At 36.6% G+C, this 288358-nt stretch overlaps 1 protein-coding gene across 3 annotated transcripts; it reads right to left on the minus strand.

Annotated features, from left to right (window-relative positions):
- Window positions 1-499: 499 nt before the first annotated feature.
- Window positions 500-206513, minus strand: NIPBL (NIPBL cohesin loading factor). Of its 3 annotated transcripts, none has more exons than XM_014481879.2 (47): window positions 206205-206513; window positions 116457-116599; window positions 113886-114051; window positions 111876-112003; window positions 107890-107989; window positions 107041-107192; window positions 102657-102817; window positions 101661-101757; window positions 97730-98356; window positions 90816-92441; window positions 69361-69543; window positions 64756-64953; window positions 64441-64512; window positions 64255-64344; window positions 62566-62669; window positions 59643-59729; window positions 57106-57337; window positions 56117-56268; window positions 55475-55555; window positions 54932-55032; window positions 53433-53571; window positions 50556-50638; window positions 49834-49966; window positions 48698-48841; window positions 46483-46572; window positions 45431-45645; window positions 45218-45320; window positions 44501-44599; window positions 44253-44399; window positions 42216-42350; window positions 40948-41046; window positions 39715-39768; window positions 25842-25950; window positions 24244-24380; window positions 20834-20974; window positions 20608-20701; window positions 19973-20127; window positions 19103-19193; window positions 16087-16260; window positions 15533-15723; window positions 13555-13662; window positions 12871-13071; window positions 9357-9503; window positions 7396-7670; window positions 5343-5517; window positions 2046-2234; window positions 500-1485 (listed from the first exon to the last, which is right to left on the minus strand). In XM_014481879.2, the coding sequence occupies exons 2-47, from the start codon at window positions 116518-116520 to the stop codon at window positions 1120-1122; spliced, it is 8415 nt and encodes a 2804-aa protein (XP_014337365.1). In that variant the 5' UTR covers window positions 116521-116599; window positions 206205-206513; the 3' UTR covers window positions 500-1119. The 3 variants fall into 3 exon arrangements, with proteins under 3 accessions (XP_014337365.1, XP_070213734.1, XP_070213732.1); XM_070357631.1 differs by having other exon boundaries at window positions 1345-1485; window positions 2005-2234; XM_070357633.1 differs by lacking the exon at window positions 90816-92441.
- Between the last annotated feature and the right edge of the window lie 81845 nt (window positions 206514-288358).

Raw genomic sequence — 288358 nt, forward strand, 5'->3', positions numbered from 1 at the left:
GTTATAGGCATCTCAATTCTATTTTGAAAATAACACATGGCATAATTTTAACTAAGAGAAATGCTAGTTTCCCAAAATAGCATGATTGTTACCTTTTCCCAAAACTGTAACTTTTCCCCCGAGGTTTAAAAAATAAATATTACCATCATGACATCACTAGAAAGAAATTGAAGCATACAAGGAACAAACTATAGTTTCTTTTTATATCAAAATGTACTCTTGAAAATGTGTTTGGCACAGTGCTAAATCATATATAGTTAATACTAAATATTGTAGGATACAATAAAACCCTGGAGTTAATTGTTTACACCCTCTTATGGGAATGAAAATAATAGATACCAATTATTCAGAAGTCAGCCTATACAAATTGTATAAACAATATTTTATGTTTTGTCTTGAAAACCAGTGATATAATAAATTTTACATAAAAGACTGCAAAATAATATAAATGGATTTAAACAGATCTTTACAATAAGAAATTCAAATGGAAACAGACAAGTAACAAAGAGAAGTAAAAAAATTTATTGCAGTATTCGCTCCACCAGGTAGTCTGGGGATCCCTTTTCTTGTATTGTTTTCAGGGTGACCTAATACATCAAAATCTACATTTACAAAAACTCCTTCTGCAGATAGGTCATAGATACTGCATGCTTTTTTTTTTTTCCAACAGAATAAATTATATATCCAGGAGATTCTGCCATTTTACAGCCTGGAAAAAACAATGCTTCCCTGGAAACTGGGCTAAGCTAAAGAAAGCCATCCGCTGCTAGGTTAAACTCCAAGAACACTTTATTAAGAACATTAACAGACTAATTTCCAACATTCACTTGTTTATTTTTAAACAGAAAGTTTTTTTTTCCAAGATATAAACAATTTTTGTTAAACTATAATACAGTGGGAGTAAAAATGAACTGAGAATCTGTTTCTGCTGCACAACAGCGAAGGGAGCTCCCACAAAAATGTTTGCCCAACATTTCCTTCTTTTGTTCCTGCATCCCAGGTTCCATTCTTACTCTTCATAAAACTGATTTTTTTTTTTTTTTTTGCCAGAATGTTGATATTCAAGTTTTTCTGCCTTTAAAAAAAACTCCTGTAAATTTGGCTGCATGTACAAATTCATTAGCTGGAAGTCCCATCCTTGGCGGCATACAGGGATCGTAAAGTCTGAACAACTTTATTAGTCAGCTTATTAGCACTCGTTAGAGCAATTTTTTTGTAAATAATGTCTGACTCTTTAATAGTGTCTACCCAAGGCACCAGTTTGCGGCCATCACGGCGCTTAGCCTCAGTCCAGGAGCCACTGTAGGAGCCTGCCATCCACTGAACACTGAAGCCACTGCTGGTTTTCTGTACTACTCTTGCAATCTGTGGTCGGTCTTTGTACTTTGGACAGCAAATAGCGATGACATCCATGACGTCAACACTTTCATTCATCTGTGCTGCCAACTCCGTAGAGTCTGAATTTCGTTTTGACCTTCTCAATGACTAAAACATTGGGAGGGGGAAAAAAGACCAAGTGTTACACAAAATAATTTTAGTGAAATTATTGTTTTTATTGCTTTTAATCCCTTGACGCCGGGAGTTGGGATATCCCAGCACACTTCCATTGCCGGCAATGAGACGCACCGTGACCGCCAGCGCCAAGGGGTTAACATATATTTGTAAAACCATGTATCTCTTAATTTGTACCCGTGTCTTTACTCTTATTGATATATAAAATTATATATACATGTGAACCATAAAGCTACATAAAATTTAGCAACAATAAAAAAGGATAACACACATTAATACAATCCAAAGAAAAATTAATAACCTTTTATGCTGGATAAATCTCATTTCTGTTTTTTCTTTTTTATTGTCTTTTATGTTAAACTTTCTACAAAAAGATGTATAAATGGGTAAGTAGAGAATTTCTATCTACAAAATGTTTTCTCTCATAAGTATTACATTACTTGGTGTACATTGAATAGACTGACATATATAAGCACATAAAAATCATTTTACGTAATACGCTGCGAAATACGTTGACTCCTCCTCCGCCTCACCCCTGAAGTGCCTCCTCCTCTATCCTCCCCATCACTTTCATCATCTTCTGTCTCTGCTGCTGCATTATTTTTAGGGCTGCCTCCTCCAAGCAGCGAGGTAATTGCTTTGTTCCGAGCATTTGTGCTGGCTGACACCTCCCCTTCTTCTTCCTCTTCATCAGGGTCCAGATGTTCCATGAGAAGTTTGAACTACAAAAATTAGATATTAACTTAGAATTTGAGGTAAACATTTCAAACAAGACTGTCAAATTCCTAAATGTTTTCCATGGCAGTGGTTTGATTTTGGTGAAAGACTTTAGCTACTGTCCAACTTGGGTGCTCGAAAACGTTTTTTCTAAAGAGCCAGATTGGAAGTATTTTTGGCTCTGCAGGCTAAAATGCAATACAGAAATGAATGTGCATAGCTGTTTCAATAAAACTTTATTTTACACCAACAGGCAGCTGACCAGATTTCGCCTACAAGCAAGATGTCACTGAGACTGATCCAAATTATCAAGCAGCCAGTGATTACTAATTCCTGACAGACATTTAAACATTTTCTGCTCCTTCTGCTCTCCACCAAGAGGATATAAGAATAAATGAAAGATGTCAAACAACTTTAAAGAACTAAAATAAATGCTAAATTTAAGTATAAGGTTTGCAGTCTATGAATGATATGAAAACCATTGTGTAGCTTACATTTGTAGTCAAGAAAATCATGAGTAGTTATATTCAACTACCAGCTTTAAGTAGATTAAATTTAAAGACTTTATTTTTACTTTTTAGGACAATCTTGAAAAACATTTTTTAAAACATTAAAAAAATTTTATTGTGGTAAAACACAAAATTTACCACTTTATTTTAAAGTCCTTAAGTCATTCACATGAAGTATATTCAAATGTTGCATAACCATCACTACCATTATTTCTAAAACTTTTACATCATTCCCAAAAGAAACTCAATCTGTACCCATTTAATACTCCCCATTCCTCCCTTACAAATACCTGTGAAAAGAAGAGAAGCCAAAAGCAAAGGAGAAAAGGAAAGATATAAACATCTGAATGCAGAGTTTCAAAGAATAGCAAGAAGAGATAAGAAAGCCTTCTTCAGCGATCAATGCAAAGAAATAGAGGAAAACAACAGAAGGGGAAAGACTAGAGATCTCTTCAAGAAAATCAGAGATACCAAAGGAACATTTCATGCAAGGATGGGCTCGATAAAGGACAGAAATGGTATGAACCTAACAGAAGCAGAAGATATTAAGAAGAGATGGCAAAAATACACAGAACTGTACAAAAAAGATCTTCACGACCCAGATAATCACGATGGTGTGATCACTGACCTAGAGCCAGACATCCTGGAATGTGAAGTCAAGTGGGCCTTAGAAAGCATCACTAGAACAAATCTAGTGGAGGTGATAGAATTCCAGTTGAGCTATTCCAAATCCTGAAAGATGATGCTGTGAAAGTGTCACACTCAATATGCCAGCAAATTTGGAAAACTCAGCAGTGGCCACAGGACTGGAAAAGGTCTGTTTTCATTCCAATCCCAAAGAAAGGCAATGCCAAAGAATGCTCAAACTACCCCACAATTGTACTCATCTCACACGCTAGTAAAGTAATGCTCAAAATTCTCCAAGCCAGGCTTCAGCAACACGTGAACCGTGAACTTTCTGATGTTCAAGTTGGTTTTAGAAAAGGCAGAGGAACCAGAGATCAAATTGCCAACATCTGCTGGATCATGCAAAAAGCAAGAGAGTTCCAGAAAAACATCTATTTCTGCTTTATTGACTATGCCAAAGCCTTTGACTGTGTGGATCACAATAATCTGTGGAAAATTCTGAAAGAGATGGGAATACCAGACCATCTGATCTGCCTCTTGAGAAACCTGTATGCAGGTCAGGAAGCAACAGTTAGAACTGGACATGGAACAACAGACTGGTTCCAAATAGGAAAAGAAGTACAACAAGGCTGTATATTGTCACCCTGTTTATTTAACTTATATGCAGAGTACAAACATGAGAAATGCTGGACTGGAAGAAACACAGCTGGAATCAAGATTGCCGGGAGAAGTATCAATAACCTCAGATATGCAGATGACACCACCCTCATGGCAGAAAGTGAAGAGGAACTAAAAAGCCTCTTGATGAAGGTGAAAGTGGAGAGTGAAAAAGTTGGCTTAAAGCTCAACATTCAGAAAATGAAGATCATGGCATCAGGTCCCATCACTTCATGGGAAATAGATGGGGAAACAGTGGAAACAGTGTCCAACTTTATTTTTCTGGGCTCCAAAATCACTGCAGATGGTGACTGCAGCCATGAAATTAAAAGACGCTTACTCCTTGGAAGGAAAGTTATGACCAACCTAGATAGCATATTCAAAAGCAGAGACATTACTTTGCCAACAAAGGTTCATCTAGTCAAGGCTATGGTTTTTCCTGTGGTCATGTATGGACGTGAGAGTTGGACTGTGAAGAAGGCCGAGCACCGAAGAATTGATGCTTTTGAACTGTGGTGTTGGAGAAGACTCTTGAGAGTCTCTTGGACTGCAAGGAGATCCAACCAGTCCATTCTGAAGGAGAGCAGCCCTGGGATTTCTTTGGAAGGAATGATGCTAAAGCTGAAACTCCAGTACTTTGGCCACCTCATGAGAAGAGTTGACTCATTGGAAAAGACTCTGATGCTGGGAGCGATTGGGGGCAAGAGAAGGGGACGACAGAGGATGAGATGGCTGGATGGCATCACTGACTCGATGGATATGAGTCTCAGTGAACTCTGGGAGTTGGTGATGGACAGGGAGGCCTGGCGTTGCGCGATTCATGGCGTCGCAAAGAGTTGGACACAACTGAGCGACTGGTCTGATCTGATTCCTCCCTCCCCACAGGCCCTGCAAACTTCGGTTCTATTTTCTGAATCTGCCCCCCTTATTTTTTTTCCCAGATGCTCCACATGGCTTTCAGGATCTAAGTTCCCTGACCAGGGATCGAACCCTGAGCCCTCAGCAGTGAAGGTGTGGAGTCTTAACCACTGGACCACCAGGGAATTCCCTGCATTTGCCTATTCTTAAAGACATTTTAAAAGCATAATTAATACACTCACATACACACTTATTAAATGGGTATATATATACATATATATACGTATGTGTGTGTATATTTATATACTTGTACTTCTTCTGTAAGAAAACATGAAAAAGTTGTGATATTGATTGCCAGAAGGAAGAGGAACAGAAATGGCTAAAGACGGTAGCCCTCTCAAAAGCATTCACATTTAAAAAAGTCATTATCAAAATGAAATATATTTTGGTTTTACTACTCACATCTAGGTACTGTTTTACTATACTCCTCTTCACATCTTCAGTGATTTTGGAATTAGCCATATCACTCCGCAGGAAGTCCAGTGTTTGCTTGGGATGAAAATGAACTCCTGTTTTCCGGTTTATCGCTTTATCATACACTTTTGCAGATTCGGATGGAGAGTATTTCTGAATTTTACTGTTTTAGGAAAATAAAACCATTAATGTAAAAATTTTTTTCAGACATTTACATTTAAATGGATTCTAGTTAAGTTTTATTTACTTATAATTAAACTTTTTGTCATATAGATTTTATCCAGTGAAACTGTATACAAAATAAATTTTAAAAGGGAAGTAAAGACACAAAATCAAAGATTAAAGAGTAATATTCTCCTGTTTTCCTCAGTACTTGTCTTGAATCGAGGCATCCTTTAAATCAAAGTAGCTTCTCATGTCCATTTTTTAGTACCATGATTGTGACTGTAGGGCAGTTTTAATATAATTACTCAGTACTACCTAACTGGTTTACCTTCTCTAAGATTTTTCATTCTCTACACAGCCAGAATGATTGTTTACAAACCTGCTTCATATTATTAACAACTCTATTTCAAAATCTTTCCATCTCCTTAGCACTGCCCCAAGATTTTACAAGGTTTTAAATTATTTTGAATTACAGGCAATACCTTGGAGACATTACGGGTTTGGTTCCAGACCATTGCAATAAAGCAATTATTGCAATAAAGTGAACCCAATTTTTTGTTTCCCAATGAATATAAAGGTTACCTTTACAACGTACTGTAGTCTATTTAAAGTGTGCAACAGCATTATGTTGAAAATCGTATATATCTTAATTAAAAAATACTTTATTGCTAAAAAGTATCATGAGTCTTCAGTGAATTGTAATCTTTTGGCAATCATAACATTGAAGATGACTGATCAAAGATCACCATAAAAATAACAATGAAAAATATTTAAATATTGTTGAATAACTACAAAATGTGAGACACACAAAGGGAACAAGTGCTGTTGGAAAAATGGAGCCAACAGACTTGTGTGAAGCGAGACAGCCACAAACCTTCAATCTGTATAAAATGTAGTATCTGTGAAGCGCAATATAACACAGTAGGTCCTACAGTTGCCAACATTTAACATCAAGGTATTTCTCATTAAAATCTGGATTTTCTAGTTTCCCTTGAAAAAAATGGAAGCTCTGGCCACATTGTTCCCACTTTCTCCCATGGCAACAAGCTGATGAATATCTGAACCCCAAATGTGTTCATTTTGCCAGTGACCTATCCGGGGTCCACTTTATTCATTTCGTTATCTGTCCCTATGAACATTTAACTTCATAAGGATTCAATGAATGTGAAAAATGTCCAAAATTCCACGGGTACAAGCAGTGTAGTGATTGATGATGAATAAAATTATAGCGCATTCAAAGTTATTAGTACTTTTCTATCTCTTACCTTGATAGTGTACATTAAAGACTACTGGATCCTGTTAGAACTTAGCCTAGCTGGTCTGCATCTATTTATTCTTCATTCATAGCAGCCTAGCTGGTCTGCATCTATTTATTCTTCATTCATAGCTCTTTAAAAACTTGAATTTGCCATCTATTTTTTTTAATATTTACTTTTATTGATTTTATTTATTTTGCTGTGCTGGGTCTTGGTTGTGGCATGTGGGATCTACTTCCCTGACAAAGGATCAAACCCAGGCCTCCTGCATTGGGAGTGCAGAGTCTTAGCCACTGGACCACCTGGGAAGTCCCTGCCATCTATTTTTGGGGTTAGCCTAATTCTCTAATATCTTTTTAGGGAAGCCAACATAATAAGTCTTTTAATTTATGATGCATTATCTCCAAATAGAAGAATATAGCTTTCCTCTCTTCAATAACAGAATGTACAAATTATAGTATATTGTACAACAAAAACACTATATAGCAGTTAAAAGGAACAAACTCCTTTTTATAAAAAAGGAGCATTTTTAATATTCAGCATGCAATCAAAACTGAGTTTCATATTTCTTCATTATTTGAAGAGAGCAAGTTTTTCTTTCACCGCTTATATAATCTTACCTATCAGAAAATCCACAGAGATTCTTCAAATGTTGCTTTAACATCAGAAGCAATAAAATACCCTGGGAGACATTTGCAAACTCAATTAAAGGAGCTGAATTTTCTGGCAAACATTTCATCACCGAATTTATATCATCTTCTGAATCCGAATCTGAATCCGAATCTACACGTTTCCGTGACTTTCGAGGCCTAGAGACTTCTTCTTCACTCTCGCTTGACTCATTTTCCTTACCAGGAGATGATTTTCTCTCTTTCCTTTTGTCTTTTACCATGGACTGAAAAAAAGAGAAAATTATTCTGTCTAAAAAATAATAAAATGAAAATACCACTAAGAACTATACATATGCTCCCTTCAACAGCTTCAAAAGTATCCGCAATTTAGTGTTTCATATATCAAAACTCTCTGACTTTCTGTAAACAACTGGGGTTGTAACCCTTAGGGAGAAAATAATGTTCTAAGACTAAATAAAATCCGCTCCTCCAACTACTGTGCCACCCTCCCTAAACCCTTCTGGAATATCATTCCAAGGGAAAGAATTTTCTTATATGATAGCAATGAAAGATAAATTATAGAAGTAACAATTTGGTATATAGGTAAGCCATTACAGAGGAAAAGAAGTAATTATAATTTAACTGAGGAAAATATAATAGGTCTTGAATTCCCCCACGTTCTTTTAAACTCTCCCATTTAAGAACTTTTCAGCAAGATAACATGCAGTTTTTCTTAAAAAATTAAATTGTTTCTTTGTACTTTATGAAACCGTTAGCTTTTTAAAAGAAAGCCAACTGGTTTCCAGAGGTGGAAAAGATTACAAAGCTATTCAAAATATAGCTGTTAAGAAATAAAACAGGAGAAACATGAACAAGTATATTTACAACAGTTAATGAAGTAAAATAAGATAACATGATGGATCAAGTTCCTGGGAAATTATTAACCTCTTAAACTTCAATGTGCATATTAAACACCTAGGCATTTTATTAACAATGCAAACACTGTGTCAGCAGGTCTAGGGTGGGACCTAAGGTTCTACACGTCTAACAAGCTCTCAGGTGAGGCTGGTGCTACTGGTTCTGGTCTGCACTTCAAGTAGGGTTCAGATACCTCTGTAATTCTAACTTTTAGGTATTAAAATAATCTCCCTGATTTATGAGTTTGACCAGGCTGAGTTTTGGGCACAATGATACTATAAAATGAGAATATTTACTTGTATCATCAGGTACATGAAAATATTCCAACTAATTTAAAATAATGTAAATTACTGAGTGCACCTACTGTATTCCCAGGGCTACACCAGTTGCTTTTACAATTAAACCAACTATATTTTCTTCTTAAAAACCATGAAAGAAAAGATATAAAGTTCACAACAAAAAACTTAGTAAAGATTTTGGGCATACAATACACCAATGATTCTGGTGTTCAGGGATAAGGAAATCAATAGTATAAATTTTCTGTGTTCCTTGTAAGTAAGCTATTTATATTCATATCTGTATCTCTTCAAGTGTACTAGTGTTATCTACAGTATTTTCAGATTTATAAAAGAGCAAGGAGTTTTTAAAATGAGGTTTAAATGAATATATGAATGGACAGTGAACATTTAAGGTCAGTGCTTAAAGTGGGAGAAATAAAGACATGGGATGGCTTATCAACAGAACAATCCACGTATGCATGCATGCATGTGTGTGTGTGTGTGCACACGTGTGCATGCACGTAAGTATGTGCATGTATAAATTTCACCTAAATGATCTGGAATGAAATGGTTTTAAGAACTTTCTTAATGGAAATGAAATGGCAACTCATTTCCTCTCTCCAACTCAAGCACTATTTAGATTTCAGTAAGTTTATTTACCAAGGTTTTATATACCTGTGAAAACAATAAAAAGAACAATGAGAAACAAAACAGTGAAAATAGCGTGCCTGCATTCTGAAAGATGCATTAAGAATAGCAATGTGTGTAACTTACCTCCTTGAATGACTGCAGTAGGTTACTACCAGAAACAGAGAGTGTAATGTCTATATGATGCATTATAAACAACGGCTCTTCCTGTGTCTGGTATGGAAAACAGGCTAGATTGTCTGCTATATACAAGAGCATATTCACTTCTGTTTTCTGTAAATAAAAAAAAAAAAAAGTACACATTTAGTAGATAATCCAGAAATCCATCATAAAAACCTTTTTAGGAAAAATATTACAGGGTACTTTCACCTCAGCTAATGTTTCAGAAAGGAAGGGACAGGGAGAGAAAGAAGGAAGATGAAGGAGGAAGCAGAAGAGAAATGGATTTTACAGAATAATCTTAAATCCATTTTAACAGATATCCTAATGACTTAAACCATGGTACCTTAAAAAGGGAAGAGGTGAATGTTTTTTCAGTGCACCCAAGTGGAAGTCCCAGAAGTTTTCTTATAGAGTATATAGAATCTTTACGATAAATCCATACCACATCAGAAAGTACACATATGAATTCATGATTATTTATCATTGTGCCTCTAAAAGTTTAACCCATATGGAGAGATCAGTTACACACAGTCTTCAAAAGTAAGAGGTAATAATTATAGTTCAAACATGTGGATTAAAAAAATCCAAGTTCATGTACTCTTAAAATAATTGTCAGTTTCCTGTGTGTGTATAATTTAAAATATCAGAGTCATTCTGACAGAGTTGCCAAAGATTCACACCATAAAAACTCTGATGTTGGCAAATTATGGTTACTAATACTTGTTTGCTTTTAAAAGAAGTAACAGAGACTTTTTTTCAGAACTTCATGATCATACGGAATATAAACAGAAAGACATGTTAATATTTAAATTCCTTTAAAAATACTTATAGCTTTAAAAAAAAAAAAAACAGGCCATTAAAAACACTACTTCCAGGTACTTCCCAGGTGGTTTGGTGGTTAAGACACTGTGCTTACACTGCAAGGGGGCAGGGGTTTAATCCCTGTTTGGGGAACTAAGATTCCGCATCGCCTGAAGCATGGTCAAACGCTTCCCTAAAATCCCTCCCCAAACACACCTTCCTACCATCTCCCTTATCCTGCTGCCCAAACAACATAAAATGCCATATCAGTGGTAGCAAACAACAAAAAATCCCAAAGGACAGATGGAATGAACTTGCTATTAGTATTCATGAAACTCCCACTCTATTTTTTATTTTTAAATATGTATCAATATGTACATGTTAAAGTTGGGAAAATACAGACAACCACCCTCGCCTCCCTGAAACCTTTTTCCTTAGTTTTCTCTTCCTAGCTCTTTGACTATTCCTCTTCTATTTCCTTCTCAAACCAACTCCTTTTCAAACTGCTTTTAGCAACATTCTATTTTTTGTGTGCTTAGAAGCCCTGAGAGTCCCTCGGACTACAAGGAGATCAAACCAGTCAATCTTAAGGGAAATCAATCCTAAATACTCATTGGGAGGACTGATGCTGAAGCTGTATTTTTGTCATCTGATGTGAACAGCTGACTCATTGGAAAAGTCCCTGATGCTGGGAAAGATGGAGGGCATCAAAGGATGAGATGGCTGCATGGCATCAACGATGCAATGGACATGGACTTGGGCAAATTCGGGAGATGGTGAGGGACAGAGAGGCCTAGCATCTGCAGTCCATGGGGCTGCAAAGGGGTGGACATGACTAGGGGACTCAACAACAGGACAAAAATATTCCAGTTATCCTTTGACTCTTCTCACAATGTCTCATATAATTTATTCCTTCCTCAGTGTTTCTTCTTTCCTTCCATCCATTCTTTTCCTTCCAACTCTCATCATAAGAACTCAATCCCTTATTACCTTCGGTGTGAACACAGGCTCCTGCACTGCAGGCGGATTTTTTACCAGCTGAGCTATTACCGAAGATCCTCCATAAACCATGTCTCACTATGACCTTGCTGGTCTAAATAATGAATCTATTCATTATTTCCCACCCATTCTTATCTTTGTACCTTTATTTATGTTTTTACACCTGCTCTGTCTTAAATAGTAGATCCATCTTATTCCCCTACATCTTCAGTAATTTGTTTCTCCTCTGACATCTTCTGTTGGAGGTAGTCAGAAGAAAGCACTGTATTATGAAAACTAGATTTCCAATTTAGCATGTTACATGCTGGGGTGACAGAACATCCAGCTAATGACATACAGCAAGCAATGCAATCATGTAGGAATGAAGCTCAAGAAGAGAAAGACTGGAGTGGATTGCCATTTCCTTCTCCAGGGGATCTTTCCAACCCAGGGATCGAACCCGGGTCTCCCACATTGTAGACAGATGCTTTACTATCTGAGCCACCAGGGAAGCCCAAGAGAAAGGGCGATACAAATACAAACCATCTGGGACTCAGACTATGCTAATGTTAACCGCTGTCTTACAGGAAGCAAGATCCAATGATGACAAGAGCACCTTATCTTATCATTATGTACTCCTATCTAAACCTCTTACACACAATGAAAGCTTAATACTGGTGACAGTCCTGATGATGATTAAATTATATTCCAAGCGTTTCTAAAATAGAAGGGTATTATATTTATTTGTTAGATAATACAACCAAAAATTTCATGTACTATTTAAAAAGAAAAGGTCTAATAAGGCATCTGTATTCTGGTAACTTTTAGATCCCTTGGAGAAGGGCATGGCAACCCACTCCAGTATTCTTGCCTGGTGAATTCCATGGACAGAGGAGCCTGGTGGGCTACAGTCTATGGGGTTGCAAAGAGTCGGACACGACTGAGCGACCAACACATAATTTTAATTTTACTTCACTGAAATAATCTGGTGTCGGAACAGCAACAAAGTCAAGTGATTAAAATATGAAAAAAAATTTTTATTTTTAAAGCTTCACACAAGAACTGGTTCTATGTGGAAAGATACCACATCTTCATCTTCTAGCACAATGGCTACCATAACGCGTATTCTGAATACTGTTGTAAAATGAATGAAAACATTCAGAGGTAAAATTAAAGAATGGGATATTTTATTTTCCTGCCTTATAGTCTTGGCCAATGCAACTTGTGCAATAGCTCCTAAAGGATCAAAACTGTAATTACACAAAAGTGGGCTTTTCATTAAACGAGGTCAGGTTGAACAAGCAAGGATCTCAACAGCCTAAAACCCAGGACAGTTACTCTAAAAGGTTCGAGTCTGATATAAACAAGTGGAATTTCACTTTATCTATCTATCCATCCATCCACCCACCTCGAGAAGTGACAGTTTAGTAACATAGTTTATGTGAAAGCATGCTTAAAGGAACTGCCATCAAGTCTGTAACATACTCAGTATGGAGACAAAATTATACTTTATCCCTCATTTTATTTTCATGCTAAACTTCCTCTTCAATACAATGTAGTTAACACAGACCTAAATAAACACATTTAAGATAGTCACTATTATTTATTAAAATGATAATATTTTTAAAATGTTGACTACTTTAGGCACACAATTTATAGAACATTTATCTTCTTAAAATAAGAAGTTTTTAATGCTTACTGCTGTGTCATCAAAGAGGTTGAGTAAAGAAATCAGAAAGGCGCGTCTGTGCTGGCGGTTTCCACGGATCATGGAGTAAAGGTGTGAACACAAAGCACTGGAGGACTCGTCCTGCCGGAAACCCCTTACAGGATCTTTTAGGCACGTGTTGATTGCCTGTTGTACCTGGTAAGACATCTTCATGCCAGCCACTGCTTTCATCTGAAATCAATAAAGCCTTGTTTTTGTCACAGAAATTAAAAGAGCCAAATTAAAAATATAAATTTGAGCATTATAGTTAGAGGTGAAGTTTATAATTTGGTTTTATTTAAAATAATAAAAAGCATAGAATGCAAGCACTGGAAGGAATATTAGAGATCATCTATTGTAATCTGCTCATTTTTATAGAAGAAAAAAGTGGAGACCCAGAGGAGCCATCACTGCCAAGATACACAGTAGGCACTAGAACCCATGCATCCTGGTTTCATCCAGAGTGCATGCTATACTGTTACTTCCAGCTCAGTCTTAGAGAGTTAATTTTAAAAAGAATAAACACCTTGGGGGACAAACTTAGATTCATGTTTTGAAGTAATTAGTAAGCAAAATATTTTATTCGAATATGAATCTGGGTAGGACATTTGCCAAAGAAATGGTTTACCAAAGAACAATATTTAAATTTAGGCTGCACAATTTAAAAATACATACGTGAATGAATCCAGCATATTTTTTGTCTATTTCCACAAGCTGCTGATCAGCCTTGTTCCGCATAGCTGGTTCTGGGTCTGTGCCCATAGCAATTAAATACGGCACACACTGGAAATAAAAATAAAGAATTCATGAGACATCATAGTAGTAAAAGCTCTATATGTATCTTGACGTATATTAAAACTTGCTATATATCTGGGACATATGAATTTAGCTCACTGGCTTTCCTATAAATGAATGCCATGTTTTAGTATTCTTTTAAAATTTATTAATCTGCCCTTAGATTTAGCTAAAAGTAAAAAAGCACTGGAGCATCAGCAAAAAATTAAAAACAAAAAAAGTGATGTGGTGAACTTCAAGCAATTTCAACGTGAGTTTAAAGTTCTTTTATTAAAAAAAAAAAAGGGCTCCCAAACTAAGAATATTCATTTAAAAGTATGATATATACTACAAATTAATAATCCAATAATTTTTTAGGCCTGACTGAATTTTCTTTGTAAAGAAAATAAAGGGTGAAAAAATTTGTCTTCCATACTCAACACCAGAAAAATATAAATTTCCTCCCTATTATGCTGATTTTAGATACGGCTTCAGTAGTCTGACAGCTGGATAGGTAGTAATCTGATAACAGCCATACTCACTGGTCAGGAAACACCACTACTATGTTAGGTGACTCTGAATTAGAGGTGAGGAAGCCAGAAAAATAGCAACAAACAAATAAAAAAGTAGACATAGCACTGAATGAAATGGGTCATCAAGAATCAAACCCTGAATTGCAGGGTGGGGGGAGGCTCACAAAAAACATTATTAGCTTAACTTGTAAAATATGAAAATACATTACATATTATTGTATCAATGTTAAATTTCCTAAATTTGATTGACTGCATTATGGTTTTATAAGAGAATGTTTCTGTTCTTAAAAAAATGTATGTTGAGTATTTAGAGGTAAAGAATCATGGCATCTCAAACTTACTATCAAATGGTTTCATGTGTGTATGCAGAGAGAAAGCAAATGTGGCAAAATGGCAACAAAATATACGTAAAGAGTATGAAGGGCTTAATGTGCCACTCTTGCAATTTTTTATAAATATAAAAGTTTAAAGTTTAAAAAAAGATACAATAAAAGCAAAACCTAAGACTACTAAGCATATCAGCAAAGAGCCCTAAGTATCTAAAATAGTCAAGAGTATCAACAGAGTACTGTACATTTTATTAAGTAATCCTGCCCTGAGTCACAAAGAACAGACTGAATATTCATTAGTGTGTTTTGTTTCAGGATACAGAGAATAACACAGCATAATAATCAAGAATATATTTTTTAAAAGTTAAACAGAACAGCCGAAATAAAAATCTTGAAGGGTACAGGCTGTTATTTAACAAATTCACTTCTGCAGCCTATGGCACTCTCCTGAACGTGTCAGATGGTGAATACTACAACATAAACATTAGCTGCCAATCCCTTGTAGTACAAATATGTCTTGAGTACATCATCTAGTCTACAAATCCATGTTTTAAGGTATTTGGTGCTTGATCTTAGTTCCAATTAAAGATGAAGGAACAGAGTTCAGATTATATAGGTGACTTTTCTGTGGACTAAAATCCACACTGTTAAGATAGATTATACCCTTAACTCCATTTATATTACACGCTGTTGTTGGATTTTAGAGGTAAGCGTCAACGTGAATTAAATCAAATCTATTATCCCTACTTAGAAGAAGTAATACTGAGTACATACTGTGCAAATATAAAGTTTGTATAATAGAATCAACATTATGAATATATATGTACTTTGCAGTTAAAAACAACCTAAAAGATGGACTAAAACTTGGATTCCTAAGAGTTTTGGATGGTCCCCCTCACCCCCGAAATTGACAACTAAGAGGAATAAAGAACTACTTATTTTCTAATCACAATGTCTTCAAGTGGCAACAAATTCTTGGCTCCTTCCGTAAGTGCTATTGCTGTAAAACATACTTACCTGAACTGGATGAATAAGACCTTGGTTTAGAGTCAATGCAATGACATTGAGGGCGAAGTGGCGTACACTTGATTGGGTGTGAAAAAACGCCTCAAGCACCTGTTTGAGGTAAAGCTGCATGATGGAACTACTCATCCCTGAGGAAACATCACCCATTTCTTTCAAATCTTCCTGTTTTGCAACCTTCTTCCCTACAAAAGGAAGTAAACATACTAAGAATATGTATATTAACTTTACTAACTATTCTAAATTAAGTCACAAAAGCACAAAATGTGACAGCTGACTCATTGGTCCTTAATTTTTAAATTTTTTTAGGTCTGTTAGAGACCCCTTGGAGAACATGATGAGAAAGTATAATCCCTTTCCCTCTGTCAAAATGTTAAAGTCTGCATGCACATTCAATTTATAAACTACTTTAGGGAGTTTATGAAGTATCTTCTTTAACTCAACTCCTTTATCTAATATAGGGTAAGTAGGTATCTGGATTAAAAAAGAGTCACACAGTATGCTAACTGCAGCCCCACTGTGAAATTTGAAAATATATTTTCACTTACAGTCTCTATCTGCCTGCTGCATACGTGTATCTTCTTCTTGTAGGTAGGTCTGGAGGTTTTTTAACACTTGTATTTTTAAATTTACTGAGGAGTTTTTATCAGATAAAATATTATTGTATAGATTTTTCACCTCTTGCTCAAACATTAGACTTGGGTGCTGAATAAAGGCAAATCCTAAAGAAGATGAAAAAAACAAAAATTCTCTTGATATATTAAAATTAAATATAACATTTATTGAAAATGTTGATAAAGTATATAAAGAGTATCTTATTTCAAAAATTAAAACTTAAAATGACTGGAAGAATATGCTGGTGGCCTTACCTAGAGAAGTATTAGAGCAGGTACTTCTTCCCCCATGAATTAAAAACAAGAAATTGCATTTCAAAGGAGAATTTCACTCAAGAGGAAACCTTGAGGAGGGAGCAGGGCCTAGTGGCTAAGGGAGTGGACTAGGAGTCAGGAGTCTTGGGTTCTATTCCTGGCTCCACCACTGACTTGTAGTGTGACCTTGGGTGAGTCACATAATCTCTCTGTGCCTCAATTCTCCATCTGTAAAATGGGGACAATAATATTTACCACCCACCTACCTCAAGGGGATATTTTCAGGATTTAAGAGGTAATGTGTGCCTTTTTAGATCCCTAGTGGAAGGTACTAACCTTGGTGCTATTAAAATATATTCATCTGATGAAATGAAGTACTTCTAAAATAAAGCTAAAAATCTTGTATCTATTTCTATATGTTGTTATAATGAAGCCACAATGTTGAATTCTATAATCACAAATTACCCATATTTATTACCCAAAATAGTATTACCCATGTTTATTTATACAAAATGCATATTTATGAGATGAAACGAAGATCTTTGATGAGAGCAAATATTATGGATGCCAAATAACAAACTAAATTCAAAGCATAGAGTGATCAGATAACTAGCCCAAGGTGACACAGGATAACAATGGCCCAGGCAACTTTTATTAACTGGTCTAAAGGCACTATTTTCTGCATAGTACTGCTTCAAATTAAAATTTACATTCTTTGTTCTCTGAATTAGATGTAACACTATTAGTTTTTGCTGTTTTATAGAATGTATGTCCAGACTGAAGTACATATTTGACTTGAAAGGTAATATTCTACCAATACAACTCCCTAGTAAGTGGTATATGAATTTTTACTCTATTTGCTATATGTAATTTTCTGAAAGAGATGAAGAGGAAATAAGATATTAAGATACTCTGTATCTGTACAGAGTAAAACAAAACAAACAACAACAACAAAAAAAACAACAGCACAAAAACATGAAGAGAGTGCTCTTCTAATTTTTTTTAGTGCATTTAGTTCAGGTATCAAGACTTTAAGTCTATCCTTCTCAAATTTCGCCCATATTCCAATATCCTTCCAGATAAACCTCAAAGACCTAACCTAACCACATGTATTTATTACATCAATGCTCTTGGAAAAATAATAGAGAAAAAGTATACATCCAGCTGTTCCTATGTGGTTGGTTACTATGTGTTATCTATATACTAATAAATAGAAGTCTGTAGACTGCCCTCTGTTTTGACTTTAGAAGAGGCAGACACATACACTGACAAAACGTTGCAAAGAAAAATAACAATTAAAAAAAATACACAACAGCAAGGTGAAAAGACAGCCTTCAGAATGGGAGAAAATAATAGCAAATGAAGCAACCGACAAACAACTAATCTCAAAAATATACAAGCAACTCCTACAGCTCAACTCCAGAAAAATAAATGACCCAATCAAAAAATGGGCCAAAGATCGGGCTAACAAACACTTGAAAAGATGTTCAACATCACTCTTTATCAGAGAAATGCAAATCAAAACCACTATGAGGTACCATTTCACACCAGTCAGAATGGCTGCGATCCAAAAGTCTACAAATAATAAATGCTGGAGAGGGTGTGGAGAAAAGGGAACCCTCTTACACTGTTGGTGGGAATGCAAATTAGTACAGCCACTATGGAGAACAGTGTGGAGATTCCTTAAAAAACTGGAAATAGAACTGCCTTATGATCCAGCAATCCCACTGCTGGGCATACACACTGAGGAAACCAGAAGGGAAAGAGACACGTGTACCCCAATGTTCATCGCAGCACTGTTTATAATAGCCAGGACATGGAAGCAACCTAGATGTCCATCAGCAGATGAATGGATAAGAAAGCTGTGGTACATATACACAATGGAGTATTACTCAGCCATTAAAAAGAATACATTTGAATCAGTTCTAATGAGGTGGATGAAACTGGAGCCTATTATACAGAGTGAAGTAAGCCAGAAGGAAAAACATAAATACAGTATACTAACGCATGTATATGGAATTTAGAAAGATGGTAACGATAACCCCTGTGTACGAGACAGCAAAAGAGACACTGATGTATAGAACAGTCTTATGGACTCTGTGGGAGAGGGTGGGAAGATTTGGGAGAATGTCATTGAAACATGTGAAATGTCATGTATGAAACAAGATGCCAGTCCAGGTTCAGTGCACGATGCTGGATGCTTGGGGCTGGTGCGCTGGGAAGGCCCAGGGGGATGGTATGGGGAGGTTGGGAGGGAGGAGGGTTCAGGATGGGGAGCATGTGATTTTTTTTTAAAAATAAAATTTAAAAAATAAAATAAAATAAAATAAAAAGCAAAAAAAAAAAAAGAAAAAAAATACACAACAGTACAAATTTTTCTACATCACTTTTCTTAATTAAAGAACTTTGAACCCTATAAAGTAGGGGTTGAAGAAAGTATTGTCACCTCTATTTTACTAATGAGGAAACTGACATACAAGTTACATGACTTGCTGAAAGTCACCCAGGAAGTCACTGGATGAGCCAAGAATGGAACCCCGTTGTTTTAACCCCCAGAAGTATACTCTAGACACCAGATCCTACTTTAAACAGAAACATACTTAAGTAAATCAATGTTTTAGACTCACAAAATTTTTAAAACTTCCTCAACCTCTCAAACAGCTAAGAACTAGGAAGAAATCTAGACTTAATTTACCTAGACCAATGATGGCTTTTGTTTGCACTTCTTCATCTGAATGCTTTGTAAAATACATCAATAGTTCAAGTACTTTATCCTTTATGTTAACCTAAGGGGGAAAAACACATTAAAGTGTATAAGGAAGAGTAGCTTAGATCCGTTTTCAACTGTGAAGGGAAAAAATATCTAAAAGCAAACTTCTGCATGTAAACTTTACTAAAGAATAAATCACCAATACATGTATAAGTCCATAAATTTTAGAACAATCTCATTCATTGGGACAGTTTGCAGATATAACTTGCATTAATTTATCAGACTGGTAACTAACCGATTGGCTTCACAGACCATGTTTTGAAAAGCATTGTTTTAGAATTAAACCAGACAACTCTAGAGACTTCCCTGGTCTGTCAGTGGTTAAGACTACATGCTTCCAATGGAGGGGGTGCAGGTTCAATCCTGGGTTAGGGAACGAAGATCCCACACTCCATGTGTGCATGCTAAGTTGCTTTGGTCGTGTCCGACTCTGTGCGACCCTATGGACTGCAGCCTGCGAGGCTCCTCTGTCCATAGGATTCTCCAGGCAATACTGGAGTGGGTTGCCCTGCCTTCTTCCAGGGGATCTTCCTGACCCAGGGATCAATCCTGCGTCTCTTACATCTCCTGCATTAGCAGGCAGGTTCTTTACCACGAGTGCCACCTGGAAAGCCCTTTCACATGCCGCATATCCAAAAAATAGAAAATAAAATACAATAAAATTAAAACAAAACAACACCAAAACCCAGACTACTCTAATGCTGCTCATCCTGGGTCATTACAGTCATTTTTTAATGCACAGGTCACACAGTTCTATTTTTTCAGGATATTAAATAATAATATTAGGATCTTTACCTTACTGTTGCCTTTAAAATCTTCCAGATCAAAATCAAAATGCCGACACAGTGCCCCAACAGTGAATAGGGATCTCAAAAGTGCTGGTTTGTTTGTTAGCAGTGAAGTGTTATTTGGGTCCTCTTGGTGTTGACTTTTTAATTTTGAAATGGCACCTAGTAAAATAAGTAACATTTATTTATATTATTTATAATAAACCCTCTATTCTTAAACTGTTATGCTCAAATAATTACTGCTAATAAACTAAAACTAAATTTTACCAAAATTAATATAAATTCAATTAAAATTTACTAAAATTAAACTTTTCTAAGTATTAAACATGCCTAGAAATATGAGGGCATTCCAAGTGAGCCTAAAAGAACTAATATAAGAAAAAAAATGGTATTTAAATTTTATTTGACATAGTAGGCAAAAAACTTATCAACATTCACTTATGAGAAGATAAATTTCTGAAGTAATCACATTGGGTTATTGAGGGAATATAAAAGATACCAGGAAGTATCGCTTCTGAGAATGGACTACAGAGGACAATCAAACCTCTTATAATTCCCTTATCTTTTATCAGATATGTTAAAAAGGAACTGGACACTGCAGGATCTAGCAAAATAATTTTAAAGCCCAGGCAGTGAACTTACCATAGTATCTATTGAAACAGGCCCACACAAATTTAAAATTTTGTGTCACTTTATTTACAACAGCCCCAAGACAGCTTACACAATGTTGCACTACCTAAAAGAGAAAAAATATTACTGTTTAGATAAAAGTTAAAAACAAAGGTAAAAGCATGATAAAGTGATTTAAAAACACATGATTTGTGAATTGCATATTGATCAACACAGAGGTGGTAAAGTGAATGCTTACAGTCATGCCATATTTGATGATAAGCTTCATTAGATCTTCTTCAATAGTGGCAAGGAAAGTTTCACTCGGATGTTCCATCAGTGGTACAACTAGTTCTAGAATTTTTGCAACATTGCAGATAACCATGAAATCATTTTGTGTCTATAAGGATAAAATCAAAGCTTTATGAATATCAAAATCTGAAAAGAAACTATATGCAGCTTTGTGTATTTGAGGTTTTGGTATTATTTTATAGGTATATTATATACATATACACACACACACACACACACACACACACATAATAGCTTCCCCTCCCCCCCCCCAAAAAACCCAAAACAGCATTAGGAAAGAGCTTTTTTAAAGTATGAAGGGAAGAGGAGCAGATAGTGACAGGAACCTGGATTTTATTCTAGCTCTGTCACTAACTTACCATGTGATCTTTTAGTCACTTAGTCATAATGCTACAGTTACTGTTTTTCTCCCTAATATGCACTAACAGTTCTGAACAATGGTGTTTAAATATTTAACAGAGTATTTTACCAAAGACTGGTACAATTTTTAAGATTAATATTTTTCAAACTAGGATAATAACAGTGCAGTATCTCTCAATTGAGGGTGACTTTCCTGGTGGCTCAGATGGTAAAGAATCTGCCTGCAATGCAGGAGACCCAGGTTTAATTCCTGGGTTGGGAAGATCCCCTGGAGAAAATGGCAACCCACTCCATTATCCCTGCCTGGAGAATTCCATGGACAGAGGAGTCTGGCAGGTTATATAGTCCATGGGGTGGCAGAGTCGGACACAACTGAGCAACTGATATTTTCACTTTCACTTTGTCCCCAATGGATATCTGGCAATATATGGAGACAATTTTGGTTGTCATAACACTGGCATGAGGGTACTACTCGCATCCAGTGGACAGAGGCCAAGGATATTGCCAAACATCCTATAACATGCAGAAAAGCTCTTGAAAACAAAGAATAACCAGGTCCTGAGTGTCAACAGTGCTGAAGTTGAGTGCTAACAATAGTGCTGTGTTAACCCCTTTTATGATAGAGGAAAACACAGAATCCCAGAATTAGGTATAAGTCTCCTTTATTTTAAAATTTAAAATGTTAACATTACAATTTTTTTAAATTTTAGAGGTTTTAAAACTGATTAAAAATTGTAGGCAACAGGTGATTAAAGTGGGTGAAGGGATAAATTAGTTTTTCTCAAGATAAATTCATTTGAAAATCACTGATAGAATCTTACTTTAAAAATGCAGTAAAAATTTTTTGAAACATAACTGACTTGAAAAATCAAGTAAATAAAGTATCTTAAAATCTAAAAGAAAAATTTAAATGAAGATGAAAATCATGAAGGAAAAGAGCTGTAGAATACCTGAAATATCTGGAATGAATATACATAAGATAGGTCAATATCTCAAACATTTAAAGAGTTTACAAAAAAAAGGTCCACAGTTCAAAGGTAAAATAAGCAAAGGATAAGAACAGTCAAATTAAGGAAAATGAAGTTCAACTGGTTAATGCCATAAAAAAGATGCTAAACCTCTTGGAAATCAAGGAAGAGAAGCTGAAGCAACAAACAACTACATTCTTTTACATCTGTTAGCCTGGCAAAGAATACAAAAATGACACAGAGCATCATTCACTGGTTTCCAAAGTGGCTATGAAACATGTCCACCAGCAATTTGACAAGAGCTACTCAGAAACAAAATCAAAACTGCAAAAACATTCCTTCAATCTGGGAAGTCAATTCCTCAGACTATGTCAAAGAAAAAGAAGCACGAATATTTAAAAGTATATGAATAGGAATGACTATTAAGGAATTGGTTGTAGTGGCTATCAACAGGAAACAATGTAAATAAAAAATAAATACTCAATTAGATGGGAAAATGGTTAAACAAATCATAAGATGTCCATAAGATGAATAATATACAGCTATTCAAAAGGATGAATATATATCAGTTGTTTTGAGATTAGTAAAAATGCCTGACAGATACATATATAACATGATGTGATTTTTAAAAAATCTGGTTAACCATTTGTATAATGTGTGTCTGCAATTATAGAAACATGGATAAAATGTGCAAGGACACTCCAGATTGCTTATCCTGAAACGAGGGTAGGATATAAAAAACAACAACAAAAAACGTTAAAAAAAAAAAAAAAGGTGTCTATCATATATATGAGATAACCTTATTTATATAAAACTTTATATTAGTGTGTGTATGCATAACAAAGTATAGAAAATGTTTTCAAGTAACCTTGCTTTAAAAAATATCGATTTAAATGAGGATAATCAAGGCTCCTTTGTTGTTTAAATTCTACAAGCAAACAGACATGGTATTGAATTCTAGCTTTGGGACTCATTAGCTATGACACTGGGCAAATTATTTATATTCTCTAAGCTTCCATTTCCTTATCTGTAAAACCAGGATAATAATGGTACTAACTTCATAATGTAAATGAGATGCTGCATGCAAAATTTTTTAGTGTTTGGCACTGTGCTCAAAAACTATTAACTATTATTATTAGTCACAGATTACATATTAATCAGTTTATATCTGCATCTAACACAAGCCCTAAAGACAGAAATATGTTGTCTTAAATGTTGTTTCAGAAGTATTATATATTATTTTTAATGTATTTATCTTCTGATACTTTTCTCTGGTTTTAAAATTCCTCAGGACATCCTGAAGTTTTTCACCTAGAATTTATTAATTTAGATCACCAAAAAAACTGACCATAGCAGCAAAACAAACTTAGTAAACAGTTAAAATTAGCTCCTTAGGAAGCTTGGAACATAGGAAGTAAAAAACTAACTACATTCATAGATTTTTAGAGTATTTTAAAATTTACTGTTGTAATAAGCCATTGAATTTACCACGCTGTCATATAAACTGCTGGATTATCTGACTCAAGCAGTAGTTAATCTTCACATTTGATTTTAGGAGAACAAGTGTAATATTAACTTAAAAACCTAACATCTCTGATGATCCTTTATTTTTCATATTCAGTATATAAACACATTATATAAATAAAATACATCAAAAATAACAAATGAAAAGCAAAACCAGAATCCAAATGACAGTAAATTTCTCAGTGACAAGAACTTTGCTCACTCACTGTTTAAGTCCTAACAATGGTTACATTTATTAAGCATTACTGAGAGTTTAACTTGAGGAGCTTACAGAGAGATGAAACCTGAAATTTATTTATAATACATCAGAAAAATGATGTTTGTAGATAACTTGCTACAAATATTAGAACCTATATTTGAGTACATAACCCAGTTGATCTTTCAGTGAAAATGACTGTCATCTGTCAGTGAAAAGGTGGATGACACAATGCGAACTCTAAATTTAAAATAGTTACTACATGGTTTAGATAAGAGAGAAAAACAGGACAGACAGCTCTATACTTACACTACATTTAGTGGTAAGATATGGCTGCATAGTCATGGCATGTTTAACCATGAGCTGGGGTCTTATTTTGCTGAATAAGAACAAAGTGGTTATGCAAGCTACCAATCTTCCAGAATTCACACCTTTATTGTCAGAGTCTGGAAAAACAAACAGAAAATAAGACACTAAAATATGACAAGGCAGTGGAAATGATACAGAATATTATTCAAATTACTCAATACTATCCTCTGAATAGATTCAGTACATGCCTCAATACAACAGATTAGCATTCCTTATGATACTAGACTTCTTGCCTTTCTATCTTATATAAAATTACATGTATTAAGGATAAAGGGCAAAAAGGCTGCACTTTGGAAGGCAAGTTTCACATCAAGGGGAGGAGGACTGAAGTAAAAAGCAGAATCAAAGTTGGGAAGTTTAGAGATGGAATTCTGAGAATAAACATAGTATTGGTTAGTATCTAAAAATGCATGGAAATGAGAATGGGAAAGAAATTAGCAAAGGAGGACAAAAACAATTTAGCTGAGGTGATACTGTGTTTAAGGGTACTGGGGAAAAAAGATGCTGCTGTGGTAAAATGTCAGAAGACAGGAATGATGCATAAGTGGACCAGTGCTGTATTAAGACAAGTAAATGCTGTTCAGCTAAGAGAAAAGTGTACCTAGCTAGAAGATACAATGTGTCTTAGTTCCTGGGCATTTTTAGAGGAGATTAGCAACTGTTTAACATTAAGTGACAACAGTATCACCTTTAAAATCTAGGAAAGGGGAAAACTGGGAAGCAGAACAGAAGATACAAAGAAAAAGAGGTAAACATGGAAAATGAAAAAATAAAAAAGACTGCATTAAAATATAAAGAATATCAACAATTTTTACCATAAATGGTACCTCTGTAAGAGGTAAATGGCCCCCAATTCTGAAAATTGACTGAGGCTGCCTGTTGTTCCTGATTAATATATATTAGGGGATGGGAAGTAATGTTAGTCTTGTGTGCTTTCAAGCAATAGATAACAATTATGACTTTTATGATTTTATAATCATTTATATTTTCATTAATAACTTCAATTTTGTGACTGATAGATAATATATAATATTAAAGATTTAACAAACTTGTCAATTTAAAAATTACTAACATCTTTCTAGGTCAAGGTTAAGCACATTTTATATAATTATAAATGGTATTAGGAAGGCACTATAAATCTTTTAAAAACATTTTTATACTAATTAACTTCATTTTGATAGAAATTTTTATATAATTTGAAAGATACTGAACAGTTTTTGGATAAGCACATTTACCTACATACATTAGTCCCTGGACTTACTTTAATTCTTGCTCATATGACATCTAAAATTATATTCTATTGAAAGATATGTGAAAGAGATGAGTCCCATGCTTCTATTACATTGCTGTAAATAATACCAGTCAACTATAACGTAACAATAACCTGGGATTCAACACAACAAAAAACAGAGTTCATTTAAAAGTGAAGTAGTTAATTATTAGGCTAAGCAGAGTGAGAGGCAAAAATAAGAAATGTGCACAAAGTATTTTAACATCTTATAAAATCAACTTAATGACCAATATATAAAATGTCTTACCAGCTAGAGATTCCTCATATTTAAGAATGTGCTCAACTAGGTTATCAACAAGTTGAGTACAAGCTTTCTTCACAGGTTTATATGAGGAATCCTCTTCAGACTTCAACAACTATAAGTGTATATATATGAAAAAAAAAATCCCAGTATAATTCATTAGACAATAATAATATAAATGCATCAAAATGTGTCCATAAGTAATAAGATTTTCAATTGGTTACTAACAATACTGAAAATGCAAATTCACAAGTAAAAAATATAGAACAAATATTTTAAAATATAACCAGTAATTAAAGATATTTCCAAACAATTTTAGTATGAAGTTATTTAAATTGCTATGTATAGAACCTAAGGCAGAATATGAGAGAAATGAGAACACTGACCTTCCCTTAAGATTACCCCTCAATGCTAGTTGAGTGATTTTAAAGACTTAGAATTTCATCCCTCATCATTTCAAGTTCTTGATTTCTCAAAAAAGTTTATTATGGGTTAATGACATTTTTAAAATAGCTGTAACTACATCTGACTTGCACCTTAAAATCTGCAATTATAAAACACAAGGCTGGATTTCTTCCCTGTGTTATCTTTTACCAACTGATAGAGATGTGCTACAAATAATGATATGAGAAAAGAGATGAGTCTAATTATAGCTGGAAAATAAATACAATCTTTAATAATCAGAGGTCAATGGTAATGTCACCTAAGATACATCTGTTTTGTTAATAAAGAATAGCTAATACAATTCTTGGGTTATTAAAGAAGTTAAAAATGTGTAATTCCTGTCAAGGGTTCCAACGCTGTACAATTATAACTTTCTGCAATGATGGATATGTTTTATATCTGTGCTGTACAGTATTGCTGCCACAAGCCACATGCAGCTACTAAACACTTGAAATGTAGCTAGTATAACTGAGGAATTAAAAATAAATAAAAATTCAAATGAAATGAAAAATCACACGTGGCTAGTACAGGACAGAGAAGATTTAGTTTAAACTTTCACTACAAGATGTGTGGATGACTACAACTGATAGCAATCAGAATAACGTTATCACACACATTTCCCCTACTCCTTCCAATTTAAAGAAATAAATCAAATCAAGGTAACTTCAATTTACCCAGTTTTAGCTCTAAACAGCAAGTTCTCCATGTCCTGCTCTGTAACTCAACCTTAAGCAGCTATTAATATTATATGCTACCTTGTTCTTTTTTGGGAAGGGGTAGAAAACAGGCTCTTTCTTGTTTTTGCTCTCCAAGACATCAAGAACACACAAAAGTATTAACCATAAATTTTGGGTTATGACACACTGCCAGTACTGGTTATACGCCCTTTTCTTTGATTATAAAATATAATGAATATTTTATAAAATAAAATATAATGATGCATTATGAACCTAACTTAAGAGTATCTCCAATAACTTATATTTCTCAATGTGCTCCTTCCTTTATCCCATCTTCCTGTTTCACTTTCAAAGTACCACTTATCAGAACTTTTTCCATTTCTTCACTTAAAAAAAAAAGTTATTCTAGTTTTGCTGGATTTTCAATTTTCTAAAAGGTATCATGCTGGATGCAGTCTTCTGGGATTGGCCTTTTCCATTTAATATGTCACTAACTGTAATCCAGGTTGTTGCATGAAACTGTTACTTAACTCATTTTTGCTACTATAAAATAGGTGTTGTGTCTGTACTGCAATTCATTCATCCATTCTACTGAAGACAAGTTAATTATAACTTTAGTGGCATAATGAGCATTTTTATTTGTCTCCTGGTACACATATGTAAGATTCTCTCGGGTGTGTACCTTGGCATGGAATTCCTGGGTCATGGGTAATATGAATGTTCAACTCTATGAAATAATGCTAAGTTTAAAAAGAGTCTTGATTTGCATTTCCCATATTATGAATGAGGCTGAATACCTTAAGTCACATGTGTTTTTTTCTTTATGAAATGCCCACTCATTACTTTCTCCTGTTTTCCTACTGAGACTCTTGCCTTATACTGGTTTGTAGGAAAGCAGCTCTTTATATTTTTTAACAACGTTCCTTTGTCAGTTGTATGTGTATCAAATATCTGTCCCACTTAGTGTGTTTTTTCTGGATTCACAAGTGTTCTTCATTTTAAGGCAGTGAAATTTATCAGTCTTTTCAGGTTACTGGTTTTCTGGGACTCAAGAAATCCTTCATTAAGAAAAGTCAAAAATATATTAATACATATACTGTCTTCTGGGGCTTCCCAGGTGGCGCTAGAGGTAAAGAACCAGCCTGCCAACACAGGAGACATAAGAGACGCGGGTTGATCCCTGGGTCGGGAAGATACCCTGGTGGAGGGCATAGCAACCTACTCCAGTATTCTTGCCTGGAGAATCCTATAGACAAAGTAGCCTAGCAGGCTACAGTCCAAAGAGTTGCACAGAGTTGGACACAACTGAAGCGACTTAGCTCGCACATAAATACTGTCTTCTAAAAGTTTAAAAGATTTCCTTTAATCTATGCGTGTGTGTGTGTGTGCACGCTCAGTCATGCCCGGACTCTTTGCTGAGTTGAAGAATTTTTTTAAAAAGTAAAAAACAACCCTTATGGGTAGCCACTTGTTCCAGTCCCATTTATTGAAAAGTTCAAGCTATCTTAATTACTCAATCTTTAATAAGTCCTGGTACCTGTTAAGACACATTAGTGCTCCTGCATTTTCAGAAGTGATGATTATTTTCAACTCTTTACTTTTCCATATATGGTTTAAGAACACCTTGACATGCTTGATAAATATTTTCTATTCTTGATTTTGATGAGATGTCTTTTAACATCTTCCCATTTTGCATGATTTTTACTTTAGGTTTTACAGTTTATTCTCTGTCAGATTTTACTTCTAGTTTACTAGACGTTATTCATTCAAGGGTATTAAATTTTATCAACAATTTCTTTTGTATCCTCTGATATGATTACTTATTTTTTGTTTAATGTTAAATCATACACACACGTGCTGATGCTAAACCAGCCCCACAATATGCATGCACAGATGTACATATATATGTATGCATATATAATATATATAGTATAAACATATACACATCTCTGTCCAACTTTTTGATGGGTAAATAAGCTGTAGACATCAATATACTCTCTACCTTTTCCTTTTGAGATAAAATTTACATGAAATGATATGTACAAATCTACAGTTGCCCAGTTTTGTTAAGTGCATTACCCTTTATAACTCAAACACTCTACCAAGATAGAGGACAAACTTTCTCCATCTTTAACTTACATTAGAATCATCTGGAGACTGCTAAACTATAGAATGGTGGGCCCCAACTTCAGAGTTACTGATTAATTAAATCTGGACAAAAGTCTTAAAATTTTACTTCTAACAAGTCACAGATAATCTTGTTAACTTTTAAAACTACTGATATAGATTATTACCATCACCTTTGAAAACTCCCTCATGTTCCTTTCCATTCGATCCATGGCTCCCTGCAACCACTCTTCTGATTTTTTTCCATACAGATTAGTATAGCCTCTCCTAGAGCTTCGTATAAATAGAATCATAACCTGTACTCTTCTGTATAAGACTCTTGTCACTTTGTGTAATGTTTTTATTATTTACCTACTTTGCTGTTAAGTATCAATAGTTTGTTCCTTTTGACATGCTGTACTATTTAGCTATATAGATACATCAGGTTTTCTTTAGCCATTCACTGGTTGATGGAGACAAAGACACTATTTGACTGTAAACTTGGGCACGAGAAATCAAGCTGCACCTTCAACCCTTTGCTTAGAAATCTCCTCAGCTAAACATCCAATTTCATCACTTGAAGTCTTCCCTTCACCAAACACTAGAAAAGGAACACAATTTAGCCAAGTGCTTCGTCAAATTACGAGGACAGACTTTTCTCTGTTGTCCAACAGCATTTCTTCATTTGCATCTGAGACCACATCACAATAGCCTTTAACCATCCATAATTTTACCAAAATTTTGTACATGATTATATACATCCTGAGAAATGTGTAGGCAGGTCAAGAAGCAACAGTTAGAAATGGACATGGAACAATGGACTGGTTCCACATTAGCAAAGGAGTAGTACGTCAAGGCTGTATATTGTCACTCTGCTTATTTAACTTACATGTAGAGTACATCATGCGAAATGCCAGGCTGGATGAAGCACAAGCTGGAATCAAGATTGCTGGGAGAAATATCAATAACCTCAGATATGCAGATGATACCACCCTTATGGCAGAAAGCAAAGAGCAATTAGAGTCTCTTTGCTTTGAAGAGATTCTAATTTGAAGAGACTTCTAATGAAGGTGAAAGAGGAGATTGAAAAAGCTGCCTTAAAACTCTCAAAAAACTAAGATCATGGAATCTGATCCCATCAATTCATGGTGAATAGGTGGGGAAACAAAGGAAACAGTGACAGACTTTATTTTCTTGGTTTCCTATGATGACTGCAGCCATGAAATTAAAAGATGCCTTCTCCTTGGAAGAAAAGCTATGACAACCCTAGACAGCGTATTAAAAAGCAGAGACATTACTTTTCTGATAAGCAGGCTGCAGTGACCTCTAAAAGTGATGCGCTATTCACTCGACCCAGAAAACCCCACAAAATCATCCAAATCAAGAGGTTCAAATCTTCATGCTCACTTTAAGAACATTCCTGAAAATTGCCCAGGCCATAAAGGGTTTGCATATCCGAAAAGCCTCCAAGTATCTGAAGGACGTCACTTTAAAGAAGCAATGTGTGCCACTCCATTGTTACAGTGGTGGAGTTGGTAGGTGTGCACAGGCCAAACAGGAGGGCTGGATGCAGGATCAGTGGCCCAAAAAGGGTGCTGAATTTTTACAGCACATGCTCAAAAATGCAGAGAGTCATGCGGAACTTAAGGGCTTAGACGCAGAATCTCTGGTCACTGAGCACATCCAGGTGAACAAAGCCCACGAGATGCGGCACAGGACTTACAGAGCTCGTAGTCAATCAACCCCTACATGAGCTCTCCCTGCCACATTGAGATGATCCTTACTGAAAAAGAACAGACTGTTCCTAAACCAGAAGAGGAGGTTGCACAGAAGAAAAAGATATCCCAGAAGAAAGTGAAGAAACAAAAACTTATGACCCAGGAATAAAGGCCACAAAAAATAAATGCAAATAACAGTAAAGGGAAAAAAAAAAAAAAAGGCAGAGACATCACTTTGCCAACAAAGGTCCATCTAGTCAAAGCTATGGTTTTGCCAGTAGTCATGTATGGATGTGAGAGTTGGACCATAAAGAAGGCTGAGCATCAAAGAATTGATGCTTTTGAACTGTGGTGTTGGAGAAGACTCTTGAGTCCCTTGGACTGCAAGGAGATCAAACCAGTCAATCCTAAAAGAAATCATTGGAAGGACTGACGCTGAAGCTCCAATACTTTGGCTACCTGATGTAAAGAACCGACTCATTAGAAAAGACCCTGAATTATTAGCATAAGCTTAACCAGGTCAGGACTCCAACTGCAGCTCCTGTACCAGATGAGATGTTAGTGCTTGAACAAATTAACATCCTCTGGAACCTGGTGTACAGCTAATGATCTGGGAGATACCTTTTTTCCTCATCCTTGTCAAAAGCCCCCAGAAGCAGTTTGCTTTTAACTGGCAAGGCCAGAAATGTATTGCACTGTCACAGGGGTATCTTAACTCCCCAGTCTTACATTATAATTTAGTTTGTATGACGCTGATTATCTTTCACTTTAACATGACATCACACTGGCCCATTACATTGATGACATTATGCCAACTGCACATAGTAAGCAAAAAGGAACAAGTACACTGGACTTATTCATAGAATGTGCATGTGAAAGGGTGGGGAATATATCCAACAAAAATTTAGGGGTCTTCTACTTTGAAGAAATTCCTGGGGGCTTAGTGGTGTGGGACATGGTGTGATGTCCACTGTAAGCAAAGAAGAAGATGTTGCATTTGGTCCTTTCTATAACCAAAAAAGAACTCAATGCTTTAGAGAGTTTCTTTGAATTTTGGAGGCTTATTTGGGTATATTATTCTCATTATACCTCATTTGGGTATATGATTCTGGCCCATTTACTGAGTGACCTGAGAAGCTGCCAGTGCTGAATGGGGCATAGAAGAGAAGGCAGCTCTGGAAAGGCAGGTCCAGGCTGCTGTGCTAGCTGCTTTGTCACTCATGCCACAGACCAGCAGCACTGAGGTGTCAGTGGCAGATATGGCTGCTGACTGGAGCCTCTGCCAAGCCTCTATAAATGAACTGCAGCATAAGTCCTCAGGATTTTGGAACAAAGCCCTGCCACCCTCTGGGAACAACCACTCTCTTTTTGAGAAACAGCTCTTGGCACGCTACTTGGCCTTAGTCGATACTGAATGCCTACCCATGGGCCACCAAAATCATCATGCATTCTGAGCTATCAATCATAAACCGGGTGGCTGCCTCACCAAGCCACAAAGTTGGGTGTGTAAAGCAGCATTATATCATCAAAGGGAAGCGGTGTATACACGATTAGGCCAGAGCAGGCTGAAGGGCACAAGTTAATTACATGAAAAAGTGGCCAAAATGCCTATGGTTCCCATTCTGCTACACTGCCTTCTCTCAGCCTGCACCTCTGGCCTCAGTTGACCACAGGGAATATCCCTGGTTTACAGATTGGTCTACACAACATGCAGGGATCACCCAAAAGTGGACAGTGCAGCAATACAGCCCCTTTCTGGGACATCCCTGAAGGACAGTGGTGAAAAAAAATTCCCCATTGGGCAGAACTTTAAGATGTGCATCTCATTCACTTTGCTTGGAAAGACAAATGATCAAAGTTGGTGACAAGGGAATCTGGAAAAGAGGCATCTCTGAATGGTAAAATATTTATATTCCATATGAATGTTCACCAAAGGGTGGCCTCAGCAGACGACTTGCTCTGCAGATACCTTCTCCAAGGTAACAGCCTCTTTCTGCAGCCACTCCTGTCCTCACCCAACGGGCTCATGAACAGACTATGTGTTGTGGCAGAGATGGAAGTCACACTTAAGCTCAGCAACATGGACTTCTACTCACCAAGGCCACACTATCTATGGTCCACTCGGCCAGCAGTAGAGAACAACACTGAGTTTCTGATATGGAATGACTCCCAGGGATTACCAGCCAGCAACCTGGTGGCAGGTTGATTACAATTAGGCTGCCTCCATCATGGAAGGGGCAGCATTTTGTTCATACTGAAACAGGCACTCTTGATATATTTTTGCCTTTTCTGTATGCAATACTTCTACCAAAACTACCACCTATGGACTTAGAGGATACTTTATCTACCATAATATTTGTTGTTCAGGCTCTAAGCCGTCTGACTCTGCGACCCTGTAACTGCAGCACTCTCGGCTTCTCTGTCCATCACTACCTCCCTGACTTTGCTCAAACTCATGTCCACTGAGTCAGTGATGCCATCCAACCATCTCATCCTCTGTCATCCTCTTCTCCTCTTGCCATAACTCCACACAAAACTGCTTTGGTTAAGAAAAGCACTTCAGCGCAAAAGAAGTACAGCAGTGAGCCCATGCTCATATTCCATGTTTCCCACCATTCTGAAACAGCTGACTTGACAGAAGGTGGAAACAGCCTTTTACAAACTCAGTTACAGCATCAGATAGGGGGCAATATCTTGCTGTGGCTGGGGCAAGATTCTCCAGCAGGCTCCTATGCTCTGAATCAGCATCCAATACATGGTGCTGTTTTGTCTATAGCCAGGATTCATGGTCCAGGAATCAAAAGGTGGAAATTTGAAAGGCATCACTCACTCAAATTTGCTAATCAATCATTTGCTAATATGAGTGATTAGCAAAATTTTTGCTTCCATTCCAGTGACTTTATGCTCTGCTGGCCTAGAGAGAGGTTCCAGAGAGAGGAATTTTTGTACCAGAAGACATAACAAAAATCCCACTGAACTGAAAGACTGTTAGTCAACTACCATGCACTCTTTATGCCTCTGAATCAACAAGTAAAGAAAGGAGTTGGGCTTTCCAGGTGGTAAAGAACTGTCTGCCAATCCAAGAGAGCTACGAGATGAAGGTTTGATCCCTGGGTCGGGAAGATTCCCTGGAGGAGGGCATGGCAACCACTTCAGTATTCTTGCTAGAGAATGCCCTGGACAGAGGAGCCTGGTGGGCTACAGTCCAAAAGGCCACAGAGTTGGAAACAACTGAACATGCAGGCACCAAGAAGAAACTAGTGCAATATTCCACAGTGGAGGTACGTAAGAGTGTGTTTGGAACGCAAGAGATCCCACAGGCCATCCCTTAGTAATAAATACCAGCTATGACCACATCATCAGTTATAGATACAAGGACTTTGTCATGAGTATTTCCTGCTTATTTTGTCATAAATACGTGTGTGTGTTATGTGTACGCAAGTTGGGGAGAGGGACAGGAAGAGAGAGACTGAGGGAGGGAAAGTGAGAAAATGTGTTTCTTCCCGCCCACCTTCTATTTCCTTACCACAGAACATAAAGTATATTGATTTCATATCAAAGTATTTAAATGTTATTATAAACTGACATGGTTGTAATTAAATTACAGGATGTCAAGAGAAGAGTAAACATTACTCAAGGACTTCTTCTGGGAAAGGGGTTAGTGCATTTTTGGTTGTATGCAGGATAACTGTATCATGTTAGATAGAATCATGACTTTGTTATTGTCTTTATTTGGAGATTTAGTATGGTATAAGGAGATGTATCAATATACGGGTGCCAAGTTAACAAAGGGTAGAGCTGTGATGATTAATTTTAAGCGTTAACTTGGTTGGGCCAAAGGATGCCCAGTTATCTGGTTAAACATTTTTACTGGATGTGTTGGTGAGTGAGGGTAGTTCTAAATGAGATTAGCACTTGAATTGGTGGACTCAGCATAGCAGATTGCCCTCTCCAATGTGGGTGGGCCTGAAAAGAACAAAAGGTAGAGGAAGGAAGAATCCTACCATTCTCTGATTACCTGAGCTGGGACCACTGGTCTTCTTTCACATTTGAACTGGGATTTATACTATCTGCTTCTGTGGTTCAGGCTTTAGGACACAGAACAAACTACACACTAGGGGCTTTTCTGGGTCTCCAGTTTGTCGACAGATTGCGGGATTTAAGAGGCTCTATAATCATGTGAGGGGCTTCCCTAGTGGCTCAGTAGTAAAGAATCCGCCTGCATGGAGGAGACATGGCTCCAGTCGCTGCATTGGGAAGATTTCTTGGGAAAGAAATGGCAATCCACTCCAGTATTCTTGCCTGGGATGGCAGGCTACAATCCATGGTTGCACAAGAGTCAGGCTTCACTTAGTTACTAAATGACAAAAACAATCACACAAGACAGTTCCTACAATAAATCTTTTCTCTGTCTCTCTTTTTCAGTATTTGGTTGGTTCTGCTTCTATGAAGAATATAATATTCTAGAAGAGATGACTGATACATATCCTTTCTGAGTAAATCCCTGGCCCCCTGAAATTACTCTTCTGAATTTTTTCAATACAAATTAGTTTTGCCTCTCCTTAAACTTCATATAAATGGTATCAGAATATGTACTCTCCTGTGTAAGGCTTCCTTCATTCTGCAGAGTGCTTTAATAAATGTCTATACTGCTGTATGTATTAGCAGTCTGTGCTTCTACGATGTGGAGCACTATCAAATTATATGAATATTGATACAGTCATTTTTCTATTCATTCACTGATTGATGGCAATAAGAGTATTTGATTGTAAACTTCAAGAGGCAGATCTTATTTTGGATTACAAAGGCCAGGAAAAGATGAAATGTAGGCTATTTAAGTTTTTTCATTGCCTGCATTTTCTTGTAAACTAAAAAAAAAAAGTGGGGGCTGTAGTCTTAGAACATAAGCAATGAAAATGAATGGCATTGCAAAATTAATTTTGTGTACCCACTATAGGCTATGATAGTGATTTACACTAACTGAACCACTTTTTAGAAAAAAAAAAAAAAAAAAATGGAAGGACTTTCATGATTGAACTTTTTCACACACTACTGAAAAAATTAAAAAGAAACCACGAATTCATTAAAAGTTAAAAGGGACACGAGTTTCCATACATTAAAAAAATTTGTGTATGTTTGTGTGTATACTTTTATATATATATGTGACATTCTAACATTATGTAGTCAGCGGACAGAGTTTGATGCCTATGTAAATATGAAGTTATTTCATGCAGTACTTAAAACTTCCCAAGGCTATCACATTCCATGAATTAGGAATCACTATCTATATGAAGTCGATCCAACACAAAAATAATGAGACGTATCTAAAATTGGACAGAAGGCAATGTGTATACATGAGCTCATGTGGAAATAATAAGAATGTTGATTATTTTTGATTCAAGGATTTAAGATAATTCCAGTAGTCCCTTCTTTGTATCCTCAGCTTTTCTTCAAATTTATGCAGTGTTTTTATTACCACTAAGAGCGATTATACCTCCATCGTGTATTTATATAAATATTTTAATAAAATGTTCTTTACTTCATAAAACTAAACTCTGCTAGTTTAATGACTATATCCAGAAAGTCACAATGTCATTTTGGTAAATTAAATTGTTGGCAGAAACTAAAGTAGGAAAGCAAAAAACAGGGAGGAATGGAAAGAGCAATGAGCTTAAAAGAGGACTAGAGAGTAAAGATATAAAGAGTATAAAACTACAGCTAAGAAGTTATAAATCTAGTGTTCACTTATCTACTTCCAACCTGCCAATAACACATAGGAATATTACCTTAGATTCTTTTCACTAAGGACATTTCTGAGAGCTATACTAGTATCATATGAAACATGGGTATAGAGCTTTCTAGAAATTATTGTGTCCCCTTTGGAATGGTTGACATAACTAAGATGGTCATAAGGCTCTATAATACAGCTAATTATTTGACTTATGGGGGAAAGGGTATCAAATATATCATGTAAAATTATAAAATGGAAGATGATTGATAAAGAGAGCCTAAGATGTTACAGACTGGATAACATAAGCAAACACCATGAGGGTGCTTAAAAAAGGTGTCTTAAAATTTTTTTAAAGGTAACATATTACTAAACACTACCAAAGGGTTAAACTTAAAAAGACTGACAATACCAAGTATTGATGAGAATGTGGATCAACTGGAATATTGCTGGTGGAAATGCAAAATGGTTCAGCCATTTTGGAAAAACAGCCTGGCAGTTTCTCACTCACATGACCCAGTAATCACAACCATGGGAATTTACCCAAAAGAAATGAAAACACCCAACCTCACAAGAACATGCACACAAGCAGCATTATTCATTACAGCCCGAACTGGAAACAACTTGTAAGTCTGTAAGTTTGTGAATTAACAGAGAAATTATGATACATCCATACTATTGCTACTACTCAGCAATAAAAAGGAATAAAACAATATACCAGCAACATTCTGCTAGAAATCAAACACAAAAGACTACATGCTGTATGATTCTCTGGACATGAAATTCTACAAAGGGGACAACTATATAGTGACAAAAAGTGAATGAGTGGTTTCCCAGGGTTGGGGGAGAAGATCAACTACTACAAAGAGGCACAAGAAAACTTTTTAAGAGTGATATTTTTTACATCATTGTAAATAATTACTAAAATTAGTCAAGTTGCACACCTAAAATTGGTTAACATTTATGCATATAAATTATGTTTCAATAAAATAATTTGGTTGATTATTAAAAATATTGCTAAATATAGTTTAACTAAAAGTACTGTTAAAAATTAAAAAGTAAACAAACAGAACAGATAGTAAATTGTTGGCATATCAAACAGAAAAAACTATTTCACGATAGACTTTTAATGGTATGTGTTTAGTGAGCTATAGATAAAAAGAAATGTAAAAAAAGTCTTAAAATGTATCTAGTAATCTTAATGGTAATATAATAGGGAAAAGCTAATAGGAAATTTGGAGAAGGCAATGACAACCCACTCCAAAACTCTTGCCTGGAAAATCCCATGGACAGAGGAGCCTGGTAGGCTGCAGTCCATGGGGTCGCTAAGGGTCGGACACGACTAAGCGACTTTACTTTCACTTTTCACTTTCATGCATTAGAGAAGGAAATGGCAATCCACTCCAGTATTCTTGCCTGGAGGATCCCAGGGACGGGGAAGCCTGGTGGGCTGCCAACTATGGGGTTGCACAGAGTCGGACATGACTGAAGCGACTTAGCAGCAGCAGCAATAGGAAATTATCTTTGGAAATAAGATTTTTAGCCTAAAAGAAATAATAAAATAAAAGGAGCAGAATCTCATAGTCTTAAATTTGAATTAAAAATATTAATTCTTAATTTATTTTTTCTTTCTAAATAAATATATATATTTCTAGCTCTATCCTCTGAAAAAGTCCAAAGCTATGATAACCCATTAGCAATGAATATTCACAGCATCCAGATTATTCCCACAAAAGGCAATCAGGGCTCTTAGGAAAAAATGGCTGAGTTCAGATTTGGGACAGAAAATGTACAAGCCAAATCTGGGGAATCTTGTAGAGACAGAAAGTAATCAGGTTACAAAAGAGCAATGAGGTTATACCAAAAAGGTACAAAATCAATTTGAAGGGAAAACTCATTATTCTGAAAACTGGTAAGTAACGGAAAAGAATAGAGTACTTTCCCTGCCTTTCTGGTACAAACTGTATTTCACAGTAACTAAATTTTCAGGACAAAATTCCTCTTTCAAGAAGAATCCCTGCCAATTAATATGGGATAAATAAAATAATTTGGAAAAAATCAGCATTTTGCAATTTGTAATGAAAATAATGAACCTAGGTAATGATCATTCAAAACCTATCATGAAAGACTTTATGAAAGATTAAGAACACAGTCAAAATCACTGAAAATGGGACAACCAAACATAACGTGCCTTTTGATGTGAGGCAACAATATTTAGCGTCACTTGTGAAGTATTCTTGTCTGTTTTCTGAAAACTGAACTTCAATATCAGTAAACCTCTAATCTAACTTAAGAGTTTACAGAAAAAAAAATGGTGGCCAGAGGAACACTAGAATGACACCAGAAAGAAGAGATCTATGATATCTAGAATATGGGACACTCCACAGGAAAACGTAAGCAGCATGAGAAATGAAACAGTGAAAGTTGACTTTTATAGACTAAGACTTAAGAGTCATGACAACCAAAGCAACAGCAATTCAACTATAAAAACACATTTTTGAGACAATCAGGGAAATGTGAACATGGAATAATTATTACATGTTTGGAAATAATTTTATTAATAGTTATTTTGAATCAGATGACAAAGATACTCTGTTTTTTTAAAAAGTCATCTCTGTTAGAGACAGACATTAAAGTATTTATGAGTGAAATGATATAAAGTATGGGATTTTCTTTAAAAGTGTTACAGCCAAAGAAAGTTAAATTAAAAAAAAAAATAGATGGGGGTGGGAAAGAGATAAACAGGATATTAGGAAAATACTAACAACTTTTGAAGCTGGGTAATGAGTACTTCTATTTGAAAATCCTTAAATAAAAAAATTCATAAGGAGCTAAATATTTCCATGTATAAAATTTTTAAAGAACACTAATTGTGGTTTAATCCTATACTTCTATAGGACATTCTATATATTTTAAAACATGTCAAATAATGTAAACATATATTTAATGCAATCTATGTACCTATCTATAGATCTCATGTCTATCATCTAGATTAAAGGGATTAAAAAATTATCTAGAAGGATGAGAAGAGAGAATATTACTTATTCAGAAAACTTGTAGCAAGCAATTGAATAACTGATTAAATAGGGGTATTAAACAAAACATTCACCCTAATATGTTGAAATAAATTTTCCCTACCACAAAGTAAACACTTAAAAAAAAAACTGAAAAATTTCTTTCAAATCATGAAGTCTACAAACACTCACATTTTGAAGAAGCTGCTCAAACCAGTCATATCCAGTATCTCTGCATGCTGCAACCTAAGGGGAAAAATATGGTGCACCTATCAAAATTAGAAATTTACATTAAAACATACTTTTGCTATGCTATAGTCTCAAGAATAAAAATTTTCAAAGTTCTAAATTAAAAAAATTATTTTCATACTTATGGACATAGGGAGAGGGGAGGAGAGGGTGAGATGTATGGAAAGAGTAACGTGGAAACTTACATTACCATGTGTAAAATAGATAGCCAATGGGAATTTGCTGTGTGACTCAGGAAACTAAAACAGGGGCTCTGTTTCAATCTAGAGGGTGGGATAGGGTGGGAGATGAGAGGGAGGTTCAAAAGGGAAGGGATATATGTATACCTATGGCAGATTCATGTTGAGGTTTGACAGAAAACAAAATTATGTAAAGCAATTATGCTTCAATAAAAAATAAAAAGAAAAATAAAAGAAAAATAAAAAAAAAGTGTGGATTAAATGATTAGAACTCAAAAAAAATTATTTTCAAATAAACTATTTTTTTCAGTGAGCCAATAATCTACCATGTTAAAGAACTTTATTCCAAAAGTATATTAGAAGCCATTCAAAATATTCACTTAATGTATCAAAATTAAAAATGGTATTCTGAATGGTATATTGAATCACACACTATCAGGAAATCTGTAAGGTCTGAAACAATAAAAATGCAAATGTTTGCTTCTTATTTTCCTTCTAGGTAGAAGATTTAAAGACATTAGTAAAACAGAGATGATCATGTAATCCATAATATAAAAATTCTTAAGTCTAAAACATGAAAAGCATTCTGGGTCAAAAAAAATTATAGTTTATGTGTATAATAAAACATAATGAAATTAATTTTAATTCATGTATTCTGGAAAAAGTAGAAATTACAGTCTCATTTCAGGCTGCTATTCATGTGTTATTGTATCTTTTTATCTACTTCTCACTTCCCTTTCCGTTTTCAATCACTGGAAGAGTCTGGAGAATTTTAATATCAGTGCTTAAGACAATGGATGCTAAAAAAAAGTGGGGGTAGGTAGAAATACTACTCTCATCTTATTTGCATCCCTTGAGTTATCTCCAGAAACATATAATAAGGGAAGTATCAGAGGATAACCAAATATCTTGTTATTGTCTCTCCCTTTATAAGACAAGGCAGGCCTCAGTGAGGTTTGCACCCACAGGAATCACCCTTGTTTCAGTCCTTCCTTACCACATCAGTGATATTTAAAATCTTCCTTGTCATTGCTTCTTTGTCATTGTGTGGAGTTGGAGTAAACCAGAGTTTTTGGAATGTTTCATTTACTAATTTCTAGAAGAAAGAAAAATTTCAAACTAATAAATACAATAAATGTGGCAAAATTCTTAATCCCAAATTCTCATTAAAGCCCAAAGCGAAGTATATGTGTGTGTGTATATATATACACAAACACACACACACACATATATATATAAAACCCTGAAATTTCTGGTATGACATCCTCAGTTTCAAAAAGATCAATTATAAAAATTATAAATTTTTTTCAGTTTGGCAAAGATTTTAAATGGGTTAATAATATGCCGATGCAGGAGATGTAAGAAAGACTTGGGTTTGATCCTTGGGTCAGGAAGATCCCCTGAAGGAGATCACTTCAGTATTCTTACCTGAAGAATCCCATGGACAGAGGAGCCTGGAGGGCTACAGTCCATAGGGTCACAAAGAGTCGGACACGACTGAAGCGACTTAACACAATACTATGTCTAGTATAGAACTTCTGGATATAATGCACTTAAATGCTTTTGATCAAACTAAAAAATACTTTTGCTGCTTTGGTAGAAGTTGTTAAAAAACTAAACAAAATCAAAACCCAAAAAAGAAATATAGGGACAATCACATATACATAGATTCACTAATGAACTCTAACTTTCAACAAAGTATTTACTAATTTAGAAAACCAAGCACATACCATTTGAAAATCAATTTAATTTGAAATAAATTTCCTATATACAATGTAATCTCTACAATGACATTAAATATTACAATTGCCAAATTGGTTTGATAAGATCAGATTTTATTAACTAATGCAGGACCTAGAAAAAAAATACCTAAACATGTCTTTTTCTTCAATTTATAGTCTATAATATTGACTTACTTGTGTAGATTTTATATATACATAATTAACAAAACTTATATATATAAAGCAAACATTTAAATTACTTGGGCTTTCCTGGTGGCTCAGCAGTAAAGAATCTGCCTGCACTGCAGGAGACAGAGGAGACTTGGATTCGATCCCCAGGTTGGGAAGATTCCCCCGGAGGAGGTCATGGCAACCCACTCCAGTATTCTTGCCTGGAGAATCCCATGGACTACAGAGGAGCCTGGTGGGCTACAGTCCATACAGTTGCAAAGAGCTGGACACAACTGAAGTGACTGAGCATGCACACACATGTAAAACATTAATGAAAAATGAATTTTTAAAGTAGTCAATGTTTTTAACTTACCTTAATGCCCTCTTCATCATTTACCCTGCGAATCATTTTTACACACATTTCTGTAATTTTTGGAAATGTCGGTTGTTCAATACAGATGTCTCTTAGAATCTTTATCACCCTTTTTCTGACACTGATACCAGTATCCTAGGAACAGAAAGATATTCTAAATGTCAGAAAAACTGAGATGCCAAGGTGTATGAAATTTGATAAAATAAAATTAGAAAATACCAAGAAACAGTATACATACATTTATTAACATGATATGCTATGCTATGCTAAGTCACTTCAGTCGTGTCCGACTCTGTGTGACCCCATAGATGGCAGCCCACCAGGCTTCCCGTCCCTGGGATTCTCCAGGCAAGAACACTGGAGTGGGTTGCCATTTCCTTCTCCAATGCATGAAAGTGAAAAGTGAAAGTGAAGTCGCTCAGTCGTGTCCAACTCTTAGCGACCCCATGGACTGCAACCTACCAGGCTCCTCCATCCATGGGATTTTCCAGGCAAGAGTACTGGAGTGGGGTGCCATTACCTTCTCCGATTAACATGATAAACATGGTCCATATATATATTTTAAAACACATTTATATTAATCTTATTATAAATATGAGTTATTTTATTATGCTGTCTTTGCTTTTAAAATGTAATATCCAACATATGGAAAATATTAAATCGCACTGAACACAAGAGGAGCATATAAGCCTGCCAAAATTAAATGGAGTAACAAACATGAAACTTTGAGGATATTGTTTGGCACTTAAACAGCATATGAAGTATATATAACAAAAATGTTTAACAAATCTTTCAAACCAGTATCACTATTTTATAATTTATAGCAAATATAAGGAAAAAAGGAACAGATCAAAGGAAACAAAACCATGAAAAAATAACAAGACTGGCTTGCCTTTTTAAATCTCTCTGTCATGGTGGCATGTGTAAGAAAGAGTTAGAGAATACTCTAAATAAAATAGAGATGAAATATTGTGGTGGATACATGGGTGTTAACTGTACTATTTTTAACTTAACAGATTTTCATAACTAAATCATCTTTAAGTAAGAAGTACTGAATACCCATTGTGCAAAATTATCTCCATTTTGTAGTTTAGCAAACATGAAAATATTTTAGGATATATTGCTAAGGTAGATGCTGTCAGAGTTCATTATACCTGAAAATCCTGTTGTTTGTCCTTCACTCTTGAAAAGAGTAAGACATTAAAAGTGAAAAAATTCTTCTACTTTTTCCTTAAAATTCTTTGTTTCCATCAAGATTTTATGCTAGTTGGAGATGAAATTATCTGTAACTCTCAGTCCCACAGTATTTAAATATTGGGCTAAAAGTGATAAATTCTTGTCAGTTTAAGAATACCGAAATCCTGTACCTAATGAATCTCTGTTGAGTTATAGAAGAAGTCAATAACCCTGCAGTGGGTGGTATGGAATTTCGACAGATATTTTGTAATGCCAATGTTTCCTTTCATTTCCAAGGAAATACTTCAGGGCCACAGAATTCAATGCCATAGAAGAAAAGAATATCTTAGAATAGCATTTCTTATGTTTGCTCTTAAAACTCAAATGACTTTATTTAGCTTGCAGGTATCTGAGTCTGTCATAATTCAGCTTTAAAGAAATATGCAAATACACATAATAACCAAAAATACTGTCAGACACCAAAATTCCATATATAGCTCTCACTGAAATAATTCTTCCTGTTTATATACATATATATTTATAATTACTCTAGAATCCTATCCAAAATACTTAACTGTGTCATGTAGCTCCTATCATTTACTCTTTGTATATCAGCATAATCAAAAACTAATAGTAACTGGTAAAGGGAATCCAATTTTTACCAAAGATGTGCTTTACAATATTAAGCAGCCCTCCTCTTGAAATACGTTCTTCTTTAGAAAGTTGCTACAGTTTATATATTAGGTTAGATAAAAATACAGAATTGATATCTACCTTTCTATCTTAACATTTTTAAAAAGTGATATTAGGAAGGCAAAATTATATTCATAAATTATAATAAAAGTGACAAAACAAGCATACCAATATTCTTTCAATCAGCATATCATAATACTGCTCAGCAAGCTGAGGTCGACAAAGGACAAATCGACCTAGTAATTCCACTGCTGCTTCTCTGACACTAGTGGAGTTATCCATTAATCGTCCATGAACTCCTCGCTGCATATCCAGCTGAAGAAAAATAAAGAAATTATAACTTACACTAAGTAGAGCTAATATTTTAATTTGAATATAAAAGTCACATAAAAAGAATAATTTGTGTTCCTCTTTACCCTTGCTAGAATACTGGGGTCTACAGCAACAACCTCAGATAAACACTTCATGGCTTTTGTTCGAACGGCAATTGCATTTTCACCAAGGACTCGAAGGATCTGCCAAGCAAATATTAACATTTTCATCAATTTTAGAACATATAGCTTTTTAACAAAACACAGAAAGAAAACATGCAAAAAAATATAGAAATATCGAATTTACTTTCCTTCAATTTTTATATATGTAAGTAAAAAGATCTGTTATCATACTGATCCAAAGTTTTCACTTAAAACATTAAGGTATGGTGTTTTATACTTTATAGCCTTTCCTTTCTTCTGTCATTCTCAATTAAACCTGTTTTTTATTGCTATGCTTCATTTGCAAGAAACTGTAGGCCCACTGAAAACTTTCTATGTCTAACTTTAATCAAGGATACTTAGTATCATTTAAATAATAATTCTGGTAACTGAATAATTTGTTTTTATAACATCAATCACTCTAACTATACCATCACTCTACCTGTACCATACAGATACATATCCACTTATCTGTAAAACAAGAATCAACAGGTAAAGGCATGCAGAACAAACATTTTAACAAATATGGAACAAAGAAACAAATGTTATTTTCATCATTTTTTAAAAATATCTGTTCTCAACAATGAACAGACATCACACACAAGTTTCCAGAATTAGAAAAATCAGTATCACTGTATAAGAAATTCTTGTCCAGTTTACCTGTGTCAAATAAATATCAAAGCTCTGGGCAAACGGCCTCATAGAGGCCAAGTATCGAACAATCAAACAAGCATCATCATAGTCCACAGTATCAGAGTTCATTCTGCAACGAAAGGTCATTAAATTATAATTAATTAAATTTTTTTGTAAAGTAGGTAAATAGATATCAAAGAGACAACTGAAAACACTGGATCTTTTGTTTTTGGATCTTACTTTAATGTGCTGAACTGAGAAGGTGTGGTTTTGATAATGCTTCTAAGAAACTTCTTCCGGTTTTCAGCTCGATGCATAATTTGACCAGTTGTCTCAACTTCCTTTGCATGATGTGATCCTTCAGATGATTCTTCATCTTTTTGTGATTTCATTGCTTTTTCTGTTTCCAGTGTTGTATCACGGAACCACTGGGCAATATAGAATTTACGAGAAAACTGGAAAGAAATTTTAAGACTTGAGTTTGATGAAATTAGTAACAAAATTTCCAACCTACTGACAAAGTGTTTACAATCAGAAACACAATTATCAAGGTTTACTTTAAAAAGAAGAGTTTAGAACACATGGATAAAATGCTGAAGGTAGAAGACTATAGTTACTTTCAAAATTTTACCTTATTTCTTCAAGAAATATACAACCAATTATTACTGAACTATATTAACACTGAGGTACATGTATAATCTGTTCCTGAGTTTTTTCCCCTCCAGTTTATTGAGAAATAATTGACATACATCATTGTAGAGTCTGTTCCTTTCCACAAAGACTGAAAACCTATAGTAGTTGGCTGAAGAGCTTTAGCTATTTCCAACCTCTTTATTTTTATTTAATTCTCCAACTTCTGTAGATGCATATCCCATCAATTAAAAAAAATTAAAAGTGCCCCAATATAGTGTATAAATTTTACATACAAGCTTATTTTACTAATATTTGGATATATAATATATTTAAAAAAAACAGAATTAAGGATATTTAAAATATACATATAAAATTCTAATCATTTATAAAAATTCACTTTTTATATGCTAATAGATTATCTCATACACTACCTGGGTCAATGATCTTTGTCTCAAAGATAAAACATTGCAAGATTTTGGATTACCCAAGTCACATAATATTAGGAAACAATATCTGTATCAGAATTTGACTACCACATATTTCTATTTCAAAAATTAATATTCCAATACTACTCTCCTCTTCATGACATTCTCAGTTTTCTTTCAGACCAAATCTGAAATAAACATGTGAACATTACAAAATAAGGAACAGAATCCTACCACCAGTGAAGGATCAGTCTCCGTGTTTTCATCCAAGTAATCAAGCAATGCTTTTTGTAATTGCTGTATTTCATCTTCCCCTCCTGAAACCTATAAAACAAATCAGGTCATAACACAAAGATATTACTAATATATTTTAATAAATCATCCACTCACAAACAGAAATCTGAGGGAAAAAAATCTTATAAATGATAAAAAATGTATAGGTATAGTTAAGTAAAAGGAAGAAACAGAAGAATACTGTTTTTTGAAAAACATTATATACTGATAGCTCAGGTTACTTTTATGAATTACATGTTAACTTTTTATAAAGAAGCTCATAGGGAGCTGACATAATTATTAGAAAAATGTGTATGTAAATCTTCAGAGGTAGGAACCTACTAACACTGGTTTTCTATTTGGTAAGAGACACCTCCAAACTTCTAATCTAGTAAATGGAAACTGTTACCTGTATTATTATGTATTATGGGTATCTTTGAGATATTATTTAAAAAGAACATTCTGAAAGGGAAATATTTTTATTTGTAATTAATACAAAATACTTTACGTCATGTAGATCAAATATACAGTAGGTATATTTAAGCTGTTCATTTGATCTGGAAGCAGAAAGAGACCGAGTCTTTAGGTCCTATCAAGAACAATGTTGTTGTTTAGTTGCTAAGTTGTGTCCAACTCTTTTGAGACCCCATGAACTGTAGCCTGTCAGGTTCCTTTGTTCATGGGATTTTTCAGGCAAGAATACTGGAGTGAGTTGCCATTTCTTTCTCCAGGGAATCTTCTAGACCTAGGGATCGAACCTGTGGCTCCTGCACTGGGTAGGGAGATATTTTACCACTGAGCTACCAGGGAAGCACTTTCAAGAACGATACAGAGCAGGAAATTAACTCTGAGTTGACATTCATGTCTATAGCTTATACTCTGGTTTTACCTGTGTGAAATGCCAAATATATGGTTTAGACTATATGTAAGCAGAAAACAAAGATAAGAATAACCTATGTTCTGAGAGTGTAGTGAAATGGATATATTCAGAATGGTTTTTATTTAGTTGCATCTGGGATATCGATTTTTCTTTTTTAAATTTTCAATTTTCAATTGGAGTATAGCTGATTAACAGTGTTGTGACAGGGTCAGGGAGACAGCAAAAGGACTCAGCCTACATATAAATGTATCCATTTCTGCCCAAACTACCCTTCCATACAGGCTGCCACATTAACACTGAGCAGAAGTTTCTATAGTACACAGTGGGACTTTGTTGGTTATCCATTTTAAATATAGTTGTGTATACCTGATTCAGTAATTCTAGGGAGAGTCCTGAGAATCTGCATTTCTAACAAGTTCCTAGGTGATATAAAAGTTGGTGCTGCTTGTCCAGGGAATCATATTTTGAAATTCTAGGGTAATGGGGACATCCTGTCTGCTCAAAATGGTTCAAAAGAAAATAAAAATGAATATACAGACACATATGTATGTATATTCTAAAAGAGAATAATAAAGCAAATGCTAACCACTAAAGAAATCTGGATGAAAGATTTGTGGGAGCTTTTTGTGCTATTCTTCAAACTCTTCTGTAAGTTAGAGGCATTTGTCACGGCCAGCATGGATAAGGTTATGGACATTAAAAAAATAAAAAAGAGTATAAAGAAAATGAAAAAAGCTTTACATGGTTGGATTACAGATCATCTGCGCTACTTGGTGGCTGAGACGGTAAAGAATCCGCCTATAGTGTGGGAGACCTGGGTTCGATCCCTGGCTTAGGAAGATCCCCTGGAAGGGGGCATGGTAACCCACTCCAGTATTCGTGCCTGGAGAATCCCCATGGACAGAGCAGCCTGGCGGGCTACAGTCCATGGGGTCACAAAGAGTTGGATACAACTAAGTGACTGAGCCTACACATATCATTTACCTATCAATTTTCTTAAGTTATCTTAGTATTACTATCATCTCCTCCACAGTTTAAAATAAAAGTTAAACCAAATAGAAACTAGTATCATACATTCATAACAGAAGTTCACACACACAACTAAGAATTATATAAATCATTTGAAAGTTCCTGTTATACAGAATTCACTCTAAGGTATATATTTTCTCTGTGGCACTTTGAGATGATTTTATTCTGAATCTACAAAATGAAATGCAACACTAACATAAGAATACCTTAAAAAGTTCTTAACTACTTATGACTTATCCCCATAATGTAAATTCTTTATCTCAATACCTGTTTTAAAATTCGTTCTATAGACCCTTGATCCATTTTGCTTGTAACAGCATCTTTCCTCAGTCGTGCAGCAACAGTTCCAAGGTAATCAAGAGATGCCACTCTTAAAGCCATCTCTGTTGACTTATTACTGAACTGATGAACCTGCATATGAAAAATAATTTTAACTTAATCAAGTTAAAATATTTTTAATAGCAGTTTACATAAATTCCGTATCTATGCTGTTTTACTTGAAATTTAAACATTTTTTCCCCGTCATATTGTCCCACAAAGTAATTACCCTTTAAAAATTTTTTGATATATTTTTTTGGCCACATCTTGCAGCTTGCAGGATCTCAGTTCCCTGACCATTGACTAAACCTGGGCCATGGCAGTAAAAACCCAGAATACTAACTACTAGGCCACCACGGAACTCCCATTAATTGCCTTTTGAGTTTCCAGAATTTTAACATTTTCATTAAAAAGAAAAAAAAATTATAACTAAGTCTTCCTAAGAACACAGTCACTTTCTTTAAATGTAGGCTCAACTGTATAAAATGGGATTATAACCGACTAAGAACTTCTTAGGCTGGAATTTCAAAGTCTATAAAAAATATCTTGGCTTCAGAATAGTATTAATATATTTTCCAACTGACAGAAAGTAAGGCCCCCAAAGCTCTGTAACAACTACACGAGTCCAAATGCAGTTTAAAAATAAAAACCACAATAGCATTTCGTTGTATTTATTTCCCTAATACGGTATTACATGAGGACTAAAATGTGTCATGTTTTTAGAAGTACTCTTAAAGATGACAGAGCTCATATTCATCAGTTTCATGCTTTGAAATGAATTAACTATAATAACATGACTCTGTGTTGAGATGCTTTTAACTAATAATACTTTCAAATAAATAAAAGGAGTTTTTTAAAGCACTGTTATCTTATGTAATGAAATGAAAGCACCAAAAGTCACAACATTTCAAAATTTTATACAAGGTACCGACAGTATTATGTACAGTAATGCACATGCAAAAATAGAGATGCAATGGTCGTATTTCCTTACACATTTTTAAAGAATTCATCATCTGTGAATCAGAGTACATCCTCATTATGTTGTCTTCTAGTAATCTAATAATCTTTAAATGCTATACTCTTACCAACAGTCTCCCTAACAAACTAAGGAGTAGTTCAGCAGCTGGCCATTCAGGCTTATTGACTGTTGAAAGAAGGTCTTGAACAAAATTTTCAAATAGTGGTCTGTAATCTTCTTCACCTTGCTTACTACCACATCTGTTCAAAGATAAATAATGAAAAAGCTGTGAGTTTAGGTGACATGTTCACCAATATGACTGAAATTTTGTTAACTAAGTTTCTCAACTTGTATACCTAAATAAGGTGTAACAGAGCACATTAAATAAAATATGGTTTAAAATGAATCTATTTCTCAAATTTCATTTTCCCCCCTATTACAGGAAATTCATTTACTGACTAATATTAACATTACTTTCTGGCAAGCATAATACATTTTAAATAATGACCACTGTTCTTCCATGAGATTACTATAAATTCTTCTGAAAACTAAGTAAACCTCTATCCCTAAACTTTCCTATTCAACCAGAATGTCCGAAAATTCAATGAAAAATTAAAGAATTTCAATCTTGTACTTTAGCTTCTAGAATTCAACACACAAGAAAGTTCATGAAACTTTAGATTTTATAATATTCCAACTGCCTCATTTTAAAGATAAGGATATCAGGAGTCAGGGAGATATAGTCAGGTTTAGATTATGGAAGGAAGTTCGATTAATCTTTTACATAAAAGAAATGAACTATTCTCTCCATGGGGAAAATAAAAATCAGATTATGTTAACTTTACTCACTTTTTAAGGAAGATGGAAAGGAAGTTTTGGGCTGTTCGCATGGCTGTTTCATAAGAATTGGTAATGACAACATCTTGATCAACCTAGATTGAGAAAAATGAATGGATATACATATAAGAAATAACCAACAAATTATTTCAGTTGCTACTACCATGTTAATACTGACTATAAGGGCAATACAATTAAATACTAAAACTTTATGAACTTCCCTGGTGGTACAGTGGATAAGAATCTGCCTGTCAATGTAGGGGACACAGGTTCAATCCCTGATCTGGAAAGATCCCACATGCCACGGAGCCTGTGCACCACAAGTACAGAGCCGGCACCATAGAGGCCGGGAGTCACAATTACTGTGCCTATGAATCCCAACTACTGAAGCCAGCACACCCTTGAGCTTGTGCTCTGCAATAAGAGAAGACACCGCAACGAGAAACCTATGCACTGTGACTAGAGAGTAGCGAGCACTCTCACAACTACAGAGAACCTGCTCACAGCAATGAAGACCCAGCACAACCAAAAATAAAATAAATAATTTTTAAAAATACTAAAACTTTAACTATACTCTTATATGTAAGAGAAGATACAATTAGCATTGTTGTTGTTCAGTCCCTCAGTCATGTCTGCCTCTGTGATTCCATGTAAGGCAGCACGCCAGTGTTGCATTTCCTTAACTAGCTCCTGGAGTTTGTTCAAACTTATGTCCACTGACTCAGTGATGCCATCCAACCATCTCATCCTGTCGTCCCCTTCTCCTCCTGCCTTCAATCTTTCCCAGCATTGGGGTCTTTTCCAATCAGTCAGCTCTCTGCATCAAGTGGCCAAAGTACTGGAGCTTCAGCTTCAGCACCTGTTCTTCCAATTAATATTCAGTGTTGATTTCCTTTAGGATTAGCTGGTTTGATCTCCCTGCAGTCCAAGGGACTCTCAAGAGTCTTCTCACAGTTTGAAAGTATCAATTCTTTGAAGCTCAGACTTCTTTACGATCCAACTCTCACATCCATACACGACTACTGGAAAAACCATAGCTTTGACTAGACGCACCTTTGTTGGCAAAGTAGTGTCTCTGCTTTTTAATAGGCTGTCTAGGTTCGTCATAGTTTTTCTTCCAAGGATCAAGTGTCTTTTAATTTCATGGCTGCAGTCACCATCCACAGTGATTCTGGAGCCCAAGAAAATAAATTCTGTCATTGTTTCCATTGCTTCCCCACCTATTTGCCACGAAATGACAAGACGGGATGCCATGATCTTCATTTTTTGAATGGAGAATTTTAAGTCAGCTTTTTCACTCTCCTCTTTTCACCTTCATCAAGAGACTCTTTAGTTCCTCGTTGCTTTCTGCCATTAGGGTGGTGTCATCTGAGGTTATTGATATTTCTCCCAGTAATCTTGATACCAGCTTGTGCTTCATCCAATATGCTTCATTCTTAACATATGTTAAGAATGAGAAACGTGTGTAACAAATGAAATACCAATGGTTGTTTATCATGATCTAGGTCAGAACAATATTGATCAAAAATACAAAAAGAATTTCAAAAAAATTTGCAGGTTCAAAGTTTATGAAATGCTGGAATATAATACTAAATAAAATTCAACTCCATCATTAGAAATTTAAAGATCAGTATATAGTTAATTCAAAGTTGTAGAAACCTGATACACAAATAAACATTAAAAAAACTCAGTAGTAACCAGAAGAATGAGAAATAAAACATGGTATCATTTTACACTAACCAGACTAGGCAAAAATCAAAAAGTATGAATGTAAACTAGAATATCACTTTAGAGCAAACTGACCAGTTTCATTAAGTTAAAAGTGCATGTAAATTATGATTTAATATTCTACTTCTAAGTATACCTAGAGAAACTTATGCTTCAAGTTGTGTGTCACATATGATGTATTTAACCCAAGTCAAAAAGAATCTAGCATTAGCTACACATATTAAAAACAATGGTGAGTGAAAAAATTTGCTGTAAATGTCATTATATCATTTATGTAAATTAAAACTTTATCAAATATGCAGATAAATAACTAAATGAAAGAAGATAAACATTCACAATGATAAGGAAAGACTATGAAAAGAGAACAAGGTTAGAAGAAGCGGAGAATAGGACCTCAACCTTTTTGATATTTGTTTTATACTTTGCACCTTTCTGATTATAATAAAGAAATAAAATTAAACCTCTTTCGAATTTTTTGGAGGTAAAACTATAGAACCTGGCAAAATGTTAAGTGTTGATGGGTAAAAGCTACAAAACCAAAAGCAAATCATAGCTGTAAGTTACTCAAATTGTTGTTGTTTAGTCTCTAAGTTGTATCTGACCCTTTTACGACCCCATGGACTGTAGGCTGCCAGGCTCATCTGTCCATGGAATTTCCCAAGCAAGAATACTGAGTGGGTTGCCGTTTCCTTCTCTAAGGGATCTTCTGAACTCAAGAATTGGCAGGTGAATTCTCTACTGTTGAGCCACCAGGGGAGCCCCCAAGTTACTCAATAGAGAAGGCATAAATTCATTTTCAGCATGAATTAAACATTAATTACATTAAAATTATTTGTTACATGTGACTATAGATACTGCATACTATAATATTCATTTTCAAATTCAGTGTCTTACTTGAACCTTACAATTTGTAATAGTAGGCTTGTTAGGTATTATCATTCCCATTTTATAAAGAAACAAGATTAAAACAATTTGTATGTTTCATGAATGGTGTATACTAGAACTCAAGTCTCCTAAAACTTAGTCTAATGCTCGACAAGGATCTGAAAGCCCAGTCACAAAACCCTAATTAACACCTTCAGTTTTATAAGAATGGCAGAGAATACAGGTACTTCTTCCTACAAAAGCAAACAGTTCTAAAACTTACAAATGATTCCTTACTTTTTTATTTGAGTCCTCTTCTGAATTAGAGTCCTTCTCTGATGATGGTAAGTGTACTACACACTGAATTAGTTGTAAAACCAGTGCTGTAACCATCTGAATATACATAGGCTCTCCATCCATATCACTACTATTTAACCTTTAAAGGAGAAGAAAATATTTTAATCATACAGCATATGAAGAGAATTTCATTTTACATGTTACTTATGATCTGCAACTTTCAGGATGCTTTATTTACCAAAATTTCTAGGTATTATCCTTAGTGCTTATAACAGTGACCTTAAGTTAATTATTTTGGGGAAGTTAGGAAAAATACCAACTAAATGTCTATGTATAGATCATTAAAATAATCACAGGAAAAATGCAGTATATAAAATTCTATACTTTATATGTACTGCAGATTGAAAACTGTAATGTAAAACATCAAATATTTTTCAAAGTGATTTTTAAAATGACAAATCTTCAAGATTTCACAATGCCGAGGCATTCTGATATTTCTTTTATTATTAAAATCTGCTCCATAGTCAGTTCTTGATCATACGTTAAGAGTATGAGGTCTGTGACACAGAATGTAAAAAACCAGATTTTAAATCTTTTCGTTTAAAAGAGTATTCCTTTATATATTGGTAGCTTTTCTTCAGGTTTTAGTAGACAATAGATGTTAATCAAAACACAAGTGGTCCAAAAAAAGTAAGATAAAAACAATTATTTTATAGAAGACAACCTTCAAAGCAATCTAAATATAACCCTATATGCTAGGTCAACACATTTAATCACCCAGGAATATTATGATAGTCATGGAAATTATGATGATGATCTATGCCAACAAAGGCAATATTGCTAACAATAGTGGATAACATTTCTTACTCTGTGCTTAGTAATTTAAACTCATGTCTATTGTCTATATTGCCATTAGAGCAATTTTTCAGCTCTCTTAAAAAAATATTATATAATGACTTACTACTGTATAAAAGATTAAGTTCAAGTTCCTTAATAAGCCTTGTAAAATCCCTGAACTGCCTCTGACGCTTTGGAGCCGTATTTCCTACTGCTCTTCTCACAGACCAATGGTTCTTAAACAGGGATGACTCTGCCCTTCAGGGGACCTTTGCCCGTGTCTAGTGAAAATTTTGGTGATCATAATTGGAAAGCGTACATTTCTTTTGGTTATCTAGTAGGCGGGGGCCAAGGATGCTGCTAAGCATCTTACAATGTACAGGCCAGCACTGCAAAGTATTATCTGGCTCAATATGTCAATTATGCCAAGACTGAAATTCCCTGCCAAAGATCTTTATACTTGACAATCACTGAGCCTTTAAGTCTCTCAAGAGTGTATTGTTATTTCACACATTTAAGCTATTCTTCATGCTGTTCTGACACAGAACTGCCTTTTATTCGATGATTAAAACAAAAGTCAGAAATGATAAAGAATAAATATATGATGGCTACAGTATAATGGGGTTCTTCATCATAAACTTGGTGTTTGCTATATTAGTTACCTGAAGTTCCTTAAGCTCCTCTTGCTGGTAGGTAATCTTGCAAGTGAAGTAAAAATTTCTTCCAAAATTAACTGCCTATGTTTTTCATATCTTGAGAATACCTATTTAGCAATTATAAGATTTCAACTTAAGTTATAATTATTCGAAAACAAACAAAAATGATACTATACTATGTGATAAAAACCTAATCTGCCATTTAGAATGAAAATGTTTTCAACAACTTCAACAGTAATGACTTAATTTACTCAACCTTTCTATCATTAATTGTAACATTCTTATAGAAGTCATAGTATACTAGTTTCATGCAGAGGAATATGGTATTTTAGGTATGGAAAGTAAGACAAGATTTAAATGATTTAAAATACCTGATTTTATTAAGAAATTATTAAATATTTTTAAATACTTAGAAGTGTTTAAAATCTAAGGCATAAAATAGCCCTCGTGGAAAACTCAAATCTGCATTAGTTTTTGCAAATTTGTATTGAACGATATCAATATTATTTTTCTGGGGGATAACTAAAAATGTGTACTGATTATACTTACTGCAGTAACTAATTTAATGGCACACAATTGTAGTTCACTGACATTTTCCACAAAAAATGGTGTTATTCCCATTGAAGATACCTGCACAGACACAGAGAGTAACGATAGGATACATCTGTAATAGATTTCAGTAACATTCTACCTTACTAAATCCCAAAACACTAAAAAACTTACTGAAAAACAATGAGAGAGCATTTTCTTTTCCCTCATCAATCGACATCTAGTTTTCCCTTTGTTCCCTTTCATCCTCGAGAAAATTGGTACGTACCTTCCTTCACAGATGCCATTCCTCTAATTACCAACTTTTAGACTGATAAATATCACAGGAATGCAAAAAAACAAAACATAATTCACTATTCTGGAAGAAATATCCTAACATATTTTAAAGGAAATAATAACTTTCAAATAATTTAGATTTTAGAATTTACACTACATTTACCTTTCTTCTGCCCCAAGTGGTTCTTTTTAAAACTTCCCTACACTTTTACTTCTTCCATTTAGATATAATATACTCAGAATGAAAAAAATTAACGTAGTGCTGGTATTATTATTGAGTGCTCAAGGTTAAACTGAACCCAATTAGGTCCTTTATCCTTAAATTATTTGATCTAGAAATATGGAAAATGCTTGAAAAAAACTTACCTGAAGGATTGTTGTGTCTGTTAGAAGTTGTATTTCTAGTAGTTCTGATAAGCTGCTAACAATGTCACAAACTTTATTATAAAGCATTACTATTACTCTCTGCTTATGGGTAGAACATTTAGCCCGTTTTGCCTTTGAACTTAGTAAGCCTCCTAAAATTAAAAAAAAATCAAAACAAGGCTTATGTCAACTTTTAATAATCTGTTATAGCAATGAAACTGCTTCCTGAATTAAAAGAACACATCTTTTTTTTCTTCCCTATATAAAAATATAACTTGGCAAACAAAGCTATTTATTTATTGAAGAGAAAATTATTCTCTACGGAATACTCAGAAAGTCGACACTGTTAGAACAGATTTTCAATGGCTATTAAATTCTTGTATCTTAAGTATAAATTTATTTCATTTTTTTTTTCCATTGACTGGAGCAGGATAGTAAGATGATATTCCCCTTAAATCAACTTGCAATAATTAAACTACAGATAATTAATTTAGGATATTCATGATTCAAGTTTGCCCTCCTCTCTTCAAATGTAAACATGTTAATATACTTGACTCATTTGTAAAGATTATCAGTAAGAGAAAGAATATACATTTTTTAATTAATTTATTTTTTATTGAAGGATAACTGCTAAGAATATACATTTTTAATCAACCCATTTTGTAGATAATATTTTAGGCAAAATTAGGGTGAAGTGCTAAATAGAACCAGAAGTGAATATTAACATTATCTAAGATTGCCAGATAAGTAAAATTACTTGTTATTATATGTAAACAGTTGCTAAAGAAATTATAACTGAACAAGTACCAGACTGAAAAATTTCTATATTCCAGTCAAATGAAGGGCAGTGTTTATTACAATTTTATAATCTAGTAATTTTGGTGCCATTTGAAGTCACTGCATTCTGACCCATCCAACATGGCAAAATTATATTACAGGTAATTTTGATATTAAACTAAAAAATTATCAGTATAAAAGGGCAAACCAACCTCCATGAGGATCTAATCTGTAAACAGGATCATACTGAGGATAAAGTGTATTCTGCAAATGAAATTTAGTGTACTGTATAACTCTTTCGATTACATCCTCAATATATACAGCTTTTGGCATGTTAGGGGATGTCATGATGTTTATAGTTGTAAGACAGGCATCTGCTGATTTTGTCACTCTCTCCATAATAAGGTCTCTCCATAACCTTTCTTCTTCTTCAGTATCATTATTCTGTAAAACAACACACTGTTAATGAAACTGAAATAAACACATTTATAGGTTAAAATATTTTTTAAATATTATAATATATTTGACCTTCCCTGTAAAACTCTGTGTCGGGAAGATTCCCTAGAGTAGGAAATGGCAACCCACTTCAATATTCTTGCCTGGAAAATGCCATGGGGTTGCAGAGTCGGACATAACTGAGTGACTGAGCACGCACGGTGGAAAACTTGGTAAGAGTTTTGATGTGTGTCTATTTAAAGAATATCAGGAATGAAGTACAAATACTTATATTATGTTAGGTATGATTTTTGTGTTAATGTTTTGAAACATAATGTACTCTACTTTCTAATTTCACCATTAAGTGACATCCTAATAACAAAGTTTTAGTTATGTTTATCTTCTGTGATAGACTTATTTTAAAAGTAAGTAAAATGTTACTGACTCAATCATTTCTAATATCTATTTTTCAACAACACTGTATTTTTGAAACTGAGATTAAAAAGTGGTGACTATGCAGACTACTAAAAACATATTTTATTTTCTAAAATAGATAACTCAACAACTGATAGACTACGTTTTAATTTATACATCAGCAATATGCATTACAATTGGGAAAAAGTGACTTTAATCTTACTTTTAAAGTGAAAATCCTTCTATCACATCCTTAGTTATAAGATATCGACTTTATATTCTAGGAATATTTTCATATGCATGCTAAAAGCATAATATATGTAAAGCAGAGCAGGGCTTTTATACTAAGGCCAAAAAACTCCATCTCTAGCTTTCTTTCATTTTACTACTTATACATCCACTAAAAAAGTAACACAAAATAACTTTTCTTTGATATTGAAACTTTTATTTGGAATAGTCAGTTACGGAGGTTCATCACTCATGTCAAACATTAAGGCTTAAAAGCAACACACTAAAAAGTGCTAAGGTTTTCAGGAATAAAAATAATTTCATTAAAAGCGACTCAGCGAGTTCTCCAGAACTTTGAACTCTAGATTCTTGCTATTTACCACAGTTTCTTGCTAAAATATTAAACACACACACACACACACACACACACACCCCTTTTAAGACTAAAGATGTAGTATTGGGTTGGCCCAAAGGTTTGTTTGGGTTTTTGTAATATTGTATGGGAAAACCCGAACAAACTTTCTGGCCAACCAATATACTGTCACTATAGTTTCTCTAATCCCTTAGGTTTATATGATTCAAGAATTATTTTAAAAGGGCATTGGAAAAACACGGATATATTTAATAAACCACAGAAATACCAACTGAGATTACTTTTCTAAATTCCATGTAAATCACTTAGCACTCCTGTGCCTTTTGAAAACATCAAGAACACTTCCTTTCTGAGATATAATCCAGTTCATGTGCTAAACATATATACTATGTATGTATATATGAGAATGGAAGTATTATCTATCAATAATACTTGCTACCAGTGCTTCTCGTTGGATGAAAATTGGACCTTTTTCTGTTTCAAAAATTTTCTATAATATACTATTTTTATTATCAGTCATTTAAAAATAAATTTCATTCACTCAAAATATTCCCAAATTCTTATCTTTTACATTAAATTCCTATAAGCATTAGTGTTTGAATTTATTAATTGTTAAAGAGACACCAGGATCAATTCAAATGCACATACGGTTTTGAAAGTCTGCTATAAAGGTTAGAAACGCAGACCCTGGTTTATATAAACCATTATTATACCATGTTGCTACCGCTTTTGATAAAGCACACTAAAATGTAATGACAGCTGCAGTTAACATTTATTGAGAACTTACAATGTACCAGACACTGTTAAGCAGGTTACATGAATTAATTGAAGAAACATCCCTCCAACAAACATTTGAGCTAGATATAAAAATAACACATAAGGATCAATATTTTAGAATACATTAAGAAATCACCATATGGTTTCCAACTATTTAGTTCTCAAGGGAAGGTCAAGAAAAATAATTACTTCCTACCAACATTTTATAAATGAAAAGACATTTTAAAGACTCATCCACTTACAAAAGGAAGAGCATAATGTAAGATTAAAGAATGATCCTTTGAACTGAATGAATTTACATCTGTCATCATATTTATTTATATCAAAGCTGTCAACTGATAATGTGTAACATTAATTTTAATGTTCTATTAAATTCTAACTGCAAGGCTAAATGTGAACTAGTAAATAGTGGCAACAAGTTCAAATTAATAAAATTTGGAATTTTCCCTATAAATCAAAGTTCCTTATGAAAAACTGTATAATTTAATAGAGTAAAATTAACAATACAGATTTTAAACTTACATGATTTAACAAAGTGGAGAGCTTTGACCCATCTTGAATATTCTTTTCCAAGATATTTAGGACTTTCACAGTTTTGTCAGTGGAAAGCTGAACAGAAGCAAAAATTCTTTTATCAATCATTGGTAAACATAATAAATTACTCAAGAAATATTCTGTACAATTATTCCCCTTAGCTTATGGATTATACAGCATTAACATTCGCTCACAGAGTGGAAAAATAAAATTTTCTCACTTAGCTCCTCCACTCAGATCTGAATTATGTAGAGAATTACTTACTTATTTTTGAAAGAACAGCAAACGGAATGGGCACATATGTACGTTTCTAAGGCAAATCTCACCATATAGCTAGTTAAGACTGCATTTGTTCTGGCCCTCTGCTCTGTGAAAGTGACACTGAACATGCATATGATCGCAGAGGCACCCACACACTCTCTCTAAATATTTCCTTTGTTGATTTTTTATTTTTAAAAACACCTATTTAATTTCTTACAAATAATGTTTTCTGTATTTAAAAAATTAGTAGTCATTGTAGAGGTTCTACCAGGAAGCAACCATTACCCATTCCTTTGACTAAGTCTCCTTTTAGATCCCTATCAGGTAGCTAGGACTCTCAATGGAATCAGTCAGAAAAGTAATATGGGAGGATCAAAGTGACATCAGGTATATTTTCATTATTTCTATACTGGTGTATAGAAAAAATTTCCCCCAAATATATTGCTTTAGATAATTTCACAACAGATTAAACTACTGAAACTTTTGGTAAATTATCCATGCTTTGAAAATACTCAGTAAATGCACTTTTTTGAAACAGAAACACTACATATTTTGAAATAGAAACACTATAGGACTTATGACATAAAACCTAAAGGGGGCATTGGCATTTCGGAAAACTGATGCCATATTTGTATATACAAAAGAAATCAATATATTCCTCACTGCACATAGTAATATCAATGTGAACCAATAGTACATTAATTCTTGGGTAATCATGTGAAATGTCTGTATAGCTTTAAAATCCTAACTCATAAAACTTTTGGCACTCTCAGTGGGAATGTGAATTGGTGCTGCCACTATGGAAAACCAGTATAGAGGGTCCTTAAAAAAGTAAAAAACCAATCTGTCATAATCAAGTGATTCCACCTCTAGGTACGTATCTGAAGAAAACAAAAGCACTAACTTCGTAAAATATATGCATTCCCATTTTTACTGTAGCATTATTTATAATAGTCAAGACATGGAAGCAACCGTGTCCATTCATAGATGAATGGATAAAGAAAATGTGGTATGTGTGTGTGTGTATATTTAGCCATGAAAAGAATGAAATCTTGTCATCTGCAACAATATGCATGGACCTTGATGGCATGATTCTAACAGAAATAAGTCAGACAGAGGGAAAAAAATGCCATATGATCTCACCTGTATGTGGAATCTTAAGAAAAAAAGAATTTATAAATACAAAGAACAGATTGGTGGTTGCTAAAGGTGCGAAGTGGGGGTAGGTGAAGTAGATGAAGGTGGTTAAAAGGTACAAATTTCCAGTTATAAGTCAGTCCTGGGAATGTAATGCAAGGCATGATGAATATAGGTAACAATACTATGATTTATATCTGCAAGTTGTCAAGAGAATAGAACTCTTAATTCTTATTATTCTCATAATAAAAAAAAATAATGCAACTGTAACTGTGTGTGGCCATGATGTTAACTAGATTTACTTTGTATCCTTTTCCAATACACACAAATATTGATTTGTTACACTGAACTCCTGAAACTAATATAAATGAATACAAAATGAATAACTGATATTTTAACTTTGTAAAGAATATAAAAATATTTCCCAGTCTACTTTAAAACTAAGTAAGTTTAATTTTTGAGAAAACAAATTCTTCAGATAAATATAATCTTTCATTAAATCTTTTACTATGCTTGAAGAACAAATCATTATCTATACATTACAGACTAAGAGTACAAAATTTTGTAAAAGAGGAGCCTGATAAGGAGGGAAGAGGATTTTTTTGGAACTGTATTTGCATAGTAATCATGCAGTAGTTTAGGAGGTGACTGCTGGATCATAAAGATCATGGGAAGCCAATCTTGATGTTGTCACTATTGTGTGAAGTATTATTAAGGAAAAACATTTCTGTTATTCCATTAGTGCAATGAGACTACTTGGCAACAGACAGCTCACAGGAAAGACAATCCATAGAAGTTATTATGAAGCCTGCAACAATGAGATTCTGCACTTATTAACAATTAATGTGTTAACAGACACAGAGAATAGATTTGTGGTTGCCACGGGGGAGAGGTGGTAGGGGAGGGAAGGATTGGGAGTTTGGGATTGTCAGTTGCAAGCTATTAATATAGGACGTATAAAGAACAAGGTATAGCACCAGGAACCATTTTCAATATCCTGTGATAAACCATAATGGAAAAGAATGTTTACAGATGTGTAACTGAATCACTCTGTTGTACAGCAGAAAGTAACACAACATTGTAAATCAACTATATTTTAATAAAATAAACCAAAAAAAAACCCCCAACAATTACTGTGTTAAAACCATGGCTTAACTCTTTCAATCAATGTAAATGACTAAAGGAAATGTTAAAGAAAAATTTAGTGTATTTCTGTATTTAAATACTTTAAATATTTGAGACAATGAAAAAATAAACAGTGACAAAAAAATCTAGGACTGTGTCACTTTGAATGCAAAAATATGATTTTTCTTTAGAATAATTTGCAGAATATGCCTTTGATTCAAGCCTTGTCATTTTTTAAAGAAATAATTCTGTCAGATTCTCAGAAAGAAACAATGAATTGTCTTTTCATCATTACTTACTTTATATAAACTTTGCAATTTACCTTTAAAACTTTAATTTCAAACATGAAATAGTAAGTAAATTTATAAATTTTACTTTAGTGAGATACCTTATCCATTATACCCATTGCTTTAATTTTAGCAGATTCACTGCCAAGTTCATTAAGCTGATGTTTTCCTAAGAGCAGTTCCTGAGGAATTTCATCATCATCACCTGAAAAACCAATTCAAACATACATAGTTTAGGTAAAATAAATAGCTCAAAATAGTTAGCTTTAGTTAATAAAATTTCTGCATATATACAAACAGATGTAAACAAACAAAAATAATATCCTAGGAGGCCTCCATAAACCTCAAGCAAACCCTGAATAAAAGAGGACAAAGATTACAATTAGACTTCTGACTAAGATGGGAAGAGGAGATAGATATCTTATCTTTACTACTTTATGACCCTTCTCAAGCAAACTTTCTGCCCCAGCAGGCTGACCTGTATGGACTACATCAACAGTCTCCCATGCCCTCTGGCTTCTGTTTGGGTTCAGCCAGTGGGATGCCCTGTCAGAAGATCAAAGAGAAGGAGAGTGAGGTCAGGGTATTTCTATTCCTGACTCCTTCCTTGCAAGGTCTCCTCAAGCTGCTCATGTCCTCTGACCAAAAGAACACTTGTTTTTACAGGGCAACTTATTCTAAAACTTTTTCTTTTCCTATTTATTGACTGAGTTCTACTGACTTCTGTTTACCCTTGCTCCTTTGGGTACAGGGGTGGTAACAGTTCCAAGTCTGTTAACTTTGGGTTTCCGCTCTATTCTGCCCCTATCTTTGTAATCTTGGTCTCTTTGTAAGTAACTACTCAAATTATTTTAATTTGAGAATGCCATATGACTTCTTGTTGGTATCTTAAATGACATGGAAGACAGTTTTCCAGCACACAATTCTAAAGTTTTGGAAATGATGAAGTGGATATTCTAAGTAATCAGGGAAAGAATTAATGATACTTACACAAGTAACTGTCACAAATACTTTTAAAATAAAGGTAATATACCTTTTAATGCATTTTTAAACAGATGTACTCATACTAGAATTATTGTACTCCATCTAGCTTTTGTATAAATTAGGCACTAGTGTTTGTATCTACTGAAAGTGGAATAAAATTGTTGAGAGCAGCTCTAAACAATGTAAGCAGCTTTTTAAAAAAATAAACCTAACATTTTTACATCTGTAGGTATGACCCATATATATTATTATAAATTTAACACAACATTACATTAACCCTATTGTATTCTAATTGCTTTACAATTTTGTTTCCCACACTGGATACGGAATATGTATGTAATACATACGTAAAGCCTGGGGCTGGGGTATTTATGTGTGCATCTCTAGCACTTAACATACTACTGACAACCAGTAATTATTCAATAAATACTGTCTTTTAGAATAAATTAGGTAGGTTCTCATTTCTGCATCTTTGCTCGTATTAGTACCCTTCTTCTCTAGGACCTACTCAAGTTTCATCTGCATAAAGGCTTCCCTAATCTACTATGGTAGCTGTACTCTCAGGACTCTTAAAACACTATCAGTACTAAACTAATTTAACACTTGAATTTTATACCAACATTTTCAGTTACTTGATAACACAGACTAGATTTGATGCCACACTAGGTTTCAACTTCTTAAGAGCACATATCATCCCTCTGAATCTACTAGAATAACTGGCAGAAATCTTAACACACAGGTAAGTAAATACATTTTAAATTGAGTTTATATTTAGAGGTAAATAAATATATTTTAAATGATTTTACCAAATGCAGTAAAATCCATATCTTCTAAGTTATCCAAAATATTCTCTATTGAGGCTGTGAATCTCTTAAAAGTTGAAGAATCCATCATTTCTGCAAAGGAAGAAAAAAATCCAAAACTTAATCATCCACACTCCAAGTAGAAAACTGAAATTGATGACTATGAATAAAGACAAACTAAAATGTTACCTTCGGGTGTTAGTTTTGGTTCATAAGCTTTCCGCTTCTTCTGTTTTTCTTTTTTCTTCATTTTTCTAGCGACTAAATGAACAAAAAGAAATACTGAAATGCAGTAATAACAACCTAAAATACTTCTATGTCTACTTTCTTCCTGAACATTAATTAAAAACTTGAACAATAATCACTGCTAATACACAAATTTTGTCTTCATTAAAAATTAGGAGTTGTTAATTAGCTCATAAAAAGGTATAAAAATTCTTCGAAGTTAAAACCTTAAATTTAACATCAGCTTAAGTAAGAAATCCATTGACACTGATGAATTACCCTCACTAAGGCTGGGAGGAGGAGAATAATCTTCCATGTCAGAATCTGATGGGCTTCGGTTTCGATAACGACCACCACCTGAACTTCTTCTTCCTTCATGAGAGTGGCCACTTCTCCTATGATCCCCAGAGCTTCTTCTGTCACGCTCTTCATATTCCCAAGCTTTATCATCATCTTTTTTATGTCGTTTCCTAGAGGCTAGAAGCAAATCCCCATGACAAATAATTTACCTCACTTAAAAGACTATTAAAACTTGTACTTTAAAAATGAACCACATGGGGCGGGGTGGGGGGGGGGCGGCGGCGGGATGGGGAGGTAGAATCTTCATTTGCGTGAGACTAGGAAATTCTGAGTCATTCTGATTAACCAGAAATATAAATTATGGTACAGAAATGGTATCACTTATTTTAGCATTTATCTAGATTTAGAAAATTTTACATGAACTTGGTTTGCTAATGAATATAGATAGGAATATTGTGGAAATTAAATCACACTGTTCATTTTAAAGAGATATTTGGTGAGTCAATAATATCTAAAACTCAGGATTAATTAAGGCATGTAAAACAAACTTTATCTAGAATTTGATAAAAACCAGAAACACTTTAAAACATTTGGATTGCTGGTGGGAAGTGGGGTTTGGAGGAAAAGTAAACTTTTGAGAAACCGTTACAGACTGTGGGTAACCATGTATACTATCAATTAACAGCCAAGTTAAGCCCACAACATAGCTATAAATTCAACAGAGTTGATAACCTAACATCACGAGCTACCAATACAAAGACACAATAAACCTATATAGTTGTAAATACCCACACACTGAATTCAGTTCTCCAACAATATACTTGCTTAAACCCAAAAAGACAGCTTTTAAGTTTATGCATGCTAGATAAGCATATTTATGTATGTTACCTTCAATCCCTTCCCCATCCTTCCAGAGGTATAAGCATTCTGCTAAAATCACCAGTACTGACAGGAGCCTCTAGGCAGAACTGGCAAACAGATTTCATCTGACACATCAACTCTGATCAACCAGTAGTAGCTGCCCAGAGCAGAATGTTGAGAATAATTCTGAGCCCTGAGACAAAGCACCATATTTCAGCAAGAAAGACTGATTAAAAATGTCTGTCCAGCGAGACTCGGAAGGAATACAAGTGAAAAATATTCAGCACATCTGTTCTAGGATATAACAATATCAAGTTAAAACCAGGATAGAGAACTGATGTGTTCTACATCCTGTGATCATACACTGGTTGTTGAAGTGACCACTTGTTGCTGACAGTGAATTACTTTCTAGTCTGTAGTCCTGAACCTGACTCCTTTGCTTATCTTGTGACTTGCTTCTATTTTAAATCCTAACTATGACCAATACCCAAGTTCTTCACAAGAAACTGTTGCTTGAGTCCCTAGTCCTCTACTTGGCTTATATTTAAGGATGCCAATCTTTGGTTCATGTACTCAATCTACACTTGTGCCAATGTCTTATGTGTGGATAAGCAATGTCTATGCATGCTCAGTTACTTCAAGTAGTGTCCGACTCTGTGACCCCATGGATTATAGCCCACCAGGCTCCTCTGTCCATGGGATTCTCCAGGCAAGAATACCAGAGTGGGCTGCTATGCTCTTCTCCAGGGGATGCTCCCGACCCAGGGATCGAACCCGTGTCTCTTATATCTCCTGTACTGGCAGGAGAGTTCTTTACCACTAGTGCCACCTGGGAAGCCTTTTGCTTATATATAGCATTCATTAAATATTTTTTCAAAAAGTACTGAAATACTTACTTTGAAGAATGATAATTAACAAGTGAGTTCATTCAGAAAGTAGTATTCTTTGATCTCAAATATGACTTATGAGTTTTTATATAATTTCATAAGAAATCTATTTCAAGCCTTCAATTCTATGAGTAGGAAATGCTTGAAAAACTTTATAGTTAGCAAGTAGATATAATATGCTGAAGGACAGGGAAGCCCGGTATGCAGCATTCCATGGGGTCACAAAGAGTTGGACATGACTAACTAAACAACAACAATAATATGCTGTATTGGTGGTAATTTTTATAGGTCTTGGAAATTTCTGTTTCACATCCATTAAACTAAGAAAGTTGGAAAAAAAAAAAAGAATGGCAAATTAAGGGGAAAAATTCAACTTCTATGAAACAGTGTATATAGAAACAAGGTTCTATCAAGACCCCAATTTATTATGATTAATCTGTCCATTCTTATATCATTTGTTATCTTGGAAAAAGTAGGGGAAGAACCCAGCATAACTCAATAGGGTGTGTAAAATACGACTTGGGCGTTTTCCATGCTCCCTTTCTAAATTTCACCTATGTGCCCCTTTAGCATCTTAGATCTCCCCTCCTTCTTCCCCCGCAACCAAGTTGACTTTATAATTGTACATGACTATCCATATCTGTGTGGCCCAACTTTTAAAGTTAACCCTTAATAGTTCCCCCTATCTTTCAACAAAATTATTTTCTTAGTTTTAGATTTTTAGGAAACCAATTTGATTGAACTGCAATAAAATTTTGTTTCATAAACATCTCTCTCCCTCAAAGCAGCATAATGGTTGCCACTTAAGTTCTCATAATAGTTTCACATTTTGTACTGTACTCCGTTTCACTAATTTTTTGCTATGGTATAATGATGACAATTTGACTGTTTATGACAGCTACGAATTGGAATTCTTTCATCACTCAAATCAGTGGCCACAGAGTCAACTTTTCTAGTTACTTGTATAGAAATAAACCCAAAAAACCAGGAAGCTATTCTAAGATCTCCTGAAAAACCCAGAGACACTCCCCTTTTCCCAAGCAGAAGTTGAAGCTCAGGTTCCCTAACTAATATTAGGTTCAATATCCTCAGACATATATATGAGATCCATGGCTTTTAAGATGAAATTATGTGCTCCCATGAGACAACATCTCTCATCACAGAAAGCAAAGAAGAGAACAGAGGCTGCAATGACAACAAACATGAGGCATGTGAGGCTCTGTCCTCTATTTTCCATTTGATGGGCTTTTCTGATTATGCTACCCTTTTTACTTGACTGTGAGGTAGCTTCAGAATTCTCACCAGCTTAGCAATGCAGGCAGCCACTCTCAATTAACTGGAGTTGAAGTGTGACTTGAAACCAGTCTGCAATTAAGGAACTCCTTAGTTACTCCCTTTAGAAATAGATGGGGTATTAGGGGAAGAGAGGGAAAGTGAAGCAGAGGTATGTATATTAAGGGCAGTGAGTTTCTGGGCCACCAGATCTCCTTTCTCCTCTCCCTTTCCAGACCATATGTTCCCATATAAACAAAATATTTAATTATAATAAAAACGTATTACCTTTAGCCATTGAAATATACTGCATATAAATACATCTCATTATAATACAATAACAATTATACATATAATTAAATGTCAGATTAATTTTGCTGCATTTTATTTCAATTTTAAAACTGTATTCAGAGTTGTTCAGTATTCATAGTCTACTGTTCATAGCTCAAGAGCTCACAATATTGAGAAGATCAGAGTAAATGAACATTGATCAAAAACTTTGGAGGTGAAGGGCTTCCATCAACAATAATACATTTAAAAATGGCAGCATGCATCTGTCCTTCCTGCCCTTGCTTGTCACACCTCAATCTACAGATACTAGGTGGAAAAGGTAGAACACACTGGTGGTCTTCCCACTTCTTTTGGTCATAATGACTAAGTCAGTTGGCACACAAGTGAAGATCTCCCATAGTCTGTTTCCACTGAATGCCGTTTAAGTCAAACAAGGTTGCTGACCCCTCTTGGCTAGGCTCAATTCTCTTGCTCCAGTAGAAGGAAGATAGGGATAAAAGAGAAGAACTTTTTCAGTGGACCAGTAGGAAGACAGGCGAGGAATAGCAAGTCTAGTGCAAAGACAGGTGATCACAGTGTTGTAGAGAGGTAGCTGTGTAGTGAAGAAGCCAGCTCTGGAAAACAGTGAAACAAGGGAGGAATTCCAGGACACAGCTGGGCAAAAAGGAGAAGCCAGGTCCAAACCACACAGATAATTGGCAATGTGGCTAATCCATTCATAATTTAGTGATAGTATGGTTTAAAATATTTCTTCATCTGGCTATCTCCTACGTGTCCTTCAAGACTCAACTCTAGTGTCACCTCTTCCAGTAAGCGCTCTCTGAACCCCAGTATAATTTTGATGCCAATCCAATTAATCCAATGTGCTCCCACAGCACCCTGGATTTACTATTATCATTGCTGTACGCCTCACTGTACTTTAACTGTTTACATATTTCCCCCATTAGACTGAAGATTCTTCAAAGGTGGGGTCACATACTTGCTATATTTTTATTCTCACTGCCTAAGATATAGTGGGAGCTCAATAAATGTTTGCTAAATGCATATAGAAACATACCTGTGTTACCTGACACTTATTATAACTCATTAAAAAATTCTTTTCTTGGTGCCAACTGATCTCATCTTTCACACATATTTTAAGTATAAAGTAAAAACTTGCTATACTATTTATTAAGATCACTATTCTCTTGCTAACCCAAAAAATTATAAAGGAAACAAATACATCAATCTGCTTTTTAATTCTAAAGTAATAATAAACTCATGTGATACTTACATTCAAAAGTTTCATCACTATCATTATCTTCATCTGAACTGATTTCAGCATATTTTGGTTTTTCATTAACTGTGCTACGCTTGCGTTTATTCATTTTCACACGTTCACAAAGTGGCATGGTGGATTCAATTTCTGCCAGGAGTTCAGGGGGTAATTCTTTTAACACTGATTGATCTATACTACCTATTAATAAAAGGTAAGAAAAAACATAAATCTGAAGATAAAAGGGAAATTTTAACTGTTAAAACACAAAATGAAATATTATGTAAGTTTTCTAAGTTATATTTGTATTTTAACAAAACACATTCATATTTATAATTAGTCTTAACCCTAAACTGATAATGCAGTTTTTATACATATTATCGTCATAAACAACTTTAAAAACAGATTCTTGCTATCATAGCAATAGAGGGTAGTTATATTATCAATTTTTGATATAATTAGTGCCTTCGTTTCTCTGCATTGACTGAGACCCACTTGCATTTTCAGGTGTATCTGTAGTAGGGTGTATACCTCACATTCTTGGTAGCACTCAAATTTGTTTTAGAGTTCTGGAGCAGTTAGTTTGAAAGTGATTACATCCCTCAATATAAATGTTAAGAGTTGGAGAGGATACCTGTCACCTCATTCTCTTCTATATGATCCTGGTGGTTGTGTATGGTGTCTGGGACAAGATTTCATATGCTTTTACCTATCTTTGTCTATGAGAGGCACAGTAATACCTTTACTATTACAGAAAATTTCCTCAAACAGCTAAACCAAAATATGTGTTTAACTGAAGATAACAGGAACATGAAAGGCAAGATAAATAGAAAAAAGCATTTTAAAATATAAATGTCAACTGAAAAGGGTAAATTCAAATCTGTTATGAAATAAACTCATATTTTTCCATGAAAGAATACAGAATACAATACTATTAGAACTATTAACATAATATTTACTATTTAATCCTACACACATATACACAAACATACAAATAGCTGCTAAGAAGAAATCAATCCTTAACATCCTGTTGAGAGCTTAAAAATAAAGTAGAACTAGCAAAAGTTATTTACTCAGGATAATTTGTCCTTGATGACTACTGAAGATGACAATTTTAACTTACTTTACTTACCCATGTAAATCTTTGACTGGAAGTATAAAAATGATGTCTTACCTAAATTTTAAGAACTGGGAGTGAAGAGTACCTTAGTGGTTTACAGCAGTAATATTAGTAACTATAATCAACATTAAGACCATAACATTCAAATGATAATAGTGCTTATGTAAAGATTAAATATAAATAATCCCAAAAATAAATAGGTACTGGTTAAGACAATTTAAACATCACAAGAATATACAACACTAATAATTTAAGATGACGAGACATAAACTATCAGTCTCAAATGACAAATAATCCTTTTATTCATCATGAAGAAGGAGTTATTTCGGTAACTGATTAACCTCTATTCGTCCAAATACACGAATAACAACAATTTACCCAACAAAGATATAAAACTCATGATGAGTAAAATCCCAAAGACTTCATTGCTTAGAATTGTGACATACTAATGTTGAACTTTATCTATATATGTCATTTTCAAATCATGTAATATTCCCTTGCTCTTTCTTAATTTAACTGTATTGTATCAGTGAGGTTCACTTTCTAGAATATTAGTAGAGGTAAAAAAAAAATCAATTTCAGTTTTGGATCATCATTATCTTCAGTGCCAAGGTGAACATACTCTTCATCTCATTTACAAATTCTTAATGCTCTTAACACCTCCAACTAAATATGTGGTTTTTTGATGGAAGGATCATGTCTTCTAGTATATACTTTCCCCTTTCTACATCTATAATATTAAGTATGTATATGAAATGGTCAGTTAAGTGATTTCTGCCTCTGTGGTTCACAATTTCTTATGTTCACTTACAGATGTACCACCTGTATAGTTTCAGAATTGCTGTATTTTATACAAATGAAGATAGCTCCAAATTTTTTAAAGATGGAAATTCTTTCTTTTTGTATTACATGAAACATTGTAACTTTTTGGGATTTATAAATACGGATAATCCAAAAAGTATCTAGCTTTTAGTTCACCATGAGATTTTCTTTTTTTTTTTTTCACTATGAGATTTTCTGAAGAAGCAGATTTGCCTGTTATGTTCTACTTAAGATTAAAATTTCCATTCATAAAGATATGCTGACTTGATAAAATATCATAGAATTATTCTTCAGATAAATATACAATAAATAATCAAGGGTTAAGATATATATGGGTACTTGCTCTCTCTTTACAAAGGTTCATTATATCCCAAGAACAGGGACTTTGCTCTCTTCATTTTTTCTTTAAAAAAAAAAAAAAATCACAATAGCCAAACATGGAAAATTTATACCTTATATCTGATAAAGCAGGTAACAAAGATTATCATTGTATTTTACCATTTCTAATTCCTTAAATTAAAAATAATACTATCAGATTTAAGAGCTCTACTATTCTGTACATCATTTTAACTTCTGCATAAAGCTGAAAGTTACAGCAACACAATTTAAAGACTTCGTGTTTCATTTCTAAAGATCATCCAACTAAAAAAAGAAAGATCCAGCAATGGTTAATGTCTCTCAATGTACTGTCCTCCAAAAGTGGACCTCCTCATTTTGAACAGATATATCTATTTCACAGATTTATGTATTTTCTGTATTTCTTCGTTTTCATCAAATACTTTATAAATGGACTCAGCAAGGCCCCTTGATTATGTAGGGTAAGCAATAAAATGCTTGACATTACTACGTCAGAATCTTTAACACACTGAAAACTGGATAACTGACTCAGTTTCAACAGAAATGAATAAACAGTGAGTACTGTAAATGATCACTAGAACATATTTGGTTATGATCATTTACCTGAATTAGAAAACCATCCTTTAAATAATGCAAAAACAATGTTTCACTGGCTACATCTTAATATGTTGATGATTTTACAGACTATTGTTGTTTGTTGAGTTATTTATTCTTAAAACCCTGAGACTGCAGATGCTTTATGATCATCTTTCTCACCTCTTTTCTCTCATGCCAACTACTTTATGCTTTAAATTAGGTTATTTGAATCACCACAAAATTTTAAGTTACTGGCTTGAGGGATAGTGCCAGGTAGTTAATTTGGTGAGGTACCACACTTCTGTAGATGGATATTCCATTGGATATAGTGCAACTTTATTTTCTGGCTCTATTAAAGCTAAAGAATAAATTTACTTCTAGGTGTGCTACATTTTAGCAATCTTGAATTCCTAGTATAAATCACTCACACTAAGACACTTACTGGATTACTAAAATGAGAAGTTATCAAATGATTAAAAGTCCCCAAAAGTCACTAATAACTAACACTGTGTTATGTATGTTTTTTTAAAATGGAGAAACAATCCTGAGATTAAAATAAACAACCTCAATCAATGGACTCTTTAGGATTGGAATTTCAGAGAATGGAAGCCGGTTACATGTAGAAACAAACCAGGAAACTCACATAAACCTCCAAATTTTATGTCATAAAAAACATTTTAGGTAGGCAAAATGTAGCTCCAGTAACCTACCAATATTACAGAGGAGTACCATAAAAACTGATGCTGTGAAAGTGCTGCACTTAATATGTCAGCAAATTTGGAAAACTCAGCAGTGGCCACAGGACTGGAAAAGGTCAGTTTTCATTCCAATTCCAAAGAAAGGCAATGCCAAAGAATGCTCAAACTACCACACAATTGCACTCATCTCACACGCTAGTAAAGTAATGCTCAAAATTCTCCAAGCCAGGCTTCAGCAATAAGTGAACTGTGAACTTCCAGATGTTCAAGCTGGTTTTAGGCAAGGCAGAGGAACCAGAGATCAAACTGCCAACATCTGCTGGATCATCGAAAAAGCAAGTGAGTTCCAGAAAAACATCTATTTCTGCTTTATTGACTATGCCAAAGCCTTGACTGTGGATGACAATAAACTGTGGAAAATTCTGAAAGAGATGGGAATACCAGACCACCTGACCTGCCTCTTGAGAAACCTATATGCAGGTCAGGAAGCAACAGTTAGAACTGGACATGGAACAATAGACTGGTTCCAAATAGGAAAAGGGGTACGTCAAGGCTGTATACTGTCACCCTGCTTATTTAACTTATATGCAGAATACATCATGAGAAACGCTGGGCTAGAGGAAGCACAAGCTGGAATCAAGATTGCCAGGAGAAGTATCAATAACCTCAGATATGCAGATGACACCACCTGTATGGCAGAAAGTGAAAAAGAACTAAAGAGCCTCTTGATGAAAGCGAAAGAGGAGAATGAAAAAGTTGGCTTCAAGCTCAACATTCAGAAAACTAGGATCATGGCATCCAGTCCCATCACTTCATGGCAAATAGATGGGGAAACAGTGGTAACAGTGGCTGACTATATTTTCTTGGGCTCCAAAATCACTGCAGATGGTGATTGCAGCCATGAAATTAAAAGACACTTACTCCTTGGAAGGAAAGTTATGACCAACCTAGACAGCATATTCAAAAGCAGAGACATTACTTTGCCAACAAAGGCCTGTCTAGTAAAAGCTATGGTTTTTCCAGTAGTCATGTATGGATGTGAGAGTTGGGACTATAAAGAAAGCTGAGAGCCAAAGAATGGATGCTTTTGAACTGTGGTGTTGGAGAAGACTCTTGAGAGTCCCTTGGACTGCAAGGAGATCAAACCAGTCTATCCTAAAGCAGATCAGTCCTGGATGTTCATTGGAAGGACTGATGTTGAAGCTGAAACTCCAATACTTTGGACACCTGATGCGAAGAGCTGACTGATTTGAAAAGACCCTGATGTTGGGAAAGATTGAGGGCAGGAGGAGAAGGGGATAACAGAGGATGAGATGGTTGAATGGCATCACCAACTCAATGGACATGGGTTTGGTGATGGACAGGGAGGCCTTGTGTTCTGCAGTTCACAGGGTCACAGAGAGTCGGACATGACTGAGCGACTGAAATGAACTGAACCATAAATGGATCTTTTACTTCAATCAGGGGTAAAAAGAAGAAAAAGAAAAAAAAAGTAAAAGTTGAGCAGTGCAGGCTGTCACTCTGCCCCTCTTGGAATCCTGTAGTTAATATGGTTTGAAGACGTATTTTTTTGGTGCAAATGGTTTCTAAATGCAAGCCAACTTCTTAATTTGAAACCACCACTGATAGAAAATACATCCAAAGAGTATGAAATGCTGATGACATATCCCTGAAAAAAGTTAACACTTGGGCCGTAGAAACAAAGGGAGGCAATGAATGTGAAGAGAAGCTAGAAAAATGTGGGGTTCAACTATGAGACCAGGACATGAAATGTTCCTTCCAGAGGCAGCTGCAAGGTTACCTAACCTGATGCAGAAGAGGGGTAAAGATAAAAATTGTGTGCTAGGAACCAAAATTTAAAGCGAATGTAGGGGCACTGATGAGGAAAAGTTTTGTGGTCACAGTTGACCTTAGAGGAAGAACTTATTTTATTAATTATTTGGAGAGAGTAACAGCAAACTAGGAGAAAGACACTACTGAAGGGTTTGCTTTTTTTAATGATTTAGGATAAAAAGTATGAGATAATCAGGTCTAAAGTTGTCATAATTTTGGTAAAGAGGCAGAAATCCCAAGCATTAGCTAGAAACTTGTTCAGGATTACAAAATTAAAAAAAAAAATAATATATATATATATATGAAGAAAGACCATTCATTTGTGACTGTGGGGGTCATCAGGGTCAAATCTGAAGCTATTCTCTTTCTGATGGTATTTGAGAAGACCATCCTGAAACTAATGTGAATTGTTATATAATCACTACATAAAGACTGTGTTAAACTAATTACTGGCAAGTCTCCCTTTAAATTTTAGCTGGCAATTTTCAAGTTGCCTATTGTGACCCATAAGCAAGTTGTTGAGTCAGTTTTGTAGCTCTTAACTAGCAGTGTGCTTAAAATGAAAGAGAAAACGTGCCAGTAGTAAAGGTAGATGTTATTATGTGTATGTATGAGTGTATTAGATCACAACATGCATTTTTTTTCTTGCCTTAGTTCACAATCAAAGGAGTTTGAAAGTTTTTAAACTATAAAAACAGGAAAAAATACAGATGGAAAGGGTTCTTCTAAGTTAATCTACCCAGTTTTTTTTGGCCATGCTACAGCTTGTGGGATTTTAGTTCCCTGACCAGAGATCAAACCTATGCCCCCTGCAGTGGAAGCATGGAGTCCTAACCACTGGACTGCTCAGGAATTCCTAGCCCATCGTTTCTTAAACTATAGGTTCAGTGAAAAATAAACAATAATTTGAATAATATACTCAAATTAAATTGATTTTACCCATTCTAAGTTGATACAATATTCACTATCTTGTATCAGAGAGCTTAATTATCTATGTTTATAAGTCTGATATAAAAGTAGCCCATGTTACTGTTTTGAAGCCACGTTACAATAAAATCTTGGATTACTCAGAAATTACATTTATTTTTATGTAAATATTTCTAAAATGCACCATGAAAGTGAAAGTCGCTAAGTCATGTCCAACTCTCTGCGACCCCATGGACTATACATACAGGCCATGGAATTCTCCAGGCCAGAATACTGGAGTGGGTAGTTTTTCCCTTCTCCAGGGGATCTTCCCAATCCAGGTCTCCTGCATTGCAGGCAGATTCTTTACCAGCTGAGCCATCAGGGAAGCCCAAGTATACTGGAGTGTAGCCTATTCCTTCTTCAGCGGATCTTCCCGACTCAGGAATTGAATCCAGGTATCCTGCATTGCAGATGGATTTTTTTATCAACCGAGATATCGGGGAAGCATCATATCCATCATTTTTTAACAAGATAACTTTGACTCATGATCGCTATTGAAAAGATCAAGTTTTCTACTACATTTATATGGCAATGCCTTTAGGAGTTAACTGCTATGCATAAGGCTGTTTTAAAATAATATAAAATGATTTATGCTTTCCTTCTGAATTCTTTACGTGTGCTTGCAATTAGTTGAAAGGTGGACACTCAGATTCTGCTAATAGTATAGAATATATAACACAGAAAACTGTTCAAATCCTTCAATCCATTTATACGACTCTTGGAAATTTATTCCAAGGAAATTTGTATATAACACAACAAAAAGCTCTATGAAGAAAGATGTTTAGATCACTTTTATCTATTGTAACATTAAAATGTCCAACAATAGGGGACCACAGTAAATCACATTAGATATAATTATGAATGATGCTAGTACAGAGAGATAGTGAATGTAAAGAAAAGAGAATGCAAAATGACAATTATACACACTACGTTTGTAAAAGATAATTGTACCAGGAGTTGAACAAAACAAATGCTAACATTATACTAACTTAAGAGGTGAATTTTCCTAAAGAAATAGAAGCTACATTTTATGGAAACAAGAAAAAGGTCAATGATTATTTGTGAGCGGTTAGAAGATATTTCATGCACACAGTAGGTTTTCACAGCAATGTGGTGGAGTGAGGTGGAGGATGGAGGACAGGAGCCGAGAACTAGGAGTTGGAGGCCATTTAGGAGCATTCCAGCTGTGTCTGCTCTGGACAGAGCATGATATTCAATAGGGAGAAAAAGTAGGTAAGGTTCAGATGTAACAGTCTTTTTAAGGAGGGAGAGAATCAGAATGTACTTTAGAAAAGTTACTGTAGCAGTGATTTGTGGGATGGCTTGGAAGGTGAAAGACACTAGAAAGAAAATCTTCTAAGAGATAGTTACTATGTCTATGTCAAAGGTACCTTCAAACTATGGTGTTGGATAAGACACCTGAGAGTCCCTTGGACAGCAAGGAGATCAAACCAGTCAATCCTAAAGGAAATCAATCCTGAATATTCACTGGAAGGACTGATGCTGAAGCTGAAGGTCCCAACAGTTTGGCCACCTGGTACAAAGAGCCAACTCATTGGAAGACCCTGAAGCTGGGAAAGACTGAAGGCAGAAAAAGGGGCTAACAGAGGATTAGATGGTTGGATGGCATCACCGACTCAAACATGAGTTTGAGTAAGCTCCAGGAGTTGAAGGACAGGAAAGCCTGGTGTGCTGCAGTCCACGGGGTCGCAAAGAGTCAGACATGACTGAGCGATTGAACAACAACCATGTGAAAGGTAAGAGAGAAGAGAAAGTAGATGCTATGAATTTAACCATTTTTGAAAAGTGATACTGGTATACACTTAGCAAACCAAACTTCAGAATAGAATATTTAGTTCAAAACAACTATTTAACATGTTTAAGATCATGAAGAAACCAGAAAATATGGAATCGAGCAAAACAAAATTCACACATTGATATCTGAATCAATCTGATCAGGTTATTAGTTACTCAACTAATTACTATTACATTAGGCTAAATATGTAGAGAATTAGCAACATTTATTTTATAGCATTCTACAAAGACATTTTCTAACACACTAGAAATGACATATTTTCTGATTATGTTATTACTATCAATGGCTGTAAAACAATTTTTAATTTTAACTAATCTACGCTCACCTTACTTCTTCCACATCGTTCTCTTAATTAGCCAAATGTTTAACTTCTTTAAACTTATAGTGCTTTTTCCTACTGCCCTTGCGCTAAATACACATGTGAATCATATTCCTTGGGATTTACAGAGCACCTTTTTTTTAAAGAGTATTACACTGTCACTACATCTTTAGTTATCCATATTCTCCATAAGACCATAATCTTGATAAAGCCGTAAGACTGTGTTGCAGTTGCAGAATCTAGCTGAGTGCATGGGATGTTGAAGACGGCCATAAATATTTACTGATGATCGGAGAAGGCAATGGCACCCCACTCCAGTACTCTTGCTTGGAAAATCCCATGGATGGAGGAGCCTGGTAGGCTGCAGTCCATGGGGTCGCTAGGCGCCGGACACGACTGAGCGACTTCACTTTCACTTTTCACTTTCATGCATTGGAGAAGGAAATGGCAACCCACTCCAGTGTTCTTGCCTGGAGAATCCCAGGGACGGAGGAGCCTGGTAGGCTGCTGTGTATGGGGTCACACAGAGTTGGACACGATTGAAGCGACTTAGCAGGAGCAGCAGCAGTGTAATCATTAGAATAAGTTTGTGGTCTTCCCAGAAATTTTTCCAGCTGAAAATTCTTTTTTATATCCTGAAAGCAGTTGTCAGTTGCTCTATTTGACAATTATAGAGAAGCTACCCACAAAAAGAAGAGACTGAAGATTTCATAATTGACTTGCAACAAGTGTAAAATATTTAAAGGTAATTTCAGTCTGTACACACTTGTTAAATGTTTTAAATATATCAATTATATATTAATATATTAATAATTTATGTATAATTCTACTACATAAAAATACAAATATTAAATATCCTGGCAAAAATACTGTACTTAGCTAATGTCATATTACATTTATAAATCTTAGACAAAAAGGAAAATAATTCAAATCTAGAGCAGTCTTTTTATTCACATTAAAATTTTGAGTCTCATTGGCTACAGAATAAGGAATCTAGCTATCATATCCACCCATATAAAACTTCAATTTTATATTTATATTATGTTCAACAACTAAAGCCTGTGGGGTTAAATCTGCCTCACCACCCATTTTTGTACATAAGGTTTCATTAAAATACAGTGACACACAGTCATTCATTCACATATTGTTTTGGGCTGCTTTTCTACTACAGTATTAGAGATCTAAATGGGACACAAAGCCTAACATATTTACTATCTGGCCTTTATGCAACAAGTTTGCTGCCCCCTGGTTGATATTATGACACACTTTACTCAATATGAGGCAAAGTGCCACTCACTCTGCAAGTGCAGTCTATATAGTTATATTCTACATAGTTTAGGTCATTGCAAATCAGTTTATTTAATGAAGACAAAATGCCAAGAAATTGGTTTATAGCAACCGAAAGAACACTATTATAAATGAAGTATGCAGAAGAAAAGATTTTAAGAAAAATCTTGCTTTAAGCATCATGTATTGATACTGACTAGCACCTCAAAGATTTCATCAGTGTGTAGCTGTCAAACTACTATGAGGAAAAATTACAAAAAGAAACATTTTTTTTAAATATTAGGAAGTGTATAATGTAAATGATAATTTACTACTATCTAATATAGAAAGGAGCACAGATCATAAGATCCCTTCTTTCATATATACACACAGTGAGAAAAATAAACAGTATATCAGTTCAGTTCAGTTCAGTTGCTCAGTCGTGTCCGACTCTTTGTGACCCCATGAACTGCAGCACGCCAGGCCTCCCTGTCCACCACAAACTCCTGGAGTTCACTCAGACTCATGTCCATCGAGTCAGTGATGCCATCCAGACATCTCATCCTCTGTCGTCCCCTTCTCCTCCTGCCCCCAATCCCTCCCAGCATCAGAGTCTTTTCCAATGAGTCAACTCTTCGCATGAGGTGGCCAAAGTACTGGAGTTTCAGCTTTAGCATCATTCCTTCCAAAGAACACCCAGGACTGATCTCCTTTAGAATGGACTGGTTGGATCTCCTTGCAGTCCAAGGGACTCTCAGGAGTCTTCTCCAACACCACAGTTCAAAAGCATCCGTTCTTCGGTGCTCAGCTTTCTTCACAGGCCATCTCTCACATCCATACATGATCACAGGAAAAACCATAGCCTTGACTAGACGGACCTTTGTGGGCAAAGTAATGTCTCTGCTTTTCAATATGCTATCTAGGTTGGTCATAACTTTCCTTCCAAGGAGTAAGCGTCTTTTAATTTTATGGCTGCAATCACCACCTGCAGTGACTTTGGAGCCCCCCAAAATAAAGTCTGACACTGTTTCCACTGTTTCCCCATCTATGTGCCATGAAGTGATGGGACCAGATGCCATGATCTTAGTTTTCTGAATGTTGAGCTTTAAACCAGCTTTTTCACTCTCCTCTTTCATAACTACAACCTAACTTGCCTCAAGGAACTACAGAAAGAATAAATTAAACCCAAAGTTAGTACAAGGAAATAACAAAGACCATAAAAGAAATAAATGAAACTGAGGCTAAAAAGAGAACAGAAAAGATAAATGAAAGTAAGAGTTAGATTTCTGAAATGATGAATTAACAAGACTTTAGGTGCTTACCGAGAAAAAAAAAGACTCAAAATTAAAAAGTAAAGGGGAGACATTACAACTAATACCATAAAAAGGACTGTAAGAGACTACTATGAATAATTTTACACAAACAAACTGGACAACCTGGAAGAATGAATAAATTCCTAGGAACATAATCTAGTGAGATTAAATCATGAAGAAATACAAAATCTGAATAGACCAATCAATAGGTGGCAGATCCCAAAAACCGCCCAACAAAGAAAAGTCCAGGACTTCACTGGTGAATTCTATCACACATTTAAACACCAATCCTTCTCAAACTCTTCTAAAAAGAGAAGAGGAAAAACCTCCAAGCTCGTTTTACAAAGCTAGCATTACCCTATACTAAAAGCAGACAAACAAACTGCAAGAAAAACCACAGGGCAAATTCCCTGATGAACAGGGAACCAAAAGTCTTCAAAAAAATATTAGCAATAAAAAGATCATACACTATGATCAAATGTGATGTATTACAGGGAGGAAAGGATGGTTCAACATACAAAAAACAATGGATGATATACCAAATTAACAAAATGAATGATAAAAAATAATTATCTCAATAGATGCCAAAAAAACATTTGACAAAATTCAACATCCATTCACAATAAAAACTCACAACAAACTGGATGTAGAGGGAATGTACATGAACATAGAGAAGCCCACAGATAACATTACACTCAATGGCAAAAAGCTGAAAGCTTTCACTCTGAGATCACAGGAAGAAGATAAGGATGGCCACTCTTGCCCCTTTTATACAACACAGTACTGAAAATCCTAGCTAGAGTAATTAGCCAAGAAAAAGAAATAAAAGACATCTAAATCAGAAAGGAAGAAGGACAACTGTCAGTATTTGCAGATGACATATTATATATAGAAAACCCTAAAGACTCCACTAAAATTGTTAGAACTAATAAACAAATTCAGAAAAGTTGCAGGATAAAAATTCAATACACAAAATTCAGTTGTATTCTGATACACTAACAATAAACTATCAGAAAGAGAAATTAAGATAATCTCATTTACAACTGTAACAAAAATAATAAAATACCTAGGAATAAACTTAACCACGGAGATAAAAGAGATGTATACTAAAAACTGTAAGACACAGCTGGACTGGAAAATTTTGTTGTTCAGTCACTCAATCGTGGCTGACTGCAACCACATGGACATTTCCTGTCCTTCACTATCTCCTGGAGTCTGCTCAAACTCATGTCCATTGAGTCAGTGATACCATCCAACCATCTCATCCTCTGTTGCCCTCTTTTCCTCCTGCCCTCAATCTTTCCCAGAATCAAAGTCTTTTCCAATGAGTTGGCTTTTCACATCAGGTGGCCAAAGTATTAGAGCTTCAGTTCAGCATCAATCCTTCCAATGAAAATACAGTGTTGATTTTCTTTAGGATTGACTGGTTAGATCTCCTTGCTGTTCAAGGGGCTCTCAAGAGTCTTCTCCAGCACCATAATTCAAAAGCACCAACTCTTCAGCACTCAGCCTTCTTTATGGTCCAACTCTCACATCTGTACATGACTATTCAAAAAACGATGCGTGTACTGTATATGTTAGTCACTCAGTCATGTCCAACTCTTTGCAACCCCATGGACAGTGGCCTGCCAGGATCCTCTGTCCATGAAATTCTCCAGGCAAGAATACTGGAGTGGGTTGCCATTCCCTTCTCCAGGGGATCTTGGCAATCCCCATAGCTTTGACTATATGGACCTTTGTGTTCAAGGTGATGTCTCTGCTTTTTAATACACTAAGTTCATCATAGCTTTTTTCCCAAGGAGCAAGCGTCTTTTAATTTCATGGCTGCAGTCCCTATCCACAATGATTTTGGAGCCCCCCAAAATAAAGCCTGTCATTGTTTTCATTGTTTCCCCATCTATTTGCCATGAAGTGATGGGACCGGATGCCATGATCCTAGTTTTCAGAATGTTGAGTTTTAAGCCAGTTTTTCCACTCTCCTTCATCAAGAGACTCTTCTCTTCGTATCTGCTTTCGCCAGTAGAGTGGTATCATCTGCATATCTGAGGTTACTGATATTTCTTCCAGCAATTTTGATTCAAACTTGTTCTTCATCCAATTCCATTTCACATGATGTACTCTGCATATAAGTTAAATAAGAAGGGTGACAATCTGTAGCCTCAGCATACTCCTTTCCCAATTTTGAACCAGTCCGTTGTTCCATGTCTGGTTCTAACTGTTGCTTTTTCACCTGCATACAGGTAATATCCATACAAGCCAAAGTAATCTACAGATGCACTGCAATCCAATCTTTATCAAAATTCCAATGACATTTTTCAGAGAAATAATCCTGAAACTTGTACAGAATCACAAAATAGCGAAATAGTCAAAGCAACCTTGAGAAAGAACAAAGCTGGGGAAACCATACCTCCTGATTTCAAACTACATTATAAAACTATAGAATTAAATTGGTATGGATTGGCATAAAAACAGACACAAAGATCAATGGACAAGAACAGAGAGTTCAGAAATAAACTCATGTATATATGGTCAGTTAATTTACTAAAAAGGCGCCAAGAATATTCAATGGGAAAATGACAGTCAATCCATCAAATGGTGTTGGACAAACTGGAAAGCCACAGGCAAAAGAATGAAACTGGACCACTAATACTAAAAAATCAACTCAAAATGGATTATAGATTTGAATGTAAAACCCCAAACCATGAAATTCCTAAAAAGAGAAAACAGGCAGTAAGGATCTTGACACTGGTCCTGACAATGATTTTTTTGGGAGCTGATACTAAAACTGAAGGCAACAAAAATAAACAAATAGAACTACATCAAACAAAAGCTTTCGCACAGCAAAGGAAACCATCAACAAAATGAGAAGGCAACCTACTGAATGGGAGAAAACATTTACAAATCCAGTATCTGACAAAGGGCTAATATGTAAAACATATAAAGAAATGATACAACTCAGTATCTAAAGTAACCAAACAATCCAATTAAAAAATAGGCAGAGGATCTAAATAGACATTTTTTCAGAGAAGACATACATATGGCCAGCAAGGATATGAAAAGGTACTTAACATTACTATTCATGAGGGAAATGTAAACCCAAACCATTAGATATCACCTCATACCTGCCACAAGGACTACTATACCAAAGACAATAAATAAGAAGTGCTGATGTGAATGTCCACACTCTCCTGTGTGCACTGTTGGTGGGAATGTAAATGGGTACGGCCACTATGATAAACGGTATGGAGGTTCCTCAAAAACTAACAACTACCATATGACTGGGCAATTCTACTTTTTTAAAATTTTTATTTTTTAACTTATCTTTTTAATTAGAGGAAAATTGCTTTACAACACAACAATGTTGTGTTGGTTTCTGCTGTACAATGACACAAATGAGCCATAATTACACATAAAACACCTCTCTCTTAAACCTCCCTCCACTCTCACCATCCCACCCCTCTAGGTCATCACAGAACACCAAGCTGGCTCCCTCTGTTATACAGCAAATTCTCACCAGCCATCTTTTTTACCCGTGGTGGCATATATATGTTGATGCTACTTCCTCCATTCATCCCACTCTTTCCTTCTGCCACTGTGTGCACAAGTCTGTTCTCTATCTCTGCATCTCCATTCCTTCCCTGCTAATAGGTTCATTAATACCATTTTTCTAGATTCCATATACATATGCATTAATATATATCTGTTTTCCTGTTTCAGACTTACTTTACTGTATATAACAGGTTCTAGCTTCGTCCACCTCACTAAAACTGACTGAAATTTGTTCTTTTTATGGCTGAGTAATATTCCAGTATAAACACACACACACATATACCACATCTTCTTTATTCATTCAACTGTTGGTAGACATCTTGGTTGCTTTCATGTCCTATCTATTGTAAACAGTGCTGTTATGAACATTGGGATACATGTGTCTTTTTCAATTATGGCTTTCTCAGGGTATATTGGGCAATTCTACTTTTGGTTATATATCCAAAGGACATAGAACCACCATCTCAAAGATACATGCACCTCCACTTTCACTGTAACAGTATTTATGGTAGCTAAGACATGGAAAAAAACACAAGTTATTTAGTCTGCTGCTGCTGCTAAGTCGCCTCAGTCGTGTCCGACTCTGTGCGACCCCACAGACGGCAGCCCACCAGGCTCCCTCGTCCCTGGGATTCTCCAGGCAAGAACACTGGAGTGGGCTGCCATTTCCTCCTCCAGTGCACGAAAGTGAAAAGTGAAAGTGAAGTCGCTGAGTTGTGTCCGACTCTTAGCGACCCCATGGACTGCAGCCCACCAGGCTCCTCTGTCCATGGGATTTTCTAGGCAAGAGTACTGGAGTGGTGTGCCATTGCCTTCTCTGATTAGTCTACTGATGGGTAAACAGATAAAAAACATGTGGTATATATACACAATGGAATATTATCCAACCAGAAAAAAAAAAAAGGAAACCCTGCCATTTTTGCAACAATATGGTTGGACTTTAAGGGCATTATGCTAAGATATGTAAGTTACAAATACTATATAATTTCACTTATACGTAGAATCTAAAAAAAAGACAAAATTCATAAGCAGAGATTGATCTTTGCCACAAGTAGGAGGTGGGTGAAATGGGTAAAGGCAGTCAAAAGGTAAAACTTTTCAGATATATGTTCTGGGAAGGCAATGTACAGTGTGAGGTGATGGATGTTAACGAAACTCACTGTGGTAATCACTTCACAATAAACACGTACAGTCAACCCTTCGTATCTGTGGATGAGCAATCTGCAGATTCAAAGAGCTTACTGTACTATACTCTTTTACAATATATAAGGGGCTTGGAAGCATCTGGGAGGGGTCCTGGCACCAACTCCTGCAGATACTGAGGGAACAGCTACATATCAAATCATTATTTTATACACTTAAATGACTATAATGCTATATGTTAATTTTATCTCAATAAAACTGAATGACATAAATGGTAACAGCAATGCCTTCAGATATACATAGTGTATGTATACACAAATGAGACATCTTCAAAATTACTTTCTTATGGGATAAATTCAATTAAAAATAGGATGAAAGCATTTCTCTATATTAAAAAATTGGACAAATTTTAACTCTTACAATTAGATTCACTTTGGTTTGCATGACTGCATAAAGTGGGAAGGAAACTGGTTTCTCCATTTTAAAAGTGAATGAACTTTGAATCATATCTTTGAACAAATCATAGCTATGATTTGTTGAAGGCTCTGAGACCAGTGATCTTTGAACTACACAATGTATAATGGGTTTAATGGAGAATTTTTAAGTTAGTATGTTAGTAGCCAGAGAAAGGCAATGTTTCTGTGGGTGGAGAAGAGGATCCATGTTAAAAAATTCAGATTATATTGTATCATATTATGTCATAGTACAGTACACATATACCATTAACTCTAAAACATATTACACTAACATACTGAATTCCTTTATTCTTAAAAAAGCTATTGAAAACTTCCTTGTACAAGAAATTGAGACAGATATTAAGATAATGAATACCTACTTGATATTATACTATAATACATTATACACATAAGATGAATTATATACTATAATATTAAAATATTGTAGTAACTATGTAATATAATGCTATGATATACTTAACTATCTTACAGTATCAAGTAGGTATCCATTATCTTAATATCTGTATCAGGCTCTTACAGGAGAGGATTTCAGTAACACATTTTAGAATGAGAGGGAATTCAGTGTGTTAGAATAATGAGTATTCTCTTATAAACTGGAGTAAGTTCTCTCAAATTAATCATTTGTTTCTCGCCCCTTTAATCGTGTTATCTATTTCTATAGATAGCAAAACCTTATAGAAGCTGTGTCCTTGGCTGGTTTGAGATAATAAATGGGAATGAAAGAGACTACCACTAGCAAACTTTAATACATTTAACTTTTATGAAAAAATTATATTTAATGAATCTCTTTAAATCAATATTAATTTCCATTATCTACTAAGCAATGCTTGGATCAGAGAAATTCTATGAATAGAAATCATGGAGAAAAGTTTTCAAAGAATTGCTCTGAAATCATAACAGCCAAGTATGTATTATGCCAATTTCTGTAACAAATATTCTCTAAAATTTCCCAAAGATATCGCCAATAATAAAGTCTTTATGGAAATTAAAAATTTATTTAGAAAAACTTTTTATATATTGTTCAAATGAGCCAAAGTAAATTTGTACTGCAGCATTATTAAGGATTCTGAATATGACAATCATAACTACTGAGAATTTCTCAACTTAGGAATTCAAAAACTATGCCAAAAATTCAGTTAGAAACAGTACATTCTCTCACAACTACAGAAACCTAGAGTCCTAAACACAATCCAAATAGATTGGTTAATGCAACATAAAAGGCAAAACCCAACTTTAGAGATCAATCTTTTACTACAGTAGTAACTAAGATGAAATAACTGCCTCTAATAATGACTGCAATCATTAACTGGTCAAATGAGCACTATATTTTAAACACTGCTGACTATGAGAACTGTTAGATAACTCTTCAAAGGCCTTGATCTCAAATAACAGATAGCACGTGATATTTCTTGAAAGCAGTAAGTGCAAATGATGGAAAATAATATTCTATTTAGAAGGAAACAGGGGAGCAAGAATAAAAAGTGATTTCTTTGAATATGAAACTAAAGTATTTTGAGATACACTGGAATTGCAAAAGGCCAAAACCAAACTGTTAAAGTGTAATTACTAACAATAAGCTGTCAGCAACATAATTCATGTTAGTGGAGGATCATGCCTAGACTTAGAGATGGTATGTGTGTGTGCATGCTAAGTCGCTTCAGTTGTGTCCAACTCTTTGTGACTCTGGACTACAGCCCTTCAGGCTCCTCTGTCCATGGAATTCTCTAGCCAAGAATACTGGAGTGGGTTATCATTTGCTTCTCCAGGGGATTGTTCTGAACCAGGGATCAAACCCGTGTCTCTTATGTCTCCTGCATTGGCAGGCAGGTTCTTTACCAGTAGCAGCACTTGGGAAGCCTAAAGATGGTACAATTTATTATTTTAATTTGGAGACATATTGTACCTTAGGGTATACTTTAACCATAAAGATATTATTTTGGAATTTAATATACTGTCTAAAGTATATTTTAATAGTTTTTTTTTTAATTTAAAGGTTTTACAAAGGTTATATTGGTTCACCACTCATCTCTTCTTGGCAAGGAAGAAACAAGGTGATGGTAAAAAGAAGGGGAAGATAACAGAAGTAGGAAATGAGAACAGAATGGATTCAATCTTGTAACAGGTATACAGCAAAATTAAGGTAAAGAATGATTAAACAGACATGACTATAAGTCAGTCTCCTTTGGAGCTTAACAAAAAGCAGGTAATTGACAGGGTGGAAAGTTTAGGTAACATGTGAAAATTACATAGCTCTTGAGCTAGGGTCTACTGGTGGGATCATAAAAGATGAATACACAATTTTAAACTGCACACAAAAGACTTTTCTAAGATGTGAGCAACACAATCTATTTATTTAACAGGTATTTACCATAATCTTTTTATGTACTAGGTATTATGTGAGGCACTATTAACAGGAATATACACATATCCCCATAGAAATAAAATTAAATGTAACATCACTTTACATTGTTCACATAAAGACAAAAAGATGTAACCTATACTGGGAGTCATAAACCTATACCCCTACCATTCAAAATTTATCAGCTCAAAGCATATTCATGGAATTTAAAATTACCCTAAAGAATAAATATTTTAAGTATGGATATCACATTAAAGCTTATGGCTCTTTCAAGAAAAGAAAACCTACCAAGAATTTTGGCCCAAGGAATCAACAACAAAATATCCCAGCAATACTCAGTTTTTACTCAGAAAACATAAATATGTCAGATAATGATTTTCTGTGACTCCAAATAAAATCCCAAATAATGTATACTACAAAGGGTCAGTAATCCACAACTGGCATTCCTATGCAAGTAATTTAAAAAATACACAATTATATACCTCTGCTATTGCTAACCTAACAGCAGAGATCTAAAATAAAACCAAAATTAGTCCATTACTGAAAAACAGATATTAAACGTATGGTATAAATAAAGCCAAAAGATATCCACGTAGTATCCTGAAATGAATCTAAAATTTGATGAAAAGGTTCACTTTCAGTTGTATATGCATTGATATATGTGTGTGTATACACATACATGCACATGCATACACACAGACACCACACTCTTAGCAGGCAGACATACCCAGATTAGTTACTAATATCAACATATCAAGTATATGCATTTGTGTTAAAGGTATACTTAGGAAAAACATTGGATTAGTACTAAAAGTTTATATTCACAGGCAATGAAATTACACGTGAAAAAACCAAGAGAAATAATACAGCAGTTACTAATTAGGAACTATATTCATTTCTTGATATTTAGTTGTAAGGATTCTTTGTTAGAACAGAGTTTAGAAAAGCAGGCTGGCATAAATAAGCTGACAGAGGGGCAGGGAGAAAAAGATGGTCCAGATCAAGGGGACAAGAGGGTACCACTTTCCATCTTTCCATCTGACTCTTCTATAATTGTATAACTATACTCTTTAGTTTATATATATAAGCCACTCTCAAACTCTCAGTGAAAATTAATAAAGACAATCTCTATCTAAAAGAAAACAATTTTGGTGCTAGCCACTATACTGCAACAACCTCTTTTACATAAACAATTCTGAAAAGATGCATTCAAGTTAAATACTAAAGACTATTCATTTATTAAAGCTAAGACTTTAATTTTTATAGGTCTCACAGCCATAATTTAAAATTTGAAAGCTTCACTTAAACTAGTACAAATATTAGTGATTCAGAGGCAATCTTTTTTCATTTTTGAAAGACAAAACCAAATAACTGACAGTGAGAAGGTAAACATACGAGAAGACAAGAATAAAAACAGATTAGTCTTAACAAGTTATTTCTTTGAATAAAGAGTTCTTAGTAATAATACTATGTTTTCAATTAACGTTTTTTGGTAGAAAAGACACAACAGCATTTTACAAAGATAATAAGCAATATACCTTCTATATCTCCTAATACATCACATGTAGTTATACAACACAACATTCTGTGATGATGCAAATGTCCTCTCTGTGTTAATAACATCAGCACTTGCCACATTTGGCTACTGGGGATGTAAATTTTTAAATTTTATATAGTTTGAAGCAAATAGCCTAAAGAGGCTATTAACTATCATATTGGACAGCACAATTCTATAGAGTTTAATGTATTTATTAATAAGTAGAAATCTAGGTTCTTAATGACCTTCTTTCACAGGATGTGAACTTAAAAATCAAACAAAGAATCACTTCTGTTACCTTAAAAACTATATCCCAACCTATTTACATTGTACAGGCTAAATAAGTCTAACCACATAGCATCATCAAATTTTACATAAATATACAAAAGAGTATACAAAACCCACAAAATTATATTTTCTGTACAAACTGCTACTGTATTTTCAGCACTTGACTTTTCTTTTCCTCCTAGAAACAATACTATTTATGTAACTAGAGAATTTAACTCAGAAACCATGCAAAAACCCCCCAAAAAAACCCAGAACAGAAAATAAAAACACATCCAAACAAATTAAAAACACCAGAAATGTTTAAAACTGATGATTTAACCCAATTTAAGACATAAACACCATTCCCTATTACTCTTCCATAGAAAAGACCAAAGCTCTGTATTTAAAAAAATAAAACATTCATTAACTAATCATCTTCTCCATAAAAAGATGAAATAACCTTTTACACAACTTTTTAAACTATATACACTCAAACCATTAATTAATGAATAATTAATTTTAATAATCTTTAATAATTAATAACTGATAATATATATTAATATATATTAAAAGACATTTAATATTCTTAAAAGAATTTGTAATATAGACTTTTGTATACGATATAGCTTTACTGAGACTTTAGAAATTAAATTCAGTCAATTTATTACCTCACTACAGAATGGATTATCTCTACAGTCAAAATAACTTTTTAAAAAGTTGTTAAATACACCTATGTTAATCATGCATTCTAATCATTCACTTGATTAGCAAGCAACTTTCACAACTGCTGAAATAATTAAACAGCAAAAGGAACTTTTCTCTGTGAACCAACAGTAAAAGTCACAACTATGGTGAGTAGTAGAGGTGGGAGAGAAAGAATTTTCAATGAGAACTTTTTGTCTATGTTACCACAAACAATTCACTGCTGTTTTATATTGTTTTCATGCAGTACTGTTTCAATTTTTCTAAATTTCCATTTTTAAATCCATAGTAAACCTAGAACTTAAAAGAAAACTCACTAGAATACAGATGACATCGAGTAAGTATTCTTACCTTTATTTGACTTTGATGGTTTATTCTTGATAGGTTTAAGGGAACTTCTTGATTTATCCTCTCTATCTTTAATAAGTTTTTGAACATCATCCAAAGACAGTTTTTGCAGGACAACTACAGGCTTAGCTCCTTTATTTAGATCTTCAACTAATCCCATTTTTTCTACTTTGTCTTTCTGCTCTCCTTTCATTTCCATTTTCTTTGTCTCCTGAGTAATATTGCCATCTTTATCCCTCTTGATTTTTGGAATGACAAAATTTTTCAACGCACCAGACCTGCCCCCCAGCAAATAACTTGGAAATTCTGCCTTATTATCAGGGTGCGTTTTATTACTGTCTACTTTACTCTTGTTACCCTCTGTCCTTCTGTCATCCTTACTATTTGGAGATTTAAAACCAGGCTTATCAGGTCTTGATTTATTAGAATCTCCTTGTTTAACACGAGGACTGTCAGGTCTTGACTTTTGTTCCCCAGAAGATGGTCTTTCCCTTGAGTCCCCTGATTCATGTCTGTGTTTTCTTTCTAGTTTATCAGGTTTTGAACCATCAGATTTAATGCCATGGTCATTTCTACTAGAGGATCTCAATGTTTCTGGTCTTCGAACCCTAGATTGATCCCCTCGATGTCGTTCAGATTCACTCCTGTCATCTGACTTTTGTTTACTGTCATGATCACGTCTTAGTGACTCAGAGATGGATCGCCCATCAGGTCTCTGCTTTAAGGCTTCAGCTCTTTCTGATTTTAACCGAGGTGAATCAGATTTAATGTCCTGTTTATGTTTAGACACTTCAGGTTTTTTCTCTGTTGATGGCTTTCCAGAATCCCTCCTATTTTCATGTCTATGTTTCGGTGTTTCAGGCCGACCTTCATTTTTTTGCTTTGGAGTTTCAGGTCGGCCCTCACCTTTCTGCTTTGGAGTTTCAGGCCGTCCATCACCCTTTTGTTTGGGGGTTTCAGGACGCCCATCACTCTTTTGTTTTGGAGTTTCAGGTCGGCTTTCACCCTTTTGCTTTGGGGTTTCAGGTCTTGATTTTGTTGTTTCTGATCTGCCATTATTTTGTTTGTTGTCATTTGGTTTTGTGTCCGGCAGTCTATTTTCATTTTGTTTAGGCTCGGCTGTGCTGCTCTCATTTTGTCTGGATTCAATCATTCTGTTCTCATTCTGTTTAGGTTCTTCTGTTGGTACCTCAATTTTAGTTTCTAACTTAGTTTCACTAGATTTTGTCTCTACCAATCTGTTTTCATTTGGTTTAGACTCTGCCAATCTACTTTCATTCTGTTTCACTTCACTCTTTAAAAGCTCAGGATCAGACTTTTTTTTAGGAGTCTCAGGATGGTTTTCTGGTGTAGATTTAAGATTTCCAATAATATCTTCCTGAAGAACAGAAATAGGTGTGTCATTACATTGTTTGATTTCTTCAGGCTTTTTAATGGAGTCTGAATCCTGAGTTATAGAGGCCTGAGAGTCCACTCTTCCTGCCTGATGAAGATCAATGCTAACCATTAATGCTGGCCTTGACCCATTTCCCGTAGAACCCGTCTCCTGAGAAGCTGGTCTATTACCTCCTGTAGCACCCCCAGCCTCCTGTGGGTAAGAATCTTGTTTTCTTTTTTTCAAAGGCTTATCTGAAATTCAAAGATAAATATTCAGTATCAGTAATAGACATATATTCTTATCTTATTAAAAACCATATGGACTTTGACTATTTTAAAGTCACACTTTAAAAAAATGTGGTGAATGCAAATGTCAATATGCATATATAAAATAGTAGGCATGAATGGCATAATACTTTTAAACCAAGGTTTGAGGAAATATTCACATCTGCTGTACCTCAAGAAATTTTTGTGACTACAGTAAAAAGATAATTTAAACTGCTAATCTAATAAAAACTACAAAGAACCCCAAAATGCCAACATACAAAACAGGGTGCTTTTGCCACATGTAAGGAAAGTATGAAAAAGAATAAAACCCAAAAGAAAACAGAAATCATGTCACTGAAAAAAAAAAAAAGTATATGAGGAAAGAGAGGAAAAAAAGAACGTAATAGGTATTAAGCTTTGATCCAGTATTCAAATTCTTCAAGGTGTCAACAGCACAAATGTAATTTAAAAGCTAATGCACAGATTATAAAATATATAACATGATAGAGCTTGAGACTTTGCCTTAATGATACTTGCTGAATTGTCTGGCTATTTTAACAGTTATTTTTAATTTTTTTTAGGACCATCTTTATACTCTCTTATAGTATTCATTAATATGATAAAGTATTATTTAAGAAAAAGAGGATCAAACAGTGAAAAGTCCAAATTACCACTAAAAGCAACCCCTTAAATATGACAGAACCAAGTTCTGGGGGGGGAACATTTTTAATAGTAATGATGCTTTTATACATCAAAATTCCATCATTTTGTTTTCAAAACATGAAGCAGCAGCCACTTACAGTTTATAATCTAACAAAATATTACTAAAATTTATTTTAGATGTTTGCCAGTAATTTTTTTAAAGAACTAATCATTCTGCTTTTTCAGTTATTCAGAAGTCAAATCTATCACTACATTTTCTCCATTTGCAAAGTAACTACATGATGATGATAATAAATTATGTTATCATTAAACTGTTTTCCCTAGTTAAAACTAACCTGGCAGAAACTTGTATGAAGCTTTTTGTATCAGTATCTAAGGAAAAAAGCACTCAGAATACTAATTTAAAGAATTTTGCGTCTGACTGTTCTGCCATACAAAACAACTTTTATATCTTGTCAAAGGGCACACCAAATAATTACCTCAAAAACAGGATGCTTTATAACCTTATACTTATCCCTTAAACTTTTATAAGCATTTAGAAAAAAATCTAGAAATTTAAATGAGCATAATCCAAGATTTTTATATTTTTCAATGAAATATGCTTTATGAAAGCCATTAAAATGGTAACCTAAGAATCTAAGAATTATTGACATAGATCTCAAGCATCTGGAGACCTCTCAAGAGATGTGTGGCTCATCCTTTTACTAATATGAACAATCTGTCTTTTAGAAAAACATTAAAATATCATTAAGGCTAAATTTTAAAAGATTACAAAATACTTAAGCATTTGCACATGAGTGATGTGTTAAGTGGGGAAGAACTTATAATTTTTTCTACAATGCATAAAATATTGCTAAATACAAAGTTTTAATTTTTGAACTATTGAAGGGTACTTCACCTCTTCTGTAAAACCCAGAACAATGCCATTACTACTGCAAAGATTCTTGGATATGTTAAAAGCATGCAGACTCTGATTCACTCAATCTGATTCAGCTCCACCAAGAACTTATTCCTGTAAAGTGGCTCTGAATCCACACAGGTCACTTTTGTCTATTCACTTTCATTATTGGTCTTCACTACATGACCTTCACCTAATGAATGAAAGCCATCTCTATTAAGAATAATTTTAATATTTGCAATACCTGTAGCTTTCTAAAGAACTGGAATTAGTAAGTTATGGTATTAAACTTTAGGTATTCCCGAAGAAAATGCATGTGAAAACATATCTTAATTTTGAGACCAACATTTGTCATCTTGATGCTGATATTTTGAAAATAAGATCTGACCCTTACAGAAACGGTAAACTCAATTATGCTTATAAGAAACAAACTATATCACCTGCCTAAGTCTACTACAAGTGATAACTGAAAACACTTAAAGCAAAACAAGCAGAGCAACTGTACACAGAGTAGCTAATTATAAAAAAAAAGAAAACATCCCATCCCTAAACCAAAGTACAGGCTAAGTGACTGTCCTATTCCTGTCCCAAATCCCAGTCTCTTATTTCAAATGGCAATGGGTAATAATTTACTTCTAATAAGGGTTACAGTGCAAGAATATTTTAACATCATAAAAAACATTAGTGAAGCTAGGCCATTCCTTAAACTTGCTAACATGGAAAGTGGACCTTCGGAAAAGATGAAACAGGCAAAGATGAACAAAGAAACCCCCTCTTTAACAACAGAAAGCAGGTATTTTCAGCACATGGAGATATTAATGTCTATGACAGCTCATCCCAGAAGCAAAGAAAAATAGCCCTTTAAAATTAATTTATGTAATTAAAGATGTTAAAAGGTTGAGCAAAAGATTGAGAAGAAGGTCCTTTAGGAATATTATAAAATATTAGGTTGCACAGAATTAACCTGTCGGTGTATGTAAAACTATCCAAAGAAGAGAGAACAGGCCAAAGGAACATGAATATACAGCAGCCAGAAAAGCATCTTCTGTGTGTGGAACAGCAGTGTATTAGGTTATACCACAGCCTATGTGAAATATTTCTAAGAGTATTCTGTCCCTTTTCTTGAATTCCACAATTATCAAAACAATCTTGTTTGCTGAACTTTCTAATCTTATTCATAAGGTAAAGGTTTCTGACTTCTGGTCAACTGAGGGGAATGCTTCATTCATTCATTTATAACAAACAAATATGATGGGAAACAAGCTCATAACCTAGAGCAGAGCTCTGAGCAAAACCACGTAGACCAGACAAGTAGTCTTCTTTGTTCCTACTACCAGCAATAAAAGTTATAAAAAAGTACTCAGTGCCAAGCCTCAGAATACAGTAAATACCAATTTTACAATATCTAAGATGTAGCAGTAACTAGTGATAAATTCATTCAATACTTCTTTGAAGTATTTAATCTCTCAAGGGATACCACTTTAGAAAACTTTAATTTATGACCTCAACTACAAACTTAGAGCAATATACCAAACCTTTAATCTTTTCAAAATCTCAATATAACTGTTTATATATAAAACACTATCTCATTACAAAATTCAGAAATTGAATACAAAATGACGAGATTTAAATCAAAGGTGTCAGCTAGTACCTAAATTCCAAACTTTTTCAAATAAAGTCATGGGGACATGGCTCTCAGAAGGCTAGAGATGACAGCATTAATATAAGATCAGTGAAATCTGCATAACCAATTTGAGAAAAATCATCTAAATCAAACAAAATCAGACAGTTCATCTTTTCCCTTAAATCCTTACAGAACCAGCTGCCTCTGTAAGGTAGCTTACATTATTTCAAATTGTAAGTCAATTGTGGTCACTCAGCTTTTCAAATATCTTTGTTTTAGTCACAGCATCACAGATGACAGAGAAGATGGATAATAAAAATTTAAATATACATAACAAGTTTTAGGAAGAACAGTATTCTGTTTTTTGATTTTCTTTTATTTTCCCAAAGAAAAGTTAGCAGTCTAAAATACTTGCTAACATGCAACTAGTATTTTACTATCCTTATTTCCATTCAGTTTTTAAACGTAAAAACTATGGTTTCAACAAATAGGATATAGTAAAAGTTCAAAAAAGTAAGGAAAAAAGCTCACCATTTTCTCTGCTTTCGTTCCAACAATTAAGTCATTAAAAAAGAATCATACTCTTTTTAAAAGAATGCAATTTTTAAAAACACAAATTAAAATGTCATGCAAAAGTTCTCAAGGCAACTAATATTTCTTGGCAAAGAAATTACAACAGCACATGTTTTTTTACAAAACTGTCACAGGATTCAGGAAATGGGATAAGGTAATATTATCAAGAGTAGCTGAATAATATTGCTCTCTTCACTTGATATGCATATACTTTTATGAGAGGCTGGAGGAAAAGATACATTTTGGAACCTATAGAATTGTTTCCTGAACCCCAAACTACTAAGCAAAGAGAAAAAGGGCAAGTGACACTTTATTTCATCTTTAATGTCTATGATCTGCTAGTTAAAAAAAAAGTTTCTGAGTCAATAAAATGAAGACTTCTAGCAATTTTTTTATCTGCATCTACCTGTGATTTCTGCACTTAGCAAAGATGGTAATGTAACAATTACCAAGTACAGTTTATTCTTCCAGTAACATTAAAACAGCCGTCATGATAGGCAGGAAACATAGTATGATCTTTTGCATGTTTCTCAACATAGGTACAGAATGATCTACAAGTGATCCTGTCACATGATGAGCAAGATCATATATAAAAATGACTTCAAGTCAACATCAAGAAGTTTTGTTTTATAATGACCAAAGAGAAACTAGAAGAACTATAACTAAATCTAGAATATTTAACTATAAAATTAAACCAAAGTATTCTTTGGTTTGGATGGTCAAATATGTATATGCACCTACTGTAGAGACATAAAATTTATAAATAACTAACTTTATAACTACTGATTTATTAGTCTCTCTCCAAATTTTCAAGAGATTTTAAACATAACGTTCACCAAACCAAACAACTAAGAACTTAACAGGATTTACTTTCAGTATAATTTTTTATAAAGCACAAAAAGAAAGTCCATAAACTTACAGAACAGGTGTCTTGTAAATTCATCCTAATACACCAGTCAGACAAAAGGGAACACTTAACTATAATCACCAACAAAAGATCCTTAATTCTTATTGCTATTTAATACTAACTTAAAATTCTTTCTTAATTTTTTTACTTAAAAAAATTCACATTGAGATGACCAAATTATAAACCAAGGGGAAAATCTAACTGCATAACAAACATACACACAATTTTTCCTTAAAAGCACTGATTCAAAATAATCTATAGTGGTTAACCTTGATTAGGTAGAAAAAAGGTAAAGATGCAAAATTATGTTAACATAACTTGTGGAAACAATCACTTTGGAAGATGAGCACAGATAAAATCATTTGATATATAATAGGTGATAGACCTATTTGGTTTTACAGAATTACCAAACCTCAGATAGTTCTTTCAAATAAAAAATGATATTAAGAATTTCATTCTGAAGGATGAGCATTAGTAACAAAAAAACAATTGAGAAACATTAAAAATCATAAAATAAGAAAAAAGACATAATATTAAAAACGTGTTAGGACATTATATAATTATATATTCACCAAGGGTATGAAGTGATAGTAATGAGATTATTTTACCTTTATCTTGAACTTCTTTTGAAAAACGCTCCCTTTCAATAGCTGATTCTCTCTCTATTCGCTCAATTTCAGCCAATGCATCCAATTCCACTTCATCATATATAGGTCCCTGTTGTGATACCTGTTGCTGATTCAGTACCACAGAAGTCTGGGGCTGTTTTGTAGCAACTGAAGTGTTCTGTTGTAAAACAGGCACTTGATTTGCTGGAAGGAATGCTGTTTGTTCTTGCTGCGACAAACACTGAGCAGCATTTAGTGGGCGGTTTACATCCTGTGGAGTAATGGGTGTTTTTGAAGTCTGTCCTGGGTACTGCACATTAAAAGGAATATCATTTTCTGAAACATTGCTATTTTCCATACCAGAAAGCATATCCTCTTGCTGGTCCATGTCTGAAGACCTTACACGAGTAAGTCTTAACGTAAGTTTAGTAGAGTCCTTGGATGGAGAGCTAATGATATCATACATTGCAGCCTTCTCATTCTGGTCTTTTTCATCTTTGCCTAATTTCATTTTCTTTTGCTTCTTTTGCTTTCTTTCTGGAGAATCTAACAAGATGTCTGGTGGAACATCTCGAGGTGATGAACAAGGTAGAGACTGAGACTGCAGGATTAAAGATGGTCTTGATCCTAGAAAAACAATTCAACAGGAATGAACAGTTGTGCTAGTTTGACATTTTCAGACATGTGATACATTAAATAAGCAACAATATAGTACTGCTAGAAAAATGTAAAGTATTTCATCTGGCTACTTATTCACAGAGTATGAAAGCCTAACGATATGTCCCCATGGTCTTTCAGCTTCTTGCCAGATGACTCAGGTCTGAATTAAAGAATGGGTTTTCATCTTCCAGATCAGTATTATCTTTATTTTTTCACCTAAAAAGTATAAGTACTTAGCTTGAAAACATCAAAAGAGTTCACTATTTCTAAAGATGCAACACAAATATTTTAAGAATGATAATCTCTATACTCTCACTTATTATCTAGAAAAACTGACATGTCTAAAGCAAGAATAAGTCTGTCAAATTACAAAAAGGTTACAAATTAATCCTAGAGACTACACTCACAGGAATACTTAATGGTATAAGAAAAAGGAAGTGGGAAAAATTACAGGGATCAGTCTTCACTTATTTAACAAATTGGTGGTAAAGTATTAACTTATACCTTTATGTGGTCGTCTCTTTTTCCCTCACTTAACACCATTTACATACTCTCTTCAGCTTGCTAATCCTCCTTTTATTAGAAAAATATGCAGGTTGAGCAAATTTCAATGCTCAATAAAACATGTTCAGCCCAGAGTCCATTAAATTAAACACTATATAAGGAAGTGCTAAAAATAAGCTAAACAAATGGGAAAATTTTTTGTTAACAAGTTTCAATGGTGAAAAATTGTATTGACATGCTTTAGAAACAAATGTATAACTGCATCTGAATAGTATATACATTACTTGTCAATTAGACTACTTGTAAAAATTTTAAAAGACCATGAGAAATAATAAAAATCAGTCAAGGTAAAAGTGCTTTATAGAATGAACTTAAACCTAGGCTTGTCTTAAATTGTTTCAGTGTTTTTACTACAAATGTTAGTTTGAAGTTACATCAAAGATAGACTGATTTCAGACGGAGCTTTTATGGAGACATTAAAAAGAAATGAAACGAACACTCTGGGACCACTTATTTTGTGCCAGAGCTTGTGCAAAGTACTTTGCACATCAATTCATTTAAATGATTTACAACAATCTTGATGAGTATTATAACTATTTTGCAGAAACTAACACATTTATAGAGATTAAGAAATTTTCCCAATATTAAATAGCTAGCAAACCAAAAATTTAAACCCAGATCTGTCTAATGTGTGAATTATAATACATCATATTGTCTTTTCACTTAAAATTTATCTGTCAAATTATATATTTTAGAACAAACTTTAAATTCCAACAATTAATCTAAAAATCAAACTAGGCTTACTGAAGATGCATTCAACATTCAAAACTAGTTGGAAAACAACCGCATGAGCAGAAATAGAGGCTTCTGAGGAGGAAAGTTAGTGAGCTTAATTGTTCTAGTTTTCTTCTCTTTCTATCTAAAGTTATCTATCCATCTAACCATCCATTTATTCATCTATCCACCCTCAAGAGTTACAGAGAAAATGGTCTCATTATCCAGAATAACCAGCTATTCCACTGCTACTCTCCTCCCTGGCAGTCTAAATATTTCTCACTCTGAAAATACCTGTAAGATTTGTACCTAATTTTGACACCTAACCTACAAACGGAGTTGGAAGTTGTTCTCTTTTTCACAAACTGGGTTATTTTAATCCCTGAAAATTCATAGAATTAAAGAATTAGAATGGCTCAAAATTCTAATTATTGAATTAGAATTATTGAATTAGAATGGCTCATAAAAGTTCAGCTTTCACCTCATGAAGGATATCCCAAATCAAAGACCTGGAACATAAACTATGAAAAAGAAATTTTTACAGTGAGGCAGCCCAGTCCATGTTTTAGATGGCCACAATTAGAAATTCTCAAGAATAGTTAAAATTTATTATCAGCTATACTGCAATTAATTAAAAGCGAATTCTCTAAAGTGGATATGATATTCTCCTTCAACAAAATCGGATGTTTTAAGTTTTTCTTTTTAAGTTTGGACTTTAGTTTTAAGTCTTTTTTTTAAACTAAGACTTATTTATTTTTGACCATGCTGGCTCTTTCTTGTCGCACAGGCTTTTCTGAGGTTGTGACAAGCAGGGGCTACTCTTCGGTGGTGGTGTAGACGTCTTCTGTTGCAGAGCATGGCCTCTAGGACACACAGGCCTCAGTTACACCTTGCAGACTCCATAGAGTGTGGGCTCAGTAGGTGTGGTGCTTGGGCTTAGCTGCCCCACTGTATGTGGGATCTTCCAGATGTGGGATCAAACACTGCCAATGCAGTGTCTCCTGCATTTGCAGGCAGATTCTTCCAAGACTGAGCCACTGAGGAAGCCCAGTTTTAAGTATTTTTTAAAATAGCTCACACCTGGATTTAAACTCAGAATTTTGTGACTTTACTATGCACACAAGACCACACAAGGTTCTTTGGGAATTAGAAGATACAGAAAATGAAATTCATGTTCATAAATAAGTTATTAGAAAAAATATAAACATCTTAGAGACACTAGGAGAGAGTCCATAGAAGATCAGCCATTTAACTTAGAACCTGAAGAATTAGTATGATTTTAATAAGCAGAAATAAAGTAGATGTACGAGATCAAATGAAGTAATTCACAGAGAACAGGCCAGATTTTGATAAATGACTATCTAAGAAGTGAGAGAAGATTAAGACAATTCAGGATTGAAATATCATTAAGACCAACAAAAATGGCAGAAAGAACATCAAGAAAAATTTTGAACATGAATTTGAAATATCAGCTAGATGTGAAGAGGTTTGTCTGGAATGAAAAATTACAATTTGAGAGATAGAACTGGAACCAAAGACATTGATTTTGGAGTCCTGTTCACAAAAATAACTAATGCTACTACCAAAACTGAGTAAAACAGTCAAGGAAAAAAGTAAAATAGAAGATAAAAATATAATGATAGAAATCTTGAGAAATGAGAGAACAAAGAGCTAATGAAGGGGAAAATGACAATGAAAAAACAAGGAAAGCAGGTGGATTCACTACAGAATAAGTTTTGGAGGCCAAAGAGAGAAAGATCAATAATTTCAAATATTTAAGAAATATTAAAAGGATTATGGTTTGAAAAGACCATTGGATAATCAGTAAGAATGATACTATATATATCTGAAAACAGTAAGTACAGGTTCCTTTTTTTCCTACAATAAATGAAAAGTCATAAAGAATAATTTTTTGGTACCTGCATTAAGAAGTTTGAATTCTTTACTCAACTTGAAATCTGAAAAATTAAGGAAATTTTAGTTACAATGATACCTTTTGGAGTCCCATCACTTCCAGCAGGGGAACATACTGGCTGTGGAGACCTCAAGGGAAAAGACGCAGCATTCCTCATTGTTGAAGAATCTCCATCCTAGGAACAGAGTATAACAGTTATACCTGGAATAATGGACGAGGCTTTATAGAAATCTTAAAGAGAACCAATAAAAGACATAAATTACTGACAGGTAAAGTGTTGGTATTCAAAAGCATAATTCTTCTGCACTTTCCTGTTTTCTTCATGGTATATCTTAGAAGAATTGAAACTGTATCCAAAACAATCAACAGCCTAAGCATGGCAATGAATAAGAGAACTGGTATTACTGGTATGCTCCATTTTTGTTTACTATTTTCTACAAAAGGAGCTCTGAATATCCTACTAGGTCATAAATGTAAATAAATGTCTTGAAGGCAGAGTCCAATGTCATCTTTGTTCAACTTAAATACGTGTAACATGTGATAATACCACCAAACAAATAACAAATCTCTAGTATGTGGATTATTTCAATAACATTAACGTAACATTAAATTTCAGGGAAAAATGGTTTTCACAAGTCTTAGAGGGAAAAAGAGCTAAGTACTAATATATAAAGGCTCATAAGAAGACATCTTTTTGTGAGCAAATACTTTAAGATGAAGTGTGATTTCATTAAGGACCTAAACCTCTAGACCACAGGTTGGCAAACTTTTTCTATAAAGAGACAGATAATGCACAAGTTTTCTGGGTCATACACAGTTTGTCACATAAAGTTACTTGTTGCTGTTGTTCTCTTAAACTATGAAAATCATTCTTAGTTTGTGGATCAGACTACTGGCGAGTTTAGCAAACCCTTCTCTAGATTAAGCTCTAGGAGTACAGCTAAATTCTCAGACGTAGTATAACCCGCAAAAAAAAAGACAGATTTCCTTTATATTATAGAATTGAAATACTGGGTTATGTGACAAATATTAGAACTATTTCATTACCTTAATGTAACTAATATGATTACATACGTCACTACTTATCCTGTGCACCATGTGTAGGTAGTCGTCACTTGAGCCATGTCTAGGATTATCAGCATGATGATTAGCAGAATTGCCAGACAACGAACCAGAAACTTTATTATCATGTAGGTTTCTCAAACCACCTGCAACAATGGGACTTGATACCGATGCTGAAATTAATAAGAATTTTAAAAAAGATTTATAAAAATAAACTGGTAAAATTCTTAGAGGATAGTAACAATAATTATTCACAAGTAATACTTTAGTCTTCATAAATTACAAAGACTAATATAATAAGCTGGCTGACTATACACAGCTTGATCAAATCTTAACACTGTGCCACAAGTCATTCAGACTGATTTCTGAAAAGAAATAAGATATTAGATATGGTTGAAGCTCTCCATATACCTGCATATGCCTCTCCTTTATTTTCTTCCTCTTATTCACTAAAAGCAAGTGCTACTATTGAACTTAGAGTTCACTCTACCTATGAATATCTTTATAGCTTTGCTATAAATGAATATATTTCTAAATAACACATTATTGCTTAGCACATTATATAAATGGTATATGTATATATTCTTCTATAACACTTCAATTTCAATATTGTGTTGAAATATATCTATTTTTATATGTCGTTTTATTTTAAATAAATAATGACATACATTACTTCTTTAGTCTGCTACATAATGTACACATTTTATCCAGACTTATGTTAGTAGTTTAGATTGCCTGAATATTTTTGTCATCATAAACAATGTTGTAATGTATTATGTATTCTTATAATGACTTATAAATGTGTCTAGAAGTGAAATTGCTGAATATTCCTGTTTTTAACCCTTGCTAAATATTAACAAATAGTTTTCCAAATTATTTATGACCACTCTACTAGTAATAGACAAGTGTTCTTGCTGCTCTATATTCTTGCCAACGATTTTCATCAATCTGAAGATGAGAAATGTCTCTGATGGTTACTTTAATTTGTGTTTCTTTCCTTAAACAATAGTGAAGCCAAGCATCTTTTCATGTGTATTACACATTCAGGTTCCCTACTTAACACGAAATCATAAAAATTACTCTCTGAAATTTTCTTTCAAGAGTTTCATAGTTTTGTTTTTTCATACTTAGGTCTTTAGTTCTAGTAAAATTAGAATATCCTTTCCATGAATGCTTAGTAGAACTTGAGATGGAACTGTCTGAACATGCTTTATACCCTCCCCCAGTTATAGAAGAGACAGATTTTGAAGAACTGAGGGAGATTTTAAACAGAAATAGATATTGTCAAACTGCTCTCTAAAACGGTTCTACCAATTTATATTCCTATGAAGACTGTATGAAGTTTGAATTTCCCTGCACACTAAAACATGTTCACTAATCTGATAGTTATAATAAAATTTTATTTCAATTTAATTTTGATTAACATCTCTTTAATTGTGAACCAGGTTGAACATATTAAACCTTTCTGCATCCAATTTGTTTTTCTTTTTCAGTAAATTATTTACTTCTTTAGTCAATTTACCTGTCTTTACTTGTTCTCTCGTCTTATACAGAAATTTGTGATTAATCTGTCTTTTCCCCCATTTCTAGAATACAGTCCTACTTAGAAAGGCCTTCTTGACCCTTGGTGAGTAAGTCAAAGTCGCTCAGTTGTGTCTGACTCTTTGTGACCCCATGGACTATACAGTTCGTGGAATTCTCCAGGCCAGAATACTGGAGTGAGTAGCTGTTCCCTTCTACAGAGGATCTTCCCAACCCAGGGTTGAACCCAGGTCTCCTGCATTGCAGGTGGATTCTTTACCAGCTGAGCCACAAGGGAAGCCCAAGAATACTGGAGTGGGTAGCTTATCCCTTCTACAGGGGATCTTCCCAACCCAGGGATCGAACCCAGGTCTCCTGCACTGCAGGCAGATTCTTTACAGTTGAGCTACCAGGGAAGCCCATTTCCTGACCCAACATTACCCAAAATTCACCCCCATGTTTTCTTCTTATAGTTCCATGAGTCAAAATACAAACAAACATGTAAACTGTTTATCCACCTAGAACATTTTTCCTCTAAATGATCTAAGAATCAACTAAAATTTCAAAATGCCTAGCCAACCTATCCAACATGATTTACTAAACAATCCACTATTACATACTGATGCAAGATACCATCTTAGAATGACAGAATTGGAAACAGAATCACTAATGGATGGTAGACCTTTTAGGATAAAGATTAATAGGAAATGGAGTTATGTGATCTCAAAGTATAATCTGACAGATTACTTACTAATTGCAAAGGAAAAATTATGTTCATTATAAAAGAAGTGGTTACCACCTAAATATTACTAATAACAAAGCCACTTGTGATTATAAGTCTTCTGATGTGATGCAATATGAAGTGCACATTACTTTAGTATCCTTGCCAAAAATATAAAACTAGAAATTAATAGAGCCTTTACTGATAACTTCCAGTTGGTAGGAAACATAAGGAGTATATGAGCAAATCAAACAACACAATAGGAAACAGTGAAGTCTAGAATATGTGATACTCCACCACAAAGGTAGCACAGAATTTCTAAAAAAAAAAACCAGAAATTACTATCATGGAGAGAGGCTATGGGACCAAATAGATTTTTAAAAGAGTCAAAAGAGATGTAAAAACCAAGTGCAATGTGTGAGAAACTAGATTAGATCATATATAGGGGAAAAAGGTTATAAATGTTCTCAGTATTTTTAGGGGCAAATTATTACACTTGGTATTTATAAAGGAGAACTCTGCCTTCTTAGCAAATGTAATTAAGGACAGAGAGGCAGAATGCCTATTGGTAAAATGGTCCACTGTGTTATTCTCTAGTTTTCCACATGAAAACTTTTCAAGTTTATAAGAATTTTAAATGTTACCTTTCACAAATTCTAAGTTCCCACAGACATCTGCCTTATTTCTGGAATCTTTTTTGTTCCATTTACCTATCTGTTTCTTACTACATTAAATTTTTTTCTTTTAATTTTGCTATCTATTTGAGGCTAATCTCTGAATATTATTTTTAGTTTCTCAAGTATCTGAACGTTTCCAAGAAATGACTAATTACTGAATAGGCCCTCAAACTATGTATATATTTTTTGATTTTGTGATTTCAACTTATTCTTTTGAAAAAGCTGGGTTTATCTCCTTATAACGTGACAACAGTATTTACAGTAAACTCATGTTTTTTTCTCCTACACATATATATGTGGGTATTTCTGTAGGAAGCAAATGTGTTCTGTCAACGTTTCTCCTCTTTTTAATTACATTTAAAATGATCCTCATAACTCTGGCATGTGTGTGTGTGTTAGCTGCTCAGTTGTGTCCGACTCTTTGCAACCCCATGGACTTTGGCCTGTCAGGCTGCTCTGTCCATGGGATTCTCCAGCCAAGAACACTGGAGTGGGTTGCCATTTCCTTCTCCAGGTAACTTTGGCATCCCAGAGTAAAACAGTAAAATTTCACAAACATCAAGAGCCAGTATATACGCATACTTCTGTTTGTACTCACACTAAATCCTATAATTTTGGAGGTGTCTATTTCAAAGGTGTGATTGATTGCCTCCAAGTTTTTCCCTGAGTTACTATATGAAATAAGCTCAACCCAGTATTTCATTATCTAGTTTGGAAAACCAGAATCTGGATGTTTCAATAGATGACCCCAAGTTAAAACTTTATAAGATACTAACTCCATGCATAATAAAAAACTAAGAATACAAACAGGAACTAAAGACTGACTGTGACTATTAAAAATTTGTTGTTAATTATGAGGGACAAAAACATAGGTACATGTGTTATTATATTTTGTATTTTTCAAAATTTCTCCAAAAAAGTAAAAACAAATATATACTAATATTAATACATTATCTGATAGCCATGGCATATATCCCAAGGCAGTATGATCTTAAAAAGACATATTACCAACAACTAACTTCAAATAAGAACTAGTAATCTAATCCCAGAAAATTCTGCATCCAAGATTATTAATTTTCCTCTATTAGTACTGTATATACTTGATATTAAGTTTTTCACACTACATATACTTAACTAATTAATATATAATTCTTCTTTGACTTAGTGCTACTATAAGAAGCCTAATTAAATAAAGCAGTTCCTAATTTTATAACTATATATACTCAGTTGTATAATATAAGGTAATCCAAAGACTGAAATTACACTTATCTTTTTACCTCCCAAATGATGAATGTTCAAGCAATAAATGTAATATGTTTTTAATTACATAAGCCATAGTTAAAAAGAAACGTTTGCTGATGAGTAAGTATACAGTTTAGTATTTGTGTTTGAAAACTTATGAAAAGAAAAAAGTAAAGAAAACAATGAATTTGCTGGAACTATAGGCATTCTTGTAAATAAGCACCAGCTTTCTTACCTTGCTGCATCTGTGGATGTGTTGTATAACTTGAAGGATGGGAATATGGCATGTATCCTGCAGGGCTTTGTGGGGCATATGGACTAGGCACTGGGCTATTTTGTTGTGGCATAAATCTGTTCCCAGAGCTTGTCTGTGGTGGCACAAACCGGCTAAAATCCAAAATCCAAATAAACAATATCAGGAAATGAAATAAGTGATATTTCTTGTTATTTCAATAAAATAAAATCTATGTACACAGAAAATTCTGAAAAATAATGTACAAAAATCATTCACAATTCAGAACCTAAGAGTTATACTAAGCAGTTTTCAAATAGAGTAATTCATTTATTTTACATGCTCCCTAAATTCTACTCGAAGAATTTTCTTATTTATCTCAAACATGCTCTATTTTAACACATTCTTTTGTTTGCATGAAATTAAGTTACTATTTATTTCAAACAGTATATTAGAGCATTTCCACATTTAACATTTTAAGGCAAATATTCATGTGCTATGTAAGGATAAGCATCTAAACTTTTTGAAAGAAAGTGAAGTCTCTCAGTCGTGTCTGACTCTTTGCGACCCCATGAACTGTAGCCCAGCAGGCTCCTCCGTCCATGGGATTCTCCAGGCAAGAATACTGGAGTGGGTTGCCATTTCCCTCTCCAGGGGATCTTCCCAACCCAGGGATCGAACCCAGGTCTCCTGCATTGTGGGCAGACGCTTTAACCTCTGAGCCACCAGGTAAATTACCTTTAGGAATTAACTTTAGGAATTTCACCATTACCTAAATGCATGTACATACTGTATATTCTCAAACACATTCACTACAGAAAATAGCTCTTCATAAAATGATAAATACATTACCTGGAGGGGCTATGTGAGATAGTGGTTTGTTGATAATTGGAAGATGCAGGACTACTGTGCATGGAATTCTGAGAAAGTTTATACTGAGACATCATCATTCCTACATAATATACAAAAACAGTAAGTATGTTATATTCTTCTATTGGTAAAGCATTAAGTGATTTAAATCAACCATTCTCTCACAAACACTCAGAAGTTCTTTCTGTTCTTTTCTTTTTGACCAACATGTTCATTTTGAAGAGCAAAATACAGAAACTATAAATTTTAAGCACAACCAATTTTACCAAACATCCTTTTAGCATGTCAACTAATCCAGGGACAGAGATAGAGAGCTATGTACTTGCTGACTTAGTGTCCTACATTCAGCTTTAGAATTGAAAAGAACTTTCAGAAGCCACTTCATCTAATCCAGGGATTCCCTTGTCTCCAGGATGTGAACCTGTACCTCCTGTCAGATCAGTGGCAGCATTAAAGTGCACAATAAATGTAACATACTTGAATCATCCTAAAACCATTTCCCATCCCTTGTCCATGGAGTAATTGTCTTCCAGGAAATAGGTCCCTGCTGTCAAAATGGTTGGGGACCTCTGACCTAATCCTTTAATAAATACTACACACTTCTGTCTACAATAGGCTTTTGGATGGTATTTCCTATTATGCACAATATTTTATTACATTCATCTCCCCTCCTTAGGAACTTAATTTTAACAACTCTATGTATTTTGTTGTGATTAGGACCTAACTTTTAAGAAGTACTTTTCTTAAAGGTCCAAGGTTTGAGGTACTGAAATTACCATCTCAGTCTTTTAATGAACATCAGAATGTTCCTACTCTTTCTTTTACAGTAATTCTTGCCATAAAATAGGGATTAAATGAATATTTGTTTAATGAATGAAAGTGTGAGAACAGCTTTCAGATTCTCACATTTCCTTTCACACTGTTCTTTCACCTGTTGCTTTCAACTCTTTCCATTCTGTTATATAGGAGATGCAGAAAAATTCAGCTATTTAGACACTCTAAAATCAAAAATAAAAATCTATAATTAACACTGACCTTTCTTATAATACATATAGCTACTCTTTTTGGGAAATTCAAGCATCACATTATTTCCCAAAAGTTCATTTTCTGCTGCTGATATGAAAAGTGCCTTTTACATTCAAACAAAAGTTACATGTTTATTTGCCAGGAGCTACAAAAAGGATTCTAGCTCTACGACAACAGCTGAATGACATGAGGGCACAAAATCACCTCAAAGTCTAACACTAATAGTATGTTTTCTTTTATAGGTAGTCTAAATTTCAGTTTATGAATTTTCTCTTCCAACCTAAATTCAGTACTAAGTCATATATGCCATGGTTTAATAATTTAATTACTATAACTACTGTTTCTGATTTTGATTTTTTTGAGAGAAGGGGACAAAACTCTTTAAGACGAGAGTTAAAAAGTATTTTCCTCTGAATTAACTATCATTACTATGACAAGCTGGAATCACTAGTTTAGAGGCATTGGCTTTATAAATAAAAAGGTCAAATGAAATCCTAATAGTTCTTTCTGATTCTCTCAAAGATCCAAAGAACTGTGCTGTTAAGTTGCTAAGTCATGTCTGACTCTGTCATCCCATGGACTGCAGCATGCCAGTCTTCCCTGTCCTTCACTATCTCCTGGAGTTTACTCAAACTCATGTCCATTCAGTTGGTGAACCCTTTTTTCTTTTTTCTGAGCAGTAGGTCTCAACAGTGGGCTTAAAGTATTCAATAAACCATGTTATAAACAAATATGCTTATTATCCTGGTTTCTTGTTCCATTTATACAGCACAGGCAGAGTTGATTTAGCATAACTCTTAAGGGCCCTAGAATTTTCAGAATGGTCAACGAGCACTGGTTTCAACCTAAATTCACCACCTGTATTAGCTCCTTTGAAGCTTTGAAGCCAGGCATTGACTTTTTCTCTCTAGCTATGAAAGTACTAGCTGGCATCTTCTTCCAATAGAAAACTGTTTCATCTATACTGAAAATCTTTTGTTTAGCATAGCCACTTTCATTAATTATTTTAGCTAGATCTGGATAACTTGCTGCAGTTTCTACATCAGTACTTGTAGCTTCACCTTGCACTGTAAAGTTAATGGAGATAGCTTCTTTCCTGAAACCTCATAAACCAATCTCTGCTAGCTTCAAACTTTTCTTCTGCAGCTTCCTCAACTCTCTTAGCCTTGAGAGAACCAAAGAGAGTTAGGGCCTTGCTCTGGATTAGGCTTTGGCTTAAGGGAGTATTCTGACTGGCTTGATCTTCCACCCTGACCGCTAAAACTTTCTCCATATCAGCAATGAAGGTTATTTTAGTTTCTTAACATTCAAGTGTTTATTGGGGTAGCACTTCCCTCTCCCTTCAAGAATTTTTCCTTTGTTTTTGATAACTTGGCTGTAAGGGACAAGAGGCCTAGCTTTTGGCCTATCTTGGCTTTCGACATGTCTTCCTCACTAAGCTTAAGCATTTCTGGCTTTTGATTAGAGAAAAAGATATGCGGCTCTTCTTTTCACTTGAATACTTAAGAGGTCACTGTGGAGTTATTAATGGACTCATTTCAATACGTTCTGTCTCAGAAAACAGCAAGGCTCAAGGAAAGTGGAACTGCCAGTTCTGCCAGAACATACATTTATCCATTAGTTCACTGACTTACATGGGTGTGGTTCCTGGTACCCTCAAATATAATAGTAACTTCAAACATCACCATAACAAACACAGTGATAATGTTTTTAAATATTGTAACAATTAGCAGAATGTGACAGAGACACAAAATAAGCAAATGCTGTTTGAAAAATGGTACTGACAGACTTGCTCAATGCACAGCTGCCATAAACATTCAATTTGTTAAACAGGCACTATCTGAGAAGTGCAGTAAAGCAAAGTGCAATAAAACAAGATATGACTATAGTCTTCCTTCCAATCAATGATCTCTCCATATTTTCTTTCATTCCAACATTCTTCCAGAGTATGTTTAATTCTAGCTTTCCTTTCACCACTTCTATCTGTGACCTACTACTGCCATCCAAGACTGATGAAGATACAGTCTTGTCCTGCATACCTGACTTCAATTTCCTAGAAGGAAATTCCCTAGATTCACTTTGGGAAATGGATAGCAACTATGCAATTGCTTTAAAAACACAATTCACACAGAAGGACACACCATCAACATAGTAATACTATTTAAAAACAAAACTAAGAAATGGAATGATGAGCTTCACCAAGGTACTGTCAGCAAATGTGGCAATATTCTTGCACACAAATAATCAATTAAATAAACTGGATCTTCCTGGGTTGTCTAACTATTCCTTTCTGCTGTTTTAGTCTTGAGAGGGAAGCAAGCACTTGAGCTTACTAGATTCAGTAAGCTTCAGACCAGAACAAAGCTCCTAACTTAAGGATTCTCCTTGACTACAGAAAAATCATATGCGCTAGATGTAGTATTTTTATGGTTTTTCTAATGCTTATTATAAATAGAGTTTTCCTTAATAGTAATATTTTAGTTACAAACCTTTTTCTATTTCTAAAGTGTTAAACCAATTACTATATAACCATGACTATAATCACCCATCAGTACTAAAACTAATACTTGGTATATTTATTTATACACATACTCCATTTTCAGAAGCTCTGCAGATATTTTTATTATTTGATTAATGATAGACTTCTTTCATATCTATTCTAGGTTTCTAAAATAAAAAGCTCTTTCATTGACTAAATTAATACATTTTGAAATATCCAGCAAACTGCATATTAAGTTTTGCCTAATTGAATAAACTGCAAGAATGTTACTATCTATTTAGTTTCCTTTTTGTTCTTGGTTTGATTCAAGGTATCAAAGAGTATTCACAGATGACAGGCTAGTTTGTTAAAGGAGACAGCTGAATTTACATGTGAAGCAAGTTCTGATACAAGACACATTAAAAATATATATACTATGAAATTCAATTATTAAAAAACTCACCACTTTGTACATATCTGTTCTGCATACTTTTCTCCCTGAAAACGTTAGGACTCCTCGCCAGGACGGCCTGCAACAAGACTGGTATGTCGCCTTCTGGATCATCACTGCCAAGGTTATCTTTCAACTCTCTGGCATTGAAAAAATAAATATAAAACATTTAAAAAGTGATGGTCATTAAGAATTCTTTAACTTCTATTACTTAAATTGTAGACTTCTTTCCTTTCCCCACTTTATTTTAAACAGAAAACATTATTTTATGGATTCTAAGTTTATGTAAGAATGTTTATATTAGCATAAAAGTATAAAATAAGTGTCTATTCTATTCAAAATAGTGGAAAGGTAGAGGTGATAATTATGCACAGAAGTTGATATCAGGGCTTGGAACATATTTTCTCCCTTATATCTGAATATAAGTGACTTTGTCTTTTTGAGAATGTTCTCTGAATGAAATAATGTTGCCATGTTGATTAAGACAAGACCCAAGGTTATGTAATTGCCCCCTCTTTATTCTCATCTCAAATAAAGCCACTGGAGAGAAAAAATCCCAAGTAAGTGGTTAAGAATAGCTGCAGTTAGTAAGTAGCAAGTTAAGTTCACAAATGCTAAGAAATAAAAATTAGGCAGTATTTTAAATTTTACACGTCACTGTTGCACTCATTAAATCTAATTAGAAAGATTCGTAAAGATGGTGTCCAATGATAAAATTAAATACATTTCTGGGGGCAATCAAAGGAGCTCACCATATAATTAATCATAATTGTATATGTGCTTCTCCTTTTATCTCTTTAAATATGTGGTGAAAATCTTTCAATTAAGGATGTTCAGGTAGGGCCTTCCCTCGTGGTCCAATAGTTAAGACTCTGCCATCCAATGTAGCGGACGCAGGTTTGATCCCTGGTAGAGAAACTGTATCCCACATGCCATAGTGCAACCAAGCCCTTGAGCCACAACTACTAAGTCCGCACACTGCAACTTCAGAAGCCCCCACACGCCACAACTAGAGAAAGCCATGCACTGCAATGAGGAGCCCACAAGCTGCAATACAGTCCCAACAGAGCCAAAAAGAAGAGAATGCACAGGTATGAGAAGCAGTAAAACACTTAGACACTGTTGAATTTCTGTAGAGATATACTTCCTTCTGAATTTAAACAATCATTTCTCAGTTTCCCATCAGTAAATTCACATTTATTATTTCTGCTAAATTCTTCAGCTTAAAAAATGGCCCCATAGTATGAGCTACATACAGGTAATGGCAGAGATCTGTCCATTATAATGTGTTTTATACTCATTCCCCTAAATAATGAATCTTTAAGTTAAAAAAATTAAAAGAATGGAAGGGCACAAGAGTACCACTGTGCAGTGGGTTATGAACTTTTTATACATTGTTGTGTTGAGTATACATACATACTGTTTTGGTAGTAAAAAGTGAATTTTAAAAAGTATACTTGTGGAAAAAGTCTGTAAATAAGCTACGTATTTTAGTTCATATTATTTTAAAGTCTATTGTGTGAAAACACACATCTATGTTCACACTGTACAACAAATCCTGGAGAAAAATTAGTTCCAAATTCTGTAGCAACCTTCCTTGAAATTAATCTCTGAGTTCTTGCTATATTTTACATGAAAAGCATATAAGCCTATTCCAAACAGAACCATCACTAAAGTCCCTAGTGCCTGGAAATTCTAACTATTCCAGCAATTTCAGGAAAAGGAGCTAAATTAATGAACAACTTGAGACCTCTGCACAGATCCATCTTGATGAATCCCAAGATTATTACAAGAATCAAAAAAAATATTCATAGAATTACATGCATCAGAACTACTGTCTCAAAATAACTATGGTCTATTTAAATCTCATTAATATCACAATAAGGCTATATTTTAAAGAGGATATTCCAATAATTTAAAATAAATTATGTATTAAAATTTTTTAGAAATAAAAGTTAAACCAGGAATACTGATTCTTTTACTAAGACCAAAACATTTCATCTTACTTTAGAATATACTTACATGTGATCTGTTGATACCTGGTTGAGGCTGTGGACAAGCTGTGAAACCAAATTATCATCCCTACAGGCCAAAAGGCAGTTCACTTCTTCTGCTATTCGTGCATTAAAGAGAAGGCTCTTTGTAGTTGTAGCAGGTAAAGGGGATGGAAGAGGCAGCTGGTTCAGGACTATTTGGAATAAAATCAGATTATGAGAAATTAATTGAGTGACAGTATGAAACCTCTTTCATGCTTAAATATATATGGGATTAAATAAATTGTAAAATATCAGTATGAATTAAAAGGCATTCTGTCTCTCCTCAAACAAACCCCAAACTACTCTACAAAACTCCCCAAACGTCCCTTTGACCACAATAGATTATACTAAGAGTAAAACTCTGTGCTAACTTTTCATGTCTTAATATCTTTATTACTTTAATAAATAGCCAAAAAAGGATTTAAAAAAAATAAGTAATTTCTAAAAATTGAGTGTATTAATTAATCTAATTTACTTCTATTGTAAAGATTTATCATAATCAAATAAATAAACCAAGTTACAATATCTGACTCTTCACCAGATAGACAACTAATGTGTGTTTTTAAAAGCTTGGGCAAATACAAAAATAGCTCACTTTAGTAGGAGAACAACATCCATAGAATAGGATTCTAAAGAAAGAAAAATATCTAAGGAATTTTGCTTTAAGTTGTAAATTCCTAAATAATCTCTTCATTCTATTCTGACAGCAAAAAAAAAAAGGACATCGATGTTCACAGTTGTTTAAATTCAGTTACTTAATGTCTCTTCACATAAAAGGAATTAGTTCATTTGTTTAAAATAAAAGTTAAAAAGTTAACAATAGTGTCTTTGTTTTTGGTTTAATTTTTAATCACCTACATAGTATTAACTCTCATGCCACTCAGTCACTATGGGTAATAATAGGTTTTTGTTCATAAAAACATTGGAAACAAATCATTACTTAATACGTAGAATTTATTGGGCAGAAAAATTTTAATGAGGTACAGCTGAGATAATGCACAGAACTCAACCCCACCCCAACAAAAAAAAAAGAAATTTCTGGTTGTTTGACTCTGCACTCCTACAACATATCATATGAATTTACGCCTTACTTGAACAAAGTCATAACCAAAACTAAAGACTATTTCAAAAGCTTTCTTACCTGTTAAATCCACACCAACTACTTTCTTGTTATGTCAGATTTTATAAACTAGCCCTGCTTCAAAGCTGTAGGCTGTTATCTATTTTACACCCACTTAAACTAGCTGGAAATTAACAACAGAAAAAAATAGTAATTGGGGGAACATAGATGAAAACATTTCTTGAAGTTATTTTCCTATAGCTGCTTTTATGAAACCTTACATCTTACAAAATGCTTGTTTTACAAAGAAAGGATGTCATCTATTCACCATCAACCCTTCCTTCTCATATGTCTTCTCCCCTTTATTTATTCAGGTAGGATAAGGACTAACATTGTGAGCAGTTTTTACACAGGGACTAAGTTAAAATTGCCTACCAAAGGAATGAGTCCCTAAAATATTGCACTACACTAATTAAACCTGCCAACAAAGGTCTAGTCAAAGCTATGGTTTTTCCAGTAGTCCCATATAGATGTGAGAGTTGGACCATAAGGAAAGCTGACTGCTGAAGAATTGATGTTTTTGAACTGTGGTGTTGGAGAAGACTCTTGAGAGTCCCTTGGACAGCAGGGAGATCAAACCAATCAGTCCTAAAGAAATCAGTCCTGAATGTTCCTTGGAAGGACTGATGCAAAAGCTGAAGCTCCAACACTTTGGCCACCTGATGCGAAGATCTGACTCATTGGAAAAGACCCTGATGCTGGGAAAGACTGAAAGCAAGAGGAGAAGGGGACGACAGAGGATGAGATGGCTAGATGGTATCACCGACTCGATGGACATGAGTTTGAGCATGCTCTGGGAGTTGGTGATGGACAGGGAAGCCTGGTGTGCTGCAGTCCATGGGGTCGCAAAGAGTTAGACATGACTGAGCGACTGAACTGAACTAAACCTCAAGTGAATGACAATGTTCTTAAGAAACTTAAGCGTTCAGGGTAAAATAGGCTCCTGACATCTGTGACAAACTCCAAAAGATTACCAAACGTGGCATCCAAAATAAATATCACTAAGAAATCAGATTAAGTGGGGCTATCAAATTTTCTTGTTTGAAGGGCAGTTTCAGTTACCATTTCCCTAAATGCTTTTTTAAGTGTGTAATAATTTCTATATGCAAACCATGTTTCTTCAGTTTCGATTTTTAATGATTGTTTCATCTTCTCTGATCCTTATTTTTACATTTATCCCTTTCATGTAAGACCTTTAAACAAAAACATACTACCATTTCTTAATGGGTCCTTAGGATGAAAGAGAAATTAAGGTCTTATTATTAGTTCACTAATTTTGTTACTTTCACACTTATGCCAGTAAACCAAAGAAAATAATAATGTGTCATTCAAAATCTAAAATCTTTACACACTTTGTGTTATTTATGACACCAGCAACAATTATTGTCATAGTCTCTTTAAAAATCAATGTCAGAGTAGAATGTTAACCAAACTTACGGTCTGTAAGACTAGCAATCCCCGCAAGAGTAGTGATGGGGACATGGGGCATATCCCCATTCATCCTGAAGTTCTGGAATGGTGTTGCCTATGAAAGTACTTAGTTCAGGTGCCAGCTGTCATTACTTCCCATTTCCCAAACACTGCAACAAAAAACAGATAATTATTTGTAACAATGTCAAATATATTACTACTAGGGAAATGCTTAAAAAATAAAATGTTCTGCTTTTTGCATGCTCAAGCTATACATAACAGTAACAGCCATCATGCATGTATTATTTACTGTATGTTCACACTGCAAAATGCTTTGTATGCAACAACACATTTAGTCCTCACAACAATGAAGTAAGGTAGGTACTCTTTTTTTTCCTGCATTTTACTGACGAGAAAATTAATTTACAAGGAATTTCAAGTAATGTGTGGAGCAAAGGTCAGAACCTAAACAATGTGGCTGTATTACTGGACAGGGACACTTAATTTTGACAAACACTATTTTCTTTTCCACATCATATATGCATAAAAATTTATCTTCAACTTGCCTTCCTGGTAAATAATGTGACCATTATTAAAAGATGAGTCTTCAAACAATAAAGGCTGGAGAGGGTGTGGAGAAAAGAGAACCCTCTTGCACTGTTGGTGGGAATGTAAATTGATACAGCCACTATAGAAGACAGTAAGGAGATTCCTTAAAAAACTAGGAATAAAACCACCAGATGACCCAGCAATCCCATTCCTAGGCATATACCCTGAGGAAACCAAAATTGAAAAAGACACATGTACCCCAATGTTAACTGCAGCACTATTTACAATAGCTAGAACATGAAAGCAATCTGGATGTCCATTGACAGATGAATGGATAAAGCTGTGGTACATATACACAATGGAATATTAGTCATAAAAAGGAACACATTTGAGTCAGTTCTAATAAGGTGGATGCACCAAGAGCCTATCATTCAGAGTGAAGTCAGAAAGAGAAAAGTATTGCATAATAATGCATATATATAGAATCTAATAAGATGGTATCGATGAATTTACTTGCAGGGCAGCAGTGGAGAAACAGACATAGAGAACAGACTTATGGACATGGTGAGAGGGGAGGAGAGGGTGAGATGTCTGGACAGAGTAACATGGAAACTCACATTACCATATGCAAAATAGATAGCCAATGGGAATTTGCTGTATGTCTCATGGAACTTAAACAGGGGCTCTGAATCAACCTAGAAGGGTGAGATGGGGAGGGAGGTACAAGAGGGAGGGGACATAGGTACACCTATGGCTGATTCCATGTTGATGTTTGACAGAAAACAACAAAATTCTGTAAAGCAATTATCCTTGAATTAAAAAATAAATTTTGAAAAAGATGTGTCTTCATTAAATAGCTTCATAAACAGCAAACAGAGTCTGCTCTACATCAATTATCTAAGACATAGTGCTGAAATAGAAAGCTGAATTGTAATTTTTAAACAGTTTAAATACTTCTCTTTTTTTTTTAAGAGAAGCTAGTCAGTAACTTTCAGGAGAACCTCTGAGTTTTTTCGTTTATAATCTTCAGAACAGTGTAATGATGTAACATTAATAATTCCCCTTATTCATACATCTTAATTCAATTTTAAAAAGTTTTTTCTTAAAAATAGTGAAAGTATATAAGTAGGTAAAAATAAGAATTTTCTTTTTCCTCACTTTGATTATAAATATACTGACAAAAGTTCCTAAAACACATATGTACGTTTTAACAGTAATAAAGTAAGCATCCATGAAACCACTCTAACGCTCTGCTGCTGCTGCTAAGTTGCTTCAGTCATGTCCGACTCTGTGCGACCCCATAGACTGCAGCCCACCAGGCTCCTCCGTCCCTGGGATTCTCCAGGCCAAGAGTACTGGAGTGGGTTGCCATTTCCTTCTCCAATGCATGAAAGTGAAAAGTGAAAGCGAAGTTGCTCAGTCATGTCTGACTCTTAGCGACCCCATGGACTGCAGCCCACCAGGCTCCTCTGTCCATGGAACTCCCCAGGCAAGAATACTGGAGTGGGCTGCCACTTCCTTCTCCAGGGGACTTTCTTGACTCAGGGATTGAACCCATGTATGTTACGGCAGGGGGATTCTGTACTTTCTTTACCGTCTGAACCAACCGGGGGAAAGCCAGGGACGCTCCTGAACTCAGGTGTTTCTAATCTTATCTCACATTATCAACCATTATATGAAGGACATCAAACTGGGAGGTATCTACAATGCTATGACAGAAAAGACAAACCAGTAAAAAAGGTAAATGAAATGTTCCTCAGAGAAGCAAAACATTTAAGGTCTCACAGCTTGTAAACTGACCTACAAAAGTTTGGATTTCTAGTTCAATGTTCTTTATGCTATGCTGTCTTACAGGATTGTATTATTTTGAATAAACCAACATTTTATGTGTGTGGACTATTTAGCTAATTAGCACTTTTCCTTCCTTGGTAATACTAATTTCTCCTTTTCTTTAGTGAGGAAGGTGGGAGGGAGGGCTTAAAACTATTATATTTTTATTGTCTCAGTTTATATTACATTTAATAGAATACGCTGCCTCAAATTCTTTTGGGAAATAGGTAGAATATAAATCCTAAGCAGCTAGGTAAGTAAATACCTAAATCTATGTTGTACTATATATAGTACAATATAACTTAAGATTGATTCCTTTATCACAAGATGATTTCCTATACAATGGGATCAGAAATGCAAAAATCAAACAATGGTCATTTTATTTCCTCTAAATGAGGCTGAGGTCTTAAGGAACTATAACATTTAGATGTAGGTCTCAACTTTAGACCATAATACACTTGATAATATATAATCAATTGAATCTAAAATGTAAGAGAAAAATGTTTTAATGTTAAATCATTGAACAGTCCACAAGAGGGCACACTTTGAACTACTACAAAATTTTTAAATTCACATTTTTTTTTTCCACTAGTCCAAAGACTGGCCAGATTCTTCTGAAATAATCATTCACCACCACTAGAAAGCAACAGATTCTGAAGTTTGTAAAAATTTTTTTAACACATATAAGCAATTTTTGGGTGCATATGAAATATAAGAAAAGCCTGAATACATGAAGACCTCTACAGTAATATTAAGTGATAAAAGCAAGTAATAGGTTTATCATTCATCTTCATCCTATTAGTTATTTGCGATTTGTCTGCCCTTAGAATCTTTTCAAAAAACTCTGGTTACTCTGATTTTTTTGTTTTTTTCTTTTTAAGCTTTACAAATTGTATTAGTTTTGCCAAATATCAAAATGAATCCTCCACAGGTATACATGTGTTCCCCATCCTGAACCCTCCTCCCTCCTCCCTCCCCATACCATTCCTCTGGGTCGTCCCAGTGCACTAACCCCAAGCATCCAGTATGGTGCATCGAACCTGGACTGGCAACTTGTTTCATACATGATATTATACATGTTTCAATGCCATTCTCCCAAATCTTCCCACCCTCTCCCTCTGCAACAGAGTCCATAAGACTGTTCTATACATCAGTGTCTCTTTTGCTGTCTCGTACACAGGGTTATTGTTAGCATCTTTTGATGCCACAGTAAGTTTAATAAATATCTATCAGCTCATACAGATACAAAGACATTTTCTTGTGATAAAAACTCTTAAGACCTACTTGCTTAACAACTTTCATATATAACATACAGCAGTGTTTAATTATGTTTATCATGTTACACATGACATCTTTAGTACTTAATCTTGTAACTGGAAGTTTGTATCTTTTGACTCCCTTCAATTTCCTAACCCCCTCCCCCCCAGCGCAATCCCAGCCTCTCTCTGATAACCACAAATCTGATCTTCTTCTCTGAGTTTGCTTGTTTTTGAAGCATAACTGATCTACAGCACTGTTGGTTCCTAGCATACAACATAATGATTTGGTATTTGTATACATTTCAAAATGATCAATGTAGGAAGTCTAGTTGCCATCTGCCACCATACAAAGGTATTACATTATTATTTACTCTATTCCCCACACTGTACATTTCATCCCTGTGCTTCATCTATTTGGTAACTGGAAGTTTGTACCTCTTAATCTTTCTCACCTATTGCACTAATCCCCCCACCCATCTCCCCTCTGGCAACTACCTGTTTGTTCTCTGCATCTATAACTGTTTCTGCTTTCTTATGTTTGTTTACATGTTTTGCTTTTAGATTCCACATTTAAGTGAAATCATATGGTATCTGTTTTTACCTGACTTACTTCATTTAGAATAATACCCTCTAGGTCCATATGCATTGTTGCAAATGACAAGATTTCATCTACTTGCATGTTATCACCCATAAAAAAGAATATGTGTATATACATATATGTGAACAGGTACATATCTAGACTACATCATTTTTATCCATTCACCTATCAATGGGCACTCAGGTTCCTTTCATATCCTGGTTATTGTAAATAATGTGATGAACACACAGTATATGTATCTTTTCAAATTAGTGTTTTTGCTTTCTTCAGAGAATACCCAGAAGTGGAATTGTTTTGTATGGCACTTCTGTTTTTAATTTTTTGTGGAACCTCTATACTGTTTTCCACAGTGGCTGCACATTTACATTCCCACAAACAGTTCGTGAGAGTTCTTTTATTTGTTGACTTTTTGATAATAGTCATTTTGAAAGGTGTGAGGTGATATCTCACTGTGATTTTGAATTGCATTTCTCTGATGATTAGTGATGCTGAGTATCTTTTCATGTGCCTGTTAATTATCTTTAAGTCTTCTTTGGGAAAATACCTATCCAGGTCCTCTGTCTGGCTATTTTGATCCTAATATGACAAGTCCCTAGAAACAATGAATTCTTTAAGACAACTCAGTAGGAGAACAAATATGTTTCAGGTACTTTAGGAAATTATTCCACAGCTTAAGATCATTACTTAAAGTACTGAAAACAATAACTGAGAAAGAGTACATGCACGCTTGTGCTTAGTCGCTTCAGTTGTGTCCGACCCTCTCCGACCCTATGGACCATGGTTTGCCAGGCTCCTCTGTCCGTGAGATTCTCCAGGCAAGAATACTGGAGTGAGTTGCCATTTCCTTCTCCAAAGAGTACATAAAGATGTACAAAAAAAAAATCATGATTGCTCATGTATAATGCACATTAATAATGTCTCTTCTGTGCTAACCCATTCAAAGGTCATTTCCAACAACCTTCTTCTCTCTCCTGTGTCAATTTTCCCTCTTATTGGATCATTCCAATGAGCATATAAACATCTATATGCTGATAACTGCTGCTGCTGCTGCTAAGTCGCTTCAGTCGTGTCCGACTCTCTGCGACCCCATAGACAGCAACCCACCAGGCTCCGCCGTCCCTGGGATTCTCCAGGCAAGAACACTGGAGTGGGCTGCCACTCCCTTCTCCATGATAACTGCTACTATTCCCCAAAAACCCAAATTAAAAAAAACCCTTGTCTCCTATATCCTCCATCAAACTGCTTCATTTTCTGCTTCCTTTCACAGCAAAATACTTCAGTTTTCCATATTCACCTCTAATTCTTCTACTTTCTCTTGAGACCACCCTGGGTTTTTATTCTCATCATTCCACTGAAAGTCTTACCATGGTTAGTAATGGCATGAATCTACATTGTTAAGTGCAATGGACAAAACTCCTATTCAATTATTTGACCCAGCATTCAACAGAGCTGATTAATCTTCTGTTTGCACAATTCTGTTTTCCAGAACAACATATTCTTTTGGTTTTTCCTCACAGGACAGGCCACTCCTGAATCCTATATTGGTTCCTTCTCATCTTCCTGTTCTACCTATGCTGTTAATCTCATCTGATCTCAAGATTTTAAAATAGCACCTGTATGCTGATAACTCTAAAATTTGTATCTCCTACTGTGACTTCTCCCCACATACAATACACTCAATCCAACTACCTACTCAGTATCTCTGCTTTGAAAAAGCTGGCTTGAAACTCAACCTTAAAAAAACTAAGATCATGGCATTGGGTCCCATCACTTCATAGCAATAGATGGGAGGAAAGTGGAAACAGTGACAGATTTTATTTTCCTGGGCTCCAAAATCACTACAGACAGTGACTGCAGCCATGAAATTAAATGATGCCTGCTCCTTAGAAGAAAGCCATGACAAACAGTGTATTAAAAGCCAGAGACATCACTTTGCTGAAAAAGGTCCATATAGTCAAATACATGATTTTTTCCATAGTCATGTATGGACGTGAGAGTAAGACCATAAAGAAAGAAGGCTGAGCACCAAAGAATTGTTGCCTTCAAACGGTGGTGTTGGAGAAAACTCTAGAGTCCCCTGGACTGCAAGATCAAACCAGTCAATACTAAAGGAAATCAACCCTGACTATAAATAAGAAGGACTGATGCTGAAGCTCCAATACTTTGGCCACCTGATGCAAAGAGCCGACTCACTGGAAAAGACTCTGATGTGGGGAAAATTGAAGGCAAAACGAGAAGGACAGGATGAGATGGCTGGATGGCATCACCAACTCAATGGACACGACTTTGAGCAAATTCCAGGAGATAGTGAAGGATACAAGAGTTTGGTGTGCTACAGTCCATGGGGCTGCAAACAGTTGGAGTTGAGCGACTGAAGAACGACAAGTGCAGGTCTAGAGTAGAGGCTGGCAATCTTATTACTGACTTCTGAGAGCATCAATTATATACTTTAGATAAATGTTCTTTATTAGATACTATCTGCAAATATTGTATCCTTCTCGTTTGCCTTTTCATTCTCTTAACAATATCTTTTGAACTTTTTATGAAGTCCAACTTAGCAGTATGTTTTTTTATGATGGTGGTGGTGGGATGCGACTACAAAGAGACATGCAGAAAGTTTTTGATGTGAAAATGTTCTGTATCATGGAGGGATGTTGGTTATATGAGTATACCCAAGATTTCTATTTTTCAATATATATATTACCAAATTCCAAAATACTACAGAAGTAATAATACTGCTACTAATAATTTAGCAGTGGTTACAGAATGGAAGGAGGTACAGATGAAATTAAAAGGACAGCATGTTGATTACTGTTGAAGCTGAGTGATGGACATTAGGCATTCATTATACTCTTCTGTTTACCTTTCAGGTCCTTAAAGTCTTCCATAATAAACAGCCTGTTTCATATGTACCTTGCTTTTTCTTTTTTAAAATTTCTTTGGAGTAATTTAAAATGTGTTAACTTCCACATTTTATTTTAATTAAGGGAAATTTTTTGTTGGGTACAAAATATCATCTCATACTTAGGATTAAGTAAAGCCTTTCATTTAACAGACCTATTACTGCGAAACCATGTGATATGAAGTGAATGTTTCTATCTCCCCCGCAACCCCATTTGTATATGGAACCCTATTCCCAGTATGATGGTATCAATATTTGAAAGTGGGGCTCATGAGAGGTGATTAGGTCACGAGGGTGAAATTCTCACCAATAGGATTAATGCCCCTAGGAAAGAGACTTCAAAGAGCTCCTCTGATCCTTCCACCATGTGAAGACACAGCAAGAATATGGCCATCTATGAACCAGAAAGTGGGTTCTCACAAGATACTGAATCTGCCAGGACCTTTATTTTGGACTTCCCAGCCTCCAGAACTGTAAGAAATAAATTTCTGCTGTTTATAAGCCAGTCTACGGCTTGTAACAGTCTACGGCTGCTGTTGTTGTTTAAGTTGCTAAATCATCTCCGACTCTTTGTGACCCCATGGACTGCAGCATGCCAGGCTTCCCTGTCCTTCACTATCTCATGGAGTTTGCTCAAGTTCATGTCCACCAAGTCGGTGATGCTATTCTTTTATAAGAGACTGAATGGTAAGACATCATGTTTCCCTCAGGCTTTATTTCTGTAATTGGTATTAAAAAAATAAAAGAATTTAAGATATAATAATTAAATAGTATAATTTATGAATGTGAAAGAACTATATTGGGATAATTTTCAGGAAAAATAACCTTGTAAAAAGTCAATTAAGACTAGTAACTAACAACTCCTTACTAAGGAGCTAAACATCAAAATTATTTTAAATAGTCTTTCTCATAGGAAAAGAAATAATAAAAACAGAGAAAAGCAATTTCTTACCCACATTATCTATAGTGCTTAGTCGCTCAGTCGTTTCTGACTCTTTGTGACCCTCATGGGCTGTAGCCTGCCAGGAAGCCACCAAGGAAGCCCACATTATCTACAGTAACCTTTTTAATAATTTCCACTAGATCCTTCCCACTATGCTATTTTATAGGATGTAAATATATAAAATTTAGGGCTTCCCTGGTCGCTCAGATGGTAAAGAATTTGCCTGCAACGCAGGAGACCTGGGTTTGATCCCTGCGTTGGAAAGATCCCCTGGAGAAAGGAATGGCTGGCTACCCACTCCAGTATTCTTCTCTGGAGAATTCCATGGACTGAGGTTAAGCATGTTATTTTTAAAATTTAATACGCTAATATTCAATGAACTAATCATAAAATGCAGATTTTCATAACATCAAATGGCATATCCTTTCTATACATAAAATGAAAAAAATATTTAGTTGTTTAAATTCTGTCATTATTGGTAAATCTTTTATTAAGAAAAATGGGTTTCTAAATTTTAAGTGAAGTTTCTGATTTATATGATTAGTCCCACAAAAGTAAAGTTACTATGAAACACAGATTATTAAAAAGAAAATAAAACATTAACTATATCCTGAGCTAGAAGGTTAATAGGAATACAAAATGTAAAAAGATAAAATGATCCTGTGTGTTATAAAGCAGCAGCCCCCAACCTTTTTTGGCAACAGGGACCGGTTTCCTGGAAGACAGTTCTTCCACGGGCTGGGAGTGAGGGGGTGGTTTTGGGATGATTCATGCACATTACATTTATTGTGCACTTTACTTATATTACTATTGTATCAGCTCATGTCAGATCATCAAGCATTAGACCCTGAAGGTTGGGGACCCCTGTTATAGAGGACTTTCATGGTTGTTTACAAAATCTAGGAAAACTGATGGGGATAGGGGAGGTGTGCAGAAAAGAGGGATATAAAAAAATAGTTTTCTCAAATAATATTTTGACACAAGTCAGTATCACAAATAAACACAAAAGCAAACTAAACTTAAAATGGAACTGAAACACTTTCAATTTCAATCAGAATACTGAATTGCCTGGAGTTGAGGAAGCTGTTTGGCTTCTCTTTACCAGTACTTGATAGCTGATAATAATCACATATGCTTATCAGCAGGTAATGAAATTTCTAAGTGACTCATCTCCTTTTACTTGATGATCTGATTTCTTGATTTTTAAAACATTATATCTTATGTATTCACCATCATGCATCTAGCATCTACTACTTAGAATAGGATCTGACAGTGGGTTGTGAACATAATGTGGTTTAAAAAAAAAAAAAAAAAAAAACAAAAAACCACCCCAAACATGGTTAATACCCTCATAGAGCTTAGAGAATCCATTAGTAGTGATATTATGAATAATCACCATGTAACAGATGATCACATATTGTGATAAACTTCACAACAATAATAATGGATGATATTTAGCATCTACTATACGCCTGGAATTGTTCTAAGGGATTTACATGTTTAATTTCATATTAACTTACATTTAGTTCATCTTTACATATTTGAATTCAGTTAATCCTTATCCTATTTAACAGGTAGTATTATTAATTTAAGATAATAAAACCTGGGGCATATAAAGGTAAGTAATTTGTCCAAGGTCTGATTCCAGAGTCCCTGATCTTAGTATTTTAGAGTCCTTACTCTTTTCTAAATGAAAAGAACCGGGTACTTTGAGAGACAAAAAGACTGCAACCAAGTTTATAGTGAAGGGTGGACAGTAACAATGTCTCATTTAGGAAGTCTCATTAATATGAGTTAGACAGGCAAAAGGCAAAGAAGAAATGGGGACAGGGTGGGGGCGGTGACTAGCATGCTCAAGTCCGTACAGAAGGACAGAGCCTAGCACAAAGGAAAAGGGGAGTATGTTGCTGTACACAATGATGGACTGATACAAGACTAAGGAGAAAAGGTACATATAAATTAGATCATACCTAGCCTAACAGGGCAGGGCAAAGCGTTTTTGATGTCGAATCATGCCACTTAAAAAAAAAAAAAGACCCTGATGCTGGACAAGATTAAAGGCAGGAGGAGAAAGGGATGACAGAGGATGAGATGGTAGGATGGGATCACCGACTTGATGGACTTGAGTTTGAGCAAGCTCCGGGAGTTGGTGATGGACAGGGAAGCCTGGCGTGTTACATACGGTCCATGGGGTTGCAAAGAGTCAGACACGACTGAGCAACTGAACTGAACTGGCCATTTACAAACATATCTTAGTTACTGAATACAGCAACTGTAGTTCCTTAATTTTTTGAATCCATTTCTCTGTTTTCATAGAGACTCTATATACTCCTGAAAGATACTAACTTGAATTCAGTTCACTGTGTTTACAAAATTAGGCATGGATTTAAAAGACTAGAAGGAAAAATGGTTTGTCACAAATACAGTTTTCCAATAGTTCTGTCAAATGTGAGAGAACTGGGCCATAAAAAAGGCTGAATGCTGAAGAATTGATACTTTCAAATTTTGGTGCTGGAGACTCTTGAGAATCCCTTGGACAGCAAGGAGATCAAACCAGTCAGTCCTAAAGGAAATCAACCCTGAATATTCACTGGAAGGACTGATGCTGAAGCTGAGGCTCTAATATTTTGGCCACCTAATAAGAAGAGCTGCATTGGAAAAGACCCTGATACTGGGAAAGACTGAGGGGAGTAGAAGAAGGTGACAGGATGAGATGGTTGGATGGCAGCACCAATTCAATGGACATGAGTTTGAGCAAACTCTGGAAGATAGTGAAAGACAGAGGAGCCTTGTGTGCTGCAGTCCATGGGGTCGCAAAGAGTTGGACATGACTTGCAGACTGAGCAACAACAACAAAGTATGAAAATTACTGCCTCAGAATAAACTTTAAAACATAAAACTGAATGCTAAGTTTAAAAAAACAAAACAAAAAGTAAAACCAAAAAATGTTTCTTGTGTGAAATAAACTTATGTTCATGCAAAAACCTACACATCAATGTTTATAGCAGCATTATCTGTAATAGCCAAAAACAGGAAATAACCCAAATGACCTTCAATGCATGAATGGCTAAACAAGTTGGTCAATCTACACGACAGAATGCTGCTGCTGATAAATCACTTCAGTCGTGTCCAACTCTGCGACCCCATAGACAGCAGCCCACCAGGCTCCCCAGTCCCTTGGATTCTCCAGGCAAGAACATGGAGTGGGTTGCCATTTCCTTTTCCAATGCATGAAAGGGAAAAGTGAAAGTGAAGTCGCTCAGTCATGTCTGACTCTTAGCAACCCCATGGACTGCAGCCCACCAGGCTCCTCCGTCCATGGGATTTTCCAGGCAAGAGTACTGGAGTGGGGTGCCATTGTCTTTTCTGCCATAGAATGCTACTTAGCAAATAAAAATGTACCACCTATTCATAACATAACAACTTGGATGAATCTCAAGGAAATTATACTGAGTGAAAAATGCCAATCTCAAAAATATATACTGTATGATTCCATTCATGGGATACTCTTGACATACCAACATGAGGATGAAAGGCTGATCAGTGGCTGCCAGAACTTGGAGATGGGGAGTGCAGGTGTGACTATGAAGTGACAGTACAAGGAAGTGGTTCTTGTGAAGAACAGTTCTCTATATTGAGTACGGTGGTGGTTACATATAACTACTTGTCTGTGTGCTTGTGCTCAGTCCCTCAGTCAAACTACATTTATGATAAACTATATAGAAACACACACAAAGTGCATGCATAGCTGGCTAAATCTGAATAAACTGGATTGTACAAATGCCAATTTCCTGGTTTTGAAATTACAATACAACGTTACTTTTGTTGGAGGTTGGATTAGTAAGGGTATACATGATATCCCCATACTTTTTTTTTTTTTGCAACTTCCTATGAATCTGCAATTATTTCAAAATAAAGAATCATTAAAAGCCAATTAGTCTGTGGGTTCTAGTTCATTCACTTTATGGGCTTTTATTATTGAACCAAGTTAAAAGTTCTAATAGCTGATTTAGAAATTTTGCAAAGCAATTTACAGGCATAAAGTTGTTGTTTTTTTTTTTTAGTTTTTCCTGCAGGCTTCTTTTTTAAAAAATTTTCTTAGTTGAAGAGATAACTTTGAGTTTTGATATAACTTCAAGCTTACAAAAAGTTAACAGAGTTACACAAAACTGCTATCCAAGTACAAGAAACTGCCATAACTTTTACCCAGATTCACCCACTGCTTACCTTTTGCCCTGTCTGCTTTGCCTTTCACATCCCTTTCTCCTCCCTGTCCTCCTCTGTGTGTGTGTTTCCCCCTGAACTATTTCAGAGCAAGTTGGAGATATCAGAGTCCATTTCTCTCAATCCTTAATTATGTATTTCCTGGAAAAGTCAGTTTTCATTTCAATCCCAAACCAGTCAATCCTAAAGAAAATCAACCCTGAGTATTCACTGGAAGGATTGATGCTGAAGCTGAAGCTCCAATACTGTGGCCAGCTGATCAGAAGAGCTGACTCGCTGGAAATGACCCTGACGTTGGGAAAGGTTGAGGGCAGGAGGAGAAGCGGGCAACAGAGGATGAGAGAGTTGGATGGCATCACCAACTAAATGGATGTGAGTTTGAGCAGACTCCAGGAGATACTGAAAGACAGGGAGGGAAGCCTGGCATGCTGCAGTTCATGGGATCGCAGAGAGTCAGTCACAACTGAGCAACAACAAATGTACTTCATAAGAGCAAGAACATTTTCTTAGATAACAAGAAGCCAATGGAAAAAACCATGAAATTTAACATTTATAAAATAATATTTAATCCCAGGTCCCTATTCTATCCACTGTCCCAATAATGTTCTTTTTTAACTGTTTTTTCCCCTTGGTTCAGGAACCAACCTAGAATCAAATATAACATTCAGCTGTCATGACTTTAAGTCTTCTTGAATTTAGATTGCTTCCCTGTAGTTTCTTTGCATTTATTGACTTGTTTGTATAATCCATGGATTTGGAATTCCAGCGGTATGTTTTTAGTAGGTATTATCATAGACTCCTAATGAATTATAACAGGAAGCATCTGATACCAGTTTTTTGCTAATTTGATGATGTTAACTTTGACCACTTGATTAATGCAGTTTAAGCCATGTTCTCCGTTATTAAGTTACCCATCTGCAGTTTGTGGAAAGAGGCTTGTGTAAGGGAGACTACTAAATACCTAATTCCCACTGAACCTATACTACTTAATTTTAATATCATCAATGATTTTCTATCAATGTTTTATTTCAGGGCATTCTACTGTAACGGGACAATTCCCTTCCTCCCTATTCATTCATGTGAGTATGGACTGGGCAATTTCTTTTTTACTGAATGAGCTGCAATCTATTATTATTCATTTATTTTGAAGCTCAAAATTTTCCCAGATTGGCCAGGGGCAGCTTCTCCAAGCTGACTTTCTTGTCCTTCTGTTATGTCCTTTCACTCTTTAAGAGATTCCTTACTTTCCAGTGCAATAAGATATGCCAACCTCATCTCATACCTTTCCTATCCCAACAGTGGAAACCAGCCTTTTCTTCAGAGGTGCTCTGATTCTATTTAGTGGAGAATATTATTCAGAGACAGCATTAGTTATGCTATTACTGGTATATCATTGTAAGCCAAGCACATTAAACGAAAAAATAGAGAATCAAGAGAAAATAAGTAAAACATGAGTTGCAAACCAATGTAAATGTGAAAAACAATTTATAAATTCCAGAATCACACGATTTCATAGGCGAAAAATATCTCTGGGAAACAAACATCTATTTTATAGGCAAGAAAATCAAGACCTAGTGATAGTAGGTATGTTGAATATGGTCACAGAATAAATTACTAGCTAAAGTCAGCGAATTCTCAATTTGATGTTCACCAACTTTTGCTCTTATACTATATATTCAACAAATATTTACTGAGTGCCTACAACATGCAATGCACTGTTGGAGCTAGGGATACAGCAGTGCACAAAACAGACAATTCCTGTGTGGCCTCATAGAGCTTAATTTTCCATATGAAAAGGTGCTTTAGTTCATTAGTCTTTAAGAAAATAAGATAGTAAGATATATTTAAGGTTAAAAAGTAATCAACTGTTGCAATGACAGCACAGTAAACAACAGGAATGCTCACACAATGCTGGCGGGAGTATACAAAATGGGTACACATACTCTGGAGAAGGGACATTATCTGTTGGGTGATTACCCTAGGCCCTGTAATTTCACTCCTTGGTATAGCTGACTCATTGGAAAAGACTCTGATGCTGGAAGGCATTGGGGACAGGAGGAGAAGGGGACGACAGAGGATGAGATGGCTGGATGGCATCACCGACTCGATGGACTTGAGTTTGAGTGAACTCCGGGAGTTGGTGATGGACAGGGAGGCCTGGCGTGCTGCGATTCACGGGGTCCTAAAGAGTTGGACACGACTGAGCGACTGAACTGAAAACTAAATAGCTTAAAGCTCTCAATCTCCTCCTAGAACCAGCAGGTCAGGCTAGATATGGTCTTCAGAGATGGCAGAGGCAGAAAAAGTGCAAGCACAATCTTACAAACGTTTTTTCAAACCTTTGGTCATGTCACTGGCAGGAACTACACAGTCACTTGGGAAAGAGCCTGGATGCAGGCAGGGGTGAAGGCCTGGAGCTATTAATACAATCTATCATATCCACCCATTCCAAGATGTTTCAGAGATGGAACTGATATTTTAACAACAATCCCCTGCAAGGTGATTTTGATGCTTGTTAAAGTCTGAAAACCAACAGGCACCAGAGATTGCTGGGTCTTATGCCCAGAGTTTCTAATTTAGTAAACCTTGAGTAATAGCCAAGGATTTAGCATTTCTAATAATTTCCCAATGATGCTAATGCTACTGACCCTAGGGCCACAGTGGTAACTACTGGGCTAGAAGACAGGGAAAACCTTCTGAGGAAGATGTCACCTGTAATGAATTTTGAAAGCTTGGTATTGATGAAGAGTGGAAACGGTGCTGCGGGCAGAAGGAAAAGCAAGTGCAAAGGGAGAAAGCTGTGAAACTGCATGACGCGCATGTGGACTGAGGGAGGTTAAACAGACAAAAGCCAGATTATAAAAGAGCCTATGTGCTAGGTTAAGGAGTCCAAATTTGACTGACTGCTATAGGCAGTCATAGAAACACTTTATATTAAGAAAATTATATGAACAGATTTTGATATTAGAGCATGATCTATAGCAGCGCTGTGGAAGAGAAGGTGCTAAACTTGTAGAAAGGTACTAGAAGGAAGGAAGAACATTAGGTAGGAAATAGACTACCACTTGAACAAAGAGAAAGCAAGGTTAATAGCAAGAAAAGGGCAAATATACAGAAAGAGATTAATCTGGCGACAACTTGGATGTGGAGAGAGACGGAATCCAGGACCACTTTCAGGTTCTAGCTTGGGTAACTAAAGGTGCAACACGCACATATACATACATTCATAAACATAGATATCACATTGTGTGTTGTTTCATAAGGATCTGAAACAGTTTACCAGAAGAATACATAGGTTGAAAAATAAATCAAGTGAAGGATTCTGAACAAAGGACATACTGGGATAAAGAAAATAAATAAAAACAGTACAGAGTAAAGCACAGTACAATGCGCCCCAAAACTCCCAAGAGTTGGCCTTCAAATGTGGCTTAAGTTTCCTAGTTAGGAATGAAAAGAAGCGAATACATAGTGTCTTTAAAAGTGAAGCAACTGACCAGGACAAGTACAGCTTTTCCAAGACACTGTGATCTGAGGGAAATTGCATCAGTGAGTTCACATAAAGAAGGTTCTGGATGATATAACGAAGAAAGTCCTTGAAGGCATCCCTAAAAAAAACCTCCCCAAATGTTTTGAGCTACTTTGCTATTTTTTTTAAATCACATCCATTTAAAAGGACAATTCAATAAAAACAAATCTACAAGGGGCCAAAATAATGCAATCCATCCACAGATCTCTAATAGAACAGTTCTATCAAAGAGTAAAATTGTAAATATTCAGAGGAATGGATGGACAGAACGTTGCCACTGAACAGTCCTCCATTAATTTTTCTCAGAACTGGACTTTTCAAAAACTGAAATGGTCCAGAGTACATGTTTGAAATGGAATACAAACATGCAGTATTACTAAGGGTAGCAATATATGTTTTATTAGCCAACCAATCTAGGCAAGGAAAATGAAGAGAGGTAACTTTACGAAGTTTAAGGAGTTTACTCAAAATATGTTCTACATAGAAACCACAGGGAGGTTAGAATCTCCTTCGGAAAAAAGTCTGATGCTGCTCTAACACATGGATCATGCTGCCAAATTTCTACTAACAACAGATTATGCAAAATGTTATTACAATTTTCAGAATATGAAAGCCAGAAAGTTAATAAAACATCTTGTGTGTGTGCTCAGTCGTGTACGACTCTTTGCAATCCCATGTACTCCAGCCCACCAGGCTCCTTTTACTCTCGGCGGTATTGTCTATACTATTTAACACGTCATAAATTCTCTGTTACAGAAGTCTTTCTCTCTCTCCCTCCTTCTCCCTCTCTAAATACACTTTCACCCACTGCCCCACTAAATACACTTGGCCCCACCTTGGACACACACTTACTAGACTGCCTACTAGTAGGCAGTGTATGTATATAAACTGAGGTATAGAGGGAGAGAACAAAATATGTATTGACTAGTTGCTAAGTATGTGCTGGGCACTGTGCCTGTTGCTTTACATTCTCCGCCCCCCCCTTTTTTTCATTTGATCTTCATAATAACTCAATGAATAGGTCTCATTTTAAAGATGAGAACAAACGTAAATGAAGAGCACAAAGTACAAAAATTAATTAAGATGTAGACTCAGTATTCAAAAACAATTTGTCATCATTTAAATCATTCAGATATAAAAGCTATAAAATGGCGCTTAAACACACAAGAAGAATATGTTCAGCCTTACCGTTACTACAAGAATTAAAACTATACTGAGAGCAAGTTTCTGAATTCCAGCCAACCTGGTAAATGAGAAATGTTAACACACCATTATGGATGCTGTTGAGAAACAAGTACTCTCATACACTGCTGGCTAGAATGCAAAATGTAGTTTAATTTGGCATATATATCAAAACTACATGGGCTTCCCAGGTGGCGCTAGTGGTGAAGAACCTGCCTGCCAATGCAGGAGAACAAAGAGACAATGGTTCAAACCCTGGGTTGGGAAGATCCCCTGGAAGAGGAAATGGCAACCCACTCCAGTATTCTTGCCTGGAAAACCCCATGGACAGAGAAGCCTGGTGGGCTACAGTCCATGGAGGTCACAAAGAGTCGGACACGACTAAAGTGACTTAGCACAGCACACACATATACATTTACATAAACTTTTGACTCAGTAATCCCACTTCTAGAAGCTGACCCTCCACAAATATGTAGAACATATGCAAAATGTTATTCATTACACCGTTATTTCCAATATAAAAACATGAAAACAATCTAATGTCTCAGCACAGGAATCTGACTGTACAGTACATCCATACCATGGAATATTATACAGTAGTTTAAAAGAATGAGAACTATGAACTGAAACAAGAGTAATTCCTAGGAAAAACCAAGTGAAAAAAAAAACAAGGTACAAAATAAACGTATACAGAATGCAATCTCTCCTGAATGAAGCAGAAATGAGAATATATATAGGTACTGTTTAACCATAAAAAGAAATCAGGAAAGATAAAGTTGAAAGTAATGTAATCATTAGCCCTTAGGGAAGGTGGGAATGGGATTGTAGTGAGGCTCTTGAGTATACCTTCCCAATACCTTCCCTACTGGGTTGACTTTGGAACCATGTAAATGTTACATTCAGAAATCAGTATTAAATCAAATATTTAAAAAGGCAAACTCTAAAATCAAACACAAGCAGCATAACTATATTATCAAATAATATAATCATCAGTCCTGAATATTCATTCATCAGTCCTGAATATTCATGGAAGGACTGATGCTGAAGCTGAAACTCCAATACTTTGGCCACCTGATGCAAAGAACTGACTCATTTGAAAAGACCCTGATGCTGGGAAATATTGAAGGCAGGAGGAGAAGGGTACAACAGAGGATGAGATGGTTGGATGGCATCACTGACTCAATGGACATGAGTATGAGTAAACTCCGGGAGTTGGTGATGGACAGGGAGGCCTGGCGTGCTACAGTCCATGGGGTCACAAAGAGTTGGACACAACTGAGTGACTGAACTGAACTGAATAACATCATCACACACACAAAAATTTAACCAAGTAATTCTCACCACAGGACTCTGACTGTATAAAATTATTGAGTGTGGTGGGTTGAATTGTAAGGGCTCCTCCAAAATATGTCCACCTAAATCAATGAATGTGACCTCATTTGGGAAAGGGTCTTTCAAATGTAAGAATCTCAAGATAAGATCATCCTGAATTTAGGGTGGACCCCAAATCCAATGAACGTGTTCTTATGAAAGACAGAAATGGGAGACACACTGACACACACAGTGAAGAAGGCCGAGTGAAGATGACGGCAGAGACTAGAGTTATGCAGCCACAAACCACGCGATGGCTGGAGCCACAAGAAGCTGGAAGAGAGGCAAAGGATTCTTACCCAGAGCCCCTGCAGGGAGAATGAAACTGTTAACACCTTGATTTTAGACTTATGGCCCCTAGAACTGAGAGAGAATAAAATCCTGTTGTTTCAAGCCACCAAAATTATTGTAATTTTTTTACAGCAGCCCATGTAAACTAATACACTGAGATATATTCTAAGGACAGAAAAGATTAAAGAGAACTCTTAAAACTTGCCCAGTGTGTTTTATTTTGTCAGTGGTGTTGATATAGGAAATCAAATACAATATATTCTTAGAAGTCAAGTGAAGAACACCTTTCACTGTGTCACTATTGAAATCTGAGAACTGTTTTTATTATTTATTTCCATAAGGAACCTCAAAAAAAAATCTACAAACTTAATTCCAAAGTCCCTTTCCTCATTTTTAGTTTATTTCTATTTCTATTTTCCTCTGTTCCAACATAAACTGTCCATTCTTGCCATATTGATCTTTTCACTGATTCCAAAATATGCTTATCCTCAAACCTTGCATGAATACATTTCCTTATACTGTTTTTTTTCCTTTCTATACCAAAAAAACTCTACCTATTCTCCAAGCCCCACCTCTTCTTTGAAACCATCCTCTACTACTGTGCTTCATAATCTTTTTCTTTAATGAACTCGTGTGTTACATGTATCTAAGTAAGGACCTGTCCATGCATCAGTTCAGTTCAGGCGCTCACTCGTGTCTAACTCTTCACGACCCCATGGACTGCAGCATGCCAGGCCTCCCTGTCCATCACCAATTCCCAGAGTTGACTCAAACTCACGTCCATTGAATCGGTGATGCCATCCAACCATCTCATGCTCTGTCGTCCCCTTCTCCTCCTGACTTCAATCTTTCCAAGCGTCAGGGTCTTTTCTAATGAGTCAGTTCTTCACATCAGGTAGCCAAAGTATTGGAGTTTCAGCTTCAGCATCAGTCCTTCCAATGAACAATCAGGACTGATCTCCTTTAGGATGGACTGGTTGGACCTCCTTGCAGTCCATAGGACTCTCAAGAGTCTTCTCCAACACCACAGTTCAAAAGCATCAATTCTTCGGCGCTCAGCTCTCTTTATAGTCCAACTCTCACATCCATACACGACTACTGGAAAAACCATAGCCTTGAGGAGACAGACGTTTGTTGGCAAAGTAATGTCTCCGCTTTTTAATATGCTGTCTAGGTTAGTCATAACTTTCCTTCCAAGGAGTAAGCATCTGTTAATTTCATGGCTGCAATCACCATCAGCAGTGATTTTGGAGCCCTCAAAAATAAAGTCAGCCACTGTTTCCACTGTTTCCCCATTTACTGCCATGAAGTGATGGGACCAGATGCCATGATCTTCGTTTTCTGAACGTTGAGCTTTAAGCCAACTTTTTCACTCTCTTCTTTCACTTTCATCAAGAGGCTCTTCAGTTCTTCTTCGCTTTCTGCCATAAGGGTGGTGTCATCTGCACATCTGAGGTTACTGATATTTCTCCCGGCAATCTTGATTTCAGCTTGTGCTTCCTACAGCCCAGCGTTTCTCATGATGTACTCTGCAGGTAAATTAAATAAGCAGGGTGACAATATATAGCTTTGACGTACTCCTTTTTCAATTTGGAACAAGTCAATTGTTCCATGTCCAGTTCTAACTGTCGCTTCGTGACCTGCATACAGATTTCTCAGGAGGCAGGTCAGGTGGTCTGGTCTGGTATTCCCATCTCTTGAAGAATTTTCCACAGTTCATTGTGATCCACACAGCCAAAGGCTTTGGCATAGTCAATAAAGCAGAAGTAGATGTTTTTCTGGAACTCTCTTGCTTTTTCCATGATCCAGCAGATGTTGGCAATTTGATCTCTGCCTTTTCTAAAACCAGCCTGAACATCTGGAAGTTCACAGTTCACGTATTGCTGAAGCCTGGCTTGGAGAGTTTTGAGCATCACTTTACTAGCATGTGAGATGAGTGCAAATGTGCAGTAGTTTGAGCATTCTTTGGCATTGCCTTTCTTTGGGATTGGAATGAAAACTGACCTTTTCCAGTCCTGTCGCCACTGCTGAGTTTTCCAAATTTGCTGGCATATTGAGTGCAGCACTTTCACAGCATCACCTTTTAGGATTTGAAATAGCTCAACTGGAACTCCATCACCTCCACTAGCTTTGTTCGTAGTGATACTTCCTAAGGCCCAATTGAGTTCACATTCCAGGATGTCTGGCTTTAGGTGAGTGATCACACCATCATGATTATCTGGGTCATGAAGATCTTTTTTGTACAGTTCTTCTGTGTATTCTTGCCACCTCTTCTTAATATCTTCTGTTTCCGTTAGGTCCATACCACTTCTGTCCTCTATTGAGCCCATGTTTGCATGAAATATTCCCGTGGTATCTCTAATTTTCTTGAAGAGATCTCTAGTCTTTTCTATTCTATTGTTTTCCTCTATTTCTTTGCACTGATCGCTGAAGAAGGCTTTCTTATCCCTCCTTGCTACTCTTTGGAACTCTACATTCAAATGAGTATATCCTTCCTTTTTTCCTTTGCTTTCTGCTTCTCTTCTTTTCACAGCTATTTGTAAGGCCTCCTCAGACAGCCATTTTGCCTTTTTGCATTTCTTTTTCTTGGGGATGGTCTTGATCCCTATCTCCTGTACAATGTCACAAACCTCCGTCCATAGTTCATATTTAGGGTGATGACATCAAGGATTCATAACTGAACATAATCAGATGATCTTAAAACAATGATCTTCATATGTTAGGCTTATTAGCAGCCTCATATTTGCTTTTATTGGTAAGAGAACCAAATTTTAAGGGAAACCTACAGTTAAATGCTAGAATACTTTTTCCTGCTTTCAGTATTGTATTAAGGAAAATAGAAAAATTAGTGTTTACATAAATTGGTAATTTAATATCCTTGGAAAAATACAGGGGCTTCCCTGGTGGTCCAGAAGCTAGGACTCCACACTCTCAATGCAAGGGGCCCAGGTTTGATCCATGGTTAGGAAACTAGATTCCACATGTCTCAATGCAAGATCCTGCATGCTGCAACAAAGACTTGGTGCAGCTAAATAAATAAATAAATAATTTTAAGTCTTTGGAAAAATCTAGATCAAAACTCAAAACAGCTCTATGTTTTTTATTTTCACAATGCCACAATTTTGCAGTGTGATAAAGCATAATTTATTCTATTAAAAAAAGAAGCTAGTAATATTACTAGTTTCTTACTTATCAAACATTAATGCTATAGTGCTGATGAGGGCACAAAGAAAGTTAAAAAAAATCAAATCCACTTGGTATCTTATCTATGCTGAATTAAATGAACTCTGGTAATTTTCACTAATGATTTCTGAAACCACAACTAAAATATGCTCAGCCTTAGATTTAATTATTACATTAAAAAATTAAATCCTTTAACAAAAATTACCATTAAGTTGCTACTAAAAACAAACATCTACTTTCAGCAAGTGATGGGGCTCCTAAATTTACAAGCCTCCTTTTTCTTCTTGAAATTAAGAGATTAAGTTCTCCTAGACTAAAGCTCAGATATATCTCTACTGCTATCGATTAGACATCAGCCAACACTGGGTAAGTTTTAAGTAAGTACTGTTATTCAACGAGTCATGTCCAACTCTTTGCAATCTCATAGACTGTAGCCCGCCAGGCTCCTATGTCCATGGAATTCTCCAAGTAAGAATACTGGAGTGGGTAGCCATTCCCTCCTCCAGGGGATCTTAGTGACTCAGAGACTGAACTGGGGTCTCTAGCATTGCAGGAAGATTCTTTTCGTCTGAGCCACCAGGGAAGATATGTAAATGTTTCAAATTAAATATTATAATTTCCATAAGATACTTTTGATTAAATAGAATCAGAGAACTTCAAGGTAGAGGAAAAATTAAGCATTACTAGTCCAGCTTGCTTATTGTACATAAGAAACAGGAATGCTACATATTTACAAAATATGGGGAGCAACAGTTTGGAGAAATATTACTATAGCTGTTGTAATGGAGAAACGGAATTTATTACAACTACGAAACTCATATAATAGCAAAACTAAATAAAGCCTCTGATAACAGCTTTAGATATAAATTCTATTAAATACTGACACATATAGTTACCTATCACAAAAAATACACTAGAACAATATCATAACTTAGAAATATAAAATAAAATAGGGAGAGGACCTGAATAGACATTTTTCCAAATAAGACACACAGATAGTCAAAAGGCATAAGAAAAGATGCTCAACATCACTAATCATCAGAGAAATGCAAATCAAAATGACAATGAGATATAACGTCACACCTGTTAGATCTAATATCAACAAAAAGACCGTAAGTAACAGACTGGCAGGGATGTGGAGGAAGGGTAACTCCTGTGCATAGTTGGTGGAAATGAAAACTGGTGGAACCAGTGGGGAAAACATCATGAAGCATCCTCAAAAAACTAGAACTACCATATGATCCAGCAATTCCAATCCTGGGTATAGATATAAAGAAAACAAACACTAATTCGAAAAGATATAGGCACCCCAATGTATCTAAGAGCATTATTTATAATAGCCATAAGCAGTCTTAAGTGTCCATCAACAGATAAATGGATATTTTGCCATTTGCAACAATGTGGATGGACTTGGAAGGTATTATTATGCTTAAGTAAAGTCAAACAGAGAAAGACACATATTATGTGATATGACTTACTTAAAAAAATAAACTTGAATATAACAAAAAAGAAGGAGATTCACAGATACAGAGAAAAAACTAGTGTTTACCAATGGAGAGAGGGAAGAGGGGAGGGGCATGATAGAGGTGGGATTAAGAGGTACAAAGCACTATGAATAAAATAAATAAGCTATAAGGATAGCATAGCACAGGGAACACAGCCAGTATTTTATAATAACTATAAATGGAGTACAACCTTTAAAACTTGTGAATCACTATGTTACGCATATGAAACTTATAAACTACACCTCAAAACAAACAAAAGAATAAAACATTAAAATGCGAGACAAAAAAGAATTATCAATGTATTAAAAAATATGATTATTCAGAAAGAACTTTAATTTAGTACTACCATTCTAGACAAGTGTAATTTAAAGTTTTCATTTTCCAGTACTCTATTGGGGTAAAAATTCAGCTATAAAGGTAAACTGTGATAAGCTGAGATGCATATTTTAACCCATAGAGCAACTTCTAAAAAATAACTTGTAAAAGTGGCAAAAAAAAAAAAAAAAAAGAGAGGAATTTAAATGGTACACTAAAATAATATTCAACACAAAAGAAGGCAGTTTTCATTCCAGTCCCAAAGAAGGGAAATGCCAAGAATGTTCAACATGCTAAGTAGCTTAAGTTGTGTGCGAGCCTATGGATTGTAGCCTGTTAGGTTCCTCTGTCCAAGGGATTCTCCAGGCAAGAATACTGGAGTGGGTTTCCATTTCCATCTACAGGGGATCTTCCCAACCCAAGGACTGAACGCCTATCTCTTAAGTATCCTGGATTGGCAGATGGGTTCTGTTCAAACTATCACACAATTGCATTCATTTTACATGCTAGCAAGGTTATGCTCAAAATCCTTCAACCTAGGCTTCAACAGTACGTGAACCAAGAACTTCCAGATGTACAAGCTTAATTTAGAAAAGCCAGAGGAATCAGAGATCAAACTGCAAATATCCTTTCAGTTCAGTTCAGTCGCTCAGTCGTGTCTCACTCTTTGTAACCTCAAGGACTGTAGCACACCAGGCTTCCCTGTCCATCACCAACTAACAAGAGTTTACTCAAACCCATGTCCACTGAGTCCGTGATGCCATCCAACCATCTCATCCTCTGTCATCCCCTTCTCCTCCTGCCTTCAATCTTCCCCAGCATCAGAGTCTTTTCCAATGAGTCAGTTCTTCATATTAGGTGGCCAGAGTACTGAGTTTCAGCTTCAACATCAGTCCTTCCAATGAATAGTCAGGACTGATTTCCTTTATTGACTGGTTGGACCTCCTTGCAGTCCAAAGGACTCTCAAGAGTCTTCTCCAACACCACAGTTCAAAAGCATCAATTCTTCATTGCTCAGCTTTCTTTATAGTCCAACTCTCATATCCATACATGACTACTGGAAAAACCATAGCTTTGACTAGATGGACCTTTGTTGGCAAGGTAACGTCTCTGCTTTTTAATATGCTGTCTAGGTTGGTTCTAACTTTTCTTCCAAGAAGCAAGCATCTTTTAATTTAATATCTTTTGGATATTAAATATCCTTTGGATCATTTCCTCTGGATCATAGAAAAAGCAAGGGAATTCCAGAAAAACATCTATTTCTGCTTCACTGACTACTCAAAAGCCTCTGTCTGTGTGGATCACGAACTGTGGAAAATTCTTAAGAGGGATGGGAATACCAGACCACTTTACCTGCCTCCTGAGAAACCACTATGCAGGTAAAGAAGCAACAGTTAGAACCAGATGTGGAACAATGGAATGGTTCCAAATTGGGAAAGGAGTACATCAAGGTTGTATACTATCATTCTGTTAATTTAACTTATATGCAGAGTTCATCAGGTGAAATGCTGGGCTGGATGAATCACAAGCTGGAATTAAGACTGCCGGTAGAAATATCAATAACCTCAGACACGCAGATGACACCACTCTTATGGCAGAAAGTAAAGAGGAACTGAAGTGTCTCTTGATGAAGGTGAAAAAGTAGAGTTCAAGCTGGCTTAAAACTCAACATTCAATAAACTAAGATCATGCCACCCAGTTCCATCACTTCATACCAAACAGATGGGGGAAAATGGAAACAGTGTCAGATTTTATTTCCTTGGCTCCAAAATCACTGTGGATTACATTGCAGCCACAAAATTGAAGATACTTGCTCCTTGGAAGAAAAGCTATGACAAATCCAAACAGCATATTAAAAAGCAGAGATATCGATTTTCCAACAAAGGTCAGGATAGTCAAAGCTATGACTTTTCCAGTAGTCATGTATGGATGTGAGAGTTGGTCCATAAAGAAGGATGAGTGTCAAAGAATTGATGTTTTCAAACTGTGGTGCTGGAAAAGACTCTTGAGAGATCCTTGGATGGCAGGGAGATTAAAAGAGTCAATCCTAAAGGAAATCAACCCTGAATATTCATTGGAAGGACTAATGCTGAAGCTGAAGCTCCAATACTTTGGCCACCTGATGTGAAGCGCCAATTCATTGGAAAAGATGATGCTGAGAAGAATTAAGGGCAGGAAGAACAGGGGATGACAGAGGATGAGACGGTTGGATGGCATCACCAACTCAATGGACATGAGTCTGTGCAAACTCCAGGAGATAATGAAGGACAGGGAAGTCTGGCATGCTGCATGCAGTCCATGAGTTGCAAAGAGTTGGACACAACTTTGTGACTGAACAACAAGCATAAATTCAATCATATCAATAATCACATTAAATGGGAATAGACTGAACATGCCACTCAAAAGGCAAGATTAAAATAATGGATAAACCATCCAGACCAAACTGACATTACTTCCACAAAAGACAGACTTTAGATGCAAAGATGCAAAGATACAAATAGGTTGGAAGTAAAAGAATGGAAAAGATATTCCATATGAACAGCAATGAAAAGAAAGCTCAAGTGGCTATAGTAATAGCAGATGAAATAGATGAAATAAACAGTAAGAAAGACAAAGAGGGATCATTTCATAATGATAGAAGAGTCCATAATTATATTGGGAAGATACAGCATTTACAAATGTATTCACTCATACGTAACAAGAGAACCACCAATACATGAAGCAAAAACTTAAAGAATGAAATTGAATGAACAGAACTAGACAGAAAATCAGCAAGAATCCAAAAGACTTGAACAACACTATCAACCAACTTGACCTAACTTACATTTATAAACACTCCACCCAGACTGTTCAGAGACACATTCTTTTTAAGCACACATAGAACATTCTCCAAAACTGACCACATTTTGGGCCACAAACAAATCTAAACAAGTTTAGAATCATAAAAAGGATGTTTCCTGATAATAATAGAATAAAATTAAAAATCCATAACAAATAAATCTGGGAAAACTTCCAGATCAAAGAAGATAACAGAAGGGAAATAAAAATATTTTGAACTGTAAAAATGAAAAGATAACACCCGTGGCAGATTCGTGTTGATGTATGGCAAAACCAATACAATATTGTAAGTAATTAGCCTCTAGTTAAAATAAATAAATTTAAATTAAAAAAAAAAAAAGAAAACACATCAAACTTTGTATGTTACAACTGAAGCAGTATTTACATTACAGTATTTAGATTTAAGTACCTGTCTTTGAATAGTCTCAAGCCAATAACCTAAGTTTCTATGCCTTAAGAAACCAGAAAAAAGCAAATTAAATCCAAAGCAAGAAGAAACAGTAAAAATTCAAGTAAAAATGAATGAAATAAACCTCAAAAAGACAAGAGAAACATCAATGAATTCAAAATTTGGTTCTTTGAAAAAAAAATTTAAAAATTGACAAACCCTTACAATGATGAAAAAATAAGAGACGAGCAGGTACCACTTACGAAAATTAGAAATGGCAAAGAAGAAACCACTACTGATTCTATAGAAATTAAAAGGATCACAATGGAATATTGTGAACAACTTTAAACCAACAAATCAGGGAACTTACATTAAAAAGAAAATACTAGAAAGATACAACTACCAGAACTGACTACAAGAAACAGAAAATCTGAATAAATCTGTAACAGTTAAGGACACTGAGCTACATATTAAAAATCTTCACACTAAGAAGTCTTGAAACAAATGGTTCAACTGATGAAGCTTATGAGATATTTAAGAAATGACTTGTTCTCTGAGGTCATTATTACCTTATACCAAACCTAGACATAAACACAGGAAAACTGTAGATCAATATCCTTCTTAAAAAATTAGCTAACTGAATTCATCACTATACTAAAATGGACTATATGTTATCACCCAGTGAGATTTATCCTGAGAATGCAAGGTAGGTTTAATGATCCGACGATCAATTAATTAATACAAAAACTATATTCACAGAATAAAGAACAAAAACATGATCATTTCACTGAGATGCAGAAAAAGCACATGACAAATTACTCAACATTGTACCAAAAATGCTCAAAAAACTAGAAACAGAACTTCTTCAACTACTTACAGGACACCTATAAAAAGTCTACAACTAACATTATACTTAATGATGAAGCCTTTCCCCCAAATAGCAGAAGAATAAAGATGTCTACTCTTATTACCTCTTCTGAATGTTGTACTGTAGATCCCAGCCAAAGCAGCAAAGACAGGAAACAATAAACTTTAAAAATTAAATTAAAAGCTATTATGTACATTCAGACTAGAAGAGGCAGTCTACTCCAGTATTCTTGCCTGGAAAACCTCACTAACAGAGAAGCCTGGTGGGCCATAGTGTATAGGCTTGCAAGAGACAGACATGACGTAGCAACTGAACAACAAAACTTGTTATTACCAGATCACATTAGACTGCATACGGAAAATCCTAAGAAATCATTCAAAAACTACTACAACTAAGAAACGAACTTAGCCAGGTCACAAGGTATAAGATCAAAGTATAAAAATCAACTACATTTCTATTGTCTAGTAAATATGTGAAAATGAAAATAAGAAAAACAATTCCATTCAAAATAGCACCACAAAGAATATTTAGGAAAAAAACTTTTTAAAGAAGTTACAAGGGTTGGAGGAGGGAGGCGTGGTGATTAAATAAAGGCAATAAAAGGTATCCCTGTGCTGACAGAAATGTTCTGTACCTTGACTGTTTTAATCTCAAAATCTCAACTATGATACTTATTGTACTGCACTTTTACAAGATGTTACCATTGGAAGAAGCCGTACAAAGGATCTCCCTGTAGTATTTCTTAAACCACATGTCAATTTACAATTATCACAAAATTAAAAGTTCGATTTTGGAGACTTCCCTAGTAGCGAATAGTTGAGCATTTGCCTTGCAGTGCCAGGGGATAAGGATCTGATCCCTACTCAGGGAATTAAGATCCCACATGCCACCTCCTCAAATTAAAAAAAAAAAAAACACCTCAGACCCTTACCCCACACCATTCACAAAAATTAATTCAAATGGATCAAAGACCTAAATGTAGAACCTAAAACAATATAACCACTTAAGAAAAATATAAGAGAAAACCTTTGACTCTTGGTTTAGGCAAAGAGTTCTTAAATAACATAAATATGAGTAAATGATAAAACTGATAAACTGGAGTTCTCTTAAAGTTAAAAACTTTGACACTTTAATAGACACCAACAAGACAAGAAAAAGACAAACCACAGACTAGAAAAAATAATAAGGAAATCATATTTTTGGCAATACCCATGTATCAGAACACAAACTTTCTCAACTGAATAAGACAACAATCCAGTTTTAACAGAGAAAAGACTTGCTGGAAAAGACATTTCACCAAAGAAGACACATAAATGACTTAAAAGCACAAAGACACACTCAACATTATTAGTCATTGAGAATATGCTAACTGAAAACACAATGAGATATTACAACACATTCACTAAACTGGTCATGATCAAAAAGAGATCATATCAAATGCTGTGTAAAATATGGAGAAATTAGAACCCTTAACATTGCTGGTAGGAAGGTATAGCCACTTTGCAACACAGTTTGGCAGTTTCTTAAAAAGTTAATTTATCATACGACTCAGCAATTCCATTCTTGGGAACCTAAGTGAAAACATACATCACGAAAAGACCTGTCCATGAATGCTCAATGGGCTTCCCAAGTAGCTCAGTCAGTAAAGAAATTCCCTGCAATGAGCGAGACCTGGGTTTGAGTCCTGGGTCAGGAAGATCCCCTGGAGAATGAAATGGCAACCCACTACAGTGTTCTTGCCTGGAGAATCCCATGGACAGAGGAGCCTGGCAGGCTACAGTCCATGGGGTCGCAACAGTCAGACATGACTTAACGCTATTTTTCTTTATGAGTATTCAAAGAAACATTATTCATAAAAGTAAAAAACTGGAAATGATCCACATGTCTATCAACCAGTGAAAGAATAAACTAAACATAGCATATTAATACAATGAAATATCATTTAGCAATAAAAAAGAACAAAATACCAATACATGCTATGGCACGAATGAACCTCAAAAACATTATGCTAAGTGAAAGAAGCCAGGTACAAAAGACTACATATATGGTATGATTCCCTTTAGATGAAATGTCCAGAAAAAAGTAGAGAAATAGAAAGTAGAGGAGTAGTTGCTTGAGGCTGGGCAAGGGGGTGTAGGAGTGAGAACTAACCACATATAGGCTTGTAGGGTGATTTGGTTATCATGTCCAAGTCCTAAAACTGAATTGTGTTGATGATTGTACAACTCTAATAAATGTTTACTAAAAATCATTAAATCGCAACATATACTTGCAACAGGTGACTTTTATATTACATAAACTATACCTAGATATGCCAATGTCAAAGAATGCTCAAACTACCGCACAACTGCACTCATCTCACACACTAGTAAAGAAATGCTCAAAATTCTCCAAGCCAGGCTTCAGCAATACATGAACCATGAACTTCCAGATGTTCAAGCTGGTTTCAGAAAAGGCAAAGAAACCAGAGATCAAATTGCCAACATCCGCTGGATCACTGAAAAAGCAAGAGAGTTCCAAAAAAAACATCTATTTCTGCTTTATTGACTATGCCAAAGCCTTTGACTGTGTGGTTAACAATGAACTGTGGAAAATTCTGAAAGAGATGGGAATACCAGACCACCTGACCTGCCTCTTGAGAAACCTGTATGCAGGTTAGAATGGGACATGGAACAACAGACTGGTTCCAAATAGGAAAAGGAGTACGTCAAGGCTGTATGCTGTCACCCTGCTTATTTAATTTATATGCAGAGTACATCATGAGAAATGCTGGGCTGGATGAAGCACAAGCTGGAATCAAGATTGCCAGGTGAAATATCAATAACCTCAGATATGCAGATGACACCACCCTTATGGCAGAAAGTGAAAAAGAACTAAAGAGTCTCTTGATGTGAGCGAAAGAGGAGAGTGAAAAAGTTGGCTTAAAGCTCAACATTCAGAAAACTAACATCATGGCATCCGGTCCCATCACTTCATGGCAAAAAGATGGGGAAGTAGTGGAAACAGTGGCTGAATTTATTTTGGGGGGCTCCAAAATCACTGCTGATGGTGATTGCAGCCATGAAATTAAAAGACGCTTACTCCTTGGAAGGAAAGTTATGACCTACCTAGACAGTGTATTAAAAAGCAGAGACATTACTTTGTCAACAAAGGTCTGTCTAGTCAAGGCTATGGTTTTTCCAGTGGTCATGTATGGATGTGAGAGTTGGACTGTGAAGAAAGCTGAGCGCTGAAGAATTGATGCTTTTGAACTGTGGTGTTGGAGAAGACTCTTCAGAGTCCTGTGGACTGCAAGGAGATCCAACCAGTCCATCCTAAAGGAGATCAGTCCTGGGTGTTCATTGGAAGGACTTATGTTGAAGCTGAAACTCCACTACTTTGGCCACCTGATGGGAAGAGCTGACTCACTGGAAAAAACCCTGATACTGGGAAAGATTGAGGGCAGAAGGAGAAGGGGACAACAGAAGATGAAATGGTTGGATGGCATCACCGATTCAATGGACATGAGTTTGGGTAAACTCCAGGAGTTGGTGATGGACAGGGAGGCCTGGTGTGCTATGGTTCATGGGGTTGCGATGAGTCGGACACGACTGAGCGACTGAACTGACAGAACTGATTTTTCCATAGGTTGTTTTTTCTTTAAAGATAATCATACATAATTTTTAAAAAACTTGTACATATTAGGCATATACTAAGAATTTCTTGGAATTCAAACAGAAACACTGATTTGGTGGTATCAACTAGCTCTAACCTGCACCTGACTAAAACTTTCGGTGAGGAATAAGGAACGCAATCATCTTATTTAAGCAAGCTCATTGCCTGTCACATGTAAAGACTATTTCACTTTCCCTATGATGGCAGTTACAGTCAATACAATTACTTTGCTTTGAACAGAATCACTGACATGTAGGAGAGGGAAGGCATCTTTATAAATTACCCAGTCCAATCCCTTTGTCGTACATATGAGCAAAGAGATGAAATGACACATTCAAGAGCATACGTGCAAGGTTAATTGTAAAATCCCAGTACAATTCCAGTCTCCTGACTCTGCTCATTCTGTGCACTATGATTTTATTGAAAGAAGAAAATGGTAGATTATAAAGAAGAAATAATAGGGAACTTCTTTGCATTTCTAGCCTGGAGAATTCCATAGACTATATAGTCCACAGGATCGCAAAGAGTTGGGACACGACTGAGAGACTTTCACTTTCAATAACTGGGAAAATATCCAGGAAACAGTTAAACAAATGATTAATTGTTCACTCGTATGAGCAAATCTCTTGTAATCCCAATGTTGATTCCTTTTGTTTTCTAGAAAAAAGGAAAGAAACTCTGAGCCCTTTACGTATTTATTATCTCATTTAGTACTCAAAATATCCTCATGAAGAGAATTACTTAAGAACTGGAGAAACTGAGATTCAAAATAAGTAACCTGTCATAGTTACCAGAAATCTTACAAATAAATGATAAAGCTAGAATTAAGAAAACCAAACTCATCTGATTTCAAAGCCAATGCCCATTTTTCCACACTTCTTTCAGACACTTCACAGCAGTAACCTCCAAATAATTCCTTTCAACAGTTTGTGTTTACATCTCCAAAATATAAGAATTATGCTTATTAGAAAAGTCACAGCAAAATAGGCATTTTAAAAGGATAAGTTTTTTTTTTTTTTTAATGTCTACAGGTTCTAATTTCCTCTGCTTTTGCACAATAAGCTTAAAGCACATCCCCAGTACTACCTTTCTATACTTTTTCCAGTACACATTCACCACTTTGGAAACTGCAAGATACTATTCCAGAATTGAATACCATCCTCCTTTGAAATTTTCTCCTATTCTTGACACTTTACCCATATTTAGAGCTTTAATTCCTGTAGTTCTAATTCAATTAATTCCTTTATTAAACTTGTATTTTTTCTATTCTTATTCTGTTTTTGCACTCATATCCACTGAAAATCTTCAACAGCTCCATCAATAAAGCTGGAGTTTTATAAAAATCAGTTTTTATAATGAGAATGGACATGTGGACACAGACGGGGAAGTGGGGTGGGATGAATTGGGAGATTAATTCTGACATAAATACACTGCCATATGTAAAATAGCCAGTGGGAACCTGAGCTCAGCTCGGTGCTGTGATGACCTAAATGGGTGAGATGGGGTAGGAGAGGGAGGGAGGGGATATATGTATGCATGTGGCTGTCACTGTATAGCAGAAACTAATACAACATTGTAAAGCAATTATACTCCAATAAAAAAGAGTTTTTTACATGTCTGTGAAGAAACTGTAAAAAGAATTGAAACCTATAATGTTTCTGACAGACAATGTTTTGTTAAAAGGTTTACAGTGCTCAGGTAGGGGAAAGAATCAGGGAACCAAAAAAAATTATGTTCGTAATACTAACATTGGTTTTTAAAAAATATTTGGACTGAAAGCTCTGATGCAGTACATCAAATGTCACACTATCACAAAAGTTATGCTGGTGATTCTGTACTCTGGTTGACGTTCCTGCTCAGCTTTCTGGCCATCTTCACCAAGTGGCACTCACTGATGTACCCATCTTGGACCACACAGACCAGTGAGTTGAACACCTCCCAAGTAATCTCCATCAACACCACATAAACAATGCTGAGACCTTCCTGAATTCTTGACTCAAAATCTTGAAACATAAGAAAATGACTGTTAAATTTAAGTCACACTGAACTCCGGAGTATTTTGTTACACAGCAGCAGATAACTGGAATAGTCATTAACATTTTTATTAAGTCAGCAAGAAAGAAATTGAATAAACCTATATTTTCTTTTCCTTTTTGGAAACCAAACATATGTACTCTTTTACACTTATTTCCCACTTTACTCCTTAAATCTTAAATGACAACATACAACTATTTTAATCCTTAACTTTCTGATTATGATAGCAAATTTCAATATGTAATACAATATTCTAAAGTTTCTGTCAACAGAAAAATCTCATTTTGTATTTAAAGAAAATTTTGTACACTGAGAAATTAATAAATTACAAAGAAACAAGCAACTTCTCACCATTTAAAAAATACTTAATCAACTAAAGCATAAAGTAACTTCCATCTAGAAAACAAACAAATGACACAATTAAGAGGAAGTAGCAGTATGGCCCTGGGAAGACTGTAAGGGAGTGATACACTCAAATAAGGAAAAAATGAGAATAATAAATGAAAAATAAATGCAGAGTCTGCTGTCACTATCCTATCCAACCAACTGGTATTTTAAAAATTACTTGATGAATATCTGTAAAAAGGGTCAACATCCAGAACACTGAAAATACCAAATGCTAGTGATGATGTGAAGCAATAGGAACTCTGATTTACTACAGAAAGAATGCAAAATAGTACGGCTACTTTGGAAGCCAGCTTGACAATTTCTTAAAAAATTAAACATACAATCCAGCAATTGCATTCCTTGGTATTTACCCCCAAAAGGTGAAAACATGTCCATACAAAAAAGCTACACACAGATGTTTATATATTTTATTCTTAATTGCCAAAATTTGGAAGCAACCAGGATGTCCCCCCACGGGTGAATGAATAAACTGTGATATATCCAAACAATGAAATATTATTTGTGCTCTTATTAAGCCATTAAGACATGGAAGAAACTTAAACGCATATTCAGTTCAGTTCAGTCGCTCAGTCATGTCCAACTCTTTGTGACCCCATGAACCGCAGCACGCCAGGCCTCCCTGTCCATCACCAACTCCCTGAGTCCACCCAAATCCATGTCCATTGAGTCGGTGATGCCATCCAACCATTTCATCTTCTGTTGTCCCCTTCTCTTCCTGCCCTCAATCTTTCCCAGCATCAGGGTCTTTTCTAATGAGTCAGCTCTTCGCATCAGGTGGCCAAAGTACTGGAGTTTCAGATTCAGCATCAGTCCTTCCAATGAACACCCAGGATTGATCTCCTTTAGGATGGACTGGTTGGATCTCCTTGTAGTCCATGGGACTCTCAAAGAGTCTTCTCCAACACCACAGTTCAAAAGCATCAATTCTTCGGCGCTCAGCTTTCTTTATAGTCTAACTCTCACATCCATACACGACCACTGGAAAAACGCATATTATTAAATGAAAAAAGCCAATTTAAAAGGCTACGTATGGTATGATTCCAAATATACGACATTCTGGAAAAGGCAAAATTATGGAGCAAATAAAAAGAGATCAGAGATTGACAGGGATAGGGAGATGGGGAAGAGAAACAGACATATAAAGAAAGCACAGAAAAATTTTAGGGCAGTGAAAATATTCTGTTAAGATATTATAATGAAAAAAAAAAAGATATTATAATGATACATATATGTTACTACACTTATGCCCAAATCCACAGAATGTACTGAATATAACACCACAGCTTTGAGTGATTATCATGGGTCAATGTAGGCTTATCCTTAGTTTAAAAAAAGAAAAAGGTACCATTCTGGTGAATGATTTTGATAATAGGTAGGAAAGGCTACACATGTGTGGGAGAAAGGGTAAATCTCTGTAGCTTCTCCTAAATTTTGTTGTAAACCTATAACTGTTCTTTCAAGTCTTTTTAAAAATTGGTTGATTTAAGAATCAAATAATGGGAATTAAAAAATGACATGTATATCAGTTAATGTGACAGCATTAAGACCAAAGAACATAAATGTAATATATACATAGTTATTACTTATGCAAGTCATTTACTATTTTGAGGTCTATTTTTCTATCTGCAAGTTGGGATAGTTGCTGCAACCTTACTGGTCACTGATGATCAGAAACAACATACACAGAGCACCTTGCACCGTATTAGCCCCAGTGCTGAATGAGAAGTGCAGTAGTACAGCTTTAAATTATTATTATTACTATGAGGAAAAGGCATAAAATAATATATAACATCTATAACAAGCAATCAAATAATAGAAATTAGAAGGCAACCAAATCTAAAATGTAACCAACATAAAATGCTATGGTCACATTCATTTTACTAGTATTCAGAGCCTACTATAACTTCGAGGTACAATGCTACTATAAGAAAGAACAGACTGACAGAAGCATTTTACTGCTGCTACTGCTGCTGCTAAGTCACTTCAGTCGTGTCCGACTCTGTGTGACCCCATAGACGGCAGCCCACCAGGCTCCCCCGTCCCTGGGATTCTCCAGCCAAGAACACTGGAGTGGGTTGCTATTTCCTTCTCCAATGCATGCAAGTGAAAAGTGAAAGTGAAGTCGCTCAGTCGTATCCGACTCTTAGCGACCCCATGGACTGCAGCCTACCAGGCTCCTCCATCCATGGGATTTTCCAGGCAAGAGTGCTGGAGTGGGGTGCCATTGCCTTCTCCGAGAAGCATTTTAAGGCTAACTCAATTCTATTCTAGGCTAATCGTTGAGAATATGGTAATTATAGAAGTGGCTTTCTGTCACTGACAAAGTGAAATCTTAAGAAAAAGTGTAGTTAACTAAAATCAACATAAAATAATTAATTGTAATAAAAAGAAAAATTCTCCCTTGCAAAACAGGTTACTAAAAGTCAACAAAGATGTATGTGACAAATGCTCAAAAGTGGTTAAGATTTTTGTGAAGAGAGCCAAAGAGATCAAGTCAGGAAAAAATACTTATTCTCACAGGAATAACGAGATAAGGAAGTTACCGAATGAACTGGATTAGGAATAGGTATAAGAAAACATTCACAAATGAATACCTAGCAAAATGAGCAAAGCAAAAGATTAAAACAAATTTATGACCCAGAAGACTAGAAGAGTATGCAATACTGGGTTCTTGGTGTATTTGCAAAGAATGGAAGAAAAAAAAGAAATCAAGAAATGTGAGTGGAACATGGGAAAATGAACAGATAACACAAACCAAAAGTTACGCAGGATGTAAGGTACTTTCTCTTGGCACAGCCTCAAAAAGAAATAGACTTCAAACAACAGGAATAGTGGCAAGAACAGAGGTTTTAATTATAATTCCACCACTTAAATGACTTTGGATTATTTAATTAGCCTCTTCAATGCTAAGTCACTTCAGTCATTTCTGACTCTGTGCGACCCCATAGACGGCAGCTCACCAGGCTACCCCGTCCCTGGGATTCTCCAGGCAAGAACACTGGAGTGGGTTGCCATTTCCTTCTCCAATGCATGAAAGTGAAAAGTGAAAGTGAAGTCGCTCAGTTGTGTCCGACTCCTAGCAACCCCATGGATTGTAGCCTAACAGGCTCCTCCGTCCATGGGATTTTCCAGGCAAGAGTACTGGAGTGGGGTGCCATTGCCTTCTCTGAGCCTCTTTAAAGGTCTTAGCAAATATAAAGAGATAATAGTACCCAGTGCACAGTCATTTTAAAGATTAAGTGAGATAACGTATACAAAAATCAGTGAGAAGACAGTAAACACCGTCTTTTGAGATTCTATAGTAGAAAAGGTGTTTTAACTTCCCACTTTACGTTTATGAAATACCTGTGTAAGTAGACAAAATGACTTGCTTAATAACACTGTAAAACACTATCCTTTAAAAATGCAATTATTGTCTCTTAATCTGATGATAGTAAGGATATAAGATATATAAAATTGCATTAACAAAGATACTGGTATGCTGAAAGTAAGAAGGAAAAGCGCCTTTGGCAGAGGCCCCTGGGAAGTATCATAAAAAACTGAAGCAACATCTTGGATGGGGATGGGGAAAGCAAACTTTGAAAGACAAAATGAGATGAGAATCTATGAAAACTCATGTCATGTAGCAAGACTGGGAGTTTTCTGTTATTGCTGATAACAATAGCAGTTAATAACTCCTATGCAAGGTACTAGCTGCTTTATATTCCTATAGTACTATTCAATTTTTATGGCAATCGTGCAACACAGGTATTATTCATCATTAAAAATTGATTACCTACTAGGTACCAGACACTATGAATACAACTATACACCAGACAATATAGTGTCCCTGCCCTTACCAACTTGCAAACTACTGCAGAATCTGAAACTCTTTTAAAGAGGTAAGCAATTTGCCTAAATTCACACAGTCAAAAACAACAGAGTGAAAATATGGACTCAAATCTAAAAATCCATGCTCCTAACCACTTAACACAATTTTTAAAAAATTTCTACAATGCTGACAAACTATGAAACTATTAAGTGAAAGTCACTCAGTTGTGTCCGACTTTTTGCGATCTCATGGACTGTGACCCATGAGGCTCCTCTGTCCATGAAATTCTCCAGGCAAGAATACTGGAGTGGGTATTCATTCCCTTCTCCAGGGATCCAACCCAGGTCTCCTGCATTGCAGACAGGTTCCTTTACCATCTGAGCCACCAAGGAAGACCCATGAAACTATATGAACTTATATAAAATTTCCTTAAAAAACATTAAAAAAAAATCACACTACTCAAATGTTTTATTAATAATTTTATAAAATAATTTTATTTATTTTTAATTCAATATATTCTGTGTTAACTTCAGTTTTAACACATAAAAGATTAAAAATTCAGATATTAGATCCGGAGAAAAACAGCTGTTATCCAAAGTTAACAGCTAACTATTTTCACTGAGTTTCACGTTATCTGATCTAGTTTGATTAATCACTTAGGCAATACAAATTAAAAAATTCTAAAGATAAAAACAATGGTTCTGCGTGGAAAGCAAAGACTGGAGCAAACAAATTAGAACAATGCCATCTATAGGACAATTAGTAGAATGCAGACAACTAACTGAATTCTTAACCACCTTCATTGGGAACTTCTAGAATGGAAATTAGTCATCAGTAAAACACTCAGAATTGGATCTTATCTTATACCTTATAAGACTAAACATTAATAAGACCCTATTTGTAAATCTAATATACTACTATATTTCAAGTTTCTACAAATAGTAGTGAACACATCTGCCAATGCTGGCTGGGTTTTATCATTTATTAATAAATACCCTGTAGTCTCATATTCAAGCTAAACAGCTGGTATATAATACAGACTTTATAAAGAATCTGCCTGCAATGCAGGAGACCTGGGTTCAATATCTGGGTTGTGAAGATCCCCTGGAGAAGGGAACGGCTTCTTGCCTGGAGAATTCCATGGACAGAGAAGCCTGGCAGGCTATATACAGTCCATGGGGTTCAAAGAGTCGGACACGACTGAGCAACTTTCACTCACTTATTCTTTGACTATACAGACCTTTGTCAGCGAAGTGATGTCTTTGCTTTTTAACACATTTTCTAGGTTTTCCATAGCTTTTCTTCTAAGGAGCAAGAGTCTTTTAATTTCAGGGCTGCAGTCACCGTCCAAAGTGATTTTGGAGCCCAGGAAAATAAATTCGTTACTGTTTCCATTTTTCCCCCATCTGTTTGCCATGATGAAGTGACTGGACCATATGCCATGATCTTAGTTTCTGAATGTTGAGTTTTAAGCCAGCGAGAGTCTCTGCAGTTCTTTGCTTTCTGGCATTACAGTGGCATCTGCATTATCTGAAGCTGTTGGTATTTTCCCCAGCAACCTTGATTCCAGCCTGTGATTCTTCCAGCTCAGTGTTTCACATGATGTACTCTGCATATAAGTTAAATTAACAGGGTGACAATATACAGCCTTGACATACTCCTTTCCCAATTTGGAACCAGTCTGTTGTTCCACGTCTGGTTCTAACTGTGGCTTCTTGACCTGCATACAGGTTTCTCAAAAGACAGGTAAAGAGTTCTGGTATTCCCATCTCTTTAAGAATTTTCCACAGTTTGTTGTGATCCACACAGTCAAAGGCTTTAGCGTAGCCAATGAAGTAAAAGTAGATGTTTTTCTGGAATTCCCTTGCTTTTTCCATGATTCAACAGATGTTGGCAATTTGATCTCTGGTTCCTCTGCCTTTTCTAAATCCAGTTTGTACATCTGTAAGTTCTCAGTTAATGTACTGCTGAAGCCTAGCTTGAACGATTTTGAGCATTATCTAGCATGTGAAATGAGCGCAACTGGATGGTAGTGTGAACACTCTTTGGCATTACCCTTGTTTGGGATTGGAATAAACAGAAGCTAACTTTAATTGGTTCAGTTATTTTAAAAAATTATCTTTCAAATGTATTTTTCTTTAACTCTGTCTACAGAAATATTACTGGGAAGTACCTAAAAATACTGAAAGGTGGTGGAAAGCAAGTGATAGTTCAAATCTAGAAACATACTGCGTATCTACCATGTCACCACTTACATTCTTTAAAATCCCCTTTATCAAAGATAGGGTATCAATTTCCAAGGGTTTGCTTTTTTACATTTCATCATTTACCTTGTCAACAAAATTGCTATGATTTATTAAGAAAATAAACAAACAAAAAAAAGGGCAATCTCAGAAAGACTGTTACTTGCCCAGCTTCATGAAATGAGTAAGTTTAGTTCAGTTTAGTTCAGTCACTCAGTCGTGTCCAACTCTTTGCGACCCCATGAATTGCAGCACGCCAGGCCTCCCTGTCCATCACCAACTCCCAGAGTTCACTGAGACTCACGTCCATAGAGTCAGTGATGCCATCCAGCCATCTCATCCTCTGTCATCCCCTTCTCCTCCTACCCCCAATCCCTCCCAGCATCAGAGTCTTTTCCAATGAGTCAACTCTTCTCATGAGGTGGCCAAAGGACTGGAGTTTCAGCTTTAGCATCATTCCTTCCAAAGAAATCCCAGGGCTGATCTCCTTCAGAATGGTCTGGTTGGATCTCCTTGCAGTCCAAGGGACTCTCAAGAGTTTTCTCCAACATCACAGTTCAAAAGCATCAATTCTTCAGCGCTCAGCTTTCTTCACAGTCAGAAAAGGCAAATTAAGCACCTTCTAGAATACAACCTACTATAAGTTTTATGCTTTATATTACTTTGTAGTAAACCCAAATACCACGGAAAACAAGTCAGAGTGAACCCAGAGAAATCAGACAGAAGTATGCTTGATACTTCCCACAACTTATCCCAGTTTAAAAGTATAATACTCACTAATGGCCAAAGGAAAACTGAACTCCAGTTTTCTTTCATGCATAGCTTTTATGAACACAAAGATTTCTAAGAATATACACCCAAATTAGGTAACCTCAAAATGAGATTTAACCTATACTATTAATAGCATGATTTTCCTTATTCAAAAATCCAACAAGTATATTTATGGTAAGAGATCAGCACAGAAATTATGATAAGGACTCAATTTTTAAGAAATGGATCAAAATCCAAGGTCATTATGTATAAAACAAGAGGGTAGGAAATGGGTAGCAATAGAAATTTTACCTGACTCATGGTAAAATGTAATTTACATAAGTCTATAATGACAAAATCAGAATAGTGAGAACAAAAGAACTTTGCAGCAGTGAAAGAAATGGAGTGAAAAGCAAAGTGGCTATGCTGCTGCTTCGAAGTCGCTTCAGTCGTGTCCGACTCTGTGTGACCCCACAGACGGCAGCCCACCAGGCTCCCCCGTCCCTGGGATTCTCCAGGCAAGAACACTGGAGTGAGTTGCCATTTCCTTCTCCAATGCATGAAAGTGAAAAGTGAAAGTGAAGTCGCTCAGTCGTGTCCAACTGTTCTCGACCCCATGGTCTGTAGCCTACCAGGCTCCTCCATCCATGGGATTTCCTAGGCAAGAGTACTGGAGTGGTGTGCCATTGCCTTCTCCAAAAACTCGTCAAAGTTTGATATAAACATTATGGTTAAGCCTTATGATTAAATATTATGATTTAAACTTTTTCAAAAGTTGCTAAAACAAGTCCAAAAGTACTTTAAGATGAGAGAAAAGACTCAGGTGGTCTATGAAAGAAATATAAGAAACCAACAAAAAGACATGTAAGATCCCAGATAGGTTAAAGAGGCCACTGAAAATATATAAGGCAACCAAGCTACTGAGATCAGGAGTGCAATGGTGGTGATGGTCTTGGCAATGAGCAGAGTTATTCTTTGCTGGAAAACAATTATAAAATGAGTCTATTTTAAGAGCAAAAGAACAGAATATGCTGTGTCTATTCTTTGAAGTAGATATGAAAGTCTTATAATTACCATTTGAGAACATTGCTTCTTGTTCTATATTTATGTGTTCTTTGTTATCAAAAGAGTATCAGTCAATAATTACCAAATTCACCCTACTAAAAAAATTAAAGAATCAACTCTAAATTTATACAATCAAGTAACAGAAGTTGAGAATCAACTCTAAACTTAACACAACCAAGTATCAAAAGTTGAGAGTCACATACATCCTCAAGTGTTCAATTCTCACGTGAGGTCTACCTGTATGATTTCACTGAGTATCAGCAGTGTACCATTTTTTACCTAATGTCTTTCTTTAAAATGGCTATTTGTTGAAATGCTAGCACAAATCATTAAGATGCTTGTAACAAGTACTTCTCAAGTGACACAAACCTAAATGGCTTTCAAGTTCTGACATCATCTATTTATATCTTCTTAGTCTTTGAAAGTCATTTTGCGAAGATTGTGTGTCACTTTCCGGAAATACTTTGGTTGGCCCAAAAGTTTGTTTGAGTTTTCCGTAAAATGTTATGAAAAGCCTGAACAAACTTTGGGGCCAACCCTAGGGGGTTCCCAGGTGGCGCTAGTGGTAAAGAACTATTTTACCGGCCAATGAAGGAGACGTAAAATACGCAGGTTCAATCCCTGGATCGGGAAGATCCCTTGGAGGAAGGCATGGCAACCTATTCTAGTATTCTTGCCTGGAAAATCCCTTGAACAGAGGAGCCTGGCAGGCTATAGTCCATAGGGTCACAAAGAGTTGGACATGGCAGTAGTGACTTTGTAAGCACACACAGTCTGTGAAGATGCTTGCGTTTGTGTCATTTGTGAAAAGCTCTTTCTGACTACCCCTTTTTAGCCCATGAAATCAGGATGTACTGTGCAACAGTTATAATTTTCTGATATCTATATCCCCCATCTCTTACAGAGTTTCAATTAGGGAGATTCAACCAGGCAGTCAGTGATGGACAGGGAAGCCTGGCGTGCTGCAGTCCGTGGGGTCACAAAGAGTCGGACACAACTGGGCAACTGAACTGAACTGAATCTCTTCCCAAAAAGTTGCCTAATGTAATAGCTAAAAATGATGAGAGCCTATACCCTGAAAACGGCAAAAGAATATTATTATCAAATGTGCAAGAGAAATTTTATTGAGTTTCAAATATAACAACCCATTTTACTCACAGTTTCGTAAGTAATAAGTGGCAGAGCTGGGATTCAAACCCAGGAACCTGGCATCAGGGACCAAGTCATTAGAGACTGTAGTATATAGACTTCTTGTCACAATGCATTGTAGAATTAATAAGATCAACTATAATATCTGAAAGTTTTAAACGGTAACTTTAGAAGATAATGAAGACAGTTCTGTTAAAGTCTATATTCAGCTTACTGAGTATTAAGCCCAGTATTGATGACTACTAAACACCTAGTTTGTGTTGTTCTAAAAAAGTTCTATTTCTGTTAACACTGCAATTAACAAGAATCTGTAGAGCAATGTCAGAGGCTTTTTCATCATGCATATGAATCAATTTGCTATGTTAGGAAAAAAGTAGACAATTCTGTGCTTTTGTAAACAAATGTACTTCAAATGCAAATATCTTGTGTTATCAGTCATTAACTTGCCACATACTTTCCCTACAGAATCAAAAGCTCCTTTTCTATTGCAATAAGCACTCTAAACTTCATCACACGGTATGTTCAAAATTATGCTTTTCAAATAAGGATGAAAATAAAGTTTATAGAAGCACATAGTAAAACAAGAGAAAGGTAAGGCAAGACATAAATATAGCAATGTGATACTGTCTACTGACATATGGAAGGACTACCTTTGATTCTGAAAGTTTTATCTTTCCTACTTTACCCTTTTTCTATTAAATATGCCCCCTATTGTGGGGAGGGGAGATAACAATTCTGTCCCACAATTTCATCTAGTGAAAGACTGGTATTAAACACTTTGGTATTTCCAATACAAAAGTGAAGAGATGGCTTTACTTTGGCCAGATGCTAACTTGTTTCAGAAAAAGTTGCCCATTTCTTCTCAATTAAAGCAATAATTTAGTAAATAACTTCAAAAATACAGGTTATCTGTCTAAATTACCAGAAAAAAAAATTCCAACATCAAAATGAAACTTGTACCTTTCATAAAGCAATTATCTACTTTTATCAGGAAACTTAAATTTGGATAATGTGTATTGAAAAAAGAAATTTCACTAATTTTTCTTTCCTTCGGGAAATAAGTGGTTTGGGAAAAAAGAAAGAAAGCAAAATTACCACAAATAAAATGACAATTCATTTGCAACTGAGTACAGTCATTTCACATATATTTTCCCACTGGAGATAATGATGTGGTAAAGAAATGGATACCAGATGCTTTTTAGTCTGTTTTCTACCAATGATAATAAATGATGAAATGTGATTTCACTAACTTATAAGCTAACAGCTGGATCCTTAGGGAGTGTGGTATAAGTGTAAGGTATTTCTGATATGTTCAGCTAGCATCTCTTCCACAAAACACAAAGGCATGCCAAGGAGATCCTTAGGCATGTGTTACTGCTACTATCATGTGATAAGATTTGTATCATCTTTCTACATCAAAAAAAAGGTCAGAAACTACTTTAATGAGAATGATGAACAGGAATGGCTATTTTTAAAAAAAATCCTCTTTTGACTATGAGGACTTCCCTGCAGTTCAGAAGGTAAAGAGTCTGCCTGCAATGTAGGAGACCCAGGTTTCATCCTTCAGTCAGGAAGATGACCTGGAGAAGGGAATGGCAACCCACTCCAGTATTCTTGCCTGGAGAATCCCATGGACAGAGGATGCTGGCAGGCTACAGTCCATGGGGTTGCAGAGTCGGACATGACTAGCAACTACTACTAACACTATTTTTGACTATGAATGAATAAAAGGTAAAGACAGAAACTGTTTCAACCATGTAAACCCTGTGCATGCATGTGTACATGCTGAGTTGCTCAGTCGTGTCCAACTCTTTGGGACCCCATGAACTGTTGCCTACCAGGCTCTTTTGTCCATGGAATTCTCCAGGCAAGAATACCAGAGTGGGTAGCCATTCCCTCCTCCAAGGGATCTTCCTGACCCAGGGATCGAACCCAGGTCTCCTGCATTGCAAGCAGACTCTTTACTGTCTGAGCCCCATGTAAACGTTAATACATTCCTAATACTAAAATAATTATCTCCCTTTGATTCTATAGTTATGATACATCCTCAGTGTGTTTTCATAAGAGTATTGTTTTGAGAACAAAACTCCCATCAAGAATTACTGGGGCAAAAAGACTGCATTGAACCTGTGCTTGTGCTTAGTTGTTTAGTCATGTCCAACTCTTTGCAGCCCCATGGACTGTAGCCTGCCAGGTTCCTTTGTCCATGGGGATTCTCCAGGCAAGAATACTGGAGTGGGTTGCCATGCCCCTCCCCAGGGGATCTTCCCAAGCCAGGGATCGAACCCAGGTCTCCCGCACTGCAGGTGGATTCTTTACTGTCTGAGCCACCAGGGAAGCCCCTGTACTAATCTCAAAACTTCATCAAACAAGAGCTTTAGGCCTATAATTTACCTAATGTGATAAAAAGATGTACGCAGGAAGAGCTGGTATAGGGAGGGATCGAGTCAACTGAGGAGTCTGGTTAACTGATTTTTTCTGGAATAGATTTATAACAAACACCCTAAGATAAAATATTCAAAATGAAGCTTTCTATTATTTGTAGTTCTATCCAAAATTTTAATATTAAAAATAAGAATAAAGAAATGATTATATACAAGGTTATATAATACAAGTGGTTGATAAACCACACTGAAAAAACACTAATGCTATTTTAAATGTAAATAATATACAATTTTAAATGAAAAATAAAACTTTTATGAGGAAATGCCCTTTTTAAAAGTCTCAAAGTTTGAAGTTAAAATAGTATTTAAAATGTAGCTATTATTAAAATTAAAATGGCAAAGCAAAAATCTCAAAACTCCACAAGTTCTCCAAATGATATACTCTGTAACTGGGCAAATTACTAAACTCCCCTCAAATTCAGTTTACATTTACTTCACAGTTTTGAAGGCAATAAATAAAAATGGGTTATGTGAGAAATAGTCAATATAAAAGTAATAACCTGCTTTCTGGCACTGAAAGTAATAAAAATTTTTCCTACGGTTTAATAAGCAGTTATGGCAACAATAGCCATTATCCATAGGTTTAAAGACTATTGACATTCAGTACGTATCGGGGTGAACTACAAAATGTGAGACATTTATTGCTCACCAAGTATCCATGTGCTGTCCACATGTCCCAGACCCTTAACAATAGAGCAGGGCCATGAGACTGGTTCTGGTTAATGGGATATGAGTAGAAATGACCTGTTTGTCATTTCATGACTGAAACATTTAAGAGCCAATGAAACAATGGAAAACTAGACATTTTTATAAAAATACACTTCTACATAAGTAAAAAAAAAACCTCATGCTATAAACCCAATTTGTTTCACATCTTTCTCTTTACCTATACACACTTATTTTTGCATGCCGAACCACTTGATTTAGTTTCATTATGACACTTCACCCTAGAAAAAGAACATTCTCCTACACAATAATAAAGTATCACACTTAAATTTAATGTTGATACAATTATCTACTATATAGTCCATATTCAAATTTCCTTGATTACTTCAATAAAGTCCTCTAAAGGGACAATCCAGGATCAATCAATTAATCAACAATGACATTGTATCTGGTCATTGTATCTTTTAGTCTTCTTCAACCCAGAACCCTTTTCCAAACTACGTTTCTAATTTTTTTTTTTTTTTTGCCGGTGTGGGGGAAAGGGGCAGCAGCGGGGGAGGAATGTGTGTGGAGCCTGTGGCTTGACGGATCTTAGTTCCCTGAGGAGGTATCAAACCCTGAGACCTGGCAGTGAGTCCTAACTACTGGACTGCCAGGGAATTCCTGTTTTTAATCTTTCAAACCACTGATATTTTGAGGAGCTAATGTCAATTGTTTTACAGAGTCTTCTTTAAGTTAAACTGTTTTGCTTTTTTCCCCTCATGATTAGAGTCAGGTTAAAAGAGGCTCGTTTTTATACATACCTGCTATGCTGTGCTTAGTTGCTCAGTCGTGTCCGACTCTTTGCGACCCCATGGATTGCAACCGTCCTCTTTCCATGGGGATTCTCCAGGTAAGAATACAGGAGTGGGTTGCCATGCCCCTCTCCAGCTTTTTTAATTTTTTATATATATATATAATACACATAACAAATCTTGGCTAGTGCAGTCATCACAGAAAGCACGGAAGATATGGGGTTTTAAACTCTAGAATACATACTCTCCAGGCAAACATTAACCACTCCCACTTCAAAACTGCATGCTCAATCCTGACCTCTCCCTAAGCCTGAGGGTTACATAACCAACTCACTGTTGGGTATCTTTAACTGGCTGTCCTACAGAAAAGTTCAAATTTAGTATGTTCAAAACTCATCTCAGCCACAAAACTTAATGCTACTCTCTTCCTCTGATATTCCTTCTCTAACTCAAATTCACCTAATCCTAAAGCCTAGTCAAGACATTTCCCTCTGCCTTTACCCATAATAACTAAGACACCAAGATTTAATTTGTATTGCTTAAATCCATTCACTACTATCAAACTAAACTCTCTTTATTCTAGAATTTTAGGATTTTTCTTTCCTAGATCTCTTGCAACACAGCTTTCAGTCTTACCATCTTCCTCATTGTTATAGCTTAATGCATTCAAAACTAAAATTTAATCAAATGACTCACCTCTTAAATCCTTAAGGAATGTAACAGAATTCAAACTCAACATTACCTACAAGGATTTACAAAATTTCTTACCTACATTTCTAGACACTTTTTGACTTGCACTGATACTTCTTTCAGTTACACTGCTATCTTCACTTTAGTCACTGGATATCAGCTTTGTAATTTTTGCCATAAGCCTTCTCTGAGGCAAAAGACATTTCATGGAGATAGAGGAACAATGACCTTTGAAGATCATTAACTTTATTCTATGTAAATTTCACAAATACTTTGATCAGGAAATATTTGCTTAGCTCCCATAGTATGTGAAAGACATCCTATTAAGAACTGTGAGAGGGACCTCCCTGGACCCCTCTGTTTCCAATGCAGGGGGGCCAGGTTTGATCCCTAGTCAGGGAACTAGATCCCACATACTGCAACCAAGACTCAGCTCAGCCAAATAAAGAACAAGAAGAAAGAACTATGAGAGATATAAGAAAAGTTAGACATATATCCTGTTCTAGGCAGAGTTTCCAGTACAGAATGCAGATTTTTTTTTTTTTTTAAGGCACATATACAATTACAGGTAGGCAGAAAAGGACCACAGGTGTAAGTATACTTAAAGTAAGTTTAGAGGAGGGAAAAATTATTTCTGAGTGGTAAATTATTTCTGAGTGGAAGGAAATCAGGAAAGGTTTCCTAGAAGAGGTGGCAGTTGGCAGCCTTGAAGAATATGAAAGGTGGACATGGATATGAAGGAAATACTCTTAGTTATTGCCAATTCACTGTCTCCAAGGCAACTATTCTAAATCAGCTTTTGCCCCTACATACATGAGGAATATATTATTTTAGTAATAATGGCTCATTAAAACTGATCCTCAAAGGGAGAACAGTATAAGCAGGATGCCATCTCAGAATCTGGTAAGTGTCATTTGGGGAAAAGCTCTTGAGGTGCTTTTGCCCTCTAAATGAGCATCTCCTCTCAAGAGGTGCTGTGTGCCAAGTCACTTCAGTAGTGTCTGACTCTTTGCAACCCCATGGACGTGAGCCCACCAGGCTCCTCTGTCCATAGGATTCTCCAGGCAAGAATACTGGAATGGGCTGCCATGTCCTCCTCCAAGGGATTCTTCCTGACCCAGGGATGAAGCCACATCTCTTATTTCTTTCTGCATTGGCAGGCAGGTTCTTTACCACTAGTGCCACCTGGGAAGCCCCTCAAGAGAACACCTGACCAATTTCTAAGCAAGTTTCTCCAGATTCCTATAGTCTTCATACAGGTCACAAATCAAGACACAGATTCACAATAACAAAATCTTTTTTTTCCTCTTAGTTTAGCTAAGAATTTCTCAAAGGGAAGATGAATGACATCAAAAGAATAAAGCAATACAAGAATTTATAGATATTAAAAGAGCAGACATGCTTATTCACTATAGCATTTCTATCCTAAAACACAATTCACCACGTAAGTTTTTCCCACAAATAAAACTATTTTAAATATTGGATATAGTAACATCCTTTCCTCCTGGAAGAGCTGAGTTAGTGTGTAAGCTTATATAATAATTATTTAGAGATAGACAACTGATACTGAAAAACAGAAGTAACAGCTTCTATATCTCCCTTTTCTTTTACCTTTTCTCCCCAATATTAAAAAAGGTGAGATAAATGTTTATTTCTTTATAGAGCAAAGAGGTGCAAATTGCAAAAGCAACATTTTTATTGGAGTATACCCTGCACAGCTGAAAATACACAACACAAAACTGCTTCTGCAAGCACATTTAAGATAACAGTACTAATCCTGACTATCATATGCTCACAAGTCATTGTTAGCAGGAAAATGGAAGGGGAGAAAGCTAAAAGGAAACAGTTTCATAGGCTAATAGTCAAAACATAAAGTAATGAGAATATAAACTAGGGTAAAGGCAATGAAAACAAAAGTATATATGAGAACAACGTTTTGCAGGCTGAAGTGAAGAAAAGATAAAAGCAAAGACAGAAATAGTCAAAAAATACTTTTGAGCCCAGGGTGCCCATGAAGAAAGTGCCACTTACTGATCCTAGATCTTTTTCAAGTCTTCCGGCATAGAGATTCAAGAGGTAGGCTTTTCTAGTAAAGGTAACTGGGTTGTCCAAAGAAGGAAAGGATGAAATGAAGGTAAATGATGGAGGCACCAATTGTGTGCTAGAACAAGGAAAGTATTATATTCATTCTCAACCTTTGAAAATCTTGGTTCTACTTTTTAAGTTGTTCATTTAAACAACATTAAAATCACCTTTTAGGCCCCACCATTTACTAACATATATGCACACACAAAATTGCAAAACTAGGACTGCAATAATCATACTGTTAAAACTTGCTTATTTCCTTTAATGGTATATTGTTGCTACTAAGTCACTTCAGTCATGTCTGACTCTGTGCAACCCCAAAGACAGCAGCCCACCAGGTTCCTCTGCCCCTGGGATTCTCCAGGCAAGAATACTCAAGTGGGCTGCCATTTTCTTCTCCAATGCATGCATGCACATTTGCTTCAGTTGTGTCCAATTTTGTGCAACCCTATGGACAGCAGCCCACCAGGCTCCTCTGTCCACGGGATTCTCTAGGCAAGAATACTGGAGTGGGCTGCCATTTCCTTCTCCATAATGGTATATTACTTGTTAGTAATTTATCTAATATATTACTTGTTAGTAATTTATCTAGTATACAGAGTCCTACTTCCTTAAAAAAAAAAAAAAAGATGCACAGTGTATACCATCAACTATTTAACTGCTATTTATATTCATTTAGTTAGTTGGGTTTTTTTGTTGGTGGTGAGTTGATTTTCCAACTTTTATGTATTTATATTTCACTAAAGAATGCTCAAACTACCGCACAATTGCACTCATCTCACACGCTAGTAAAGTAATGCTCAAAATTCTCCACGCCAGGCTTCAGCAATATGTGAACCGTGAACTTCCTGATGTTCAAGCTGGTTTTAGAAAAGGCAGAGGAACCAGAGATCAAATTGCCAACATCTGCTGGATCATGGAAAAAGCAAGAGAGTTCCAGAAAAACATCTACTTCTGCTTTATTGACTATGCCAAAGCCTTTGACTGTGTGAATCACAATAAACTGTGGGAAATTCTGAAAGAGATGGGAATACCAGACCACCTGACCTGCCTCTTGAGAAATTTGTATGCGGGTCAGGAAGCAACAGTTAGAACTGGACGTGGAACAACATACTGGTTCCAAATAGGAAAAGGAGTACGTCAAGGCTGTATGCTGTCACCCTGCTTATTTAACTTATATGCAGAGTACATCATGAGAAACGCTGGACTGGAAGAACACAAGCTGGAATCAAGATTGCCAGGAGAAACATCAATAACCTCAGATATGCAGATGACACCACCCTTATGGCAGAAAGTGAAGAGGAACTAAAAAGCCTCTTGATGAAAGTGAAAGTGGAGAGTGAAAAAGTTGGCTTAAAGCTTAACATTCAGAAAACAAAGATCATGGCATCCGGTCCCATCACTTCATGGCAAATAGATGGGGAAACAGTGGCAGACTTTATTTTCTGAGCTCCAAAATCACTGCAGATGGTGACTGCAGTCATGAAATTAAAAAACGCTTACTCCTTGGAAGGAAAGTTATGACCAACCTAGATAGCATATTGAAAAGCAGAGACATTACTTTGCCCACAAAGGTCCGTCTAGTCAAGGCTATGGTTTTTCCAGTGGTCATGTATGGATGTGAGAGTTGGACTGTGAAGAAGGCTGAGCACCGAAGAATTGATGCTTTTGAACTGTGGTGTTGGAGAAGACTTTTGAGAGTCCCTTGGACTGCAAGGAGATCCAACCAGTCCATTCTGAAGGACATCAGCCCTGGGATTTCTTTGGAAGGGATGATGCTAAAGCTGAAACTCCAGTACTTTGGTCACCTCATGCAAAGAGTTGACTCACTGGAAAAGACTGATGCTGGGAGGGATTGGGGGCAGGAGGAGAAGGGGACGACAGAGGATGAGATGGCTGGATTGCATCACTGACTCGATGGACATGAATCTCAGTGAACTCCAGGAGCTGGTGTTGGACAGGGAGGCCTGGCGTGCTGCGATTCATGGGGTCGCAAAGAGTCGGACACGACTGAGTGACTGATCTGATCTGATTACCAATACTGCAAAAGGACATTTAAAAATATGAATTTTTATGTCCTCCAAGATTTATATAGGCCAGATTCCCTGAAGTGGGATTAGTGAATAATGGGCATTTAAAATTTAGACTGACACAGTAGCGCAAAATTATCCTCCAAAAAGGCTGTAACAAGTCCTCTCCTGCATTTCTAAACCATCAATTGTTGGAATGAAAAAAGAAGACCCAAATTCCTCCCATTTGTTTCCCTAATACACCGAACCCTAATCCTTTTCATTCATGTCCAATGTGAAGTTTCTACCTAAACTCTACAACATTAACTTAATCTATTTTTACAAGAGCTAACTGGATTTTCTTCCAGAGACTGAACTGATTAATTCTTAACAGAAGGTGGTACTCACTCTTCAACCAACAGAAAACTGTGAGGGCATTTTTGGTATTAATAACACTTGAGGGTTGCATTTGGCAGTAGTGAGTCGGACACTGAACCACAGAGCAGTCAAGCACAATGACTGTCTTACCCAAAATGCCAAGAGAACTCTCCTAACCTGTGGTTGGGAAATATACAATTGAGGTATGCTGCTCAATTTTAGGTGTAAGAAGTCTGGAAAGACAAAGAGGTTCAAGTGGGGACATAATAACAATTTGAGTTTTGTGAACTACATGCAATATTGTTAAGTTTCTTTTCCTTGACCTAGTTCCTTAAGTAAGACTTTCAGTTCAGTTCAGTCGCTCAGTCATGTCCGACTCTTTGCGACCCCATGAATCACAGCACGCCAGGCCTCCCTGTCCATCACCAACTCCCGGAGTTCACCCAGACTCACGTCCATCGAGTCAGTGATGCCGTCCAGCCATCTCATCCTCTGTCATCCCCTTCTCCTCCTGCCCCCAATCCCTCCCAGCATCAGAGTCTTTTCCAATGAGTCAACTCTTCGGATGAAGTGGGTTTCTAAAGAAACTTAATCTGACTGATGTCTTCTGAAATTCTCTGCTTCAATTTTTGACTACTGTGGCTTACAGGTATAGATTATTTCTCTTCTTGTTCTGCGAGATTTAATGTATATGTTTGTCAGTGGATGCACTATTTTGGATGCAACCTTGGACACTGGAAAGAAGAAACTGAAACCAGAACTTAAGAGATTTTTCAAAAGATGCTCAAAGTTCTTCAGCCATTTCTGGATTAATACCTTTAATACTTTTTACTTCTTAAAATCATGATTTCTTTGTGTCCCTAACTCTGTGTTCCCTACACAGTACCTGGACAGTAACTGTACTACATACAAAGTCAGCTCAATAAACTTTCAATAAGAGGTTGGGTCTTTAATACTAGGAAATTTACAAACAAATCTTAATGAAAACTGGTTTATTATTCAGGAAACTTCTATAGGACATAGACTAAAGAGGGCCCAAAACATAAAAACAAACAAAACCTAAGCATCCATAATATATAATATGTGGTTGTTCACCCCATAGTCAGAGGGCTATCATATGTAAAATTAATTTACACATACTTGGTTTTGTTAAGCTGTCGAGACATTTTGCAAGATTAATTTTTTGGCAGTCATATCTTTACACTCAAATCAGGACTTTTTTTTTTTTTTAATTGTCTTTCAGCATGTAAATATTTTGCACAGTGGCAGCTGGAGTGTGCACAGAATTTTTGTGTTTTAGTGCCATTATATTAAATATAATCTTTCTTTGCATTAACCATACTGCCTTTCAAAAGGCTGCATAATGCCACCAGAAATGAATGAATATATTGGTTTTTCTGTACCTTGTCAGCATTGGGAATTAGCTCTAAAGCACTTCTTTTGGGAGAAGGTAGGTTGTCTAACTCAGTGAAACTAAGCCATGCCTGTGGGGCAACCCAAGACAGGTGGGTAATGGTGGAGAGATCTGACAGAATGTGGTCCACTGGAGAAGGGAGTGGCAAACCACTTCAGTATTCTTGCCTGAGAACCCCATGAACAGTATGAAAAGGCAAAATGATAGGATACTGAAAGAGAAACTCCCCAGGTCAGTAGGGGCTCAATATGCTACTGGAGATCAGTGGAGAAATAACTCCAGAAAGAATGAAGGGATGGAGCCAAAGCAAAAACAATATCCAGCTGTGGATGTGACTGGTGATAGAAGCAAGGTCCGATGCTGTAAAGAGCAATATTGCATAGGAACCTAGAATGTCAGGTCCATGAATCAAGGCAAATTGGAAGTGGTCAAACAAGAGATGGCAAGAGTGAATGTCGACATTCTAGGAATCAGCGAACTCAAATGGACTGGAATGGGTGAATTTAACTCAGATGACCATTATATCTACTACTGCGGGCAGGAATCCCTCAGAAGAAATGGAGTAGCCATCATGGTCAACAAAAGAGTCTGAAATGCAGTACTTGGATGCAATCTCAAAAACGACAGATGATTTCTGTTCATTTCCAAGGCAAACCATTCAATATCACAGTAATCCAAGTCTATGCCCCAACCAGTAATGCTAAAGAAGCTGAAGTTAAGTGGTTCTATGAAGACCTACAAGACCTTTTAGAACTAACACCCAAAAAAGATGTCCTTTTCATTATAGGGGACTGGAATGCAAAAGTAGGAAGTCAAGAAACACCTAGAATAACAGGCAAATTTGGCCTTGGAATACGGAATGAATCAGGGCAAAGACTAATACAGTTTTGCCAAGAAAATGCACTTGTCACAGAAAACACCCTCTTCCAACAACACAAGAGAAGACTCTACACATGGACATCACCAGATGGTCAACACCGAAATCAGATTGATTATATCCTTTGCAGCCAAAGATGGAGAAGCTCTATACAGTCAACAAAATCAAGACCAGGAGCTGACTGTGACTCAGATCATGAACTCCTTATTACCAAATTCAGACTGAAATTGAAGAAAGTAGGGAAAATGACTAGACCATTCAGGTATGACCTCAATCAAATCCCTTATGATTATACAGTGGAAGTGAGAAATAGATTTAAAGGCCTAGATCTGATAGAGTGCCTGATGAACTATGGAATGAGGTTTGTGACACTGTACAGGAGACAGGGATCAAGACCATCCCCATGGAAAAGAAATGCAAAAAAGCAAAATGGCTGTCTGGGGAGGCCTTACAAATAGCTGTGAAAAGAAGAGAAGCAAAAAGCAAAAGAGAAAAGGAAAGATATAAGCATCTGAATGCAGAGTTCCAAAGAATAGCAAGAAGAGATAAGAAAGCCTTCCTCAGTGATCAATGCAAAGAAATAGAGGAAAACAACAGAATGGGAAAGACTAGAGATCTCTTCAAGAAAATTAGAGATACCAAGGGGACATTTCATGCAAAGATGGGCTCGATAAACTACAGAAATGGTATGGACCTAACAAAAACAGAAGATATTAAGAAGAGGTGGCAAGAATACACAGAAGAACTGTACAAAAAGTAACTTCACGACCCAGATAATCACGATGGTGTGGTCACTGACCTAGAGCCAGACATCCTGGAATGTGAAGTCAACTGGGCCTTAGAAAGCATCACTACAAACAAAGCTAGTGGAGGTGATGGAATTCCAGTGGAGCTATTTCAAATCCTGAAAGATGATGCTGTGAAAGTGCTGCACTCAATATGCCAGCAAATTTGGAAAACTCAGCAGTGGCCACAGGACTGGAAAAGGTCAGTTTTCATTCCAATCCCAAAGAACGGCAATGCCAAAGAATGCTCAAACTACCGCACAATTGCACTCATCTCACACGCTAGTAAAGTAATGCTCAAAATTCTCCAAGCCAGGCTTCAGCAATACGTGAACCGCGAACTTCCTGATGTTCAAGCTGGTTTTAGAAAAGGCAGAGGAACCAGAGATCAAATTGCCAACATCCACTGGATCATGGAAAAAGCAAGAGAGTTCCAGAAAAACATCTACTTCTGCTTTATTGACTATGCCAAAGCCTTTGGCTGTGTGGATCACAATAAACTGTGGGAAATTCTGAAAGAGATGGGAATACCAGACCACCTGACCTGCCTCTTGAGAAATCTGTATGCAGGTCAGGAAGCAACACTTAGAACTGGATATGGAACAACAGACTGGTTCCAAATAGGAAAAGGAGTACATCAAGGCTGTATATCATCACCCTGCTTATTTAACTTATATGCAGAGTACATCATGAGAAATGCTGGACTGGAAGAAACACAAGCTGGAATCACGATTGCCAGGAGAAATATCAATAACCTCAGATATGCAGATGACACCACCTTTAAAAATGGCAGAAAGTGAAGAGGAACTAAAAAGCCTCTTGATGAAAGTGAAAGTGGAGAGTGAAAAAGTTGGTTTAAAGCTCAACATTCAGAAAACAAAGATCATGGCATCCGGTCCCATCACTTCATGGCAAATAGATGGGGAAACAGTGGAAACAGTGTCAAACTTTATTTTTTTGGGCTCCAGAATCACTGCAGATGGTGACTGCAGTCATGAAATTAAAAGATGCTTACTCCTTGGAAGGAAAGTTATGACCAACCTAGATAGCATATTGAAAAGCAGAGACATTACTTTGCCCACAAAGGTCCGTCTAGTCAAGGCTATGGTTTTTCCAGTGGTCATGTATGGATGTGAGAGTTGGACTGTGAAGAAGGCTGAGCGCCGGAGAATTGATGCTTTTGAACTGTGGTGTTGGAGAAGACTCTTGAGAGTCCCTTGGACTGCAAGGAGATCCAACCAGTCCATTCTGAAGGAGATCAGCCCTTGGATTTCTTTGGAGGGAATGATGCTAAAGCTGAAACTCCAGTACTTTGGCCACCTCATGCGAAGAGTTGACTCATTGGAAAAGACTCTGATGCTGGGAGGGATTGGGGGCAGGAGGAGAAGGGGACGACAGAGGACGAGATGGCTGGATGGCATCACAGACTCGATGGACGTGAGTCTGAGTGAACTCCGGGAGTTGGTGATGGACAGGGAGGCCTGGCGTGCTACGATTCATGGGGTCTCGAAGAGTCAGACACGACTGAGCGACTGAACTGAACTGACTGAGGTACCTACCTGGCTATGTGTAAAATGTCTTACTAAATTTGTTTCAGATTAAAAAATATTTTTTCAACCGATCACTTATAATCTGTACTTCCATTTATGTGAATTATTCTTTGCTCATCTATTGAGATCTTGATTTCTGTATGAACTGTCAATTATTCAGTCAGGCCTGTTCTTCAGAAGCATTTTTGCGAAGTCTAAGGTTTTTTTCTTTTTATTGTGAAATTAATATTTGTACATTATAAATATTTGAGACTGTAGACAAAGGAGAAAGTACCTATTATTCTATCACTCTAATGTAACTACAGTATATATATATATATATATATATATATATAGGTCTTTTTATGAGCAAAAGCATTTTGGTTTTAGCAATACTCCTCCTACAGTATTTAATTTTCTTTACCTAAGGGGAGAACATGATGAAATGCTTCTTAAAAGTTCTAACTTTAACCTGGTGTCTTAAAGCTACAAAAAAAAAAAAAAAAGACTTTAATTTCTGGTAGCTACTTAATTTTATTTTTCTTATCACTTATATGAATTTTTCATAATGAACATGTATTACACTCTCACAGGGGTGTTGTGAGGTTTGAAAGAGAAAAAGTGTATGGAACTCACTTAGCAAACTATCTTGCAGTTATGAGACTAGGAACAGAATAAAGTACTTTTTGAATAAAGACATCACTAAACAACTAAAGTCTATCAACTAAAGTCTATCTAGGCAATTTAGTATTCTAGAACCTTGCTACTCTAAGTGTGGATTACAGACCAGGTGTACTATACTACCTGATTGTTAGAAACTCAAGACTCAGACCCTGCTCCAGATTTACTAAATCACAATCTGCATTTTAAAAGATGTTCAATGAACATCTCCCAAGAATGTGTCTTAAACTTGGCTACATACTTAAGTCACCTGGAAAACTCTACAGGTACTTATGCCTTAGGTACTACCCCTGGATATACTGATTTCACTGTTAGGGGAATGGGCTGGGAACAAGGATTTTAAGTCATCCTCCTGGTGATTTTAGTGTCTAGCAAAGTTTGAAACAACTGCTTCAGAACACAGGAAACTGAAATAGCTCACCAAGACAGGTGGAAACCACTTCGTACCAGAGTCATCTGTGCAAAGAAACACACCATAGCATTTTAGTATTACTCTGAAACTCACTTTCATTTCTTGAGGATCAATTTTTCCACAGCGATATAATGCTTAAAAGCTATCATTCCCTCAAACAACATAAAGGTTAAAGTTCAGAAAAATTCAAAATCTATCACTCTTCAATTCTGTACCTTTTTCTCCAATATTCAGATTTAGAAATCACTAAGTAAGTATTATGTTCACAGCAATATGTGAACCGTGAACTTCCTGATGTTGAAGCTGGTTTTAGAAAAGGCAGAGGAACCAGAGATCAAATTGCCAACATCCACTGGATCATGGAAAAAGCAAGAGAGTTCCAGAAAAACATCTACTTCTGCTTTATTGACTATGCCAAAGCCTTTGACTGTGTGAATCACAATAAACTGTGGAAAATTCTGAAAGAGATGGGAATACCAGACCACCTGACCTGCCTCTTGAGAAATCTGTACGCAGGTCAGGAAGCAACAGTTAGAACTGGACATGGAACAACAGACGGGTTCCAAATAGGAAAAGGAGTACATCAAGGCTGTATATTATCACCCTGCTTATTTAACTTATATGCAGAGTACATCATGAGAAATGCTGGGCTGGAAGAAACACAAGTTGGAATCAAGATTGCCGGGAGAAATGTCAATAACCTCAGATATGCAGATGACATCACCCTTATGGCAGAAAGTGAAGAGGAACTAAAAAGCCTCTTGATGAAAGTGAAAGTGGAGAGTGAAAAAGTTGGCTTAAAGCTCAACATTCAGAAAAGGAAGATCATGGCATCCGGTCCCATCACTTCATGGCAAATAGATGTGGAAACAGTGTCAGACTTTATTTTTCTGGGCTCCAAAATCACTGCAGATAGTGACTGCAGCCATGAAATTAAAAGGTTACTTTTAACCTTTTACTTACTTTTACCGCTTACTCCTTGGAAGGAAAGTTATGACCAACCTGGATAGCATATTCAAAAGCAGAGACATTACTTTGCCAACAAAGGTTCGTCTAGTCAAGGCTATGGTTTTTCCTGTGGTCATGTATGGATGTGAGAGTTGGTCTGTGAAGAAGGCTGAGCACCAAACAATTGATGCTTTTGAACTGTGGTGTTGGAGAAGACTCTTGAGAGTCCCTTGGACTGCAAGGAGATCCAACCAGTCCATTCCAAAGGAGATCAGTCCTGGGTGTTCTTTGGAAGGAATGATGCTAAAGCTGAAACTCCAGTACTTTGGCCACCTCATGCGAAGAGTTGACTCATTGGAAAAGACTCTGATGCTGGGAGGGATTGGGGGCAGGAGGAGAAGGGGACGACAGAGAATGAGATGGCTGGATGGCATCACTGACTCGATGGACGTGAGCCTGGGTGAACTCCAGGAGTTGGTGATGGACAGGCAGGCCTGGCGTGCTGCGATTCATGGGGTCGCAAAGAGTCGGACACGACTGAGCGACTGAACTGAAGTAAGTATTAATTATACTTTATTAAAAACTTCTTGAGAAAGATAACTACATCCTGACAAAAAATCAGGTCGTAACAAAGTCAATTGTTTTATTTGATCAGTGTAGAAAGGTAATTTCAAGGAAAATTATTAGGGAGAAATGAAAAGTCCACGTACTATTGTCAAATTTTCACCTCACTTCCTTCAGCAAATAACAATTTTTACAGTAAGTAAAACAAAATCTGTTCAGGTTACAGTGGCATGTTTCATATGAACAAATAAACAAATAAATAAAGGAGAGGAGAAAACCGTGTCTCTGAGACTATAGTAAAAGAAAGATTATCTAGAGGGCTTCTGCTTCTAAGATCATTTTAAGACCACCGATGAAGCAATATGGTCTTATAATGTATACTGGGCATTTTTTTGTGTTATAAGCTGGGGGTGGGACTTTGAGAACTTGAATCATTTTACCATTAAAAAGTTATTTCTCACTTGAGCAAAACTTGGAGCTAAATGGAACAGTATCAGGTAGATCCTTGGTTTCTTGCTATTTCACTTTGCCACACAAGTTATTTACTGAATACCTTTTAAAGTGGTTAGTGGAGATGGAATCAGAGTAGACAGATAGCACTGAAGACTCTAGAGCCACCAAAATTGTTATTTTCATTGATTCATTCAACAAACACAGGCAGAATAAATTTTAAAAAACCACTGCAATAGCAGTTTGACAGAAAAAAAGTCACTCTTAATAGACTAATAAAAACAACACAATTACTTTAACAAGTGGAAAAATTATGTAAATAGCTTCAAAGATTATGCTTAACATAAATTACATTCTTTTTAAAATTAAGTCTTAAAAAGAATCCCCAAATGTCATAATATTATTAGCGTCACTATCATTATTTAAAATTGTTTTGGGAGATCTAAAAATACACAATTCCCTTATATATTTTATGTATATTTATTACATAGTATATGTAATATACCATGATTTACTGCATAGTGATACTTTAGCTATTATCACTTGATAATATCTTTGTGAGAGTTGGACTATAAAAGAAAGCTGAGCGCCAAAGAATTGATGCTTCTGAACTGTGGTGTTGAAGAAGACTCTCGAGAGTCCCTTGGACTGCAAGGAGATCCAACCATTCCATCCTAGAGGAAATCAGTCCTGAATAGTCATTGGAAGGACTGAGGCTGAAGCTGAAACTCCAATATTTTGGCCCCTTGATGCAAAGAACTGACTCATTTGAAAAGACCCTCATGCTAGGAAAGATTGAAGGTGGGAGGAGAAGGGGATGACAGAGGATGAGATGGTTGGATGGCATCACCAACACAATGGACATGAGTTTGAGTAAGCTCCAGGAGTTGGTGACGGACAGGGAAGCCTGGCGTGCTGCAGTCCATGGAGTCGCAGAGTTGGACACGACTGAGCGACTCAACTGAACTGAATGCTTGTCTGCTTTCCTCTCCCTATTAAGTCACAGTTTTCAAAATTTTTGTATTTATTTTTTAGATAAACTACAGATACGTTATTCCAAGTTTCCCCAACACCTGACTAAATTTTTATTGAAAATATATTAAACAAATAATTCAGAAATACGTAGGCATTTTCAAAGTATTTTCTCTATTTGCCTTTCTGAAAGTTTTGAGGTGTTCTATGTCACATACATTTCTCATTAAAATTGCTTTATGAAAGAGGGGGAAAAAAGCACAGGGGAAACTGCCCTTTTCATACATGAAAAACTAAATTTAAGAAGGTATTTCATTTTCAAGTCCAACCCTGATCTTACAAGCAAACTGTAGGCTTCTTTGCTCAGTCATTCACTATTAAATCTCATGTTTTCAAATAAGAATCCTCTATTAGTAGATCTCCTTCAACCAGGAAAAGCCTTCCATATCAGAACCAGCACAGATATGAGAAACCTGTAGCAAGAGATGACCCTATTCCATGAAGGCACACTTTGTTGTAATACCATCTTTAAAGTTAGATTATTCAAATTCATTCCCTATTTCGTTTTCCAACTAACTCCTGACAAACTACCTATTTTTTCTCTTGACTAATAATTTTTGGCAATTCATCCTTTATGCATTAAAAATAATTTTGGAATAATTCAATTTGTACCCTGTTTTTCTTTTTTTTTGGCTGCACCATGTAACTTACAGGATCTTAGTTCCTCAACCAGGGATTGAGACCAGGTCCAGGCAGTGAAAGTGCCAAGTACTAATCACTGGACAGCCAGAAAATTCCCAACCTGTTCTTACTTTTGTTGCATCTTTTTTTTTTTTTTTTAACTTCTGCAATACTCAAATCCTTATACTAATCCCATAGGGCACTGTGGTAGGCAGTCTCCAAGATGGCCCCCAATGATGCCATCATCTGGTACTTATGGCCTGTATAACTCACTCGTCTTGATTGTGAGCTGAACCTAGTGATTTGCTTTTAACAGATGGAATACAGAAAAAGTGACAATAAGTCCTCCTGAGGTTACATTATAAAAAGACTATTGCTTCTGTCAGGAGTACCTTCCCTTACTCTAAGGTAAGTCAGCTGCTGTACTGTAAGCTGCCCTACAGAGAAGTCTAAATGACAACAAAGTTTCTAGTCAGTAACCAGTGAGGAACTTTAGCCCACCAAGAGCCAAGTGAGTAAGCTTGAAAGCAGATCTGCTAATTAAGCCTGGTGATGACTGCAGCCCCCAATGATGCTTTGATGGTAGGAGGATTATAGCTTTGGGAGACACCCAGAGTCTAGAGGGCATCCAGCTAAACCACACCCAGATTTCTGGCTCACAGGAATTGGGAGATAGTGTTTACTGTTTTAAGTTGTGCAATTCTGAAGCAAGCTGTTATATAGCAATAGTAGTTATAATTAACAGTTTTTGACAAAATTCCTGGGAATCATTTACAGTATACTAATAGTTTAATAAAATTCCTTTCGCAGAAGCTAACGTAAAGCACTATTCTATTTATAAGCACTTCTATTCTTATTATCTCTACTGAACAATTCTATGTACAATGTGGTGTGGGTAAGAACAGATAAATTCTGACTTATGCCCTGTATTTAAGGATCCTAAAATTTAATCTAATACACTCCTTTCTATACTCAACAAATTCTTAGATAACTTGCTCATTCCTGGATATCTGGCTTATCTATGAGCATATCTTTTATTAAGTTTTCCCCTCCTTTTTAAAATCTTTTTCCCCAAAGGATAAAGATGTCAAAGAACTTCTTAGAAAATCTTAATAACAATCTTAAGATACTATAGGGTCTCAATTATTAATATTTTTGAAAGCAGTTTAGGGGAATGATTTTTCATAATCTAAAGAGCAGCCTAAAGTCACAAAGCAAATGACAGTAATTCAGAGAGGACAACATTGAAATAAAGTCCCTCAACACTTATCTACAAGTCTATTTTAAGCTTGTTTGTATGAAATCATTCAGCTCAAACATTTAATAAGCACCTAAAGTGCCAGAAACTGTACTCAAGTGTTGAATTCAACTGAGATGAACAAGACACAGTCCATCACCACCCCTCTCCTCACCTCTCCCATCCTACAAGGATCCCCAGGACAGAGGAAGAAGACAATTACAATATGATATAATAGGTATTAAAAAAAGGTTAAAGGGAAAAAATAGGTGTGTCAAGAAGGGAACAATAAATCTTGCCTAAAAGAGACAAGCAGGTATCATAGAAAAGATGAAACTAGTTGGAATTTGAAAAATGAAGAGAAACTTGCCAGGTACACTGCCAGATATAGGAAAAATGGTAATCTAAGAAAAAAGAACAAATCACGCAATGCAAATGAGATTCACATGGATTCACTCCAGAAGACTCATGGCTAAGACTAATGAACCAGTCTTTCACAACCCATTTATTCATTAAAAGAACCTAAACATATACCATATGCCTGGCACTTGTACAATATTCAAATTCTATGTCAGGTAACAAAAAAAGAGCTATAAATGTGACATTAAGTTTTGACCTCAGGGAGCTTAGAGTCTAATTGAACTTCGGAGGAGCACGTGTTTATTTTAATTATGCCAATTCCAAATCACTTCCATTTCCTTCCTTCTCTTATCCTTTGGGCAAGCCACATTCTTTGCAAGCATCAGTTTCCTAATTTGTAAAGTGGGGATAATAGTATATGTATGCCTCAAAGATTATAGTGAGGATTAAACAATGTAAGTAAAATATCCAAAACAGTGAGCTCAATAAATATTAGCATCGTTGCTTTTATCATCACTGCTAAAAATAAGGCAATTAAAGGTTTCAGTTAAGAATTCCTCTGTTTTCTAAATCATAAAAGAACTCTTTTCTGTTTAGTTCCTTCCACTGTCTACAAAGTGTAAGAAGTGGTAATGTTATTATCAACTAAGGCATTAAGTACCCCTAGTCTGTCACAATGTCCCCCCTCAAAGGGGTACTGAAAATAACACCTAATATATCAACATAGTCTCTGATGATATAACACAGGATTGATTCTATTAGTAGCAGAACTTTAAACTCTGTGTATAAAGTGTACTTAAAAAGTAATACTGAATAACTCAGGCAGAAAACCTTAATTCACTAAGGTTCTAAAATACAAAAAACTAAGAATTAAAAATAAGAAGCTATTATACATTGGAAGGGATGTTCTGAGGAGCATGAAATAAGAGAATTGCAGTAATTGATGAAAAAAGAGGAAAGGAAAATATGATGGCCTAAAATGAAGAAATAATTCACAGAAAGGGTGACTGAAGCTTAAAACTGAAAAAAGTTCACAAAACCAGGAGACAAACATGTCTCTGACCCAAGATTAAGAAAGCAATCCTTTGGAAAGATTATGTTACCTTAAATCTATTTAAAAATTAATTTTTAAAAGGGCACAACACTACTCAAATTTTTGGATGATTTCTTTAAGCTAAATTTCATTCTACAAAATCCTACTGTTCAAAGTTCAACAAAATCAAATTCAAAACAAAGATTTGCATTGAATGTGGAATTCCCAAAGCAAGGTATAAAAACCAAAAAGCAAATGATATAAAACTTCCAGAGAGGCTCAATCAAAAAGAAATAAATACTTATCAATTTTTAAGTACTTATAAGGCAATCACATTCCACTTGTTATATTTTTGCACTGATAATATCTAAGGTAAGCCTTCAACACAGAGAAGGAAACTCAGAATTATTTTATTCTTCTTAACTTTACCCATCATCTCTTTAAGCTGTAACTTCTTATCCTAAAATTACTCAAGGAACTCTCCCAGGACTTTTTTTTTTTTTTACTAAGTCTGTTAACTTCTGGACTCAAAGTCTGACTCCCTGAGTTTCAAGAGCCAACTTTCCAAGGTGAAGACACTAAGGAATTTCTAAAACCACAAAAACTGAGTGATACAGCAACACTAAAAGAATGGGCAAATATTCTATTTGATTTCTAAAAGCAAAGACTTGGGATTTTTCCTGAAGTAAAAGTAAACTTCAATTTAAAAATTCTGCTTTAAATCTTATTTAATAATTGTTTTAAGGATCCAATGAGTATTAAGCATGACATTATCAACTTCAGTACAAGCTCCTCGAAGTAAATGGAGAAGTAGTATTTATATAATAATTAAGATTTCAAAACTAGGTTTTAGAAAAAGAAAAACCTGGGTTCAAAATCCCCTTCCTCCTGTGTAAGCTGTATAATCTTGACTTCCTAAGATTCAATTTCCTTATGAATGAATTAATGAAATGAATGAATGAATGAATTATGAAATGAATTAATATCTACTCCAGGAGGTAAATATTAGGTAGATATTTTCCAAGAGTATTAAGTATGAAAATGAACAATATACGGAAAATTTTTGATAAATGTTTCAAGAGGAGGGAGAGTAGGAAGAACTACCCTACCCATCTTTATATCTATTATAACACCTAAACGTTAGTAATAAGAACAACATTAATGCTAATGGAAGGTAAAACATTAATATTTCATGAGAACACTTTTAGGGTACTTTTGCATTTAATTAATCTTTGTTGATCAACAGAACACATTATAAGCTAACTACACCTTTTCATTTAATTACTACTGATATTGAACATCTTTTTATATATGTACTTGTCATTTTAGGTTCAATTTTGACACGGGTTACAAAACAGAAGTTAGAATTTGAGGAATAATAATGAAACTCCAGTACTTTGGCCACCTCATGCGAAGAGTTGACTCATTGGAAAAGACTCTGATGCTGGGAGGGATTGGGGCAGGAGGAGAAGGGGACGACAGAGGATGAGATGGTTGGATGGCATCACTGACTCGATGGACGTGAGTCTGGGTGAACTCCGGGAGTTGGCGATGGACAGGGAGGCCTGGCGTGCTGCAATTCATGGGGTCACAAAGAGTCGGACACGACTGAGCGACTGAACTGAACTGAACAGTCTTACCCTTTTTGCCTAGTCATTCTTTTATTCCCACCCACCCCACCCCACCCCGACCCCCACACCCATGGTTCAGGCTTTCCAGAGGAACTAATGAAAATCCCTTACTGACCAATGGAAGACAAAGACTTTAGAAATTACTAACCAATAGAATTTATTTTGCATCCATATATACACAATGTTATCATAAGCCTTTATTTATTCCCACAACAAACATCTGAGATGGCCCTTACTACAGGCTTCCCTGGTAGCTCAGCGGTTAAAAGCGTCTGCCAGCAACGCAGGAGACCCAGGTTCGATCCCTGGGTTGGGAAGATCCCCTGGAGAAGGAAATGGCAACCCACTCCAGTATTCCTGCCTGGAGAATCCCATGGACGGAGGAGCCTGGTGGGCTACAGTCCACAGGGTCACAAAGAGTTGGACTCGACTGAGCGACTTCACTTCACTCACAGGTAAAGCACATTACTTTAAGTTCCAGGCCACAATTCCTCAATTTTTAATCCTATGCTACAGCCAGATAGTACTAAATGAAAATTTTGACATAATATGACCACAGCTTTTCTTCTGAGCTCTCTAATCTTACTTTTCATATATTTACCATTTTTTTAAAATCACAAAGCAGCAGAATTGGACAAACAGGAAAATTTCTCTCTTATAACTACTGTTGGCATGAAGTGTCTGCAAGAGCGGAGAAGAGCAGAATGAATCATACTGAACAAACATAAGCTGTCCCTAGAAAAAGAAGTACAAACTAGAGCTAATAAAGGAGTTCAGCAAAGGTGTAAGATACAAGATCAATATATAAAAACCAACTGTACTTTCATACACTAGCAATGAACAACCTAAAAAATGGAGTTAAGAAAATAATCCCACTAACAATATCATCCAAAGGAATAAAATGCTTAGGAACACACTTAACAAAAGAAGCACAATACTTGTACACTGAAAACCACAAAACTTTTTCAGTGAAAGAAATTAAGACTTAACAAATAAAAAGGCATCCTATGCTCATACATCAGAAGACTTAATATTGTTAAGCTAGCTGCTGCTGCTGCTAAGTCGCTTCAGTCGTGTCTGACTCTGTGTGACCCCATAGACAGCAGCCCACCAGGCTCCCCTATCCCTGGGATTCTCCAGGCAAGAACACTGGAGTGGATTGCCATTTCCTTCTCCAATGCATGAGAGTGAAAAGTGAAAGTGAAGTCGATCAGTCGTATCTGACTCTTCTCGACCTCATGGACTGCAGCCTACCAGGCTCCTCTGTCCATGGGATTTTCCAGGCAAGAGTACTAGAGTGGGGTGCCATCGCCTTCTCCAGTTAAGCTAGCAATACTCCTCAAATTTATCTATAGATTCAAAGTAACTGCTGTCAATATTGCAGCTGCCTGTTTTACAGAAATAGACCAACAGAACCTAAAATTCATATGACAATGCAAGAACTCTACCATACTAAAACAACCTAAAAGAAAAACAAAGTTGGCAGACTCACGTTTCCCAATTTCAAACCTTACTACAAAGTTACAGTAATTGAAATAGTGTGATACTGGTATAAGGTGAGACACATAGGTTGACAGAATAAAACAGAGTTCAGAAATAAACTCTCATATTTACATTCAATTGATTTTTGACAAGGTGTCAAGACCATTCAATGGGAAAATAAGTCTTTCAAGACGCAGTAATGGCACAACTGGATAGTCACATATAGAAGAATGAAGTTGGATCTGTACCTCATCAGTTCAGTTCAGTCGCTCAGTCATGTCCGACTCTTCGGGACCCCATGAATCGCAGCACACCAGGCCTCCCTGTCCATCACCAACTCCCGGAGTTCACTCAAACTCTCGTCGGTCGAGTCGGTGACGCCATCCAGCCATCTCATCCTCTGTAGTCCCCTTCTCCTCCTGGCCCCAATCCCTCCCAGCATCAGAGTCTTTTCCAATGAGTCAACTCTTCGCATGAGGTGGCCAAAGTACTGGAGTTTCAGCTTTAGCATCATTCCTTCCAAAGAACACCCAGGGCTGATCTCCTTCAGAATGGACTGGTTGGATCTCCTTGCAGTCCAAGGGACTCTCAAGAGTCTTCTCCAACACCACAGTTCAAAAGCATCAATTCTTTGGCGCTCAGCTTTTTTCACAGTCCAACTCTCACATCCATACATGACCACTGGAAAAACCATAGCCTTGACTAGATGAACCTTTGTTGGCAAAGTAATGTCTCTGTTTTTGAATATGCTATCTAGGTTGGTCATAACTTTCCTTTCAAGGAGTAAGCGTCTTTTAATTTCATTGCTGCAGTCACCATCTGCAGTGATTTTGGAGCCCAAAAAGATAAAGTCTGACACTGTTTCCACTGTTTCCCCATCTATTTCCCATGAAGTGATGGTGCAAAAAAAAAAAACAAAAACAAAACTCAAAATGTATCAGACTTAAAGAGCTGAAACTAAACATAGGTGTAAATCTTCATGACCTCGAATCAGGAAATGGTTTCTTAAATATGATATCAAAAGCACAAGCAACCAAAGGAATAAAACAGATTAAGTCAGACATCAACAAAATGAAAAGCTTTTGTGCTTCAAAGGATACTATCAAGAAAGTGAAAAGATAATCCACAGAATGGGAGAAAATATTTGCAAATCATATATCTGATAAGGGACATGAATCCAGAATAAATTAAAAAATAATTTAAGAATAAAAAGATAATCCAATTTAAAAATGGGCAGATTAGAATAAACATTCCTCCAGAGATTTATATAAATGACCAATAAGTATATGAAAAGATGCTCAAAATCATCAATCATTAGGGAAATGTAAATTAAAGCCACAATGAGATACCACTAGCATACCCACTAGGATGGCATTACTCAAACAGACAATAAGAAGTATTAGACAGGATGCAGAGAAAACATAAACCTCAAATAGTGTTAATGGAAAAGTAAAACTGGAGCCTCTTTGGAAAAGTCTAGCAGTTCCTATGTATCTACTCAGAGGAACTGAAAACACAGAAGCTTTATTCATAATGGCCAAAAGGTGAAAACATCCCAAATGTCCGTCAACTGACAAGTTAATTAAAATGTGGTACACCCACACAATGGAATATTATTTGACCATAAAAAGCAATTAAGTACTCATACATGCTACAACATGGATGACCAAGTAAAAGATGCCTGGTACAAAAAAGTCACACTGTATGATTTCACTTATGTGAATAAGGAAATCCACAGCAACAGAAGGTGGATAGCAGTTGCCACCGGCTGGGGGAAGGGAAGAACGGTGAGTGACTGCTAATCTGAGGGAGACAAAAATGCTCTGGAACTACATAGTGATGATGGTTGTACAACTTTGTGAATATACTAAAAAACCATTTAATGTTTACCACTGTACACTTTAGAAGAGTGAATTTCATAGTTTTTGAGAATGTGAAATAGTCTTTGAATCTTTTTAAACTAGTTCAGATGAGCGACTTAAGTTATCAGCAAACACTTGCTAAAAACCTACTCAGGGCAAAACACTTCATAAGGTACCACAGGCAGATCCTACCCTCAAAGAGTTTATATAATTTGATTGATAATATAATGTGAAAGTGAAACAAAATAAACTGTAGTTTGATACACAGTGTGAAAATGTAACAAGTTAGCATATAACTTACATAACGAACTCCTACAGAGAGGTATGTATTAGAAAAAGAAGAGATCACACAAATTGGCACAAAAGAAGAGATCACATGAATTGGCGCAAGAGCAAAGAGAGAAAAGATAAGCTTGAAAAAACACAAACCAACCACCCTATGCTATCTCCCTTCATTAGCCCCCAAAACCACTAAGATCTTGAGAGAAAGAAGGTAGATTCAGATAGATGTACAAAAAAGAGATAAATGGTTTTGATTAAAAGGTGTGAAGCAGGAAAATGAGCTATCGAAATATAGTGACCATATTTGTGTGTACTGTATATATACTGCCACACACAGCAGCAGAACAATACCTTTAGAAGCATAATTAACTTAAGAAAACAGATTAGTTAAGTTCCTTGTATAAATTGAGTTATTATTTGGGATACTTCACTTGATTTGGGGTATACAGACAAGTTGTGTTGTGAAGAAGAAGTAATAGTGAAGTCCCTCAGTCGTGTCCGACTCTTTGAGACCCCATGGACTGTAGCCTACCACACTCCCCCGTCCATGGGATTTTCCAGCCAACAGTACTGGAGTGGGTTGCCATTTCCTTCTCCAGAGGATCTTCCCCACCCAGGGATTGAACCTGGGTCTCCCGCATTGTGGGCAGACGCTTCACCGTCTGAGCCACCAGGGAAGTTGTGAAGAAGAACTAAGCATATTTCAATACCAGATGAAATTGAGTTGATTTGATAACTTTGTTTCAAATATCTTCCAGTAATTATGTCACAAATTAGCAGACTTTGAAATGGCAACCCCCTCCAGGATTCTCGCCTGGAAAATCCCATGGACGGAGGAGCCTGGTTGGCTACTGTCTATGGGGTCGCAAAGAGTCAGAGATGACTGAGTGACTTCACTTCACTTGACAAGTATATTTTTCATCAAATCACACAATTCAAAAAGTAGCTGCCAACTAGTTAAAATAATAAATATTTGCTGAGGACTTACTATTAAGTGCACAGCACTATTCCAAGCATTTTACACATGACTTTTAAAGAGTGTGTATTCAACATATACAAAATAAAGCAATCTGACTTTTGAGTAAACTTTTTAAACATAAGGCACTGCTAGGACCAGATCAGTCAGTTCGTCATTTTTTATTTTACTCTAGGTAGTGCTGCCAGCTTGTATTTGTTTTTAACTTCAATTTTTCTCACCAATTCTTTCTGCCAAATTCATTTGTAGTATCTGCTACTCTTCTTTCCTCAATTCTACAGCCTCTGTAGTATTCAGAAACTCTACTCCATCCTTCTGTATTAACATACCTCTCCTTTCTACTAGTAGTTTTAATTCTAACTCATTAATAACTCTGCCCACCATGGTTCCTTGATCCTTCATGCCTCACAGCTGTTTTCACAGAATAGGAAAAAATAAAATAAAGCTGGGGCGAGAGGAGGGAAGAGGCATATCTTAGGCAGCCATGTAAATCTGAGAGGGAGGCTGGGAAAAAAAAAAAGTCCTAGCATAAAATGCCTAGAATTCACTGCTGAGAGCATAGTAGTTATTAAATTAATTATTGCAGAAGATTAAAAAGCCTAAAGGACTAACTAATAGAGAAACTTATAAAACTTACCCTACATCTCCATAAAAGGGTTATATCAAAAGTTTGAAAAAGTTTCCTAGATGATTCTGACATGCCATCTAATTACAAAAAAAAAAAAAGTACATTTACTTAAATGTATTTAGATCCTAGAAAAGCACTCATTTTTATTTTGAAGCCGACCTAGTCAATTATTTTTGATAATTAAGTTTGATTCTTGCACAATTATTCCTGTATATAATACTTTTTAAAAGCAAGCCTTAAATATATCTGTAATACAATCATCTCATAAGCAAAGTAAACATAGTTCTCACTAAAGATCTCCTAATATGTATGCATTTAGAATAAAACCAACTTAAAGAAGCGGTCTTCAGATTAAGCTGGATTGACAATACATCAGAAAGGCCCTAAAACAGCCTATTACAATAGAAAATTGTCATATAAGAACATTCATTTTGTTTTTCTAAGTTTATAGTAATATAGTCAATACACTGGAAAACAAAGCTTTAAGAAGAAATGGTATTATTATCTATTATCTTCTAGTAATTCAAACCAAGTAAGATTAAAAAAAAAAACACAACAACTACTTTTAACCTTGATTTAAGACTGTAAGGCAATGGCACCCCACTCCAGTACTCTTGCCTGGAAAATCCCATGGGCAGAGGAGCCTGGTGCGCTGCAGTCCATGGGGTCTCGAAGAGTTGGACAGGACTGAGTGACTTCACTTTCACTTTTCACTTTCATGCATTGGAGAAGGAAATGGCAACCCTTGCCTGGAGAATCCCAGGGATGGGAGCCTGGTGGGCTGCTGTCTATGGGGTTGCACAGAGTCGGACACGACTGAAGCGACTTAGCAGCTGCAGCAGCAGCAGGACAGATATTTTAGGTCAGCTTTGAAAGTCATTTTCAAATAGCCATTAGTATCTATAACAATTTGACCAAGTCACTAAATTGTTTAATATCCATTCATCCAAAATGTGGAAAGTGATACAGGAATAGATTGTATTCTTTTTAAACAGCCAAAAGTTACTCAACTTCTGTTGGCTTTAAAAGCTATATGCTAATTCTAATTTATATATCTATATCAGAACTATAATAATAAATTGAATAGTACCTTGGATATTCTCAGTTAATAAAGAAATTCTAGGATTTCAACACAGTTTTAACCTTAAATTTTATATATCCTTTAAAAAAAATCTACATAGATTTAGAAATGTTGTCCTCATAAAAATAATTCTCTAACAGACCAATGAATAATTATGCACATTGCCAATGGAGAAGGCAATGGCACCCCACTCCAGTACTCTTGCCTGGAAAATCCCGTGGACGGAGGAGCCTGGTAGGCTGCAGTCCATGGGGTCCTTAGGAGTCGGACACGACTGAGCGACTTCACTTTCACTTTTCACTCTCATGCACTGGAGAAGGAAATGGCAACCCACTCCAGTGTTCTTGCCTGGAGAATCCCAGGGATGGGGGAGCCTGGTGGGCTGCTGTCTCTGGGGTCGCACAGAGTCGGACACGACTGAAGCGACTTAGCAGCAGCAGCAGCAGCAGCAGCAGCAGCAGCAGCAGCAGCAGCAGCACATTGCCAAAGAAAAGCTTAATGTCGTCTCAGCTCTGAGAACCTGAATGAAGTACTAGGACTCCCACATCTACCGCACACCTGAATGTCCCACTGACAAACTTAAAACTGTAGTATCATCTCCCTCCCTTCTGCCATATCTCCATCTTTTAATTCTTATTATATTCCTGATCTTAGTGAGTGGAACCTTCATACTTCAAGGTCCACAAATATGAAATCTGAGAATCAATCCTCAACTCTTTTCATTCTCCATTACTCAAATGACCTACATATAAACACCAAACTGTATGCAGGCTAATTTCTTAATTTTCGCTGTGGATTTCCCCTTCCACATTTTCACAGTCCTAACTGAGAACTTCATCAATTCCTAGATGTCCTCCCTAGCCTTTTTTCTATCTCCTATCTAATCTCTGTATTGCTGCCAAAATCTTTTGCAAATACAAAATATATGTTGTTACTAAGTAATTTCTTGGTTTCCCAACATCTTTAAAATAAACAGAATTTTTAAAAGCATATACATTCATCTATAATCTAGACTCAGCCCCTTTCTGCAGCTTCAAATCTTTTTGGAACATTCCTTTTCCAACCCTATGCTCCAATAATCTAACCATCTGCAGTTTCTACAATCAAACTGTTGCCCCAGACTCCCAAGTCTAATTGATGGCTTGCTAAACATGGTTTATATACCATCTCTAGTCTAAATTAGGTAACCCCTCTCAGTGCCCTTACTGTATCCTCTTTGTTAATCTTGATATTATAATAAATTCTTTATCTGTCTTTTATTAGACTGTTAAGATCCTTGAAGGCAAGGATGAAGAATTTTATTTCACCAATGGTAATGCCTTATAGTTTCTGCAACAGAGGAAACACCTGATGTTTGATGATGAACAAGAGAATGAATATGAAATCCCAGCCAAGTCCACATCATACTAGATACTTCATATCTCAAATATTAAGTCTACCCACGCACCTGTGGGCTTCCCTCATAGCTCAGTTGGTAAAGAATCTGACTGTAACGCAGGAGACCCAGGTTCAATCCCTGGGTTGGGAAGATACCCTGGAGAAGGAAATGGCAACCCACTCCAATATTCTTGCCTAGAGAATCCCATGGACAGAGAAGCCTGGTGGGCTACAGTCAATGGGGTCACAAGAGTCGGACACAACTTGGCAACTAAACTACCACCACCTCGCACCTATGGGTACCTTATTTTTTACAAAGGAGGCAAAAATATTCAATGGGGCAAAGACAGCCTCTTCAATAAGTGGTGCTGGGAAAACTGGACAGCTACATGTAAAAGAATGAAATTACAACACTGCCTAACCCCATACACAAAGATAAACTCAAAATGGGTTAAAGACCTAAATGTAAAACCAGAAACTATATAACTCTTAGAGGAAAACATAGGCAGAACACTCGATGACATAAATCAAAGCAAGATCCTCTATGACCCACCTCCTAGAGTAATGGAAATAAAAACAGAAGTAAACAAATGGGACCCGAATAAACTTTTAAAAGCTTTTGCACAGAAAGGAAACTATGAGCAAGGTGAAAAGACAACCCTCAGAACGGGAGAAAATAAGTGAATGAAACAACTGACAAAGGATCAATTTCCAAAATATACAAGCAGCTCATATAACTCAATACCAGAAAAACAAGCAAACCCAATCAAAAAGTGGGAAAAAGACCTAATAGACATTTCTCCAAAGAAGACAAACAGATGGCTAACAAACACATGAAAAGATGCTGAATATCGCTCATTATTAGAGAAATGCAAATCAAAACTACAATGACGTATCACCTCACACCAGTCAGAATGGCCATCATCAAAAAGTCTACAAACAATAAATGTTGGAGAGAATGTGCAGAAAAGGGAACCCTCCCGCACTGTTGGTGGGAATGTAAATTGATAAAGCCACTACGGAAGACAGTATAGAGATTCCTTAAAAAACTAAGAACAAAACCACCAGATTACCTAGCAATCCCACTCCTAAGCATATGCCCTGAGGAAACCAAAACTGAAAAAGACACACATATCCCAATGTTCACTGCAGCACTACTTACAATAGCTAGAACACGGAAGCAACCTTGATGTCCTACGACAGATGAATGGATAAAGAAGTTGTCATGCATACACACAATGGAGTATTACTCAGCCATAAAAAGGAACGCATTTGAGTTGGTTCTAATGAGGTGGATGAACCAAGAGCCTATTATACAGAGTGAAGTAAGTCAGAAAGAGAAAGATAAATATCATATAGTAATGCATATATATGGAATCTAGAAAGATGGTACCAAATAATTTATTCGCAGGGCAGCAATGGAAAGACAGAGAGAACAGACTTATTGACACTGGGAGAGGGGAGGAGAGGGTGAGATGTATGGAGAGTAACATGGAAACTTATATTACCATATGTAAAATAGATAGCCAATGGGCATTTGTGTATGACTCAGGAAACTCAAAACAGGGGCTCCGTATCAACCTAGAGGGGTGGGATAGGGAAGGAGACGGGGAGGAGGTTCAAGAGGGAGGGGACATATGTATACCTACAGCTGACTCATGTTGAGGTCTGACAGAAAACAACGAAATTCTGTAAAGCATATGTCCTTCAATTAAAAAATAAATTTAAAAAGAGAGAAGCAAAGGAAAGAAGAAAAGGAAAGATATACCCATCTATATGCAAAAAGAAAAAAAATATATTAAGTCTAAGTAATAGGACTTACCAAAGAACTAATTTTTCTTTTTAGTAAATGGCAACCCACTCCCGTATTCTTGCCTAGGAAATCCCATGGACAGAGGAGCCTGAGCCTGGCAGGCTACAGTCTGCTGCTGCTGCTGCTGCTGCTAAGTCACTTCAGCTGTATTCAACTCTGTGCGACCCCATAGACAGCAGCCCACCAGGCTCCCCCGTCCCCGGGATTCTCCAGGCAAGAACACTGGAGTGGGTTGCCATTTCCTTCTCCAATGCATGAGAGTGAAAAGTGAAAGTGAAGTCGTTCAGCCGTGTGACTCTTAGCGACCTCATGGACTGCAGCCTACCAGGCTCCTTCATCCACGCAAGAGTGCTGGAGTGGGGTGCCATTGCCTTCTCCGGCAGGCTACAGTCTATGGAGTCACAAAGAGTTGGACACAACTGAAGCAACTGATCTAAAATCTAAAATCTACTTAAGGCTTTTCTGCAGATAAAAAACTGATGATGTCTTAAGTAAACTATATCTCTAGGACCTGCTTACTCTCTTCTTTCATTTATCTAAATTTCTTTTTTTCCCCTTTGCTTTATATTTTTATTAGTTCATAAAAATTCTAAAACCTGAGAACTCCTTCAGTTTACATTTGAAGAAATGGGCTTAATGACTGGTCGAAATGTTACTTGGCTAGTAGCTAGTTTAGACTAGATTCTATGCAAATTTCACTATACAAGACCTCCAAATGATAACAGTTTGAAAAATTCATAAATTTTACTATGAAATTCAAAAATATATTGAAAAGAGACCACAGCCACAACAGTAGAGAAGAGAAGCATTTAAATGATCTAAGAATAATCTTAATAGGAAAGAGGAATCTATATAAAACAAACAAATTCACTGAATAAAGACATGAATGAAAATAAAGATTAAGAAAGAGTAAACTATTTTTCGAAATACATATAAAGAGCCATAAAAAGGTTCAAACCTTTTGCCTAACTAGAACCAATGAGATTCTACCCTAAATGAATAAAGCCCCCAAAGGGGGAAAAATGTACATATAAAGATGTTCCACTACCTCATTTTTGTACAGAAAAGAGGTGATAGCAAGTAAAATGTCCAAAGCAGAATGACTGACAAAATTATGGTTCATCCACTGACAAAGTGTTGGGTAACTTTTTAAATATTTATGAACAGTATGTAAAAAATAAGGAAAACCTTTATCATACAACCTTGAGAAAACAGGACTAGGTGCATATATTTATACCATAAACACATATTTAACCAGAATTACATTCATATACGTATTTTTATTAAAAACCTAGTACCTCTGGTTCCCAAGAAATCTAAGGGAATGGAGAGTTGTTTAAGTATGAAATTTTTATAAAGAAAATTAAAATTTTGGTGGCTATCCTCTAGTTGAAAACAGAATCACCAAAACCATATGATAGCAGAGGTAGCAACACGGCTCAACAGCGAGATAGCATATTAGAGATTCAGATACTGAACTTCACCCTAAGACAGTCAACTCAGTCGTGTCCAACTCTTTGCCACCCCATGAATCGCAGCACGCCAGGCCTCCCTGTCCATCACCAACTCCCAGAGTTCACTCAAACTCATGTCCGTCGAGTCGGTGATGCCATCCAGCCATCTCATCCTCTGTCGTCCCCTTCTCCTCCTGCCCCCAAACCTTCCCAGCATCAGAGTCTTTTCCAATGAGTCAACTCTTTGCATGAGGTGGCCAAAGTACTGGAGTTTCAGCTTTAGCATCATTCCCTCCAAAGAAATCCAAGGGCTGATCTGCTTTAGAATGGACTGGTTGGATCTCCTTGCAGTCCAAGGGACTCTCAAGAGTCTTCTCCAACAACACAGTTCAAAAGCATCAATTCTTTGGCTCTCAGCTTTCTTCACAGTCCAACTCACATCCATACATGACCACTGGAAAAACCATAGCCTTGACTAGACGAACCTTTGTTGGCAAAGTAATGTCTCTGCTTTTGAATATGCTATCTAAGTTGGTCATAACTTTCCTTCCAAGGAGTCAGCGTCTTTTAATTTCATGGCTGCAATCACCATCTGCAGTGATTTTGGAGGCCCCCCAAAATAAAGTCTGACACTGTTTCCACTGTTTCCCCATCTATTTGCCATGAAGGGATGGGACCGGATGCCATGATCTTTGTTTTCTGAATGTTAAGCTTTAAGCCAAGTTTTTCACTCTCCTCTTTCACTTTCATCAAGAGGCTTTTTAGTTCCTCTTCACTTTCTGCCATAAGGGTGGTGTCATCTGCATATCTGAGGTTATTGATATTTCTCCCGGCAATCTTGATTCCAGCTTGTGCTTCTTCCAGTCCAGCATTTCTCATGATGTACTCTGCATAGAAGTTAAATAAGCAGGGTGACAATATACAGCCTTGATGTACTCCTTTTCCTATTTGGAACCAGTCTGTTGTTCCATGTCCAGTTCCAACTGTTGCTTCCTGACCTGCGTATAGGTTTCTCAAGAAGCAGGTCAGGTGGTCTGGGATTCCCATCTCTTTCAGAATTTTCCACAGTTTACTGTGATCCACACAGCCAAAGGCTTTGGCATAGTCAATAAAGCAGAAACAGATGTTCTTCTGGAACTCTCTTGCTTTTTCCATGATCCAGTGGATGTTGGCAATTTGATCTCTGGTTCCTCTGCCTTTTCTGAAATCAGCTTGAACATCTGGAAGTTCATGGTTCACGTATTGCTGAAGCCTGGCTTGGAGAATTTTGAGCATTACTTTACCAGTGTGTGAGATGAGTGCAACTGTGCAGTAGTTTGAGCGTTCTTTGGCATTGCCTTTCTTTGGGATTGGAATGAAAATTGACCTTTTCCAGTCCTGTGGCCACTGTTGAGTTTTCCAAATTTGCTGGCATATTGAGTGCAGCACTTTCACAGCATCATCTTTCAGGATTTGAAATAGCTCAACTGTAATTCCAGTCACAAGCATGTTGCAATTTATAAGTCATTTTAAATTCTAGTGTTCAGGCCCCGTTACCTTGATAGTGAGGACATAACAATAGCACTTTGAAATAAGCTAAAAACCATGAATAACTGGAAATGACTGAAGAACTGTAATACCTCTCTCCCTATCCCACCAACACCTCCCAAGTCCTAATATGCATATCTGGATTATGCAGGTCATTTTAGCCCTGAGCCTATTAAATTGTCCCTTACCACTGAGGATGAAGTCTAAACTAATACTTGAAATCAGAAGCAAAACTGTTGTGGGAACAAAATAGAAAGAACTCAGAAACACTTTTGTACATAGACCTTTCTCTTTTCCAGCCAAACAAACCTAACTGTCCAACTGCAAGTAGTTAAATCACACAATTCTTTGCTTTAAAGGCTGCCCTTCCAGTGGTCTCTTCCTTCTATCTAATTGAACACTTAGCAAGCCCCATCTATTATCTGTCACTCCAGTCAATCCTTTATCTCAAAACTGTAACACAATTCAAATTCATGTATTCAACTGTCTGCTGAATGCTTACTATGTGCAAGCCACCACAAACTCAACACCCAGGCAAGGTTCTCGGTCAGTCTTTGTAAACAGCCTTTGTATTGATCCTATTTTCTCAAGAACATGGCAATTAGCACTAGAGCAAAATATAGCACCTATTATTTCTTTAGTTAGAAATTCTAGATACAGTGAAGAAAATGTTTACTTCATTTTTCAAGATAGCATCACATTTTAAGATACCCTTCACAAGAGATACTCAGGGTTATTTAAATCAGTAACTAAGCAGATCCTCCTGTTACAACTGGGGAATAAGAAGATAACTTTATTCTAAGAAGAAACATTGTAAGCTTATACAAAACCATAAGCAACAACTTCCAAACTCATAGACAAATAATACAGCCACAATATATGACTCTTGCCATTAAAAATGTTTGTATGCATAACAACTGAATGGCACCATATCCCCACTGCTTTTACTCCTTTAGTTTTGTTATCTGCAATAAAAGTGAAAATGCTATTCAAGTAAACTTGTTTTCACAGTAATAGGAAAGTCAATTAAAAAGCTTCCTTTGCTCCTACATTCTCATTTTCTTTTTAATTCGGACTCTGCTCCTGAACACATAAACACACAATAGTTAAATGAATGTACAAATCTATGAAATACAGTGCTCTAAAAGTAAGAAAAAACTGTTCTACTTGATACACTAGGCTCTAAAGAGGTCCTGGATTTTAGATATGGGAATGGGTACAGAAGACATTCACATTTAAGCTATAAAACTATAAAACTATAAAAATGTTACTGAAAATGATACCTTAATTTTAAGTATCAGAGCCCAAACATATGAACAAAAAGTATCCTAACACTAAATATATATTTTGCAATTACCTCTAAATCTTTCTTAAAATGCTATGTTATTTCACCCAACTAGGTGTATGCACATGCCCACTCTCAGAATCAAATAGTAAAGGAGGGATGGATTCAAGTGATATTCAGATACCATGTCAGAACATGGTAAACAACTCATTTAAAGGATCAAGTATTATCACCAAGTTTCTAGTTTAGGCAACTTGAGTTAATGATGGGAACATTAACCTACTTCACATAGTTCTAAGAACACTTTTTCTTTTTGAGTGGGAGGGGATAAGGGTAGGGAAGAACTGACAAATGAGTTCAGATTTCTATACTACTTCTGAATTTATAGTTTGTATGGGACATCAGGACAATGATAAGTAAGACAGCTAAGTAAGACAGCTGGATCTGTCTCAGAAGAGAATTCTATTCTACAGATAGATTTGTGAGTTATCAGCATGTAAAAAAGTTTAATAAATAGATTAAATCAATAGGAAGAGAGAACAGAATGAAGGCTGAACAACCACCCTGGGGACATCAATATTTAAGGAGTGGGCAGAGATGGAAGAGTTAGCAAAAAGATCTACAAATGAGAGAATGATATCCCTGAACCCAAGAGAGAACGCTGTTTCAAAAAGTGAGGGGTGAGGGGCAACAAAACAGGTGGTCAAATAAAATGACCCTTCTTTTCCCATTATCTGCTCCAACTTCCAGTAAATAGCACTACTTTAAGCATTAGAAGAGAAGCAATGACTCGTTCTTCACTATAACCTATGCTCTATTTTTAGTTTAAACAACAAACCTGAAACCAACAAAATGTAAACTCAATTTCTGGCTGTAAACTCACCACTGTTTCAGTTGCTATGTGCTGCTATGTTTAAAATACATGAAGTTACCTATTTTAATTATGATGAAAAAGAGGCCAAGGTCTATTTTACCTACTTGGTAGAGCATCTAACCTAAGAGAATTAACTAGTACAAATAAATGCCACTCAAGAGTAATGTAAATCACAACATTTCTGGTGTTGAGGGGTGAAAGTGTTAGTCATTCAGTTGTGTCCGTGACCCCATGAACTGCAGCCCGCCAGGTTCCTGTGTCCATGGACTTCTCCAGGCAAGATTACTGGAGTTGGTAGCCATCTGCTTCCTTGAGCAGAAGATTCCTTGAGGGATCTTCCTGACCCACGGATTGAACCTAGGTCTCCGGCACTGCAGGCAGATTCTATACCATCTGAGGGGTAAATATGGGAAAGTAAGATTGTGTCCAATAACAAAGCAGCTGCAAGATCTGAGACAAATATCTAAAACTGTTCGAAGTATTTTTCAATAAGGTAGTACCAAAGTTGTAGAGTACATTAAATTCAATTTCAAAACTCAGTTACCAACGAACTATTAATACATGCAACAACATGGATGGATCTCAAAAGCTTTATGCTAAGAGAAAGAAACCAGACACAGAAGCCTACATGTGTATGATTCCGCTTATGTGACAGTCTAGAGAATATATAACTATAGGAACAGGAATTTAGATCTGGCTGCCAGGAATTAGAGTAGGGGTGAGATATTGATCACAAAAAGATATAAGGGAACTGCTAGAGGTGATGAAAATATTATGTCTCTACTAAAGGTAGTAGTTGCAAGATAATGTTTCTCAAAACTCAAACTGTACAGCAGCAATAGTGAATTTTATTGTGTAAATGCTGAAGCTGAAACTCCAGTACTTTGGCCACCTCATGCGAAGAGTTGATTCATTGGAAAAGACTCTGATGCTGGGAGGGACTGGGGGCAGGAGGAGAAGGGGACAACAGAGGATGAGATGGTTGGAGGGCATCACTGACTCAGTGGACGTGAGTCTGAGTGAACCCCGGGAGTTGGTGATGGACAGGGAGGCCTGGTGTGCTGCGATTCATGGGGTCACAAAGAGTCAGACACGACTGAGCGACTGAACTCAACTGAACTGACTGATACCTGAATAAGCCTAACTGAGACAGAGGATGAGATGGTTTGATAGCATCACCGACTCAATGGACATGAATTTGAGCAAATTCCAGGAGATAGTGGAGGACAGAGGTCGCAAAGAGTAGGACACAACTTGGCAACTGAACATGTCTTACTTAAAAAAAATTAAGTCACCATATCATTATTTCATTTAAATAACATTTTTAATGCTCTGTTCTAATTACAGTTGACTTATCTATATTGTTATTAGATATAATATTTAAATTAGCAAAGGAAATAAAAACTACAATAAACCAATCTTAAGCTTGAAACAAGGTATTTAGATACTTTCCCTCTTACAATAAATCGCAGTTATCTTACTTGCAATTCTGCTACCCAGGGGAGCAAAACAAAAGCCCTTTCCTATGTTTTACAATCCTAACAGCCAAAAAAAGAACTTTTAGGTTTTCCTTTATATATGTTTCATATGGATTGATTGGGATGTATGTAAACACTATCATACAGTTTAATTCTAATTAATTGATTCAACAAAAATGTAATGAATACCTACAACACAGGACAAGCACTGTGATGGTGTTACAGGCATAAAGATGGAAATAATAGTCTTCTTGCTTGCATAGAGCTGATGGTTTAGTATGACTGAAGACATAGGAACAAATTATTTTATCAAGAAATATAAGTAATAAACTGACAGATGCTATTAAATTAAATGACCAAGGAAACTTTCACAAAAAAGTTTGCTTTCTCCTTAAAAAAAAACTTCTGGTCACTGAGCTGATGTTTTGAGAAGTACCATATCTCTAGAATGAAGTAAGAATGCTAACACAAATATACATTTTCCAGTTAGTATCAAAATGCTTTTTCACCAGCAATATTCTGAACTTACGAAGATATCTGAATCTGAGGCCTTTTAAACTGAAATGGCAACCCACTCCAGTGTTCTTGCCTGGAGAATCCCAGGGACGGGGGAGCCTGGTGGGCTGCCGTCTATGGGGTTGCAGAGAGTCAGACACGACTGAAGCGACTTAGCAGCAGCGCAGCAGCAGCAGCAGGTTTCATAAACATTAATAATACCAACTATATTCACCAAGCCATGTAAAAATTTGCTTAGGAGGAGACACAGATTAAATAGACACTGACAGAAAGAGAAAGAGATACACAGCAGAGGGAAAGAGAATATTAATAGATTTAAATAAAAAGCATATGTCATATATGTCTTACAGGATAACCTGAAGTAACTTGCAGTAGGTTATGGCATAAATGTTGGATTTTTAATCCTTTTTTCAAAGGGAAAAAATGGTAAAAGTAGCATTTAGGCCATTACATTTCAACTTTCCACCTTAAGAATTTTCTAAGACATAGGCAGAACCCTAGGAAAAAGCATCATGTTATGTGCATCAATTTTTTTTTTTAAGAATAGTATTTTTTTTAATGGGAGTTAGGCCCATTATATACCCAGGTAACATTTCAATTTGATCATTACCAAAGAAAAACTAAATTACATATAGACTACACTCAGATCATCAATTTCTTTAGACAGAAACTGGCAACCCATAATCCTATCACACAAAGAAAACGAAAAGTAGATTTTAAACTCCTGAAAGGGTTAAAATAGATAAGCAACAAGGTATATGAGATAGCACAGGGAATTACACCCAGGAATTATATCTTATAATAACCCACAATGGAATATAATCTGCAAAAATACTGAAAATCAATATGCTATATATGTAAAATTAACAATATTGTAAATCAACTATACTTCAATTAAAAAAATAAAACATAACAAATATAGGGGAAAACTAAGCAAAACAAAAAACAAAAGAAAAAAATAAAATCTTGAAAGAGTTGTCAAATAGCAATGTTGAGAAAACTCAGTGATGTATTTCTTTACTAGGATTAATTTCAAGACCATGTTAGTTAACCAAAAAATTAAACACATCATTATAAAATTGGTATTTTTAGAGTAAACTCTAGTTTGAGTTTTAATAATTCCATTAGTGTTTCAAGCACTGCTAGTTTTTGAGGTATCTAGAACCAATGACTATTTAAAAAAAACAGTACTCATAAAGTACATATGCATTTCACTGGCACAAAACTAAAGAACTGAGAAGTACAGATGACCCAAATAAGCTCACTCTAACAAAAAGGAATCCACTTATTTCAAAATTATGTCAATGCTTCCAAATTTCTCAGGAGAGGTAAAAGTATACCAAAGTACTTTAACAAATAAATGTTACCAATTCCATGTTTTTGCATCCTGAAAAAGTTTTTCCTTTCTGCCAAAAGGTAAATACATACAAAAAAAAATTTTAAGAGTCTGGTATATTATGTTAAATGACATGCTGTGCATATGTAAGATGTCAAAAAAAAAAAACCCTACATCAATTATGTTGAAAATTTAATGTATTCTTGAGAACACTTTTTAATGCTTAACATTTTGATAAGAAATAATTCAAGAATCACAATACTGTAAAAATAAATATTGTGGCTTTTCCACAAAAAATAAATGTGGCTTTTCTACATTTTCAAAAAGTATAGCATGCATTATATTTAAACATCAATATTCTATTTAAATACATATTTATACATGGAAACATCTTGCATATTTTATATGGTATGTTTTAAAAACTTTATCAAGTAATGAATCAGCTATAACTGACCAAAAAATTTTAGAATTCCTCTTTTCTAATTATCTTCAGGATCTCTTTATAAGCTACACAAGAAAAACAAGTTTCACTACTTTATAACCAAGCCTACCTTTTTTATCAAGAAATAACAGACAAAAAGAAGTATTATAAATCTTGAAAAGGCAGCATGGTAGAATGGAATGAACAGATGTTTTAGAATCAAGACACATCTGAGTGGGATCCTATCTTTAATACCTGTTAGATTTGCCACCTTGGACAAATTATTAAACATGATGAGCTTCAACTTCCTTGTTTGTAAAATGAGAACATTATCACTAACCTCATTGGATAGTTGGGAGGTTCAAAAAATCATGATAAACAGTGTAGTGGTTAAGGCTAATGGGTAAAGCATCAACTTGAGTCCTTTCCCCACTTTCTGCCACTTGTCAGCTGTGTGACCTTAGTCACTTAATCATTCTGTACCTCAGTTTTCTCATATATCTTAGGGTAATAAATATAACCAAACTCATACTGTACCTTAAAGAATTGAGAAAATCCATATAAAGTGCCTGGCACAGTCGTTGGCACATGGGATTCACTCAGTAATACTACATATGACAAATGTAAGGCACTGACACAGTGCCTGAAACAAAAAAAGATCTTAAATCTTCGTTTTCCTACATGAAGTTCTAAATTACTTTTTTTACTATTTCTAAAACTCAAATTCACCCCTGAAGATAAATATTTGCCATTAAAGACAAGAAAAAGACTACTTCAAAGTCTATAAAGTTATTTACTAAAGGAATCCTCCTAAAACTGTATGTAATGACAAAAGCTCTGGAGTGAGTGCACAACTTCCCAAGTTGAGAACTTCAAAAGGATCCACATTCTTTGGCTAGACAAATACTAGAATTTTTTAATAGTACGAGTCATACTTATTTATAGATTCATATACTGTGATACAATTGATCATATATATTTCTATGAATAAACGCACTCTACAGCTCAATTTTCTCTTTCTAGAAAGATGCTTTGACAATTTCAATTCAATATAAAAAACTTAAAAGTAAAAAATTGAGACATTAACAAACTCAAAATGAAAATATAAGGCAGTAAAGATTTGTTGATTTCAAAATTATTGAAATTACTATTAATGTATATAGCATATACAGTCTGATTTTATTTTAGTTCTTTGCCTACAGTATATAATTTCCTTGACTACATGACTTTAAAGTATTGAATTAACTGAGGAACTAAAGAATAATATTAAGAATTTACTAAAACTAGAAATGTGGAATCCTAAATCCTTAAAAACAATATAAATCAGGCCAATTAGAGTAATTATAAGACAACAGACAATTTTCTGACATTTCTAGCCTCAGTTTCTTCATCTGTAAATGGTGGGTGATAACTGTTTCTATTTCACGAGCTTGTTAGAAGAATTAGAGTGGGATCACCCACGTGTAACACAATTCCTGGCAAATAAAAAGCCCTCAAAATCTTATCCAGTGGGCAATTCTGTATCAACAAATGATCTCTCCTAGTAAATCACTTTGGGAATAGAAAGGAACCTGCCTTAAAATATAATGCAATCTGACAAAACTCAATTCATTAAAATTGACTCCAGATTTGATGCTTAAAATTGCTTTTAAATCAACTAAAAATGCTAATATTCCACTCTAGTCATTAAAAAATTGAATAAAAACAGAACTTTAAGGAGTCATTATTCACTACAAATATAGTCAATTCACTTACACTCCTGAAGAGAGACATATGTAAATAAACTCAACCACTCAAACAGCAAACATATATACACAAAGGGAAGATACCTAACAGAAAAGTACTATTTTCATACCAGGAAAATACAACCAAAAGACAGGTATCATATCTCTCTATGGAGATGAGAAAAGCACCTTGGACTCAGATAATTGGAAAAAAAAAAAAAAAATTCACAGATGGGATCAGTGTCAGCACTGAGCAATACCTAGCTTCATGACCAAAGCTCACACGTTACTTAAAGCAACATAATCTAATAAGAAACTATTAAGAGTCAGAGAATACCCTAATCTCCCACTGAGTCACTAAGTGAATCTACACAAATCACGTGGCCTCTGAGTTTTTTCATCAAAAAGTTGAAACCACACTGGTCATTCATCTTGCAGAGGAATGAGAATATTTATGAATGAACTCAGGTCACCTTGAAAAAGAACTAATTTAAAAATACAAAGAATAATTACTGACAACTGCTAAAAATAGGAAAAGAACTTCCTTCTAAAAGTATATTTTAAAATGATTTTTAAAAGCTATATGAGACCATACATTACCACCAAAGCCAACTTAGTATCTCAGGATATTAAACATGTCAACTAACCACTTAGTTACTAGTCAGTAATTTCCTATTCATTTTATAGCAAATAAACATGATAAACAGAACTGAAGTTACACATGTATGAAAAGAATTTTTATTTAACTCAGTCTTCTCAATCACTTTATATAAAACTGAAATCTTACATCATCTTAAAAATTTCAGAATTACTTACAAAGTATGCTTTTCCTGATAAGCAATGGAGTGGGGAAATTTAAATGAAACTGTGTAAAACCCAAATTCTTTAGTTTTTATCTACTTTTTATTATTAATGTTTACATCTTATTTTGGGAGAGTAAAAATACTACCATAGAGCATACCAAAATATAACACAGATGTGTTCAAATGTTTAGACAGCAGTTTGATGGTGAACTGGTTACCAAAAAATTAAATATGTAATTAGTTCAGGAAGTCTTAGAAAATACATGTTTAAGTTGGGTAGCCTGGCTCCAAAGAAAGAAAGCTTCACATCTGAATTGGTACAGCTTTGCTCATATTATTTTTGAGATTCAATAATGATCATTATGCAGAAAACCAAAACTAAGTTTACTACCATACTGAAAACTCGCACTTTTCATCCTCAAAGAGAAATTGAAATTTCTTCAAATACAAGTCTTTTCTTCTTAAAGGTGGACAGTATTATAATGATCCCTAGCACAGGTTCAAAAAGCTTTCGAACAACTATAGTAAACAAATTTGTTGAATGGCTTTCAAAAGGAAACATCCGATACACTCATCTCAAAATACTAGAAGTAATTATTTACTATTCAACTTTAACTTGATTTACTAGACTTTCATGATATACTTCAAAACTATTTTCTTTTCAAGTAATTATTGTAAGTTACTAGTAACTTTGCAGACTCAAAAGAAACAATAAACCATACTGCTGAAATTTCCTCTAGGTATACCATAAAGTATTTACCCAAATAATATAACTAGCACTGTAAGATCTGTGGAATACTTAGAGCTGTTTCCTTCTGCTGAATTAAAAAAAAAAAAAAGAAATACAAGATTAGCCCTGGTGAGTATTCCAACCAATACAGGAGAGTACAGCAGACTATTCATAATCTCTAGGGAAACAAATTATTCTTTCCAACTAAGTTATCAAGAATGTAAAGTTCAAGTTTAGGTTTTACTAAAGTTTCGCAATATCTTCTCCTTTAAAAATAACCTATTTAACTGGTTTGGACCAAACAAAATATTTTCAACCTACTTAAAAGAAGTATTTATGCTATCTGAATGAAAGGTATCATACAACCTGTATTACTTACTGATTACCAAATATGTAGAATTAGGAAAATAAGGTCTAATAAGAACTAATTCACTATAATGCCAAAGTAACAACAAAAAAATCAATCAGTATGACATACTGATTCAAACGTGTAAGAAAGCTCCCTTTATAACTATAAAATGCGAAAGATAAGTTTTTCCTGTTGATGAAAACTAAGCAAGCAGAACTCCACTTTCCATTACCTTTAATTGAAGGATGTTCATCCCTTGACATACATCTCTGTATTTTATTTAAATAAAGTTGTAAAGACAATCACAGGTTCTTATCAGGGCCTTTTTCAACATTAATATTGAAGCCCTTACCCCGCCCCCTCACCCTCAAATCCTCCGCTTAAGAAACGAACTGTTCCTACCTTCCGTATTCTCCTCTCCCCCCGAAACTCTTCCCCAGTCCCCATTCGCGTGCCCCCCACCCAGTGTAGGCCTGAGGCCCTGTAGCAAACAGTGTCTAACAGGAGCAGGCAGCACAAAGACAGGAATGGGAGATTAGTGGGAGGGAGGGAGGCCGGGATTGGGGCTCAGCAGGAGCTTCAGGCTTTTTAAAATTCAAACTGCTCCCTGACCAATACAAATCACGGACACGCTACTGACTACTACACGGATTTATAGCATTAAAAACATGCCTAGTACGTGACAGCTATATTAACTTCACTCTTTCTAACATTTATCCATACGTTTGCAGGAAATGTGGAACAATTTACTTTAAGCATAAGGCTAAACTCAAAAATCACCTTCAGAAAAGTTACTTATTCTACGATGACATAACTTAATGAGATGCAAAAAATTTGAACCAACGTAACACTCACTAATAAAACAAGGGACTTTGTTGATCAGTGTTGCTTCATTTTAACCAATGAAAGTTTACCTTCAGTGAATATGAGACAAAGTATCAAAACAGAATAACCCAGGAACAATTATTTTTCTATGCAACTTGTATGGCTGAGGACTTTTAAACTGGCTTTTCCCTTATACCAACTTACATTATCAACGCCTCCACAAACAAGCTCCAAGCACTTAACTTACTTGTGAGCTAGAATTTAAGATAAAATTGATATTTTTCTCCAGCATTTACAGATACATTTGACCTATTAAAATGACACCTCTCTCATTACACAGTCAAACATCATGGGCACAAACAGCCAATGACAATCCTGGGACCTCAAGAAGATCTGCCCTGACATGAAAGGATGGCACCTTCCACATTTTTTTTTTAACCTCCCAGGGATTTTAAGCATAACTTCATTTCTGTCCTTTTAAAGAAAATTGGATGTACTTGTATCTCACCGCAATTCTCAGAACACTTAAAAACCTTTTTAAGCTTCTACACGTTTAGATCAGGAAGTACCTGAGTGTTTCACGTACAATCATTTAAAACTGTCCTTATATAACGCACACAAATATAAAGTGGCAGGGTAAACCTGTCAAGTACTTTATACTTGTCTCTGAATAAAAAGTCCATGTGCAACACACTGTCAAACAACAACATAAAAGCGCTTTGCGTGGGTGGGGGTCATATGCAGTGTCTACTATACTATGGTTTTCTCTATTAAATATTCATGTGGACGATTTAATTCTCCTTAAAAAGAAAATGAGTCTTTATTAACTTTCCAACGTCCAAACAAGTTTTACACGGGAAAAGAATTACCACTGGATCCGTGTCTGAGTATTTACATTTGTCTCACTAACTGAAACTACTTCCTCCCTTCATGGGGTCACAGGGGGAAGAAGGGGGGTTGTTTGTTTCACTGGGACGTTCCCCACTCCCGGACCAGGAAAGTTGTAAATATGGGGACGGTCAGGGCACATTTGCTGTTAGTTGTATTGTTTCCGCCTCCTCGCTAGCTACAGCTCTTCTCCCGGGCGAGGCCTGTCACCGACCAGCGGTAGCTCCGCTCAGCCCGGAGCTCTCCTAATCCCCGAGCTCAAGTAGATTCCGCTGGCCCGCGGCCTGCACTCTCCGCCGGGCCTACGCCTCCCCGGCCGCCCGGCAGGAGCCCAGTCCCCGCCACCGGAGCCGGCCGGGAGAGGGTACAAAACCACCGCCACCCAGGGCGGCTGCCACCAGAGAGGAGCGAACTCTAGACTCGCCCGTGGAGGAGACCTGGGGCCGCTAAGGAAACGGCGGGGAGGGGAGCGAGGAGGAGAGACGCTGAGGACCTGGCGCCGCCGCCGCCGCCGCCGAAATAAAGAGCAGGAATTTACCTGGGCGAATCGGCGTCTGAATCCAAGGGGAGGCCGAGGCCGCTGTGGCGAGAGACTATAATCCGGGCCGGGAGGGGGGGTGGCTACGGCTCCTCTTCCGTCTCCTCAGTGCGGGGAACATGTAGAGCCGGGGGGAGACCAGCCGAGAAGACAAATCGCTGCTTCTTCTTCCTCCTCCTCCTCCTTCTCCCACATAGAAACACTCACAAACACCCGACCAGGGGCCCGAGCTACCGGGGGGGCATCGCCGCCGGCCCGGGAACCAATCCTCCAGTCGGCGGGGGCGTCCCTCCCTGCGGCTTGGTGGTGTCGGGTGAGTCGGTACCGACGGAGGGAGGGGGGGGAGGGCGGGGGGGGAAGGAGCCCTGTGTGTGTCTCTCTCTCGTTCCGTCTCTCCCTCTCAGAACAAAATGCCGACCGGAAGTGCAGCTGCAGGAATGACTCCCTCCGCCGGCGCCAAACACTAACAACCACCCCCTCTTCCCCACTCCACTTCCGCCACCGCCGCGCCGCCGCCGCCACTTGGGCTCGCGTCTTCGGCCGCGCCGCACTGCACAGCCCGCGCCGCTCAGCTCCGCACCGCACCTGGGGCCCGGAGGCGCCCGGCAGCGAGGCGGCGGGGGCCTCTCCTCCGCGCCCTTCTCGTCGGGGCGGCTGTGGACGCTGCCTTTTAGTGTCGATCCTACGGAGCGGCGTTCTCGCTGTGGCACGGGCGGGCCGGGTCTTCTCGGTCTTTATTTTCCTGGAGGCCGGCCGGAGCGGGCCCTGAGCCTCGGTGGTGGTCGTGTGCGTGGGGGGCGCTCAGGCCCGGACCGGCTCGCAGGCCACGCACGCCGCCCCAGCTGCTCGTCATTAGCTCTCGGGAGCCGAGCTCGGGGCGGCCACGTAGAGGACGCCCGCGATCCGACGGCGACCGAGCATTTTTTAAATGGTGTCCCTGCAGCCGGGTGGATGGATGTATCGTATTGTACACTCTTCTCTCTTTTTGAGAGGCCGGACTTTACGCCCGTCTCTGCATTATTTCTGCGGAGTAAGGACGCAGCCCTTGGAGGAGGCGAAGATTCTCAGCTGGATTGAATTGGAATCGTGTTTGTAATGCATTTATTTCTGGAAATATGCGGTCTTTTCTGGGCTAGCTTTTTGTTGGCGGTGGTTTTGGCTCTTGCCTCGCAGTCGGGATAAAGGCCTGTAGGCGACGCTGTTCGAGCGAGGAGCCGGCCCGCGGTGGGCCCGGAGCGCGCCCCATTCTAGGTGTGGGTGGAGCCGAGCGCGCGGGGAGAGCCGGCGGACTGCGGGCCTGGGGCCCGCCGATTTCAGACATCGTTTTCCTCTTTACGCTCGAAACAGAGGTCCTGACCAAGGCTGGAGTACAGATGCGATTCTGTGTACAGTACCGAGCCTTCTGTAGTCTCTTACTGAAACACCTGAAATAACTTTGTCATACAGTTCACTATTAAGTTTACTTCTGTAAATTTAGAGGGTGCTATTCTTCGGGTAAAAGTGCCTAGGTAAGCGGATTTCATTCAAATGGGACGAAATTTGTGTTATATTATCATGAGTTTACTTAAGTTGTATGTGAACTGTATTTGTCTGTGTACCAGTACGCTGAAAGTTAAACAGGCAAATTTGCCCGCGGGCCATTCCTTTTGCCTCAGAGATCGCTACAAGGACTAAATCAGATCTTACACGTCTCTCGAGCCGGCATTTGCTTAGCCGGGAGTAATAGCCGAAGCCTTGACCACGGCCTGAAGGCGGTGCGCGCGGTGGGGCGCGGGAGCCGCCTCGGTCGCGGAGCCAGCAGGGTGTCTGCTCCGCCTTCTGCCTGGCTCCTTCCCCGAGTGCCACAGAGTTTCTCTCTTACTTTCAGGGTTTTGCTCGGCTGTCTCCTCGGGGCTCTGTGGCTTCTCTTTAAACTGGACGTTCCCGATTCCCTCCTTATTTTTGTCCCGCAGGCATTCTACTTATCATGCTTGTTTATCTCATCTGTTTGTACCGATAGAATAATTAATGTAAGCTCCGGGAGGGCGAGGTTCTCCCCCCCGGCCCGCCCCAAACTGGTGTTTTGTGTAGAAAATACTGCCTGACACAGTATTTGCTTAATAGCTGGTTAATGAATGAACGATGATTATAAGGGCCTTGACCTCACCCCACACATACACCCGTTTCTGAACTCTATTTCTTACGTGTATATATACTTATATGCTACAGAGAACTTTTATGAAAGGTGTGTGAAAACAAAAGAAAACCTGGGGGCAAAGAGCAAGTTTATTACAAAGTTCTAGAAAACGGCACTACTTCTAGACATTGAAAGCCCCCTACAAGCACCGGAAGCCCACAAACTAGTGATAGTTACATGTTTTTAGATAAATGGGCTTGCTCGGGGACACTACATTATGTGATCCATTGGATTATGTGAGTATATTCATATTGCTTTCCTCTCTTCCTGAATCAAACTGCATTCTTCATCCATTCTGTACCCTTTCTTGAAAAATCATGCTATTTTCACTAAGTTAAAGTATGTGAAAATTTGGTTGGCTTAGTCCAAATCCAGCACTGCTGTAGAAATTCATTCAGCAAGTACATATCGGGCACAAAATATATGCCGCCCGGCACAATGATTCAAAAGATGCTGTGTTTCTGAGGCTTAAAGGACCACATATGGCTACTTTGGTTACTACTCAATTATGCTGTCAAGCAAAGCAAACGCTAGTTAGATTTATTTTTACAGTTTCATTTTGAAGAAAAGGTTCAGTGAAAGCTGAGGTCAGGCTTTGTTTGGATATTTTAATTCACCTTTTAGTTTGCTGTTCATTTACTTACTTTATTATGATAAGCACCAGGTATACCAATAAGTTAACTGATAAATTAATTTTTGAAAACTGAAACATTTAGAATTTTTACTTCCTAGTGGTTGGATGAACAAGACTTTTAAATTAAAATATATGCTATAAGCCTTTGGGAATCATTTCATGTATGGAAATTTTGGACAAGAAAAGACAATCTTGATAAGTATTTCATAACCATTAATACAATTAATTAGACATTGTCTAGTAAATCAGTTTGTTCATTATTAAGCACAGCTTTGAGTAATATACAGATGGTTCAGAATGTGTTTTTCATTCCTTTTTAGAATACTAATGTTTCAGTTTTCTTAGAGAAGCAAAATTATCTTCTTATATACTTCCTTAAATGTTACTGTTAAGGTGAAAATTTTGCATGTTCAGGTAACAAAAGTCTTGGCATTGTTGTACCATTTAATTTAAAGTTTTAAGTATTTTTAGTTTCTTCGCTCACTACTTAATAGGAACTTACTAGGTGCTATAATTAGCTTTTACAGTAGGCACCTCCTAAACATTAGTGAATTAAAAACAGGGTCTCTGCCTTTAAGTGGTTTAACTTGTAAATAGTTTATAACAATTTTTTTCCAAGTCTTGGAACTAATGAAATTGTTTCAATGCATAACCATTAAATCAATTAGTGTTTTGTTTTCCTAAGTTTAAATATCCAAGTTGAGATCTTAGGTAGACTCTACTAATATAATCTTAGTGTTTAAAACTTTTATGTCCAAAATCAGTTGATTTATGGTGGTGTTATGTTTCACTGCTACATCCTTGGTTTATCAATTCTTAGTTTTATAGGGTAGCCCAATAAACCTTTAATCTGACCTTGTATTGTCTCCTTTAAGTACTGAGTTGCACTACTCACTTTTTTGTCAAAGATATTCCTGTATATTCCTATATGTATTCTTGATCAATAAGCTCCAAAAGATTTAATAAAATATTTAAAAATGTATTATAAGTATTAACTATTGAATGTCATTAACAGGAATTGGTATAGTTGGCAAATTATGAGTTATTTTATTTAAAATATCTTTAAGATACAATTTTCCATAAAATGATAGGAATAAAACATTTTAGAAAATAATTTTCTTCTCATTATGTCTACCATTTATCAGTGATAAAATTAACTTACAGAGACAAATTTTGAAAAAACAGACATAGTGTATATGTTTTGTAGATTATTTCAGACTACCCAAATTATTTCATATATAGGATAATTAAAGTTACTTTAGGATGATTTTTATCTTAAATTTTGATAAAGAGGTAGTTATAGATGTTGATTTGAGTGTGAGCTACAAAATTATCAGTCTGTAAATGTTTCTATTTCAAGTTTTCAAAGTAAATACCTTAATCAAATCGGTGATAGTGTTTATGACAGTTATTCAGCATATCTTATCCATTTTTGTTAAGATGGTAGAAATGAATGGTTTTTCACTTGAATGACTTTATTTATGTTGGCCTTTGAGAGAACAGGCTTTGTCTTTTCATTAATCTTTCTCACCTCCAATTAAGGATTTTCTCTAAATTCATAGATTTTATTATTCATTGTTCAGTCGCTGAATTGTGTCCAACTTACTATTCATACCATCCGTTTATAATCCTGTGACATTCCTATATTGTTCTTTATATTTTTGTGTAGCTATGCCTTGTTTTCCTGGATCAAAGTGACTGGTTATGTGTTAAACTACACTGTAAGTTTCACTGTGCATTACATTACTGTGGGGCCCTCAAAAAATGTACTTCTGAAATATAAATTCAATATAAAATTATTTCGAGTCATTAAATCTTCACGAAAGCCTAACCTTACGGAACCTGCACATGTGCTGAATGTGAACCAGAGAATTAAACTCTACATGCATTTTAATACTAATGTGGAACAACTGTTTAAAATTGATTTTATCAATGAAGGAAAACATACAAACTCCATTGAAAACTTAACATCTAAAATAGGTATAAAGGGAGTGCTTATGATGCACATTGGGTCATGTACCATTATGGGTCATGAAATAAACTCAATGGGTTAAGAATAGTGTTTTTTATTTGAAATAGATGAAGCAATCAAAAATCTTAAGAGTACATCACATAATAAAATCTGTATAAACATTAATTCTGTTTATGTGTGTGCTAGGTTGCTATTTTTTATTAGGGATATTGGCCAGAAAAAGTAGTGTTTTATCTACAGTTCAGATTTTCCTTTACTTCCTTAGAAAATGAAAAAAATGCTAGAAATTTATGACTGCCTGTGAAATAGGAATTTTAGAGGAGGCACTAGTATATTTCAGAGAAGATTTTATATTACTTAGTCATAGAAATCCAAAGCAAACTGCTACCTTCACAAAGTAATTATCATATGAACAAGTTACTCCCTGAAGATAATAGATACTCCTCTGAAAGATAACAAACTTTCAATAAGGGTTTTCTCTCTAGCCAAAGTAAGGAATAATTTCTTAACTTTACGTAAATAGTTAACTTTCACTTGCCATCTAACTCATCTATATATTTAAGTAAGTGTACTTAAAATTGTGTACAGAATTCAAAAGGAGAGAATTGTCTAAAGAATTGCAAGGGAGGCCAGTATGCTGTGATCAGTGGTATGAAGACTACCTACCAAACAGAAAATAAGAATTAAAATTTAGACATTTAAAAAATATAAGCATTTCATTACTTAACCATTTCACCTTATTTCAGTCTAGATTTCAGTATTGTGATGTTGGTGAGTGTTAATAAAAGGCTTTTTTCATACATAGGATACCAGTACCCTTTCAGTTAGTTATTTAAGACCTAGTTTGATTAAAATCTTAGGTAAACACAAAATTCTAGAGGACTGACATGAGAATCTCTAATTCAATTACTCAACCAAAGTTATTCACCCCAAGTATTACATTTCACCAATAAGATATAAACCCTATTGAACTAAGAAAGGAATTATATTACTAACCAGCAGAGGGAGCCAAGTCAGTCCTGAAAGATAGGAGTACAAAGAAAGACCACATGACTTCCTGTTTTGAGTTTGTTGTGGCAGCTGTTCAGTTTAGCCTACCAAAAAGCCAAGTAAAAAGATAGGAAGGTTACCAATGTATCAGATGTGGATAGGGTAACAGTGTAACTGTCAGAATTGCCTTGCAGGAAGCAAATTGAAAGAAAACATTTATGCTTAAGTTGAGGACAGCCCTGCAAAGAATGTGCAGCATTAAAAGAGAATTCCTTAAAAAAAAAAAACACATTAAAAATTAAATGAGTAAAATATGCAAACTAATATTGGCTTGCTTTCTACTATAGGTGGTGAAACTCAGATGGATCAGAACAAAGTAATGATAAGCTTATTAGCCATTGAACAGAACCAATTCAAGTAGAAATATTAATATAAAAGTGGAAAATGTCTCAGTAGTATAACCTAAAAAATAGTACCTTAGGACATGATGAATTACTAGATGTAACAATAAGCCATTTCTTAATCCATTTTTATTGAAAGCTGAAAATAGTCTCTAATAGGCACATTTTAAATAAAGTTGGTACATAGATTGATCTTACATTAAAGTTATATGTAATTGTTCCCATTACCCTCTATAAACAAAGCAAAAAGTTAATACCTTCTTGGGTTTCCCTGGTGGCTCAGTGGTGAAGAATCTGCCTGCCAATGCAAGAGACAGGTTCAGTCCCTGAGCCGGGAAGATCCCACATACCTCAGCGCAACTAAGCCTGTGTGTGACAAATACTGAGCCTGTGCCCGAGAACTGAGGAGCCTCAACAACAAGTCTGGGTGTCCTAGAGCTCCACAGTAAGAGAAGCTATTGCAATGAGAAACCCACACACCACAACCAGAGAATAGCCCCTGCTTGCTACAACCTGAGAAAGCCCGTGCTGCAACAAAGACCCAGCACAGCCAAAAATAATTAACTTAAAAAAAATTTTTTTTTAATTTAAAGTTATACCTTGTTTCATTTCAGCTGTTTGGGGGAATATAGCAGCTAAAGGCAGTTCTGCGGTCAGGTTATTTAATACCTTCTAAGAACCTCAAAATCCTTGATAGAATGATTTTTGGAAGCAAATATTAAGAGCTGGGTGTTAGCTAACTATCAAAATTTAAAGGCCCAAACAATTACAGTTTAATAAACTAAAATAATGGTAGTCTAGGTGACTTAGCATAGCATAGCATAGCCACTTACTCATTGAAAGGTATGTGGAAACCTTGTGCAAAGCACAGACAATAGATTCAGGCAAACTTTAGCTATAGATATATTTACTTAGGAGCTTCCCTAGTGGCTCAGTGGTAGTGAATCCTCCTGCAATGCAGGAGAGGTGCGTTTCATTCCCAGGTCAGGAAGATCCTCTGGAGAAGGAAATAGCAACACCCTCCAGTATTCTTGCCTGGGAAATCCCATGGACAGAGAATCCCAGCAGGCTACAGTCCACGGGGTTGTAAAAGAACTGGACACGACTTAGTGACTAAACAACAATATTTACTTAAGTGTTCATTATAAATACTCCTTGAACATGTACTATCTCCATAGGACATAGAGCATGTCTTCATTATAAACTCGATAAAATTCTTAATATCTTGTTGAAAGATTTAATTTCATTATATGAAGAGTCGTAGAAATTGAATATGCAATCCATTGAATCCAAGGAGATGGCACTTGGAAGCAAATCATTTAGTATTGAGTACTAAAACATAGATTGTCAACCTCTATAAGTCAGTTCTTTTATAATACTGCATTATACTGACATTCAATATATTGTCATCTGTTGTCAAATCAGTTAATCACAGCAATGATATGTAGTAAGTAAAATTCATCTAATACCAGTCCTAGAGACCTTTTAGTGCCAAAAAAGAATTTAACCAGTATTACTACTAATTATGTGCTTTTTTTTACATGTAACTTGCTATAAATATGGGCTGTTAGAATTCCATATTATACTTTTTATTTAGTGTTTTCATCCGTGGGAAATGCTATAATGATCTTTTAAAATGTTCATTAATGAAGTGGCAATAGTTGGCCATGAAACATTTCTTTATTGATAAGCATAATAGTAGGTTAACTCATCAAAACTCAGTAAAAACTATTAACTCTGTCACAAAAGTCAACATTTCACAGTCTAAAATATGGAGTATGTTTTTCTGCCTAGATTTAACAATCTACAACTCTGTGAAAATAAACTCAGAACCAAAGGAAAGAAAATAGCTCATACCTTGTTTTATTCCAGAGTAGGGGATGGTGACAGATTAAGAAAAGCACCAAAAAAAAATGACTTCTAGTGAACAAAATTAGATCTGAGTAAAGAATTTTTATTTCCCTAAAAAAAATTAAATACAACATTTTAGTCAAGAATTTATACCCAAACATGGATACTGTTTTTAACACTGCTTTTGAGATACTTGAAATACTTTTTTCTTTGAAAAACAGCACCAAAATCCATATTGCTTTAGAAATCATGTTTCTAGTTTATCATCTCGGCCCTGCCCTGTTGAATTCTACATCTCTTCTAAAGCATCTCTCTAGCCTTCTTACTACTGCCTTCTTCCTAATTCTGCCATCAACATTCATTAGCTTTCTGCAATATATTCAGCTGATTTCTCATGCTCTTACCCAGACAAACTTTGTAACTTTTGCTTTATGTAAGGAGAAATAGCTTATTATGAACTTAGAAGAGCTATAGAAGTACTTGATAATATATATGCAAAAGTATTTTTAATTTGAAGAACTTACTGTGCATCTTACAGGCTTTGTGTTAAAAATTTTTAATGTCTATTTTGTGCTAGAAGCTTAGAATTGGTAATGATTTAATGTTTAATCCTGTGCTTACGTTAAATTCTTTGGGAAATGCTCACCAGAAAGGTGGCTCAAAATTATCCTGACTACAATGTAACTATTCAGTATGGTAAGAGTTAAGTGTGACTTCTGAATAAATGTGTCTATAATTCTTAGTAACAGAAGACAATGTGCTTCTTAAAGAAATTTTGAATTTGTATATCCGGAGTTGAGATAAATGTGTTTTAACTTACATTTATATTTTTACTATAGGTCCTTCATCCAATAAGCATGTACCAGCACCTGTGTACTGGAAACAGTGAATCCAAATGAATAACCTTGTCTCTTCATACAACTCACAGCCAAGAGAAAGACCAGATCAAATATATTTAACACAGTGAGATAAATACAAAAGTGTTGAAGGTGTTCGTTGCTCAGTCATGTCTGACTCTTTGCAACCCCAGGGACTATAGCCCACCAGGCTCCTCTGTTCATGGGATTTTCCAGGCAAGAATACTGGAGTGGGTAGACATTCCCTTCTCCAGGGGATCTTACCAACCCAAGGATCAAACCCAGGTCTCCTGCAGGCAAATTATTTACCAATTGAGCCACCAGGGAAGCCCAAATGACTATGAGTTGTATCGAAAGTGCTATGAAAGTGCCAGCAATACTGGAGGTTTGGAGAAAAGCTTCACAGAAGAGGTAAAATTTGAATGTTAGTGAAGGGGAAATAATTTTTTGGGAGAGGAACATAAAAAGGTATGAAATTGGGAGACTGGGACTGACACACACGTTGTTCAGTCACTCGGTCGTGTCCGACTCTGCGACCCCACGGACTGCAACACGCCAGGCTTCCCTGTCCTTCACATCTCCTGGAGCTTGCTCAAACGTGTGCCCATTGAGTCAGTGATGCCATCCGACCGTCTTGTCCTCTGCCGTCCCCTTTTGCCTTCAATCTTTCCCACCTTAAGGTCTTTCCTAATGAGTTGACTCTGAATCAGGTGGCCAAAGTATTGGAGCTTCAGCATCAGTCCTTCCAATGAATATTCAGGATTGATTTCCTTTAGGATTGACTGGTTTGATCTCCTTGCCGTCCAAAGGACTCTCAAGAGTCCTCCAACAGACCTACTATTAATATGGAGTGATATTGGGTGACTTAGTTGGATGGCATCACTGCCTTAATGGACATGAGTTTGAGCAAACTCCAGGACATAGTGAAGGACAGGGAAGCCTGGTATGCTGTAGCCCATGGAATCGCAAAGAGTCAGACACAACTTAGTGACTGAACAACAATTAATATATAGCACAGGGAACTCAATACTCTGCAGTGATCCATATAGGAAAAGAATCTAAAAGAGTTTATATATGTATACCTGATTTACTTTGCTGTACAGCAGAAAATAACACTGTAAATCAACTACTTCAATAAAAATATTTTAAAGAAAAAGGTATACATGCATTAGAAAGTTCTTTGTATTTCATAACCTGAAAATCGTTTAGAATGCAGATTAGGTAAGGAGTCTGGGATCTGCTTACTCCAGTATAAAGTGTTTGGATTTTATCCCACACTCAATATGGTAAGAATTAAAGAATTCTGCATTAAGGAATTTTACACCCAAGACAGTATGATAAAATTTACATTTGAGAATTACTCTGCAAATTAACATTAAAAAGTGTCTTGCACATTGTAAAACAATTTTTCTCAGATTAAAAAAAAAAAGTACCTATTGCATTAGGGGAAAACAAATGCTAAAGTGTGAACCTGGAAGTTTCATACTACCTAGAAATATATTCCAATTGAGTATTCATATTCATACACAGAACTTTCTCACTTGGACTCTTGATGTGGCTTTTAAAATTTCAGTTCAAACAGAAGCTTAGAAAACTCAGTGAAGGAAAGATGGGATGTGAGAGAGGCTGGAGAGAGGTAAATCAATAAGAAAGCTAATGTAATTGTTCAAGTGAGACAAGGCTGGGTTATGGGAGCAAGGCTAGAGAGGTGGACATATATTTGAAAGATAAAATAGAACTCAGGAGTCCTGGAAGCAATGAATGTGTAAAGCAGGATTAAAGTAGGGAGAGGCAGGTTCCATTTTACTGGCAATTCAGGTTTAGTTCTCCAGATTGGGTCTGATGTCAATGAGTTAGCCCTACAATAAAATATACATATAGGAGAAAGTGTAGGCTGAGAGCAGAGAGGTGTAAGAATAAATCTGGGATAAATCTGAATTGCCTATTAGACTCCCAGTAAGAAACAGCCAGTGCGTGCTTGCTAAGTCGCTTCAGTTGTCCAACTCTTTGAGACCACAGGAACTGTTGCCCTCCGGGCTTCTCTGTCCATGAGGATTCTCCAGGCAAGAATACTGGAGTGGGTTGCCATGCCCTGCTCCAGGGGATCAAGAAATATCCAGTAAGCAGCTGAAAATATGTGTGGGTACTCAGGGAGATAGAGCTAGGAATAAAGACGTGAGAGTCATCTTCATATAGATGATAGTTGAAGCCATAGAGTTGAACCCAGGGAGTTTATAAAATGAGAAAGAGCCAAAAAAATTATAAGGACTTCTAAGGAAAAAGTTTGTTTTGGTTTTGTTTGTTATGGTTTTGCCATGGTTTTATAATCCACCACTTCCCCTCTAAAATATATTAAAAGAACCCTTTTTATTCATAACACATTTATTTAAACATAACAGATGCCTTCTGGAAGTTATTCAATTACTCTTTCTCTTAACAATTTACCAAGAAATGGGAGAATAAGAGAGTAGTTGATTTCTTAAGAGAATAATAGAAGAAGTTAATGACATTTTTAAGAAGTAAATTCTTCTTAACATTACATACTATTTACAACCCAGATCTAGAAAGTTCAGTAACAGTGTCTAAACTTTCTAAGTAGTTTCTGCTATGCTAGCCCCAAGGTGTCACTCCAATCCGCAAGCCAATCTACCTGACTGTTCTTGCTGTTTTCACTTAGGTCATTCCTTCTACACTCTGTTTCTCTTACTTCCAACCCTCCCATAATATCTATTCACCATTGGTTTCCACTTTGATTCCTTTAAGTCAAGGGTAATATCACAGTCTTCACTGTTCCTGTCACTTAATTTAGTAAGACAGAAAACCAGCATTCCAGAGTTGAAATGACAACTATGAAAACCTAACAGAGTCCAGAAATACCCATTTTTTTCAGTAGTGAAACACAACAATCAGAAATCCATATATCTGTGGGCCACATATGTTATAAATCATAATAATGGAATTATACTCTATTCATTTTTCAAAGGTAGGTAGTTTTATAGTGTCCAAATAGTTTACTAAGCTTTCCTCATATAATAGTGCACAATTATGAGCCAATTAGTAGTCTTCAATCAATTTTAAAAATCAGAATATTATTATACAACAGATCAAACTTTGCTCTTAGGTTGTTCAACAAATGGTACTGGGACACCGAGTTAGCCACTTGCAAAAGAATGGAGTTGGACCCTTACTTCATACCATATGCAAAAATTAACTCGAAGTGCATTAACAATCTTAATGTAACAGCAAAAACTACAAAACTCTTAGAAGAAAACACAAGGGGCAATCTTCATCACACTGGATTTGGCAAAGGATTCTTAGAAATGAGAAAAAAGCATGAGCAACCCTTTCCCCGCAGTGGGGAGAAAAAAACAGCTTGAATTTCAAAATTAAAAACTCTTGCACCTCAAAAGACACAAGAAGAACAATGAAACAAAAACTAGAAAATGGGAAAAAGTATTTGCAATTCATATATCTGATAATGGATCTGTATCTAGAATATATAAGAACTCTTAAAACTCAAAATAACAACTTTTAAAATAGGTTAAAGATCTGAAAAGATATTTCTCAAAAGAAGAAATACAAATGGCCACTAAGCACATAAAAAATATGCTCAACATCATAAGTCACCAGAGAAATGCAAACCAAAACCACAATGAGATACTATTTCATACTCACTAGAATTGCTGGAATTAGAAAGTCAGATAACAACAAGCATTGGCAAAGATATAGAAATAGTGGAAACCATGCACACTGCTGGTGGGAATGTAAAATAGTGCAGTTCCTCAAATGACTAAATATATAGTTACCATATAGCCTCTTTTAAGGCTCTGGGCTTCCCTGGTGGCTCAGATGGTAAAAAATCTGCCTGCAATGCAGGAAACCCGGGTTCAATCCCTGGGTTGGAAAGATCCCCTGGCCTGGAGAAGGGATTGGCTACCCACCCCAATATTCTTGTCTGGAGAATTCCATGGACAGAGGAGCCATGGAATAGGTGGACTAGGGTTGCAAAGAGTCAGACACGACTGAGCAACTATCACACAATACTGCCACATAACCTAGCAATTCTACTCTTGGGTATATACCTAGGAGAAATGAAAATATATGTCTACCTGGAAGCTTGCACACAAATGTTTATAGTAGCATTATTCAGAAATCACCAAATGGTGGAAACAACCTAAATGTCTACCAGCTGACAAATGTGTAACAAAATGTACTGTATCCATACAATGGAATATTATTTAGTCATGAAAAGAAATGATAGATACATGCTGCAACATGAACGAATCCTAAAATCATTATGCTCAGTCAATCACAAAAGATCACATACTATATGATTGCATTCATATGGAGGTCCAGAATAGGGAAATCTAGAGAGACATAAAGTAAATTAGTAGTTGCTTAAGAGTTGGGAGTGTCGGGAATTAGTGAATGGGAGTGGTGATAGTGTTTCTTTTTTGGTGATGAAGAAAATGTTCTAAGGTTAACTGTGGTAATGATTGAACATGTTTGTGAATATACTAAAAACCATTTAATTGAACACTTGAATGCATTGTAATGTATATAAATTCTGTCTCAATAAAGATATTAAATAAAAAAACAAGGACTCTATACAGAGAGGGCACATCTCAATTTTTACTCCAGGCTTACATTACTGAAAAGGACCCTCAGATTTGATTTCCATGGTTTCAGAAAAGGGAACATAATACACATTAACAGAGTTAGAAGACTCAAATATTGCAAGAATTTGGCCGCAGAGCCAGAAATTTCTTGAGTTGTTTATGATGTATATATTCATCCCCAATATCCTGAAGATACTATGGGTTCTTGGTGGGCATATTTTGCTTTCAGCATAATCAGTACTTCTTTAAGTACAGTGATGTTGAGAAGGCAGATGCTTAAAAAATTCAAATACAACATTCTAAAAGTCAGCTGCAGAAACATAAAGAATAATTCATGCTAATGAAAATTTGTGAATTTTTCAGAAATCTTGATTTTATTTCTACCAAATAGCTTGGCAGTTCTTCAAATTCTGTGGTTCCATTTAGCACAAGGAAGTTCTGATTTGGGACATGAATGCACACTCCAAGTAATATCTACCCACTCCCCATGTTCTGATGTGAATATTAGTGACTATAGTTCTTTCAAGTCATCCGTTCTTTTATTTTTTCTTTCTCTGCAATCTCGAGTTCAGTATATTCAGTTATCCTGCTTGTGACACCAAACAGAAAATATAATCATGTTAGCTATTTGGGCTGTATTCTGCACTGAATGTTTATTTACTCCCCCAAAATTCATATGTTGTAGTCCTAACCCTCAGTATGATGGTATGCTGAAGCTGAAGCATTAATACTTTGGCCACCTGATGCAAAGAGTCCACTCACTGGAAAAGACTCTGATGCCAGGAAAGACTGAAGGCAAAAGGAGAAGGGGGTGGCAGAGGATGAGATGGTTAGATAGCATCTCTGACTCAGTGGACATGAATTTGAGCAAACTCTGCAGTCCGTGGGGTCACGAGTCAGACACGACTTAGTGACTGAATGACAAAGGAGATGGGGCTTTTGAGAAGTAATCAGGATTAGATGAGAGCATGAGTGTACAGCCCCTATGATGGGATTAGTGCCCTTAATACCACTCTCTTTCATCTCCCTGGTACCCCACCAATTCAATCAATCACCAAATCTTCATTTTGTCTTTGAAGTATCTATTGAAACTGTCACTTCTCTGTCAACACTAACACTAAATTAGTCATTAGCCATCATTGGTAGCCAGAATGGTTGTCATCATTTCTCACCTATTACTATAATAGCTTACTTTTGGGGCTTCTGACATCCACAATGACCCCCTCCAACTCTTTCTCCTGCTGTCACAGCAGTCTTTTGAAAACATAAATTTTATCATGTAAGCCTTCTGCTTAAAATCTTGGGCTTCCCTGGTGGCTCACTGGTGAAGAATCCGCCAGCCAATACAGGAGATGCAGGTTCTATCCCTGGGTTGGAAAGATCCCCTGGAGAAGGGAATGGCAACCCACTCCAGTATTCTTCCTGGGAAATCTCATCCACAGAGGAGCCTGGCGGGCTACAGTCCATGGGTTCACAAAAGAGTCAGACACAACTTAGCGACTAAACAACAGCAACAAACAAAAACTTTTAAGATAAAGATTAAAATTCTTAATGTGGAACAAGGTTCTGGATAGCCTGCCCTTGCTTACCTTTCCAGGCTCATCTCACATTAATCTCTACCTTGCAGTCTTTGCTTTAGGCACCCTGGCTCTCTTCCCAGTGCTCTGAATGATACCATGCTCCCTGCTGCCAAGGAACCCACATTCCTTTCCTTTAGGGATCTCATATCAGTTTGTACTTATACATTTATTGTTATGATTATTTGGTTTATGTCAGTCTTTACCATCTAAGCTGTAAATTCCACTAGAGTAGGGACTAAGACTGCTTTACCAGCACTTAACAAAATATATACTTGATAAATAGTCACTGAATTAATAGCTTAAAAATAAATGAATAAAAAAGAAACTACATTATCCTATTCACTAAAATATAGATAAAATTCTAAATTTTAAATGTAAAAACTAAGTCTATCTAAAAAATTATAGATTATTTGGGTAAACTAGTAGAACTCATGATGTGTACAGACTTTTTATTTTTAATTTTTATTTTTTTTAAATTTTATTTTATTTTTAAACTTTATTGTATTGGTTTTGCCAAATATCGAAAAATGAATCCATACAGGTATACATGTGTTCCTATTTTGGAGAAAATCATAAGAAACAAAGCACAATATTAAAGGTGTAAAAACTTAAACACCTACCAATTGAATGTTTGTTTTAAAAATATATTTTTTTATAAAGCTAGATTATAGGAGAATAAATGCATAATACAGTTTTAAAATCACAGTATACATATATATGGATAATATTATAATTCCAATTTTCTAATTTAAAAATTGGCTAAAAGATATACACCAAAATGTTATCTCTGAAAAACTGACTTAAAAGTATCCCATACTTTTTCTAAAATACAAACTTTTAATTAATTGTTAACCAAGAACAACCAACCAAAGATATGTACTTTTAATGTTATTTAAAAATTACACTGAAATATTACTGAGTCCTGACAGATCATCAAACTTTTATGGACTGAAGGATTTCTTTCTTTAGAATTTATTCAGAACTTACCTTTCAAACCACCCTGCTTATTTTTATTAAACTAGTATAATTCTGAGGCTAAAATATAACCAAAATTTCTTAAGATGGAAATAAAATCCTCAATTAAAAATTTTAATTCAATAGTTACCTAAAGAATTCACCATAACAATTATGTTCATAACATTATTAATATAAAACATAATACATCATATCAAGCAATTAAGTCAGAATATACATAGGATCATCTCAACTCAATTGTTCAATACCCATCACATGTACAATCATTTGGAAAGCAATACAGTGGGGATGAGAAATTATTCAATAAATGGTGCTATAAGAACTGACTGGACATTTGAAAAACATCTATGTAGTGTCTCACTCATTTCCATATACCAAATTCTACCTATTTCAAACAGGTAAAGTTAAAAAAATCAAACAGTACAATATGGATTAATTTGACAGAATAGAGAGCCCTGAAATAAACCCACATACCAAAAGTCAATTAATCTTTGACAAAGGAAGCTAGAATATACAATGGAGAAAAGACAGTCTCTTCAGCAAGGGGTATTGGGAAACTTGGACCACTGCATGCAAATTTATGAAGTTAGAATATGCTCTTATATCATACAAAAAAGTCAAAATGGCTTACAGACTTAAACATAAGCCAGGATACCATTAAATTCCTAGAAGAGAACATAAGTAAAACATTCTCTAACATAAGTCACACTGATGTTTTCTCAGGTCAGTCTCCCAAGACAATTTTAAAAAAAAGCAAAAATAAACAAATGGGACCTCATCAAGCTTGTAAGCTTTTTCACAGCAAAGGAAACCATAAAGAAAATGAAAAGACAACCTATGGACTGGGAAAAAATATTTGCAAATGATGTGAATGTGACTGACAAGGGCTTAACTTCCAAAATATACAAACAGCTCATACAGTTCGATAACAATAACAACAACAAAATCCAAACAACCCAATCAAAAAATGGGCAGAAGATCTAACTAGACATTTCTCCAAAGAAGACATACAGATGGCCAATAGGCACATGAAAAGATGCTCATCATTGCTAATTATTAGAGAAATGCAAATCAGAACTACAATGAGATACCACCTCACACCAACCAGAAGGACTATCATCAAGAAATACACAATAAATGCTAGAAGAGGGTGTAGAGAAAAGGGAGCCCTCTTACACTGTTGGTAGTAATACAAATTGGTGCCGCCACTAAGGAAAACAGTATGCAGGTTTCTCAAAATCTAACTTACAATTCAGCAATCCCCCTTCTGAACATATATCCTGACAAAACTGTAGTTCAAAAAGACATATGTACCCCTATGTTTATAGCAGTACTGTTTACAATAGCCAAGACATGGAAACCTAAATGTCCATCAACAGATGAATGGATAAAGAAGATGTAGTACATATATACAACAGAATACTATTCACCCATAAAAAGAAAAAATAATGCCATTTGCAGCAACATGGATGGACCTAGAGATTATCGTACTAAGTGAAGTCAGTTGGACAGAGAAAGACAAATATCACGTATGTGCGATCTAAAGTACAGTACAAGTGAACTTATTTACAAAACAGAAACAGAATAATAAACATAGAAAACAAACTTAGGGCTGCCAAAATTGAAAGGGGGTGAGAGAAGGATAAATTAGGAGTTTGGTTTAGCAAATGCAAACTACTATATATAAATAGATAAACAACAAGGTCTTACTGTATAGCACAGAGAACTATATTCAATGTCCTGTAATAAACCATAATGGAAAAGAATATGGACAAGAACATGTATATGTGTAAACATATATATATATATTATATATAAGTGAATCACTTTCCTAAAGAACAGAAACTAACACAACATTGTAAATCAACTATACTTCAGTTTAAAAAAATCAAGCAGTACAAATCTTGAAGAAAATATAAAGGTTTTATTGCAAATATTTGAGTGAGGAAGGATTTAAAGCTAAAAAAAGTGTGAAGAGAAAATATGGATAAATTAAGCTATAATATTCATAAAGCGAAAGTGAAAGTCATTCAGCTGTGTCCGACTCTCTACAGTCCATGGAATTTTCCAGGCCAGAATACTGGAGTAGATAGCCATTTCCTTCTCCAGGGGATCTTCCCAACCAAGGGACTGAACCAAGGTCTCCCACATTGCAGGCAGATTCTTTACCAGCTGAGCCACCCGGGAAACCCATAATATTCATAATCATAGGCCACAGAATTTGGGGGATTTATAATCAAATAAATTTGGGGGATTTATAATCAAAATGTTATTTTGGGGATTAATAATCAAATGTAACCTAAATTCTAAATAGAAAATTTGTCCTAGTGGCATAAGCTATGCAGACTTTTATAGTAAATGATAGATCAGAGACTTTCTTCATTCCTTGGTAGTTTGTGCAGGACTTAACACATACATATCAATATATTCTTAATATATCTACTTTCTTTAAAAATATGTATCTTTCCCCCAGCTACTCTTATAGTTTCAGTAGCTACACAGTGCTTGGCTAGGCACTCAATAAATAACTGTTGAATGAATGACCCCCAAATAACCGTATTTCAGTAAAAAATTTAAGAGTTTCTTTTTTTTCCCCTTAATCTCGCATACAATCAGGGCAAAAAAATATTCTGTAGCTTGGAATAAAAACTAGGGAGAAAAATTAAGGACTGTAAATTGGGATAAGACTTACTAAACTACACATTTTGGCAATTCACTAATTTTTTTGTGTGTGAACAGGTTAACAATATGATACCTAATCAATTTTAACATAAATTAACTAGACTGAATCACTGTACTACTATTTTCAGAACATCAGTCTTGCAGAATGATCCAGAAATAAAGGATTCTTGGGACTTCCCTGGTGGTCCAGTGGTTAAGATGCCACACTTACAAGGCAGGGGTTGCAGGTTCAAACCCGGGTCAGGGAACTAAGATCCCACATGCTGCTCAGTTAAAAAAGAAAAAAAAATATTCTTTTGCCATATTTCTCTCTTGAAGATTTATCATGCATATCAACATATTGAATATTCTGAAAACTTCCTCAATAAAGAAACTTGTTAAATTTTCTCTGACACATTTTTGATCATGACAAGTTTTGTCATATAACCTCTCAATATCTTTAACATTAAAATCAAGAACTGCAAATTGGGATAAGACGTACTAAACTACACATTTTGGCAAATCACTAATTTTTGTGTGTGTGTGTGAACAGACTGACAATATGATATTGTTTGTACCTAATCAATTTCTGTACTTTTCCGTGGAAAACCACATGGAGTTAATAAAAATTGTTCAAAATAAATTTTTAAAATTTAAACTAAATAGGCTCACATTGTTAAAACAGGCTCAATTCTCTTAATTATGTATTGTTAGCGCTTATGGGGTTTTTATTGTGCGGTAGTATAGTTTGAGCATTCTTTGGCATTGCCTTTCTTTGGAATTGGAATGAAAACTGACCTTTCCAGTCCTGTGGCCACTGCTGAGTTTTCCAAATTTGCTGGCATATTGAGTGCAGCACTTTCACAGCATCATCTTTCAGGATTTGAAATAGCTCAACTGGAATTCCATCACTTCCACTAGCTTTGTTTGTAGTGATGCTTTCTAAGGCCCACTTGACTTCACCTTCCAGGATGTCTAAACCTATATGCAGGTCAGGAAGCAACAGTTAGAACTGGACATGGAACAACAGACGGGTTCCAAATAGGAAAAGGAGTACGTCAAGGCTGTATATTGTCACCCTGCTTATTTAACTTATATGCAGAGTACATCATGAGAAGTGCTGGGCTGGAAGAAGCACAAGCTGGAATCAAGATTGCCAGGAGATATATCAATAACCTCAGATATGCAGATGACACCACCCTTATGGCAGAAAGTGAAGAGGAACTAAAAAGCTTCTTGATGAAAGTGAAAGTGGAGAGTGAAAAAGTTGGCTTAAAGCTCGACATTCAGAAGACAAAGATCATGGCATCTGGTCCCATCACTTCATGGGAAATAGATGGGGAAACAGTGGAAACAGTGTCAGACTTTATTTTTTTGGTCTCCAAAATCACTGCAGATGGTGACTGCAGCCATGAAATTAAAAGACGCTTACTCCTTGGAAGAAAAGTTATGGCCAACCTAGATAGCATATTGAAAAGCAGAGACATTACTTTGCCAACAAAGGTCCGTCTAGTCAAGGCTATGGTTTTTCCAGTGGTCATGTATGGATGTGAGTTGGACTGTGAAGAAAGCTAAGCGTACAAGAATTGATGCTTTTGAACTGTGGTGTTGGAGAAGACTCTTGAGAGTCCCTTGGACTGCAAGGAGAATCAACCAGTCCATTCCAAAGGAGATCAGCCCTGGGATTTCTTTGGAAGGAATGATGCTAAAGCTGAAACTCCAGTACTTTGGCCACCTCATGTGAAGAGTTGACTCACTGGAAAAGACTCTGATGCTGGGAGGGATTGGGGGCAGGAGGAAAAGGGGACGACAGAAGATGAGATGGCTGGATGGCATCACTGACTCGATGGACGTGAGTCTGAGTGAACTCAGGGAGTTGGTGATGGACAGGGAGGCCTGGCGTGCTATGATTCACGGGGTTGCAAAGAGTCGGACATGACTGAGCGACTGAACTGAACTGAACTGAACTGATGGGGTTTTTGCTATATAAATAAGCTGTGCCTTCTTTAGTTGGGGGACCAGGACATCAGTGCCTTCTTTCCCAATGTGACTCTATATGAACTTTCAGCTGCGGCATATTAGGACGATGGGAAGAGAATTAAAAGGACATTTTCATAAAGAACCATAAAACATTAATCCAGAGACTGGAACAAGGACTCCAGCACAGATCAATTTCCGTTCCACTGGTACATAGTAGTCCTGAGCCAAGGTGGTGAAGCAGGGTAATATTTGCATCAACTATGCTTTTTAACCGTGGTGTTGGAGAAGACTCCTGAGAGTCCCTTGGACTGCAAGGAGAATCAACCAGTCCATTCTATAGGAGATCAGCCCTGGGTGTTCCTTGGAAGGAATGATGCTAAAGCTGAAACTCCAGTACTTTGGCCACCTCATGCGAAGAGTTGACTCACTGGAAAAGACTCTGATGCTGGGAGGGATTGGGGGCAGGAGGACAAGGGGACAACAGAGGATGAGACGGCTGGATGGCATCACCGACTCGATGGACATGAGTATGAGTGAACTCCGGGAGTTGGTGATGGACAGGGAGGCCTGGCGTGCTTCGATTCACAGGGCCCCAAAGAGTCGAACACAACTGAGCGACTGGACTGAACTGAATTGAACTGATGGAGTAATTATTTCCTGGTTTCATACTTGGATTTTTAACCCAGTCACATTTCTCACAGGAAAAAAAAAAAAAAGCTGTTAAGTCAACACATATTTATCTTTTCAAAAGTTTTAACAAATTAAACAAGTTTTAAAAGTACAATGTAAGTAATTTATTCAGGTAAAACAATAATATATATTTTTTAATGTGAAGTAGCAGGATTTATACTGAAGAAGAAATACAATATTGAAAGAATGGGTCAATTTTAGCCTATTTTCATAAAATAGAAGTAAGAGTTACATTCTAAAACATCATATTTTAGTTGAACCTTGTTTGTTATTGAAATTTTATTTCTAATAGTGAATTTCATCAAGGACACATTGTAAAAATTTAGATTTAAATGAGCAACTGATAGAACTTGGATAATCACTTAAGTCTTAGAATAAGTTATTTAACTCTAAACCTTTGTTTCCTCATCTATAAATTAGAAATTATAGTTGTGGCTAACTCATATGGCTAAGGGTAAGAATTAAAGGACATATTACTTCTAAAGTTTTAGCACAATGCCTGGCACATAATCAATTCTAAATACATGTTTGTGATTATTAGACTATCTCAAGTTTTAATTCTAACTCTAAAATTAGGCAAATTACCCAAAATAACCCAGTGTTCATATTTTAAAAGTATTATCTAGCCCATCAATTCAATTCAGTCGCTCAGTCGAGTCTGACTCTTTGCGACCCCATGGACTGCAGCATGCCAGGCTTCCCTGTCCATCTGCTCAAATTCAAGTCCATCAAGTCGGTGATGCCTTCCAACCATCTCATCCTCTGTCATCCCCTTCTCCTCCTGCCTTCAATCTTCCCCAACATCAGGGTATTTTCTAATGAGTCAGCTCTTTGCATCAGGTGGCCAAATTATTGGAGCTTCAGCTTCAGCAGCTGTCCTTCCAATAAATATTCAGGACTGATTTCCTTTACTATTGACTGATTTGACCTCCTTGCTGTCCATGGGACTCTCAAGAGTCTTCTCTAACAACACAGTTCAAAAGCATCAATTCTTCTGCACTCAGATTTCTTTATGGTCCAGCTCTCACATCCATACATGACTACTGGAAAAACCATACTTTTGACTAGATGGACCTTTGTTGGTAAAGTAACATCTGCTTTTTATTATGTTGTCTAGGTTGGTTATAGCTTTTCTTCCAAGGAGCAAGCGTCATTTAATTTCATGGCTGCAGTCACCATCTGCAGTGATTTTGGAGCCCAAGAAAATAAAATGTCACTGTTTCCATTGTTTCCCCATCTATTTGCCATGAAGTGATGGGACTGGATGCCACAATCTTAGTTTTTTAAATGTTGAGTTTTAACCCAGCTTTTTCACTGTCCTCTTTCACTTTCATCAAGAAGTTCTTTAGTTCCTCTTCACTTTCTGCCTATCTAGACCATAGGACTGATGCAAATATTTTGCAGTGAAAAATAATACTAAAAAATTAGATATCACTTGAGAATTTAAAAAATGCTTTCCCTCTTTGATTTCTCCCCTTCTCCAAAAAAATAAAGATTAGCAATTAACTTTCCAGATTTTTCTGAATCAGTCCATGTTCCTAAAATTATAAACCAGGAGACATCCTTGGCTTTATTAAGACATGAATATGCTGTGACTAAGGACTATAAGATTGCACCAATTCACTGATGAATAAACTATTTGAAAATGATTGGCCCAAGTCACAGACAATTGGCCCAAGACAGGAAGGCAAAAAGAAGCTGTGCAAGTCCTGATACTCAATTCATCTCACAGGAAATAAAAACTCAGGCTCTATACAGCTACTTACATTCAAGTTATCATAGAAATGGTATATGTACTACAGCATTCTTGGATACTGCTTATTATATGCTCCAGAGGGGGGAAGAAAGATTACTAATATTCTTGACTTAATTGGTTCAAAGGACAGGATTAAAAAATGCTTTTCATATCATCAATTCTGCTTTGGTTAAAAGCAAATGGTATAATTACCAGATGCTGTGGGGGCTGGAAAGCAGCCTGAATCACAACGTCTATCTGCGTTTCATTTTGGTTCTACCATCAACTAGTAATCCGACCATTTGAAATTGGTCTTTCTGGTTAAATTGTTTCACCTTAAAATGAGGTAGATAAACTAAGTAACTGCTGCAGTCCTTTACTTAGAAGAGGTAGATACTGTGGAAAAAGCATGGATTTAGGAGTCAGATCTGGGCTCCTACACTTACTCTATAATTTCTACCAGTTCTGTGTCTTCCAGCAAATTAACTTCCCCAAATGAAATTTCATTCAATTTTTTTCTGTGAATAGTAAATGAGATAAAAAGTATGCAAAGTCCCTGGTAGGAGCACAAGTAGCTACGTGAATAAAACTTAATAATTCCCTGTCAAACCTACATTTCTTTCTTTGCAGAAACAGAGATTTGGGGGCAGGGGAGAGGAGGAGGAGGGATTGGCTTCAGCTCTTAATAATAACCAAAAATCTGGGCAAGTGGATATTTTTCTATTTAGTCTATTTAGTCTTTCTATTTAGTCTTTTCTATTTAGTCTTTCTATTAAAAGACAGAAAAATCAAGTGACAATGCATTTAAGTACACATTAAACAAGTAACCTTCGTTGAAAATAATCCATTTACGTGAAACCAGGTCTGTCCTGATAAATCCAAGACTCATGGTTTTCCCCCTTCTTATTGTACACAGCAATCTCCTCAGGAGTCTAAAGTATTTCAAGTGTAAAGTTTAAGTTCAGATTCTATTTATAGCATGTGAGCACATCCCACGTGCCCTCCCAACCCTTACCTGCATACCTGAAGGACAATATCCAGAACTCAGCATTTCTATTCGCTGTTGATAGTTTGGGGGAAATTCATGAAGAGGGTCAGAGAAATGCTTGTATTTCTGGAAGGAGACACCAACAGGACTTTGGTGTTATTAGAGAATTATCTAATTAGTAATGAGGAGGAAAAAACTGTGAAGTCTCTTACCTGAGCGGGAAGCTTCGGATTGAACCATTCCTCCTAGCCAGTTCCTATATTTAGAAAAAGAGAAGAGCAACTTCAATATTTCACTTCAGGTTCACTCATGTTATCGCACAGATTTGTTTATTGTAATTTAGTCTATTAATTTCATTCGTGATAGTGAAGTCCTTTTATGAAATATGGGTATAAGTAAGTAATATTTCTAATAAAAATTCCCCCCACTGCTCGAGGAAAATGGAAGCGTCCACGAGCTGTCCTTTCGGATCTACGCTCAGCTCAGTGAGTGGCCCCGCGTGTGGCTCGCTGGCTGTGAGTGATTCTGTATTTGGCTGCGTGTGAGTGAATTATACCGAAGCAAAGACAATTTTCTTATTTAAAGAGGTAGCTCATTCTGGTAGAGATTTTTTTTTTTTTTTTAAGGTAAATAACGGGAAAAAAAGAGAAGGAAAACAAAAAAAAAAAAAGAAATCTTACTGGTTTTAGGACACTCTTTTGGACTGCAAGGAGATCAAATCAGTCAATCCTAAAGGAAATAAAAATCAAACCTGAATATTCATTGGAAGGACTGATGCTGAAGCTGAAGCTCAAATACTTTGGCCACCTGATGCGAGGAGCATCAGAAAGGACCCTGATGCTGGGAAAGCTTGAAGGCAGGAGGAGAAGGGGAAGACAGAGGAGGAGATGATTGGATGCCATCATCCACTCAATGGGCATGAGTTTGAGCAAGCTCGGGGAGGTGGTGAAGGACAGGCAAGCCTGGCGTGCTGCAGCCCATGGGGTGGCAGAGTCGGACAGGACTGAGCAACTGAACAACCACTAAGATACTCGACTACAATGAACTAGTTTAATTTTTACTTTTTACATGATTGACATGATATGGATGAAGTGGATTTTCAAGAATAATTTTCTAAGTGTGAAGCATTTCTCAATATAAAGGGAAAGCATATATTTCAAGATATAAAGCATACAGAGTTTCAAGTTTGTGAAAAGTAATACATGAAGTGTATTTTTTCAAATCAGAATGGCTTTATTTATATTTTTCTGACTTTAATACATGATCATTGTTTTAAAAAATCAAAACACAAAAACATAAGAAAGTAAAATCACCTGAGATCTCACCACTCAGAGATAAGGACTGCTAAAATTTTGTTAAACAATTTTCTAATCATCTTATAATACATGCACATATATATACACACTTAAATGTAATTTTACATAACTTGACATTCTATATTCATTCTTCTTTATACACAACTTTCTAATGAAATAATCTGTTGTATATATCTTCTTACATCATTTTTAATGACTGGATAGCATGGTTGAACAATAAATTGTTTACTCATCCCCTGTTAAAGGATAATTAGATTGTTTCCAATTTGTTTTATAGTATATAATATTATAGAGAATGTCCTTATGTATAATCTTTGAGTGTTGAAATTACTTGGAGCAAAAAATTATATCCATATGAAAATATGGTAACATGTTTTCAGTCATCCTTCCAGAAATACGATGTCAATTTGAAGTCTCTTCAGGCACAAAAGAATGTCCACTTCTCAACACTCTCAATGTCACTGAGTATTATAAATTCTTTTAAACTTTGACAATCCAGCAAGTCTGTCTTTCTTTCCATTTTGTTTATTAATTAAGCTGAATATCTTTTCTTACATTTATTATTCATTTGCATTTTATCTTCTGGCATTTTTCTTATCATTTACATATATTTCTATTATAGCAGCCATATATCTCAATTATTTATAACTTTATATATTATGAACTTTAACTTTTTGATTCTATTAACAAATATAGACATGTTTTTCTAAGTTACTTGTATTATAATTTTTTCTATGATGTACTTTTGACATTATTTATTTAAAATGATCAGATCTCTATATTTTTACTACCCTTACTACTTGATTAGTTGTATTTTAAAGTATAAGAATACATAGAATTATGAAGTAGAAACCTTTCCTCGGATTGTCAGTGCCACCATTTTCTGAGGTATGTCATGGTGATTTGTTTGATTGATTTGTCTTCTGCCCTCCTGAAAGTATTTTTACAAAAGTCTTCCTGTTAGAATTTCATTAAAATGTAACAAACTAACAATAACATAACCAGAAAGTAACTTTAATCTGAGGGATGGCTCACATACAATAAGAGACAATTCATTTTCACATTATTTCATCTTCTCCAGATACTCAGAACCTTCACACAGACTCTGGTCTAGCCAAGGAAATCATTCTTCCTTGAAGCTTCCAGCCCCAGAAAAGCATAACAGCCTTTAGAACCTCTCAACCTTTTATATCCTGTAAAACATTTCCAAGTCTGTGCCTCATGGCCTTAGAACATTAAGAGTCACTATCAACTGCTGATGTTTTGGGCTTTCCTGATGACTCAGTGGTAAAGAATCTGCCTGCCAATGCAGGAGATGCAAGTTCAATCCCTGATCCGGGAAGATCCCACATGCAGCAGGAAACTAAACCCGTGCACAACTTCTGAGCCTGAGCTCTGGAGCCCCAGAGCTGCAACTACGGAAGCTTGAATGAGAAGCTCCTGCATCCCAACTAAAGATTAGCCCCTGCTCTCCCTAGTTGGAGAAAAGCCCTCACAGTAACAAGACCCAGCACAGCCAAAAGTAAATAAGTAAAATTTGAAAAAAACAAAACTGCCACTGTTTTCTGTAACACCTCTGAGAACATTGTTTTATGAAAAACTCTTTCCTTCTTTTAAGTTGTCTTTGACAAAAAAATCACAAAGATGGGATTGCTGGATCAAAGGATATAAATATTTATCTAGCTCTTGTTGTCTAGTACTATGGACGCTTCGCTTGTAGCTCAGCTGGTAAAGAATCCATCTGCAATGCTGGAGATCCCAGTTTGATTTCTGGCTCAGGAAGATCCCCTGGAGAAGGGATAGGCCACCCACTCCAGTATTCTTGGACTTCCCTAGTAACTCAGACAGTAAAGAATCTGCCTGTAATACAGGAGACCTGGGTTTGATCCCTGAGTTGGGAATATCCCCTAGAGGAGGACATGGCAACACACTTCAGTATTCTTGTCTGGAGAATCCCCATGGACAGAGGAGCCTGGCAGGCTACAGTCCATGGGGTCCCAAAGAGTGGGACACAACTGAGCAACTAAGCACATCTAGTACTATATTTTTCTCCAAATGGACAATACTACTAAAAGTGGTTTGTGTTTTCATTCCATTTCAACTTTAATGGTCTTGAGTATTATTAATAATTATTTTAGTTTACTAAGCATAAAAGAGAAGTGTATGAATAGTTTTAAATTCATATTACTTTGATTTTCTCACATCTTAGTTTTCCATTTTCTTTTGTGTATATTAAGTTTTTAAAATCATGATAAAATTTATTCGGTGTCTCTAGAGATTTAAAATAGGTAGGAAAAAACTGGAAAAATCTCTTTTTTAAAAAATAAAGAAAATATACCTTTTTGAGCAGAAAAATAATAAAAATACAAAATCCCTGGACCCATTTTTCATTAGTTTTTGCAGGCATTTTTACAGGTGTAATCAAATTTAGAATTGGACCAAAAATTTTCCACAAATTTCCAGATGGCAGCTAGAATGATCTTTTAGAAACATTAGCTTAAGACCCTTAAATAATAAGTCTCAAACCCTGGGGCTACCCTGGTGGCTTAGATGGTAAAGAGTCTGCCTGCAATGCAGGAGATCTGGATTTGATCCCTAGGTCAGGGAAGATCCCCTGGAGAAGGAAATGGCTACCCACTCTAGCATTCTTGACAGAAGAACCCTATACATTGCTTTTTAGCCTCACCATGATCCAACCTCTGTCTGCTCTCCCAGTTTCACTCTCAGTCCTGGCCTTGTGTTATGTTAGTTCAGGAAATCTCTTGTTAGTACCCAGTGCACTTTCCCTTCTGCCTGAAAGCTTTCCCCACATTCTTTTCTCCAAACACATCTTCATTCTTCAGCTCTTGGACTATTGGGTAGTTTGATGAAGATTGTCAAGGAAGGATCTCTAAAAAGTGACAATTACATGGAGATCACATTAAAAAAATAATACAGAAACATATATCTCGGGCCTCTCCCAAGAAGCCTCATGCATTTAAAGGGTCCTGAAGTTTAACTTTCATAATAAATCCACCTTTGCGTGTTAATACCTGCTTGACCTCTGTTACAGGGTCATGGAAATCAAAAAATAGCATATCTGGGAACAAAATGAAATTTAAATTATTCAATTTAAAGCAGTTACCACTTTTCTTAATATTTTTCTTTTCATAGGGACAATACAATTATTTAATCTCAATAAACTAACAAATGTTACCTAGACTGATAAACAAAGATAATCATTTGTTCATTTAATTTATGGATCATTCTACTCTTTGGGGTATGTTAGCCTGTCTGTACTGTGCACAAATCGGCCACAATAATACATTTTGCTTGAGTAAATATATTTTCCTTAACGCTAATAGTTCATTTAAAAACATTTTGATGGGCCTATGGCATCCTCCAATAAAAGTAGTTAAAGGATTATATCAATATATAAAGAGAAGTGCCAGACTAATTTTCTGGTCCTTAATAGATATAGGTTGAAGTGAAAAAGTGGAAGTGTTGATTGCTCAAGTCATGTCCAACTCTTTGTGACCCCATGGACTGTAGCCCGCCAGGCTCCTCTGTCCGTGGAATTCTCCAGGCAAGAATATTGGAGTGGGTAGCCATTTCCTTCTCTAGGGGATCTTCTTGACCCAGGGATTGAACCGGAGTGTCCTGCATTTCAGTCAGATTCTTTGCTGTCTGAGCCACCAGGGAAGCACAGATATAGGTTGTTCAGTCACTCATTCGTGTCCAACTCTTTCTGACTTCTTGGACTGTAGCATGTCAGGCTTTCCTGCCCTTTATACTCCCAGACATTGCTCAAACTCATGTCCATTGAATCAGTGATGCCATCCAACCAGCTCACCCTCTGTTACCCCCATCTCCTCCTGCCCTCAACCTTTACCAGCATCAGGGGCTTTTCCAATAAGTCTTCTTTTTCCATCAGGTGGCCTAAGTATTGGAGCTTCAGCTTTAGCATCAGTCCTTTTGATGACTATTCAGGATTGATAGTTGTTAGTATTCCCTACAATATATACTTGTAAAAAGAAATTCAGCTGATGAGTAATAGAGAAGGGCCCTTCAAGTAGTGGGCTAAGCAGAGGGCAGGAAGACAGGTTCTTGAAGAGGAGATAGAAGAGGATGAAGGCAAACTCCAACTACTTTGCAAGTCTTTGGACTAGTCTGGGACAAAAGGGCATAAAGATGAGCATCTTTATACTGTTATGAAATATTTTTAAGATTTTCCTTTTCAATTGCTTTAATTAAATTCAAATGAAAGTCAATTCTGTTTTGTGTTTCAAAATAAAATAAATCTGTAATGAGTATTCATCTTGAGAATTTATAAATGTTTAAGTATACATTTATGCTTAAGATTCCAAAATTTTATTTTCAAAGTATATCTTGTGGTTATCCATTCATTCACTTAACAAATATTTATTAAGCATCAACTAGGACACAACTGAGCGACTTCACTTTCACTTTTCACTTTCATGCATTGGAGAAGGAAATGGCAAACCACTCCAGTGTTCTTGCCTGGAGAATCCCAGGGACGGGAGAGCCTGGTGGGCTGCTGTCTATGGTGTCGCACAGAGTCGGACACGACTGAAGCGACGACGCAGCAGCAGCAGCAGCAGTACTTATTTGGGGGCTTCCCTGTTGGCTCAAATGGTAAAGAATCCACCCACAGTGCGGAAGACATGAGTTCGATCCCTGGGTCAGGAAGATCCCCTGGAGAAGGGAATGGCAACTCACTCCAGTATTCTAGCCTGAAGAATCCCATGGGCAGAGCAGCCTGGCAGGCTACATACAGTCTATGGGGTCACAAAGAGTCAGACACAACTGAGCAACTAAGCACGCATGAGTACTTACTGAGGAATTTGTTAAATGCGAAGGATGCAGAGGTAAACAGAAACAAGGTTATACTTTAGTGGGTGAAAATGGTCAATAAATAGAAGAACAAACGAATATTGACTGTGTAAGTGTGATAAGTGCTGTGAAGAAAAATAAACGAGGAGAATGATGACAGATGGTCAGGGCAAGGTCTGTCTGTGGAGACAGCATTTGAGGAGAAATGTGAATAACATGAGAGGTGAGCCATTTCAGTGTCTGGGGAACAGTGTTCCAAGCAGAAGGAAAACAAGAGGAAAGATGAGTAAGATGCACAAGATGAGTAAGAACTTGGCATGTTTCGGGAACAGTTAAACAAGCCATTTTGTTTCTGGAAGAGTCGAGTTTCTGTCAGGGTGAACCAACTGACAAAATCCCTGTTCTCCTGGAACGTGCATCGTACCAGGTGAAGAGAAACAATTAAAATGAATAAATCATCACATAAGTATATGTGGGGTGGTGATTTGCGACCCCGTGGACTGTAGCCTGCCAGGCTCCTCTCTCCATGGGATTCTCCAGGCAAGAATAATGGAGTGGATTGCCATTTTCTCCTCCAGGGGATCTTCCTAACTCAGGGGTCGAGCCCGGGATCTCCTGCATTGCAGGCAGACACTTTATCCTCTGAGCCACCAGGGAAGCCACCAGGAGAAAAGGAGGAGAAGAAAATGAATGCTGTCTTAGGGTGGGGTGAGAGGCTCCTTAGAGGAGATAGCAGGCAGGAGAACTGTGAGTCCAAAGGCCCTGAGAGGCTTAGAGAAAAGCAAGGAGTGTGAAGGAGAGAAAAAAGCAGGAAGTCCAGTTAAGAAGTCACTTGGGTAGTCTAGGTTGTAGGCAAAGGTGATTGGATTAGTGGAGGTGGAAGAAAGGTGTCAGTGTCTGGATGTATTTTGTTGGTACAGCCAACAGGATTAAAGAACAAATTAGCTGTGGAGTGTAAGAAAATAAGTGCCACTAAATAAGTGCCGCTAGAAGGCACTTAAAAAAAAAAACAGGTAGAATTATGTATTTATAAATGTAATCCAGTTTGAAATGGTTACATTTTAATTATTCAAAGATGTTAATAATGCAAATACAGATCTGATGAATCCATTCATCTAATTGTGATGGTTTTATTTAAATATGAAAAATAATTCTCTTGTTTTGGCTTTTATTTAGCATCTGGCCATATATGTGTGCTCTGCTCAGTGGCTCAGTTCTATCTGATTCTTTGCTACCCTATGAACTGTAGCCCACCAGGCTCCTCTGTCCATGGGATTTTTCAGGCAAGAATGCTGGAGCGGGTTGCCAGTTCCTCCTCTAGGGAATCTCCCTGAGCCAGTGATTGAATCCAAGTTTCCTATGTCTCCCTTTTTGGCAAGCAGATTCTTTACCACTGAGCCACCTAGAAAGCCCCCTCTGGCCATATCAATAACACTCAAAATTAAACTACTTGGTGACAAGTTCACCAAATACTTGCTGAGCTTGGTTGGTACTGTACCTAGAACTAGGACACATGATCAATCAGGTACCAATCTGGATTCATATTTAATCTTCAAAATTACTATTTTTAGGTAGATGGACATTAATGTCCATGCTAGTGATAAAAGCAAGGTCCGATGCTGTAAACAGCAATATTGCATAGGAACCTGGAATGTCACGTCCATGAATCAAGGCAAACTGGAAGTGGTCAAACAAGAGATGGCAAGAGTGAATGTCGACATTCTAGGAATCAGCAAACTGAAATGGACTGGAATGGGTGAATTTAACTCAGATGACCATTATATCTACTACTGCGCGCAGGAATCCCTCAGAAGAAATGGAATGGCCATCATGGTCAACAAAAGAGCCCGAAATGCAGTACTTGGATGCAATCTCAAAAACGACAGAATGATCTCTGTTCATTTCCAAGGCAAACCATTCAATATCACAGTAATCCAAGTCTATGCCCCAACCAGTAATGCTGAAGAAGCTGAAGTTGAACAGTTCTATGAAGACCTACAAGACCTTTTAGAACTAACACCCAAAAAAGATATCCTTTTCATTATAGGGGACTGGAATGCAAAAGTAGGAAGTCAAGAAACATCTGGAGTAACAGGCAAATTTGGCCTTGGAATACGGAATGAAGCAGGGCAAAGACTAATAGAGTTTTGCCAAGAAAATGCACTGGTCATAACAAACACCCTCTTCCAACAACACAAGAGAAGACTATACATGGACATCACCAGATGGTCAACACCGAAATCAGATTGATTATATTCTTTGCAGCCAAAGATGGAGAAGCTCTATACAGTTAGCAAAAACAAGACCAGAAGCTGACTGTGGCACAGACCATGAACTCCTTATTGCCAAATTCAGACTTAAATTGAAGAAAGTAGGGAAAACCACTAGACCATTCAGGTATGACTTAAATCAAATCCCTTATGATTATACAGTAGAAGTGAGAAATAGATTTAAAGGCCTAGATCTGATAGATAGAGTGCCTGATGAGCTATGGAATGAGGTTCGTGACACTGTACAGGAGACAGGGATCAAGACCATCCCCATGGAAAAGAAATGCAAAAAAGCAAAATGGCTGTCTGGGGAGGCCTTACAAATAGCCGTGAAAAGAAGAGGAGCAAAAACCAAAGGAGAAAAGGAAAGATATAAACATCTGAATGCAGAGTTCCAAAGAATAGCAAGAAGAGATAAGAAAGCCTTCTTCAGCGATCAGTGCAAAGAAATAGAGGAAAACAACAGAAAGGGAAAGACTAGAGATCTCTTCAAGAAAATCAGAGATACCAAAGGAACATTTCATGCAAAGATGGGCTCGATAAAGGACAGAAGTGGTATGGACCTAACAGAAGCAGAAGATATTAAGAAGAGATGGCAAGAATACACAGAAGAACTGTACAAAAAAGATCTTCACAACCCAGATAATCACGATGGTATGATCACTGACCTAGAGCCAGACATCCTGGAATGTGAACTCAAGTGGGCCTTAGAAAGCATCACTATGAACAAAGCTAGTTGAGGTGATAGAATTCCAGTTGAGCTATTCCAAATCCTGAAAGATGATGCTGTGAAAGTGCTGCACTCAATATGCCAGCAAATTTGGAAAACTCAGCAGTGGCCACAGGACTGGAAAAGGTCAGTTTTCATTCCAATCCCAAAGAAAGGCAATGCCAAAGAATGCTCAAACTACTGCACAATTGCACTCATCTCACACGCTAGTAAACTAATGCTCAAAATTCTCCAAGCCAGGCTTCAGCAATGTGTGAACCATGAACTTCCTGATGTTCAACCTGGTTTTAGAAAAGGCAGAGGAACCAGAGATCAAATTGCCAACATCTGCTGGATCATGGAAAAAGCAAGAGAGTTCCAGAAAAACATCTATTTCTGCTTTATTGACTATGCCAAAGCCCTTGGCTGTGTGGATCACAATAAACTGTGGGAAATTCTAAAAGAGATGGGAATACCAGACCACCTAATCTGCCTCTTGAGAAATTTGTATGCAGGTCAGGAAGCAACAGTTAGAACTGGACATGGAACAACAGACTGGTTCCAAATAGGAAAAGGAGTACGTCAAGGCTGTATATTGTCACCCTGTTTATTTAACTTATATGCAGAGTACCTCATGAGAAATGCTGGACTGGCAGAAACACAAGCTGGAATCAAGATTGCCGGGAGAAATATCAATAACCTCAGATATGCAGATGACACCACCCTTATGGCAGAAAGTGAAGAGGAACTAAAAAGCCTCTTGATGAAGGTGAAAGTGGAAAGTGAAAAAGTTGGCTTAAAGCTCAACATTCAGAAAATGAAGATCATGGCATCCAGTCCCATCACTTCATGGGAAATAGATGGGGAAACAGTGGAAACAGTGTCAGACTTTACTTTTCTGGGCTCCAAAATCACTGCAGATGGTGACTGCAGCCATGAAATTAAAAGACGCTTACTCTTTGGAAGGAAAGTTATGACCAACCTGGATAGCATATTCAAAAGCAGAGACATTACTTTGCCAACAAAGGTCCGTCTAGTCAAGGCTATGGTTTTTCCAGTGGTCATGTATGGATGTGAGAGTTGGACTGTGAAGAAGGCTGAGTGCCGAAGAATCGATGCTTTTGAACTGTGGTGTTGGAGAAGACTCTTGAGAGTCCCTTGGACTGCAAGGAGATCCAACCAGTCCATTCCAAAGGAGATCAGCCCTGGGATTTCTTTGGAAGGAATGATGCTAAAGCTGAAACTCCAGTACTTTGGCCACCTCATGCGAAGAGTTGACTCACTGGAAAAGACTCTGATGCTGGGAGGGATTGGTGGCAAGAGGAGAAGGGGACGACAGAAGATGAGATGGCTGGATGGCATCACCGACTCGATGGACATGAGTCTGAGTGAACTCCGGGAGTTGGTGATGGACAGGGAGGCCTGGCATGCTGTAATTCATGGGGTCACAAAGAGTCGGACATGACTGAATGACTGATCTGATCTGATCTGAGTGCTTGTGACACAGTATTATATAATACCACAATGTACTTTTGAAAAACAGAACATTCCCTATTTAATGCTGATGGGATTTATGACTACCTTATAGACTGACTTAGGTGCTGTGGCCATTACAGTGTAGGTAAATTGTTCTAATTTCCTTAGGATAGAGTGACTCAACATTCATATACAGTAATAATGAACCATATGACAAAGAAGTTTTTGAGTATATTTGATTCAAGTTAATGATGCCCGATTTAGGTTTCTTCTACAGTAACCAGATAGGAATGCTCTTTGAAAGTAGTCCATTACTATATAACTTTTATTTTAATACCTAGCCAAAACTGTTGGTAGTAATTGTCTAATTATTTTGGTAACATTCTTAATTCATCCAGTGAATATTGCATCATCTTTTAGAACTGCATCTCTGTAACACCACAATATTTTTAAAGAAATACTTCCTAACTTTTTTTTTTAATACTATCTACAGTATCTGTGAAGAAAGCTGAGCACCGAAGAATTGATGCTTTTGAACTGTGGTGTTGGAGAAGACTCTTGAGAGTCCCTTGGACTGCAAGGAGATCCAACCAGTCCATTCTGAAGGAGATCAGCCCTGGGATTTCTTTGGAAGGAATGATGCTAAAGCTGAAACTCCAGTACTTTGGCCACCTCCTGCGAAGAGTTGACTCATTGGAAAAGACCCTGATGCTGGGAGGGATTGGGGGCAGGAGGAGAAGGGGACAACAGAGGATGAGATGGCTGGATGGCATCATTGACTCGATGGACGTGAGTCTGAGTGAACTCCGGGAGTTGGTGATGGACAGGGAGGCCTGGAGTGCTGCGATTCATGGGGTCACAAAGAGTCAGACACGAGTGAGTGACTGAACTGAACTGAACGGTATCATTGCTGGCTCACTTTTTCTAAAAATGGCATGATATCTCAATGAATACTTCTGTTAGTGTCACTTAACTAATTGTTACAATGAAATTTAGTCCAAGTTTAGCTTATTTTACCAAATTACAAAGATAGGGTGGCATATATTTTAATAGTTTTCTTTAAAAAGTTAACCTGTCCTTTATTTTTGTTGTTGGCCTTTACTCTCAATGAAAGATTGTTTTCTGATGAATGATTGAGGGAGAAAAAGATGGATTTAGGCTTATAATGTATTCCTGTCATGCTTCTAATTAATACTTGGTGCATTGTTTTTGTGCATATTTTAGGGCCAATTAATATTGCAAAAGTGTTCAAATCATTAACTTTTTCTAAGCAATTCTTTTTTTATATTTTTTAGCATAATAATTTATCTGGAATTCTTTTGTATTCTGGTGAAATTACTGTAAATCTTTGCCTATCTGACTTCCATCCTTCAACGACTCTGAATCTTCAAAAACAGCTCTAACCCATAATTAAAATAAACACTGCAGAGAAAGTGTCAAATCAAAACTTATGCTTTCTGCATCATCATGGCCGAATTAACTACATCAACAAGCAAGCAAACAAACAAAACAAAACAAAGAACCACCAGAGTACTCTGATTGATTAATCCTGCTTGTAAAAAAGTGATTTTGCTAACTTTTCTTTGGTAAGTCCATGAAGCAGGGGATGAGTGGAGGGAGTTAGAGAAGAAAGAGGATTGGAGACTAAAGGGAACAACTGCAAAAGTGGCAGAGGTTAGAAAGGGCAGATGTGGTGAGAAGAAGCTATGGGCATGGGTGGCAACAGAGAGCCCTTGATGAGGAAACAGAGGTTGGTCAGCTCTGCAGCCCACCTGCTCTGGGGCTCTTGAGAGCATAGCTCCTTTGTGGACTGTTTGCAGGAGAGAACTGCCATGGAGACATAACCTTTCCTTTTTTATTGAAGTATAGTTGATTTACAATATTATATCATTTCAGGGGTACAGCATAGTGATTCTATATTTTTACACATAGTACTCCATTAGAAGTTATTACCCAATAATGCCCTGTCCTTTGCTATCTGCTAGAGTTTGCTCAAAGTCATGTCCATTGAGTAGATGATGGCATCCAACCATCTCATCCTCTGTCACCCCCTTCTCCTCCTACCCTCAATCTTTCCCAGCATGAGGGTCTTTTCCAATGAGTTGGCTGTTTGCATCAAGTGGAGAAAGTATTGGAGTTTCAGCTTAAGCATCAGTCCTTCCAATGAATATTCAGGGTTTTGTTACCACTATATAGTTTGTTTTCTTTATCTGTGAGTATGTTTCTGTTTTACATATACATTATTTGTATTATATATTACGTATTTTTTAGATTCCACGGGTAAGTGATATTATACAGTAGAGGCATAACCTTTCTGTAAGAGGTAGTGAGTAAATTTCTTCCAAGCTAATATAAATGAGAGCCATACTTTTTCTATTGTTCTGTTGATAAGGAATACTAAGTAACACAAAGTTTAATAGTTTATGAATAATTACTTATGCCATGATTTTTGTGAAAGAAAGAACCTTAAATGTCTTCCTTTTCTGTAGAATTTCTGCTGCTGCTAAGTCGCTTCAGTCATATCCGACTCTGTACGACCCCAGAGACGGCAGCCCACCAGGCTCCCTTGTCCCTGGGATTCTCCAGGCAAGAACACTGGAGTGGTTTGCCATTTCCTTCTCCAATGCATGAAACTGAAAAATGAAATTGAAGTCTCTCAGTCGTGTCCGACTCTTCACGACCCCCTGGGCTGCAGCCTACCAGGCTCCTCTGTCCATGCGATTTTCAAGGCAAGAGTACTGGAGTGGGTTGCCATTGCCTTCTCCTTCTGTAGAATTACTAACTTACAAATGAACTATTTTCTCTCTTATTGGCTAAATACATTGTGCATAAATGGCAAAGTTTTAAGACCTAAATCATCTATCTGCCTTAACTAATATTTGTAGAATGAGATAGGGTACGTGTGCTGTCACTTCAGTTGTGTCCAACTCTTTTCAGCTCTATGGACTATAGCTCACTCCTCTGTCCATGAGATTCTCCAGGCAAGAATACTGGAGTGGCTTGCCATGCCCTCCTCCAGGGGATCATCCCGACCCAGGGATTGACTCAACCCAGGGATCGACTCAACCCAGGGATCGAACCCGCATCTCTTATGTCTCCTACATTGGCAGGTGGGTTCTTCATCACTAGTGCCACCTGGGAAGCCCTGAGATAGGGTATAAATAAATACAAATATATAAAAATCATGCTAAATGTAATTTTTATCCTTTGTAATTAGCTTCATAACTTTTGTAATTAGCTAGCCAAAATAATCATTTTTGTACTTAGCTTAACATAGACTACACTGCCTTCCTATTTTTTCTGTTTTACTATGTGACTATCTTTTAAAAAATGCATTAATGTGAAAAAAATTGGTTTGTGTATGATTCATTTTTCTGTAAACCACTAAAGTGTCATCAACTTACAGTAACTGGAAGAAAAAGTTAGCAATGTTTACCATAATATAGTGCTTTTTGAAATGCTGTGTTCTGTGTAGCTGTGGTAGGCAGAATTCTGCCCCTACCCTACCAAAAATGTTCATGCCTTAATCCCAGACTTTGTAGATGTGATCAAACCTATGAACAAATCTATGAACTTTGAGATGAGAAGATGATCCTGGGTTATCCCTGTAAGCCCAATCCAATCATATGAGTCCTTTAAATTGGAGAAGTTCTAGCTGTGATCAGAGAGAAGGTTCACAACAGACAAGGGTCAGAGAGATGTGATGTGATGAAGGTCTCCAACCCATTGCTGGCTTTGACAATGGAAGAAATGAGCCATGGGCCAAGGAATGCAGACAGCCACTAGAATTTGGAAGAAGGGAACAGATTCTCCCCTAGAGACTCCAAAAAGGAATGCAATTCTTTTGCTATCTTCATTTTGACCCAAGCCAGATTACAGTTCTTACAGTTCTGACCTATAGAATTGTAAGATAATAAATTTGTGTTGCTTTAAGTCTCTAAATTTGTGGTGATGTATTATGGCAGCAATAGAAAACTAATGCTGTTTCTCAAGCCCAGTGTTGGAGAAGGGACTTCTGGTCATGATGGAAAGGCCTGGAGAAGGCCACAGACTCACCCATGATCTTCCCATTTCCTGCTTGCATCTACTTATCCTTCAACCACATAGTTTCTTATCTGCTTTATAATGTTATTGGAATCCCATGTGGGATTTTTTTGGGAGGGGGCAGAAACTGTTTAAAATTAACACGATATAAATACATATATGTGTGTGTGTGTGTAGTTGTGGTTGTCATGGTTTAGTCGCTAAGTTGTGTCCTACGCTTTGTGACCCCATGGACTGTAGCCCACCAGGCTCCTCTGTCCATGGGATTTTCCAGGCAAGAATACTGAAGTGGGTTGCCATTTCATTCTCTAAGGGATCTTCTTGACACAGGGATTGAACCCTGGTCTCCTTCATTGCAGACAAATTTTTTACAGCTGACCTACCAGGGAAGCCCATGTATTTATTTATAAACATTTTATTTAAATAAACGTTATACATTTAAAAATAATAAGTAAACATTTTGTTTTCCAGCAGAAGTGGTTATGATTAGTAACACTTAGGGGCTTAGACTTTAGCACTATACTGACTAGGATTCAAATCATAGCTCTGACACTTACCAGATATATAATTCCAAACATCAATTTGTTCATATGCAAATTGTGACATAAATAATAGCAGTACTTATCCTTTGAGTGTTCTATGCACTTAGCACTGTTCTAAGCATGTTTTCTAAATTAATCGTTTAACCCTCCCAAATGGAAACTAGTAGTAAGATGGTTCAGTTCAGTTCAGTCGCTCAGTCGTGTCCAACTCTTTGCAACCCCATGAATCGCAGCACGCCAGGCCTCCCTGTCCATCACCAACTCCCCGAGTTCACCCAGACTCATGTGGATTGAGTCGGTGATGCCATCCAGCCATCTCATCCTCTGTCATCCCCTTCTCCTCCTGCCCCCAATCTCTCCCAGCACCAGAGTCTTTTCCAATGAGTCAACTCTTTGCATGAGGTGGCCAAAGTACTGGAGTTTCAGCCTCAGTATCAGTCTTTCCAATGAACACCCAGGACTGGTCTCCTTTAGAATGAACTGTTTGGATCTCCTTGCAGTCCAAGGGACTCTCAAGACTCTCCAACACCACAGTTCAAAAGCATCAATTCTTCGGCGCTCAGCTTTCTTCACAGTCCAACTCTCACATCCATACATGACCACTGGAAAAACCACAGCCTTACTGGACGGACCTTTGTTGGCAAAGTAATGTCTCTGCTTTTGAATATGCTATCTAAGTTGGTCATAACTTTCCTTCCAAGGAGTAAGCGTCTTTTAATTTCATGGCTGCAGTCACCGTGGAGCCCCCCAAAATAAAGTCTAACACTGTGGTATCCTTATTATCACCATTTTACATGTGGATACTGAAGGGCAGAGGTTTAATAGGTGGCAGAACCAAGCAATCTGGCTATGAATCCTGAGATCTCAAACATCTATACTTTTCCTGGATTTTGCCTCTATAAAGAAAACTGAGCACTGAAGAATTGATGCTTTTGAGCTGTGGTGTTGGAGAAGACTCTTGAGAGTCCCTTGGACTGCAAGGAGATCCAACCAGTCCATCCTCAAGGAAATCAGTCCTGAATATTCATTGGAAGGACTGATGCTGAAGCTGAAACTCCAATATTTTGGCCACCTGATTCGAAGAGCTGACTCATTTGAAAAGACCGTGATGCTGGGAAAGGATGACAGAAGATGAGATGATTGGATGGCATCACTGACTCAATGGACATGCATCTGAGTAAACTCTGGGAGTTGGTGATGGACAGGGTGGCCTGGCGTGCTGCAGTCAGTGGGGTCACCAAGAGTCAGACACGACTGAGCAACTGAACTGAACTGAACTGTGACATGATTAAACAGAAAAGAAACAGCAACTGAGGCACTCAGTCCAACCACAAGAGTAAAACTTTCTTCACCTCACGTATCTGAGCTGTAACCAGCACTGGAGAGGTGACAGCCTTGACTCAGGAGATGGTAGAGGGCTAAAGCTGCCTGTCATCCCCAGAAAGAGAAACTGGTCAGGTCTGAACACAATGGGAAATTAATGCAATGATCATAATGACTACCGTGAATCTAATATTTACAATATGTCATGTACTGAACTGAATACTACATATATATTATCTCATTTACTCCTTAAAACCTATGAGATAATTACTATGATTTTTTTCTTTATACAGAGAAGGAAATTAAGCCTCAGAGGATTAAGGACATGGTCTAAGGGTCAACCAGCTAGGAAGAAACAGAACAGAGAATTTCATTGAGATTGCCTAACTCCAGAGACTGGGCTCTTGGCCAGTTTTTTACACTGTATTAGGTAGGCAGAGTAGAAGCTTGCACATCTGTGAGCTCCTCATCCCACCCTATGATTTGGGCTAATACAAAGAAATGTGATGACCGAGCAAGGCCTGTAGAGTCTGAATCCCAGGAGTCTATGCAATGTATCTCCAACTTGCTTGCTAGCACATGAACATGATGTGGCTAACTAATCTGGTTTGATGAGCTCCTTTAAAATGCCTGAACTTGGCTGTGCAAAGTGCACCACACTTTTTCTAAGAGGCATCGCTCTGGAAGCTTAACAAAAGCAAACCACAAGCTTCTCTTGCTTGAATCTTTCGAAGAGCCATTGTGAAGTTGAGACTCATTTCTGCTACTTACATGCTAGTGCAAATTATTTACATTTCTGAGAAAGTTACTTGCCCCATCTGAAAATGGGTGTATAAATACTTTATATACAGTGGTATAAAGATTAAAATAAGAACATAAATTTGAAAATGTCTGGCATGTAGAAAATGCTCAAATGAATTAAATGAAATAAAATGGCTTTATTTCCAGCTTCAGACTGTCTCTCTAGCCTCTCTCTGCTTAACTTATGTCTGAGCTGCTATGATTGCTCTATCTCCCAGTTTTTCTCCCCTCTGGCAGTCTCTGCAGCCACCTTCATAGGCAACGTGGAGGAAGGTCTTGAATCAGGAACAGAGCTCCTGACTCCTGAGCAGGACTTAAGTCTTTAAAAAACTAGTTCTGACATGTTTAATTATTTTATTGCCTTAAAAAAACACGATGTACTTCCATTATTTTTCAACTAAAAGGTTTTTTTAACTCAGTGAAAAAAGTTGGAAAATTTCAGAAAATTCAGAAAGAAGAAAGACCCACCATAACCCAGTGACCTCTAAATAAACATAACTAATAGCTGGATGTGTGTATTTAAATGTTTTTTAATTGATATATCTTGAGAAAGGGAGTCTGGTCTCTTAAACGTTTTATTATGAATAGAAATTCGGTCATAAAAAAGCTAAGTCAGCTCAAATTAGCATTTAATATTGAGGACCTACTGTTTGGAGAGAAGTCTCCTCTGTATTGAGGAGATCTTTGATTAACGGTCGAAAGAATTTAAGTGAAATAATCAGTGTTACCTCAACAAAATATAGGAGGGCAAGCTAGAGCATACTATGAAAAGTTAGATGAAAATACAAGGGCTAGATTATAATAAATACAAAAGTTGGAAAAATTTCATATGCCAACTCATAAAAAAATCCTCAAATGAGCATTTTTTGGATGAGTCCAAACTTGCCAGGATCTTGCAGCTAAAGAAGAGCAATTATGAAAAGATGAAGTTTTTGATGATAAAATGAGAATAACATAGGTCCTATGTCAGGTTGGAGGTAATGTTGAAAGTCTTTTTCAAACTAGAATATACAGGTTTAGACTTAGGATTTAGATGCCAGGGAATTTGTTGATTTGAAAAAGACTTGGAAAGAACTTCTAGGCTAGAAATCACTTTTTTTTCTGTATTAATATTACAATCTTATCCTCCTGGGTCACAAATCAACAGGAGGAGCTGAAGGAACAGTAGGGAATCTTCAAATATAACTTTTCATTCACTTTACTGAATGTTTACTGAACGCCTACCATGTGCCAGGCGCCTAGAAAGCGAGGTGCCACATATGTACATACACGGACTATGACTGGATTGAGCAGTACACAGTTTATACGACCGTTTGTGACAGCCCTGCGATAAACATACAGGCAATGAAATTACACTGTATACTATAGTCATAGATATATGCCATCATAAATTTGTCCACAGGATATACAACATCAAGAGTGAACCCAATACAAACAAGGGAATTTGGAAAATTATGATGTATCAGTGTAGGTTCGGACACGACTGAGCTACTGAACTGAACTGAAGTGTAGGTTCATAATTTGTGCCCCTCTGGTGTGGGATGTTGATAATGAGGGAGGCTATGCACATGTCGGGGCAGGGTATATATGGGAAATTTCTGTATCTTCTGTTCAATATTGCTGAGAATCTAAAACTACTCTAAAAAAATAAAGCCTATCAAACGTAATAAATAGATCTCATTATACTTATGTTTACATTTCTTTCAAATTTGCTTTAAATTTTCTTTTTAAAATTTTACAAACATTTCTTATCTCAACTCTTCTGTCATTTTAATAACCAAAATCACATATGGCTTTGAATCACATTCAAAAAACTAAGATCATTGCATCTGGTCCCATCACTTCATGGCAAATAGAGGGGAAAAAGTGGAAACAGTGACAGATTTTATTTTCTTGGGCTCCAAAATCATTGTGGACAGTGACTGCAGCCATGAAATTAAAAGACATTTGCTCCTTGGAAGAAAAGCTATCACAAACCTAGACAGCATATCCAAAAGCAGAGACAACACTTTGCTGACAAAGGTCTGACAACCAACAACAATCATATACAGTTTTTACTAGAGTTCTCTATTCGTCTAACTTCCCTTTCTGTATTTGAAGACCTAAAGCTGCCCTCCAGCTTTGCCACAGGGCAAAACCTCTTTCCTCACTTCATCAGAAAGTGTAGAGACTGTATGCCTTGCCAGCAGGCTGATTCTGGAGTTCTAATTTTGGGTATTTTCCTTTTGCTGTAACAGTTTACCTCTTAGATTAACATAAATACAATATGAGATACTTATGTTATTTAAAATTTTTCTAGTAGTCTCATTAAAAAAGTAAAAAAACACAACTGGTGTAATGAGTTGTAACAATATTTTATTTAGCCCAATATATCTAAAATACTATTGTTTTAACATGGAATCTTAATCTAACAAAAACGTAATGAGACATTTTACATTCTTTTTCATAATGCCTTCTAACTCCAGGGTAGGTCTTAGGTTTAATAGCTGATTTCAGTTCAGACTAGATGCATTTAAATGTTCCCCAGCCACATGCGGCAAGAGGCTACCATGTTGAGTAAGGCAGTTCTAGATCTTACTTCCACTGACTTTTGAGACCTGGTAGGTTTCAATCTAGTTGATCCTGTGGTGACTGGGCCTCTTGTTTTGGCTTTGACATGATTTCCTGTTTCTAGATTTCTGTTCACTTTGAACCTTAAACTCCTGAATTGCTGATACCAGAAATGGATCCTTTGCCTCACTCTCTCCCTGTACCTGCTGCCTAGAACTAACATTGCCCTGCTGTACCTACTAGATGTGATATAAGTAATTAGCTAGATTTTTATGCATTAGAACAGATTTCTATTTTTATTGGGAAAGTATCACTGAGTGGAAAAGATGCTGAATTCACTATGGCTAATTTAAATTAACTGGTGGGGAGATTAACTACTTAGAATAAAAGACTATTATCTGGTTATCACATCCACCTATGGCTGCTTACTGCTTGCTGGCATGGTAGACAAAGGAAAACTGTTTCTTAATATCAGGAGCTGAATATGACCTTGTTCTTTCTATTTAAATTTTTTCTATGAAAATTCCCAATCTTCACCCCAGGCCAATGGATGATACAAAGTTTCAAGTAGACTGGGGCCAATGTCCTGTGCTCAGAAAGGCATAAAAATAAAAAAGACCCATAGTAAATCTGTATGCAGGTAAAGAAGCAACAGTTAGAACCGGATATGGAACAACAAACTGGTTCCAAATTGGGAAAGGAGTACGACAAGGCTGTATATTGTCACCCTACTTATTTAACTTATATGCAGAGTACAGTTCAGCTCAGTCCCGCCCCTCAGTTGTATCTGACTCTTTGCGACCCCATGGACTGCAGCACACCTGGCTTCCCTGTCCATTCCCAACTCCCACAGCTTACTCAAACTCATGTGCATCAGGTTGGTGATGCCATCCAACCATCTCATCCTCTGTCATCCCCTTCTCCTCCTGCCTTCAATCTTTCCCAGCATCAGGGTCTTTTCCAGTGAGTCAGTTCTTTGCATCAAGTGGCCAAAGTACTGGAGTTTCAACTTCAGCATCAGTCCTTCCAATGAATATTCAGGACTGATTTCCTTTAGGATGGACTGGTTGGATCTCCTTGCAGTCCAAGGGACTCTCAAGAGTCTTCTCCAACACCACAGTTCAAAAGCATCAATTCTTTGGTGCTCAGCTTTCTTTATAGTCCAACTCTCACATCCATACACGACTACTGGAAAAACCATAGCTTTGACTAGACAGACCTTTGTCGGCAAAGTAATGTGTCTGCTTTTTAATAAGCTGTCCTGGTTTGAGATAGCTTTTCCTCCAAGGAGCAAGTGTCTTTTAATTTCATGGCTGTAGTCACTGTCCACTGTGATTTTGGAACCCAGGAAAATAAAATCTGTCACTGTTTCCATTGTTTCCCCCATCTATCTGCCATGAAAGTACAACATGCAAAATGCCGGGCTGGATGAAGCACAAGCTGGAATCAGGATTGCTGGGAGGAATATCATTAACCTCAGATATGCAGATGACACCACCCCTTATGGCAGAAAGCTAAGAGTAACTAAATAGCCTCTTGATGAAAGTAAAAAAAGAAAGTGAAAAGGCCAGCTTAAAACTCAACATTCAAAAAATGAGTGATGTGGAAAAAACCTGATGCAAAGAACTAACTCCTTAGAAAAGACCATGATGCTGAGAAAGATTGAGGGCAGGAAGAGAAGGGGGCAACAGAGGATGAGATGGTTGGAAGACATCACTGATTCGATGGACACAAGTTTGAGTGAGCTCCGGGAGTTTGTGATGGACAGGGAAGCCTGGAGTGCTGCAGTCCATGGGGTCACAAAGAGTTGGACACAGCTGAGTGACTGAACTGATAATGATTTCCAAAACATGCCTAACTCTTTTCTTCCCAGTTAGGTTGGAAATGTCAATAGGCTTTTACTCTGCTATATTACCTTGGATGGCAAAACTCTATGGTTACAACTGTATGCTCATAGAGGAAATTCAACCCTGAAAGTATGTTTTATTGACTCACACAGAATTTTAAATTCCTTTGAGCCACCATTTAGAAATTAGGAGCTTTCACATAAACCTTCAGTTTTCTAGCTTCCCCTAAAAAAAATTGAAGACTCATCCACATTGAGTGATCTTCCTACCTGGTATCTTTTGGCTGCCTCAATGGACATGAGTTTGAGCAAACTCCAGGAGATACTGAAGGACAGGGAAGCCTGGCATGCTGCAGTACATGGGGTTACAAAGAGTCAGACAGGACTCAGTGACTGAACAACAACAATCTTTTGGCTGGGCTCATTTGAGAGGGTCTATGCTATTTCTCAGAGAAGGCAATGGCACACCACTCCAGTATTCTTGCCTGGAAAATCCCATGGACGGAGGAGCCTGGTGGGCTGCAGTCCATGAGGTCGCTAAGAGTCGGACACTTACTGAGCGACTTCACTTTCACTTTTCACCTTCACGCATTGGAGAAGGAAATGGCAACCCACTCCAGTGTTCTTGCCTGGAGAATCCCAGGGACGGGGGAGCCTGGTGGGCTGCCATCTATGGGGTCGCACAGAGTCGGACACGACTGAAGCGACTTAGCAGCAGCGGCAGCAGCATATTTCTATTTTGATATGGTTAGTTACCCGTGGCTCATTTCTTTTATATAGGAGATAGATCTGTCCTTATCTGGGCCTTTGTTTTGTTAGCCTCCAAACTCGTCATTTGCCCTTTATCTTCCACTGTTCTCTAGGGCCCAGGATATCTTCGGTTTTTGAGAAGACTTCTTTTTAGCTCCTGAATCTTCTGAACATTCAGGGGGTGTAGAACAATGGAGATAAGCTGGTGAAGTCCTTCAGGTGTCTAAGTCTCAGATGCAGCTCAGCCAATTTCCTTGATTGCCTGGAGTTTTAGAGGACATTTTGGCTAATGATCTGAGAAAATTCCTTTTGCTTGCTAGATCCTTGGAAATAATAGGTCATTTTGTAAGCTAAATGAGTGAAGTTTCAGATGTCAGTCATAATAAATTTTTAGCAAAGTCTCTTTATTGTCTATTCAAAATAATATTAATCAATAATGAAATCTTAATTAGTTACTCAACACTCTGGTGATGAAGTCTCTTTTCTTAAAATTTGAATTATTAAAAAAAAACAAAACCCAGAAATTAGAGATCCTCTACTCTCTATCTCACCCCAACCACCTTTTGTCAGGGGAAGAAGAAACAAAAGAGATTTGTTTAGGTAAAATGTCATATCCATAAGTTGGTTGTCACTTCCTTCCTGCCAGTCTTTGAGTAATAGTTTTACTTTCTCCTGTGGAGCATGAAATTGAAAGACACTTGCTCCTTGGGAGAAAAGCTATGACCAACCTAGACAGCATATTAAAAAGCAGAGACATTACTTTGCCAAGGTCCATCTAGTCAAAGCTATGGTTTTCCCAGTAGTCATGTATGGATGTCACAGTTGGACTATGAAGAAAGCTGAGCACTGAAGAATTGAAGCTTCTGAACTATGGTGTTGGAGAAGACTCTTGAGAGTCCCTTGGACTGCAAGGAGATACAGCCAGTCAATCCTAAAGGAAAACAGTCCTGAATAAGCTGAAAAACTCTAATATTTTGGCCACCTGATGTAAAGAACTGACTCATTAGAAAAGACGCTGATGCTGGGAAAGATTGAAGGCAGGAGGAGAAGGGGATGACAGAGGATGAGATGGTTGGATAGCATCACCAACCTGATGTACATGAGTTTGAGTAAGCTGTGGGAGTTGGGAATGGACAGGGAAGCCAGGTGTGCTGCAGTCCATGGGGTCACAAAGAGTCGGACACGACTGAGTAACTGAACTGAATTGTGGAGCACTGAAAGGCAGCTTCTATCAGAGATGATCCAGTGTATGTTTAAAAAAATTAGTAGTCACTGAAAAGTGAAAGTGATAGTCGCTCAGTCATGTCCAACTCTTTGCGACCCCATGGACTGTCCGTGGAATTCTCCAGGCAAAAATACTAAAGTGGGTTGCCATTCCCTTCTCCAGGGGATCTTCCCAACCCAGGGACTGAATCTGTGTCTCCTGTGTCTCCTGCTTTGCCAGCAGACTTCTTACCCGCTGCGCCAATGCGGGGGCAGGGATGTGTGTCACTGGACCGTGTTATTTCCTTGTTATCCTTTATGTTACCATTTATGTGTAAGTGTGTTAGTCTCTCAGTCATATCTGACTCTTTGTGACCCCATGCACTGTAGTCTGCCAGGCTCTTCTATCCATGGAATTCTCTGGGGAAGAATACTGGAGTGGGTTGCCATTCCCTTCTCCAGTGGATCTTCTCAACCAGGGATGGAACCTAGATCTCCTGCAAAGCAGGAAGATTCTTTAGGGTTTGAGTCACCAGGGACCCTCATTAGAATGGGGAAACCTTACTGTGCTGTGCTTTCCTGATGAAAGTTTCGAAGTTAGTGTGTTAACTGGCTAGAAACATGGCAAATGGCCAAGAAAGCCTCCAGCTGGCCCACTTCTGGGTTACTTAAGGGTCTCAGGCATCCCATCTCAAAGTCTCCTTTACCTCTAACCTAACTCTATTAGAAACAAGTCACCTTAAGTCTGTGGTTCTCAATCTTTAACAGCGAAGATTGTTACAATATATATTTCTGGGTCCCACCTTTAGAGTTCAGCTTCATCCATTCTAGGATGGGACTGGAGAAGGGAAGGGAAATCCACTCCAGTATTCTTGCCTGGAGAATCCCATGGACAGGGGAGCCTGAAGGGCTATAGTCCATGGGGTTGCAAAGAGCTGGACATGACTGAAGCGACCTAGCACACAGCATGGGACTGGGGAGTCTGTGTTTTTAACAAGCCCTGCAGGTAATTCGGAGGCAGGTGATTGGTGTTCACACATTGAAAAATCACTGCGTAAGGCCATCTAGCATCTTAAAATCATACTAAGGTTATAACGAATATTTCTTTTTGAAAACACATTCTAATGTTGGTGGTGGGGTTTGGGAGGAGATTGAATACTTAAAAAGTTGGCACAGCACAATGGTAAGGGAAGAGTACTTAAAACCTTAAGTACTTAAGGTACTTAAAATGGGACCTTGTTTGTACTTAATTCTTTATAATTTCACAAAGCTTCCTTCCTAGTAACAAAATCTTGTTAAAAACAAGAATAGATGCACAGGATAAGAGAGGAAAAACAAGGGGAAATGAAAACATTTCTCTACTCTAATGGGGTGTCATTAAAGGGTTTTAGAAAGTGCTTGAAGTTAAGAGGAACAGACAAAGTGTTACCTTTTAATCTTCAAACAATGAGAAATTTTTTTGCTGCAAGTAACAGATTAAAGAGAAAGAAAGAAAGAGAAGTAGCTCAGTCATGTCAGACTCTTTGCAACCCCGTGAACTGTAGCCCACCAGGCTCCTCCGTCCACGGGATTCTCCAGGCAGGAATACTGGAGTGGGTTGCCATTTCCTCAACCATCAATTATATAATCCATAAAGACATTCAGTTATCTCATAAAGCAAGGAACGTGCTGATAGGCAGTTGCAGAGGTGCAACTCAATGATGCAGGCTCACTCTTCTCTGCTATCCTCAGAATGTTGGCCCGCTGTTCTAGACTTACTACCTCATGGTGGCAAGATGACTACATCTTCAAACTTTTAAGAAAGAAAAAAAGGATCATCTTTCTTTGAGCAAAATTTTTCCCTGAAGTGCTCGAAATGGATTTCCTCTTATCTCATTGTTCAGAACTAGCCAGAATTGACTCATACCAAATATTAACAAAGGAGAATGAGTTTACACTCTCGGTTTATGCCAGTTATGGTCCAGTTATGCCAAACTTCTATGAAACTGCTGCTCTAGAGAAAAATTCAAGGTCCTTTAAATTGATTATTGTTGTTCAGTCACTCAGTCGTGTCTGACTCTATGACCCCATGGGCTGCAGCATGCCAGGCATCTCTGTCCTTCACCATCTCCCAGAGCTTGCTCAAACTCATGTCCATTGTGTCGGTGATGCCATCCAACCATCTCATCCTCTGTCATTTCCTTTTCCTCCTACCTTCAATCTTTCCCTGCATCAGGGTCTTACCTAATGAGTTGGCTCTTCGCATCAGGTGGCCAAAGTATTTGAGCTTCAGCTTCAGCATCAGTCCTTCCAATGAATATTCAGGATTGATTTCCTTTAGAATTGACTGGTTTGATTTCTTTGCAGTCCAAGGGACTCTCAAGAGTCTTCTAAAACACAATTCAAAAGCATCAATTCTTCAGCAATAAGTTATAAAGATTTGATGAAATAACAATAGGTGGGTAACCAATCATATCTGATTTGGCTTTGAAATTATAGCTTGTATTTTAGTGGTTGTAGAATCCTAGGAATGCACTGAGAGTGGAGTGGTAGAGTGGGAGGGAGGGACTATGATCAGAATTGCATCTGAGGATGGTGGGAGGATGGAGGGGGATGGCAGAAGACCTGGAGAAACAGTTGGCTTTCTTTTTTGATATTTTGGTCAGCCATGCCTTGGTAAGAACTAGAAGTGTTCATAAAGGTCGTATTGCCAAAAGAAACAATAAAATAAAAGTGACCACAAGTCACATTTTGTCAGCTAATAATCTTTGGTTATTTTCAAACCCTATCTGTAAGATCACTTATTGCACTAATTTAGTATCTTACCACCTTCTACTTAAGTATAAAACAAAGTATTAATTCAAAGAGATGTTTGCACACCTATGTTCATAGCAGCGCTAAGCACAATAGCCAAGACATGGAAACACCCTAAATGTCCATCAACAGATGAATGGATAAAGAATATATGGTACATAAATACAATGGAATATTCAGCCATAAAAAGAACAAAATAGTGTATTTGCAGCAATATGAATGCAACTAAAGAATATCATACTAAGCAAAGTCAGAAAGACAAATACCATATGATATCTCTTGTATGTGGAATCTAAAATATTACAAAAATGAACCTGTCTATAAAACAGAACCAGAATTACAGACATAGAGAAAAGACTGGTGGTTGCCAAGGGGGAAGGGGTTGGGGAAGGGATATAGTGGGAGGTTGGGGCTAGCAGATGTAAACTTTTATATATAGAATGAATAAACAACAAAGTCCTACTGAATAACACAGAGAATTATATTCAATGTCCTATGATAAACCATAATTAAAATAATATTTTAAAACAATGTATATATATGTATAACTGAATCACTGTACTGTACAGAAGTAATTAACACAAGATAAATCAACTGTACTTCAGTAAATTTTTTTTTAAAGTGAAAAAGGAAAAAAACAAAGTGTTGCTTCAACTTCTTACAACTTACAGGAAAGACTATGATAAATAGTGTTGTGTGGCCTTTGCTTTTATCTTCCGCTCTGGAGATCATACAAGGCATTTAGACATGTTGGTAGGAAAATATTAACTGTATACATAATGCATTTGTTTGTTTTATGCTTTGCTTTTTTTTAAAAAATACTTGAAGTGGCTTAAAAGAATGTACCTGATACAGATAGTAATAAGTGGAAATGTCAGCCTATCACCCAAGTAGGACAAAGTTACTGTTTTTAAATTATATATTAATACAACGCAAAATGATGAAAATGAATTTAATCTTCTCTGAAGCTAGTGTTAGACTTTCAAGGATTATTATTTCAAAGTTAAAATCTAAATTATTGCAATTGGAAAGTCTTTGCTTTCAATTTTGTTCTCATTAGAGTTGTTTCTAACAAAGGAATTTATTTCTTTGGTAACAATTTCAGAATAATAAACTTGAACACTAATATTCATGTCACTATACTTCATGGTTATTGAAATTTTTGCTTTATAAAAATTAAATTTCTATTTCAGAAGTAGTATAACTATTGATATTTTAAACATTTAAAGACTTTATCAACATAAACAATACAAAGAAATAGGTACTGGTTTATCTGACACTGTAATATCTTAATAGATATATTTTAACACAAGGAAGTTAAATTTCATTTAAGTAAATTGGAAATTACTGTGGCTTCAAAAACAGTCACTGCAATACTCTTTAATAACTTTTAACAATATTGTAAAACGTTTTGAAACAATATTCTTGGAATATGAAAGAAACAGACAACACTGTATAGAATAGTCATTTTCAACTAAAATTTGTCTTTGGAAAATAAATCCTGGAAAATGGCCCAATAATAGGGATTCTCTTGAAATTTTTTTCAATTCAACAGTGGTAAAGATTGTAATCTCCTTTTCCCTCAGAAATGAAAAACATTCCATCTGTATTAATGGTTTTAAAGCTTTATTCATAAGCATTTTGAAATAGAATATGAAGTTTTTAATACTGGGCTTTAGAATGAAAAACAAGTTCAACCTAAATTATAGTGTTTTAATGTGTGTATGTATATAAATCTGTGTGTATGTGTGTGTGTGTCTGAGAGACAGAGAGAAGGAGAGAGATCTGAGAAACTTTTCATAATCATCTGAAATATGATTTTCAAGATCTGAAAGGTGAGTTAATTGAAATAACTCTCTGATTAATTTTCATTTATTCAAGAGTTTAAAAAAATTAAGTTAATGATTGGCAAAAACCAAAGCACATAAATCAAATAGCATGAAAAGGCTATGGAGGTTGAGTTGAAAAAGAACATTCTAATGAAGCCTGGGCAAATGATTAGATTAAGCTTTGACTCTTAAGAGTTAAATGTTAATGAGAAATGCACTAAAGTGTTTAAATACTTTTTTCTCCAAAACTTACTGTGCATTATATTTGTCATTTCCCTTAGTAATGTCACCTAATGCTAAGAGCCGACTCACTGGAAAAGATCCTGATGCTGGGAAAGATTGAAGGCAAAAGGAGAAGAGGGCAGCAGAGGATGAGATGGTTAGAAAGCATCACCAATTCAAGGGACATGAACTTGAGAAAACTCCGGAAGATAGTGGAGGACAGGGAAGTCTGGCATGCTGTATAGTCCATGGGATTGCAAAGAGTTGGACGCAGCTTAGCAACTGAACAACAACAATGTTATTGAAATATAAGTATTTATGAGAAGTTACATTTTGGAAAAGGGAAAAAAGAGATTGGAAAATTTACTATCTAACATGGTTCTTGGGTAAATATACCTGGGGTAAAAACACTGTGTGACTGATACATACTACTTGCTCAATAAATACATATTGGAAATTAATGAATATGATGAGTTCATTGGAGCAGCAGAGCTATATGCTGTATTCAGTTCTTCTTAGTTATGAATAAACAACTTTGACATTATTAATGATAGTAATATCACTATTACTGAAGGGAAGCCACTTTATGACAGTTATTTGACAATGCCATACTTCAAGGAAATGAAGAAAAGCACTTGGGAAACAGTAAAAGATATTACGTAATTATTGAAGAGGGATTTGCCAGAATGTCAGAATTAATATTTCTTCTATATAATAATGTTTGGAGTGGTTGAATCATGTGTATTGCAAAGTCTAGTTACACTAAAATTAGTGTTTTAATCATGTTCATTTTAATTCAAAGTTTATCTGATATATATGTGATGATAGCCATAATTGTACTAATGGAAATAGTGAGAGACTATTTTGGGGGGCTCCAAAATCACTACAGATGGTGACTGCAGCCATGAAGTTAAAAGACGCTTGCTCCTTGGAAGAAAAGCAATGACCAACCTAGACAGCATATTAAAAGCAGAGACATTACCAACAAAGATCCATCTAGTCAAAGCTATGGTTTTTCCAGTAGTCATGTATGGATGTGAGAGTTGGACTATAAAGAAAGCTAAGCGCCAAAGAATTGATGCTTCTGAACTGTGGTGTTGGAGAAGACTCTTGAGAGTCCCTTGGACTGCAAGGATATCCAACCAGTCCATCCTAAAGGAAATCAGTCCTGAATATTCATTGGAAGGACTGATGCTGAAGCTGAAACTCCAATACTTTGGCCACCTGATGTGAAGAACTGACTCATTTGAAAAGACCCTGATGCTGGGAAAGATTGAAGGCAAGAGGAGAAGGGGACGACAGAAGATGAGATGGTTGGACGGCATCATTGACTCGATGGACATGAGTTTGAGTAGGCTTCAGGAGTTGGTGATGGACAGGGAAGTCTGGTGTGCTGCAGTCCGTGGGGTCACAAAGATTCAGATACAACTGAGTGACTGAACTGAACCTGATCTTTATGCAACAACAGTAGCACAGGGATCACAAGCATGTATGTATGAATGAATATTCATCTTATGAGATTGGGCTAGGGTTAGTGGAGGTAGATGAAAGGGATGGGAGGTGGTGGACAAGAAGGAGGGTGGGTCAGTGATGGGAAATTGAATGGTTCAGGAAGTTGCTAATATCTAACTTTCTTCAAAAAAGGAACTGGGAAGTTGCAAAATGTCCCTTCCTCCTCCTTAACAAGCATTGTGTTTCACTTACAGGAGAAATCTGTTTGGTAAAATTAAGGGTTGTTGGACTTCCTTAGTGGCGCAGTAGATAAGAATCCATCTGCCAGTGCTGGGGACCTGGGTTCGATCCCTGGTCTGGGAAGGTTCCACATGCCACAGAACAACTAAGTGCGTGAGTCACAACTTCTGAGCCTGTGTTCTAGAGCCTGCAAGCCACAACTACAGCCCACACGCTGCAAATAATGAAGTCTGCACACTCTCAAGTCTGTGCTCCAAAACAGAAGCCAGAGCAATGAGAAGCCTATAGGGTACAGTGAAGAATAGCCCTTGCTTGTTGCAATTGGAGAAAGCTCGTGCACAGGAACGAAGCTCCAGTGCAACCAAAAATAATAAAACAAATTAAAAAAAATTAAGTGTTGTTCACATGCTCTCAAATCTTTAAATCCTATAAGGAGAAAGAAAGAGCTCTCATGGGTGTTAAGGACTTAGGAGTGGCTTCAGGAAACGCACTGAAATATCTGCAGGTGTAAAGACACTAACACCTCTGAGAAATCCGAAAGGAAGTTATCAATTTAAGTTTCATTCATTCATTCATTCAGTGAGCACTTATTGAACACCAGTGTTTTCTCCAAGCTGCTGTATAGATATAATGCAATTCCAAGGACGCTGGATCTAATCTCTGCTGTCAAAGGCCAAGGGGGCATGTGGTATTTGCAGTATGACTATTCCTTCCTAGATGTCTTTGCTTTCATCTGTAGGGAAAAGAAGAAGCCCTAAAGACATTACTCCCTGATCACAGCCTTGCTACCAGGATCTGCTGTGGACCCACTAAAATTAACCTCATATTAAAACTGCAAGTAGCTCCAGACTCCCATTCCTAATCATTTCCCTCTGGAATTCCTGTACATCCTCTGTTTAACTCCTTTCACCCACTTGGCCCTGACTCCTGAAACATTTAACACTATGTCCTTTGGAACCTCTGGATCCATCATCAACAAATTGTTCTGTATCCTCAGCCTTCTCTGACGGTTCCCTTTACTTCTTTTCTCTAACTGAAACCTGATGCTCTCCTGAGTCTAGTACTGCACTATCAAGTGATAAGATGCTTTCTCTCCCATAGGATTGGACTTGGGGAGGAGTATGCAGCCTATTCCTTATCAAAATTCTCACTCTCCTTCTTCCCTAAAGAAATACCCAGATGCGAATTTGACATCATCAGACTATCCCTGCTACCCCCATTATTGCTTCCATCTACTGGTCCCTGGGTCACTGCTCTTTTCTTTATAACATTTATTTTTATGTATTTATTTGGCTGCACAAGGTCTTAGATGTGACATGCAGGAGCTTTGGTTTGTGACATGTGAACTCTTAGCTGTGGCGTGTGATCTAGTTTCCTGACCAAGGATGAAACCCAGGCTCCAGCATTGGGACTGACAAGTCTTAGCCACTGGTCCACAAGGAAAGTCCCTCACTGCTCTTCATTTCTTAGTTTTGCTCCTGATCCACCACACAGTACTCCTGTCTTAATTCTTGGTAATGTCAAGAAACACATGGGCAATCCTTCCAAAACTCTGGTCACTTAGTTCCTTCACATCTTTTTCCCAATAATCTTGACCTTAACCTGAGCTCTTCACCCCATAATTATATCCTGCTGCTGCTGCTGCTGAGTCGCTTCAGTCATGTCTGACTCTGCGTGACCCCATAGACGGCAGACCACCAGGCTCCACCATCCCTGGGATTCTCCAGGCAAGAACACCAGAGTGGGTTGCCATTTCCTTCTCCAGTGCATGAAAGTGAAAAGTGAAAGTGAAGTTGCTCAGTCGTGTCCAACTCAGTGACCCCATGGACTGCAGCCTACCAGGCTCCTCCATCCATGGGATTTTCCAGGCAAGAGTACTGGAGTGGGTCGCCATTGCTTTCTCCAAATGATATCCTAGATCTTCTTATTATCAATAATTGCAACAGCTTTGTAATCTCAATTTGCGGCATACTATTCTCTGACGAACATTTTGCTAACTCATCTCTATACAGTAACTCTAACAAGCTTTAGATCCAACCAGAACCTCGGTCCATTGATCATATATAATCCTATGTAAATCACTCTATAAGCACTATAATCACTAACATTCATACCTCAAATCCCTTGCCCTTCTCTCTTACGTCATGACACTGCTGTAGCAAAACCACACCCTGGTTAACCTCGTCATTGCTGCTGGTTGCCTGCACCCATACAGCCGGACAGAGCTAGGGAACAACACAACTGTGCTTTGGTCTCAGTTGAAATTCATGACCATGAACCTCACTGGGGCCTTCATGGTTTCTGAGAATCATTCTGTGTCCTCCTAGTCCATTCACTTTCCCACTCTCCTAGATGACAAATTCACATCTTCTCTTTTCCCCTCAGACCTCTAATATCTCCTCTCAAATCTTTATGCAAGTGAAGTGTAATTTTTTGATTACAGCCTTCTTTATAGGTCAGTCTCATCTTCTCTTGTCCATTAAAGCACATCTCCAGCAATTCTCCTGTCCCCAACAGTATTATTTTTTCCCTCTTCATGGTCATTCCCATTATCATTATCATACAAACATTCTATTTGTTTTCTCATATTTACTTTAATGGAAATATTTATTGCCCATCTACTAGTGCTGGAGGTATGAAAACGATAGAGAATCATTGTATGCCAGAGGTAAAACTTAGCTAAGAAAGATTTTAGGATTAACGATTGTAGATACAATAACTTAGAGTACTTTAATATTACCTGTGAATTTCCATAACACCAGCTTCCTATTGACCAGGTAATATTTATAATAGAGGTAATTTTGCTCAAAATAGAAGATTTTTATAAGTCTTTGCACACTTCCTGTCACTAGAAATGATAATTGAACTTAATTATGAATTCTCATGCATAGTACCTGGCTATTTTCCTTGCAAACGACAGAGAAGACTGCTCCTTAAATTAAGATGAGGGTAATAATAAAACGCCACAATTTGTTAAATGTCAATAAATTTACTGATTGCCAGACTCTTGGCCCCAAGTTTTTGTAAATCTGTTTGTTTAATCTTCACTGCAATCTTGTGAGAAAAGAGTGATCTCAGTTGAATAACCGAGAAGCAATTTTTTGCTTATAATAAAGGACCTCTTCATGAGTTCTCTAAAATTTTTATTTTAATTGGCACAACATACAAATTCTGGTTTGAATAGTCAAAGACAAAAAAAAAGCACGCACACAGATGGTCTGAACTAAATAAATCATGTGCACTCGAGAATGAACGCTGACTTTTATGAAAGAGGACATGTCAGTGGCTACAGTGGATTTATTGTGTGAGTGGTTTCTGTATGACACCAGAAACCCTGGGCAATGACAGGACAATTTAGCCAACAGACAACTGGTACCAGTAGGGGACATGCGGGCAGGAGGGCGTGGGTGAGAAAGGAGGAGGGGACATTAGTTATTGTTAGTTACCACACACTTGTAAAATTAGGTGGGTTCATGGTTTTATTCTCAACTTTGTGTTTTGAACAATTTCAAACCTATAGGAAAGTTGAAAGATTAGTACAACAATCATTTATTATTCATATAAGGTTCAAAAATTGTTACTATTTTGCCATATTTGCTTCTTTATATATTTCTCTCTTTCTCTCTCTTTTTCTTTTTTGGCCACACATCTTCGCTGGGAGCTTCTTTCCCCGACCAGGGATTGAAACTGCACCTTTGGCAATGAAAGTGCAAGTCCTAACTACTGGACTACCAGGGAGTTCCCTCATTTATTTCAAAAGTTAGTTGCAGACATCCTGGTGCTTTAGCATGTGACTCTCAAGAGCAAGGACATCCTGCATGATAACAAGCCTATCTATCACACTTAGCAAATTTGACATGCTGCTAAGTCACTTTGGTCGTGTCCAACTCTGTGTGACCCCATAGACGTCAGCCCACCAGGCTCCCCTGTCCCTGGGATTCTCCAGGCAAGAACACTGGAGTGGGTTGCCATTTCCTTCTCCAATGCATGAAAGTGAAAAGTGAAAGTGAAGTTGCTCAGTCGTATCTGACTCTTAGCGACCCCATGGACTGCAGCCTACCAGGCTCCTCTGTCCATGGGATTTTCCAGGCAAGAGTACTGGAGTGGGGTGCCATTGCCTTCTCCGAAATTTGACATGAATCCATTATTACTATCTAACATGCAGTCTATTTCCAAATCATCCATATTGTCCTCATGTCTCAATAATATCCAATAGAAATTATTTTCAACTCTGCTTTAGAACCAGATCACAGGTACTGCACTGCATTTGGTTGTCAATTCTCTTTGTCTGCCTTAGTCTAGAACACTCCTCTAACCTTTTTTGTCTTCTTAAGACATTGATCCTAAAGACGAGTCCTGGCCAATAGTTTGCTGGGCTGTTCCTCAATTTGGGTTAATATGATTTTTTGTCGTATGATTAGTTTGCATAAAACATTTTTGGTGAGAGTACTACATAGACAATATTAAGATTAATTTTAACAAATTAATAAATGTATTACCATAACTATGTTTTATTTCAATAATTTACATGTACCTTAAAATTTTTTTGCTTAATAATGCAATTTTACTCAAAACTGTTAAATATGAGATGACATGTCTGTACTCATTGTCATGAATAAGAAGTCCTTTCAGATTAGCAGATTATATATTTTCATAGACAGTTTTAAAAATTAAGAATGTTACAAGCTAAAATGTGTGGATGTGTACAAGATGAATAAGTGCACTATATTATTTTTGTCTTGGTGATAATGAAGCAATGTGAACCCTTTTCAGCAAGTCCTAATATGTCTTTGCTGCAATGTGGAGTAAAACTGTTTGGTGAAAGATGCCAAAATCATAAATTATAGAAGCAGGAAATAGAGAAAAATCTCCTGAAATAGCCTAATGATTATTTACAATATTTATTTGCAAACTGTTAATGCATGGTTTATAATAACAATGGCTGCAGTTTATTGAGTATGTGACAGATCTTTTACAAGTATCTCCTGTAATTAGCATAGCAATCATAGGAAAACGCTATAAATATTAACATTTTATAGGTTGGAAACAAAGCAGCTTTTAGCTATTCTTCTAAATCCCTTTGGTTTTATCAGTCTACAGATACGCTGTATTTTATTGCCGTGACTGATGCCGTAGTGTATTCAGACTCCAGGGTTTGTGTCTGTGTCTTTTATCTTCTGAAAAAAAGATAAGAGAATAGCTTAAATTTACATCTTTGTAAAATTCATTTTTACTGTTTCCCCCTGGCAGAGTCTTTTATGTTCTTGACAGAACTCTGAGGACAGTATTTTTTTTATTGTTTATCATTTTAAGTTTTCAATAAAAAGTACTAATTTGGTATAATATAAACAGTTATATAAACAGCTAAGATGGCTAAGAAAGAAAGCTGCTGTTTATAGTTTCTTTCCTCACAAGTGTTATGTTTGCTTTGGCTAAATTATCATTTTTACAAATTTTAATTTTTGTTAACATTTTTTCCATGTAAAAAGTGATGTGAAGACAATTTTAACTTCTAAATTTTGAATCAAATTCTGAAATGAACATTAAAATGATTACAATATTTCTTTATTATATAAACATCTTATGAATGAGTTACAGTAAACTTATAATATTAAGGTAAACGTGGAAGGCAGGAAATCCATAGAGGAAATTCTCTTATTATTAGTGCTTAGTTGTCAAAATGTCTTTATAGAAGGAGTAATCTTTAGTTCAAATCTTCACCCTAATTTTAATTTCTAATTATAATTTTAATTTCTGCATGATCCACTTAAGTGGATTTGTAGAATGAAAAAAAAAATGGAGTACCTGAACAAATTTACTCCAGTATTACTCCTATAAGAAGATTTCCCCAAATGTCTAGCTAAGCAATCAGATGAGGAAGGTCTGGGGTAAAAAAAAAGACTTTTGGACATATGTATGTGCCAGAGAGATCAGAGAAAACCAGGGTCTAAACATGTAATGCAAGTGCTGTGATTCGACACACTTATTTAATTTGATGATTTACAACTGTGATAAGAGGCAGGCAAAATGTGGTGTCAAATTCAAAACAAAGTGTGGTAATCTGCCTTGTTTTCAACTTGTTGCTATCCGATGAAAACACTTTTCCACAAGCAAGGCTGATGAGCAGATGGTGCTAATAAGGCCAATTAAGTGCTAAGCTTCTGGAAATGTTTTTGTTGAGTGACATCTTCAGACTGGTTCCTGCTAACACGCATCTTAAGCCATGTGTTTCTAAGGTGCAATAGCATTCATGCTAATGGTCACTGGAATTTACATTTTCAAGAACATGTGCTCAGTCAAGACAAATACAAACCCTTTGCACCAGTTCCAAAGATAGTACGTGAAGTTGAATAATGAGATTCTAACCCTTTTGGGATTCTGGGGGGCTCAGTCTAGGTCACTGGTTTCCAGTAACTGGTGCATGAAGAAATTTTCTCTAGTCTGTAATGAAAAGAGAAATATACAAAAAAGATAGAAAAGAAACTAAAAAAAAAAAAAAAAAAGTAATAGATTTTCGGGAGTGCTTTCCCCTTTTCCTTCTTAACTTTTACTTTCTTTTTTTTTTTATTCTAGTACTTTGGAGGTAATTAACCCCATCCTTGTATTGATTTCTATCTACATAGTGTTTTACTTGGATCACAGGTAAACAGAATTGAATTAATTGTAATGCATTGCCATCATTGATCCAGGAACAGTTCTTCTTTAATTTTTTATTTTATTTTAAATTTTATTTTTATTTACTATCCTCCCAAAAGATGTGATTAATACTCACTCAAATCAAGGCTGAATCAGAGGTAACATTCTATCCTCCTATGCTGAGTTGTTGGTGGAAGGATGGCTACCTGACCTCACATGGACCAATCTTAACATCTGAGAATTTTATTTGCAACTTCTGTTGGAACCTTTGATCTATGGTATGATCTGTCTCCTGGGGTTGCTAGTGGCCAATTTTGACACTTTGACAAGCCCATAACTACGAATAATTTACATCTACCTATATATTTTTCTCTTATCTGTCTACCTATATATAACTCCCTGCCTGTCTCCTTCCCCCAAGTATATATTGCCTTTTCCATGTATGTGTGCATCTCCACAATTCTCGTTTTTTATAAGCACACTGGTCATAGTGGACTAGGGCCTACCATAATAACCTCATTTTAACTTGATTACCTCTGTAAAGACTTTGTCTCCAAATGTTATGTTCTGAAGTACTAGAAGTTAAGATTTTAACGTATAAGTCTGGGGGAAAACAATTCAACCAAGCAATAGAGAACTTGCTTTCGATAGTAATAACTATTGAATTAATGGTGTGTTTCTCAAAAAAGTCAAAGAGGACTAGATTCAAATCCATTCCCAGAAAAGAAAGTAAGGGAAGAGAAAAAGTGGAGAAATGGTAAAAAAGAAAGTTTTGCCTGCCCAGAACTTTTTTCTTCTTCTTTTGGTAACATCACCTTGATTTTGCTCCATGCATGGTTCAACCAGGGGCTAACTCAGAGTGTACCAGTCCATCGTCCTATGCTGAGTTGCTGGAGTAAGGATGGCTTCTTGACCTAACATGAGCCACTCTATCATCTGAGAATGTTCTTTGGGACTTCTGTTGGAGCTTTTGATCTGTGGTATGATCTGTTTCCTGGGGTTGCCGGTGGCCAGCTTTGACACTTCTTCTAGAGGACCTTAGTCAGCACAGGAGAAAGTAGAAATGAAAGATGAAGCAAGACAGAATTATAACATCATCTTGAGTTCTCACATTCGGCCATGCCTGAAGTTCACCCTTTAAACTTCCAAGTTACATGAACTGGTAAATTTCCTTTTGGGTTTGGGTTAGATTCCTGTCATTTACAACCAAAGATAATGGGAAATAGGCAAGTAAGGATGTGAGATAATTTGTCATATGCTTCGAGTGCACAAATAACAGATAGCTCTACATTTTTCTAAAATGAACTATTACTATATTGTCTCTTTCCTTTTTATCTTTCTTTGATTGCTTAAAAGTCTTGATTACTGACCTCTTTTTGATTGTGCTTTTTTTTTTTTTTTTTTTTTTTTAACAAAGTGTGGTTTCATATATTTAACCCTTCTTTCCTCTCCCAAAATAATCAAGTGCAAAGAATACCCACGTTGTCTATAAGAGGCTGGATCTGAGCATCATTGATAAGCTTTAACTCACATGTACTTATTAAATATTTTATTATTAAAATGTATTTCTAATAAAGTTGCCATGCTATTGTTGGTAAGACCTTGAGCATATATGCTCTGAAATTCCATATTCCAGATGGAAGTCTAATAATCTGTAGGTAGTCACCAATTTAGGAACAGATTGTATTCTAGAAATTTACATTTAAAAAAGGCTGGAGATTAGAATATCTTCTTACAGAAATAAAGTTATATAAAGTGGTTGTATACTCAAGCTAGCAACTATGGAGAGAGGCAGTGTAATATGTGCTAGATAAGAACTTGGCTCCAGGACTCAGGCTACCTGGGTTCAAATCCTAGCTTTGCCGCTCACGAGTTTGTCTTTGTAAGTTATGCCTACTAGAATACCTAAAATTAAAAAGACTGACCATACCAACAGTTGATGAGGTGGAGCAATAGGAACATGGATACACTGATGGGGGAATGTAAAATGGTACAACCATTTTAGAATCTGTTGGTTGTTTCTTGAAAAGTTAAATTTATACCTACCTTATGATATACCATTCTACCCCCAAGAAAGTGTATTTCCACATAAAGTCTTCTATGTATATATTCATAACTTTATTTGTAACAGCCCCAAACTTTAAACAATCCAGAATTCTATCAGGCAGGGAATGGATAAACAAGTTGTTGTCTATCTACACAATGGAATACTACTCAGCAGTAGAAAGGAACACACTGCTGATACATGCTACAACATGGATGAGTCTCAAAGTAATTATACTGCATGGAAGGAGTCAGACAAGAAGAGTACTTACTGTAGCATTTCATTTGTATAAAATTCTAGAAAACAAAAAGTAATTTACAAGGATAAAAGTAGATGGGGGTTGCTTGGAGATGGGGTTGGGGAGTAGAGAAAATTAGATTATAAAGAGGGATGAGGAACTTTGCAGGGGTGGATGACTTTACAGGTGTATTCACGTGTCAAAATTCATTAAACAGTATACTTTAAATGTATGTTGTTTATTGTATGTTAATTAGACCTCCATAAAGTTGTAAAATATATGTTTATTTATTATTTATTTTTAAATGTATATTTTAAAAGGTTCTCTTGAAGCTATCTAATTCCTGGAAATTTTGAAAAATAAAGTATTTTATTTGCACTTCCTTTATCTTTTATTAAAACAACAATGACAAAACACTAAAATACTAGGACAAAACAAACAAGCAAACAAAAACCAGACAATTCATTCTATTTTTAAATTAGAAGTTAAAAAAATACAAAGGCAAGAAAATACTCATTTATTTTATATATCATATCAGCTTATGCCAACATTCTTATACAACTAATACAAGATATTAAGATATTAGGCACTGATACTCTATAATTCACCACAGTTTTTTCTGTTTATATAGCAAATAACACAAATCTTGTTCTATTAAGTTTTCAGCTTTTAATGACATATTTTAGGAAAACTAAGGTGTTATTAAAACTAACCCTTCAAGCCTTCTACATTGTAATCTAAGAAAGAACACTCTTTGCTGGCACATTAGTTGCTGGTAGTTAGTTAATTAATCAAAAAAGAGGTTAATGCAATTAATAGTAAATAAGTCCTAGTGATGTGATGCACAGTATGGTATATATAGACAATATTTTGTTATAATTAAAGTTACCAAGAGACTAGATTTTAATTATTCAAAACACTTACTTTAAAATGGTAACTATGTGACATGATAGAGGTGTTGGTTATAGCTATAATGGCAATCACATTACAACATACGAATGTATCAAATTAACATGTTGTATCCCTTAATTTTACAAAATATTATATGTCAAATATATTTAAATTAAAAAGTTGTTGAAGGGGGGAAATAATACCCAAAAATGCATAATGTGTTTAAAAAATAAGGTTTGTATATTGTTCATCAAATCTTCAGGGAGACAAGTTTTTCTTCTGGATTTTGTCATCTGATTGGAGTTTTGAAGGTTTTTTTTGCATAAATCACACTCCCATTTGCATTATCTTCAATTCTGTGGTTTCCATTTCATTAATATGGAGATAAAATATAAGAACCTTTGTGCAGAATCTTTCTGGATTTTTACAATTAAAGATTGCCAAACAATCGCCTCACCTGCATTTGATAATACTTTTTTAAGCAATTTACTTTTTAAGCATTTTTAAACATTTGACTTAGTTTTCATAGAATGAAAGTCTTACTTATTTGTACTTGTATTTCTCAGTTTATGTAATATTTAATTGAATTATATAATTATAATAACTAGTACAACTGGCATCAACAGAATTGGAGATAAATAGCTCCAAGAGTTTAAATTTGGTTAGTAGGAGGTGAGAGGGAGATTCAAAAGAGAGGGGATATATGTATACCTATGGTTAATTCATGTTGATATATGACAGAAATCAAGCCAATATTGTAAGGCAATTATCAATCCATTAAAAACAAGTAAATATTTAAAAAACTCAAATGTAGAAGCAGAAGCTCCCAGATTTCCTACCCTTAAGTATTATGAGTCTGAAAAATATGTTTTAGAAACTAATACAACATTGTAAATCAACTATACTCCAATAAAAGTGTTTTTATTTTTTATTTTTTGGAAGAAATAGAATGGTGGCTTTTATTCTCAGGTAGTGGAGAGGGGAACACAGCATGCTCCTGCCTCAAGAACTGTGTCCCTAAGGCAGGTGCTCACAGTCAGGAGTCGGTGACGAGGAAACAAAGGTGACGGATTGTGATTTCTTCCTCTTGCATCATTTCAAAGACAGTCATAAATGGGCATCCGTAACCCGTAACTGCATCTGGCAGTCTGGTGGCTCTGAGGCCTTCTTTCTGACATGGAACTACAAGGGGAAGGCTGTTGTAAAGGTAAATATCAGATAGAGGATGTATTTGGCATAGAGTCAAGTGAAGTGTAGCTCCTGCAGAGTTAGGGGGCAGAAAAGCAAACTTAGTTACAGACATTCGGAACCAGGAGCAGTTAAAGTAAAATAAACTAGGAATGTTCAGGCCTGCTCACTGTTCTTCTTTATCTTCTTTGCTCTCAGAGAAGTGAAAAAGAAAAACTCATTCCTCTTTTTTCCTTTTCACTGCAACAATTCCCCCATCAGTCCCCTAACAATGGAGGAAGGGAAATATGTCATTCTTGTCTGGCTGAGGACAAACTTCAGTTTTGCTCGGTTTGAAAATCACCAGCTGTTCAGCCCAGGGACCATCTATCTCCTACTTTAAATTTTCCTTGAGACGTAATAAATCTTTATTGGGGTGATGAGGGACAGATGGTCAGTCTTCTGTAACTTCTTTAATGCTGACACAGGACTCATAGACCCTACCTAGTTGGGGTCACGGAGCTCTCACCCTGTTCTATTAAGGGGACCCAGGGTGACTTTGTGGTTATTCCCGCTGGATCTGTTTGGAGGAGTGGCTATAATCTCTTTGGGGGCATGGGTTTTCTTTGCACATCATCTTTATCTTGATGTGAATCTGTGTCATCTTAGGTAACTGGGGCCTGTAATCCTGCATTCTCAGTTTCCTCTAGGTTCACCATAGGGAGTGGTTGGAGTGGCTATAGTTGAATGAAGGCCAGATGGCAGGCATTCCCCTTTCTCAGGGCCCACTGACTCACACTGAAGGGCTGCAATCGCTCATTCCATGTCTCAGGTCTTTCCTTCTTGGTCATGAATGACCATTATCCTCCTGGAATTTAGTCTCCAGGTCCTGCTTCGGAGTCATTTATAAGTGATTCACTGCCGTCTCCTCCTTCTCCCACCTGCCGCAATTACTGCCCTCTACTCTCTACCCAACCGAGCTTCCTGTCAGAGGCGCCATCAGGCACCGCCAACTTTACATACTCAAAAGCGTTTTTAAATATGTTTTACTTTGCTTAGAAGATTCACTCAAACACTGTTTTTATACTCTGTACTATGTAAAAATGTAAACTTAAAAGAAAAGACCGTTATCACAGAAAAAAACAAAGGATGGAAGTAATTTAAAGTAAAATTGCACACAATAAGATAACAAAGCAAGATGCTAAAAAAATGATTTATCTAAGCTATAATTATGAAAGAAATAAGTATTATCTTACTGAAGTATTAAACACATTAGCACGTTAAAATTGTCTATATGATCTCAGGGGAAATAGAAATCAATATTTCATACCCGAAATGGCTAATTCTAAATATAGAAGCAGCTACTTTCCTGTATTGCAGAACAATGTTTATATCACTGAATATTTCAGTTAAGTAATAAAAACAAAAACACGCTGCTGGTTTGTTTACATTGTTTATCAGTTCTTCCACTTTATCTATTTATACATCCTCCACACCAATTTATGAGTGCATTTGGGTATTTTCTAGTATTCAGGTTATATGGCAGAATTTTAACTTTGACATTTTTTGTGGAATTACATAAAAGAAAAATAACAGATCTTACATCAACAGCTAATTTATCATTTTCATCCTCTGAAGAGATTCCCATGGAAATATAATGGTGTACTTTAATGAATAACTTATTTTATTGGGGGATAAAGGTGATTCTGAGGAGTCTCAGCAATGATCAGGCCACAATAGACTATGGCCTCTACAGTCACTTCTTCACAACTATTACTAGGCAATGAAACACTGAGGTGACTGCATGAATGTTTTGAGTTACAAAAATCTTGCCTAGCTTTTCTCATGGTAATCAGAATCTATTCTAACAGTAGAATAGCCTCTGTCTTTGCTGGCACAAGGAGTCCAAAGAGACCAGATAGTGTTCATAGTTTCAAATTCAGAGATATTCTTCTTGTGTTCCCTAGAAGAAGTGTTCTCTTGAGAATGATAATCTAATCTGACAAAGCCCAAAATTTCAGAAAAGAGAAGCACAAAATCTGAAAATATATCACTGGTAACGATGGTGAGAGGGACTAATCTCCCTTCTAACTCTCATTTTCTGGATCTATGTATTCCAACCATTAGTGAATTAGCACCATATATAGATTACTGGAGAAGGAAATGGTAACCCACTCCAATGTTCTTGCCTGGAGAATCCTAGGGACGGGGGAGCCTGGTGGGCTGCCGTCTCTGGGGTTGCACAGAGTCGGACACGACTGAAGCTACTTAGCAGCATAGATTACTGGGGCTTTCCAGGTGGCGCTAGTGGTAAATAACATGCTGCCAATGCAGGAGATGCAGGAGACACAGGTTTGATCCCTGGATTGGGAAGATCCCCTGGATAAGGGCATGGAAACCCACCCTAGAATTCTTGCCTGGGAAACTTCATGGATAGAGGAGCCTGGTGGGCTTCAGTCCATGGGGTCGCAAAGAGTCAGACACGATTGAAGTGATTTAGCAGGCATCCACGCAGCTGTTCCCTAGCTAATATATTTCTTTTTTCAAATATAACTCCTAAGAGATAAAATAATTCCCCACCACTGGCAATAGAAAGATGGATGACGAAGGAGGAAAGAGCAGAGTTTGGGACCAAAAAGGACCTTACCAACTCTGGTAACCCAGAATTTAACCCAGTCCAGACTCCTAATAAATGGTAGAACTGGGGAGGGTTACATATTTGTTAATAGTATTTTTCTTCACACACACATAGGTCACTGATTCAAAACTTTCCCCACATTTTTGGGAGAGTGCTCTCTCTCACCTTCTCAGAACACTGTCCTCGAATTATACCTGAGACAAAAAAGTTCATTTAACCATCTAATAAGCTAGATTGTTGTTCATTGTTCAGTCACTAAGTCGTATCTGACTCTTTGCGACCCCGTGGACTGTAGCCTGCTAGGCTCCTCTGTTTATGGGGTTTGCCAAGCAAGACTACTGGAGTGGGTTGCTATTTCCTGCTCCAGGGGATCTTCTCAGACCAGGGATAAAACCTGAATTCTTTACCTGTCAATGCATTCTCCTACAATGACAGGCGGATTCTTTACCACTGAGCCACAAAGGAAGCCAATAAACTAGATAGTTTGAGGTAAAGAGGTATGTGACAAAATGAATGTGTCTCGTGCTCATGTACCCAGTGACACACCAGTTTTACCATAAAATAGGTCCCCTCATTAGAGGTAGAACTTCCCTGGCGGCTCAGACAGTAAAGCGTCTGTCTACAGTGCAGGAGACCCGGATTCGAGCCCTGGGTTGGGAAGATCCCCTGGAGAAGGAAATGGCAATCCACTCCAGTACTATTGTCTGGAAAATCCCATGGACAGAGGAGCCTGGTAGGCTACAGTCTATGGGGTCGCAAAGAGTCGGACACGCCTGAGCGAATTCACTTTCACTTTCACTTTCATTAGCAATAATGTTGTGCTAGTGGCTGTGAGGCTAAACCAGTCATTCTGTAAGCCTCTGAAACCGTCCACCCACAGCTCAGCCAAGACTGAATCAGAAGTATCATCTAATTCAGAGAAAATGCAGTGATTTGTGCCTCCATCAATATTTAAACACTTCAGGATATGTCTAAAGAATTCATTACATCCCCGTGCCATTTACTTAGTCTTTACAAAACCTTTCAAATAAAAAACATTTGGGACCCGCCTTGACAATCATTATCATTAAATGACTGCTACTGCAGGCCCCAGCACTGAGCTTCCCACCTGCGCTTCATCTCAGCCTCTCTCGCAACTGAGAGTCTCAGGAGTTGCAATGGGGTCTTACCTCTGTGAGTGATTCAGTTCCCAAGTCCCATCCTAAGGGCCTGTTTTCTAGGTCTACTCTTGGTGCCAATTGTCTTGGTTTAGTATCTTAGATCGGGTTTCCTAGGAAACATACTCTGGGGTGGATATTTACATGCAGGAGGTATACCAAGGAGTGTTCTCTACAGCAACACCTGTAAGGGAGTGATAAAGGCAAGAAGGAGCAGAGGGAGAAGCTAAACTGTGATGCAGTTACAGCAGAGGCTTTGAGTGGGTTCCATGGAAATTTGGAGCTGAGCTGGTGTTTCTATTAGAGATGCCTCAAATTGAGGCAAGGTTACTTTACCTCCAGCTCTACCAGCCTTTGGGTTGGGCTGTGGAGAGGAGCTGCCAGCCGGGGGGAAGCAGCCCCTTTTGGCCAATTGTTGTTGTTGTTGTTCAGACACTCAGTCATGTCTGACTCTTTGTGACCCCATGGACGGCAGCATGCCAGGCTTCCCTGTCCTTCACCATCTCCCACAGCTTGCTCAAACTCATGTCCATTGAGTCGGTGATGCCATCCAACCATTTCATCCTCTGTCACCCTCTTCTCCTCCTGCCTTCAATCTTTTCCAGCATCAGGGTCTTTCTAATGAGTCAGTTCTTCATATCAGGTGGCCAAAGTATTGGAGCTTCAGCTTCAGCATCAGCCCTTCCAATGAATATTCAGGGTTGATTTCCTTTAGGCCAGGGCCACACTCCAAAGGTCCTCAGCTGTGAACCGTCACCAAAGGCAAGGTCTAGGTGGTACACCCTGAGTTTACTACTTTTTAAGAGAAAGCAGAGTTAAGACAAATGCTTGCTGTAGATACTCTATTTGGGAAGTGATCTCAGGCAGCAAGAGTGAGGCACAGGAGAGTGATAAAGAAGGAAGAAAAGCCAGTGCAAAGATGTGCAATGTGGCTGGTGGCTACTTTAAAAGACTGCTGCTCATGCGCAAGATCTCAGGAGCCTTAGGAAGTGCAGCCCAGAAGCTTACGCCTGGGGCAAAAAGAGAGAAACACTTATCAGTTGGCTCTCCACAGTCAGGGGTGGTGCCAAGGGCATTAAACTTCCCTATGTTTCTAGGTTTTCCACATGTGAGCCCTGAGAGCGCTAAGAGAAGGTGCTGTCAGGTTGTATTTGCATGAAGCTTGTAGAAGCCAGGATGGAACCAGCTACCTGGGAGCAGCGTGCAATCAAAGAGTATCTACCATGTCGAAAATATCTGGCAGAATTTAAAATGTAAACACTCTGTGGTCCATGAATGTCACTTACAGGAGTTTATACCAGAGAAATTTGTGTTTAGAGGTGCAAATACCCGTGTGAGTTTGATGGGCTTCGGGGCTCGCTGCCCTGGTTGGAGGCCAGGCTCTGCCACTGTAGATGAAGCACCTATAAATGATGTCTTGTCTCACATAGGGTTACTACTGACCAGGGGTCTTGACCTTCCCCAGACAAAAGAAATTGACTAGAGGCCAAATTCAGGCAAGGCTTTATTGGGCCCATGTGGCAGCAGTGGCGAACAATAGCAAATGGCAGGTTTCCTTGCTTGCTCCTTGGGAAGGGAGAGGGGACGGCAAGCTTGTTCCAGTTTCTTACATGGGGTGAGGGTAGGGGTATGTCCAGGAGTAGGACAGAGAGGTGGCTTAGGTGTTTTGTCCACCGGTTACGTGGTGTTGAGTGCAGGAGGCATGCTCCGTACTTTGTTTATGCTTCTGACACCCTCTTTTTATTCCAAGCTCTTCAAAAACGATAGTTGTGTTTTTTGGTCTCTTTGTATCTTATGGGTCCAAAATTTGACCCCACTTTGCCTGGACATAGTTATTTTCAGTCCCACCTGCTTTCTTTGCATTTTGTTGCTGGAGGAAGGGTGTGTCCAGGTGCAAGCATTGCAGCACTGCTGCAAAGGGTCCCAGGTCCCAGGCCTGTGTCAGGCTTTTGTTAAGAGTATGAAATGTGTTAAAATATGCAGTAGGCTTTAAAGAGTGCCTTGCATGTGGTAAGGTCTCAATGCATGTCAGTTATGATTACTCTTACAAGGATATTTATTATGACTACTATTTGTAGTGATGAAGATGAGAACCTAAATATCTATTAATTAAATACTAGAAGAAGAGATTATAGTATGACCACACATAGGAAAGCATCACGTGCAACCTGCGTTGCAAAGTGCAGAAAACAAAGTGATGAAAAGTGTGCCTCATGTGCTCCCCTTGGTGTAAAATACGTGTGTAAGTCCATACGCAGTACAGATTTATTAGTGTTTATGGCTAGCTGGTTCCCTTCTGCTTCCTGAGCACACAGAAGATTGTTCGTTCCAGTTAAGTGGACCATGTGATTAGCTCTGGTCAGTGTGAGACCAAGGAGGAGAGACAAGCCCCTGTGTAATCTATCAGGCCTCTCTTCCCTGGAAGCTGCAAGCTGAGATGGCAGAGACACGAGGTGAGACAGTGTAAACATGTAGATTGATGCAGACATGAAACACTTTGCTGTGTCTGCCCATTGAGATGCTGGGTTAAATTTGTTACCACAGCACAACCCAGTCTGTCTTGACTGGTAGAATATGATTCCATGAAGGAGATGAAAAAATTGAAAACACTAGTTGCTCCTGGGGGGAACCAAAGGTCAGGGGTTTGAGGGAGACTTATTTTGCCCTCCATACCCTTTCATATAACTTGAAATTTTAAATTACAAGTATATAACATTTAAACATCAGTGTAGTTTGGGTCTGACAGAAATCATCAGCTTTCTCTAAAACTTAGGAGAACCTGCAGCCCTCACCCCCCTGAAAAACAGAACAGAAACAAAAGACAGAAATCTTCCACTCTCACCTCCCCGAAGAGACAAAAACAACAGAAATCGTTTAGCCCAATTACACTGTTTTCTCCAAGAATGTTCAGCAGCTTCAATAAAGATGCAGGAAAAGAACCTTTCGGGCAAGGAAGGCAGTGAATGTAGGAGGGAGTGCGGTGTGTGGTAGTAGATGCGGAGAAAGGCGCGGGGTCGTTTCACTGGAGGTCTCCAAGGGGCAAAGAGTGTACGTAGTGGTGAGAGAGGAAAGAATGAAGGGGGATAATTTCTGGTAGTCAGGAGTTAGACACTTGAAAAGATTTGCTAGTTAAGATGGAGTCTGGGAACTGGCAGCTGAGACAGGGTAAAGTCAAAAGGTAGCATGATTTTGATATTTTAATAAGATACTATAAAAATTGGTCTTCTTTCATATCTCATGATGCTGATAATATTTTGACTGATTTCAAAATACGCAGCATATTTTATAACACAGAGGGTGATGAGGAAAGAAACCTTTATCATTTTCCCCTCAGTAGTGTTTGCAGAAACATTTCTGATTTTTCTATACATTTTGCCTGCAAAGGATGGCATGACATATTGTGGATCAATAGGGACCAAGCTGGATTTTTTTTTTCTTTTTTTTTTTATATATCTTTTTAATTCTAAATTACTTAAAATCCATCCTGAACCCTCCTCCCTCCTCCCTCCCCATACCATCCCTCTGGGTCGTCCCAGTGCACCAGTCCCAAGCATCCAGCATCGTGCATTGAACCTGGACTGGCATCTCGTTTCATACATGACATTTCACATGTTTCAATGCCATTCTCCCAAATCTTCCCACCCTCTCCCTCTCCCACAGAGTCCATAAGCCTGTTCTATACATCAGTGTCTCTTTTGCTGTCTCGTATACAGGGTTATCGTTACCATCTCTCTAAATTCCATATATATGCGTTAGTATACTGTATTGGTGTTTGTCCTTCTGGCTTACTTCACTCTGTATAATAGGCTCCAGTTTCATCCACCTCATTAGAACTGATTCAAATGTATTCTTTTTAATGGCTGAGTAATACTCCATTGTGTATATGTACCACAGCTTTCTTATCCATTCATCTGCTGATGGACATCTAGGTTGCTTCCATGTCCTGGCTATTATAAACAGTGCTGCGATGAACATTGGGGTACACGTGTCTCTTTCCCTTCTGGTTTCCTCAGTGTGTATGCCCAGCAGTGGGATTGCTGGATCATAAGGCAGTTCTATTTCCAGTTTTTTAAGGAATCTCCACACTGTTCTCCATAGTGGCTGTACTAGTTTGCATTCCCACCAACAGTGTAAGAGGGTTCCTTTTCCACACCCTCTCCAGCATTTATTATTTGTAGACTTTTGGATCGCAGCCATTCTGACTGGTGTGAAATGGTATCTCATAGTGGTTTTGATTTGCATTTCTCTGATAATGAGTGATGTTGAGCATCTTTTCATGTGTTTGTTAGCCATCTGTATGTCTTTTTGGAGAAATGTCTATTTAGATCTTTGGCCCATTTTTTGATTGGGTCATTTATTTTTCTGGAGTTGAGCTGGAGGAGTTGCTTGTATATTTTTTGAGATTAGTTGTTTGTCAGTTGCTTCATTTGCTATTATTTTCTCCCATTCTGAAGGCTGTCTTTTCACCTTGCTAATAGTTTCCTTTGATGTGCAGAAGCTTTTAAGTTTAATTAGGTCCCATTTGTTTATTTTGCTTTTATTTCCGATATTCTGGGAGGTGGGTCATAGAGGATCCTGCTGTGATGTATGTCAGAGAGTGTTTTGCCTATGTTCTCCTCTAGGAGTTTTATAGTTTCTGGTCTTACGTTGAGATCTTTAATCCATTTTGAGTTTATTTTTGTATATGGTGTTAGAAAGTGTTCTAGTTTCATTCTTTTACAAGTGGTTGACCAGATTTCCCAGCACCACTTGTTAAAGAGATTGTCTTTAATCCATTGTATATTCTTGCCTCCTTTGTCAAAGATAAGGTGTCCATATGTGCGTGGATTTATCTCTGGGCTTTCTATTTTGTTCCATTGATCTATATTTCTGTCTTTGTGCCAGTACCATACTGTCTTGATAACTGTGGCTTTGTAATAGAGCCTGAAGTCAGGTAGGTTGATTCCTCCAGTTCCATTTTTCTTTCTCAAGATCGCTTTGGCTATTCGAGGTTTTTGTATTTCCATACAAATTGTGAAATTATTTGTTCTAGCTCTGTGAAGAATACTGTTGGTAGCTTGATAGGGATTGCATTGAATCTATAAATTGCTTTGGGTAGTATACTCATTTTCACTATATTGATTCTTCCAATCCATGAACATGGTATATTTCTCCATCTATTAGTGTCCTCTTTGATTTCTTTCACCAGTGTTTTATAGTTTTCTATATATAGGTCTTTAGTTTCTTTAGGTAGATATATTCCTAAGTATTTTATTCTTTTCGTTGCAATGGTGAATGGAATTGTTTCCTTAATTTCTCTTTCTGTTTTCTCATTATTAGTGTATAGGAATGCAAGGGATTTCTGTGTGTTGATTTCATATCCTGCAACTTTACTATAATCATTGATTAATTCTAGTAATTTTCTGGTGGAGTCTTTAGGGTTTTGTATGTAGAGGATCATGTCATCTGCAAATAGTGAGAGTTTTACTTCTTCTTTTCCAATTTGATTCCTTTTTTATTTCTTTTCTGCTCTGATTGCTGTGTGGGCAAAACTTCCAAAACTATGTTGAATAGTAATGGTGAAAGTGGGCACCCTTGTCTTGTTCCTGACTTTAGAGGAAATGCTTTCAATTTTTCACCATTGAGGATAATGTTTGCTGCGGGTTTGTCATATATAGCTTTTATTATGTTGAGGTATGTTCCTTCTATTCCTGCTTTCTGGAGAGTTTTTATCATAAATGGGTGTTGAATTTTGTCAAAGGCTTTCTCTGCATCTATTGAGATAATCATATGGTTTTGTTTTCAATTTGTTAATGTGGTGTATTACACTGATTGATTTATGGATATTAAAGAATCCTTGCATCCCTGGGATAAAGCCCACTTGGTCATGGTGTATGATCTTTTTAATATGTTGTTGGATTCTGATTGCTAGAATTTTGTTTAGGATTTTTGCATCTATGTTCATCAGTGATATTGGCCTGTAGTTTTTTCTTTTTTGTTGGATCTTTGTCAGGTTTTGGTATTAGGGTGATGGTGGCCTCATAAAATGAGTTTGAAGTTTACCTTCCTCTGCAATTTTCTGGAAGAGTTTGAGCAGGATAGGTGTTAGCTCTTCTCTAAATTTTTGGTAGAATTCAGCTGTGAAGCCGTCTGGACCTGGGCTTTTGTTTGCTGGAAGATTTTTGATTACAGTTTCAATTTCCGTGCTTGTGATGGGTCTGTTAAGGTTTTCTATTTCTTCCTGGTAGAGTTTTGGAAAGTTGTACTTTTCTAAGAATTTGTCCATTTCTTCCTCGTTGTCCATTTTATTGGCATATAATTGTTGATAATAGTCTCTTATGATCCTTTGTATTTCTGTGTTGTCTGTTGTGATCTCTCCATTTTCGTTTCTAATTTTATTGATTTGATTTTTCTCCCTTTGTTTCTTGATGAGTCTGGCTAATGGTTTATCAATTTTATTTATCCTTTCAAAGAACCAGCTTTTGGCTTTGTTGATTTTTGCTATGGTCTCTTTTGTTTCTTTTGCATTTATTTCTGCTCTAATTTTTAAGATTTTTTTCCTTCTATAACCCTGGGGTTCTTCATTTCTTCCTTTTCTAGTTGCTTTAGGTGTAGAGTTAGGTTATTTATTTGACTTTTTTCTTGTTTCTTGAGGTGTGCCTGTATTGCTATGAACTTTCCCCTTAGGACTGCTTTTACTGTGTCCCACAGGTTTTGGGTTGTTGTGTTTTCATTTTCATTTGTTTCTATGCAAATTTTGATTTCTTTTTTGATTTCTTCTGTGATTTGTTGGTTATTCAGCAGTGTGTTGTTCATCCTCCATATGTTGGAATTTTTAATAGTTTTTCTCCTGTAATTGAGATCTAATCTTACTGCATTGTGGTCAGAAAAGATGCTTGGAATGATTTCTATTTTTTTGAATTTACCAAGGCTAGCTTTATGGCCCAGGATGTGATCTATCCTGGAGAAGGTTCCATGTGCGCTTGAGAAAAAGGTGAAATTCATTGTTTTGGGATGAAATGTCCTATAGATATCAATTATGTCTAACTGGTCTATTGTATCGTTTAAAGTTTGTGTTTCCTTGTTAATTTTCTGTTTAGTTGATCTATCCATAGGTGTGAGTGGGGTGTTAAAGTCTCCCACTATTATTGTGTTATTGTTAATTTCTCCTTTCATACTTGTTAGCATTTGTCTTACATACTGCAGTGCTCCCATGTTGGGTGCATATATATTTATAATTGTTATATCTTCTTCTTGGATTGATCCTTTGATCATTATGTAGTGACCTTCTTTGTCTCTTTTCACAGCCTTTGTTTTAAAGTCTATTTTATCTGATATGAGTATTGCTACTCTTGCTTTCTTTTGGTCCCTATTTGCATGGAAAATCTTTTTCCAGCCCTTCACTTTCAGTCTGTATGTGTCCCCTGTTTTGAGGTGGGTCTCCTGTAGACAACATATGTAGGGGTCTTGTTTTTGTATCCATTCAGCCAGTCTTTGTCTCTTTTTGGTTGGGGCATTCAACCCATTTACGTTTAAGGTAATTACTGATAAGTATGATCCGTTGCCATTTACTTTATTGTTTGGGGTTGAATTTATACACCATTTTTGTGTTTTCTGTCTAGAGAATATCCTTTAGTATTTGTTGGAGAGCTGGTTTGGTGGTGCAGAATTCTCTCAGCTTTTGCTTGTCTGAGAAGCTTTTGATTTCTCCTTCATACTTGAATGAAATCCTTGCTGGGTACAATAATCTGGGCTGTAGGTTATTTTCTTTCATCATTTTAAGTATGTCTTGCCATTCCCTCCTGGCTTGAAGAGTTTCTATTGAAAGATCAGCTGTTATCCTTATGGGAATTCCCTTGTGTGTTATTTGTTGTTTTTCCTTGCTGCTTTTAATATTTGTTCTTTGTGCTTGATCTTTGTTAATTTGATTAATATGTGTCTTGGGGTGTTTCGCCTTTGGGTTTATCCTGTTTGGGATTCTCTGGGTTTCTTGGACTTGGGTGATTATTTCCTTCCCCAGTTTAGGAAGTTTTCAACTATTATCTCCTCAAGTATTTTCTCATGGTCTTTCTTTTTGTCTTCTTCTTCTGGAACCCCTATGATTGAATGTTGTAGCGTTTTAATATTGTCCTGGAGGTCTCTGAGATTGTCCTCATTTCTTTTAATTCGTTTTTCTTTTATTCTCTCTGATTCATTTATTTCTACCATTCTATCTTCTAATTCACTAATCCTATCTTCTGCCTCTGTTATTCTACTATTTGTTGCCTCCAGAGTGTTTTTAATTTCATTTATTGCATTATTCATTATATATTGACTCTTTTTTATTTCTTCTAGGTCCTTGTTAAACCTTTCTTGCATCTTCTCAATCCTTGTCTCCAAGCTATTTATCTGTGATTCCATTTTAATTTCAAGATTTTGGATCAATTTCACTATCATTATTCGGAATTCTTTATCAGGTAGATTCCTATCTCTTCCTCTTTTTTGTTTGGTTTGGTGGGCATTTATCCTGTTCCTTTATCTGCTGGGTATTCCTCTGTCTCTTCATCTTGTTTAAGTTGCTGAGTTTGGGGTGTCCTTTCTGTATTCTGGCAGTTTGTGGAGTTCTCTTTATTGTGGCTTTTCCTCGCTGTGTGTGGGTTTGTACAGGTGGCTTGTCAAGGTTTCCTGGTTAGGGAAGCTTGTGTTGGTGTTCTGATGGGTGGAGCTGTATTTCTTCTCTTTGTTCAGTCGCTGCTGTGGGGGGGGGAGGGGAGGATGCTGCAAACAAATAACACTGGCGTGCGCTCGCAGTGCCTCAGCCACACTGGGTCTGCCCCTGCTCACGGCGCGTGTAGCCTCCCTGCCCACACTGCTCGGGCTCTAGGTTGTTCCGCTGGGAACAATCCGAGGCTGGCCCTGGGTTGCATGTACCTCCCAGGTCCAAGCCGCTCAGGTTCAGGCACTCGGGTAGTCCTCAGAGGCGCAGACTCAGTTGGGCCTGAGTTTTGTGCTCTTCCCAGGTCCGAGCAGCTCAAGTGATGAGGTGTTTGGTGAGCGCCAATGCTGCGACTTATCGCCTCCCCGCCACTCGGTTATCTGGATGTAAAACCGGCGCACCTTCTCAGGCAGATGTTAACCGTCCGGACCCCCAAAAAGTTTTAGTTAGCAAAGAAGCCTGCTTACAGTTTTATAGATAATGTCTCTCTGGGGCTGCGATTGCCCCCTTCTGGCTCTGGCTGCCTGTCACCGGAGGGGGAAGGTCTGCAGCCGGCTATCTCTGATCAATTCTTTGTTCCATGCGCGGGCCTGGCGGTGTCTTAGGTTGGGGCTGGCTTTTCGCGTGGTAGATATCCCACAGTCTGGTTTGTTAGCCCAAATTATTTCGCTCAGATAGTGCTCAGGGTATTCAGGCCAGATTCTTACTCTAAGCGATGCAGCCCGCGCTGCGCCTCCCTGCCCAGCCCCCGCTTGCTAATGGCGCGTGCAGGCGTCTGCGCTGCTTCTCCGCTGGGGGAGTTACCGTAGGACTCACAATCTTCGAGTTTTAATTGTTTATTTATTTTTTCTTCCTGTTATGTTGCCCTCTGTGCTTCCAAAGCTCGGCACAGATTCGGCAGTGAGAAGGTTTCCTGGTGTTTGGAAACTTCTCTCTTTTTAAGACTCCCTTCCCAGGACGGAACTCCGTCCCTCCCTCTTTTGTCTCTTTTTTTGTCTTTTATATTTTTTCCTACCTCCTTTCGAAGAGTTGGATTGCTTTTCTGGGTGCCTGATGTCCTCTGCCGGCATTCAGAAGTTGTTTTGTGGAATTTACTCGACGTTTAAATGCTCTTTTAATGAATTTATGGGGGAGAAAGTGTTTTCCCCTTCCTACTCCTCCGCCATCTTGGCTCCTCCTCCCCAAGCTGGATATTTGCAGGACAGTTATGACAAAAGAGGATGGCAGTTTCAGAATAAGGATGAATAGTGGGGAGGATAAAAGATAATCTTGACAGATAACTCAGTTAAGAGGGAAATTGCAACGTGTTTAAAGACCCCAACTCAGGGGATTTCCCTGGCAGTCCAGCGATTAAGACTCCACCCTTCCATTCAGGGGGCAATTCATTCCAATAAGTCATTCTTTGGGATTACATATAAAATAATAAGTAATATTTATACACATGATTCCCTTGAGTCATAGAAAAATTTTCTAGGTGACTAGAGAGCTATAGCATTTTGTAAAATAGATGAAGGATTTTTATTCACAAGAAATAACAGAACTTTCCTCAATAATACTATAGTAAATATTGTGGGAGAGGATTAATTAATCAGAGTAGTTATTTAGCAAGTACGGCGTGACTAGACCACCAGATGGGTGCTGTTTGAAGAGCTATGTTGTCCTTGAACCTAAGGTACTTCTGGTTCATTTGGAGAGATGAGTAATAATGGAATATAGCTCACAAGAATGATGGAAGTAAAATGAGGTGGTAATCATGGATGAATCGCAAGGTGAAAAATCAAAGCGGTGTAGAAACTCAGAGAACGATGAGCTCAGTGTATCTGAAATATATAGTGGAGGCTCAATGGGGGTTATTGACAAGTGGATTTGGAATTAGGAGACCTGGGTTAGAATCCGGGGCTGTCATTTGCTAGCTTGTGATCTTGGGCATGTTTACTTAATTTGCCTCTGCTTCTTAACTTGTCAAGTAAGAGGCACCACTTACCTTGCATATTGTGAAAAGTGCGTTGTATTATGAGCAGTGCCTAGCTGCCCTCACATCTGTTCCTTGCCATTTCTGTATCACAGTTGAGTGGGGGTGGCAAATGGCTGCATTTTCCTGAGTACTATGGATTGAATCGTGTCCTATCAAATTCAGGTATTGAAGCTCCTCAACTCCTCAATATGCCTAAATCTGGAGATAGAGTCTTTAGGAGGTAGTTAAGGTTAAATGGGGCTTCCCAGGTGGCTCAGGGGTAAAGAATCCGCCTGCCAATGCAAGAGACACAAGAGATGGGGTTCATCCCTGGGTTGGGAAGATTCCCTGAGGAGGGCACGGCAACCCACTCCAGTATTCATGCCTGGAGAGTCCTCATGGACAGAGGAGCCTGGTGGGCTACAGTTCATAGGGTCACAAAGAGCTGGACATGACTGAGAGACTTAGCACACAGCACACACAAGGTTAAATGAGGTCAAAAGAGTGGGGCCCTAATCCGAGAGGACCGTGGCCTTATGAGAAGGGGGAGAGAGTGATTTCTACCCTGTGCTTCCCATGGCTGTGTGAAAACACAGCAAGAAGCCTGCCTTCCACAAGCTAGGGAGAGAATCCTCACCAAAAAATGACCACGCTGGCACCTTGAGTTGGGACTTTCCAGCCTTAAGAACTATGAGAAAAACACTTCTGTTCTTTAAGTCAGCCAGTCTATGGTATTAATATTTTGTTATGGCAGCTGGAGCTGATTAAAGTACCAGGTTTCCATGTCAGGAGCATCAGGCCGATGGCAGATACAGGAGGAGACTGAAAAGTGGGATGAAGGGAAAGGCTAGAGTATTTCTCTTCTCTCTGCCTCAGTAGCATCTCCAGCCTCCTTCATGCATTTAGGAGATGCTCCTTAGCTCCCTGCATTTAGGCAGATTGCTACTGCTACTTCTGCTGGGAAAGTATGGCCCTGGGTTCCAGTAATGCCACCTCCTTCTCCTTTTGCTGGCAGCTCTCTGCTGTTACTCATTTCTGAGTTGCCTTAACTGTCTCCTATTTCCCTTTCACCTCTTGCATCACCTGTGTTATCAATTTTCTGTATTAAGTTCCCTCTGTCATTAATATGTAACTATGTCTTCTATTCTCTGGTCGAATTTTGACTAAGACAAAGAGTAAATTTTCAAACGTAATCCTGTGAAGCTATATGCAATGTGCCATACTAGTAATAAGTATACACACACACAGATGTCATACTATACATATCTGTTTTTACCTGTCCTTACAGCTGTGCGACCATGTTCGTGATGTCTTTTTTGATCTAACTCATAATTCCGGAGAACCCAAAGAGGGCCCATCACAGGGCACAAAGCTGATCTAATTATAGTCCCTTTCTCAGAAACTGGAACTAAGAAATACAGAGGGACATTCTAGCTGGTGGTAGTCACTGGAGCTGAGAAGCCAAGTTATGAAGTCATGTCTGATGACCATGTTGTGATAAGTAGAAGCAGCTAGTTAGGAGAAAGAGGGGACCAAGGGGTAAGTCACATGGCTTCTGGGAAGCAGAGAGTGTAGCTTTGGTTCCGGATAAATTTCCATTCCCCAGTTCCAGTTTGAAACAGGCATGGTATAGTCCTACCACATTTTATGAGATTCTTTTTTGTGCTTTCCATAAGTGTATCTGCATTAGGGTTAGCTTACTTGGATATCTGTGTTTTTGAATCCTAATTAGGACTTCCTGTACACACACACACACACACACACACACACCTTCAGATTTTGAGCTGTCCTTAAAAATATTTAGCTTGGGATGGGGCAAAGAGACAGTTATATATAATTCTGTTTAGGATGAACAACATGAGGAAAAGTTTGTGGATAAGAGAGATTAGACTCTAGAATAGCTTGTTGACTGCCCTGCTTGCTCTTAACTAACCAAGAATTTAATCAAGATATCGTAAAGGTTTGGGTGAAATTGTTTTAAAACTAACTGTAGTTGAAATTTTATCACCTTTATTCTTTATAGTTAGCTAATAAGGTGTCTGTTCCCTGATGCTTGCTTTAAAATAACGTGTTTATCATGCAAAGCATCAGTAATCGTTACATTAAAATGCATTAAAAACTAAATTTATAAGCAGCATGCTTCCTTCATGCCCTGAAGGTCATGCCACCAGGTTTCTGCAAAATCAGGTCAGGAAGAGAATGCAGTAAAAAGGGACTTTCTCTGGAAACTATCCTATTTGTAATTTTATGAAGATAAATTTTTGAAACTCACTCAGACCACTTAATGGATCTTAATGACCAGACACAACACAGGTTTTGTGTGTTGGTTTTACCTGCTCTCGGTTATTTTGCAGTCATTCATTCCCTGTCCAGAACCTCTTGATGCTGAGATGAATATCATGCCTGTGTTGATCAACATTTATTTTCTAAAACAGATTAAAATGTTT

Source organism: Bos mutus, chromosome 20, assembly GCF_027580195.1.
Source record: "Bos mutus isolate GX-2022 chromosome 20, NWIPB_WYAK_1.1, whole genome shotgun sequence".
In the NCBI taxonomy this organism is placed as follows: domain Eukaryota; kingdom Metazoa; phylum Chordata; class Mammalia; order Artiodactyla; family Bovidae; genus Bos; species Bos mutus.

What these genes read in the sequence shown, in the direction of transcription:
- NIPBL (XM_014481879.2), bottom strand. Translation starts at nt 116,520, where the DNA reads ATGAATGGGGATATGCCCCATGTCCCCATCACTACTCTTGCGGGGATT. An exon ending in GATTGCTAGTCTTACAGACC is followed by an intron (nt 114,052 to 116,456) that starts GTAAGTTTGGTT and finishes TATTCCAAATAG; the next exon opens with TCCTGAACCAGCTGCCTCTT. An exon ending in TCATCAAATATGGCATGACT is followed by an intron (nt 20,702 to 20,833) that starts GTAAGCATTCAC and finishes TTTCTCTTTTAG; the next exon opens with GTAGTGCAACATTGTGTAAG.